Source organism: Sceloporus occidentalis, unplaced genomic scaffold (assembly GCF_023333645.1).
Source record: "Sceloporus occidentalis isolate IW3139 unplaced genomic scaffold, rSceOcc1.0.p SCAF_3, whole genome shotgun sequence".
Classification (NCBI taxonomy): Eukaryota; Metazoa; Chordata; class Lepidosauria; order Squamata; family Phrynosomatidae; genus Sceloporus; species Sceloporus occidentalis.
The window spans coordinates 82105480-82393837 of NW_028316983.1; the positions used below are offsets into that span (position 1 = coordinate 82105480).

The 288358-nt window shown below is 42.0% G+C and overlaps 2 protein-coding genes across 6 annotated transcripts; one reads left to right on the forward strand and one right to left on the reverse strand.

Annotated features, from left to right (window-relative positions):
• Positions 1 to 453: 453 nt before the first annotated feature.
• Positions 454 to 37873, forward strand: PCSK9 (proprotein convertase subtilisin/kexin type 9). 2 transcript variants are annotated; one of them, XM_089515235.1, is made up of 12 exons: positions 454 to 550; positions 8455 to 8646; positions 13633 to 13756; positions 16322 to 16455; positions 21072 to 21213; positions 22916 to 23112; positions 25163 to 25346; positions 28808 to 28978; positions 30043 to 30191; positions 30318 to 30498; positions 33501 to 33682; positions 34715 to 37873. In XM_089515235.1, the coding sequence occupies exons 2-12, from the start codon at positions 8623 to 8625 to the stop codon at positions 34913 to 34915; spliced, it is 1689 nt and encodes a 562-aa protein (XP_089371361.1). In that variant the 5' UTR covers positions 454 to 550; positions 8455 to 8622; the 3' UTR covers positions 34916 to 37873. The 2 variants fall into 2 exon arrangements, with proteins under 2 accessions (XP_089371361.1, XP_089371362.1); XM_089515236.1 differs by lacking the exon at positions 454 to 550 and adding an exon at positions 7397 to 7446.
• A 131-nt stretch (positions 37874 to 38004) lies between these two features.
• On the reverse strand, positions 38005 to 155724 carry USP24 (ubiquitin specific peptidase 24). Of its 4 annotated transcripts, none has more exons than XM_089515232.1 (67): positions 155298 to 155724; positions 135383 to 135548; positions 132068 to 132135; positions 131227 to 131370; positions 127783 to 127905; positions 126231 to 126266; positions 125532 to 125597; positions 125061 to 125126; positions 122689 to 122763; positions 121056 to 121214; positions 120458 to 120572; positions 119657 to 119760; positions 112885 to 112992; positions 109169 to 109264; positions 108916 to 109077; positions 108210 to 108317; positions 106697 to 106846; positions 106398 to 106529; positions 105419 to 105530; positions 104782 to 104858; positions 101078 to 101218; positions 100539 to 100592; positions 98495 to 98610; positions 97667 to 97733; positions 95071 to 95181; positions 94739 to 94837; positions 94492 to 94662; positions 90383 to 90468; positions 90158 to 90251; positions 89123 to 89278; positions 88276 to 88373; positions 86014 to 86109; positions 85671 to 85899; positions 85241 to 85400; positions 84613 to 84768; positions 83942 to 84012; positions 82930 to 83090; positions 81639 to 81700; positions 81047 to 81238; positions 78902 to 79019; positions 76384 to 76528; positions 76068 to 76187; positions 74902 to 75027; positions 74277 to 74375; positions 74087 to 74169; positions 71995 to 72136; positions 70114 to 70233; positions 68632 to 68852; positions 61952 to 62076; positions 60999 to 61140; positions 59198 to 59348; positions 57506 to 57601; positions 56441 to 56544; positions 56244 to 56357; positions 54374 to 54470; positions 52818 to 52934; positions 51590 to 51682; positions 50707 to 50809; positions 49480 to 49601; positions 49213 to 49326; positions 48342 to 48407; positions 46022 to 46088; positions 43619 to 43697; positions 42924 to 42999; positions 42444 to 42530; positions 41869 to 41979; positions 38005 to 40390 (listed from the first exon to the last, which is right to left on the reverse strand). In XM_089515232.1, exons 1-67 carry the CDS (start codon positions 155694 to 155696, stop codon positions 40328 to 40330), a joined length of 7887 nt encoding a protein of 2628 aa, XP_089371358.1. In that variant the 5' UTR covers positions 155697 to 155724; the 3' UTR covers positions 38005 to 40327. The 4 variants fall into 4 exon arrangements, with proteins under 4 accessions (XP_089371358.1, XP_089371359.1, XP_089371357.1 ...); XM_089515233.1 differs by having other exon boundaries at positions 51590 to 51679; positions 135383 to 135551; XM_089515231.1 differs by having other exon boundaries at positions 135383 to 135551.
• Between the last annotated feature and the right edge of the window lie 132634 nt (positions 155725 to 288358).

Here is a 288358-nt window from a genome sequence, read left to right on the forward strand (position 1 = left end):
TGTGTAAATCTGCCCTTCTTGGGCTCCTCCTGCACAGCCTCCGCACAGAGAAGGCACCCGGACGGGTTCTAGGCTCTGCTCGCGCGGTGGCGCCGGGGTTCTAGGTTAAGGGGTCTCAGCCTCCTTCGCGCGCTCTCTCTCTCTCTCTCTCTCTCACACACACTGACACACATTCTCTCTCTCTCTCTCTCTCTCACCCATTCTGTCGCATACACATTCTCCCCCCCCCCCCAAATTCTGCCTCCTTCTCTCTCTCTCTCTCTCTCTCTCTCTCTCTCCTTGGTGCTGAGGGATGGCTCTGGGTGGGGTTCCCCTGCTGCCCCTGCTCTCCCTCCTTCTGCTCCTGCTGGGCGCCTTGGCCGGGCTGCCTCCTTCTCCTTCAGAGCCGGAGCCAGAGCCCCGGGGCCAGGATGGCCAGGACCACGACGACCAGGACCCCCTCTTCGCCGCCGCCGCCTTCCTCCAGGAGGAGAGCCCCAGCAGCCCCCACCCGGCGGCGGCGGCAAGAGCCAGGACCAGCGCCCCGGCCGCCTTCCACCGGAGCCAGAAGGTGACCCCCTGCCTCCCTCCCTCCCCAGCACAGGAGGACCTCCTCCTTTCCCCGGACCTGCCCTCCTCCCTTCCCTGAGCTTCTGCCCCCTCCGCAGGGAGAATCCCAAAGTGCCCTCCATTGGGAGCATCACTTTCTGAAGCATGGCTTTGCCTTCCTCACAGGAGTCGGTTTGGGCACGTCCTCCTTTTCTAGGACAAGCCCTCCATTTCTCTCCAGGAGGGACTCCAAAATGTCCTCCTAGGAGTGTTTTTAGTCCAGGGTGACCAGGCGTCCTCCTTTTCCAGGACGTGTCCTCCACCCCCACCTTTTGTTTGGGTGGAATTCCAAAATGCCCTCCATTTGGGGCAGGACTAAGGTTGACATTTCTAGAGGAGTTCTTTGGAGCTTTTCTTTGGTCCTGTCCTCCCTTTTTCTTGAAGGTCCTACTACTTCTTTTATGGCGCCTTGTCCTCCTTTGTGGGGAGGGCTCTGGAGGGAGAAGGGGCTTCATCTCTTGCTTTTTGGGGGGTTGGGAAGCCAAGCAGAGTCAAAAGCCCAGGAGCTCTGCTTGCTTGGGTGCTTGGCTTGGCTTTTGGGGTGACCTTTGGGTGTCAGTGGAGACCGAACCTGGTCTGGCTACCAAGAACCCATCTGAAAGGCAAGGGGTTGCTTGGGTCTCCCTTGGCTCTCCTTCTGGGTGCGTCTTCTTGTTGCTGTGTGTCTTCAAGGCATTTCTGACTTATGGCAACCCTAACACAAGCCTAGCATGGGTTTTCTTGGCATGTTTTTTCAGAGGAAGCTCACCATTTCCCTCCTCTGGAGGCTGAGAGAGTGTGACTTGCCCAAGGTCACCCAGTGGGTTTCATGGCTGAACTGGAAATTGAACCCTGATCTCCAGAGTTGTAGTCCAAGCCTCAAGGCATGCAGTTGGATACCACTTGAAACTTCCATCCAACTAAATCCCAGGATTTGTCATTTTGCTAGGCACCAACTCTTTTTTTGGCAAAGGAGGCGACAGGCCTTGTAAAACGACAGATCTCAGGCTTCCATAGGCTGGAACTACAGCACTTCAGATGGTGTCAAACGGCATTGTTTCTACAATGTAGATGTGTCCCCAGTCGTGAGCAACCTTCCCCTTTCTGCACATTCCTGTGTGCCCTCTTCATTACAGCCCCCCTCCTTCCTTCTTGGGCAAGGTCCTGGCATTCCCAAGAGCTGGGCATCATAAAAGCCCTGATGATGTGGGCACCATTTCAACAGTTGGGTCCCCTGTGTTTGGACACTGGTTCTTTCCCCACTCCCATCTCCCGCTGTGATCAACCAAGGTGATCATCCTTGCATTGGAGACATCTGGAATACCTTGGTCTTAGGCAAGAGAGAGACATCTACTTCAGACAAATTCTGGAGAAAGCTGCCAGGCCAGCCTGCCCTTGTTTGGAGGTCTCTGGCCATTCCTTCCTCTCCGCTGGCTCACTATGTGGTGTAAGTAGATGGGACAGTTTGCCTTCTGCCTCAGGTGGCAAAATATCTTGGGAAGTGTTCAGAACATGGTAGTTATGTGAGGGTTGGTCAGTGCTTGAGTATCTCATCATCATGACTTTAAATAATGCTGAAATAAAGGCACTGTGTCGGAATTTGGTATCGGTTCACCTCCCTGCCCTGGGGTGTGTTAAAGTTATTTTGGATTTCTTGTGTCTTACGAAGTGGTCTTGTTCTGCTTTATAGAAATGTAATGCGCTTTTGTGAGGAGGAAAGGATTAGGAATAAGGATTTGTAGTGTTTAATTTTTCAAGTGCACCATGTAGTGACAGATTCACAGCAGCATGCTGATGCACAGACACGTCCCAGGTGTTTTTCTACAAGTCCGCACCTGTAGCGTTTTGCCTTTACTCACTGCTCGATTCTCTGCTGAAAGGCAGATCTGACTGTTAAGCTCCTGTGATCTCAGAGATGAGATGTGTTGTGATGGAGCCAGTCATTTAAAAAACTGCTGGATCTTTTGTTTGTCTGTTTATAATGGGACTAGATATCTCACGTCTGGAGAGTGCAAAGAGGATGCACAGACAGAATTGTCCCCAAAGGATCTTGCATTACATTGTCTTAGTCTCTAGAACACTTCCAGTTCCTGTTTTGAGTAGATGTATTTATACAGTGCACTTGAACCCTGTCCTGTCCATTTGCACTAGTGTTTTTGTCTAATAGAAAATGGCTGGTATGGCCTGTTGGTTAGTCCCACCTAGAGTCGACTTGTTCATTCAGTTGTTGAATAGTGAGTCAATGTGTAGGCAAATCCCACTGATTGATTGGGTCTACTCTAGTCAAGATTAACCACAGGATTTAGGTCACTGGCTGTTAAACTGCTGTGTGCTGTATAGGAGGCCAGCTGCTGTCTTTGCAGGGAAATTTGAGCTGTCATTTCTAAGGATCCCTCCCATGCTTCAAGGGATCTGGGAATCTGGGCAGCTTCCATATGACCAAGTGGCCTTTTGGCTGAAAGTAGGGCAAGCAAACATTTAGGATTTCTAGCTGAGCATGCAGAATTATTAACAGAAAAGAAGGTTCATTGTATTTTTGTTCTCCCCCCCCCCCATGGTAAGAATGTAGGGAAGTGTCTTTGGAGCTCATGTGGCCAAGTGGAGATTGCTGAAAGATACATTTGTGGTGAGGAATTTGATATGTGGGAGATCTATGACTGGAACCCCTGAAAAGCAGCTGTGGGGCAGTAATGGCTGGAAATGATTGTAGTTATAGCTTCACACATCTGGAAATGAGAGAGAAAAGAGAGGAACTATTTTATAGTGGGATTCAGCAATAATTTGTTTTTCAAAATTCTTAGCTTTTCTTTGTTGCTTTTTCAGTACTGTCTTTCATATATACTCATGTTTTCACTCTCTCCTAAGGGGCTGGAAATGTATCTTACAAAGTCACTTAAAAATAAGAAGAAAAGAACATTAGATTTTTGATTAGCTTTTCTTTTCTGGCCCTGTCCCAACCCAAATAGTCCCTCCTCAGCTCCTTATTCCTTAAACCAGAGTACCATGTATTTGTATTCACAGCTGGAGCTTGGATCCTGGAGGGAGAAAAGATGCTGGGTAGGGGAAGAAATATATAGAATAGAAAAATCAAGTTCTATATAAAAAAGGAAGCACCTCTTTGCCTCCATTCAAAATCACATTCCATCTTAAGAATTTTTTTTTAATAAACAAAAACCATGTTGCTGTAGCTGTGCATTTCTGTTGCAATTTGTCCTTGAAATAGGTGTAGCAGATTTGAGGATGCAAGTGCACCAAAAGTGTACCAGAAAAAAGCATATTGCACACCCCTTTACAAATGGCATTGTTTTGTTGCTGACCTGTTCTGCTCAGTTGTCCCATGCTGATACAACAGTCTTCTTCCCACAGCAGGCAGGGAAAAGAATGCATTCAGACATACAGAATATGAAATCAGCGGACTGGTTAACTAATGCACTCACTGGTCTTTCTGCTCCCTTTCCACCATGGTGTTAAACTAATGCATTCCTCAGAGAAAGCAGATAGTAGAGATGTTCACATATTATGTTGTACATCTGTTTACACTCTTTGTAAACTATACCTTCAAATGTTTGCGAAAGTGTCTGTGCCTGTGTTCTTTTTTGAATTGTACTCTGGTGCAAGAGTAAAGTTATACTAGGGCTTAAATACCTTAAAGGCACCAGATCCTTTCTGATCTTGTAAGCTAAGCAGGGTCAGCCTTTGTTAGTCCTTGGATGAGAGAATGCCAGTGAATAGCAGGTGCTCTAGGCTATATTTCAGAGGAAAGAACTGGAATATTTTTGGTGGAGTATTCCTTCCCAGCATGGTGTAGTGGTTTGAGCATTTGACTACTATGGACTCTTTCATACGGTGAAAAGTGATGGGAGCATAGTAGGATGTTCCTATCACTATCGTGCAATTGTTTGAGATTAGCAGATGTCGCAAAACATTGTCATAATCGCAGCATTATCCTGCAAAGAATGAGTAATTTTAGCACTGCTTTTCATTCATGGAACTGGAGATTGGGGTTTGATTCCATGCTTGGCTAAGGAAAACCACTGGGTGATCATGTGTTAGTCACACACTCTCATCCCCACAAAAGCCCGTGATTGGTTTGCCTTAGGGTTGCCGTAAGTAGGAAACTTCTGTTCACATTTTGTGTAAACTATATGTTCAAATGTTTGTGAGAGTGTCTGTGCCATTGGCCCTTATCACACGGGGGCTGTGCAACTCAGTACTGATGTGACTGCGCATCCAACAGTTCGAATTCACATTTAAACGCAATGTTTTTTCCTACCTGGTTGCCTTTCTGAATCGAGGGGGAAGTGGAGTGAGAGCAAATTGTATTACCACACCGGTGCAGATTCAACTATTTGAATCGGCCCCCTTGCTCAGTGAGGGTCTGAACAGGCAGGGGATGATAGGATAGGTGGCAGGGTGAAGGAGGGGAGATTGGGATGTAGGAGCAGGCAGGGGATGATGGGATAGGTGGCAGGGTGAAGGAGGGGGAGATAGGGGTGTAGGAGCAGGCAGGGGATGATGGGAGATCAGGGTGTAGGAGCAGGCAGGGGATGATGGGAGATCGGGGTGCAGGAGCAGGTAGGGGATGATGGGATAGGTGGCAGGGTGATGGAGGGGGGCAGATTGGGTTGTAGGAGCAGGCAGGGATGATGGGATAGAGGTGGCAGGGTGAAGGAGGGGGCAAGATCAGGGTGTAGGAGCAGGCAGGGGATGATGGGAGATTGGGGTGCAGAAACAGGTAGGGGATGATGGGATAGGTTGCAGGGTGAAGGAGGGGGGCCGATCGGGGTGTAGAAGCAGGCAGGGTATGATGGGACAGGTGGCAGGGTGAAGGAGGGGGGCAGATCGAGGTGTAGGAGCAGGCAGGGAATAATGGGATAGGTTGCAGGGTGAAGGAGGGGGGCAGAACGGGGTGCAGGAGCAGGAGCGGATGATGAGATAGGTGGCAGGGTGAAGGAGGGGGGCAGATCAGGGTGTAGGAGCAGGCAGGGGATGATGGAATAGGTGGCAGGATGAAGGAAAGGGGCAGGGTGAAGGAGGAGAGCAGATCGGGGTGCAGGAGCAGGCAGGGCATGATGGGATAGGTGGCAGGATGAAGGAAAGGGGCAGGGTGAAGGAGGGGAGCAGATCGGGGTGTAGGATCAGTCAGGAGATGATGGGATAGGTGGCAGGGTGAAGGAGGGGCAGATCAGGGTGTAGGAGTAGGCAGGGGATGATGGGATAGGTGGCAGGGTGAAGGATGGGGCAGATCAGGGTGTAGGAGCAGGCAGGGGATGATGGGATAGTGGCAGGGTGGCAAAGGGGGGCGAGATGGAATGAAGGAGGAGGATGAGGATGAAGGAGCAGGATGCAGGGAGCCAAGAGGGGCGACATCGGAGTGATCTTCCACACCTGACCAATTCAAAGTAAAATCCATGTGAACTTAGAAGCAAATTTTGGTGAATTCGCTTGTTTCCAAATTCACCAAAATGAGGAGTCAGTGCAGATTGAATGTGGAAGCGCCTCGTAAACCACCCCCCCCCCCATAGAAAGCAATCATGTGAGATAATACATCATGTTTTAGTGTGAATTCACATTGTTGGATGTGCAGTCCTGTTGGAACTGAGCTGCAAAACCCCCGTGTGATAAGGCCCTATGCTTATTCGTGAATTGTAGCGCTGTAGATAAGTTGGAAACAAATTTGCCATAAGTTGGAAACATCTGTTTACACTGTTTGTAAACTATACATTCAAATGTTTGCAAGACTGTTTATGTGTGTTCATTACTGAATTGTAATCTGGTACAAAAATTCCTTTAAACCCAAGGGTAAAGCTGTACCACAGTCTAAATACCTTTAAGGTACTAGGTCCTTTCTGATCTTGGAAGCTAAACAGGGTCAGCCTTTGTTAGGCCTTGGATGGGAGACCGCCAATAAATAGCTGATGCTGTGGGCTATGGGCCAGTACAGACAGGCCAAAATAAAGCTGCTTTGGGTCACTTTGGAGGTATGCTGTTTCAATGATGCATGCATCCTAAGAGGCCAGAAACCATGCCAAAGCCACGCTCCAGTCCTAAGGACTGGAGTGAAGCTTTGGTGCAGCTTGTGGCCTCTTAGGACACATGCATCATTGAAACAGCATACCTCCAAAATGATCCGAAGTAGCTTTATTTTGGCCTGTCTGTACCGGCCCAATATTTCAGAGGAAGGAACTAGAGTATTTTTGGTGGAATATTTCTTACAAGCATGGTGTTGTGGTTTTGATTATTGGACTAGAACTCTGGAGATCAAAGTTCGATTCCCTGCTTGGCTATGGAAACTCACTGGATGATCTTGGGTGAGTCACACACTCTCACCACCAGAAAACCTCATGATAGATTTGTCTTAGGGTTGCCATAAATCATAGTAACATAGAGTTGGAAGAGACCACAAGGGCCATCCAGTCCAACCCCCTGCCATGCGGAAAATCACAATCAAAGCATCCCTGATAGATGGCCATCCAGCCTCTGCTTAAAGACCTCCAAAGAAGGAGACTCCCCCACACTCCGAGGGAGTGTGTTCCACTGTTGAACAGCTCTTACTGTTAGGAAGTTTCTCCTAATGTTGAGGTAGAGTCTCTTTTCCTGTAGCTTGCATCCATTGTTCTGTGTTCTAGTCTCTGGAGCAGCAGATAACAAGCTTGCCCCATCCTCAGTGTGACACCCCTTCAAATACTTAAAGAGGGGTATCATATCACCACTTATGGTAACTGTCTCCTCCAGGTTAAACATACCCAGCTCCCTTCATCTTTCCTCATAAGGTAAGATTGTCAGACCCTTCACCATTTTAGTTGCCCTCCTTTGGAGAGGCTCCAGTTTCTCAACATCCTTTTTGAATTGGACACAGAACTGGACACAGTATTCCAGGTGAGGCCTGATCAAAGCAGAATAGAGTGGCACTGTTACTTCCCTTGATCTAGACATCATACTTCTGTTGATACAGCCTAAAATCGCATTGGCCTTTTTAGCTGCCACATCACAAATTGGAAACGAGATGAAGGCAACCAACAAAAAGAACAACAGTTCTTTGCCTAAGAAAACCCTATCAAATTTATGGGGTTGTTATAAATCGACAGGCAATAGCTGGGAGGAATGAATGCATATATGTTTGTGTGAATGGATAAACAGTACTTAGTGTTCAGCAGATACAATGCCCTGTTCTAGCTCCCTTTCTTGGTGTGTCTGTCTTTCTCATAGCTTGAATGAGTTATCTTTGTGACTATGGCCCCATACAGACAGGCCAAAATAAAGTTGCTTTGGGCCACTTTGGAAGTATGCTGTTTAAGTGACACACACATCTTAAGAGGCCACAAGCTGTGCCAAAGCTGCACTTCAGTCCTCAGGACTGGATTGTAGCTTTGGCGTGGCTTCCATACTCTTAGGACACATGCATCATTTCAATAGCATACCTCCAAAGTGGTCCGAAGCAGCTTTATTTTGGCCTGTCTGTATGGGCTTATGACACTCACACTTGACTAGCCAGTCTGGCGAGTGCCTGCACCAGCTGGGGAATTCCAGCAGTTTAATTTGCAGAATTACTTCTTAAAGCTGTGATCCACATACTCACACAGCTTAGGATTCCCCAGGAGTTTCTCCTATTAACTGTGCAGATTGCAGATAAGCTTGGAAGGAAGAGGGAAGCTGTGGAGCAGTGCCAGATGTCATCAGTCCTGCTAAGTAAAAACTCCTGTTCTTTTGTTCCTTGGGTCATGGTTCCACAGTGTTGCTGAACCTCTGTGTGGTTGAGAGCCCAGACTTTTCTCCACCAGAATTGCATTGTGGTCAGAGCATCCTTATAGGCATATATTGTTGTTAAATGAACACAGTTGAAATGTACCTGTAGCCACTTCGCTGTTTCTTTCTGCTTAAACACAGGATGCGTGGCGCTTATCTGGACATTATATTGTTGTGCTTAAGGAGGAAACCCTTAAATCTCAGATATCACGAACAGCCAAGCATCTGCAAGTTAGAGCAGCCAAGCATGGCTACTTGACGAAAATCCTCCATATCTTTGAGGACCTGTTCCAGGGCTTTGTGGTAAAAATGAGTAGCGATGTGTTACACATGGTAAGTTCCTCTTTTTATCATATTTATAGGTTGTTGCCTTTTGTTTAAAAAATGTACATCTTTCTTTCAGCCCTGGCTTCCAAGATGGTTAAGCATAACATACAGGAGACCAATAATGCATTACTTTTGAAAATCTGGATTTTAATTGAACTTTTAATTGAACATAGGATACTGGGATCTTTTACTCTGGAGGATATCACATGGGACGGGAGGCTCTCAATTTAGAAAGAGAAGATAGCGAGGTCAGTTCAAAAATTCACGCAATTACGTGATTACTTATCACACCTTAAATTCGCTGTAATGGCCTCCCTGAACACAACCCAGATTCTGTGCAAAGTAAGCCATCACATTGGTGGGTTCTTAATTGTGAATTGGCACCCTTGCACATACTCAGTGAGACTCCAGATGACTGGAGCATAGCATATTTAGGCAAGTGAGAGAGAGGAAGCAAGGAACCCCACAATTTACAAAAGAGGTTGGAGGGGGGTGGGAAGAATGGTTGAAAGAACATGCTCTATTCACGTTAAAATGAGCACATATTCATGTTTGTCGCGTTAAAATGTGAATATAATGGTTATCCAATAGCTCCTGGTCCATGCCTCTTAATTAGCAGGCAGCAGCCCCCCCCCCCCCCCCGCCTCGCCTCAGCAATGCTGAAGGACAAGCGGAAGCAAAATTGAAGCAGAATGGCAGTGTGGCTTCATGGGACCCCCCCCCCCCCTTTCTGGAGGAGGGGGAACCAGGACCAAAGGAGACATGCACATTACACCAAACAACAGCACAATACGTTATCTAGGAATAGGGTTTGTGACTTTGCTAGTTGACAGAATTTACTTAACTGTGGATTGACACGTGATTGCGTTCGGAGTGCGTTCGGACTGCCAGCAATCGCATGTGATAACCTTTCGTGCAATAACGTGAATATGCATGACTGCATTCAGGATGACACTGGATTATACTTCCAATTTCAATCATGTGATAAACTCCTATAAGGGCACATTAAAATATGTGGGTCTTTTGAAAAAACATAATGTGGTAGTGCTGTGAGTTTTCGGGAATTGCTTAAATAAATTTGGATTTGCTTAGGGATCCAAAACTAAACAAAGTACACCATGCCGGTATTACATAGGGTAAAGGTATCTCAAATGATTTCCCCCTGTGGCCAGAACTGGATGAATTGACTAATTTCACTGATATATTATCAAGTGCTAATTGATGCTAATTGATTCATGATACTGATTTTCTGAAAAAGTGCATTTTTGGAAAGAGGATATTTTCTATAGAAAAACATAGTACAGGTTGAGTCTCCCTTATCTGGAATTGCAAAATCCAAAATGTTCCAAAACCCAAAATGCTTTCCATGAGTGGCTGAGATAGTGAAACCTTTGCTTGGTGATGATTCAGTGTACACAAACTTTCTTTCAAGCACAAAATTATTAAAAATAGTGTATAAAATTACCTTCATGCTATGTGTATAAGGTGCATATCAAACATAAATGAAATTGGGTCCCTTCTCCAAGATATCTCATTACATATATGCAAATACAGGTAATCCAAAATAAAATAAAAAATCCCAAATCCCATACATTTCTGGTCCTAAGCATTTAGGATAAGGGAGGATCAACCTATAGTGGACATTTCCCCATCCCCCTACATTGCTACAGTATGGTACAGTGGTTTGGAGCTGGGATGGGGACAGCGTCTCCCTCCAGATGCTGTTGGATTGCACCTCTCATAATTTTTCTCCACCAGCTGTTGTGGCTGTGACTGATGGAAGTTGCAGCTCAGCTGCCTCGGGAGAGCCATGCTGGTTTAGAGTGTTGGGGTGGGTTTGGATTTTGGAAACCTGATTGCAGACCCCAGTTCATCCAGGAAATTGAACTTTAGGCAGAATGGTCATCCATTATTCATAAGGTCACCATAAATTGAAGCCACCTTGACAGCTAATTACAATGACAAAGCATGGTAAGAGGCAAGAGACTGGCTTGAATCATGTTGTGAGCCCCAGCTAGAGTAAATGAATTGAATCAGAGGGATTTATCTATATGTTGAATAATTGGCTGTAGACTTTTAGTTTAAATTCACTGGGTTATTGGTAAGCTAAAAAAAAAAAAAAAATCTAAGCAGCTGGAAGTAAGGCAGGCAAATGACACACATTTATGAAGTGATACCAAAGGTGTTTGCGATTGCTTTTGTTCTTTTGACCATGAGTAAATGGAAAAAGCCATTACAAAAATCACGTAGTGGATAGAGCAATGGACTGGGACCTGTGAGATTCAGATTAAAGTTGCTGTGCAGCCATGAACCTCAGTCATTTTGTTTCATCCAGGAAGCTTGGTGATCACGCTCTTTTTCAGCCTGAACCACCTGGCAGCATTGTGAAGAGAAACTAAGAAGGAAGGGAGGTATGCATGGAGGAAAGACAGGGTGTAAACATGATGAATGCATGAACAAATGAATAGAAGGAAACCTGTTTTTTTTTTTTGAAAGGGCAATTGAACCTGTCCAAACATTTCCAGAATTTCAATTAAGGAAGATGCCATTTGAGAAATCTGAAAATAAAGCAAGATTCATAGAGGTGAAACGAGATGTTTGTTTAATTCATTTTATTCCTCCCTGTCTGTCGTGTCACACATACTGAAAATATTTATGAAAATGAAGTGGGAGCTTAAATAATTTTCTATGGGGATATTGATTATGGTATAAAGGATAGAAGCAAAGTTTCTTCCTGTTTCTGCTTGCTTCGCACCCCTCTACTTCATGCTGTTGATGCTGCTCACCTTCTTCTTTTACTTTCTTCTCCGCCTTATTACCCTTTTCCCCAGGACAGGATTAAGACATGCTGAGGCCTCTAAAATTTAAGAGCCAGCATAGCATGACCCTGACTCTTTCCCCCAATGTATACTAGCAGTTATTTTTAGATTTTTGGAATCTGAGAATGTGGATTATCTGAGGCCCTAAACTGTAGGTTACTGAGCGTGTTCATAAATCAGATGCTGTTTCTTCCTCACTTTTCTAATGTTTCCATTTTTCTCATTCATTTATTCCCTTTCTTTCAGCCTCACCTACCTTTCTTCTTCCCCATCCTCAACCTTCCACATGTTCCTCCTTCATTCCTGACCTTGTCCTTTGCCCTTCTCTCATGGTCACTTACCTTCCTCCATCCTTTCACTTTCAACCTCTCATTTTTCTTTCTAATACCATCTTTTGGGCTCAGACTTCAAAATGCCACATCTTCCTCCTTTCCATCCTTTCAACCTTCCCTTCCTCTTCCCTTCCTTTTTCCTTTCCTTGTTCCATCTGGCTGGTGAGTGAGGGCTCAGACACCATGAGAACATGCAGACACTCAGGGTTACAATGGCCTGTTACAGACTGCCAAAATAAAGCTGCTTCGGGTCTCTTTGGAGGTATGCTATTTAAATGATGCATGGGTCCTAAGAGTCCGGAGGTTGCGCCAAAGCCACACTCCATTCCTAAGCACTGGAGTGCAGCTTTGGTGCAGCTTTCGGATTCTTAGGATGCATGCATCATTTAAACAGCATACCTCCAAAGAGACCCGAAGCAGCTTTATTTTGGCAGTCTGTAACAGGCCAAAGAAAGAGATGTTACAGTTGTTTTTCGATCATTTGATCTGTTTAGATTGGGAAGAATTCAAAGTTAAACCTATGTATCACTCTGCATCAAATACTGGTTTCATTTCACCTCATTCTAAAATAGTTAAGTGAGAGGATTTATGAATCTGTCTGCTGCTTGAACCTAATATTTCCCAGTGGTAATCATGAGCAGTACCTTCACTTTCCCATGAAGAAAGTGAAACCAGAAGTAGTATGATATTTGTTGTATAACATTCCCCCAAATATCACAGAACTTGTAGCTAAATAAGGATGATGTTATATATACATTCCCAGAAGGAATTAAAAACATAGGCAGGTTGTTGGTAATATTTTGTGCCCACAAATTCCCAGGTACAGTCTTATGGATAAAAAGCTGCCCAAGAGCCACACACAGAGCAGAGCAAAGCAAAGCAAAGTTCTTCCCCTCACCCAACTTCCAGAATCTCCCAGGATGCTGGAAGTGCTTCAAAATGCAACAGTGGTCTACAACTCTTCTCAGGCCTTGGACCTAACTTCTGTCTGTCCATCCTTCCGTCCTTCCTTCTAGTGGAAATGCTGTTGTTGCAATCCACTGGGGGACAGGATGTGGCCTAACTGTGCTTGACCATCAATTGGAGATAAACAGTGTAGACCAGTCTTCAGTGTGTTGCAATATCCTATGTATGTGTTGACTAGATATAGGAGTTTATCACATGGGGGAAATCCCGTACAAAAACGGGATTGAAAAGGTGGAAAAAACCAACAAAAGCGGGTTGGTTTGCCCACATGTCGTTGAACTTGTGCTAACCCGAACGGAATGTGAACAAAAGCCGCTCCTTTTTCTGAAAGTAAAAAGGAGCAGCTTTTGTCTACTTTCCCTCCACTTTCTGTTCAGGTTAACATTAATTTAACAATGATGTCATGTGAAAATCAACCTGCTTTTGTGGGTTATTTCCAATTTAAACCCACGTTTTTGCATGGGATTTCCCCTATACATAGCATATGGGGATGCTTCATTTGTTGCATTTTTTATGCACTTCTCCTGAAGATATGTGCATTATGTTTATGTTCCAGAGCAGTTGTCTATTTTAACTGATGTGTTTAACTGATATTGTTTATCTGTTGATTGTTGCTGTTGCCCACCTTAATGCATGGGAAGAGGTGGGTAAGAGATAAACAAGAAATAAAAGGTTTGTGATCATGATTGGATGCACAGGATACTTGCAGTTGGCATGGCTTCCTGTGACCTGGTGAAAGGGCTTGTGTGTGTGTGATGTAATGTGTGCAATGGACTCAAATACAAGATGTCTCCTAGTATGTCACTAGTATTTATAGTCACTGTAAAAAGGAATTATTTTGCTGCACAAACTTTTGTCTGGTTTCTTTTGTGCAGGCTTTGAGGCTGCCACATGTGGAATACATAGAAGAAGATGCCTATGTGTTTGCTCAGAGCATTCCTTGGAACCTTGGCCGGATTGTCCCAGTTCATGACAATTCTAATGAATACAACCCTCCCAGTAAGCAATCTTTCCTTCTGCCATTTGCACATTTCTTCAGGGGTAGCCTAGGAGTTACTCAGTAGGAAGCAACACCACCACCACCAACATGTTGATAAAAGGAGTTACAAAGCAGTAGGTGTGCAAATAATGAGTTAGATCGTGTAGGTCATTTGAATTAATAGAACTTATGTTTGTCTTTGCTTAGTTAAGTCTTATGGATTTCAGTGGTTTTGCTTTATGACTAAATCCTGTATCCAACCTATTGGTGATTAACTTGAGGTAAAGTGAACCCCCAAATCTTCTCAGCATATTAATGCACAAAAGTATTGTTTTGGTCTGATTTACTGTTTTGAAACAACATATCCAGGGGTAGCTGCGTTGACTATGTAGCAAAACACAATGACATCCAAAATCCATAAAACAATGATACCTTTATGAGACCAACCAAAGTACACAAAATACATGTTGCAAAACATGTTGTTTTGGGACAGAAATCAAAAGTAACACAAGGTATCTCAGAATAACCACCAAGCTGCCATGCTGCCTCTGTGTGCTTTCTGCTGTAGTGTAGTCAGTTGGAATCTCTTTTCTCCTAAACATTTACATAGTGGAAACATTTATCCATGGAACTTAGTATTCTAGTTGGCTGCCTAGTTTACATCTATGGGTTGGTCTGCCTTGCTGGTTGGCAAAGATATGGAATTTGCACTAAATCCCTCTGAAAAATTATGTGGAGAAGCCCCATTCCCAAAGAAATATGAATTCAGGAATCTATGGACTCAGATGAGATGTCCAAGAGAGCTAATAGTTGTTTCAAAGCACAGTGACCTGCTGCTTTCAGCTGTTTTCTGAGCGAGGTGCTGTCATTAGGTCGTGGAGCATGGAAGGTGGCATATTATGTTTCTCCACTGCTTCAGAAAATGTCACACTCCAGAATTGACCAGTCTCCAAAGGCCTGGCTCTGTGGGGTCCTTCTAGGTATATGAGCCTGGTTGGCCTGATGTTTTGTGAGACAGAGGGTAGCAGGTGGATTGTGTCAGTAAGAGGCAGTAATGCTGCAATCATTGCTGGGGCTTCTGAATAGGTAGCAGGTGAATCTGTGCCAACCCTGGTCTAATTAAAAATTGTTTAGTGGATTAATCATTTGAGGCTCTTCTAAGATAAATGTTTGGGAAACAATAAAATATAAATTATTTGCAAATAGTTTGGAAGGATTACAATCCACCTAGTGCTCTGAGTGCATGAATGGTAGGCAGCAGACAGATGGGACCAAAACCTCTGCCCTTTGAAGGAATAGATTCCTATTTTTGAATATTCCATCTTTCACTTCTTTGGCTCACTGAATGCAAATGAAAAAAACAACAACAGGACTTAACTAGAAGAGAGTGGAAACCATGGTGATGGAAGTGCAGTCAGTTTGCACCCATTAATTTTGGTCCACCCATGCATGCTTGCAGGGCCTCGCACCCTCAGATTTGTTCTTCTTCTGCATGCCTTGTAAATATTGTAGCTTAGGTATCTCAGTCCCTGCCTTCCCCCACTGAGATTTCTTTTTTTTCTGTAAGAATGTGTGACAGGTTATCTGTCCTCGTGCAGCCAATTTTCTAGTTGATGTGGGAGAGCAGGCTGGATTGTCACTATGGTGCGTAGGCAGAGGAGGGACTCTAATCTTTTGCTTTTCTTGAGGTCCCAGTTAGAATGCTCCCTATTCAGGAGGTCGGAGGAGCGAGTGTGCTTCTGAATTTGAAGCAGGGCCAAAGTGTATCCAAAAAACATACCCCCAACCTGATACCTAGATTTTAGTCTCCACTATATGGAATGGGTGGAGATGCACATGCACGTAGACACGTCATATGAGCTACACAAGGATAATGTCAGCACTTTTCAAACTTGGTCCTCCAATTTGTTTTAGACTTTAGTTCCCAGAATTTCTGACCTTTGGACAATCTTGCTGGAGCTTCTGGAAGCTGAAGTCCAAAATACCTAGAAAACATGTCCAGTTTGACCCTAATGTGATTTCTCTGTGTTTTTGGTCTCAGATGTGGAAAAGCTATTTTATACCACAATTCCCATCCGTCCCAGTCCAGCATGGCAATTGATCATGTTGGCTGGGGAAAATTGGGAGCTGAAGTCCAAAAAACTAAACTTTTCCAAGCTCTTTTCTGATTAGATATTGCTGTTAGAATAAGTTAACAGTTTCTTGAAGACTTGCACAGGCTTCAGAATGTGTTAACTTACATCTTGATTGTGGAGGCACAGTCCACATCTCACCTCTGAGCTAAGAAGATTTTATACTGGCCTCCTGACACAGGAGCACAGGAGTCAGTTCATTTCAAACTGCTTTCCTTCGGCAGAATAGAAGAGAAACTCATGTTAAGTCTGATTTTCCTTCCTTTTCATGGGCTGTTGTTTACTGGACAGTTTACTCATAAAATTGGATGAGCTCCCACTGGAAGTTGGTCATGCAAGATAAACATCCTGTGATATTGGCAGGCAGGCAGGGATGGCAAAAACTCCTAATGTTGCAGCAGAAGCCATGTGTACACTTCCTCTTGGCATGACTGACTGGCAGTCTCTCCGCAGATAGAGGTGACCTGGTTGAAGTGTATCTGCTAGATACTGGCATCCAAAGCAACCACCGGGAAATAGAAGGTAGAGCATTTGTAACCGATTTTGAGAATGTCCCAGAAGAGGATGGCACTCGCTTTCATCGCCAGGTATGTCAGCATTAGACAGCATCAGCTGTCCTATACAGTACTGCTTTTGAAAAGGAATAGAATGAAAAACAAAAGTGGATGTTACAGTTTCGGGAGAGTGTCTCACAATGGGATTATACATTTATTAGGACCATCAAATATGCCACAGAAATGTAACTCTTCTTCAGTTTATTTCATATTTATAAAAAAATAGGGATGAGAGAAGAAACTGAAAAATCCAAAAATTAAACCAGAAATTGTGTCCATTAGGTCTGTTGTTAGATTCAGTATCAAGATGTGTTGCTATTAGAATAAAGATTATACAACACCTTGAATCCTAGACTATTTCAAGGAGGTTTGCTGGATCAGTGATGGTGTTTCATCATAGTTAGGTATACAGTCCTCCCTCTGTTCTCGCAGTTTTGAAACTCGCATCCCTTGCTTATGCGCGAGGGATGAACAGAGGGGGAAACAATGGGGCACATGCCCAAGGCATGTGCCCGCACACTCTCGCAGCTGCACACCTATATTCAAGCCAATGGAGCTTGAATATAAGCAAAACTCAGTTTTTGCGAGGGCGTCTGGAACAGATCACTTGCGAAAAAGGAGGGTCGACTGTAATTAAATTTCTGGGTTTCATCAAGTCAGCTTCATTGTTTTCTTCATAACACTGCACTTGTGGAGATCTATACTGAGGTCTAATGCAACTTCCCCCAGCCTGGTGCCCACAGATTTATTGAATTATTGTTCCCATTATCCCCAGCTAGAGTGACCTTTATCTGATCTGGAGGCATGGGAAGTGGCCAAGTTCTTATCTGAAGCTCAGAATGGTGTTAATTGTATGGATCCTGATTTCACTGATGAATTCATCTCAAATACTGATGTACATAGTAATTTCAGTAGAAGAGTTAAAGGAAACAAGGTCCCATGTGCTGCTTATGGTCCACAAACTTTATTATTTTTAAAAGCCCAATGTGTTTCAGCCTTGCCACAAATTGGTCTTCTTCAGGGGCTATTACCAGAAATTTCTGGAGTTGCAGTCTGTGCTCTCAACAAAATGGACACTCTTCCTTCTAATACTTCCTTCTAATACTCAGAGTGTCCATTTCGTTGAGAGTGCAGACTGCAACTCCAGAAATTTCTGGTAATAGCCCCTGAAGAAGGCCAATTTGTGGCAAGATCAAAATGTGTTGGGCTTTTTAAGATAATAAAGTTTGTGGACCATCAGCAGCATGTGGGGCCTCATTTCCTTTAACTCTTCTACTGTACATAGTAATTTCAACAGTGAGCTCAGCTGACTGTAGTCTTTTACTGTGTCCAAGATGCTGAGGCCTTTTTTTCCCTGGCCAACATCTTCATCTATCCCTCTCTTCCTTAGTCCAGCAGCCTGTGTGAAGTGGGGAAATCTTCCACTATGATGTTAGTTGTGCATATTGCATGGAGATTTCCTAATGTGGTTGTGCTACAGTGGTGTCATCTTGGATTGGATGTTTTATGTGCTGTGGAAATTTATGCACATACTCATTTTTTGCACTGTCTCTGTCATTGCAGTAGCATGGCCTAGAGTTCTGGGGTTGCCTTCTTGGGTTGTTGGGGAGATAAATCTCTAGTGTTGATCAGAGATCATCCTTTATTTGGGATTAGTGCAAACATCCCTTTGGGAGAGTGTAATGAAGCTGACTGATCTCAGCTAGTGTTTGCAGATAGTAGCCATGCTTCACTACATCCTCTCCTTCCCTATTCATAGAGGAAGAGGAGCAAAGCTCGGTTCTGGACTGAGCACCAGGTGAAGAAGCTCCAACCAATGTTTTGGCTGGGGACCTGAAACTATTGAAGTCAGTCATGCCAATGGCTTTGGGCACCTTGAGGGATTGTGAGGGTGAGAATTTCAGTGCCCCACCCCTTTAGTTCTCCACTACTGGCTTGGAGCCAGCATATCTAGAGCCAAAGGATAGTACATTTCAATTAAAATTTGTTAGCTCCCCATTTTTTCCTCTCCACATTTGACACCCAATAATGGGCCTGATGACCCTTTATGTGTGCTTGTGGAATATTTCTTCTAGTATCATTGATCAGTTTCTTATGTTTTACTTGTTGCCATGTATACCCTGTGTACAGTTACTGTGCGCTTTCTCTTAGGGCAATTTTCACGTTGAACCTGAGTTTTAGGTCTTACATATTTAACTCAAATATACAGAAATATTTGAATGAAAATGGTCCACCTTTAATAACTAGTGGCGATTTCACTCCTAAAAAAGAATATGACATTTGCCAGTTATAAAGGACTGGTGTAATTCAGTTAGTAAAACAAAAAGGCCTGTGGAATTTAATTTGCTTTTTATCTTTAATAGCCATTAGTCAGGGACGTAGCTAGGATTTTAGGAAGGGGGGTCCAGACTAAGTGCCACTATTATAATGGGGCTTGAGTGCAGCAGCGCAGCAGCACAAACCATTCATTTTTCTAATGCAGGGGTCGGCAACCTACGGCCCGCGGGCCGCATCCGGCCCGCGGGCACCGTAGGAGTGGCCCCAGGCCAGCCCTGCCGCCGATTGCCGCCGCCGGAGCACCCGTTCCCCGCCCCTCAGGGCCGGCCTCTGCCCTCCCTGAGGGGCGGGGAAAGCGCCGGGGCAGCCGGCGCCGGCCTTCCCCCCGCCCTGTGGGGAAGCCTTGGCCCTCCCAGAGTGTGGGGAGAGGCAGTGGCGCCGGGGGCCTGGGGAGAGGGAGGCGGGGGTCCCCCTCGTCCTTCTCCCCAAGCCCGCGGTTGTACCACAACCGCGGGCCTGGAGAGAAGGAGGAGGGGGTCCTCAGCAGGAGGAGCAGGGAGGAAGGAAGGAAGGAGCAGGAGAAGGAAGGAGAAAGAAGAAGGAAGAAGAAAGGAGCAGGAGGAGAAGGGAGGGAGGGAGGAGGAAGAAGTAGGAAGAAAAGAGGGGGAGGGAGGGAGGGAGGGGAGGAATGAGGAAGAAGAGGAGGAAGGAGGAAGGAAAGAAGGAGCAGGAGGAGGAGTAGGAAGAAGACATGCAGTCTTTCTGAAGGTGAGACAGTGTGACTTTCCAAAGTGCATTTCTGTGTATTTTCAGTGCTTTCAATGCTGAAAGGTGTGCTTTTACAATGAGAGTGGTAGTGATGATGATATGTCAGTTTGTGGGACATGCAGTCTTTCTGAAGGTGAGACAGTGTGACTTTCCAAAGTGCATTTCTGTGTATTTTCAGTGCTTTCAATGCTAAAAGGTCTGCTTTAACAGTGAGAGTGGTTTCGGCCTTCCCCTTTGGCCGAAAGGGCCCCTTGGAGCCCGTTCGGCCGAAGGAAGAGGCCAAGGAGGAGAGGGCAGGCACATGCCTCCTCCTCCCCGCGGGGCTTTGGCAGCCTTGAGGTGTCCTTCGGAGGACACCTCAGGCCTGGCAAAGCCCCGAGGACAGGAGCAGGGGCCGTGCACCTGTTGTTCCTGCCCCTCATGGGCCCCTACTGGTTCTCTGGGAGGCAGCTGGGGGCCAAGGAAGGGCAGGAGGAGCAGGCGCGTGCCTGTCACCCCCTCTCCCAATCCCCCCACTTCTAGCTGTCTCTCAGACAGCTGGAGGTCGGGAAAGGGAGCAGAGAAAGCCCCGCCCCAGAGGGTGGAAGCTCCACCCCAGCATGTGGCCCCGTCTCCAGAGGGTGGAAGCTCCACCCCTGGTATGCGGCCCCGCCCCCGGAGGGTGGAAGCTCTCCCCCCCACTTCGGCCCCCCAGTTGTCTGAGGGACAGCAACCCGGCCCCCGGCTCAAAAAGGTTGCCTACCCCTGTTCTAATGGAAGGGGGGGTCCGGACCCCAAGAACCCCCCCCCCTTGGCTATGTCCCTGCATTAGTACTTAGGTGTGTAGGTTCCAGGGAATAATAATTAGTTAATCTATTTCTACCCCACCCTGTATCAGAAATATCTCAGGGGTGCTTATACATAAAATGAAAAACAAACAAGTTAAACAGTTTAAAACAACAACAATAATAATTTGGACACACTAAAAAAACATGTTACAACAGATTAAAGATTAATATTTTTAAACTATGTACATCAGTGTTTGAGATGGATCATCAGTGAGGCTCAAAGGCCTTGATGAACAGCCAAGCTTTTAGTGGTGCCTAAATGAAATCAGAGTTGGTGTCACTTGGGCCTCCACCATGGCTGAAAAAGCCCTTTCCCATGTCCCAATATTGACCTCACTAGTGAGACACAATGAGCCCCCCAATCTCAATCTTTGGGCAAGAACATATAGGGTGAGGCGCTCTCTCAAGTGTTGAGGTGTCATGGTGAATACCAACATGTCTTATTTCTGCAGCAGAGGGTATAAATCAAGAACTCTTAAAGCTACTAGAGGTTGCCTTAGTAGGAGAGACCCAGAGATTATTAGATTGGCTGGAGTATATGCATAGAATTGGTGTAAACAAATGCTTGTTTATGAGAGAGAGAAAGCAAGAGAGGGAACAAATGTATTCAGTTCTTTACAAAATTACGATGTAAAGAAAACAGCATTTTGCCCCATGGGGATCAACAGTGGGGCATCAGTAAGCAGGTGGGCATAGGGGCACCAAGGATTATTATTTGTTATGTGTGTCTGTAGATTGGAAACAACTGGGTAGTTACACTTTTGTGCTCTCTGGCAGGCCAGTAAATGTGACAGCCACGGGACTCACATGGCTGGTGTTGTGAGTGGAAGGGATGCTGGTGTTGCTAAAGGAGCCAGTGTTCGCAGCCTCCGGGTCCTCAATTGCCAGGGAAAAGGCACTGTGAGTGGCACTCTGATTGGTAAGTAGCTGCTGCCATGGCAAAGCTCAGCTCTGGAACTTGATCTGCAGAAGACCAATAAGATTCTTAATGTGTATTTAATTTATATAATTTATATTCCTTTTTTCTCCTGGCATGGAAGCTCAACAGCATGCTTTAAAATAAGATACATGTTTTTAGAAACCCTCTGTTGATACATTATACTTTATACACAATACATTATAATGATACAGTTAAGTAAACTACCATATTAAAACAGCAGTACTTTAAAATGATGTAAAATAATTTAAAAATGTGACAGTAACAATAAACAATAGCAGTCCCCCATTAAAGGGTCTATTTGCATAGCTAATTAGGGGGTATACAGATGGGGAAAAGGGGATGGTGATATGCCGCCTCTTTTTGCCCCCGACGGAGACCACAGCAACCAAATGGCGTGGCCTCCTGGAGTGGGATATAAATCTTAGGGTGTTTGCGTGGTGCCATTGGTGTCCTCGCATGCGCTGATGACACCATTTGGATGCTACGCTGTGTGTATGCCATCATGACGACCCTCGTGTGGATGTGGGCATGTCATAATGGTGTGGTAGGGCTCACGAGTGTGCGGATGTTCCACTCTCCCAAGCCCTAAAATCAGCCCCAGGCCAGCACTTTGCGCCAGTCTGTACCAAGCCTATGTTAGCAAATGTCTGTTCAAATAAGAATGTCTTCACAAGTCAGTGGAAGGAGAGCAGGGAGACGGCAGCCTTGTCTCCCTTGGGAGAATATTCCACAGCCTGGGAGCAGTCATTGAGAAATCCCTCTCTTATCTCTTGCCCAAATATGAAGGTAGTGGGACCAAAAAAAAGCCCCCCCCCCCCCCGAAGACCTTAAAACTCAAGCAAGCTCACATATGGAGATATGATATTTCAAATAGTCTGGAGCTAAGATGTATAGGGTTTTGTAGGTCATAACCAGCACTCTGAATTGCAGCCACAAGCAAACAGGGAGCCTGTGAAGCTGTTTCAGCAAGGGAGTTACAGCTGTTGCTAATCTACCACCTTGGGAAATAATCTAAACGAGTCTTAATTAGAGTGGAACTAGACATTTAGCCTGGTTCTCATGAACTTGACTCTTTATCTTATAGCTGTTTTAAAAATAAATAAATAAGAGACCAAAATTTACTTTGGGCCAAAGCTTTGGAGATTTTGACCAGTGGCAACTACAGCTTCTCACAGGATGCTTCTGGTGTTTTGCTTTCTTCAAGTCATGTCTGGGATTTGCAGAAACAGAAGTAAAAATTCCGTTGAGACACTATAGATAAAGGATAGTATTTTATGAAGACTCCCATACTCAAAAAGCTGTAATAGTGGTGAATCTGGTCACCCACCAGTTATCTAAATATTTCAGTGGCCTCTCTGAAAAACAGCATCTGGTGGATAGATCACATAGACCAGCATGGTATATATAGACTCCAATATGAACATTTATTTTTTATACTATAAATCAGATTTCCCTAATATGCAGCTGCATTGGATCAGATAGAAACAGAAACTGAGAAGACATTTTCATGTCTTTGTGTGTTTCATTCTAGAACAGATGAGTGTAGGAAAGCTCTTTCATTCGTTAAAAGCACATATGCTCTTCTTTTGCTTCAAAGAATATAAGCTGTGAAAGATACACATTTTACTTCTCATTTGAATGAGGCATGCTCCAAACATGTTTTCACCCCTCTGCATAACAGGATTGGAATTTATTAAAAAGACCTTGGCTATCCAGCCCTACAGTCCTCTGGTAGTTTTGCTCCCCTTGGCTGGAAGCTATAGCCACATTCTCAATACAGCCTGTCGTCTGATGGTCCAGTCAGGAGTGGTGATCATTGCTGCAGCAGGAAACTACAAGGACAATGCTTGCTTATATTCACCAGCATCAGAATCAGAGGTATGTCATGGAGTATAGCTTCATCCATAGTTCCAGGTAAAGATGATTCAAAAATGATTTTTGCACTTCCAGCTCATCAGTGTCTGCTAGATAAAGGATTCAGAATATCTGAAATGGGTTTGTTCAGTTGCTAGACATTCACACAAATCCTTCTCCCACCCTTTTCCTAAATAAAACTTTGGGGGGTGTTGCAGGACTAGTCATATGAAATCTCTGCACACCCCAGCTCCCATTGCCTATGGTGGTTTATCTGTGTCTTAATAATAATAAATAATAATAATAAAATTTATTTGTATCCCGCCCCTCTGAGAACAATCGGGGCGGCTAACAAAGTTAAAAATACAGAACATATAAAATCCCTAATACCCTCCCCTCCTTAAAAAAGTATTAAATCCAATACAGTATTTAAAAAGGCACAAAACAAAAAATACACAAACAAACATACAAGTTAAAAACTGACCAAAAAGTCAGCAACATCACACCCGCAAACAATCAGTGGGAGCAGCAGTATCTTTCCCAGACATTCTTCTAAGGCCGGGTTCTCTATTCTGGGAAGGCCTGCCGGAAGAGATCCGTCTTAACAGCCTTTTTAAAGCTGTCTAAGCATGTAAGTAGACGGATCTCATCCGGCAGGCCGTTTCACAGTCTGGGGGCGACGATGGAAAATGCCCTCTGGGAGGTAGTCAAAAGCCTAGATGTTTGTGGCTGAAGTAGGCCTCTCCCAGAGGAGCGGAGTGCGCAGGGAGGATTATAGGGGATTATAGGGGAGAAGGCGGTCCCGGAGATAGCTTGGACCCAAGCCATTTGAAGATCTCCATGTGAAAGAGACTTCTTATAACTCTTCAAATGTACAATAGCGCAAATAGAAGAGAGATCTTTCCCACTCTGTCTGAAAGCACACTGGATGGGAAGTATTTTTACTATGAACATCAGCAGTGTGAGGCCCATTTTTCTGGGCAAGAGATAGGAGCTGGTTCAAAGAGCTGGAGCCAGGCTGCTAATGGGGGCAGGTTATAGAGATCACACAATGCCCCTGTTGAAACAGCTCCACTGGCTGCCAGTTTGTTTCTGGGCAAACTCAAAATGCTGGTGATGACCTATAAAGCCCTATATGGCTCAGGTCCAGGCTATTTGGCAGACCATATCTCCCTATATGAGCCGGCACAGGCTCTGAGATCCTCAGGGGAGGCCCTTCTCTCCATGCCATGACCATCACAAGCATAGTTGTTGGAGACATGAGAGAGGGCCTTTTCCATGGCTGCCCCTTGACTGGGGAACGCCTTTCCCAGGGAGACCAAAATAGTCCGTTCTTGGCCTTCCGCCAACAGGTGAAGACCTTCCTCTTGAGACAAGCATTCAAAACAGAAAGCTTTTAAAGAATGAGCTGGGTGTTATATTGTTTTAATGTGTTTTAAACATTTTTATCTTTTTAATCTATTTCATAATTTAACATGTAATTTGTTTTAATTATTGCAGTAATTTAATTCTGTTTTAATGTACTATTTTTGTTTGCTTTGATTTGTACTGTTTTTTTAAATGTTGTAAGCTGTCCTGTCTTGGGAGAAAGGTGGGATAATAATAATAGTTTGAGCTAGGACTAGGACATTGAGAGACCAGGATTTAACTCCTGGCTTGGCCATGGAAACCCACTGGGTGCCCTTGGGCTACTCCCGTTCTCTCAGCCTCAGAGGATGGCAATGGCAAAACCCCCTCTGAAAAAACTTGCTAAAGAAAATCTCATAATAGGTTCTCCTTAGGGTCATCATAAGTCAGAAATGACTTTAATGCACACAACAACAAAAAAATTTAAATGTGTATTGTTGAGCAATCTGATAGTAGAAGTGATTAGCCAGGAAGATGATGGCTTCCCCTTTGCTGGAGAAATAGAGGTTGGACAGCCATCTTTTCAGGATCCTTTAGTTTTGGTTTCCTTGCACCAAGGAGAAGATTATACATGGCCTAAAAGCCCCCTCCATCTCCATGATTCTGTTGTTACAATTACTAAATACTTTATTCAGTTCTGACAGTGATAAATGTTGTATTATTACAGGTTATCACTGTTGGAGCCACCAATGTCCAGGATCAACCTGCTTCCATGGGGAACTTGGGAACCAATTTTGGCCATTGTGTGGATTTGTTTGCTCCTGGAGATGATATCATTGGTGCCTCCAGTGACTGCAGCACTTGCTTCACATCACAGAGTGGGACATCCCAGGCAGCTGCACATGTAGCAGGTAAAAAAACATTATAGTAGAATGTTAAGAGTCCAGAGAGTTGCCCAGTTCCTGTTGCTTTTGATAGGATTTCCACAGGGAGAAGTATGAATGGCTATGTATCTTTTGAGTTGTCTTTTGGTTTGAGAGAAAGGGATTTGACCTCTGCAGGTTAGAAGGAAGCAAAAGGATTGAAAACATAGACCAGAGAAGATATTGAGAGGTGGAAACAAAGGGCAGACATAATGTGGAGTCCCCTCTCTCATTAATCAATTTATACAAGTGTTGGTGCTTCTTTGTTTCCAACAATATGTATGCGTAGAGTGTGCATGATGAAAGCATAATCATGACATGCCTTCTAGGTTCCAATTTATTTATTTATTTTTTAAAAAATGGGGCAGTGCTTTTGCTTCAGCTGAAGAGCAGTGGTTATATTGGTTTTCAGTGAACAGAACTATTCTGAAGAGTCTTGAAAGAGCATGACAATGGTAACCTGCAATGTTAAGTAAGGTCACTAGGACTAAGAAAGCCACTTCTTTTAACACAACATGAGAAGTAGAATGGTGATGTGTAAATGTGAAGCCATCCTGTGATTCCATATTGCACCTTCACACACTGAATGGTGAAACATGTGGCCTTGACACAATACTGTTGTATGAAGTGACTGACTGGCCTTTATGCCACAAAATATCTCTTTCGCATGCTTGCATTCTTTTTATTTCTATATGTAAAACTTTAGACTCATTTGGCAGCTTCATGCAAATATCTTTATGCCTTGATTAAGCAGCTGAGGCTGACAGAGTTCATGTTATGGTCTGATAATGACATGCCTTGTAGGTTGTGAGGCTTAAGGCTAAGCACAGTATGGAGTTAACTGCTGCCAACACTTCTCCCTGTTAAGTGGTTATACACATCCTGAAGGGTGCCTGTGGATTGTAAAATATAGGTCTTTTAAATAACCATATGCAGCTTGAAGGAGCTGTGTGTGTATGAGGGTGGGATTATTAAAATACACAGAATACCCATGAAATCAGGAAACAACATGCACTGGGGAAGAAGGTCCCGTATGGCTGAATAATTTGTATTTTAAACTATAAGTAGAAATGAAATTTAGCAACAAAAAGCAAGACTGCAGAATAGAAATGGTTTGTTGCTGGTTCCCTTACTTTGAAGAGGAGCTGCTCCATTACTTCCATGGAGAAATTGGCCTTGCCATCCCTTTAGGCAAGCAGGCAGCACAGTAGTAGTAGTAGTAGTAGTAGTAGTAGTAGTCGTTGTCGTCTTTGGGAAAGTCTTTGTTCAGATCAGAGCCCTTGTGTCCACACCAAATTTTAGATGGGCCACAGCTGAATCCTGTACTTGCCAAGGAATGTACTTCCATTGAACTTAATGGAACCTACTTCTGGGTATACATGCACGGGTTTTCATGGCAAGTCCTTTTTTTTCCTGGAAAAAAAAAGTAACCATTTATTACAGTGTGGATGGCTAAGATACTAAAATTAGAGGATGTCATTGGTCCTACAATAAAACACTCTTAAAAACTTGGCAGAAATGTCCTCCCCAGCTTCTTGAGGGTGTTTGGGGGAATTTGGGGGCAGAAATTTGATTTTTTTGTGTGGCTTGCAATGGGAGTGCAGCCCTCCATGTAAGCTAATATACCCCCATAGCCTTCAACAGTTATTCATCCTTGTTGTTTGCAAATGACTTAGTGAGGCTGTTCAGGATAGGAAAACCCAATGTAGTATTTTAAGCAATGTAATCAATCCCTTTTTGAGCTTTAATCAGATTTTGGCGTGATAAGGACTTATTTATAGGTCTGCTGAGTTGCTTAAAATGTTTTAAACCTTTGGATGAATTTCCTATTATTATCTTCTCTTTTCTGCAAACCGTCAGACTCTATTAAGTCATTTTTGGCCTAGAAATATAGCAGACTATGGGACACTTTTGCGCCTCATTGATTTCAGTGGGAGAGATTTAAGCACTTGTCTTCTATTCAGTTTCAATGGACTTCTTAAAAATAAATATAAATTATATGGGTAGGATCTTCAGTTAGCTGACTCCTGTCTGTACTGGAGGAAGAGATTGTTGTGGAGATCTCTGCTGATTCCTTCTTTTTGCTGCACTTCTCAGGAAGCTGCCCACGAGGACCAGGGCTCCTGTGGAGAACCAGGAGTGGTTGTGGAAGGGAGTGCTTCTTAGGCTGTTCGGCGTGGGAGACTAGAAGGGTTTCCTCCCAATATACCAGCTACTACTGAGAGTTTGGTCAGAGTTGGCTGAACTGCATTCCTTATTTCTTTCTTTTGTATTGCCTTTGTTTCTTCTGCTCATTGCAGTCTTGTGAATGGCTTCGATACCTTCTCTGGGGAAAAACTAGTGCACTTGGAGTGCCTTTTTTGTTTTGGGGAGGGTCACAAGACTCAATCCAATTTTTTTATCATGACATTAAAGATCAAGCATTGAAGACTAGATATATTAAGCTAAGTCTCTGCAGAACTGGTTGTGAAGAACCAGACTCTTAGCACTGCACCCTTATCTTTGACTAAGCTTTTGAGCAAGGCAGTGGCTCCAGATTTGGCTTTGATGCTGGAGACACTAACATTGGCCTAAGATTTGGGAGTGGACATGGTCCCAGCTTTGTTGCATGTGTCGTGCCCAGTGTTGGACCTGAATTTCTGGCCATTGGGATTATCTCTTCCTTGTCTTTGAGTAGAGATAGTGCTGACACTTCTCAGAAGCGTTCTCCTTCCTCTGTTGGATACTGGTGTCTTCCATAAACATGAGAAGCCCCTTCATTCATGGAACAGTTTATCTCAAAACCTGTACTTGGGTGCGGTGTACCCTAGATTTCACTTTTCCTTTCAGAATTATTGAATATTGAATTATTGAAAGGCAAAATACCTGCTTTACAGTAAGTTTTTAGTACTTTACATGAAGTAGTGGGCCTTATAAAGCAGGTCCTTTCAAAGATACATTATGACCATTTATCATAAAGCCAAAGTGAGAGAGTGAGTAGCAGAGAAAATGAAGAAAGAGTGGAGGAAATAAGTTTGCCCTTTTCTTTGCTTTCAAATACTGTTTACACCCTTTCAAGTAATTTGGATTAATGCACCAGGAGTGAATGACAGAGAAATTTCATGGGCATACTCGTTTTAGTCTGAATTTAAACAGAACAATTTTGGTCTTGCAAATTTACTTTATAAATTGTCTTCAGTTGTACAATTCAATCTAATTTTTAATAAAAATATTCTATATCAGTGCTTTGATCTAACAGATGGGATTGTGAGCATTTAGCCTTTAAAGCACAAATGGCTGCTGTGCATGGCCTCAGATGGATCAGAACCTCATTCTGTTAACAGTGAGCTTTGTAACACACTTGTGGAATTCATGATCTCATGGAATATAAAAGATAGAGGTGATTGCCCAATCTGGCTATATGTGTGCCCTTATCAGATAATACAGAGCAGGTATATATGTCGCCATAGGTATTGCAGCCATGATCTTGAACACCAGCCCTGGTCTGTCTATTGCTGAGCTGAGGCAGAGGCTAATCCACTACTCCATTAAGAACCTCATGAATGAGGCTTGGTTTCCAGAAGAGCAGAGGCTGTTAACACCCAACAGAGTGGCTGGACTTCCCTTTAAACTTGTAGAAGGTGAGTGCCTCTTTTTCTGTATTACCTGTTACATTTATGCTTTTAGGACATATCTAGACTATGTAATTATAGTGCTCTGATACTACTTTAACTGTAATGGCTACATCCTACATAGTCCCAGGATTCCATAGGAAGAAGCCATGGCAATTAAAGAGGGATCAGAGTGCTAAAACTGTGTGGTGTTGATATATCCATAGAAAAGGTTTGATATAGACATCCCAAGTTTCCAGGTCCAGGCTAAAATTCTTTTCTGAAGGATACTAGATGGCCTCTCCTTGTCCTTCCTAGCAGGTGAAGGGCTTTTGGCAGTTGACTGGCTGCTGATGGATAGGTGCAATACTTTTTTTTTTGTTTTCACAAAACACTGGGTGGCATCCTGTTCAGTAGTTATAATTGTGTAGCTGCTGGAGATTCGCATTTATGGCTGTGAACAACCAAACATGACCTCAAAAGCTTACCTTTGCAGGCTGGCAGCAACTGGATCAAAGCATTTCAGAGGTTCTACAGAGTGGGGCATTGGGGAATGTGTGTAATACTTTTCTGGTTGAGGGGCACATTGATACAAGGAGTTGTGGCAGGATCCCAAGGGGTCTCTCCAGCAGTCTATTCTTGATATGCTCCACAACTGGGACAGCACTGCAGACATCGTTCCTTAGTCTGCTGATCTGCAGCACCTCAGAACTTCTTTGGTTGGTGTGCTGTCATGCTTCAGGGGTAGATTTTTTGGGGGTGGCAACATTAGAAATAATTATCACGATGGAGCCCTGTCATAACAGCTAGGTTGATGATGGATCTTGGATAATGTGTTATAAAAATTCTGATATAGCTGTGTTTTAATATAACTTGATTAATCTTAACATTTTCGGTGTATATGTGTGTTATTTATACCTGTTTTAATCTTGTTGTGAAATAAATCATAACAGCCAAACAAGCACGTCTTGAGCAAATACAGCTTTTCTATGTGGATTTAAAATGGGAAACTTTGCAGACTGCAGAGAGACAGCCCTAAAGGGGACAGAATACTTCTGGGTCTAAAAGATGACAATGGACAACTCTTTTTTTAGATGAACAGCTATACTGTCGCTCTGTTTGGTCTTCCCTCTCTGGCTCAACTAGCTCAGCAATAGCTATTGCTCGCTGTAACAGTAATGAAGAAATGTTCAGCTGTTCAAGTCTCTCAAAGAATGGCAAGCGTAGAGGAGAGCGCATTGAGGTGAGGTTCCATAATAGCAATGCTCCTTTTGCCATCTGTGTTTGTTTTACCTGCATATTGGTGGGATTGCATATTGAAGATTGCTAGCATTGCTTATGATTCACTACTGTCTGTTCTGAATTCCAGGACTATGGGGGCAGAAAGGACTGTGTGGCACATAATAGATTTAGGGGCCAAGGTGTCTATGCCATAGCTAGGTGTTGCATTTGGCCCAAAGCTGATTGCCAAATTCATGCACACTCACCAACTGCAGAGGACACAGCGGTGCACAGTGTTGGCTGCAACAAGGATAGCCATGTTTTGACAGGTATGTGAAGGCGGAGCAGTGCATGTGGGGGTAATCACTATTAAATTGATGAAATGCCTTTAACAGGAAAGATTGGCACATGTTCTGTCATGTAAGAAGATCTGTGTAGCTAGTAGTTTATTTTCGTTTACATATTAAAATATATGGCTGGAATCCTATATAGGAAAAAATCCCATAAAATCATAGAGTTGGAAGAGACCACAAGGGCCATTCAGTCCAACTCCCTGCCACGCAAGAACACACAATCAAAGCACGCAACAGATGGCCATTAAGTCTCTGTTTAAAAACCTCCAAAGAAGGAAACACCACCACACTCGAATGGGGTGTGTTCCTTATGTTGAGGCGGAATCTTTTTTCCTGTAGCTTGAATTCATTGCTCTGTGTCCTGATTTCTGGAGCAGCAGAAAACAAGCTTGCTCCATCCCTCAATATGACATCCCTTCAAATATTTAAATAGGGCTGACATATCACTTAACCTTCTCTTCTCCAGGCTAAACATAAACAATTATAAGCTGCTCTTCATAGGACATGTCTCTGTCTATGTTATGTAATGTGATGTATACTTAACTATGTAGCAGAGGTGCTATGAAACCCTGTTAATGAATTGCAACAGGGCACCAGCAAGAGTGCCCAACGAACATCAATAATCCCTTACCGGTGTTCCATCATGCATTGGGATGCTCGATGTGCATTGACAACTTTGCCAGCTCTCCCACGTAGTACCGTAACATCAGTCCTCTGCTGGATGCAGATGTAAAAAAACTACCCAATTCTAATTCTAAAGGATTCTGGCCAATGATTTTGTGCTGTATTTAAAAAGCTGAGTGCAACTACTTGGTTTGCACCGATTGGATGACTGTTGCATGATGTGTGACCAGTGCATGTAGTCCTGGTCAGTTTTGTACAATGTGGATTTGATCTTCCCATCTGTCTTTTGATGCATGGAAATTCCCACCTGTCACTGTGTAACTGTTACATATAACGGTGTAGTTTGTATAATTAATAAGCCTAGGCTGTAGTTGTGCTAAGCCTGATTGAATTCAAAAGACCTTAAGAGAAGGTCTGCAAGGAATTGTTGTAAAGTATCAAATTTGTAATTCCTGTGTTCATTGGAACATAGGATTGGAATTGGTATTGGAAAAGGTTTTCTGTTTGTTTCTCCATCCCCTGAAAGTACATATGCATGCCAAACTGAAAATTCCAGTAAAATAATTAAAACAGCTACTAGCTGTTTAGAAATACTGTGGTGCTTCCAAATATATATACACATTCGCTGAGATCCTAGAGCAGTGATGGTGAACGTTTTAGGGGCCGAGTGCCCAAACTAAAAGGTATTCCGGCACTGGGTAGCCTGGTGCCAGGAGTGGGACTTCCGCCCTCCAGATTTCAAACTTTGTCTCCCCATCATCCCGGGACTTCAGCTGCCTCTCCAGACACAGCTGAAGGCCCGGGCGGTGGGGGGAAGGAAAGGAACAAGCACATACCTCTTCCTCCGCTTGGACCGTCCCCAGTCTTAAGCTGCTTCTGGAGAGGCAGCTGGAGGCCGGGGAGGGTCAGGAAGGAGGAGGAACAGGCATGCATCTCTTTCTCCTCCTTCCACATGCCTGGCAAAATGGTGTCGTATGCCAGCTCTGGCACACTTGCCATAGGTTCGCCATCACGTCCTATAGCCAGTAGATGGAGCATAATGCTCCCTCCACTCACACAGTTCCATGTCCTTCCCTGAGGAGCTGTCAAACCCTGGGCAGCACCCTTGCTTTTGCCCAGTGGTTGTCTGGGGAAGGGGGTGGGATGGAGGCAAATTCAGACGATGCAGCTTTTGGTCTCAGCTAGTAAGGGTGAAAACACAAAGGTGCATTCAAAGATGACATGTACTCTTCTTTCCCCTTCCCCTTGGAGCCCAGAGCAGCCACATCTTCATTGTCTGAATTGCCTCCCCTCCCCATTGGTAAGCAGCAACCTTAGTAGGCTCTTCCAGGGCTCAAAAGTGGCCTGGTCTGGGGAGGGATTGGAGGGAACACAAAGGGTTAGAGATTGCCCCATCTAAAAAGTGATACATAATTAATACTTGAATGGGAGACTGTCAGTGATCACCAGTTGCTGTAGGCTATATTTCAGAGGAAGGAACTGGCAAAACCACCTCTGAGTACCCCTTACCTAAGAAAACACTATGAAATTCGTGGGGTCACCATAAGCCAACTTGAAGACACAAACACACATGCACTAACAAGAGGCCATCTATTACAACATATATCTACAGTATTTATACTAAGGAGAACCAGCATGGAGTTGTGGTTTGAGGCTTGGATGACTCTGGAGACAAGGGTTCTATTCCCAGCTTGGCCATGAAACGTACTGGGTGACTGTGGGCACATTGCTTTCTCAGTCTGAGGATGGCAGTGGCAAACCTCTGAAAAAATCTTGACAAGAAAACTCTATGATAGGTTTGCCTTAGGGGCTGGAAACGACTTGAAGGCGTATGACAACAAAAATTTACACAATACTCAAGCTATTTCATACATTCATGGCTTCCACTGTGGGTGAAATAACGTGTCAAGCAGCTTTTTAATATTTCTTCATATAAGGCTTTTCCTACAGTGCTGCTTCATATTCTCAATAGCTGCCCTGGAAGACTGACCATTTCAAATTAAAGGGATTATCAACAATTTGGGGTGGATAAAATGTGTTAAGGTTTGAAGTTTTCACAGAATGTGTACCTCTTCAGAATGTGTGACTCACCAGATGTTGTTGGAATGCAACTCCTAGTAGTCCTAGCCTGAAAAGTAAAAAGTGAAGAAAGCTGGGAATTACAGCCCACCAGCATCTGGAGTGTCAGAATTTGCTGCATACCCACCTACCTCATCCCAAAGTTAAATGTAAAAACAATGAAAATCAAGTATACTATTATCTATTAAGAGAAAACATGAGTCCTGCTTGTTTAGCCTTCTACCCATTGCTAGAATACCAGTGAATATATGCCCTAACACAGACTAAATTGGCAGGTTGCAGTTCTCATTCTGTGGCTGGAGAGTTCAGTGGCAACATCAGACCGGTACTTAAGTCAGAAAACAACTTTGATCACTGTGTTGGCCAGCCAGGTGCAGCTGTGCATGCTTCTTGCTGCCATGCACCCAGCCTTGAATGCAAGGTACAGGAATACTCTTCTTTGGAGCACACAGGAAAGGTAAGTGTATATTTTTAAACTCTAGTCCAGTTGTGGTAATTTGACCAGTACCCAGTGAAGGAAATGGATCTGAGACTTTTGTAATCCCTCTCTCAGTTATGAATCTAATAGGACTAACTTCTCAAGGGGTCCCCTGCTGTGTGAGCTGATCCTTCTATCAGGCTTTAGCACAGCTCACTGGGCATTCAGGCTCCTTTAATTTGCTCTGTATCTGAGATGAACTCTGAAAATAGAGATAATAAGGCTAAGAAGAATAGAAACTGCAGGATGTGATCATTACTAGGCTGAGACCAACGCCACACTTCTGTGCTGCTTGAAAGAACAGAGTAGGAGGTATGTGTACTTTAGTCAAGAATGGTTGTGGTAGCATATTCCCATTTTGCCCGTTTTAAGACTGTTTTGGGGTAGGTCTTCCACTAATAATATCATAATATAGAATGTGCATACAGTGAGGGATCTGTTTAGCCAACACCATCTTTTTCAGCTGAAAAAAAGGTGCATGTTTGTATGCCAGGGGAATAGGGGATGGCAAGACCTTCATTGGATGCCACCCCCCCAACACAGTTTCTTCCCCTGCTGAAAGAGTTAAATACCAGTCCCAAAACATTTCTGATGAAACCTCTATGGATCTAGAGCAGGGAACCGGTGGGCCTCCAAATATTGTTTGAATACCAGCCTCTACCAGACCCAGCTAGTATAATTTATGGTCAGGAGTAATGGGTTTTTTAAACCAACATCTGGAGAGCCACACATTCCCACATCCTTATTCTAGAGGTTTGCAACATTTGAAATGCATTTTTGTTGAGATAGCACCTTCAGTGCACAAAGGTTGTTACAGTTTTGCTGTCAAACAGGAGTTCACAGTGCAAATTTAGAGTGGGAGTGTGGGAGGTAATGCCACAAACTAAAGGCCAGAAAATGTTAATTACAAACTTCTTAATTCTGTAGGGAGTTTACCATGTCATTAGGGCTGATGGAAGTTGGAATGATTTTTTTGCTAATGTTGAATAACTCCTCTCCCTTTCTTCTCAGGTAATGGTGACTTGTGATGGGGGCTGGACACTGACAGGATGTAATGCCCAGTCTCATGGTTCCCACACACTTGGTGCCTATTCAGTGGATAATACTTGTGTAGTGATGAGTAGCCCAGGGAGCCATAGAACAGCAGCTGTTGCCATTTGCTGCAGAAAAAGACTCTTGGAAACTGAGAAGCATAGTTCCAGTTATAAGTGACAGTTCCACCTCTTTCTCACTCAGTAATTTATGGGACTCTCAAATTATGAAAGCCATACCATAAGATCACATTGGTGATGTGATGTCCAGCTCTCCCTTTTGCCTGAAAATGGCATTTTTGAAGGCAAGCTCCAGCACAGTGTTTCTGGTTGGTCCTCAGCATACTTGTTCTAAGTGTCACAGCTGATGTCAAATGCAGCCCTGGCCCAGTACTACTGTATTCACTATGGTGTGATGGGTCTCAATTCAATATTATCAATTGAGCTTCATCCACAAAATAATTCTGGGCAATAATATATCTTCTGGCAGAACATGACATGCATAGCCAACTTCCAGTCAGCCATTTGGTGAATATTTGGTCTTTCCAAGTCTTTCCATATTCAATTGCCATTCCAGTTCTTCAAAAATCATGAAGACTACATACTCCTTATTCAATTTTCATGGGAACCATCCATGGTGCCCTGTTTGAAATTGTGTTAGCTAAAGTATGTTCTGTGCTCAAAATGAGGTGTTTATTACTTATCATGAAGGCTCATTCTAGACTGCAAATGAGACTTCCATGAAAGAGTTGAATCCTGCTGTCATGAATTGTGTTGAAGTTTCTATGCTAGAAGTAAGTAGGTGAGTCTTGTCTACCATGAACATTTCAAAGTCAAATACCCTCTCTCAGCAGCCTATGGGCTGCAGTCTGGCCTGAAAACAACTGAATTCTGGAATGGGACTAGGCTATCTTAAAGTTCCCAAAAATCTAGTTCTTGAAAATCCCTTCAAGAGGCAAAACCAATAAAGGTGTTCAGAATTGTTGCTTGTTGTTCTTGTGAGAATAAGCATTTCCCCCCTTCTCGGTTTTAATCAAGATGTCTTTTAAGGCATCTTCATCACATGCTTGTCAGAAATGTGCTTGTTGGAAAATATGTGTGGCATATTAGATTTAGCAGAGAGTTTCCCCATGGTCATTTGAATTGGAGAATGAGCAGGAAAGGAACCCAATAAGGCAAAAGGAGTGGCAATCAGGGGAAATGGTAACAAGGGTAACCAAACTGTAAAACCAAGTTTTTTTTAAGTGGAAAGGGATGGCACAATATGAAAGGGAACAGAGAAAAGAAAAATCTATTACAGATAAATAATAATCATCACAGAGGAAGTGCCAAACTGACATGGGCTAAGGCAGGAAGAACTGTGGAGTCTGGAGATGGAGAATAAAGCACATTCAAGGTTATATGTCTGAAAAATGAGAAGGGACACATGGAAAAGGAAACACTGCTTGCATAGGCATAAAATGAAAGGAAAAACAAAAATGGCTGCCTGTGTGGCTTTTACCTGGCCTGGTCATGGGAGTAATCATGGATGGCTCCTTCCTGCAGTCTTGAGAATAATGCAAAATATATAGTTACTTAATTTATGCTCCTAATTTCCAAAGAACTATTCAGGAGGTAAGGATAAATAATGGGGGGGGGGGGGGAGAGAAGACCTATATAGCACTTAACCTGGCCCCAATCCTTTTTTTTGGCTTCTGAGGTATAACTAACAACTTTTTTTGTACCTTGTAAAGGAAAATTCAAATTAATAGTAGGTTAGTACAGTCTTCTGCATAAATAAAATTACACAAAGTGTGGAAATTACTATTTTTAAAAAACCCATGGCATTAGGGTTATGGTTATTCAGTACCATTTTAGGATATTGGCACCACTGATCAACCTCACCTAGAATCAATTTTGTAAGTAGTAATGTTCACCTTTTCTTTCACAAGACCATAAAGCAAAGAGTTAACATAAGCTTAATAGCCAAATTTAAGACTACGTATGGGAGTTATAAGCCAAAATCTCTAGTTAGCATGGGGAGGTAGCTGTCAAGGAATGTGATGCCCTGCTGTTCTAAAGTGTAGGGATTTCTTACATTCTTCCATGGCTTAGTGAATATTAGGAGTAGTTATTAAACTAGTGGAATACAGCACTTGGCTTGTACAAATATATACCTATCTGCATTTCAATATTTGGTTCCAAAGTGCCTTATGTACTCCGTGTTAAACACATACTAGACAACTATCCTTGTGAACTTAAACCATGTGTAGTGGCCACATCGAGTTCTGCAGTATTGCCTCCTAACCTAGAGAAGCTACAACTTTGAATGGATGTCTATTCCGAGAAAGTTTGCTCTTCTTCTTTCCAGTTGTGGAGGCCACATTCAATTGCCTACTCTTTCCTTGTTAAGGTATATTGGCAAGAAAACCATGATCTTTTGTATCCCCCATTTTCTGGCCATAGAATATATCTGGTTGAACTAATGTAGCATTTGATTCTATAATGGAGAAGTAAACTGCCAAGTCCTTGGCCATTCTGGGCAATCAGGAATCCATCCACTTTGATAAAGGTTTGATTGAGGGGCTCCAAGAATTCTACTGAGGTGATGCACAAAATATTTAGTAAATACTTTAAAAGCACTTAAATGCAGGAGACCAGGTACTATTGATCACTTGAGTCTAGCACGCTGTCAGTAATTTGGACAAGACAGTTTGGTTTATGGATAAAATTCTTAGTAGTTATCATTTAAGGTTTTCTTTCATCTAGGTAGGGTATTAATATTGCATACACATCCTTTTTGCTTTTATTCAAATATTTAACTGCTTGTATAATCAAATATTTATCTGGAATTGCTATGTTCATATTTTAAAAGAGCAAGCTTATATATGCCTACTCAAAAGTAAGTTATTTTGTTCAGTGGTGCTTACTTGCATTCTCCTCAGGATTTCCTCTTAAATCCTCTGCAGAAAGGTTTAAGATGAATACCAAACTATGTAGACAGTATGTAGTATGTTTTATGTTGTTTTGAGCTAAATCATACACTTATCTATTGTAATTCATAGCTGATTGATGTAGAGAAAAGCTTTCTTTGTGCCGTGGATTTTATTTTTTTCTTTCTTGGAACTATTTATTCTGTTTTATATAACATTTTTATAAAGCCTACTTTTTGAAATAAAGTTTCATGCGATTTTTCTTGGATATGTGTGTAAATGTTTTGACTCATTAGGTAGATTAATTAGAGTACAAGAAAAAAGAGTTAAAATGTAGACATAATATTCTTAGGGCTCTTTAACTTCCACACACAAGGTAGCTATGAAGGATAAAATCCAAGATAACCAAGCTCCTAAATTTGCTCCATGGGACTACTAAGCAATTTACTGTGTAAAATCAAAATGTATCTGGTTTCTTTTCACAACTTAATGATCACAGATTTTTGTGAGGAATAAACTTTATTCCATTGACCAGGATTGTTCTCCCATGACACCTTCTTTTCCCAGTTCCAAGTGCCTTTTGGACATTTGCACAAAACCATACACAGAATCCAGTCGAACTGTGATTGCCCACCTCGACAGAACATTCTGTTAATATGTATAAAATCCATTTTTCATCCAAAAAACTGGCAGTAAAAGTGAACACAACATAGAAACATGTCACAATTTACACAGCAAACTAGATTTGTTGCATTAGAATTTTCTCTTAAAAAAAAAAAAATACTCTTCAGCAGTTTCAGGTGATAGCAGCTGGAAATGAAATAACTGACCAGGTATCATACTTGAAAACCAAAACCATCAACTTTGTTCAAGCAAAAAAGACCAGGAAACAGCCTGCAATAGTTTTAGAATGTCTGATGGCAAAGCAGACTGTCTGGGGATTTTGCAAGCTATGTTCTGGTTTGACCTGTGGTAAGAGTCCACTTTTTCCATAGGAAATGATGGAAACTCCAGTTCCTTTCGACTAAGAAGAATAAGGTGATGCAACAAGAAAAGGGTGGAACATCAAATTGTGTTCCAGATTTTAAAACTTCACATTTAAAAAAAATTCAAGCTTTTAATAAAATACCCAAATTCTGCCACATTTCAGTGAAAATGTTGATATTTTTTCTGTGTTGAAAAAACACTTTTTGTTGACTCATGCTTGTGGCAATTCGAATTGGAAGATGTACAGCTAGCTCCTCCCAACAGTGAAGTAATCTAATATATTCACAACCAGTGTACAAGTGTAAAGAAAGCTATATGCCTGATCAGATTTTGCAACCCTACATAAAAGTCAAAAGAAAAAAAAGGCACTTTTTGGCGATTTGTGCCTTTGACTTGGCAAATCTTTTCACAATAGAGGTAACCCAGGCACTCTAACAATTTCCCCTCAGTTCATGTACATGGTGCATTTTGTTTAACTTAAGGCAAAAATCCCTGAACAAAGGCAAAAGCAGTGAAGAAAAATGTGAAAAGTGAAGATGAAACTCAACATTGGCACAGAAAAAAAAACTTAATATCTAGAGCTGCTAAAGAGATCACTTAACTGCATTTCACATGGGAAGATAAAATTATATTTTCAATTGACTTCCAGTTATTAAGGAACCAATAAACCTGTTGGACTTTAAATGCTGCCTGGCCAAGCAAAATGAAGCCTACAATCTTTTGCCTGTGTTAAATTTTTTTTAAAAATTGCATCCCTGCTTAAGGAATCATACAGCCAATTCCAACTCTCAATTTGTAAGCATAAGCAAATGATTGCAGATCACATCATTAAGACTACAATTTATTCAATATGTCTCCAAGTATTAGAATGATCATTTAAGGAGGCAAACGGCAATAAAATTCTGTCTTAAAGTGCTTTTTGATAAACTTACCAACATTAAAAAAACAAAATAAATTGATGCCACAATACATGTGTATTCTTGGAATAAACAAAAGCTCTTACTGTTCTTACCCATTTAAGTATGACATTAGGAAAAGAATTACCAATCCCAGGCTTCCTTGTACCAATACCATTCCATAAGGAATAACCATCCTTACAGAACAGGGCTCTTTTAACAAACCCTTTCTGTAAAGCGCTATACAAATTACCTCAGAGACATATTAAATATAAAGGTCCTTGTGTAAACTGATTCTTCATATTTTACAGTGCCAAGTGTTAGTTATCATATTTTTACATAATTTTGTATATTCCTATCCAACATTTTCAGAAAGATTTAAAAATTTGCCCTTCATACCTAAAGGCAGTCTGATTTTTTTTTCTTTATAAAAACCAAGGGTTTTTTTTTTGCAGCATCACAGAAAAGCAATAGTTTTACATTCACTCATTAAAGATTCACATAATAAAATTTCAACCACCTTATATGTCTTCCTAAATCTTTGACAGATTTTGATTTACTCATGCCTTGACTAGCATCCCAAAAGAACTGCTGAAGATGGTGGGAGCATCCCATAGCTTGGTGCTTAAACTTCTCAGTTGAAGAATAGCTCTTAGGAAGTAGCATGGCCACTGAATTCTTAGAAAGCTTTCACTTCAGATTCTTCTAAAGCTGAAAGCAGTGGGATTCTAGCAATTTCAAGGTGCCAGGTATCCAGTACTTTAGTTGAACTTTTATTCTTCAGCATACACTTCATCACTAAGGGTCCACATCATCAAGGTCACTTTTAGGTTCACCAATCATCATGGGAGACACGGAACCCTTTCAAAAATACAAACAAGAGTTAGGATACACTGTAAAAAATCAAGTACTGTTGCATGCCTGATGCTTACAGGTATTCACCAGCCATCTGGCCTTCACTCTACAACAGCCCAGTTCACCTAAGAAAAAATCGCTTGAGTAGTAGAAACTGGACCAAAAAGACACACAAAATGTGATGAAATGCGATATAAAATGGATGTACTTGTGTAATGAGGTCAGTTTTAAAAGCATGTTAGACAAATTTATGGGGGATAAAGCTGTCAACCGCTACCAGTCATGATGGCTATACATTAGGGGCACTATACCAGGTGCTGGTTAATGTGAGTGTGAGGAGGCTATTGTACTCTTTATGGGCTTCTCACAGGCATCCAGGTTGGCCAGTATATGAATGTAATGCTCAACTGTGTAGTCTTTTAATTTGATCCAGCAGGGCTTTCCTTATATTTTTAAAGCCCAAACTAAACCCCCAAGATGTTGCTGGTGAAGTTTAATCTTGCTGCTGTATTTTAAAGTTTGAGGTGTTGTTTCCCTCAAGGGAATAATATACTAAAGTTCTCTGATACAGAAAAGGTTGCTTAGAAAAAGATGCACCATAAGCTAGTCTAACATCAAATGTCCTTGGCTTTTATTAGGAAATCATTCTATTCCTCTTACTTACACATTCAGTACCATCTTACTCACTTTATTCACCTTCCTTTTTGATACATGGCTGTCCAAAATGCATCGTCATTTAGAAAATAGACATAACATTCTACTTGGCTTACAAAGATTTTACATTTACACAAGATACCAGTTCTTTTACACAGTGCAATTAAAAGCTAAATTCATTTGAACTGGTCGAGTTAGATAGAGAAGCACTCAGCACAGAGAACCTCTCAAGCAAATGACTTTCTCCCAGACGTTATGTTGGTAAGATTTTAGGTTAATCAGCCATCCTCTCATTGTTTTCCACTGATGCATTAAAGAAACAGTGACTGCTATGTAAAAAAAGCTACTCGTAAATGAAATGCACAAGGAGAAAAACATGAATTTCAATTGGAAAGATGGCACAGGAGGAACGCACACCTTTATTTAAAGGGAAAAAACCACTTTGTCTCTCCTTATTGTCACCACCACTGCATGTCTGTTGGCACCAGAATCATAGGAAGTGATCCTTGCAAAAACAGCCAGGAAACACACATGTAGCTCACATGTTGTCTTAGCCCAATTTCAATGGAATTCAATATACAAGACCATTCCATTTTCAGTGTCAGAATATGCAAAGCAAAACCAACAAGCAGAGTTCAAGCCAATTATTATTCATTCAGTTTAGAAAATGTGATTGCTTTTATGCAGAATGTCAGCTCATTTGCATACCTTGCTGATTTAGAAATGATTACAAACTAAACAGTTTTCTTGTGTTTTCTCTTGTTGATAAGGAAAAGCTCTTATGGCAAGTATGCATACAATGGATTCATCTAGGTTGTTATTCTGTTTACCTGTTGTAGATGTCTGCCCCCATTCTCATTGGCTGGACTGCTCTCAGATCCATTACTGCTTCCAGACTGGTCTTTCTCATTTAGCAATGCAGTGGCATATGCCAGTGTATCCTAAGAAAGAGCAAATGAGTTAAAAACCATGCTGAGAGGTTTATATAATCTCATTTTACCAGAGTTATTGCCCCCTCAAGTAATAGCTAAATACAAGTATAACTTTGGACTAGCTCAAATACTACCCACATCATTCTGATGGTGGAGTTTCTATCTACGAGCCTTAACATCCTGACTTATTTTTGGAAGTAAAGGGCTATAAGAAATTCCTTAATTAAATGCATCTGAAGTAGATTCTAGTAAGTTTCTGCATACAGTATATGATTGTAGCTTGACTTATTTGTGCACCAAACTTGCAACAATTTTGGAGAATAAAACCAAAAACATTAGCTTATAATACAGAGAAATTTGCAGGCAGAGCTCTAAAAATGAATAAAAAGATAGCAATGCACTTTTTGATTATGTGTGCAACTTTATATTGATTCAGAAGGTTCATATACCAGTAGTGTCATATTTAGACTCACCTGTGCAGAAATAGTGCGCTGAAAAGTTTTGGCAGTTGAGGTTTCATTAGATACGTTACTCTGTGGAGCCCAATAATGTTCAGACATCTAGAGAAATGGGAAAGCTTCCATTAATGGAAATGGCAAAAAGTACAGTTTAAATGCTAAGGCTGCTGCCTTTAATACCTAATGTAATCTGAAGTAGTACATGGAAATATGGTTGTCCCCTCCTATACCTGCTGCTACTAGTAATCCCCTTGCTTCACTAAAGGGTTGGAGGTGCACACTGAACAATATGGGGTAGGATGTTGGAGCTGTTGGAGCAGGAAAATAACTAAGTTATTCTCTTGCATTTACTTAACCTGCTTTTTCTTATTCCATGCTGAGGGTAAGATCGTTTTTAAAAACTGCAATCAGCTGTAAGCTTATACAAATAAGTATTTCCAACCCACATTAGTCTACATTAGTTTGCACTGCAGCCATGTGAAGAAACATTTGTACCTTTATTTGAAGCCACTGCACAGCCCAACTCCAATGATGTGAATTCTCCTTGAAATAATCCTTAGCAGAAGAGCACCTTGAAAATTTAAAGCAAATTATTACTTATATATCTGAAGATATAAAGGGACACACTCCCTTTTTGCATTCAAAACTTAGTTGACTGTCCTAGCTTGAAAGCTGGCAACACAGACTAGAACGGGTAGAATTTTCAAAATGATTTCCTAGTCCAAATTCTGAATGTAACATGTAATTTTTAGATGCCAAATCAAAACCTTTTTTTTAAAATGGCTTTAATTTTTTTAAAATTGGCCTTTTAAACTTAGAAATGCTTGTTAGAGTGCTCTAGTCTTTACCTGTCATTATTATAATGATGTTCATTTTTTTGTATCCCACTTCAATGTGGCTAATGTTGGAAACTGTTTATTTTTATTTTGTATGTCTGGTTATTGTTCATTTTCTGTGTCATCCTGATAACTAGGAAATATTTTAATAAATAAATAAATAAATAAATAAATAAATTTCAGTAGCCCCATTATTAGTAGCTGATCAATAGAACTCATACTCTGTTGTGGTTTGGAAAATATCAAGGATAAAAGAATTGGCAATTTTTTTTGAAGCATTAAATTATAAACAATTTAGAAGTAACATAGTATAAATAAAGGTCAGAACTTTACTTCCTTTGTGGCTACACTTACTTCTGAGCAAGAGTGACTAGGAATTTGACACACTGGTAGCAGCGACTGCTGTCCACGTGGTTACTGTGGTGCATGAGAGCTGTTGAAGAAAGAGTATAAAACAGTATTAGTGACTAAAAGTGGATTCTGTTTTGTGCAGGAAAAAATCAGTAGTTAAGTCTCACTTTAGACGTCATGTCATATCAGTTTACCCTAGTTAAGATGGAAGAATCTTAATTATGGTTGAAGCTTATTCATTCCTACTTCCATGATGCTCTAGCTTCTGCTGACAATGGCTGCTATTATGATTTTTTTCAATTTACAATAATTTCAAACAACAGTGAAGCCTCCTTAACACTAGTTGTTGATGTTGTGTGTCTTCAAGTCATTTCTGACCCCTAAGGCAAACCTATTAGAGGGTTTTCTTGACAAGATTTGCTCAGAGGGTTTGCCTTTGCCCTCCTTTGAGGCTGAGAGGGTGTGACTTGCCCAAGGTGACCCAATGGATTTCCATGGACATGTGGAGATTCAAATCCTGGCCTCCACAGTTGTAGTCCAACTCTCAAACCATTATACCAACTCCAAGCAGTCTTGGATGAAACCAATTATCTTGATCCATTTCAAACTGGCTTCAGGTCACGATATGGAGTGGAGAGTGCCATGGTCGCCTTGGTTGATGATCTCAGTCTGTGCATCGGCAGGGGACGTGTGGCCCTGTTGGTGCTCTTGGACCTCTCAGCAGCCTTCGATATGATAGACCATGGTATCCTTCTGGAGTGCATGAGGGAATTGGAGGCACTGCTCTGCAGTGGTTCCGGTCCTATCTCTCGAGCAGGTTCCAGATGGTTTTGCTTGGCGATGGTTGTTCGGCCAAGAAGGAGCTCAAATCGGGTGTCCCTCAAGGTGCAATACTGTCGCCAATGCTATTCAACATTTACATGAAGCCACCTGGTGAGATCATCCAGAGACATGGGGTAGGTTGTTATCAGTACGTTGATGACACCCAAATATGTTTCTCCATGTCTTGGTCTGCTTCAGTGACCAAGGAAGGCATCTTCCCTCTGAATGACTGCCTGAAGTCAGTAATGGATTGGATGATGGAAAATAGACTTAAATTGAATCCAAATAAAACGGAGGTACTTGCTATAGGCAATCTCAATCTGGGTATGGTGATAAGCTCTCCACTTCTGGATGGGGTCACACTTCCTCTAAAGGACTGTGTTTGTAGCTTGGGGTTGCTCCTGGACTCGACGCTCCAGCTGTCATCCCAGGTGGATGCGACAGCCAGGAGCGCCCATTATCAGTTTTGGCTGATTCGCCAGCTATGACCCTTCCTGGAATGGGAAAACCTAGAAACGGTTGTGCATTCACTGGTTTCTGCAATGTGCTCTATATGGGGCAACCCTCATGCCTCATTTGGAAGCTGCAATTGGTCCAAAATATGGCAGCCAGATTGGTGACAGGGAGTTCCAAATTTGATTCTATTACACCTATCTTAAAATCCCTACACTGGCTGTTGGTTATTACCTATAAAGCCCTGCATGGCTTGGGCCCATCTTACCTGAGGGAACGCCTCCTCTCATACAATCCTTCCCGCACTCTCAGGTCCTCTGGGAAGAACCTACTGCAGTTAGAGAGAACTAGACTGAAGACGACTTCCCAGAGGACGTTCTCTGTTGTCGCCCCAAAAATCTGGAATGACCTGCCGGATGAGATCTGTCATTTAACATCTTTGGAGGCCTTTAAGACGGCAATAAAAATGGATGTCTTCCGGCAGGCCTTCCCAAACTGATCTCCTCAGAATTTTCACTCTCCATTTGTTTAGCTGTACCCACCGGACTTTAATCTCGATTTATTTTATTAACCATTTTATTGGGAATTGTTTTTAATGGTATTTTAGGGTGGGAGGGAGATTGGTGAACTAGGATCTAATATGTCCTGTTATGCTTTTATCTATTGATAGTCATGTTTGATTTTATTGTTTTTGTTTGTTGTTACCCGCCTTGATCCAATACAGAAAGAAGCAGGATACAAATTATTATTACTACTACTACTATTATTATTATTATTATTATTACTATTATTACCACCACCACCAGCACATGCTGGCTCCTTTAATACTAACATGGCATAATATCTGACTCTAGCTAATGATACGATACATTTATTGATAAATGTCTTACCGAATAAAAGTAGCTGGGGCTCCTTTCAGAAAACTGAGTCCCAAAACAAGTTGCAGATGAAAATACAATACAATGGACAGTAAACAGTTATACTATTATTGTCAGATGGTTTGCACTGGCAACTTCCTTCCATTTTAAAGTGATTCAACCAGGCATCTGAAGATATGAAAATCTCATGTGCATGAAGCTAGTTATATGCTTCTGATTCTTGTCACTAACACTTCACAGCAGGTTTACTAACCTAGCAATCCATTTTCAGTCTCAAATGCAAATTTGATCCGCTCTATCTGCAAAGGATCTTCAATAATCTGTGCAAAAGAATAAAAATAATTAATTATAGTGCCATGTATGCTGGCATCCTTTTAGTGACATCAGTGCACTTCTTTTGTCGTTGAAGAGAGAAATTGCCACTTCCTCACACCCTGATCCACAGCCCTAAAAACTCACCTTTTGCCTGCAACTGCCACCCCTGAACACAAGTATTTAATGGAATGGATGACAGGGAATTATTTGGTTATATTCCTATGTATGCATTACAACAACATTATACTCAAAGACCTCTGAAGGACCTTCCAGATCCCTTTGTCATTATGTGTCCAGCTACAGGGACTCTCTGTCTTCCTGCTCTCTCTTGCCCATTAACAATAGCTGTGTTACAGGGTCTCTTCAGGTAACAGTTGAATCCTGTGGGAGGAGAGATGGAGTGGAGTTCTACCTGGGCAAAATTTATGCTCCTTCTCCTCTTTCCATGCAGTATCTTGGCAAGTGCCCATTTTTATTTATTTAATATTCCAAGTTTAGGTCTATACTGAGACACAGGGTTCTTCCTCACGTGATTTAAAATACCGTATTTTCCAGCGTATAAGACGACCCCCAACTCGCATGTAGGCAGTGCCCTGGCCTACTATAGGCCGAATTAAGGGGGTCTGGCGCCCATATGCACTGGCTTGAGGGGGCCTCCGTGGAGGCCTGGAAGGCGGGTGTCGGAAGTGGCAGTAGGGCCTCCTTCAGTCCAGCCCAAAAGAGCACTTGATGCTGCAGAAGAAGCCGCTGGAGCGGAGCATCCTGGGTGGTGGTGGCGGTGAGGCATAAGGGGCCGGCTCTTTCCCTAGGCCCGACCATCCCTCTCCCACCGACCGGCTCTGGAGTCGCTTCTCCGCCACCTTTTCTGGCTTCCAGCCCCCAAAACCAGCCCCCACTATTCCCTCACCTCAGCTGTAATGGTGGCAAGAAAGGGAGCCCGGCTGCGGCGCCTGCTGGGATAGGAACCCGCAAGGACCCTGCCCCCGGAGACAAAGAGGTGGCTGTGCTATTCGCCTGTCTCTATGGAGGCCGGCAAACACTTAACCTGGTCTATAAAATGGGGCTAAAAAGTTGTCTTATATGCCAGAAAAAACGGTACATTTAAAGAAATGCTCATATGAAAACAAAAACTGGATTAAAAAAAGATGTGAAACAAGAAGGATAAAGGTATAGTCCCCATGTTTTAAAAGCCCCTCCCTTGGCATCAGTGATATTCCAAAAGCTGCTGAAACAGAAGTTTTTGCATGCTAGTGGAAAGACACAGGGGTGGGAGGAGCACAATCTACTTTCCGTTTGGAAGGGAGTTCCACAATCTAGGAATAAGAATCAAGGCCAACGATGCTGACTTTGATGACTGCAAGATTGGCAGTTTGAGACCCAAGTGCTGTGCGATGGAGTGAGCTTTCGCCACTAGTCCCAGCTTCTGCCAACCTAGCAGTTCGAAAGTATGTAAAAGTGGAAGAGGATAAATAAGTATCACTTTGCTGGGAAGGTAACTGTTGGCATTTAGTCATACTGGCCACATGACCACAGAGTCATCTTTGACAATACTGGCTCTCTTGGCTTAGTAACAGAAATCATCACTGCCCCCTACTGTTGAACATGACTAGACAATCTTGTCAAATGGGAAACCTTTACCTTTTAAACCCTTCTTAATTATGGCTACAGGTTCTATCTCTTTAGATATTGGCACTACATGATTCAGGGTGCAAATAAAGTCAATGTTAGATTGTAGTACTGTTGGAATCATAGCCACATTTCATTACAGGGTTTTCTGTTCAATGACCATGAAGGCACTTTACCAAAACATTATTATGCAGCATCTTAACTACTTATAATCTTTGTGTAACCCAATAATATCAGTAACATTACTAAAAACAGCAGGTATGAGCAAGCATAAGTTAAACACTTTTAATAATCTACAACGATGTTCACAGAAGAGTTAAGCAATCTTAGTTTTTACCCACTGAAAGCAATTTGACTTACAAAGGGTCAACTTTTACTAGTTTATAACCACTGTTAAGCCAGAAAGACTAATAACACAGTCAAGCAACATGACATTACTTATAAAATCAAGGACTACTAAAGGAAACACTGCATACGCATAGAATACATGATGTATATCAGTTAGCTCCAAGAAGCTAAAATTATGTTCTTTGCTTTTGGCATAATCATCTATACATAAACATGTATACAAGATGAACAGAAAGGAAAGAAAAGCATGGAAGAATACTTGGCATTAAGGTCTCTTCACTTACCAATATTTCATGAAGAAGCTGGAAGATGTTCTTCAGTTCATGAGGTGGCGCTGTCTCCAGCTGATTCTGTTCAGTTGAAGAAGGTGGAAGGAAATGAATATATGAACTATTAGAGATGGGCAATGTGTGGTCCTCTAGACATTGTTGGAATCGAATTCCCATTGGCCCTGCTGATCACAGCCAATAGTGAGAGATATGAGAATTGCAGTCAACAGCATCTAGAAGGCTGCACATGGTCCACCTATGGGAAAACTATAACAATTAAGAGAATCATTTATTTTATATTTTTAGAAACCAATAAATTGTAACATTGAGTTGGGGATTTGCAATTTATCAGCAAACTGTGCAGAGAAGCATACTGCAATATGTTTTATAACCCATTCTGGGGTCAGAAATATTTATTTCTGGATTTGTTCCTGGAAAGTAATGATTTAAAAGTCTAGGATGTTAGAGGACAGATAGTAAGAACAATACACATTAATGGAGAAAATTATGGAAACAACTGAGAGGTATGGAAGTGCTTGGCTAAGAGATCCAACTTTTTCTACTGAATATGTTTTATTTTGTTTTACCTATTTTATTAATTTGGAATTGTACTATTCAGTTCTCAGCTCTATTAGGAACCATGACAGCTAGACGGATATTGTATGCTAGTATGACAGAACAGCGTCTGCAAATGTATCGGGGGGTTGGGAACTGCAAAGCAGAACCATTGGTCATTTAAAATCTCTGGAGAGCTATCATTTCGTTAGTTCTCCCACTGTAGAGTAAGACTGTGACTAGGTTCTGTATTGCACAGTTCTAGTGGAGAAACACACACAAAAACCAAGCATCATGTTTTAAAAATTTATTCTGACTAGTTTCTCCTTACCTTGATCAAATGCAGTATAGTAAAGGAAAAGTGCTCATTACAAAAGCAGCAATACACCACCATCTCAATGAGGACAAACAATGATCCAGTTAGCTCTCTCAAGGCATGCATCACCTAATGAAGAAAAAGAAAAGTCTAAGTAGTAGGGAGATATTTTCTCTCTCATTCTTTTTTGAAAAGTTAGATTGGCCTGTTTTAAAATTCATTTGTATTATATTGAAGGCTCAACCAATAATCAAGAAACAGAGAGTTAAAACAATAGCATACCTCCATTAAGTAAGGCTTCCCTTCAGACAGGAACATCAAAGCTTCTACTTCTTCATGGAGACTAAGAAGCGCCCCTGAGTTGGTAATGCTAAGGGGTGAACGCAGAACAAATAGACCAGGATCTAAAAAGAAAATACAAATATGTAAATGTAAAACTACGAAGTCCTGAAAACAATGATCTTATGAAAGACTTATACCCTGACAGGCAATAGTAATTGAAAACAAGGTCTGTATACTAATGTGTAAACTACTGCAGGCTGATACTGTGATGTTTCTGGATCTATGTAGAAAATGTTGATGGAGTTATTAGATAAATTAAGGTAAAAGTATAGTTATGTATACAATGTGTAGTATATGTTATAAAGTAAGTATCCATTGGGAGGGAAGGAAAAATAGAATATTGGGAGTGACAGGTGATTGGCTGAATAATGATGTTGTTGTGTATCTTCAAATCATTTCCGACTTATGGCAACCCTCATGGTGTTGTCTTGGTAGAATTTGTTCAGAAGGGGGTTGGCCTTGTCTTTCTCTGAGGCTGAGAGTGTGTGACTTATCCAAAGTAATTCAGTAGATTTCCATGGCCGAGTGATAATTTGAATCCTGGTCTCCCAGTGTTCTAGTCTAACAATCAAGCCACTACACCTTGCTGGCTGTTGTGAATGTATGAGGATTTTTTTTAAAAAAACAAACATATAGTGTGCATGATAGTTGGACTGATGAGTTAGAAATGTTAGGAGAGTTATTCAGGAAATATGAGAGTTGTGAGCATGTCAGTCAGGACTTTTATGTATTAAATACATAGTGATGTTATGTTCAATTTCTGTCTAATAAATCATTATTTTTACATTATATACTTGATCCTCTTGGAATACTACATAAGGAATATTGAGTTCAGGCACATAGTTTCTTTAGTGCAAGCACTTAATCAAAGGTGTGGTACCCAGTGGGAAAATCAGATGAATAAAGTTTTGTATCAGAACTACAAGGGGAACTAGAAAGTCCTTCACATTTCAGCCTAGCAATATTACTGGGACAGGAGGAGGTCCTCGTATTGGAAGCTCTCAGAATTGGTAGTAGTGACAGGATTTGTGAAAGTTCACGTATTTAGTGGCAGTGGTCGAAGTAAGTGGAAGCCCCCACAGATAACTTTATAAAAGCTGTACATACTGTACTATGTTAAGATCATGATCTAGCAGAGGTCACTGAGAGGAAATCAACTGTACTTGCCTACATTTCTTTGTGAGGAGACATCTGAGTGCAGGACAAGCAGTGCAACAGTATTATGGAGAAATCCAAACTCCCGTGCTTGTGCTGAACTCCACCTGCGATTCTATTTTGGGAAAGCAGATTTTAAAGAAAGAGCATGAAGTATAAACCCTACTTAAACAGCCAATACCTTCATTTAATGAAGGTCTATTCTCACTCCTGAGAATATCAATCACAAAACTGGTTTTGCCAGTACAATATGTCCTCAGACAAGATCTAGGAGTGAGGGGCAAGAGGAGAGGACACATTTACAGTAGTCATCTTTGCTTGTATGATACCAACAACAGTTGTGCTCATGGAAGCACGTAAGCAGCAAACTTATATGATTCAGTATGGAGAACATGCAATACTATCCCTTAGCCCCAAAGGTATTAGCCTTCCTTTTGAGACTGCAAACAACTGGAGACAATTCAGTTGGTAGACACATCATACTTTATAGTGCTGCAATATGTAGACCAGAATAAATCAGAAACTAAATTATACTGCAAATAGTGATTTCTTGCAGATAAAATAATGCATGGAATAGAAGTATTATTTCTATCCTTAATTCCCTAGATGCTACAGGAAATACTCAGCAGTGCTTGTAACAAATTCAGAACTATCTGCTTAACTCTGTTGAATGTAACATGATTTAGTACCTGGTTTCTGGCTATTTAAAGCTAGACTTATGGAAAATAGCTACAGAGAGATTTCCTCTTGCTTTGGCCATCCTGTTGCAAGAGGAAGACAAGGGTAATTTTTTGTAAGGTTATTCAAACCTCAATAGTTGGTTTTACATTGAACATATGAACTGGAATGAAACATATTGTACTGAAAATATTAGACGGTAAACATAAATTGTTACCTGGTTATTCTGCCGATTTGGACCTAGAAGAAAGTTGATCATATGACTCAAGGCAGAATGCCTGAGAAGAAGATCACAAGCTTTTATACCCTGCTGTGAAAATACAGGCAGAATGGTTGATTATACTCCTTCAGATGCAGAAAACATGTTTAAAGACTAAATAATGTGAATACTTTAAATAAATAATAGTTCATTATTATTATTTGGACATTTTGCTAGAAACTTTTTATAAAACCAATTTTGATTAATTTTATTTCAAGTGTACCAATCTGCAGGTTTTGAATATCTTCAACTCTAGACTGCCCTCTAATTTATAATCAAACGTAACAGGATTATAAAATAGACTATAGCTACAATATTGGTTTGAACTATTTTCAAAATTTAACTGCAAAATGCAACATTTTGTATGCTGTTCCATGAACTGTTGTGCAAGTATTACAGGAGACTTGTTTCAACCAGGTATCTGGAGTTCCATGAACAGTATGAGAAGGAATTGTGCAACTACATGTCCCTACCTGTTGCTGCATACAACTCCCTAATGCAAACACACATAAGCATCTGTGTGCAAAGAGACTCACTTTAAATCTGCAAGCTCTGAATGCATGGCAGGAGAGCAAACAATTTCCCATTAGAAAATACCTGGGGAACTGCATATTTTCCAGCCATTAGGATGTGATCAGAGTAAATTCAAGTTGTAATTTTTAACAATAAATAGCTAGACACTGAATCCAGAAAAAAAAGAACATTTGTGTAAATCTTGAAACTGTTCTGATTTATGAAAAAAATGTTTTGCATGCGTTTAGGAAAATTTTATCCAAAATATTTTTCTTAGCTAATGTACATCTATGTATTACATTATAAAGATATTTGATGTATTTACATATTTGTGGTTTTGTACACAAATGTTGATTGAATTGTTATTGTTATGAAATGTATTGAGTATAATCTGGAGAACTGACATATAAATATAAAATAAAAAATTTGAAGGTGAAATTAATTGTAACAAAGGCTAATAAAACAGACAAACAAGTATGAATGCTGAAAGCTACCATTCTGTGAGCCACAGAGATTTTTCATTCACACCAATGGATCCATGTCCACATCCAACAAATTCATATTTTATAAAGTACTTTTATGTCATAATGACAATGTTTTCCACAGCATATAAATACTGCACAGGAGTGTTAGAGAAGAATGGAAGAAATAGAAGAAGAAACTATCTTTTTACCTTTTGGACAAAATTGCTGAACAAGAAGAAGTACTGGGCACAGTTTTTGCAGTTTTCAGGGACATCTTTGTCCAATAACCCAAGCAGCACCTCCACTAACTGATGAAGACTTTTCAACTGTCAAAAATTGAGTTAAGGAGAATTTGTATTTGTATTATCAGAATGACAGTTTCAATTAATGTACGTTAAATGATGATCCAACCCAGTATTCTGTTTGTAAATGTGTTGCACTTGGTTCAAGTAACCATCTGCCTTTGTTTTCTTAATAGCTCATGCTACATTTTTTACAGATACTTTGAGATATGTCTTCAGAATAACTTGTTCACATATGTCCCATCATCAAACTCAGCAGAAGAAAGCTGGGAACCATTTGGAGTCTGAGCAATTAAACACATCAACTAAGTAGGGCACTAATCAGATAAACTAAAAACTTGCCATACTCTGAGCATTTGTAACAACATTTTTGCTATGCGTGCATGTAAAAAGCTATGATGAATATGTAAACTCCCATGCTTTTGCCTTTGAAATTTTACCTGGAGCACTGCTCTGCAGTTATAATAATTATAAACATGTTCAGGAAGAATTAAGAACAGGATGTGAAATTGAAGGCTTTCATCGTTGGTATCCACAGTTTTTGTTTTTTTCCGGGCTATGAGGCTGTGTTCTAGATTCCTGATGTTTCACCAGCATCTGTGGCTGGCATCTTCAGAGAATGCTGGCATGGAAGGGAATGGGGTATATATACTGTTGGTTGAAAGGAAGCGATTTGCATGTTAATCTGTGTATTGTTCTGTTGTTGAATGGCAGGGCCTCATGGTGTCAATTTAATTAATGATCCATTGTTTGCTCGGAAACCCCCCTCACCCTGGGTGGTTTTCATTTCCATTTGCTGGGTCTTGATTTTGGTGTTTTTCAGGACTGGTAGCCAAACTTTGTTTACTTTAAGGGTTTCTTCTTTCCTGTTGAAATTGTCCAGGTATTTATGGATTTCAAAGGCTTCCCTATGCATTCTGACCGGATAGTTGCTGGCATGGTCCAGAATTTCAGTGTTTTCAAGCAGCATTTTATGCCCAGGATGGTGTTCTGCTACTACTGATTTTTCTGGCTGATCCAGTCTGCAATCTTGCGTGTTCTTTGATTCATGTTTGAATGTTGCGTTTGGTGGTCCCTATGTAGACTTATCCGCAGCTGCTTGGTATGCAATTCGTCTAGAACACGGTTCTTCTAGAACACTGCCTCATAGCCAGAGAAACCCACAAAAAACTAATTAGAGCAGGATTTTCTCACAATACTGGATTCTGTTCTGACACATAATAATCACAGGACCATAAGAACGAACATCTGCTTGAATCAAGAAGTCACATGATTCTGGTTTTCATAAAAAGTAAAGAGAATAAAATAATGACTAAGGGAGAAGAACAAGGGGGAGACACAATATACATTACTTTTAAAAACAGCAGCAGCCTACTATTTTCAGAAATATGACATCTTTCACAATACAGCAGTTTATTTATTTATTACAGTTACATATTACAGATTATGTACATATTACTAACCTTTTCCTGATAAAACAAGGCACTGTCTAGTGTTTTTTCAAGAATGGTGGCTACAGCAACTCGCACCTCTCTTACACTGCATTCCAGCAGATAAGTCCTGAAATACACACACAGTAAGGAGGAAGATACAAAACAGAGCTTGTCTCTTTCATGTGCTAGTTTAAATCTTCAATCCCTTCCTGTACTGTGAAATCAAATATTTCCACTTATTTGACAGTGGGAAGACTGGATATGGTCACTTAAAAGCCAAACTGTGAGTACCCAATAGCATATAAATGGTATCTCTATGTGTGTGACAGAAATTGTTGAAATCAGCAGGATTTAGTACCGTAACAAATTGGTTGATTAAAAGGAAGCAATAACTGACTGCCTGAAGCAATGTAGATAGGCTTTCCACTTCGAAGTTATTCAGTGTTTCAGAGCTTGTCATTGGGAGCAGACTTGTATCTAACTGCTCTCTCTGTCTGTCTTTCTTCACTTAATGTTTTTTTTCATATTCATGTCATATATTATATTTAATACTGCTGCTAGATTTATATTAAATATAAATTCAAAATGTTGCCTAAATAGATCTGCCTCTCAAATTGCACATATTTTGCTTGAACTCCAATACAATTGTGAACACATACTGAATACTTGCACTCTTTGAAGAAAAATAAATGTGTGGTATTTCCTAATATCCTCAAGTCTTATTACCACAGAGAATTTTTTTAAAACAACAGGTTAGTTATTAACATCCAATGGCTGTAATCCTGTTGATGAGGTATGCTTGTGTAACTTGGGGTTGTGTCAGCATGTGTCTTATTCGACCCTGCAGAGGGAGGTATTCAACACCTACTTGGTACAACCTCCCTCTTTCCCATATTAATTACTGGCTGAGGAAGGGGGTTGGCCAACATCTGGCTACTTTTCTGCAGCTGAAATAAGAAAGTTGCTATCACTTCTTGAATTTCCAGGTGCTGACCAGGCACCTCCCATCTTTCTCTAGCCAGTAAATAATTGGAGGAATGTGATTCACAACTGCCCTGAATGATGGTGCTAGTAAAAAGGAACTGTATATGTGGAACATAGACCAGTGTATCATTTTGCAAATGATTTCACCACTTACAGATGAATGCTCTGAGAACATGTAAACAAGGTTTTTTACATGTATCAATATATATATATATACGTTCTGTTCCCCTACATAGTTATTAAATCAAAATGTCAAAGGGAAAGTGCAGACTGGATACATGCCTACAATGCTGACAGTATTTTACACAGAAAATTAGTAACAAAATACTGAATTTAAAACTGAAATAGGTAGTGTATATAGTTATAATCAAAACAATAAAGATAAAACAGTATACACTGGTTCCACCTGTTCCAATTTCATTCTCTTTCACACCACTTATTCTCAACCAAAACAGCCAGTCAATATTCTTGGCTCACAGTCCTCACTGGGCTATGTGTGTTATTTCTCCTCCATTTTCAGCTGTCTTGTTTTTCTTTTGTTTTTTGGCCCTGAGGGGCAGATGGCAAGCTGTAATTTGAAGAAACTGATTTCTTCAATAATATATATGGACATATCTCATTTCCATTCCCTGGGATACCATTTAATTCCTTGTCCCATCATCAGGAGCTTCTTTTTAAAACTTTCTTCTCAACATTTTGTGCTATTGAGTCTTTACAATGCTGATTTTTGGTAGCTCTTTCCCTCACCTGTTTGCTTTCTCCTAAAGAATTTGGTAATATCTGAAAATGCTGTTGTCACCCTGAGTTTGGCAATGCAGCTGCACAAACATAGGAAGAACTGAACTGGAAGTAAGAGGATGATATGGTGGAATCTCATTTAACAGATAAAGACTTGTGTACTTAGGCTGATACTTACTTTATGAGCTCTCGTCCTTCTGCCTCCACTAAGTATTCAACTAACCATTTGCAAGCATCAAAGCTTTTAGATACCAAAGCATCAATGGTTGCAATCCATTCTTCTGTGTCAACCCTTAATGAAAGTAAACAAGAAATGTCAGAAATTCTACAATATATCATATTTCTTTCATAAATATCCTTAAAATGACTTGTTACCTGAGTTTTTTCTTGGTTCGCAGATATGTTTGAAAGAGGAACTGGACTGCTAGCTGTAAACTCACTCTTGCCATTGATGGGTAGTGAGGATGCTTCAGTTTTGTCTATGAAAAGATAAGATCTCACTTACTGTTTCAGTTTTCTTAAATATAATTTTCAGATAGGAACTGAAATACTATCTAACTCAATCATAGGATAGGATGTCAGAGGTAGACAAAGTGCAGCTTGCAGGCCATATGACACACACACACCCATTTTTTCCCCAGTCTGCGAGCCCACCACTACTCATCTTAAGAGGAAAAATCTAACCAAAAAGGTTATTTTGCTTTTCCTGAAGGCATCTAGGATTGGCAGGTTTGCCATTTTTGGTGTTGACTGGTCCCAGCTCTACCAAATTTCCCATAACACAAACAATAAAGCAATACACTAAGCAAGGAAGGAGGAAAATGGAAGAAACTGTGTGTTTTTCAACAGGTTGTAGCCCTCACAGGATCTCTTTGTGCAATACCCATCTCAGTGGCAGGGTAAAATAAAGAAGGTTCTTTTGGGCTACCATTAAACAAGCCTAGCCTGGTGTCATTTATTTTTCCATTTTGGTAGTAAACAAGGAAAAAAACATGGATTATGTGCTAGGAGCTACAGTTTGGCAAGATTTTTTTTTTAAATCTCTTGCACCTTATTGATTGATTGACTAAATTTATACTCTATCCTTCTCCAGGGGAAAAGAAGCAGCATAGGCTCAGGGACAACACCAAGGTGATAGAGAAGGACCCTAACAATCATTTTTTTCCTTTGTACTTTACATTTCTGGGGTATTCATAGTTATATTTATCCAGTTATTTTTTAAAAAATGTTAGCCAGAGTAAATATTTTCTTGATGTTTCACAATTAATGATGTCAGACGACAGTATATCATATCATATCAACAATATCTTAGTTTTCCAGATATATTTTTCTGCTTGATAGTAAGAATGATTATTTGTTCTTCGCTTGTTCCTCTTATCTAGGCTACAGAAATATTCTGTATTCATTTCACATAACTAAAATACTGAATTCACTACTCACCGCATTTAATGAAGCCAATGATAAAACAAAACTAAAATAGTCACTGCTGTAGACATCTCTGTTCTTCATAAACTTCAGGTTTTCATCCCTCACCATCTGCAGATAATACACAGATGGTTTTAGTAATATGTCAAAAGTGTGTTCACAGTCTCTAAACCTAAGGTATTACATAAATATTACACCTGTTTAAAAAGTGCCACAAAAAAAAAAAAAAAAAAAAAAAGCATTATCCTCAAAGAGCAGGTTGCTTACAATCTAGAAGCAACATATATTTTGGCTGCATGAAAAGGCACATATTGTAAACCAAATGTGATTACAATCAAGGTAATCCATTCATACAGGAAAGCTAATTAAAAACACAATTTCATTGTGATGCTACTGTGGGTGGAGGAGATGGGGTTGGATAGAAAGATAATTCTATGTGAGACAGTCAAGGAAAAATGAAAAAGAGATGGAAAATAGCCCAATTGTATCCATCTGCCAGGTGAAAAGCCATCACTGATGGAACAGATTTCTCTTTTTCCTGCTGCAAGCCCTCAGTATGCCATCCAAATATCCTCAGGACTATAGCCCCCTATGAGCATATCTGAAGGGTGAAGATGGCACAAGGGAAAAGAGAGGAAGGGAAAGGCCTATTGTACAAATATTCTGCTCTCATGGTGCTGAATATTGCCCTAAGTATGCTTTTGGTTTCTTGTTCTTAAAGAGGAAACTTCAATACTAGAAAGGCTATAGAAAGGTAACATTTCAGAAAATTTTTCAGTTATCCACTGAAATGGGCAGAGAAAATAGGAATACAGTTAATTTAACTCCCATGACATGAAGGAACAGCCTTCAATTATATAACTTTAAAGTCATCAATATTTCTTCTCACTGCTGACAAGCACAGATACCAGAAGATTATCACGACTTTTTGTAAGAGCTTTTTAAGAACATTTGCCTAGCCACTGTTTATGGATTCTCATAATGGCCTAGTCTGATACTCACCATACTTCATTTAGGGGAGACGATATAGATAAAACATTGCTGATGAGAAATGAACTGCTTCCTCTCAGAGCCTCAGCAGACAGGCCAGGAAATGAGCCGGTGCTCACCCAGGTTGGTTCCTGGGTTGGTGCGGAATTGGGTGGGTGTTCACACACTAATCTCATGCTGACTCTGGACCCAGGACTGCTGTGTTGCTCCTTACCTTGCCAGCTGTTGATCCAACTGAGAAGTCCCCTAGTCACCCCATCTGATGCAGAAATGGGGTGCCTGGCTGCAATCATGTCGCCAGGTACTCCATTTCCACATCAGACACAGCGACTGAGGTAAGGAGCATAGAAAGGGACCTGTCTGAACAGCCTGGTTTTGCTGCTGAGTTTCTTAGAAACTCTGTGCAAAACCAGGGCTCTATAACCCAGGGTCAGAACAGATCCCCCAGGCCCAATTGTGCCTGAGGTGGGGGGGTTGGCCTGTGTTGTCTGAACTAGACAACGCAAGGCTGAGGGGACGCTGAGAATTCTTCAAAGTCTAGGTCATCAGTGCTTTTGCTTTGAGGCAGATGATGGAAGATAGCAGTGCTACAATAATTTTTCAGCCACTAAAGTAACATCTTAATTTCCCAAACATAATTTTGTTTCAGGATCATTCAGACAGTAAAAAATGAGCTTGACAAAACCCACAAAAGCTATTTCCATTACTAAAGTTTACCTGATAGATTCGAACTGGCATTTTTTCTACAAATAATCCTTTTTTCTCTCCTTTTTTGACCAGCTTGGTCAAGATGGACAGACGGTCACTACTGGGTCTGTGTGGCCGTGGTGAAGATTGTGGTGAAATATCTGGTGAAGATGGAGCAGACCTGGGGGGGGGGGGGGGAATGCAAGATGAATCCTGAAAATTCAATCTGCTTAAAAAGGCAGTGTTCTCAATTCCTAAGTACGGCATGAAGTTGAAGACTTTCACAGTTGGCATCCATAGTTTTTTGTGGGTTTCTTGAGCTATGTGGCTGTGTTCTGGAAGACTTAACTCCTGATGTTTTGCTAGCATCTATGGTTGGCATCTTCATTTAAAACAGGGAATAAACTCTTCCAGAATACGGCCCCATAGCCTGAAAAACCCACAAAAAATTTAAGAACATTATTCATTGCTGGACATTTGACAGAACACATTTATGTAATGTCCTCTATACAGAAAGTCTAAACTTACTGAATGGTGAACAATACCTGCACATTATGCTAATATCTTGGTTGCAGTGTAAGCATAGGGAAATGCAGAACAGGTTCTCATAAAAAGCAAGAATAGTCTCTTTTCCCTTATCAGGATTTGTCTCTGGCTCCTGTGGTTGCAGCTAAATATACTACGTCATAGTAAGTCCAATGCTCTAAACTGGGGAAAGGCCAAGTGTGCTCTGTTGTGCTACTGGCAGTCCCTAGAGCCTTCCACCAGCAACCACTGCATAGAAACCTTTTGGGGTGGGGTGGGGCAATGTGTTAGTTTTGCTCCATTATGCTCCCAGGACCAGCATATTTGTGTCTGAGGAGACTGAATAGCCTCTCAAACTCTTGCTAAGTTCTCAAACTGCAAAATGGGCCTGAAGATGGGCTGTAAATCACTTCTGGTTGGGACTTTCAGGCTTGCTATGGCCCATGTAGAGTTCCAGAGGTAGAAAATTGATGCTAAGGCCTTCCAAGGTTGTATTCTCTTGCTGTTAAAAAGGTGCCTCTTATTCTTAGCTTTGAGCATCCAACAACATGCGTCTTACGCAAGGCTGCAAATGTAACTTTGACCTTGCTTCTACCAAGGCTCTTGCTTAGTATCATATACCAGGGATAGGAATGGTTCAACCTTTCACAAGTGGGACTGCAATTCCCACCAGCTCTAGCAGCATAGCCAATCATGAGGAATCTTGGGAGTTGAAGTGCAACAACCTTTTGGGAACCTGATTCCCATCCTGTCGTAAGTGAAACTTTGGTATCTATACAACCTCACTCCTTTATCTAATGTTTGATTGCCATCACAGTGAAAACAGAATTGATACAATTAGCGTATCAGTCCCTTGATAATGAACTATGAGGAAAATGTAAGTAAGAGAAAAAGAAAGCCACAGAGATGAATAGTATATTGGTTATTGAGATGTCATAGAAACCTGGGTTTTGTAAGGTAAGTATTTGACTCTAAAGAAAAATCTTACATATCGTCAAGGTCATGTCTTAAAATTTCAATACAACAGACATGCAATGCTTTCATTCTGTATAACACCCTTTTTCTAGACTCCTATTTTCTTCCCTCCACCCAAAAACATCTTGAAATTTTTCTGGAATTTAAGCATAAACAAATTACAGCCTCAAGAGTACTTTTCCAAACAGAAGACTAGAAATTCTACAAAACTACCTCATGGAAGCAATAATCTGGATTAAGTATTTTAAACTAAAAAATTAAGGGGAAATACTGTTGATATTTTGTTTGTACATAAAACAAATACTTGGAAGTTAAAGGCAAATAAACTTACAAGGAGAGATCCTCCGCTTCTTGACGCACAACACTGACTCGACTTTTCTTTGGCAATACTGGAGAATTCTGGTCAGACACCCTTTGATAGAAGAGCATGTAGGCATTCCAGTATCGACGTCGAACATCAGGATATGGATTTGCTGTAAAGAAGACATATTAAAGATATACTTAAGACCTTGTTGTTGGGAAAAAGTGTAATGTAACATTTTAATTTCCAAATACAGAAGTCCTTTTGATTACTTCATACATTCTATTTTCCTGCTATATAAAAAGCCATACACATCTGTGTTGGAAAATGTGCAGGGTGCACAGGACCCATACGCACACATACATTATATATGGGAAGTGAACGTCTTAGCAGACTGCCCATCTCTGTCTCTCTATGTCACAATTTCAAAGTTGTGACTACTTCTATTTAGAGACCACCTCTATATATGAGACAGTGACTTCTGAAGTGCTAGGGTTTGTAAAATCCTTGGAATCAATGCACTATTGGGGAAATTGCCTTTGCCTTGGCACAGGTGATTTTCCTAGCTATTCCTTCCATATGCCATTGCTCTGAGTACCTCTCAGAAAAGCCTTTGTAGAAACAGCCAGCTCTATACAGAACTGGCATCTGGTGAGAGATGGCATGCCATAAAGTATCCTCCTCCCCTCTGTCAATGGGGGCAAGTGTACACAGTGGATGGCCAGGATTGCTGCTGCCACTTCAGCAACAAGGAGCGGATATCTCAGTGTAGGATTGTCAAACTGATTGTATTTTGCTCCACTGATATGTGAATGGATATGGAAGGATCCTGGGCATGACAAAATACTGTTTCCATCAATTCAGGGGAAGTGGAAAAAGTTCCAATTTCAAGTTTTCCAGAATATAACTTGTTTTGTGATTAATTCATCCTTTACACAGAAAGTACAAAAAGCAATTGGAAATTGTAAATAAAACATACTTACATTGATCATAAACCTTTGGTCTATATTCTCCACCAAAGCACTCATACTCCAAGGTTTCATCATTCAGCTCAAATTCTTCAACAACTGTATCATTAAACTTATACCACTTTCCTTTCCCGCATCCCCTGTGGTAACATGCAGAAAGAAAGACAATGCTCACTGTCAAATTCAAACAAAATGACTAATAACTTTACAGCATTCAAGAGGCATGGTGTGTGATCACAAAGGACTATGGTAATGTTAAGTAAAAAATTAATCAGGAAACACAGGATGATCCCTCAATACTGGCTTGCATTATTGCTGTGAGTGAGCACTGGAATTAAGTGCACATTCACTGCCCCCTTTCTCCCATTATCTGTCATATGCCAACTCTGTCACAAAGTCCCTAGTTTATTTTAAGCCATAGTTCCATTTAAGTCATAAACAACAATTTAAGTAATTAACAACTTTTAAAGCAAGAGTTCCCTGGTTAACCAACTATGAAAATAAAGCAGGATAGTATCAGAATTACTGTATTCATAAAATGTTACAGTGTGAACTACTGGTCAGGAAACTCCATTCCACAGACGAACAGGTTGCTCACCTGTAACTGTGTTTCTTCGAGTGGTCATCTGCGAATTCACACAAATGGGTTTATTCTGCGCCTGCGCAGCAATCCTCGGAAACTTCTGGAATCTCCAGGCAGAAAGCAATGTATCTTTCTGCAACTTTTTGGCGGTAGCCCCGCCCACCCATATATAAGGCCCCTGGTGGCCCGCTCTTCTTCAGTTCCGAATGAGCCGCAAACAGCGTGGCAACAAGCGTTGTCAAATGAACAGATACTGAGGGGATGGATGGGCGGGTTTGTGTGAATTCGCAGATGACCACTCGAAGAAACACAGTTACAGGTAAGCAACCTGTTCTTCTTCTTCATGGTCTCTGCGAATCACACAAATGGGTTTAGACTAGTGAGCTGTAGTCAGTGGAGGAGGGAGTGTCAAACATAATCAATGAAATCAACAATCAGTAAACAGTGTAACCCAGCACCTTGTATCTATTAACAGTGCAGTCGGTTCAGTGAATGGCAGAAAGTAACACTGCCCTCCCAAAGCCTGCATCTTGTCTGGCCCTGGCGTCCAGCCTTAACGTCTGATGAATGTCAAAGGCTGGGACCAGACAGCAGCCTTGTACACATCCTCAAGGGGAATCACCCATCAAGAAGGCTGAGGATGCGGCTACCGCCCTAGTTGCATGGGCTCTAACCCGACCTGGCAAGGGCTTCCCAGCCAGTTCGTAGCAGAGGCAGATGGTGTTGCCGACCCATTTGAAGAACCTCTGTGGTGAAACCGGCAGCCCTTTTTTGGCTTCGGAGTAGCAAACAAGAGTTTTCCCGAGCGCCTGTAAGCAGATGTTCTGTCCAGGTAGGACGCCAGCGCCCTCCGGACATCCAGGACATGAAACTGACATTCAGAGTCTGTGGTCGGATTAGGAGCCAGAGTCGGCAAAACAATGTCCTGATTGATGTGAAAGGCAGACAACACTTTAGGTAAGAGGGGGATGTCTGTACGGAGAACAACCCTGCCCTTGTGAAATGGAAAAAGGGTTGATCCACCCTGAGGGGACACAGTTCACCAGCCCGGCAGGCTGATGTGATGGCTACTAGGAAAGCTGCCTTCAAAGTAGGGAGTCTCAGATCCGTAGTAGCTAAGGGTTGAAAAGGTTTAGACACCAGATGCACCAGGACGGCGTCTAGTCTCCACTGCGGAGGAGGAACCGCAGCCGGTGGATGCAGGTTATTGAATCCTTTAAAGAACCTTTCTATGTGAGGGTCTCTAAGCAAAGGGGCTTTGTTCTTAAACAAATAGTGAGAGGAGATGGCAGACAGGTAACACTTTATAAAACTTAAAGAGAAACCTGTTCCAGTCAGTGTCATCAGAAGTCCAGAACCACTGGGATGGAGACACGGGTTGGTGGAACGTCCTTGGTCTGTAGGAAGGCAAGGAATTTGTTCCATTGTAAGCATGGGCCGTCTGGGTAGACGGTCTCTACGCTGCCCTAATTATTTGTTGTACACTGGGTGGAAGAGCGCTCAGTACTGAATCCTACATGCCACCAATGGGAGAGCTTGCATCTCGGGATGGTGGACTTGCTCGTCCTGAAGCGAGAGTAGGTTGGGCCGGTATTCCAAGCGGAGATACTCTTGGGCTCGTCGTAGTAAGGGGCGAGTGAACCAAGGTTGTGTGGGCCACCACGGAGTTATTAAAATTGAGTCCGACCGGTCGGTCAACATCTTCGAGAACACTCTTGTGATCAGAGGAAACGGAGGAGGGGCCTACGGTAGGCCTTGAGTCCACTTGAGCTGGAAGGCGTTACCTTCTGATCTCGGCTCTCCGGTGGGAGAGCAGAACCTCGGTGTGTGAGCGTTTGACAGGGAAGCAAACAGGTCCAGCCAAGGGGTTACCCAGTGGGCGAAAAGTTGGTTCACCACATCCGGGTGTAGCCTCCATACATGGCAAGCGGAGGACGACGTGCTCAGTTAGTCCGCAAGGTTGTTTTGATCACCAGCAGGTGAATGCACTGCAACAGCGTCCCGTGCTGTATGCACCTTACCAATTGAGGATGGTGACAGCTAGTAGCGTCTCTGATCTCGTACCTCCTTGTTTGTTGAGGTAGTGTACGGCGGTGGTGTTGTCTGTGAGCAGAAGCACGACTTTATCGGAAAGAACCATCCGAAAGCTCTGAGTGACTTTTCCATGGCCAGGATCTCCAAGATGTTGATGTGGAGAGCGGCCTCCGTGGACGACCACTTGTCCCTTATAGCAAGGTCCGAGTGTGGGCGCCCCAACCTTGCAGGGAGGCGTCCGTGGTCAAGGAGAGGACCAGTTGTGGAGGCAGGAATGGCATCCCTATGCAGACAGTGTCATGTTGGAGCCACTAGGATCTCTGTACGGTCCGAGGGATGGTGAGCACCTTGGAAGGAACGTCTTGATTGTGAAGTCGATGAGCTTGGTAGGGAGCAGGTTAGACTTGTCAAAGTTGACCTGCAGGCCCAGGGCAAGAAGGAACGAGAGGGCAAATGGAGGTCCTCGAGGAAAGTCTCTTTGGAGGACGCTCTGAAGAGTCAGTCGTCCAGGTACGGGAAGACTGTGATCCCCTTTTTTGAGCAGGTAGGCCACCACGGGCGCCATGCCCTTGGTGAAGACCTGTGGAGTTTTAGAGAGGCCGAAGGGAAGGGCCTTGTACTGGTAAGCCTCTATGGCAACAGCAAGGGGAAGAACCTCCAGTGGTCCTTCAATACTGAAATGTAAAAATAGGCGTCCTTTAAATCCAGTGTCACAAACCAGGAATCTTCCTGTAGGAGTGGTAAAATCGAGGCAAGATTCACCATCCTGAACTTCTTGCACAGAATAAAGGCATTAATGGGCTGAAGGTCCATTATGGGCCGGAGGCCCGAGTTTCTCTTCGGTACAGTGAAGTACCTGGAGAAAAAATACCGTTGAACCCTCCAAGGGGGAACAGGTTTAGTAGCGCCCTTGACTAAAAGAGTGTGCACTCCGTCGAGAAGAGGTGAAGAGGTGTGCAGGAGCACATTAGAACCTCTTCTTGCTGGGAGCCGGGGTACCAGGGGTGCCGGGCAGAATAATTTTGACGTGTCTTAACTGAAGAGGCCCGAGTTGTCAAAGGGCATATCTTCAATCGCCGCCTTTGCCTGGGGGTTGAGTTCAGAGGCCCGGAGCCACGCGTAACGGCGAAGGGCTATGGACCATATAGCACTTGGATGCACAGTCCATGGTGTGCTTGACAGAAATGATCTGTTGGCCTGCTATCAGATGGATCTCATTTCGCAGAGTGACCATCATGCGTCTCCTATCGTCTGGGAGATCAGCGATGGTAGGGCCCATCCCCTCGACCAGAAACTGTATATAGGCTCCATACAGGCTGCATAGTTGGCTATCTTTAAGTCAAAAGCAGCTGAGGCAAAAAAAAGAAAAGAAAAGGTTTTTTTTTTCCAGTCTATCCAGCCTTTTGATGTCTCTGCCTACTGGCGAAGAGACGTCCTAGGAGCGAAAGTAGCCTGGGCTCCTTCCCCTATATCAGAATTCAGCTGAGGGTGGTTGGAGAGCCAGGACGGAGTGGACGGAGTGACCCGGTAGAAGTTGTCGATCCGTAGATAGTCTTTTCTACTGGGTTGAGGGCGTCATCATCAGGGTGGGCCACCTCTAACTCGAGGGCGCCAGCCATCCGTATGAACCTGTCAGCAAAGGCCCTGACATCGTCGGTGGGCGATGGCAGTGTAGGGCCCTCAGGAACGAACTATCATCCTCTGTCCGAGAGAGGTGATCTTAGGAGAGTCATCTCTGTCAAAGTTGTCGGGCCCCTAGGTGATGTCCACAGCCTGAGCGGGGAGGCGTGTCCGTGTGGGGCCACGAATGCTACGACACAGATGGGAAGGTGCCACTGGGAGTAGGTACTGTCCCGTGGGCTGGTCATAGACAAGGTCTGGGAACGACTCGAGTGGGTCCTGATCTGACTCGACCGTGTCGGTCGTTCATAGGCCAAAGCCTCATCAGCCTCTGTACCAAGGGCGCCCCTGCCCTTCCGTGAAGGAGAACGTATGTGCCATTTGTCCCGAGAGGGAGAGCGTGGCTTTGATCTTGACCTCTGTGGGGATAGAGGCGCATCGGAGTCTGAGGGTTCTCCCTCCGATTCAGAATGCATGCTGACTATCTGCAGGCTGTCTGCCAGTACAGAAAGGTGGCTCACAAGGAGGACCCTGGGCTCCAAGAGCACTGTCCGGGAAGATGCCGGCACAGGCGGTGTCGGGGTCTTAATTGACGTAATGTCAGAAACGGAGCAGGTACTGGCCTTGATCCTGGCGGAGGCACTGAGACCATGGTCGGAGGTCCTTTACGCCGGATTTTGGCGTCGGCGTAGGGGTCTTGATTGACCCAATGTCATGAGACGGAGCAGGTACTGGCCTCGACTATGGCGGAGGCACTGAGACCATGCTCGGAGGCCCTTTAGGCCAGGTCTTGATCAACCCCATGTCAGGAGACGGAGCAGGTCCTGGCCTTGAGTATGATGGAGGCACTGACATCGTGCTCAGAGGCCCGTTACGCCGGGTTCTGGCGACGGCGTCGGGGTCTTGATCGACCCAGTGTCAGGAGACGGAGCAGGTACTGGCCTCGACTATGGCGGAGGCACTGAGACCGTGCTCGGAGGCCCTTTACGCCGGGTTCTGGCGTCGGGGTCTTGATTGACCCAGTGTCAGGAGACGGAGCAGGTACTGGCCTCGACTATGGCGGAGGCACTAAGACCGTGCTCGTAGGCCCTTTACGCCGGGTTCTGGCGTCGGCGTCTTGATTGACCTGATGTCAGGAGACGGAGCAGGTACTGGCCTTGACTATAGCAGAGGCACTGAGACCGTGCTCAGAGACCCTTTACGCCGGGTTTTGGCGGCGGCGAGGATGAGCAAGCCCGCTGCTTGTTGAGGTCGGAGCAGTTGTCCCTTTTCCTTTTGAGGACTTAGAGGTGGTATCACCTGTCTCTCCGGAGGCTCCAGAACCGCCAGGCTGGCTTAGAGCTTTTTCGTACAGCGCAGGCTTCAATGTCCGGCCCCGCTTCAGGGTCCGGTGGACATTGCCGTTGGCCATGGGGATTTTAACCCCGCACTTTGTGCTCCTCCTAAAGGAGGCCATGGCAAGAGAAGTCCGTTAGGTCAGAGAAATGGTCAAGCCGAAGGAGAGTCCAAACGAATGGACAAAGAGATTCCAATGTAAGAGCAAGCGAAATGCTAGCGAAGTTCCTCGAGCTGCTTAGCGCGGTGGAATGAAGGAACTGAAGAAGAGCGGGCCACCAGGGGCCTTATATATGGGTGGGCGGGGCTACCGCCAAAAAGTTGCAGAAAGATACATTGCTTTCTGCCTGGAGATTCCAGAAGTTTCTTAGGATTGCTGCGCAGGCGCAGAATAAACCCATTTGTGTGATTCGCAGAGACCACGAAGAAGAACACATCATTATCATTCTAGACCACTGAGCACAGTCAGTCCATGCCAGGCCATTTCTAGGTGTTTCCTCCCAACTTAGGTTATTTTTCTCTGCTAATTTTTTAAAAATTTCTGTTTCCCCAAATGGTGTTATACCTCTCCTTTAAACATCAGAAATATAGGATGTGAACATATCTGCCTGCTTTAGTCCTAAGTTTAGTTTGCAAAGACTTATATACGAGTCAGTAAGTATATTAAGGACTACCTATCTTTATATCTAGAGGACCATGGGCAATCTATACAGTCTTATCCCTGTTTCTGTCACTAAAACACAAATGCTACTTATCTAATCTGATAATATTTAAGTATCTAGATTCACAAGCAAACCTTAAAGCATCTATTTTGTGGAGGAGGGTCATAAGAAATACTATATAAAAATTATGGCCTAATTCCAGTAATTAGTCTTGACAAGAGTAGATCCATTCAGTCAAATGGAATGAGCTATGTGCTGATTCAGCATTCAACGACTGATGGAATAGGACTACTTGAGCTTGGACTGAACAACAGGATGCAAGCCTATACGTTTTCTGAAAGCAACTGACAAGATTAAGACCTGATACCTCATTCTTCTAAAGCACTATAGCAAATGATGAAAAAAAGTACCACAGAGACTCTATAATGTGAATCTTTATGCAGAGTTAAACATTTCATTACCTTCTGTCTTTGATAAAGGAATAGTAGTGTCCTGCATGGGCTTGACCACTGTGCACAATCACACCAACCAATTCATAGTTTTCTGTAGGGGCTACTTTCTTCCTTGGAGACCCTGCACCACCCTGATCTGTACTGCGTCCATTGTCACCAACTTCTGAAGAAGAATCCTGGCGAGCCATTCCAGAAACTGTATAGGGCTCCATGTTCAGCATCCAAGGGAACTGTTTGAAAAGTAACATTTCAAGTTAAATTTAAACCTGACCCAAATGTTATGTTCCTAAATCTTTTGTGACTACAGTGGGCCCACTACATTGGCCAGTTGCAAACCATTGACCAGAGCATCCTCAGGCCACCCATTGAATAATATAGGATGCATGTCTACATGCATTTTTCCTATATGTGGGAGGGAAACCAAATCCCTAAAGATGAGAAGTATCCACTGTACATGTATACCTCAGCTGACAAAGTTTTTTATGCCTATACAGTCCCCACCCTTTTCCTCGTCTGTCTAATTGGGAAGACTTTTTTTAGCAGCATCAGTATTCAGGGGATGGTGAAGGGAGAGTGGCAGAAACACAGACTTTTGGCACCAGGTTGCAAAAGTGTGTCTGCAGAAATCTCTAGCAGTATCTTCCAGCTAATTCTACTGTAGCAGTGTGTCCTTGCCTACAAAACTCAAGGCGCACATAGCAGTTCCTTCCAGAAAAAAACTTATTATGCATGCTTGAACAGCAAACTGAGTGGGGGGAAAAAGGCAAATAAGCCTGCCTCGACAATAATCCCTAGCACGTTAAAAAACAAACAAACAAAAAATAAACACAGATTAATTAATTTGGCCACCAAAATGGAAATGGTAAGAAATGTGGTGGCACATGAAAGAAAGAAAAATCATGCCTGGATATACTGTGGAAGTTGTTTTCAAGTTATCTCTAGAAGTTTCAACATGTTTTTCTTTAATTATGCAAAGATTACCTTATCTGATTGCTTCATTTTACATGTACATATTGTTAGTTCTGAATAAAATGTTTCCAGAAACAGATAGAACTTTTCTTTCTTGTGGTATATGAACCTATTCATATTCTGTCGGTATTATTTCTGCCTCTGGTACTAAATTTACTGTTAGAAAAGTCATGTCCAGGAAAACATCTACTTCATTACTTGAGATATACCTGCATTTAACAAGTATCTGGATTTGAATGGATAAATACAAAGAAATATTGCACAGAACAGATAGGTAAAGAAGAGATTAGTTTTGTCAGTTTTTTGAGACTCAACATGGAATTTCAGCACTGCTCCTATGGCAAACTATGGGGTTTAATTCAAAAGCAAGTTACAAATTGCTTACTTTTAATATCTAGTAAGCATTATTAATAATAATAAATTATCTCCAAAATGTATAAAATAGGGATATGCTATGGGCAACATAAACATTCATTATTGTAAACAATGTCTTCTGCAGAAACAGACAATAGCTCTGCTTACCTTTATTTGTTCATCATATTTAATGGAACGTCCACTTTCCCAATCAAACCCAAATCTCATGAGATGGATCACCAGCACACTGGGAAGGGCTTTAATGCATGTCCGTTTCACTGTAGTTCTCTTAAAAGCAGAAGAGAGTCACCTGCAGCTAGATATTCATTTTAGTGCATTTCTAGCCACTGGCCAGAAGCATTTTTACAAGTATGTACACTCACATATTTAAAGACCTAACTGTGGAAGTGACAGTTCAAATTCTGGCATTACCAACTGATTCCATTACTTGAGGATGTTTCTTCACTAGCCTGTACCTTCCAGTACACAAAGAAAATTGGTTGTAACCTTGAAATAGCAATTGAAATAACAATTTGGAGACTTCACTTGTCTAAGGAACACTGGAAAACCAACATACATTTTCCTTTAAAGTAACAGAACCAACTGTAGACTGTTTTGTATAACAATTAAAATAAACGGGAAATCAAAACAAATTAAAAAAATGTTACTCCCTAATTAATGGTGGCTAACATCCTTACATCGTTCCTACCCAAGACAAAATTACAATAATTCAGTAATTTATTTTCATATATCTGTTATAACCCTACCTACACAATTCCCATACTATAATCTAACAATCTCATTTGCTAAAGAAGTTCTTTTCTAAACATGAAATCTCTCTCTTTTTCCAAATACTTATTTACTGAAAAATTCATGTCAAAGGAGAACATTTTAAAGTATACTAATATTTTGTCTGCTCTTTCCTTGTTGCACTGAGTCTCCGCTCTGGTTTTACTCTTAATGACTAAGCCCCTCTTCAGACCGGCCATTAAAGCTGGCCTGGGGGCGGAGTCAGGGTGTCATGCCCAGATGACGCAAGCCCTGACTCTGCCCCCAGGGTGCCATGATGCCATGTGCTGCTTCACATGGTGTGCGACATCATGGCGCTCCTCTGGCACTGCATCCATACAATACAGCGCTGAAGGAGCGCTGTCAAGCTGTGGCAGCGTGGCTATGGTGCCCTGGAAAGGCTGGATCAGGGTTGCAGTGTGCGGTTGCTGTGGCCCCGATCTGGCTAGGAAAGGGGAGGCATCGTGCCGCCTCTTTGGGGCGGTCTGTTGAGCCCCTAAGGCTTATTTCCAGGAAGTAAAATAAAAACCTGGTATCAGATAATAATTTCTTCAGTCACTGACTTAAATAAAATAAACAGATCATTAATCTATGCCACAGATGGGGAACCATGATTGTGAGGGTGCACTAAAACCCCTTCTCCAGGCTGGATGACATTCAGCATCATATCCCAAGGTGTCACTGACTCCTTTCCTCTGCCAACACCAACCTTCAAGGGAGCAGGGCTTCAGGAAAGGTGTGTGTGGGCGAGGAGGAGGAGGGAGGGACAGGATGGGGCACAGAGACTCAGTAGGCCAGATTATGACCCTCTGCAGACCAGGTTAGACCAGTGAGCCAGAGGTTCCCCTGTTCTGATAAGACTTCCATAACCTCTTTCTTTACACAAATTTTAGAATTACATATATAGAAGAATATAAGTGCAAAATAATAATACAGGTTGATTATCCCGCATCTGAAATGCTTTGGGTCAGGAGCATTTTGGATTTTTTTGGATTCTGAAATACCTATACTTGCATATATGTACACAATGAGATATCTTGAAGATGGGACTAAAATCTAAACACAAAATTCATTTCTGTTTCAAATACACCTTATGTACAAGAAAGGAAGAATACAAAGATAGAAGCTTCTGGATCGAAGATTTCACTCTCTGCTGCAATCCTTTTGTGTGCTAACATATCCCATAGGGTCTCTTCTCCTCCAAAAAAATAAATAAAAAAATCAAAGTGTTTTAACTGTCGCACAAAGAAAATATAGTACCTTTTCTTTACATTTCTCACAGTAGTAGGCATTGCTTCCTTCCAGAATTTCTCCTCTTACAAACTGATCCAATGAAATTTCCAGGCTCTGACATGAAGTGACCCCTAGATTGAGAGCTACGAAGGCTTCCTCTCGTTCATATCTACACCAAGGAGCAGAATAAAAGAGTAAGTAAAAAAAGGTAAAGGTAGTTCTTTGACATGAATGTCTAGTCATCGTCAGAATTGGCAACTTAACCACTAAGCCACCATATTCCTAGAGTAAAAGAGTACTGCTGTCATGTTATTAAATTTAAGAGATGTTCCTTGTAAGTCACATCTTTAACAGTATAGGCCTAAGGCATTAAATCAGTGGGACCATGTTAATCATACTGTAGTTAAAAATTAACTTAAGTAACTATTTATGCATAGCTTGAAAATAACTTGCAAGTCCTGGTTATCATCTCTGTAGATCTAAGATCTAAGAAAATTAATCATCTGGGACAATCTGAAGTAGATAACCTACTAAACTTTTCTATAGACAAAAAATATGGAGTGTGCTTGTGCTGGAGTGTATTTCCTCCCCAGTGTTATCCTTCCCAGCAGGAGGGAAAATAAATACACTGAGCTTCAAGGCTGGTTAACTTTCCCCCGCCATATTCTTGGACCATGTTGGAGGAATAGGACAGCATTGGATTAGATGGATTCCCTTAAGCGTCCCCCATCACATCCCATTTTGCTATTATTAATTGCAGCAACAGAGTGATGGTATAAAAGGTTCCAGGTTTGCACTAGAAAGGCAGGCCAGACCATCTTCTTTACTTGTGCCACCCTGCCCCGAAAGCAGGTAGAGAGGAAGATCAAAACTTTCCTATGGCCCCTGGGATGACCCTTCCACAGAACATGGAATTGCAGGGCTGCTATTTTAATATTACCAAAAAAAATGAAGATGAAATTCACCTAGGAGAGAGAAAGAAGTACAGCCAGAAAGATGTTTCTTTAAACTTTCAATTACACTTTCCCTCCTAGGAACAAACTGTTATATTTTTGTTTTTGCAACAAGCCAATAAAGCTCATGGTAAAACAGCAGTCAACTGCTGCATTTTCTTCTGCTTTTAGATGACTGATGAAAAACTGGCAGCAATTACTATTAAACTTAAATTATGTGTGAATCAACTATAAAGAACTGAAAATAAATAAATGAAAGATAATATTTTATAGTCCACTCTGTTTAACTTTAAATTACCTAATCCTAAAAAATAACCAGACACCTTTTCTACACTCTGATGTAACTGTGCTGCTTCAGAACAGGGAGGACTGAAACTGGAAGGAAAAATTAAAAGACCGATGATTAATCTAGCCCTTCCTGTGGAAGAGGTAGAAACAACAACCTGTCTGTTGAGATCTTTTCCTACCATATCTGATTTTTTTTCCTTACAAGAGACATGAATGAGGCAAAAATATGGCAAAGGTCACTGAATGGCAGTACATTAATAAGATGAAAATCAACTACTTCACCCATAATACCCTGAAAACTGGGCACTCAAGATTCTGAATTAGAAAACAACAACAACCCAGCACTCTATAAAATACTGCTGGAGCACAAAGAAATCTCCATACTACACAAACACTAATGGACACTCATTTTACTTAAGATTTGGTTGCATGAATATAAACGCTTCATATAATATGGTGTCAGGAAAGGCTCATGCCCCTTCAAGATCCCCTACCACCACCACTTTTTAAGGATTATTATAGTGGACAGTGTGACATATGTTAACCTGAAATGGCAAGTCTCCTGTCATCTTCATTTCCCTAGAATGCCTTGAACCCCCCCCTCCCCCGACTGACAGCAAACCTCCATTTTCAGGCTGAAGTTTCTCTCATTACATGCTACTGGATCCTTTCAAACATGCAAATAATGTGATCTATCATTGTCTCCATTTGACAATAGCCAACTGTAGCCTGCTCATTAAGGCCTAAATCCAACGATTGGCCCCAGACAGACAGACCCATCCAATTAAAAAAAAATTATTTAATTTCCACTAATTCAGTGATCTACTTGGGTTGCGACTAACAATCTAGACCTAGCAATTACCTATGCACCCACTCACCTGTGAGGACAGTCCTTGCAGATCTTCTGATCAGAGTAGATGCCCTGAAAAGTGTTCTTAAATATCTGGTCTCGTCCTATTTTCTGTAAGAGATTAAAAGTGGTAACTGAAAATAATTTGTACTGTAAGCAGCTGCCACGTAAAAGAATCACTACAGTTATGAGACCATGATATCAAATATAAAAATAACCTTGAGGTATTCATCCATTTGATCTATAAGACTGGTGAAAAACTCATAAGCATCTTGTTGTTCACGCACATAAAGCTCCTTGTTCCACATTTTGAAGATCTATAAAAGGAAAGTGCATTCATTATTTCAAAATATTGAGTGATATACATGGGGAAGGAAAAAGACAAAACTACAGGGAAATGACAATTTGGTTCGAATCTCTAGTCCAATTCTGCCAAATCTTTTTTCTGGGGGGGGGGGGGGGAATGCCTGCTTGTCATAGTGGATGGAGAGGAAAGTATTCTGATGTTGAGAAATATGAAGAAGACTTTTTACCTATGTGTTTTAAAATTGTGTTTTAATTATATTTTAATAATATATTTAATTTATTTTACATTTTATTATTATAACCTTTAATATTTTTATCTGTACTCTTGTTTATCTCGTGGTGAACTGCTTTGAGTCCCAGTTTTGGGAGAAGAGGACAGAAATCAAATAAACTGTAAATTACTATTAAAAACAACAACAAAAAAAACCCATTGAAACAATAAGATCCCACTTATTATTGCTATGTTTCAATATGCCTAATCCCAAACCTTCATATTAAATTATGACAAAAGGATTCATGTTAAATGAAAATAATTACCTTCCAGAAATTTTCAGGTATATAATACTGCAGCTTGCTTTCCATTAGATGACCAAAGAGAGACTGAACTTGATAGAATACACTGTCATCAGGATTGTCCATGTCATCATCAATTGAAAGTAATGCCTTTAGAAACAATTTGTAAAGGATTTTATTAAAAAGTCAACACAATGAAGAATTAACTATCAAGGTAACATGCACTTGTGCTGCTAGACAGGCAAAAATGTGCTTTAAGAGAAAACACACCTGCCCAGATATTAGAAAAATTCATTAACAACACAACCACAGAACTAGAATTAAGTATATCCAAAATCATGTTAAGAAATGGAACAAAGCATTTCCCATGAATTGGTAGTAACAGTGATTCATGTTATTTATTTGAATAATCAACATATCCAGTTCTTTCTTATGGATAGATCGCACCTTCAAAGGGGGAGTGTCTAGGTGGATGAGACTTCCCATAGATTATTCTGTCTGTAAAGAACTCCTTTTCAAGCTTGAAATGGGAACAGAGCCAGAGGGCAGTCTGGAAACCTCACTTGCTGCAACCAGTTTGAGGACTAGCTTAGGGCCCAAACAGACAGGTCAAAATAAAGCTGCTTTGGAAGTGTGCTGTTTGGAAGTGTGCTGTTTAAATGATACATGCATCCTAAGAGTCCAGAAGCCACGCCAAAGCCATGCTCCAGTGGTAAGGACTGGAGCACAGCTTTGGCGCAGCTTCTGGCCTCTTAAGATGCGTGTGTCATTTAAACAGCATACTTCCAAAGTGACCTGAAGCAACTTTAGTTTGACCTGTCTGTTTGGGCCCATAGATGATTAGGCCAGAAAAAGTCCACTAAGGGGTTCCTCACACCAGTAAGCCAGTCCTTTAACTCAGAAGGCTGTGTAAGCCAGGACAGTTACAGGCACATTTTTACCTCAGCCTGAAATTATTCTCTTCTCTCTTTGCAACCAATAATGATGTAGAGTTCCATTATGCTTGGTCTATTACATGGTAACATTAATCATATAATTTCCAAGCTAGTTTACACTTAGCTCAATTCAAAGTTGTGGCTCATGATCAACCTGTCTGTGTGTATCAGCAATCTTTCTTTCCCCCAAGCCTTATTTATATAAAGATAACAGATATTCTAAAAATATTAATTACAAAAAACTGCTAATTTCACCTCTGGAAGTCCTGGTTGCATATAAAGTTGCTGGAAGACTGCATTCATGTAACACGTAGCTCCACCATTTTTCAGGCCCACAAATCCTGAAATGGAACGACCATCTACAGGTGGGAGATACTGAAGAGCAGAGACAGGTAGGAAGAAAAAAATTATTAACATAGAAGACTAGACACAAGCATTAACTGATATCATTTATCTATATGAGACACTTTTCCATATCAGCATTATTCCAATCTCAAAGTCTGACATTTATCTTCTTACAGATGTAGCTTGTAGTCAATAACTACTTGCACTGAAAAACCTACTTACTTACATCAAACTCCTTGGAATGAGCTGGATCAGCCTGGTGATGCATAGAAAGCAGTTCTTTTGTGATAAGCTGAAGATTTGAAGGTGAACTATCAGCCAACATTACCAAGACTTCATATGCTGCTAATCGGCTATTTACTGTGCTGCATCTAGACAGGAACAACAAACAGAATCTGTTTCTGCTCCATGTTTACAGTAGCAAGTGATAACAAATGACCTACTTCTAATAGCTGCCAAAGGGAATCAAAACTAAGTTCAATGCCCATCTGTGCAGTCTAATTTTAAAATGGTTGGAGCAATTTTATTTTCCTGACAAGTTAATGGCATCCATTCTTCATGTGACAGATGCAGGCAAACAGTAGAAAGATTCTGCTTATTTTATTATTCTCTATCATAAACTGATGCTGGCTTCTGTAGTGAAAAAAAGATAGATATAGCAACACAATGATTAAATTTCTGCACTAAAATTCAAATACAGTGGGCTCTTGGTATTTGCTGAGGTTTGGTTCCAGGATCCCCTGCCCCAAGGATACCAAAATCCATGGATGATCAAGTCCCATTACACACAACAGTGTAGAAAAATTGTGTCCCTTATATAAAATAGTAAAATCAAGGTCTGATTTTGAGATTTTTTTTTCCAAGGAGGTGGGGGGGGGGGAAGGAAAGATATTTTCAAGCCATAGATGGTTGAACCCATGGATGCAGAATCTGTAAATACGGAGGGCTAACTGTATAGGCACTAGACTGAGATGTACTCTTATTGTGGATTCCTGAAGAGCAGTCTGAGTTCATTCTCTCTCAGCCCCATATTGTACTGTACTGAAACATATAGATGCATGCCCAATGGCACGAAGAGGTTAACCTATAATAGTCTGGTTTGGTTTCTATTATGTGCCTTTGAGTCACCCCTGACCTATGGTTACCCTAACAGAGACTTTTCTTATCAAGATTAATTCAGAGGAGGCTTGCTTCCATCTAAGGGTGAGAGACTCTAATTTGCCCAAGGCCGTCAGTGGGTTTTCATGACTTTCCAACACTTATTGTCTAATATCATGAATGTCTTAATTGTATGTTATGGGTTTTGAAATAGTACAGTGTAAAAGTGTAATAAAGGACCTATAAGGGCAAAAGAGAAGATTGAGAGGTTGTATTTACCATGAAGGGTCGTTCTGGGATGGCAGGAGAAGTAATGCACTGTCCTTGGCTTTAACTCCATGCACCATCCATAAGACAGGAGTCAAAGTTCTTTTCATTCATTCATTTTTCGTTAAGTCTCCTGTCTTCTTCATCAATTTTTCTTTATGTAGCTACGCTATCCTGTTGTCACTATAATCTGTACTGTATGTATGTATAAATTTGTGCAGATATAATTCTTCCTCTATCTGTCTGTACTTCTTTTATAAATATCATTTCCATCCCTTTCCAGAAATAATTTCTTATTTCAAGTTAGCGAGAGTGTGGACTACTTCCCCTGTCATCCCATTCACGATAAGTACAACCTCTCATTTTCAGGATGGCAGGCAGTCTACTGTCCTTGGGATGTGCCCAAGCCTTTCAAGTTTGGGTGGGTCAATTTTGTAGTCACTTTACCACTACTGCCTGCAGCACTCCGCGGCTAAATGCTCCTTGTGCCGATTTTAATTAATTAATTTAGAGTACTTATAACCCGCTCTTCAGCCACAAAGACTCTCAGAGCAAATGGGCTTGGCTCTTTCTATCCCTTATTGGCAACGGTCATCTGAAAGGGCTGCTTGATTTTTTAAATTGTTTGTTGAAATCCTCCGTTGCTGCTGGCAGCGGTGCTTTCTTGAATTTCGTATTTTTGTTAGGTTTAGCTTCTTTGCCCTCCATTTTAATGGCTAACTGGGGAAAAAAACCTTGGAGAAGAGATTGCCTCTGGTTGAATTGCAGGGTAACCAGTTAAAAAACTGATGGAGGAGACAGGCGTCTTAATGGAATAAATAAATGAAAAGAATTTTGACTCCTGCCTCACAGATGGTGCATGGAGTTAAACTCAAGGACAGTGGACTACTCTGTCTGCCATCCTGAGAATGATAATTAATATTTTCATGTGTTTCTTTGTAGAATACCCAGATACCCCAATTATTCCCAATTACTTTATTTCAGAGTACACATGTACAGTGCACCCTTTATTTACGCGGGGGATCTGTTCCAGACTCCCTCGTGTAAAACAAATAATGCATATGCTCGAGCCCCACTTAAATGAATGGGGCTTATCCACGTGGTGGCGCAGGCGCCCCATGGGCCTGCACCCCATTCGTCTCTATGGGACACGCCGCCCCTTCTTCCCTGCGCGGCTTTCAGCATATGCTGAAAGCCGCATATCAAGGGGGTGCACTGTACTACCAAACTGTACTACACAAAGCCTAATGTGAGGAGGTACAATGAAATGAAGAAGCCATGCTTTCATATATTCACAAAGTTAATTGAGAATGCCAAGTGATATATTCTGCTCTAATACACTTTTTAAATTACTACCAATATATCAAGACACTTTTTACTTTGGGTGAAAATCTTGTTGAGTAATTGCAACACTGCCAACTGGAGAATGGCTGTTCAGGATAATCCTAGAGGCTCGGAAGAGAAAGTCATCCAGTAATGGTTTGATCAAAGATGAACCTATGAGAAAAGTAAAGTAGTGTTTAGTATTAAGCATTATAGATTTTACATAAGTGATTTATAAATTTAGATAGTGAAGTGTCTAATAAGATCATCACTCCAGCCCAGAGCATAAGCTTCTTGCATAAATTCTCAGATTCACACTGCTAGTATCTTCACTTAAAATGGTATCAGAAAATATATCTGAGAAATATCCCTTCAGAGAACTGCTGGCAGATTGAACAGATAATGCCAGATAGATAGATCTTCCATCGTATTTAAGGAGAAGCAGCAGTAGACTTTCATTTAAGACTATCACATTAAGAATGTTCATGCAAGTCAGGGATGGGAATCATGTGGCTCTCCAGATATAGTACTGCAAATCCCAACACTCTAGTTAGCATAACCAATGGTGAGAAATGCAGTCCAACATCTGGAGGGCCACTCCATTTCCACCCTTGATGTAAGTGCAACAGTAGGTATTTCTACAGGTCTTATTTTCATTATACAGTGAGCCCTTGGTAACCGCTGGGGTTTGGTTCCAGGACCCCTCCCCCCATGGATAACAAAATCTGTGCATGCTCAAGTCCTATTAAATATAATGGCATATTAAAATGGAATCCACTGTATAAGATGGCAAAATTAAAGTTTGCTTTTGGGAATTTGCATATTTTAAAAATGTTTGCAAGCTCTGGATGCTTGAATCCATGGATAAAAAAATCCATGGATATGGAGAGCTGACTGTACCTTCTTCTGGATATCCTCTTTAACCCACACAAGCAAAAATTATTCCATGATGGTCAATATTATTTGTAGCAGCTGTTCAAAAAATTATGATCTACAAAAACTTACCATCAAAAACATTGCCCATCCAAACATAAAGTCTTAAACACTGTATCTTTACAAGAAAAGCACCAGTGACCTTATATTGTATGAAGCCTTAAGTTTTGGATGAAATGTTGCTTCTCCACAATTTCCATGGATGCTTGTTAGAAAATTCCATATAGGCAATTTCTCTGAGACTTGTTTCAATGTAATATTTTTGGTGACCATGAAATCTGCCAGATGTATCTGAACTACAAGCACTTTCCATCAGATCTGACTTTTAAATCAAAGAGCAGCCTTTCACTGATCACAGTATATTATTTCCTTTCCTAAAAGGTGGTTTATTTTTATGTGTGTCACAACAGATTCCAGGTCCTCAGTGATCTTCCCATACCAGTTTCGATGTTAAAAATCCCATTTTTAATGGCTTCTTCCTTGTAGACTGAGAATGGAACATTGGTTCTTCATTGTGATCTCTGTGCCTCACACATTAGAGTTCTGCGCCTGTGCAGACTTCATTCGGAAGTTCAAAACTGATCAGATTGGTGGGTAGCCCTGCCCGCTTCCATGTACCGAGCATGCCCAATTCTGCCAGTATGGCTCCACCCTCAGTTTTCTTTTGTCCATTGCAAGAGAAGGTTCATTTCCATTGTTCTCGGCTTGAGGGCTCTCGTGTATGGTAGATTTACTAGATTTACTATATTTTTGGATTCCCCCCCCCCTTTCTAGCCCTTCCCCACGCAAAAAAAGAGAGAAAGAAACAGATTTTGCTGTGAATAGTCATTCTAGTCTGTGGCGAGGAAGACATACAGACCCACCAAAGCAGTGACTGTCCAGTATCTTATTTAAGATATGTTGCACTTTTCTTCCTGATACTATTTTCCTTACTTAGAAGTATTTCTATGGAAAAAATAGAGGAGTCAAAGAGCTTATAACATAGATACAGAGTTTGTAGATTGGGTGACCTCTGCCTTGCCTGGGAAGCAGGATGAGTTAACCAATTCCTAGATGTCTCCTTTTCTGCAGAGAAGAATGTTGTGTCCAATGGTAAGTAACCAATTCTCCTTAATGGTGAAAATCAGACCTCAAATTGCTTTACTGCAGCTAGATCCAAAAGGGCCTGAACTGGCATGCCAGGAGGAGGACTGATCTAAAGCATGAGTGGAGGAGGAAACAGTTGTAAATAATAATTTAAGAAGTCATGCGTGGAAAACAATTGTTACCTAGCATTTCCTTTTCTGTCCCACAAAGTGAAAGGAGAGTCTTAATCAGCCGCAAATGCCCTGCCAATAACACATTGTCAGCTTCACTGGTTTCACACTCAGCTGCACGGGTAGGTTCAAAATTATCCAACCACGTGATTTCATCTTCTAACATGGCGGCTGGGCTAATCTTTAACTGTTCCATTTCAGAAGCTAAGTGATCAAAATTGGAGGGGAAGAGAAGAGAATTAATTCTACGGAACATTGAACACAGGACACCATTTTCACTGTTTAACATTGCAATGTCTGTTAGAAATCAACATTCATAGTTAGGCACATCAAACATTTTATACAAATATTTACGAAGAAGTACAAGGATGGAGACATTTTGTAGTTAAAAAGGACACTTTTTAATGGTTTTCTTACAGTATTTGAAGCTATGTTTTTATTTTTTACTGTGGTTTTAATGGTGCTGTAATTTTAACCTTGTAATTTTAACCTTGCTGTGATCCCGCTTAGATCCATTGGGAGAGGCGGGAAGATAGAAATAAAAATTATTATTATTATTATTATTATTATTATTATTATTATTATTTTGATTCATGCTACTTACATGTGAGATCATCCAGTAACTGGCATCTAAGGTCAAAGTATTCTGTACACTGGGACAAAAGTCTAAAAACAAGTTTAGGTTAATTACCAGAAAAGTTCTCATAAGGAGTAAAAACAGTGTGTAGAAATCTTTACATTAAAACATAATATCCATACACCTAAAAACTGGCCAACATATCAACACACACATTTTACACTATAAACTAATATTCTTTATATTTTAATTTTAAGCTTACAACAATATCGTCTGTCAACAATCATTCCTAGATAACATAGTAAATTAACATCTTTGAAACATTATTTGTGAAAGCAGATTTGCAATAATATTTAATGCTGTTTTCTAACCACATATTGTACACACTGAACAGACTCTAAAGATAACAGAGACTAGGCCAATGTTTAGTGACTGGTAAGCTATACATTCCAGGTTTATCTTGGGACAAGCAGGGAATGGTGTTAGTGTACCACCCTCCTGCCCAGTATCCTTGCCTAATGAGACAGAGTGATCTTATGTGGTGAAGGCTTCTTCTATGACAGTGATGGTGAACCATTTAGAGGCTGAGTGCTGAAACTGCAACCCAAAACCCACTTATTTATTGCAAAGTGCTGTCCCTCTGGCTTTCTAGTAACAAACTCTGTGCTGGGGCGACAGCACATATACCCACAGAGAGGGTTCTGGGTGCCACCTCTGGCACGCGTGCCATAGGTTCACCATCACTGTTCTATGATGTTTATTCTAAAGGACTCCTAACATCCATTTTGGGACAAACATGTGTGAGCTGGACAGATTGCTGAGAATAAATGCACTGCCTTAGAGCCTGGTTCTGTCTTTTAACCTTTAAACCCTTAATTAACCTTGCACCAGTTTACCAGGAAGATATCCTTTTCTCATATGTACCTACCCTTACCTTAACATGGTCTTCAAAAGTTCTACTCAATGGCCAAATCAACAGATGACTATTTCAGCACTGGCATCCTAGTTATGGAACTGTCTTCCCCCATGGGTTTATCTGGCACTGGCTTTCTGATCTTTTCTGACACCAGATGAAGAACCATGTGTTCATCATGGTCCTTCAAATAACTGATATAAATCTGGCCCTCTCAGTTGCAAAAATTGGGCTTTGCCTATCTGAAAGCACCCACAGGGATCCCCATTCTCTACAATTCACATCTAGTATTGATTTTTATTTATTTCATAATGTTTACCACCCTTTGTCTTAAATAAACATTTAAGACAAACGTTTATTTTTAATTCTTACATTCTCTACTGAACAAACATGTCTCCAACTTGCCTCTGGTTGATTCCTCTCATGATGCTGGTAGGTGACCAAAGGGGCAGCTGAGCAGTAAGGATAACACTCAAGAGAAATTGATTTGGTTTCTGTACATCAGGATAAGCAGAGGTATCTGTCTGACTGAGGGTATATAACTGGTCACAGGCAACACGACGAATCTGAAACAGAATATTAGATTACAAAAACTTCTTAATAGCACTATCTTAGAAATCTATAAATACAATAGTACTATAGTGTTCAAACAGAACTCTGTAAAAATATTCAAGTCAGAATATTATGCTGTTGAAACTAGTTGATACAGAAACAACATTTATCCAATAATATGACCAAACTGGCCCATTCTCCCTGCAGATTATCTATTTACACACATCCTTCAGAAGACCACCATATCTGTAAGAAGTTAATCAGTACTCAGAGTAATCAAATTCTAACTGTAGATGCTTCCAAGTATGTAGGAAGTGCTCAAGAGTGCTGAAGAAAGGTCCCCTCATGGTTAACTTTCCATTTTAAGGGTTTGTTGTTGTTGAGTGCCTTCAAATCATTTCTGATTTATGGGACTGTAAGGCAAACCTATCATGGGGTTTTCTTGGAAAGATTTATTCAGAGGGACTTCGTCTTTGCCTTCCTCTGATCCTGACAGAGTGGCTCAAGGTTACACAGTGAGTTTCCAGGGGATTCAATCCCCGGTCTCCGGAATCATAGTCCAATGCTCAACTCACTACATCATGGTGACTCTCTTAAAAAGAGTACACGTGTTGAAGTGAGACAAACATGCTTGCAGCTAATTTAATACTCAAAAGTCCATCCCTCAAAGTCATTAAGTAGTTTTAACCTCAAAATTTATTTGTTAAATTGATAGTACAAGTAGGCAAAGTCAATGGTGTGTGAAGCAAATCTTATTAGTAGTTTTCTATATGGACATTTGTCTATGTTAATGATGGAACATACAATACTCAGCTAGGAACTCCAAATAAGAAAATTCTTTTGAATACAAATGCAAACCACCCACCTCAGCACTTGGTGAGCCAAGCAATATGTCTATGATGAAGTCAGCAACACAAGGGAGGTTGTAGAAAGAACCTAGAATAAAAATAATCTTAAATTATCTATTTGTTTTGTTAGAAAGTATCAGAGAATGTAACACTGCAACTATTATTGATTTTATTTTACTTATTTAATTTATATCCCACTTTTCTCCCATTACACAAGGCAACAATATCCATGCAGAAATACTGAAACCATTCTATAGCACATATAATAAAATATGTGCACATAATAGAGGCAAAGAAATAAGAAAAAACAAGAGGAGAATTGGATGGTGAGAAAAATGTCTTTGTAGAATTTAACTAGATTTAGCTAATGGCCAGGATCCTATTGTGGCCCAGTGATCACACAAGTCCCAGCAACACAAATGGCTCTACATTTGTTCACACAAGGAAGCACCATGAATTGGCACATAATTCATGGCAGTTGCAAAAAGGCTGGGTGAAACAATGCCTGATGTGCTAGCTGGATTCTCACAAGCCACAAAATGCCAGTGCTGCCCTCTGCACAAGCTGGATGCCGTGTCTTCCCTCCCTGCCTGATCCTGTGCCGGCATAGAATAAGATCTGTATATGATGCAGTAGTGCCAAGAAAGGACAGAATACAGAGACATTAATTAGCTTCTCTCAAACTTACCAAGTTGCTGGCTACGGAGTTGCAGACAAGTAACTAAGAGAGACAAGGCCTCTCCAGCAATGAGTGCATCTTTGGTGGATACAGAATGCTGCCTCACACAGATCCCAGCATGTAGAGCTGTTGGTTCTCCTTCACTTCCTGAACTGCAATTACTCCCTGAAACAGATCAACAAATGGCAATTACAATAATTTTTGGTTTTTCCAAGGCATAACATTTGCTATTTATTTATTTAATTTATATCACCCTTCACCCAATATGGGACCCAAGGTGGTACACAACAGGAATTAAAACAAAATATAATTAAAACAAGAGAGGATATGAAAGGTTAAAAACCCCTCAGTTAAACAAATGATCATATTAAAAACATTAAGAGCATTAAAATGACAAAAAAGCACAACACATCCCAATTAAAAGACATTTTACATTAGACAGTAAATACTAATTTCCCCGGGGATCTTGGATGGGTCATTTGAGAGCTAACAGTTTTTCAGTCTGTCTGAACCCAAACTTGGCTTTCACAAGTTAGGACTGAATAGCTAGAAACACAATAAAACATTTTGAACAGCACAGTATTTAAGTCAGTACAGCAAACCCAGATGTTTCTATTCAGTTAAGCTAGTGGTGTACCTGAGCTGCTAAGCCGATTACGGATTCCAACAGGAAAGAGCGTGTTACTTTCTTTTATAGGCTGACTGCTCCCCACCAAGTCAAGACGGCCTGCAGCAGCAGCCCATGACAACCTCATGAAGCAAGCAACTGTAGATGTGAAATCATTTGCTTCCATTGTCTAAAAAAAAAAAGAGAGAGAGAGAAACAAGTTTTTTTCCTAGTTCAAAATATCTACATAAAGGCAAGGATGCAAGGATCCGAGATGCATCCAAATCCAAGGAATATCACTGGAAAATAGCTACTGATAAGGAGACTACAAGTGAGCATGCTGGGGGTACATGACAGTAAGAGTTGTATGACAATGGTGGGGAGAGGTAATAAAATTCTGCATACAGAATGCAACCTGACTCCATGCCAGGGCTTCTGCTACCACACTTGCACTACATACCTGTATTGCAACCCGTGCAGCAGGAATGATTTCCTCTACTCTAATGGAGGACCTGTCTGAGACAGATAGCTGGCGATAGGAGGACTTCTCTGGAGTTCCACAAATTGACATCTGTCTGCTGGTTTGTCGACTCACATTACGGAATGGACGTGAAGACAATGTTTCCACTCCATATTTAGCAAGATCCTCATCAAATAAGCTAGGCATTGTTTGGCCAACCAGCAAAAACCTAAACATAAAAAAGTTTGCTACTATGAAGAGTGAAAGTCAATGCAAACTCTAAGAAGGATTAAAGATCAATTAGTGTCACATGCCTCTACTTTTGAGAAAACTAATCACATACCTTGCCAGCTGCAGACAGATTGAATACACCCCCTGCCTTGTTTCATAGTCGACCTCTGATGGGATGGAGTCTCTCTGCATGACATTTACTACCAAACTGCAAAATAAAAATAACATTTATCAGTGAGATTTTTAAAATAGCAACAAAGCAAATCTGCCAAGAAAACTCCCTGAAAGGCTTGACTTAGGGCCACCAAAATGCAGAAAATGATTTGAAGGCGCACAGCAACAACTGAGTTATCAGAAATATGTTGGACAATACCCTGTTTTACCTTGTAGAAGCAAGAAAACTCAGCATCTCAGTATTTAAACTGAACACTGACATTTCAGACTGCATGGAAAACTGTAGGTACTGTACTTAAAAGCTGAAGCTTGTGATTCCAGATTCTCATGTTGCTACTCTGGGCACAGTTAATCTAATATCAATGCCTCCAAACTGTCTATTCTCACTGAAACATAAGTACAGATTCAGGGGGCAACAACAAAATAGGTTACTGTATTTTCCGGTGTATAAGACGACTGGGTGTATAAGATGACCCCCAACTTTTCCATTTAAAAGTTAGAGTTTGGCATATATTTGGCATAGAAGACTACCCCTCTTCCAACGCATGCTAAAGCTAAGAGATGCCTCAGAGAGGGGTGTCTTTTTCCCCTCAGCACACTCGGGCTGCATCCACACTGGAGAAATAACCTGGTTTGGCACCACTTTAACTCTTTTCTGGCTCAAGGCTATGGAATTCTGGGAGTTGGAGTTTGTTGTGGGCCTAGAGTGGACCCCACAACAAACTCCAACTCCCAGAATTCCATAGCCTTGAGCCAGAAAAGAGTTAAAGTGGTGCCAAACCAGGTTATTTCTCCAATGTGGATGCAGCCTCCCTTTCCTCCCTTTCTAGTGCAAAATCCTCATTTCACGCCACTGAGGTGGGTACTTGCAGCACCACAAAACCCACTCTGGGGTTTAAAAATAAAAGATCCACCCTTTCCCCCTCCTTTCCCCTCTTTTCCTATCTCTTGGCTTTCCTTCTATATGAGTGAGTGAGAGAAGGGCCAGAGAAGGATACTTAGAAAGAAAGAAAGAAAGAAAGAAAGAAAGAAAGAAAGAAAGCCAGGCCTCTTTTTTTTTAACCCCCCTTTCTGGACCTGGCAGAGAAAAAAAGAAGGCTCCCCTCCGGCCCCAGCCTCTCGGGCTCCGCTTTCCCCATTGCCTTGCATTGCTTTGCCTTTGCTTTGCTTGCAAAATGGTGCAGCTGTGAACTTAGCATTCCTCTGCTGCTGCTGTGAACCTGAGGAGCATAGGAGCATGAAATGGAGGATGGGATCCAGGGGGAGACAGAGGAGGAGGAGGAGGAAAACTGTGGCTGCATCCACACTGGAGAAATAAAGAGGTTTGGCAGCGCGTTAACTGAAGTTTCGGCACCTGGCGTATAAGACCCCCCCCAACATTTGAGAATATTTTCCAGGGTTAGAAAGTCATCTTATACGCCAGAAAATACGGTATGTATTTTTTGAGATAGGAGCCAATTCAACAGTAAACTAGAGATTAAGAATTTGCAAGCAGAAAACAACAACTGTGATGTGTCGATCCCTGCAGCTCTGAAACAGAACTGACAAAAATTTCTTTCTAATCTTCCTGTGGGCTCCTGTGAATTTATGAGGAATACAAGAATCAATCCCACTGTCCCGCTGATGATTTGGACAGCTGTTTCACATGACAGTAGGGAGGAAGTCAACAGTAAAGAACTCAGGAGTACATGGCAACTGCTTCTGGACTATGACAAAGTAAGATCACCCATATGATTGTGGATTGCTCCTTTGAACCACCAACAGAATGGAATTATTATTTAAAGAAAGTTATCTGGCAAACTATTTTCTGAGAACAGCTAAATTACAAATTCTGGGAGGACAGGACCAATCACAGAGAACAGTGCTGAAAGCTCAGGAAGCCAGAATTCACAGAGTGCACTGCAGTTGTGGTACTGTGGTAGTTGGAAGTCATATGAAGAAAGATTTGGGAAAGAAATAAACATGTAAATGTTTTATTTAAAATTTAACTAAGCAGGCAGCAGTAGCTGACAAAGTAAGAACTGGAAAAAAAACATAGTTTAGAAAGATAAAAATAATTAATGTCCCCACAATATCTAGTGCACCTGCTCAAATACTACTACTGACAGTGTAATTTCCAGTACTGGGAAAGCTCAAAGGTAAATTGTCACGCTTTTATAAGATTCTAGATAATGGTTAAGCTGATATCTTTAAAACTAACCTCAAGCCACCAGCTCTGAGGAAATTTTCACAAAAAGATTTGGCACAGTTTCTTGCCATTTCATCATCTGCTGTAGGCATTAGCTTGGAACTCAGGACCTGAAAAATATCATAGACTTCAGAAGAGGGAGTGATTTTCAATGAAGCCATGAGCTATGTGTGCCTCATCTAAGGGTAGTAAATATTTTCTATTCAAATGAGCAACAGTTTGTACTGTTCTATAACACTGCCATTCAAGATTAATCCATTATGCTATGGCATTTTGTTTCCTTATCAATTGAATTCAGTTAAGTCCTTTCAATAGACAGCCAATATAGTTAACATTGTTCACTCATTAAAAAACATTAACTCAAGATGAAGATCCTCTGACAATGAAGTCTACAAAAGTGTTCAATAAAGCCTATTTCAAAGTCAGTCTCAATGAAGAGCTGTTTGAGGAAACGTTAACACTGATGTAGCATTAAAAATGGAAGGGGATTATAGAACAGTGAAAGACTGTTACGTGGAATCTGAGCAACTGATAGACCAATATTTGGATGGCTGTCAGAGCATCATTACCACAGGACCCATGCAAAATGAAGCTGCTAAATTTACAAACATTGTAGAGAACCAAAAGCTCTGCTAATACAATAACATTCCACTTTAAGATAATCAGTTTACTTGCACACTCTTAACACTAAAGCTACAACACTTTTAGAACCCACTTTTAGTATCAAATTAAATGAGGTTATACTCAAAAATTGTTCGGCTAGTACCACAAGCACTGAGTTACAGTATTGCTTTTATTAGGAAGATGCCTTAATTTACCACTGATCATAGATAGTTCCCCTTCCTGAAATTTATTTTACCTCAAGATTATATAGTACTCTAAATGTAGACATTCCTGGAGCAAAAGACCTGAAAAGACTTTCGAGTATTGATGTAGCACTCAGCTGATGTTGATGCTTTGTAGACAATGATGGAGATTTTGAAGACTGAGAGTTTGATTCAGACAATAATGTTTTCTGAAAAAAGAGTAAACATGCAGAAATATGTGCAATTCTGATACAGCCTCATATAATAATTTCCACCAGCTCTTATAGTACTGACATTTTAAAATCAACAAAATGCTCAAGTATAGCATTTTTCATTACACTCTTTCAGAAATGAGTTCAACAGCTTTTTGAAGAATTTATGACACCATTTGCTCTCTGCTCTCACCAGGGAAAGAACATGTTGTAGACAACTCCTCTCTGTCCTCAGCAAGTATTTTATAATCTGTTTATCATTCATCAAAATTTATCAAAATTAAGTCTGAACCATTTGAATGCCCTTTCTACTACAGATTAATTTTTCTGACATTTTCTAACTTTCAAGAATATATTTGAAGGATCTAGGATCTGTTTGTTACCATTTTGCATAGATTAGCAGTTTTAAGATGAAAGTTAAATGAGCCTGTGGCTTAAATGGAAGTACATTAACAGATTCTGCTGCATCTTCAAGGGCTGTAGAATGCCAGTTAATATATAGCTGTGCTAACACTGCACTATTTTCCTGACCCAGTGAGAGTAAGCACATTAGCTATGCTATGTCAATCTTTACAAGCAAAACGTGTGTAGAGCAAAGGAAACTTCAAAAATCAAGAAACAGTTTTACCCATACCAAAAATCAATATAAACTTGCTAATGACTGTCCAAGTCTTATTCAATTAGGACCTGTGATTCTGTAGATTTTCTATTGTTTACAGCTCACTTTAATTAGCACTAATTCAAGCCAGCACTGAGAACTGTACCTAATTGTCTCACTGCTTATTTCAACCACAACAACAAGATCTGAGTAGAACTAGACAATCATGACTTCTAAACTTCACTTAGCAAGAAGCAAAAACAACAAAAAAGAAATACCTTTCGTCCCAGAGAATCTAGCTGATCAAGAGCTTCTTGAATAGCTGGATCAGTAGGAATCAGCAGAAGAAGCCTTCGTACTCTCAAAGTAATCCTAAAGAGAACAGAAGATATCCAGTTTTTACTAAAGTGAATGTTGTAAGCACTGGTAAATGCTTTATAAGCATATAGCTATTTCCTATTGCAGCCACAGCATTTCCACACTGTGCCAATGATGCTACATACCTTGGTTCCTCGAGGTTAGCAAGCTGGTAAAGCATGTCAAATACATTACACACGAGAGCCATCACTACTCCAGGGAGGGATTTTTCCTGGGGATTAAGAACATACAATTAGTTCCCCTATCTCTTTGAAGCAGTTTGGTAGGGTTCTCAAATTTTGTTAGTTTTTTTTAAAAAGCAAAGCAACAAATTTAAAACCTGACTTGGGGATGTCAACTACTTGCTGACATGAGGTGGTATTTTTAAACTCTTAACTCCTGAGTAAGAAACTCTGCCAAAGAAATCACAGCTTCTTCCAGCCATGCTGTATTTTCATGTATCTCAAAGGAAAGGAAAGAGTCAACAATATATCTCAAAAACTGTATCACTGACTGACTAAAGAATAATTAAAAATCAATGAACTTGGAATAAAGATATTTGTTCTTAACAGTTTTAGGAGAAGAAAATACTCTTTACTTTTTTTTCTTTTTAAGTCTGAATTATTTCAAAAATTCAGATGATTTCATTTTTTCAATCATCACCTGGGTTCTAGTTAGCAAGAACATGAAAAGGCTAGCTTTTGTTATTAGCACTTCCAAAGATATCAGTTAAACAGTAGGGTGGTGATGGGTGGGATTCATTGGAGTGCATTTCAGTTTCTGTCCAGCACACCATATTTCATTATTTCTTTCTTTAATTTATAACCTGCCTTTCTTCCAGCACAGGACCCAACACAGCTTACAGTAACTTAAAAGAAAATTCATCTTAAAAAAATTATGAAAGTTAAAAACACACACAAAGAAACAAGCAGTTTCTATTAAAAAGCATGTGGTAAAAACAGTTCAAAGCATGTTTAAAACATATAAAGGATTTTAAAAAACCATATTCAAACATCCCACTGCTACTTCATCTAACTAATTTTTAAGGTTCGCAAGGAGTTTGTGGCTTATGAACAAACAGATTTATGATACGTATTAGAAACCATGGTGTATGCAAAATATGTGTTTTAAAAATTATTTCTGTAATATATTATTCATATGGATAAACAGATCAGTGAGAAGAAACTTGCAAAGCAAAACATATAGTTATGTCTCAAAGATCCCAATCTGAAGAAATCCATTTTGTGAAGGTTTTAAATAGTTGCTGGTGACTAATGCGGGACAGAAACTGGCACATTGGGGAGCTTACTGTGAATGTCGATTCTAGCCAAGGAAAAGAAGCCACCCAAGAATGAGTTATTTCCCTTTGTGGGTTAATTCCAGACAAGGATTGGAATCGTGTTATTTCTGAAGAGTATTTCTTATTGGATTCTTAGCTCCTTCTCAATTCATTTCCAAACCACAAAAAAGGAACAGAAAGGAGCTTCTGTAAAAACAAAAAAATTGTCTTGCCACCCATGGGGGGGGGGGGAGAATGGATTCTTCTCCTTGGCTAGAATGGACATTCTAGCCATAAGTTTTCCAATGTGCTATTCTCTGCCAGAAGAGAAGGAGCCATCCAAGAAAAGGAATAACCCTAGAATGAATATATCCTTGAGAGAGTAAATAGTACGGAATTAAATTAGTCCAACAAGTCTTGCTAGAGCACCTTTCTGCCAAAAGAAACCCCAGCAGAGGCACATTCGTCTAGCCCATAATGCTTTGTAAAAGTGGAAACGGGTTGCTACTCCACAAATTTCTTCCAGAGGAGTATTAGTTAGGAAAACTACTAAAATGGTTGCTAACCTAGTAGAGCAGGGGTAGGCAACCTGTGGCCCGCGGGCCGGATGCGGCCCGGCGAGGCCTTGGGACCAGCCCCAGCCTGGTCCTGCCGCCGATTGCCGCCGGGGCCTTTGGGGGGCAATTGTCTATAGAAGCCTCAGAAACATGCATTTATATTAACATTTTTTAAAAAATCAGCAATTTTTTTCGTGTGTCCTCCATTTTTTTACAAAAGTGTCTTCCATTTGAAAATTTTGTCCTACATTTGTCCTGGTTTATTTATATATTTAATTTTAAAAAATTATTTAATTATTTATTTTTTGGCTTTGGCCCCCCAGTTGTCTGAGGGACAGCAACCCGGCCCCCGGCTCAAAAAGGTTGCCTACCCCTGTAGTAGAGTTTGCTGTCACATTGTGTGTCTTAGGTAGACTAAAGAATTCATAGGCTAGGAAAAGACATGCCTTGATCCATCAAATTAGTGTAGATGAAGAGACTTTCTTGCCTAAAGTGGTGGGCAAAAAGAAGACAAAGAGTGCTTCCATTCTCTTAAATGTCTAGTGCTCCTGATATACAGTTGTGCCATTGCTTCTCTAATAGGTAGAGTTCAGGAGGGCAGAAAGACAGTAGGACAATGGGCTGTGAGTAGTGAAAAAAAATTGTTTAAGTAAGAAACCTGGATCAAGCAAGGGAAAGAGTATCAAATTTACAGTAAGAGGAATCCATAGAAAGGACTGCCAGTTCTAAGATCCTCTTGGCTGAGGTAACTGCCATCAGAAAAAGTACCTTGATGGATGGAATTCAAAGAGGAACAATCTTTAGACATTCAAAAGAGTTTTTTAACACCTTGTGGTGATCGCAGACTGACTAGAGAAGTCCCCTGTGAAAACTTCTTATCATGAGGATGGGAAGAAATACGTTGCTTCTGGCTAGTTTACAAAATGGCCAAAGTTGTAGCTTGGCATTGTAATGAGAACATTTTCTGTGTATATTTGAGCTCCTAAATGGACCAACCAGTTGGAGAAAGGTGTTTTTTTGTGTGTTTGTTGACCACAAAGCTAGAGAGCTAAAGAACTGACAGGGGGGTCTCTAGGGCTTGCCGGGCCCCTCAGAATGTGTGAAAATTCAAAAGGGAAAGATATGGATGCCCTACAGTCTCTGCCAGGGGGGCAAACATTACCTTGGCTGAGGTCAATCCAGAAGGCAGTGTTTTGAAGTGATAGTGATGCCCAGGTAACAAAAACAAAGGTACATGTGAGATGAAGAATGGATAAGAATATGAAAATAAGCTTCCGAAAGATCTACTGAGAAGATGTAATCTCCTGGAAATATGTTTTTGGATTGTTTGAAAGCATTCCATTCAGAAGTGCCTGTACTTTACAAACTTGCTGACAAATCTGAGATCCAGAAACAGGAAAATTCTGTCCCTTTTCTTGCCCATTGTAAAGGGGATAAAGTACACCCATTGGAATATATTGCTTGGCTCTGTGAGTGAGATGCCCAAGTGACGAGATGTGACTTCTGGGATGGCTGCTTAGCTCTGAAACTCAAATGGATTGCTTGCTTAGGCTTTCTACCCCCATGAGCAACTCTCTTTGTTGAGGAGAAATAGAGATCTCAGCTTGTGGAGCAGAAGTGGTTGGGAAATTAAGGGTAGCCTCCGCTTCAATATCTATGGCTTTTTCCAAATGATTACCTATGCTAGCAGTCATAATCATACAATCAGGGTCTGCCACTTGGGGCAACAAAGTGACCACAGCAGCCTCAACTTCAGAGAGTTTGGAGGCAGAGCTGATTTCATCTTCAACAAGATTTACTTCCTCCTCAGCCAATTCAAGCTCTCAAACTGCAGCAGAAGATCTAGAGAAGACAGCCGCAATAGGGGCTGTAGGCAAATGCATGTCTTTACAATCACCACAGGGTTGGTTAAGAGCACTCACATATCCTGGACAACTCTCACAAACTTCACAGAGGGACTCTTGGGGCCAGAAGTGACTCTAAGTCCCCCCCCCCATTTTCTAACACCTACAGGAAAGCAGCGACAAAAAAAAAAAAGGGGGGGGGAAGGCAACAAGGAGGGAAGGGATAATTCAGTGAGAAGTGTTTTTTTTTTTGAAAGGCAAACTGGACAGAAGGACAAACAGCAAGGAAAAGAAAGGAAAGAAAGCCAACAGAAAGTGGAAGAGCAACTAGATGACCATTCCTGACCAAGGCAAGACAATGAACTGAGGAGCTAAGGATCCAATGAGAAAAACTCTTCAAAAATAGCACATGATCCCTTGCCTTGCCTGGGCAGCACTGCAAATTAACCCTTTCTTGGATGGCTCCTAGTCTGCCGGCTAAAAAAGAAAAAAAAATGATCACATGTCTGTATGAGAAAAAGAAACAAACTTTGGATGACAGCACTATGACAAGGTTTCAGCCCTTCCTGCTGTACCTGTTCCATTGCATATGATGAGCTGAAGACACTACTACTGTTGCTGGAGCTTGTGGAGGAATCTGCAGAGCTTGCTGATGGAGTTCCACTTCCCAATGTCTTTACAGTAAGTGTTTGTTCATCAGAGAAGCCTAGCTGGTGAAGAAGCTTTTGATCTTTATGCACTGTTAACTGAAATATAAATATTTTCTCTTAGCTTCAGCAGATATACAGATTAAAAATATAGTTGAAAGACCCCACAACATACCAAACTATCATTTGCAAATATCTGTATGTTATCCACAGGAGCACTCAGCAGCTTTGCTATCTTCCATCTGACACTTCCTATTGTTTCATTGCTATGAGCCTGTGAAAAACAAATTAACTAATTTTAGTTCATTCATGCTCTCAGTTCTGTGAATCAGTACTACCCCTAAATCAGTGAATTTTATAGCACTAAAGAGCACACAATGGTTTGGCTCATTTTCCAAAGTCCTTTCATTCAGAATATACCAATTGTACTAGTTTGTTACAAGTACAACTCACTTCCTACTGAAAAATTTCCATTTCTAGAAGACACTGAGAATTACGTATACCTACCTCTACTGTGAAGGTATCTTTGGTAGACTCATATGTAACATTAAGTGTTAACAGATGTCCATGAAAGGAAGCACCATGAGGTAGAATAGTACGTGGAACAGAATAAAGATCCTGCAGAGAAAAAGTAAAAAAAGTGATTATTTTCACAAACAAGTGAGAAGAACTACTTAAACTGGCCCAAACTATACTACTAAATGTCTGTACCTTAACTATCATCATAAGAATTTTTACAGCACATACAATATAAAATGTTTTGCCTTCACAGCCATTCAGGCTCCTTCCCTTGTATACTCCAAAAAGCTGCTCTGGAAGACTGCAGGATCTAAGAACACATGAGCTCTGCTAGATCAGATCAAAGGTCACATTCTGACACATTCTGCTTGCAAAGTAGCCCATCGTATTTTTTTCACTTTAGAGTTATTTATAGTTGAACTACATTTGCCATTTTAGGGCCTATTAACCTAGTTTTGAGAGATAATTTTGAAGCTGCCACTTTCTGTTTCAACCACCCTAAATAATAAAATTGGGTTCTTAGTATCTGCAGGGATTTGGTTCCAGGACCCCCCATGAATACCAAAATCAATAGATACTCCAGTCCCATTATGTACAATGGCATAGCAAAAAGGTATTCCTTAAATAAAATGGCAAAATCAAGGTTTGCTTTTTAAATATATATATTTTTGTAGCTGTGGTTGGATGAATCCGAAGATGCAGAATCCATGGATACAGAGGGCCTATTGTTCAGTGTCACCAGAAAACATGGTCACCTCGTCATTGCTCACTCTTAATCAGGGGTAGGCAACCTTTTTGAGCCGGGGGCCGGGTTGCTGTCCCTCAGACAACTGGGGGGCCGAAGCCAAAAAAGAAATAATTAAATAATTTTTTAAAAATTTAAATAAATAAATAAACTGGGACAAATGTAGGACAACATTTTCAAATGGTGGACACTTTTTTAAAAAAAGTGGAGGACACGTGAAAAAAATTGCTGATTTTTAAAAAAATGTTAATATAAATGCATGTTTCTGAGGATTCTATAGGCAACTGCCCCTGCGCGCGAGAGGCCAAAGGCCCCGGCGGCAATCGGCGGCAGGACCGGGCTGGGGCCAGTCCCAAGGCCTCGCCAGGCCGCATCCGGCCCGCGGGCCGCAGGTTGCCTATCCCTGCTCTTAATCCTAGATCATTTAGGAATAAATTTACTGCCCTCAATACTGATCCTTGGCAGACTCTAAATTTTAGAACCCTCCATTGAGAAAGCCAGCCATCTCTTGTTACTCTCCCTGGAAGAGTGTAGAAGACAGAGCTGAGCAGCAAGTAAAAGGAAGAATTAGACAACAACATCGCTCCACTCCCTTCTTTCAGTAGGATGCCTCAGCCCTCTCTGCATTCACAGGCTAAGCCTGAGTCCACCACACAGTTAATTATTACAGCAGAGTAATAATTATATGTGAGGTACACACCACTGATGTATGCTGTGGTATCCTTCACAGGATGGGGGCATGGAATGGCTGAGGTCCTTTGCTATGCACTGGTCTCACCCCTCAGTCAATCAGGTTGGCCTCAGCTGGCCTGTGTGTTGGTAGGGTTTAGGGAGTATAGAGAAGTCAGGAAAATAAAATTGTGGGGAGTTGGAAGTTTAAGGCAACAGTTATAACAGTTTAGAATTTCTTCTGGTCTGCTTCAAGTGGTTGGCATGTGGAAACAACCTATGTGGAGCGGATTTCTCCCTCAGCCTACCTCAGAATGAGCCTTCATTCTGGGTAGGACATAGTGTTCTTACATGTGTATGTGGGTGTGGTGTGATTACGTGTTTTCACAGAGGGAAGGCCCTTTAAGCAGTCTTGTGATAATACGGCTTCTGAAAAAGCCCAATTCAGAACTAGAATGACACCTACGCTATGTGCTGGTGGGTAGATGTAGGCTGCACATGAACACGTTATGGCATCAGTTATCAGCCATTTTAAGCTGAAGAGGGACTCATGTGCACTTAACACCACAGAGAGCCCTCAAGGATATTTTGCAGCTTTTGAATCTCCCAGATCCAAAATAAGATTCCTTTCCCCACAGGAAAACTGCACTCTTTGGGTTGTGATTTTCCTCTAAAAAGAAGCTATATCCCCCAGTAGAAGACACATGGTGTCCCCCAGCCCACCACCAGAAGCAAAGAAAACTTTTAAATCTTGCTTATTTCATGCAAAGAAGCTATAGGAGCCCCTGCAAGGTCCTGGAGGTGGAAAAACAATCACAGAACTGATGGATCTTACCAACTCATTTCAAATCATCCTTACTAGAAACAGAAAAATAACTTCTTTTTTTTGCCACTCTTCATAAAAGTGAATATAAGATGTAGCTAAATAAAACTGGGATCTGTTAACATAGACTTTTAATAGTTCTTGCCTTTGTCCTTCCCATAGGGTTTCTGTTGCAGATAACTTTGTTTATAGCCTGGAGCACTTGCTACTGATACTACCACAATTCATCTATAAAAGAATTGGAACTTAAAGTCTGATTTCCATGACAGAAAGTTAGCACTCCAATAACTGGTCCACTCAGTGGCTCAAAATAAAGGGGCACAGTGACAAACATGACTTTTTTTTACCTCTATAGTGATGACGTAGCGTTCTGCCAACAGTAGCAATCTCTCAATTATTATGAGTTTCGTTGACCTGAAGATTACAGTCAAGATAAATATTATGACATAGGCAACTGACACACACTAACATGATTCAGATATTATATTTCAATACTTAAGAGGATGATGAGAGACATGGCATGAGCTTGCATAGTCCTTCTCCATTTCCAGATCTCTTCTCCATATCTTTTCTGATGAACAAATTTGGCAAGTTATGCTCACATTTAGCCTCCAATAACAGTATAAAGCAAATTTGCATACCATGGTTTGACAGCACCAACTGTAACTTTCCTATTTAAACATTGTAGAAAGGTGCATTTAGAGCAGTGGTAGGCAAAGTGCAATCTGTGGGTTGCATGTGGCCCTCAGGACTGGATTTGAGGTCCCAGGATCCCCAGGGGTTAATTTCTTTTTCAAGCCATGGTTTTGCTCTAAAATGAATACCCTCTAGAGGTGTGGATGACATTAATCCCATGTTTGGCAGTTTCCTGAGCTTCCCTCAGGGGTCAAATACATTTTTTGCAGTTAAAAAAAAAGATTTTGCAGCAAAATGTTCTGTCAAGGTATGCAGAGCATTTCCACCACATTTTGTGTTTTCCCCAGCCAATTATGACTCAGGAAATGCCTTTTTTGAAACAGGAAGTGACTCCGGCACATTTTCTGTTATTTAAAAAAAGATCTCTTCTGGGCCTAAAATGGGATTTGGTGACAAAAAGTATTTTTGTTTTGCACAACCTCTTGACCATTCCTAGTCATCTAACATTTGGTTTGGATAACTATTTAGATCATGCTTACCTGTAGGGAGACTGTACTGATGTTGCCACAGTAGGCATTGCAGTTGCTGTTAGCATTTTGGTAGCTCTGGTAACAGCATGTGTCAATGTTGGCCCACCAAGTGCTGAACTGGCTGCCTAGAATGAAGAAGATCTCATACTATTTCTAAGATATTAGAGTGAGCAATCTATTCAGCTCTGAGATCCACAAAGGAAATACATACAGTCGGCCCTCCTTATACGCGGATTTGCCATCCGCTGATGGCAAATCGGGAAATTGTCCCCAATGGCGGTGTGCGTGCACGCGCGCCGCCATTGGGGACAATTTCCTTCTCCTCCATCCCCTGCCTCGCTTCCCTCCTCCCTTCCCTCCCTGCCTCCCTCCCTTCCCTTCCCCTTACCTATCTTCAATAATAATAATAATAATAATAATAATAATAATTTTTATTTATAGACCGCTATTCCACAATGATCATAGCGGTGTACAGTAAAATTGCAATACAATACAAAAAATTGCAAGGCCTCTCTTCCCCTCAAGATGGTGGTTGGAGGAGGGCTCTTTTTCTTCCAGGCCAGGCCTCTCTCCCCCTCAAGATGGTGCAGCGGCTTGGCCTCCACCGCCGCCGCTGCGAGGGAAGCCGGGTGGCAGCGGCGGAAGCCAAGCCTTGGCTTCCTCGCTGCCACCGTGAAAGGGCGCGATGGCGGTGCTGGAGGCCTGTTGGCCCCCAACAGCACCGCCACTGGGCCTTTCCCATGGCGGAGGGTGAGGAAGCAGGGCTGCCGCGCCAGAGGCCTTCAAGGCCTCTCGTGCCGGCCTCCGGCCTCCTCCAGGCCTCTGCCGCTGCCGAAGGGCCGGATACCGGTGCTGGAGGCCAACAGGGCCCCAGCACTGACACCCGCCCCTTCTGCGGCGCTGAGGAGGCCGGGTGACGGTGCCGGAGGCCTTGAAGGCCTCCCGCGCTGCTGCCCTCTGCGCGTCTTCTTCCCCACCTCCGCGCCTTTTTTTTGAAGATGAGGTGCGGAGGGCAGCAGCACTAGAGGCCTTCAAGGCCTCCAGCGCCAGCATCCGGCTTCTGCCGCCAGTGTTGGAGGCCAAGAGGCCCCAGCACCGATACCTGGCCCTTCGGCAGCGGCGGAGGCCTGGAGGAGGCCGGATGCTGGCGCTGGAGGCCTTGAAGGCCTCCGGCGTTGCTGCCCTCCGCGCTTCCTCTCCAAAAAACAAGGCGCGGAGGTGAGGAAGAGGATGCGCAAAGGGCAGCAGCGCGGGAGGCCTTCAAGGCCTCCGGCACCATCACCCGGCCTCCTCAGCGCCGCGGAAGGGGCGGGTGTCAGTGCTGGGGCCCTCTGGGCCTCCAGCACCGGTATCCGGCCCTTCGGCAGCGGCAGAGGCCTGGAGGAGGTGCTGTTGGGGGCCAAGAGGCCTCCAGCACTGCCATCGCTCCCTTTCACGGCGGTGGCGAGGAAGCCGAGGCTTGGCCTCCGCCGCCGCCGCCACCCAGCTTCCCTCGCAACGGCGGCGGTGGAGGCCAAGCTGCTGCATCGCAAGAGTAAAGGTAAGTAAGGGGAAGGGAAGGGAGGGAGGCAGGGAGGAGGGAAGCGAGGCAGGGGAGGGAGAAGGAAGTTTTGTTCCAATGGCAGCACGCGTGCATGCGCGCCGCCATTGGAACAAATGGGACTTGAGCATATGCGGATTTTGGTATACGCGGGGGGGTCCGGAACGGATCCCCCACGTATACCAAGGACCCACTGTACATGCATATATAAAACTGCACCTGCACTTGTTTTATTATTAACACAACAAACATAGAAGTGCAAAACTGCAACAGGAAGATATGATTTTATTTTAAAGCCACTTGTTTTAATTGATAAGTGAGTGATGTTTAGATTGTCCTGTATTTTTAATTAATAAAATTTATTTTAAAAAATTAAAAAAGCCACTTGTATAAATATTCAGAAAAGTGGATTGTGTACAACATAAAGTGCAAATAACTTTTGGAAACTACATGATAATTATACAAGGAACACAGAAAAGGGATTTCTTTTTAATTTTAGAAAATACCACTTACCTCTAATCTTGTGTAACAATCAGCAATAAACTTCTTATGGAGTGACACAGAATCCTGAAAGAAATACAGGGTACCAAGTTATGTTAAAACCTGTAGCAATTCACATATACTGCTGCCCTCCAAACGTTGGGGATGACAAAAATTCTACCTAACATGACTGAAAATCGCATTATGGGCACTAACATCTGGACAGCCCCAGGTTGCCTACCCCTAACATACACAAGAAGCATACACAGTGTTATTATTAATTGAGGTATACTTGCAGTTTTATATAGTTTACAATCTTATAGCTTGTCACTGCTAGAGGTGTACAAATGAAAGAAATCAGAAGCATTCACAACCTGTCAGAGACAAGTAACCATTTACTTTGGCAACTACAATCACATGAAGAAAGGTAGATAATGGAGAAAGAATGGAAAGTTGAGATTCCACTGATCTCCTTAACTCTGTTTTTGATAATTATCTGAATATGGTCCATATTTAACTTCCAGGACCAGATGGCTATCTCCTGTTTATGCAAAGCCCTTTAAAATACTTACCTTTTTCAATCTTGGATTTAGATTAATGTAACTGTAGTTTATTATTAGCTGGATGGCTTCATTAGCTATTTCTTCATCAGGTGATTCCATTGCAATTTTCCAAATGAAATCCATTCCAATCAGTTCCAGTTTTTCTACATGCTACACACACAGAAACAGTATTTGGATCAGACAATTCAATTCAAGATACTATTGAAATAGTTCAGATTGCAAATTAGTCCCCCCCCCCTCCCGCCTTCTGACAGACTAGCAGGTGGACTTACTGGATGGCCCTCTTTTAACAAGGAAAAGAATGTGATTCAAAATACCATCTCCTGAGCAAATGGTTTTCATGATCATGCTTTAGTTTTTGCCCTGTCACCTACTTCAATGCTCCCTTCATCTCATGACAGAAATATAGATTTTCTCCTTTCATTACGTGGGAGAACAACATGTCCTATAGCAATTTGCCAGCAATCACAATATCACATCAGGACAACATAATGATTTGACCTGATATGCCAATCTAACACCAGAAGTGAATATATGCTCCCTACCAAAATTAATCCCATAGCTCACTTGACCTGTACAGACATCCTAACATTCTAACAAGTGAGGATCCAAAAGAAAAAAAAATACTTTAGAGTGGGAACCTTTGTCCAATTTCTGATAGATGTCATCATCCATCATGCCCTGCCTTGCTATGCAGAAGCAGAAGTCTAGTCTAGTGTGAACAAGTATACAGTCAGTTTCCGATTAAAGCATATGGATGGCTGATCTCATACGCACCAAGCACTTGGTACGTGTAAATACCACAGTGTACATTTTAAATGTGTTCTCTGCTACATAGTAGGCTTAGCAAAATTCTTCTTACTATTAATTAAATCAATTCTGCTGCTTCATTATCTGCCCTAATGGCATTATTAGTAGTATTATTAGTATTTAATTAATACTCTAAGGCCTGTTACAGACTGTCAGAATAAAGCTGCTTCGGGTCTCTTTGGAGATATGCTGTTTAAATGATGCATGCTTCCTAAGAATCCGGAAGATGCACCAAAGCTGCACTCTAGTCCTTAGGACTGGAGCATGGCTTTGGTGTGACCTCCGGACTCTTAGGACCCATGCATCATTTAAACAGCATACCTCCAAAGAGACCCGAAGCAGCTTTATTTTGGCAGTCTGTAACAGGCCTAACTTTCTCCAATAAACCACACTCAGTGTGGCTTATCAGAAAACAGTACAAATACTTAATTCAGACAAACCATTTAAAGCTTGGGATAAAGATATAACAAAATTTATTTGGCAAGGTAAGAGACCAAGAATAAAAGTGAAATTGATGCAGGACGCTCAAGAAAGAGGAGGTCTGGCTCTTCCTAAATTACAACTATATGCGGAAGCATGTAGTCTTATGTGGTTGAAGGATTGGATAAATTTGGAGGAAAGGAGATTGTTAGAAATAGAAGGGGAAGGTTTAAGTTACGGATTCCATGCATATCTAGCATATGAGAAAGAAAAGGTTAATCAAATTGTAAATAATCATAGCGTGAGAAGAAATTTGTTAAGAGTATGGAGCAGATATAAAAATAGAATTATTCATCAATTTCCTATGTGGCTCTCACCTCATGAGGCTATTTATAGGAAAGAGATGATTCAGAGAGAGAAATGGTTTAAATACAGTGAATTAACAAAGAAAGAACAAGGTAAGATTAAATTAAAAACACAAGTAGAATTGGAACAGATAGGATTTGATATGGGGTGGTACGCATATAGGAGAATATATGAGAGAACCTTAAAGGATTTTAAAATTTATGGAGAAGTAGAAAATAGAACAGAATTAGAGAGGTTATTAACAAAAGATCAGGACAATCTGATTGGGAAAATATATAAGAAATTATTGGAATGGGAAATGGAAGGAGAGATTGTTAAAGATACTATGATTAAATGGGCCAGCTATATTGGATATAATATACAATTTGACCAATGGGAACATGTGTGGACAAAGGGATTAAAATATAGTGCATCTCAAAACATAAAAGAAAATTGGTATAAAATGTTTTATCGATGGTATCTAACTCCGGAAAAATTAGCCACAATTTATAAAAATAGGGATAATAAATGCTGGAAATGTGGGGAAACGGTAGGTACGTTCATACACTGCTGGTGGAATTGCAAAATTATAAAGAAATTTTGGAGGCAAATCAGAGATCTAATTGAGGAAATATTGCAAATTAAAATAGATTTAAAACCAGAAAGCTTTCTCTTGGGAATATTCGAAATTAATAATGAAAGGAAGTATGGGAAACAACTTTTTTACATGACTACAGTAGCAAGAATTTTAATTGCGCAAAGCTGGAAAACAAAAGATATTCCGAAGATAGAACAATGGATTTCAAAACTCATGGAGATGATAGTAATGGATAAAATGACACAAATAATAAGAGATGAACGAATGGGGAATATAACACAAAAAATTAAGGAAGAATGGTTATTAGTGTTCAGATATGTGAGGAAGCAATATGGAAAGGAGTTTATTTATGATTATTGATTGATTGAATTAATGAGATCTGGAAGGGTTTTTTTTCCCTGTTAATTTATTTGAGTACTCTGATTTGTGGTATAAAATAACAGCAGGATATTTAGAGGATAAGATAGCACTCGTAGTGGAGAAATAGATAAAGTACAATAGATAATATACAGATAGTATTAGTTAAGGGTTAAGGTAAGAGATGTGGAAGAAAAGAAATTAAAGGGGAAGGAAGCCAAATGGATGAGTGTAAGTAAGTAGGGGGTATGAGTGGGATAAGGGGATGTACGATTTGTTTAGAATAAGGGGTGGGAAGGTATATTTGGGTAGGTGGTGGGGGTGTGGGAGATTTATGTATATGCTTGAAAGAGTATTGTGTGGTGTTATGTTATGTTTTTCTTTTTGTTTTGTGTGTTATTAATAAAACTTTATTTTATTAAAAAAAAAAGAAAACAGTACAAATACTTAAAATGAAAAAAAAATATAAAAATGAAACAGTCCAGTCAAAAGCCTATAAGTGATGTCAGTTACCAGGTTCATAGCCTTGGGGGGGAAATCATTTACCTATCCAGACAAAGGTAACAGGGAAGGATTTATTTTCATTTAAAATAAATAGATTCAGAGTACATTATCTTTAAAAAATCAACAAGGACACATAAAAGAATGCATGTCCTAAGAAGTAAAATGAAATAAATAAACTTTAAACTGTATTTTCATGTGCATTATAAGAACAAATGAACTGTTGTGAGCCCTAAACATGTTGACTTGAGGAAAATTTATATATGTAACTGTAGAACAAGGGTGGGCAACTACTAAGGGTTGTGGGACTGTATTGGCCCTCCATAAGACTTGGAGAATAACACCTCTTTCCACCATACTTTATTATTTTTTAACTTTTATTTACCCAAAACAACCTCCACACCCCCTGGGGAAATTGCACTTTTTTTTTGGTCCAGGTCATTTAATGCCCAGAAAAGACCTTTCTTAAATAGTAAGCTAAGGGGCATGAGAGGGGCATTTGAAAAAAAATGGGAGGGGTTTGTATACAGCCCATAGACTGCACTTTTCCGACCTTACTTTAGCAAATCTAGCATATATCAAATACATTTTATTGATCGGTATTTCTATAACATACCTCTTTTCCAAATAAACTTTTGGCTGTGAACTGTATACTGATATAAGGTTACAGGCAGCTACTTACCAGCTGGGTTCCTTGTCGCTTCAACCGATGATCACAGAGGTTCACATTTTCAAAAAAGGTCTTAAACAAACCAAAACCTGTTTTTAAAAATTAACATTTTAAAGGGATTTTTGCTATTTTCATTTAAATGAAAATCAAAAACATTGTTTATACAAAGCAAAGGGTTCAAGGCAAGTAAAGAATGCTTCTAATGTAATTCAGAATTTTATGTGTAGAGGTTGATAACAAGTGATTTTCTTGCCTCTACCTCATCAACCCAACAAACTCCTTCTTTTGAGTCTCTGGAGAATCCGAGGACTGGGCTGTGGTACAGAAGTTTACAGAGAAGGAAGGCACAAAAACTGAGTGGAGACATATTCTGCAAGCAGGAGCTGATGATGTCTGTCTAATCAGTGAGTTTTTCCTTCATCCAATCCAGATCACCTCATTGGGAAAGGTCTCTTACCCCAAGAGAGATGTTTATGTAGTCTGGCATGACATGTTACAAAGTTACCAACTCCCTTTCTGATTTTTTTTTAATCCCTTCCAATTTTTAGTAGCTGCAGGTTCCTTATTCTCTTCTAAAATCTGACAAATATGCAGAATTAATTTATGAATAAGGAGAAATTACAAATAAAAAAATAAATAAAATACATACCATTCATAGTGATTTCATAGGACTCTAATTTAAGGATTTTTTCCTTAAAAAGTTGCTGTTGCACATCACTCTCAAGATCATGCTGTCCTTTTGTAAACCATTCAAAACACATCTGTGAATATAATGTACAGTATAGTTCAACTCTGTACTAAAACCATATTTAATTTTATATTACCCTAAAACAACAACTTGCTCAGTTAACTGCTAGAAATCCAAGGCAAGTTTAATATTAGTACAGATGCCAGTTAAGATAGTACTGATAGATTGTTTATTCAGATTATTGCATAAATTAGTAGACATGCTATCACAGAGCCGAAAGAGACCGGCTCGAAACGCAAGCTTCCCAAAGGCTGGGGGGGGGGGGGGACATATGCACAACGCATGATCCAATGCCACTTGGAAGCCGCCGGGCTGCCCACATGTGGCCCAGCTTCAAGGCGCTGCAGATGTGCGGTGTTTACATGCTACACACCGCAGGAGTGTCATAAAGCAGCTACAGGGAGGGAAATCTGACTTTCAGATGGCTCAAAAAAGAGTGGCATTTTGCTGCTCCTTTTTGGGCCAGCAAAAAACTGGATTGGGGCTGTGGAGTGTGGTTGCTGCGGCCACAATCTTTGGGGAGGTCTGTTTCACCCCACAGTTAACAAAAGAAAATTTGTTTTTATACATACTCAGCACGCATGCGTGCACACACACACTTGTGTGACCAGATTTCAGGCCTTTATCACTTCATCACGTAATTAACTTAATGATCACTTTGGAGGAAGAAGACAGTGAGATATGAATACAATCTTCTGGACAAATTAGGTGCTTTTGCTTCTAAATGCCTCACTATTATGCCAAGAAAGGAATTCATTTTGAGGTATGCTACTTTTAGTGCTTCATTACACCAACAAAGCATAATAAATAAAAACTACATATTAAACTTGTAAAATAGATAACATTTTATATATTAAAACTCATATTGTCAGCTTCTCACCTCTCGATCTAGTTCACAAACCTCTTGGCCGGTTACAAGGCATTCCCAGATTTCTCGAGCACGATTCCATCCTAAATAAAGTGTTGCTTCTTGAAGGAAAAATGCCAGAAATTTGAGATGTGCCTCCAAGTACTGGGAAAAGAGTAAATGTGACTGATTTTACTTGATCCTTTTTTGAACAGATAAATTCACTATAAATTTCAAAGTCTTTTTACACCACTAACATCATCTCAAAAACATTATACATGTATTCCAGGCCTTATCAACTGTTTTGGTTTTATTAGCACAGTTCTGCTTACCTCTCTATATGTGTATCGACCATCAACTAATGTTGCTCCAGAAAGGCCTCCAGGACTTGCTACTGAAGCAGCCAATCTGTGGCATGCTATTAAGCTTCCTGTCACCAATTTCACAATCTCAAAATTTTTCTTCAAATCCTGAATAATGCTCTTGGCAAAAAATAATGGAAAACAAGTGTTATGCATTTACATTACAATGTGTTAATCAGAGAATTACTATTAGACTTTGAATACTTAGCTGGAAGGTTCCTGTTTGCAGTCCAAAAACCTGTAGGTGTTTTTGTATACATCCAAAAAATCCCTACAGGTTTTTGATTTTTGTCATTGGATCTACTTACCACAATTTTCTTTTTATTGTCTGTTTGGGGTTTTTTTTATGTTTTTGTTTGGTGTGGTTTTATTTTTGTTTTTTTTCCCCCTCTTTTTTTCTGTAACTGCTAAATTTTAATAATAAAATTTTTTGGTTGCCTTTCAAAATAAATAAAGCTTTGAATACTTAGCTGGAAGGTTCCTGTTTGCATTCCTAAAACCTGTAGGGATTTTTGTATACATCCAAAAAACCCCTACAGGTTTTTTATTTTTGTCATTGGATCTACTTACCACAATTTGCAATCATACCACCACCCTATGAAGGATTTCAGCTTTGTACCGAACACCTTCATTTTAGCTAGCTCAATATAGAATACTAGCTTCCAGTTCCAAAGCTGATTGGTTTATTATAAAGATTTATTGTTAAAATGTCACAAGCATGACTTCATTAAATTCATATGCCACTAATTTTAATCCTTTTGTTGTTCAATCTGTTTTTATACTGGCCACTGTTTAGTATTTGAATTATTTTATTGGTCTTTGACGTTTTATCTTTTCTGTCCTGCTTGTATTTTGTTTAATTGCTGCACTTTTATCATTATAGGTACTATGCACAGAAAGATAAAATATAAATTGAAATAAATTTGTATTTCTTTTTTCATTTACATCACAACATGCACTAAAAATGGGAATTGAGATGGTTCACAGTAAGAAAATTAGAACAAACAAATTAAAATCACAACTTTATATATAGCACTCAAACAGTAAAAATGTCCTTCCATGCCACGAGTGAGTCTAGCAGAATAAAAACATCTGCCTGCTGCAGAAAGGACAGGCAGGAAGGGGAGACTATTTCCTATTAGTGAGGATTCAATATGTTGAACTATCAGACTCCAAAGTCCCCATCTCAAATGCTGCTTATAAATATATTGTTATGAATTCATTTCAGAAAATATCTATACTGCTCACATTTAAAAAACACACACAAGTGGATCACACTATAAACAGATACAATACAATATCAGCCATTAATGAAAAACCAGATGACACTGGTATGAATTAATAACTAGGAACATGCTTGAATAGATAGATGGGCCTTCAGTTAACAGTAAAAATGATTCCTCAATGCTTCTCACTTTCTTTTTTTTCTCTTTCCCCCACTGATCATACAAAAATTTGCAATTTTGTCTTGAAATGTTCTTACCTTATCTTGTTTTTGGTAGGTTTGCTTAATAAATGAACGGGTAATTTCGTGGAGCTGACGTAAAGCTGGTACTACCCATACAAACTGGGGATTATGATGCTGTGATGACTGAAAATAAGTTTGAACAATTTTCAGTAACAATGGCTCCATGGAATAAACTTTCTGTGATTTTTTTTCATTCTTGATTATTTATACAATTTGTACTAGTGATATACCTCAACACAACCCCATCAGATCCATATTCTCTTCAGTCTCTTCTCTTAGTAAAAATATATGGAGAGTTTAGTTAAATTAAACTGATAAAGACAATGATGGTGATACAGAAAGCCAATAATGGCTATAGAATTAACACATTAGGTAGTTCACTTACAGATGCTTGATATAGAGTCAAGATTGGCGCAATTCTTACTGCATGTCCAAAATATTAGGCATGTGTTGTATCAACCTTACATTTCCTGACAAAACACAGTCTGGGAAACTGGGGTCACCACTAACTACACCCAGAAATCAGGAAATGGCTGGGACTTCATGGTTTGTACATTTGAGATAAGGTGAATTTGGCCACTTGCTGGATGGAATGGCAAGCTCAAATATATTAACTTTTCAAAAATCTTTCAAATAACCAAAGTATTCTTACTTCACTATCATCTGAGACTGTTTTGCTTTACTCCCTATAAATAAAATACTTCCAAAATAGAAAACTAACCCTCTTAATATCTTCTATGCATTTGATGATATAGCTTCGTTTTATTGCTTCCTTCACTGCATATGCATCGCTGAGGATTGTCAAGTGCTCCTCCAAGGCCTGCTGAATTAAACTGCTAGGTAATGTTGGAAGATGAGCTAAGTCCCACAGAACCTCAAGAACCTACAAGGTTATAAACACAGAGAAAATTAACACTATCCATTACAGATGTTAGTATCTGTATACAGTTAACAATTGGATTTATTACTCATGCCTTTCCAGTGGTTGTATCTACTCGTGCTTCCCGGCCAATACGTCCTATCAAACTTAAGAGCTTCTGTCTCACTCTATCACTTTCTGATTCCCAACTCTGTAACAGAAAGAACACTGGATAAATAAAAACCAATAAGCATAAAACAATTATTATAGTTGCACAACGGTAATAAGCATAATGCAGATTTCAGTTAACCGAGAATTTGGAAATGCTAATACATAGTAAAAATTAATTTCAACAAAACTTTCACCTGATCCTACAATTATTTTTTAATTATGTTAGCAACAGAACTTTACTAAAGCAAACCTGGTGTCTAGGAATATTTGATACAATGAAAACTGCATTTTAAATAATTACAGGATAGAACAGTTTCAACGAGAAATTTCAACTACTCAAATTGGATTATTATTAACAGTGAAATTTTAATTTAAGTGCATTATTTATAATGGAACTACTGAGAGTCAGCATGGTATAGCAGCAACTTGAAGGTACAGTCGGCCCTCCTTATACGCGGATTTGCCATCCGCGGATTTGAGCATCCGCGGATGGCAAATCGGGAAATTGTCCCCAATGGCAGCGCGCGTGCACGCGCGCCGCCATTAGGGACAATTTCCTTTTCCTCCCTCCCTTCCCTCCCTGCCTCCCTCCCTTTCCTTCCCCTTACTTACCTTCTCGGCGCAGCGGCTTGGCCTCTGCCGCCACCGCTGCGGGGGAAGCTGGGTGGCAGCGGCGGCGGCCAAGCCTCGGCTTCCTTGCCGCCGCCTCTTGGCCCCCAACAGCACCGCCACCGGGCCTTTCCTGCAGTGGCGGAAAGGAAGTAGGGCTGCCGCGCCGGAGGCCTTCAAGGCCTCCCGCGCCGTCATCTGTCCTCCTCAAGGCTTCCGCCGCTGCCGAAAGGCCGGATACCAGTGCTGGAGGCCAAGAGGCCCCAGCACCGACACCCGCCCCTTCCGTGGCCACGGAGGCCTGGAGGAGGCCGAGTGCTGGTGCTGGAGGCCTTGAAGGCCTCTGGCGCTGCTGCCCTCCGCGTCTCCTCTTCCCCACCTCCGTGCCTTTGTTTGGAAGAAGAGGCACGGAGGGCAGCAGCGCGGGAGGCCTTCAAGGCCTCCAGCGCCAGCACCTGGCTTCCGCCACCGCGGAAGGGCCGGGTAGAGGTGTTGGAGGCCAAGAGGCCCCAGCACCGATACCTGGCCCTTCTGTGGCCGCGGAGGCCTGGAGGAGGCCGGGTGCTGGCGCTGGAGGCCTTGAAGGCCTCCCGCGCTGCTGCCCTCTGCGCCTCCTCTTCCAAAAAAAGGCACGGAGGTGGGGAAGAGGAGGCGCGGAGGGCAGCAGCGCCAGAGGCCTTCAAGGCCTCCAGCACCAGCACCCGGCCTCCTCCAGGCCTCCGTGGCCACGGAAGGGGCGGGTGTCGGTGCTGGGGCCTCTTGGCCCCCAACAGCACTGCCACCGGGCCTTTCCTGCGGTGGCGGCAAGGAAGTAGGGCTGCTGTGCCGGAGGCCTTCAAGGCCTCCCGTGCCGGCATCTGTCCTCCTCAAGGCCTCCGCCGCTGATGAAGGGCCGGATACCGGTGCTGGAGGCCAAGAGGCCCCAGCACCGACACCCGCCCCTTCCGTGGCCACGGAGGCCTGGAGGAGGCCGGGTGCTGGTGCTGGAGGCCTTGAAGGCCTCTGGCGCTGCTGCCCTCCGCGCCTCCTCTTCCCCACCTCCGTGCCTTTTTTTGGAAGAGGAGGCGCAGAGGGCAGCAGCGCGGGAGGCCTTCAAGGCCTCCAGCGCCAGCACCCGGCCTCCTCCAGGCCTCCGCGGCCACAGAAGGGCCAGGTATTGGTGCTGGGGCCTCTTGGCCTCCAACACCTCTACCCGGCCCTTCCACGGTGGCGGAAGCCGGGTGCTGGCGCTGGAGGCCTTGAAGGCCTCCCGCGCTGCTGCCCTCCGTGCCTCTTCTTCCAAACAAAGGCGCGGAGGTGGGGAAGAGGAGACGCGGAGGGCAGCAGCGCCAGAGGCCTTCAAGGCCTCCAGCACCAGCACTCGGCCTCCTCCAGGCCTCCGTGGCCACGGAAGGGGCGGGTGTCGGTGCTGGGGCCTCTTGGCCTCCAGCACTGGTATCCGGCCTTTCGGCAGCGGCGGAAGCCTTGAGGAGGACAGATGACGGCGCGGGAGGCCTTGAAGGCCTCCGGCGCGGCAGCCCTACTTCCTTGCCGCCACTGCAGGAAAGGCCCGGTGGCGGTGCTGTTGGGGGCCAAGAGGCCTCCAGCACCGCCATCGCACCCTTTCACGGCGGCGGCAAGGAAGCCGAGGCTTGGCCTCCGCCGCTGCCGCCACCCGGCTTCCCCCGCAGCGGCGGAGGTCAAGCTGCTGCGCCGAGAAGGTAAGTAAGGGGAAGGGAAGGGAGGGAGGCAGGGAGGGAAGGGAGGAGGGAAGTGAGGGAGGGGAGGGAACTTTTGTCCCAATGGTGGCGGGCGTGCACGCGCGCCGCCATTGGGACAAATGGGACTTGAGCATACGCGGATTTTGTTATACGCGGGGGGTCTGGAACGGATCCCCCGCATATAACAAGGATCCACTGTACACAGTAACAACAATACTGAATTATGCGTATACAGTTTTCAAGGAATTAATCCACCTCAAGTAAAGCTTATCAGATAGTAACAGACAACTGGAAGGTCCCTTAATATATTTACTACAAAGTAAGCTGTTCTTGGTATGAAATCTAAACTAGCCTATATACTCGACTATGTCAACCTCATGTATAAATCAAGGGCAGGCTTTGGGACCAAAATCATGGATTTTGATATGACCCATGGAAAAGTCAAGGGTAAAACAACTTAGGGGCATATAACAAATGATGTAAAGGATAAAGCAAAGGAAAGCAATGCCAAATTCCAGCAAAATTACAAAATTCCAGCAAGCGTAACTGTGCTCACATTAAAGGCTGGAGAATTGAGAGAGTAGGGGGAGTCAGTGCTTCAAGTACAGATTATATTCTCGGCTTTCACCAGGGGATGGTTCTTTTTTAAAAAAAGAGTTAAAGTACAGTATTCACATTGACTCATGTTTTTTGGGATAATTTTTGACCTAAATTTCTAGACTTATATATGAGTATATACAGTATTCCATATATTCACAAATATCTCCCAATTTAATGTTATGTTCACAAATATCTCCCAATTTAAAGAATGAAACTGTGGTGGGGAGGCGCCTCTCTTTCCTCCACAGCAGCACTGCAGCGACCAAACTGTGCGACGCTGCTGCGCAGCAACAAAGGAGCATTAAAAAGTGTTTTCTTGCGGCGCAGTTGCACCGCTGCAAACCTACAAAGACGTCCTGATGGCGTCGCAGCTGCACAGTGCTGTTTGGATGCTACGCAGCTGCGACATCATAGCTGTGCACACCATGTGGGTGGTGCTGCGCAGCTGTGCAGGCGCCGCCCCGAGGCAACCCTAGCACATCATGGGTCCATCTGTACAGGGCCAGTGGCAGGTAGTTAGGTGCTCCCTTCATCCAGCACTTCTTGTCCCATCCAATTCCTTGAGGTAAGCATGATGCTTTGAAACTTACTTAGTCCATGTTGTAGATATCAACTTCATATTTGGCTGTAACTGGATTGGACCATTCTATTATGTTATCTAGTCTCAAATAAATAACTGAATGAATGAATGAATGAATGAAAACATAAAAAGTTTGTGCTGTAACTGCAGATGAAGAAATAAAAACCTCACCTTTTGAATAAGGACAAAAAGATGACTGAGCTGTTCTGAACTGAACTTCACAGCTGCTGCAGCAATAATACTATGGATGTTCTCTATCACAGTTGATGGCTGTCCTGACTTTGAAGGGGAGGTGGGAGGGAAAGAACACGGAGAAAGATATTAAACGAGAAAACTAGAAAGGGAAACACAAACTATCAGTACTAAGAAATGCACACTTTTATCTTGATACACATTTCACTGAAAATAAAGTACAGAAAAAGTCAAATAGGTAATTACTGCTTGTCTAATAGAACTGTTCATTCTCCCCAAACTTAGTTCCTGTGGATGATTAAAGAACAAAAAGGGATGTGCGGAGAAACATATGTACAAATTTCATTCTCTCCCCTTTAGGTTTTGAACAAGATGAATAGTATATGTATTCTATTACAAGCTTTTTTAAAGGGCAGATATTGTTTTTAGGTGTACTATTACAATAATGATTTAGAAGTTTTTTTTCAGACTTTCACCATGTAAGTAGTTTCACATTTTGGATTTTCAAGCAGCGTGAGGGAAGCGGCAAAAATGCACCAGTTAGACCAAGTTTCACAACAGGGGTGCCCTGCTAGATAATTATCTAAATATAAATCACTTATGCATTTCTAACAAGAGACAATCATTCTGAGAACCTTGGACCCTTAGAAGCAAAACCTTCAGAAGTAAATGCTCAGGCCATGTCAAAAATTAACTTACTTGCAAACCTTCAAGAATGTAGAATTTACTTATCTTTTCAAAAAAACACCTCTCAGCTCATTAGGATTCACAGCCATTATACACATATTAATTAGCACAACATCTGAAACCACATTTGTCACACATAATGTAAATGAGAACAGTGTTTGGCACCTGGACATGTCAAATTATCAACCAAATTTTGGTGCCATATACTAATAGAAGAAGTGCTGAATCAATTTGTGAATAGTCACTACATACATCACACTTTCTTGTACTGCTAAAACTTAAAGATTCCAGGCTGTGGAACTGCCTTTCAAGGTAGGTTCCATTGCAGCCTACTTCTCTTTCTGCTGGCAGACAAGTGCCTTTTTATTTAGACAGGCCTTTGGTGATTAGATTATGGCGGGATACAGACGGGCAAAAAGGGGTGTATTCATGACGTCATGAAGGTAGAGCCTTCAGACGGGCCTTACCTGAATGCCGCCATGAACACGCCCCCCGCACGCCCCAAGCGGGAAGAGGCGGCATTAAAAAGGTGCTGCTTTTCTCCGCTTCTTTTCCGTTTGATGCGCAGCTGCACAGCTCCGTCTGTAAGCTGCTGCACCGGTACGCCAGAATTGCTACGCCGCTAATTTAAGTTGCCCATTTAAAAGCTCCGTGTCTGCTGCGTCGCATAATGAGTCGAGGTCCTGGAACATGCGCAGTTTGCAGTCAGGCTTTAATTGCAACGTCAGCTGCCATGCAGGTGTGGAAGCTGCAGCACAGCTGCAGCGCATTTTAAGACTCGTAACCCTAACCCTAACCCTAGAGCAACATGTACGCATGCGCTGCTTGGAAAGTTTGGACTTTAAAGTGAGCCCCTACACACATTCCTGTGCCATTTTCACCTAACAATAAAAAACCCTAAAACTGTAAATATTTACATATGTACAAGGGAGGTGATGGGGGATGGCAGGGGGACAGCGGTGGCAGCGGCGACAGCTGTGGCTGTGCATTGCAGATTCAGCAAGAGCGCGGGGACCAAAGGAGAGGAGGCATCCATGATGCTGGTGACACTGGCAAAGTGCAAGCGGGCAAGGATGCCAACACCAGCTGATCACCAGCTGGCAGGAGACCACCATTGTTCTTGGGCAGAGCAGGGAAAAAAGTTTTAAAGGGGCTTGGGCACTTTAAATGTGCCCATAGGCTTTCTGCCGCCGCTGCTTAGCGCTGCAGCTGCGCAGCTGCGCATCCGCCAGCCGGCAAAGAAAAAAGAAAGCCCCGTTTTTGGCCGCCCGTGAGGAAGCTGCCTCTCTCTTTGCAGCGTCCTCCGAGGTGGCGGTTTGGAAACTGCGGGTCAGAAACGGCCCCAGGTGAGGCGTCTTCACTGCCCCCCATGTGGAAGCCCCATCTCCTGAGCCACGCCCCCGGGGTGGGCGGTCTGGAGGCTCCGTATTCAGCAGAATACACCTCCAAGACGTCTTCCCCTGCCCGTTTGTATCCCGCCTATGTGAGGAAAAGGTGTTCTTAATGCAGCTTGCTGAGCTTTTTTCTTTTCATTTTTTTAATTTTAACTCTTTTAATTATGTACTTTTAAAAATAGAATTGTTAATTTTTGTAAAATAAGATTTTAGCTGGACTTTGTTTTTAACTTTTGTAACCCACTTTTGAGATGCTTGCTGGTAGAAATGTGGCATTTGTATAAAATAAAATAAAAACTGATTAAGATCCAAAACACACTGCTGAAATAATCCAGTTTGAACTGTTGTTTCTCCATCAGAGAACTCAAGTGCCACAATCAACTACAATTTCCAGGATTCCCTAGCACTGAACCAGGACAGTTAAAGCTGTCTCAAACGAGATTATTTCTGCAGTGTGTTTGAGACTTAAGTATTTGTGTGTTATGTTATCTAGAATACAAGAAAGGATGTAGTTAAACAAGTTGACTTCAAATGTCCAAAGATAAGAACACATTGTTAACTCCAGAGTGGAACATTGAATCAATCCCTCCCACATCAGTCTATGGCAGTGCTAGTATACTCAGATTAGTTTGGCACTACCTAATAATGGCCAAAGGCAGGGGAGTATAAACTTCAGGAATCTACTTTGTTTTAATTTAGGACAGCAACATCCAGCAACTGGAGAAAGATGCCAAATGCTCAAGGAGTGGGGCCAATGATCTAATAAAGCCTACAAGCCATAAACTGAGAACTTACAATATTTCAATCACCACAGGTCAGAGATTTTAACAATCTAATTCATTATTCAGTCAAAATGGACTATTATTATTATGATTATGATTATTATTCAGACATAAAGTGAGCACTATCAAACAGCTGGGAGTTTGAGATCCTTAACAATTTGCAAAAGAGGCAGCTTAGATCTTAACCTATTTTCTGTCCATCCTTTGTATAAAGAAAAGGGATAGGTTATGAGGACATTTTACGAGTTGTGAAACTGAAAAGCACAGAAGGTCCTAATCTATAATATTGGTTTTTTTAGAACACCTCTTAGTTTTGCTAACAGGACCAAATGCACAAAAGAAATATTGAAAGGTGTCAAATTATTGCAACCATGCCTGGAATAAAGAGCTTTCTCATTATACTGCCAAATACTGTGTATTTATAATCTTTTTGCCTGTAAAAAAATCTATGGAGTCCATAAGGTAGTTATTAAACAAAAAGAGGCATATTTGGACTCATTACAAATGTATACATTGATTCCAACACAAAATTTTACACAGCATTTTATATTAAGCCCTTGGATAATAAGAAACTGAAGAAAGAATGAATTTTCATCTATCAAGGCACTCCATGTTTGTAGGAGGACTTGACTTAGCCACCTGATGTACAGGTACTGAAATAAAGTTGTGGTGGTGAGGAGAAGAGAGAGGAGCAGTAGGCTAAATATACTTACATGGAATGAAAACAAAACTTATTTCTGAAGAAACAATAATACAAGCTCCACTGAAAATGAATGCACTAAAGAATGAGATACCAGAGTTCTAACCTTGAATCAAAGTGCTCTAACCGTGTATTCAAAGGGCAACAATTAATTCAAGTAACCAACAATGTACCTCCCTGGAGGGACAGAATGAAACCTAAGTGAATAATCTGTCTGCTGGGGGAGAGGCTGCTCTTTGGAACCCATGGCTGGCCACTTAATTGAAACTGGCAGAGAAGTTGCTCTTGCCTATGCTGAGATATGGAGAAGCAGATTGTCTAAATAAGAATAGATGTGAATGTACTAGAATTTTGGGAAAGACTACTACTGAGATTATGAAGTTGGTGAAGACCTGAGGGCTACGGCTAAGCTGAAGGGAAAGGCTCTGAACTGGAAGTGTCTGATGTTGTAACAGAAGCACAGGAATTGCCTGTGGGCTGAATAAGGATGTGGAGGTAGACCTCCATCAAATCAACAGAAATACTTCCACAATCAATTGTCTCCTGGATGGTTTGTAGAGACTCCAACCTGAGGTGTCTGTGGGTTATGAAGTGACTGACATATCTGAGGTCCAAAATAGATAGAAAATCATATCCTTGGGCACTAGGAAGAAAATGGACTCCCTGAGAGAAAAAATATTGCATTGTCTGTATGACTATCAGATGTTGAATAGCTTGGTTAACAAGATGCTGCTTCCTGAAGAATCTGGAGACGGGAAAGAAACTAATTATGGGGAAGGTAGTTGAACTCCTAAAAGAAGCCGAGTCAGATGGTACTGAAGACCCAAGTATCCATGGTGGACTGATACCAGGAAAGGACAAAATGTGTGAGTCTGCCTTCCACTAGCAAAGGACTTGAGACAGAAATTGGTTCTTCTAGTCTTGTGGGGTTGTCCCCCTTGACCAGAAAAGCAAAGCTGTCATCTTTGGAGTCTGAACTGAAAGCATAGCATTTACCAAATAGATTTGAAATTTCACAAGTCTTTGGGTTTGGAGAAGCCATGAAAGGGAAGAAAGGAAGGAGAGATACTTAGGCAAGTGTTTATCATCTTTCCTCTGAGCTTAATTTTTTTTCAACCCTTACTCTTCATGAGAACAGAGTAAGTTAAATTGACTTGTGCGCTACCATGAAAACAATGGTCCTAGCTGAAAAAAGTAAGAGAATCCCTAATTGTGTTACCAGAGACTAGTACATTTTAATCAAGACATGGTGGAGGGACTTAGCATCTAGGTAAAGATTGTTAAAGATGTCCTCTATCCAAATCATGAATGTCCACACCACTATATTGTGTATTTGATTGTATATTTCTGCAGGGAAAGGGTTGGGCTGGATATCCTTGTGGTCTCCTCCAACTCTGATTCTATAGAGGCAGTGGAGAAAGCCCTAAAGGATAAAGTGGAGGCAGGAGATTATTTTAAAGCTGAGTCTGCCCATTTTTGCTAGTGCTCCCTAGGGGTGTATTCCATTGCAGAGCAGAAACAGGACAATTAACAGGAGGAGTTTTGAGAAATTTTTTGGTCTTAAGTGTGAGGGTACAGAAATTTTGGGTGAGGTTAACATCTCTCTGGGGAGAAGCTCAATCTTCTTTGAAGATATGAACAAACTCAGAAGAAAACTGCACTCTCCTAAGAGGTTTTGCCTTGAGAACCCAGGATGCATTCTGAAGTGCATTGTTAGGGGATGCAGGGGAGGGGGGAAACCTGATCATCAGTGGGAAGGCATAAGATCCTGAAGTCCTACAGCATGTACAGCCTTACAAAGGAGAGGAATAAAAACATTATAGAGTTAAACCATGTCTTTATTTGTGGATTTATTTTCAGCTACTCTGACTAATCACAGACTTAGAAAAAAGTCTCCCTACCCACCCTCTCCTTTTCTTTCATGTGTCTGAATGCCCCACTTCTCTATTCTCTTGTTCTGTTTTCCTCTTCGCCCTGTTTGGCTGCTGAAGAAAGAATAGATAGTTCTTAGTAAATGTATCACCTGCTAATTTGCTGAGGGCCACACAATATTAAGCTGAAGGCAACCTGTTGCCCACTGTTGTACTGAGTGCTCTAACTCAGGGGTCGGCAACCACCGGCCCGTGGGCCGGATGCGGCCCGCGGAGGCCTGGCAACCGGCCCCTGGCTGCTGTTGCCGCCGCCGCCCGTCACAGCTTTTCGCTGCTCTGGGCGCCGCCATTTTGGGCGGCAAAATGGCGGCGCCCATAGCCCCAGAGGCCGCTATGGGCGCCGCCATTTTTTCGCCCAAAATGGCGGCGCCCAGAGTGGCGAAAAGCTGTGACGGGCGGCCGCAGGCCTCTAGGAGGCCCGCTGCCATCTCCGGAGCCCCCCAGGAGGGCTCCGAGGGCGGCAGGGGGCCTCTGGGGGGCCCGCTGCCATCTCCGGGGCCCCCCAGGAGGGCTCCGAGGGCGGCAGGGGGCCTCTGGGGGGCCCGCTGCCGTCTCCGGGGCCCCCCAGGAGGGCTCCGACGGCAGCAGGGGGCCTCTGGGGGACCCGCTGCTGTCTCCGGGGCCCTCCAGGAGGGCGGCAGGGGGCCTCTGGGGGGCCCGCTGCCGTCTCCGGGGACCTCCAGGACGGCTCCGAGGGTGGCAGGGGGCCTCTGGGAGGCCCACTGCCGTCTCCGGGGACCTCCAGGAGGGCTCCGAGGGCGGCGGGGGGGCCTCTGGGAGGCCTGGTGCCGTCGCTGGGGCCCTCCAGCGCTGGCGGCCCCCCCCAGCTTTTTTGCCGGTCTCTGACGGGGCCTGGGGCCCCGTCAGGGGCCAGCAAAGATGGGGAGGCCTCGCCCCCGGAGGGTAGAAGCTCCGCCCCCGGCATGCGGCCCCGCCCCTGGAGGTTGGAAGCTCCACCCCCGGCACATGGCCCCGCCCTGGAGGGTGGAAGCTCCACCCCCAGCTTCGGCCCCCCAGTCGCCTGAGGGACAGCAACCTGGCCCCCGGCTCAAAAAGGTTGCCTACCCCTGCTCTAACTCATACACCTCAAGTGCTTCTTTACCAATATTTCATCTTTCTATATACTCTCCCTCTTAGCTTAGAATGTTATCCTCCAAATATCTCCACCCTTTCAACAACACATTTCATCAGGAAGTCCATTTGAAACAAATCTGACATTAGAACTTTAACATGAGACAAACTGCTAAGCATCTTTACCTGTATTCGCCAAATTTTTGTCAGCTCATCTAAGGATAGTTTGCTGCCCAACAACTCAATAATTCCTTTTATACGATCACAATATTGTGCTTGGTCGATGTTACCTAACAGAGAAACACAGAACACAATGATCCCAGGAAGATATCAAATCTTGCATTAATAATAAACATATGTTTTTTTAAAAAAAAACAAAAGTGTACATGAAGAACTCAATTTCTTTTTAAAAATCCATTTAGTTGACAATTAAGACTGTTAATACCTTTGTACTGTTTCTTGACAGATGTTTTAAAGCCTTGCTAAAATATAAGCTTTTGCCAGAAACATCCACTTCAAAATATTTTATAAATATAACTGGTTTGGACATAATAAGAACCATAGCTTGGTATTAGTTTAGTATTACAAGAAAGAGCAACAGCAAGTCTTGGCACAACCAAAAGAAGGGTTTGGAAAGTTAAAGTGACTGTGTGATTCAAATACAAATAAACCAAGATTATTCTTAACTATGGTTGGATAAAACAAGTCACTTTCAAATGAATATATACAGCTCATTTGTTCAAATAATCATTGTTTAGAATAATCACAACTTAACATTCGGACAGTACACTAAACTAATCTAAAACAAAAGCTTCTATTCTCTTTAGTCTCTTCCTTGCAGCAGGCCCAGAGGAGGAAGGATAGGGGAACATGCATAAGCCTAAAACTTACTGAAATTCATTCTAAAAGCCCTACACCAAAGCTGAACATTATGTCTCAACAAAACTACTATGAACCCATTGTTTGGTAAGATATTCAGAAGCCTACCTTCTAATGCAATTGATAAGACAGAATTTTCTACCAGCCAGTTTAGTAATCGATCTGGATCTATTGCATTCTTTACTGATTTGGAAACTGTGCTGTCTTCAATAAGTTTTGTTACCTAAAAATAAATGCCAACACTATCAGAAATTGTGAAAAGGAAAAGGAAAAACTAATAGAACAAGAGAAATATAAAAATTTATGGTCCCCCAACTCTGAAAGTTTGAAAACATCAATAACTGAAGATTTGGGAAATGAGAAAACATGTATCATGTTTCCCTTACATGGAGAGAGCAGAAATCTATACAGCATTATTTTTATTAATTCAAAATAAAATCTTATTGCCATCTTTTGCCACATTACTATACTAAATGTAGAATTATGCCACTGGCCAGAGGTATATTATTCTATACCTTTGTATTTTCAATCTGAAAGTTTTGTGGTCTAAATCAGTAACTTAAAATACTAATATTTAAAGAGAAACTATATAGATGATATAAAACTTAAGTTACTTATTTAACAACAACAAAGATCAGCATCAGTATTCCTCTATTCCAACAACCCAGTTTCATTTAATTTGAAACTATTAGCATAATGAACCTACTTCTTTGAGAGAGTTCATTTTTGCACTGAAGTGTGGTGATTTCAACATACGCAATAGGATATCTAATCGCAAGTCATCCACAACTGTTACTAAATCAGGTTGAAAATGCATACACAGGAGCTTGATGGCAGACAAGAGTTCAGGGATACTGACCAGCCTCTGTGAAAGAAAACTATTATGAATATTTTGTAGATATATCAATAATGAATTCTAAAAGCACTGAGGTTAGCACATAAACCAGTGTAGCCTTATATTTGAAACTAACAGTGCAATCCTACACATATCTAATCTGAACTAAGCCCCATTAAATTCAGTAGAACCAAGTCCTAGGTAAGTACATGGAGGATTACAGTCTACAGACTTACACACAAGTTACTTCAAAGTCAATCCTACTAAAAATAGCACAGGATTTGGGTAAAGATTCTATTATCTCATACAGCAAGAGTAAACTAACATATTTATTTGTCACTTTATAACACTGCAAGAAAAATAAGTAACCCAGGTTGAGCTTCTTTTATCCGGAATTCTAAAATCCAAAATACTCCCAAAACCAACTTTTTTCATGGGTGGCTACGATAGTGACACTTTTGCTATCGGATGGTTCAGAGTACACAAACTTTGTTTCATGCACAAAATTATTAAAAATATTGTGTATAAAATCACCTTCAGTCTATCTCTATGAGATGTACATGAAACATAAATGAATGTTGTGTTCAGACCTATCTCATTATGTACCTATATGCAAATACATGAATTCCAAAGCCCAAGAAAAATCCAAAATCCAAAAGACATCTGGTCCCAAGTATTTTGGATACAGGATACTCAATCTGTAATGAGATCTCTGTGGGTATGTGGAATGAAATCTGAGGAAGTTACTTCTTTTATATCTGCCTAACAAAATTCTGGGATGCTAAGCTTATACAAGTGTGAATCAGTCAAAAGGATAATGTAGATTTGCAACTGCTGTGAATACAAAAGAAACTAGTTCAGAACAAAAATGGCAAGGGGAAGTAATAGACACACTCAACTGATGCACTAATGACAAAATCTCCTAACATTCATAGAGCATGAGGCTATAAATGAGTACCTGTAGTAGTCATAGACTGCATCCACACTGTAGAAATAATCCAGTTTGACACCACTTAACTGTCATGATTCAATGCTATGAAATTCTAGGAATCATAGTTTTGTGGGACATTTAGCCTTCTCTGGTCTGGTGCCACAACAAACTACAATTCCCAGAATTGCATAGGATCAAGCCATGACAGTTAAAATGATGTCAAACTGAATTATTTCTGCAGTGCAGATGCAGCCATAATGTGCCACCTGCTTCTCACATTTTATTGAATGTTTCAGAACACCAGTGGGAGAGTGTTATTGCAATCATGTGCTGTTTGTGGGCTTCCCATAAATGTCAGGCTGGCCAGAGGACAGAATGCTAGATTGGATGGGACTTTAATCTGCTGCAGCACAACTGTTGCTAAGTTCATTAAACTTTTCTTGAGTATCAGCACAAGCAGTTTACCATGCACTAGTTAAATCCATACATTCATAATATAGAGAAAACGTAATTAGAAAATGAAACGTCAGGTGCATAAACATTATTGACCATTGCTAGGAAATCAAGTTCTACCTTGTCCTTCAGATCTTTCTCTTCAACATTCTGTACATATTTAATCATATTGTGAATTACTGGATCCAGCATGGGCTATAAAACAAAAAGTCAATCATTCCATGTCAGAGAGAAAACAATATTGCCCATGATTTAAACTATAATGGATTGCTGTAATTATTGTACCCTTTTTGAAGATCAAGTGAAAGGGAAAATATCCCACCAAATGTTTAGAAAGTACATTCAAAGATGTTTTTCCAGGATCTAGAGGGTGGTGGGTTGGTTGTGCAACAGGCCTGCTGCCAATGCAACTTTTGGATATCATCCAATATAAAGCGCATATATATATATATATATATATATATATATATATATATATCACTATCATATCTGCCATATTTTCTTAAATTATTCCCATGAAAACCAAATGGCACTATGTCTGTCCTACAACAATTTGTAAATCGGAATACTACGGGTTGATGCAAATCACTATTTAAAAAATCAGCATCAGCCTGCTCCTTTGTAAGGTGAAGGAATTGATATTGCTTAGAGATGTAAGACTCTTGGAAGATTTAGTATGATATATTTAAGGAGCATGTTAAATTTAAAAAATCATTGTATTAGAAGAGTCTCCTAAGAGTTTGTACCAAACAGAAGTTTTTTTAAGGTAATAGTCACTTTACTGCAGGAACCTTTTTTTGGTTGAAAGAATGGGTTAAAAATTGGAGCAGGTTGTTTATGATTATCTTTTGTATCTTGAATAAGACAGCTGGAAGTTTAAATCAAGAGAGATTATTCTTATGGATTGTAAAGATCTTAACTTGTTTGCTTATATACAACTTTAAGGCAGATTTAATCAAGACAAGAGAAATGCAACCACAGAGGTTAAAGAAAATGACCATGTAGTTTAAAAGGTTTATAAATGAAACTAAAGACAGAAAATTAATCTATAAAAGAGTATATAATAAGGTGGACCCAACATTTCAGGCATAATGTTCATAAGGCTGTATGAGGAAAATGTGGTCTAAAGGTATAAAATGTACACTGTGCAATAATTTAAAAGAAAACCTGCCTAAGATGATGTATAGATGGTATTTATCTCCAAATAAACTTTCAAAAATGTCTCAGAATGATTCAAATCAATTGTCAAGATAAAGAGGGCTCCATTTTTCATATGTCACAAATTTGCAAGGCAAAAGTTACTCATCTAAGAGTTGTAAGTTAATCCAAAAAATTTAAAAAGTTGATTTTATAATGTTACCAATCAATCAATCAATCAATCAATCAGTTTATTTAGTCATTGACCAATATAAAATAATAAAAACCAATAAAATAATAATTGTACAGCACAATTACTAACTATTATTAAAATTCAATTCAAGGAGCGTACAGCAGAGTCAAACTCTATCTATTATTGACGACCAACTGCAAACATAACTTACATATGACATATGACATAACAGAATTTAGCTACCTTAATTACATCATATGGATTCTAATTATCTAGCAAATATCATAAATAAAAGGTATCAGAGTGCCATATAACACAATTTCCCACCGTTTGTAAAGTAAATACACAGGAAAGGTTAATGTTACCCGATTTTGGGGTTTTTTTTTGGGAGGGGTATTATAGATAAAGAATTGGGGAGGAAATATAGATTACGTCTCCGATATATGACAACAGCAGCAAGAATATTGTTTGCTCAAACCTGGAAATGGACTGAAGCACTGACAATGGAAGAATGGATTGTTAATGTCATTGGGGTCCAAAACGTACTGCAGAAATAATCCAGTTTGAGACCACTTTAACTGCCCTGGCTCGATGCTAGGGAATTGTGGGAACTGCAGTTTGTGAGACATTTAGACTTCTGTCAGAGAGCTCTGGTACCACAATAAACAGTTCCTAGGATGCCCTAGCACTGAGCCAGGGCAATTAAAGCGGTCTCAACCTGGATTCTTTCTGCACTGTTTTGGACCTGAGTTTGTCCAAATGGACAAATTAAAATGGATTCTGAAGAATAAGCCAATCAAAAACTTTTTGAAAGACTGGAAACTGTGGATTTTTTAAGCAATAAGAAATTTAATGATGTAGTAAATTGTAATTACGATTTTTAGTAATTTCAGCAGGATAATTTAGTTGGCTATGTAATGGCAGAATAATATTTCTCCCTTCTTTACTCCCCTCCCCATTACATCAGGACTGTCGTTTCAGAGCTTTATTGTGTATTAATTATATGTCTTTTTCTTTCTTTCTGTCTCTTTGTTTTCTGAATGTATATTACTTTGTAAATTATAATGTTCATTTTAAAATTAATAAAATATATTAAAAATCAACATCAGTTTACATCATCTGTATGTCCCTAAATTAACACATTCCCCAGAAAGCCCATTACCTGTACTACTGAAGAGTTGAGATATTCTGCACAAACTCCTAAAGGCTGTACCAGTGAAGAGACTGCCTGTAAGAAACAGTAGATGTTCAAGAAAATACACAACAAAACCAAATCAGTTCCAATATGATGGCTGCTCAAACAGATGAATATATGACAAGCATGGCAGAAGCTAATAGCATCTGCTAAGATGACCTACTGCAAAATAATTGAAGCCAATATAGCTTTTTTTGACCACCAAAATGGGAGGAACAGCTCATGGATAACTGAACAGACCCTTTCACATTACTAAACAAGAGCTGAATGTATGGGTCAAGCAAAGAAATGTCTAAAAATAATATTCAGCCCTCATATATAAAGATAAAAATAGTACTTCAGTCAGTAAATATAAAGATAGAAAAACTACAGAATGCTCATAAGTCTTCACCTATAGGAGTCTAATGCAGCATTAACAAACCATCTTTTAAAACTTACCCCAAGTTCAATATCTTCTGAATGAAGTTTAGACTGAATTGCAGAAAATCCACCTAATTCTGCGAACTAAATGAAGACAAAAATCAGCATAAAGCATAAAACCTTAAAGCAGGAACTGGTTAGGGGTAATGGGCATGATATCCTCCTAGCTCACATGACATTAGGAGGTGCAACCATACCCCCAATATCACTGATTTCCAGGTCAAAGTGCAACCTGGAATTTCTTCAGTTGGCACTTTGGTCAAGGACCCAGCTTCATATAGGGAGGGCAAGGCCGTGTGTGCGTGTGTGTGTGTGTGTGTGTGTGTGTGTGTGTGTGTAAAGCAGGCACAACCAAATTGCTTCCAGAATGCGCCAAATCATGACTTAGCTCCTGAAGTGCCAATACTAAGTGGTTTGCTCGTCACTTGCCTTCCCGCATAAGCGAGGGACACGAGTCCGAAGACCATAAGAACGGAGGGAGGACTGTATATACTTCACTATAAGTCGACCTCAACCTTCTAAACCTTTGTCCCCAAATTCCTCCTACCCTGCCATGCACACACTATCTACACTAAATTGTATATAGTCATAAACTTCATTTTTTTAAAAAAGAAGACTTAATGTCTGCAGCATGCTGAAGATATGCAGTAATATATACTAAGATTCTATTATTCTATATACTGTAGTATATAATGTAATATTTTGCCAATTACTTACCCTGTTCACTAAGTCTACTAGCCATCCATGTGGTTCCTAGACAATTAAGAAATTAAGAAATTAGTTTTTTGAAGGTAAATGAAATATTGTTATTATAACTGCATATTGCATTAGGACACTAGAGTATTTGAATGGTGATTGCTACTTCAATTGTTGACAAAAGGTGGCTAAACTACCTGGGTAGTGACTTTGGGTGAGTCATACTCTCTCAGCCTCAGAAAAAAGCGATGACAAACCTCCTCTGATCAAATCTTGCCAAGAAAACCCCATTACATGTTTGCCTTAGGGTCTCCATTAAGTTAGAAATGATTGGAAGGCACACAACAACAAAAATACTATACACTTATCAGTAGTACTATACACTTGTCGGTATTTTCCAATGCATATTATAAATGCTATATGGCAGTATTATGCTCTAGTGTGGTTGATTTGGAAGTTAGCTAACCCATCAGGGAGAACAATGTTGTTAAAAGTATGCTTTTGCCCTGAAATTTTGAAGCAATTTTGCAATAAGAACAAATGAAATGATGTGAAAGTTTCTGAGAGTTCCATGACCAAAGCCTCATTTGGCAAACAGAAAGATAAAGAAATTATATTCTTTGAGCCATTCCCCAAAGCTAAAAAGACTAAAGTTTATTAAACTCACACTGCAATCAAAACGCATGGATCCTGTAAGGATGGCCTTGTCAGAGTATAGCTATCACTAACAAACTTCTTGTCTGTGAGCATCAGGTTTCTAGGTGTGCTTAATGAACCACTATAATATCCACACTGGCAGAAATAATAGTATACCAGGGGCTGCTGGCTGTAAAACAGAGAGGGGAAACTGAGAGGGGAAAACAGGTGTATTTAACTCAGATGATGTGGATATAATAGTCTGTTAAATATACAGTACAGTTGCCCCTCCTTTTTTGCGGGGGATCCGTTACGGACCCCCTCACAAAAACAGTTCCGCTTATATTCAAGCCCCATTGGTTTGAATACAGGTGCGAGTGAGTAAGGGCGCCCCCCCATTCATTCTCCCTCCATTCATCCCTTGCACATAAGCGAGGGACACGGGTCTGAAGACCATGAGAATGGAGGGAGGACTGTATATACTTCACTATAAGTCAACCTCATGCTTAAATTGAGGGCAGATTTTGGGGGCAACATTATGGATTTTGATATGATCTGAGGATAAGTTGAGGGTAAAACCTAGGGGCATGTAAAGAATGTAAAGGATGATGCAAAGGAAAATGATGCCAAAGAACTCAGAAAATTCTGGCAGGCATAACTGTTTGTGCTCATCCTAAATGGATGAGAGAGTTGAAGGGATCTATGCTTCTTTTTGGTGCTCCCTGGATGGACTAAGCACTCACCTTTTACCACTCTATTCAGAGAAAGGGGATGACTCCTTTTAAGAGTTAAAATACAGTACTCACATTGACCTATGGATAAGTCGAGCCAGGTTTTTTGGGTCAATTTTTGACTAAAGTTTCTAGACTTATACATGAGTATATATAGGAATACACATTCTGTATTATTTTTTGTCTTGAAGTATGCATATATTTACCTTCTGGAAAGTGGAAATGGGTGAGACAGCATACATATTTCCTTCCCCAAACACTTCTGCCCAGTTTCTTTGGCAAATTTTCATTCGATTCTTGAAATGGTACTCATTATCAGGATTAAGGGCCTTGATTTAAAAAGGTGTACAACAAAACCAAAACAAAGAGTTATCAATCTAAAGCAAAACAAAATTGTCAAGGAAAGAGATAAAGAACCAGAAGTATACAGACATTTATTAAGTATCAACTACAACTTTTCAGAATAAACAGAACAGTCATGTTTTTAGTATGTCCAAGTCTGTATTCCTCAATACCATCTACAGTCAACTCTCCACATTTGCAGCTATGACTTTTGCAGAGTTGATTATTCATGGATTTGATTAATGTGTTCTCTTTAGGAATCTCTAGGTCCTCCAGTGTAACTCTACAGTCAACATCCACCAGACATCATACTAGAGATTCCTAGAAAGAACACTTCTCTAGTCATTTGCAGCTCCTACAGTGGAATTCTGTAGCCAAATTCTGACAGATGTTGACCATAGAGTTGCACTGGAGGACCTATAGATTCCTTGAGAGGTGTTCTCTCGGTTAAAAGAAATACTCATTTTTTTATTTGTGGTTTTTCCACTTTCATAGGGCCCTGTGCCCCTAATCACAGTGAATGCAAAGGGCCCAGTGTATACAGAAACATACCAAAACTATATAAAGAAATATAAAGAAAGACTTTGTTCATTCAGCATAGTACAGGTAGTTATTCTCCAACTTCTCTTGGACAGAAAAAAGTATTTCCCTCACTGGACACAAGGTATTTTTTAACTGGAGATGCCACTTTAACCTAAGACCTATAACAAAGCATGTGCTCTGCTAGTAAGACGTATAATTCATGGCAGGAAGGAAAGCTTGACAGAGGGAACAGGGCTGTGAGCGGGCTGCTTGCCAGTTTTGCCTACATGGTAGCAGAATCGTGAGAGTGGACAATCTCACAGGTAATGAACCCCTTTTCAGAATAATGGCTAACAGAAGAGAAGGATAGGAAATGGGTGCTGTGTGGAGACAGTGGGAGGGCACGTGACCCTGGCATAAACAGCTTTTGCATTTGGGATTGGCTCAAAACTGTAGGCCCCTGCACATAAGCACTACAGGTTGAATCTCTCTTATCCAAAATCCTGGGGACCAGAAGTGTTTTTGATTTCAGAATTTTTTGGATTTTGGAATATGTGCATATACAGTGTGCCTGCGCTATGCGCGGATGCATTTTACATGGCTTCCAGCTTACATGGAAGCTGCACGAGGAGAAGAATGGTGCATGTGCCTATGGTGCACATGTGCTGCACTGCCACATGCATGTGCCCCATTATCTCCTATGGGGCTTGAGCATAGGCTGATTTTCCCTTATGCGGGGGGTTCCGGAACAGATCCCCCGCGTAAGGAGAGGGCCCACTGAACCTACCAAAATATGGGACCCAAGTATAAATATGAAATTCATTTATGTTTTGTATAACCCTTATACACATAGCCTAAAGATAATTTTATACACAATAGTTTTAATAAGTTTGTGCATGAAACTAAGTTTGAATGTACTGAACCATCAGAAAGCAAAGGTGTCACTATCTCAGACACCCATGTGGACAATTTTGGATTTTGGATTTCTGGATAAGGGAAATTCAACCTGTACTAGTTAATATTTGTGACATACTAACAAGTAGCTACAGCCCACATTCAGGATTTTATGTCATGAAGCAGCTGCATACTGCAACCTATACGTACTAAATTGGATTCAGTTCCACTGAACCCAACAGAAATTATTACTAAGTAGACATTCACAGAATTGCTTTGAAAACTGAGCATGATCAGTAATTATATAATACATTCCATGAGCAATTAAAGCATTTCAGCAATCCTTAGATCAATTATGTGAACCATGGCTTTGTATATCTCAATAAAGCAATTATACAGAAAGAATACAGCTAACTTCTTCAGTTTTAACACCATAATATAAATGGGGAGACAATGGCCCATTACAGACGGGCTTAAAAGTACGCGCAGAGCGCGTACTAGGGTTGAGGCGGGGTGGTGCTTCCGCACCGCTCTAACCCTAGTGCGCGCTGTGCGTGCACAAAATGGTGGCAGCCGTTCCACACGGCCATCAATACGTCACGACCGCACCGCCTCCAAACGAGGTGGCACGGTTGTGACGTATTGGGGTCGCGGTAGGGCGCCTAGGGCGCCCTTTCCGCAACCCCGGAAGGAGCTCCGTTTCGGAGCTCCTTCCTGGTTTGGTCCGCTGGGCGCAGCCTTCAGACGGCTGCGCCCAGTGGACCAAAGGAGAAAGGGGCCAAACGGCCCCTTTCTCCTTCTCCCCGCCGCCATGGGGTGTCCTTGGGGCCTGAAGCCCCAAGGACACCCCTTTCCAGGCTGCGGGGAAGGGACCTTTTGCCACTTCCCCGCAGCCCAGAAAGCGGCGGATCGGGGCTTCAGCGGCTGCCGCTCTGGCCGCTCAGGCCCCGATCCGGCGGGGAAAAGTGCGCCTACAGGCCGCCCCAAAGGGGCGGTCTGTAACGCGCCTAAGAGAGTATAGGCCTGAACAAAACGTTAAAAAATAAAGTGAGACTTGACTAAACTACTCCGGGAACAATGTCAATGCCTTTGACAAGAACTAATTTGTATATCCTTCCTTACGTCAGTAAAAACTCCATAGGTGAATGTAATGTCATTAAAAGAAAGAAATCAAACTAATACTTCACCAAAAGCAAGTACCACGTGCCACTATGAACATGTGCAAAGCGAAGTATGGCAAAACTCAACATTTTGAAGTTACAATTAGATTCATTACTACATTTTGGAAGATGTGGCCTACACCAGAATACAGAGTTTTAAAAAATGCAATCTATGTAGCAGTGGACTATCCAGCATGAATACACTACCTCAGACATTTTGTCAAACAACCTTTATGTCAAAGGTTTAGAATCCAAAGCATGGACTATACTTTCACACTTACAGGCAAACCATGATGTAAAGTTCCTTGTCAAGCATCTTCTGGAAATGGAAAACCATGCCAATTTGTTTTTTTAATTCAGATATGGTAAACTGGAAACAGTAAAAGACAAAGTGCACAAATCCCTGTGAACATGTACATGGTCTCTGATTCTGGTTTCCTGGCTGATACTTAAAGATTTCCTTGTACCCAGATTGTTGGGGGCAATTAGCTTACAGTTGTAAACCACTTAGGCACTGTTAATTCAGTATGAAGCGGTATATAAATGAAGCAGTTTGTTTAACCATTGTTAAGGAACAAATGTTTGGTATGAGGTCTCCAAAAAGTACTTATGCACATGGAATGTATCCGATTTCATTTCTAGTTTTTACATTTTAAATAAAGATACACAGTTATGTTAAGTCCTAACATTTCCATGCCAAACAGTCCCAGAAAGATAAAACAGTTATAATACCATTGTAAGGACAGCCAGAAGACCAACAGGAATTGGATCCTGCTTTAGTCGCTCTGCAGCCAGATCTACTAGCAGCATCAACATGTTGTAGATTCCTTCATGGATTTCCGTACCCCATTTATGAACAGCACTTGATGTCAACAGCTATTAAAAAGGACACAATAAATATTAAAATGCTGGCATGAGTCAAGAGATATATTTTATTAACCAATGGCACTGAAATATTTTTACAGTTTCCTATTTAACTACAGTTGACTTTTGAAGTGAAACGTCTTTAGAATAACTTGTCACTAGCTTTGGTGTTTCTTCTTACACTTAAGAATACTGCATCCTTAAGCCACACCATATTTGTAAAGACTTTAAATAAATCTCAGGGGAGCAGGGGATATAGGTAGTTTTCCCAGTGAATATGAAACAATCTTCAGTCTTCATTTTTCACTGTCCCAACTCCTAACCTTCTTCCTACCAGTTTTAATCGATGACTCAATTTTTTTCTTCTCCATCTGTTATTAGAAATTCTCTTATCAGAAATAATAGCCAATTTTACAAAACACAAACTCCCTATAAATATGCACACTACAAGAAAAGAAGCAAATGCAAATGTTCTTCATGCTATATATCTCAAGAAAATGGAATGGCAGAACAGAATTGGATAAATATCTACAATACCCAAATTGCTATTAATACCATTTTCCATGGGCTGTTATTTGCTTCTATCCAAATACTTAACTGATCTGAATGCTGTATTTCCTGAGACAACTTTTAGAAAGAAACAGACACCATTTGAAGTCATACACCACATCTTATCTATAAGAGTGTACACCTTCTCTCTTTTACCTACCTTTTTAAAAGCTTCAGGCATACATCTGTCCATAAATCTTCTGCAGTTTTCATCAGAATCAGAAAGCCCTTATTGAAAGGGGGAAAGGAAAGAATTAAGATTCTACAAACTTCTGGATGCCATAGAATGAATTTCACAGGGCCACCTATGAAGATAGCAGACACAGAAAAACACTAGGGAGTTATACCAATGCAGAGGATGGTTAATCTTGAATTGGACACCCAAAGACCACAGCTTAGACCACTTGGCCACGACACCATTCTGCTTGGTTTTATAAAAAATCCCCCCCCCCCCAAAAAAAACCCTAAAATATTTAATTCTTAGAACCACATTGTCATTTTTATTAACAGTGAAACAGAAATTTGATGTTTGAACCATAGGTAACAAAAAAAAAGTACCTGAAATATGAACTGGGATCTTATAGGGGCATACTGCTCATGTAACAGACTGTGTGTGGTTTTACTTTCTCCACACGTGCACAGTGAAAAGAAGATGGTGACAAAGGAAGCTGCCAGCTCCCAACTGTCTATTTGTCAAATGTCAAGCTTCTGGGGAGCAAGATTGCTCTACAGAGCCAAGGCAGTATGGGACAGGCAGCTCCAAGCTTAGCCTATGAATGAAGGCAGCAGTGGACAAAGTGTGGCATTCCAGCTGCTATTGGATTGTAACTCCCATCAATCTTCATCAGAGTAATTAATGAGGTCTAATGGAAGATTGAGTCCAACAATAACTGGAGGGCTACACAATGCCTAACCTTGATATCCAGTAACTTTGCAGCGAACTTGAGACTATTCGTAACAGAAACAGGTTAGCGAGCGCTTCATGATAAGTAACTGACATGGTGCTATCATTTCATGTTTTTGAGTGTGTTTTTGGCAATCTAAAATCTTGCAGCATCACAGAGAAGGAATCATTACATAATGCACAATGCTACAACTCAAAAGAATATAGGTAAGGGACAACATGAACTAACTATATTTATAGAACTCAGTCTGTGCTGTAAACAATGTAGTGTAAACAATATATGGTACACTCAGCCAACATCCAACAGAATTACTGTCCAACTGGAAACTCAGTGCATACTGTGTGGTTCACTGATCTTGCACAGCATATAAAAACCAGATAAAAGAATAAATGTCTGTGCAGACAGATCATATAATTATTTATAAGGCTTGGTGTAATGCAATTCAGATAGCCATATGATATAATATACTGAAATTTTTTCCAGCTGCCATGAGGCACCAATACTGTCTAAACAATTAAAGGTTTAACTACAGAAACTAGAAGACCAAAGGGGAACACTCCTGTACTACACTTAAAAGTACTCTTCACACTTGTATTTTTAAGACTATCACTCTCAAGCTTTTTATTTGTGCTCCCCACAACTTATTCCATATTCCAGGGCCTCACTTTATAGGAAAATAACAATTTGTTTATGCCCGTAATTGTTATGTTCTGAGAATATGCCTCTTGAGTATACACATTTGTTTTCCTTGCTCCTTAGCAACTATATCCTGTGCCAATACCCACTAGATTACTTGCACATGCCAATTGTACTGGACACTAGAGCTGAGAGGATAACTCTCATCAGGCCTGAATATGATCAATGCTTTACCATTCTTGGCAGATTTTTATGTAGTTGGAGCAATGATTCTTTTCTGCAATACAGGTGTGCATTCATTTCCTCCGCATACCTCTTTCATTTCTACTCCAAACAGACCTCAGCAATTAAAACAAGTAATTGGCCAGTTTATTCTCTTGTGAATAAAGAAAAGAATATGTGAAATGAACTTTTCATTTGCTTTCTAGCACTTTGAAGCAGTCTCCTCACAAATTTGGTCCAAACAAAGGGAACAGGGAAGGGAGAGAAGTACAGGGCAAATGGAATCATTCTCACACAGGTCAGAGCTTACTAGCACTAATTATTTATTTAATTAATTTCCTATCCCACCTTTCTCCTCAGAGGGACCCAAGGCTGCTCACAGATAAAACATTTAAAATTGCAATAAAATGTTAAACAATTAAAACATCTATATCCAATATAAAACCACATAAAATATACAAGTTAAAAACAGACTAAAAATTCACCTGCTCCAAAAAAACCAACTTGCTATGCATTATGTACAGAATGCCTGCCTGCATAAAAATGTTTTTACTTGCTGGCGAAAGGCCAGCAGGGAGAGGGCAGTGTAGCCTCCTGAGGAAGGGCATTCCAGAGGGTGGGAGCAGACACCGAGAAGGCTCTCTCTCGTGTCCTCACTAGGTGAGCCTGTGATCTTGGTGGGACTGAGGGATAGGCTTATCCTGCAGATCTAAGGGCTCTTGCAGGTTTGTATGGGGAGATACAGTCTCTCAAAAAGTCTTCACCCAAGCCATTTAAAAAAAACGAAGTTCACACATCCTTTGCCAACAATGATATTTTTTTTGTGAAGACAAAGAAAAAGGTGTATACGCTGGTGTGGGTTGGAGGTAGTTTGAGTCTATCTGGCTCCCTTGCCCTGTATCAGGTAGAAATAAGTAAGAATTCCTTCATGTCTCTCAGAAGTGCTAATACAACTGCAAAGATGGCAGGATCAAGCCAGATGAATGACGTGAGCTTTGTTTACAATTCTATCAATGCTCCTGGAAGGTATCTTCAGACTGAGCCAGAGGGGAAACATATGCCTCCTGCAACTGTGGTTTAAAAATATCAATTATTAGCGTTCAGGAGTTGGGTTGAATGGTGAGATACAGCACACAGGCAAGTAGCTTCAGGCTTGGGGTGTAATTTAGCCCTGGGGCCCAAAGAAGCTGACTAACTTGCCCACCTTATTTAAAATAACAGAAATAGTGCAAATAGCAAAAAATACTGCTTGAGAATAACATTCAGAACAGCAAGTGAATTTTACTGCTAAAATAACCAGTAACCTCATTAGTAATAAAATTATTACATTAAAAGTAATGACATTAAATATGTAATTTCAAACTTTGCTACATACACTGTACTTATACCTTCACTTTACACAGTTACAATTTTCATGTTGCAGACTAGCACTGTTTGTTCTAGACTAGCACTGCTAATTCCACATAGCACGTAATTAAATTATTTTATAGAAAAATACATCAAATGTATATAACACATAAGAAGGTTAATGATTTGTTTCAAGTTAAAGCTGCTACCAGCATACAAAAATTGAGAAAATAAGCCAGCAACTATTTTAGTAGCATGTTTTAAAAAATACTCTTCTATTAGCAATATGTCAAGTTAATGTTATCATTAATATTAACAGAAAACAGCATTTAATGCTTCAACTTGAAATGCTTTTGCTGACTTACCTAGCCTTGCAAGATAGGTAGATGCAATTAAACATTTGCCAAGAGATTCTTCTCGTTTATATGGGATTGACCAATGGTCTGTTAATACTCTGCTCTCCAGTTCATAAAGATTAGTTGTAGGAAACTCAATGCTTTCTCCGGAGCAGTTCCCATTTTCATCATTCTTCTGCTGAAAGAAAAATTATATATGAAGTCCTCTTTAGCTGTTCTAGTTATTAGCTATTATAAGAGGCAATGCACCATGCCTATACTTTCTAAGTACAAGTCAAAACCAACATTTTTAACTAAAAATAAATTTGGTCTCTCTTCCTACCATTTTCACACCCAAAAGAAAAATATCAGAATACCAAAAACCTCAGGGACAACAGATGTTGAATCTAGTATGGCAAGTGACTTATACATACCGTGACAGGACAAATGAACCATAATCATTATTTACCCATGATTTCCAGAGCAAACTGGTAGGGACCCCAATAACTCATGTTTTGTCCTAATTAAGGTTGGGAGGTTTCAACCATCTATTTTTCTAGCTGACAAAAAAGTTTGACCACCTTGGGTCTCTAAAGGCATTCAATTCAGCTCAAAGCAATGAAACTATGAAGTATTCCACTATGTATAATGCTGAGTGATAAGTGCTTGCCATTGTTCAGCTTAAGATTTAGCCTTTTTAAAAGGTGCCAACAGGATGCAAAGTGGTGCCAAGCATGGTCTCAACAATAAAACACCCATAGACATAGCTACTAGAAAAAGACCAAAACCATGACTCACTGCACATTGGCTAGCCAGTTATTTAACAAGCTATTTTTGATTGCTGTTGAGTACTTGGACAAGATTCAAAATCTGCAAGCTAGCAATCATGGGTTCTGTTTTCCCAGCACCCATCTACTGGCTCGTTTATTGCTTTTATTTCATGGTCTCAAAGTACCAGCTCTGTGTTTTAAAAGTGCACATTTATAAATTTATGTTTCCTGTCTCTGAGAATGAACATTAAGAAGAATAAAACAGGAAACTATTATCTTGCAAAGAAACAATAATAAAATGACAAATTGTATAATTAAAAAAATACAGTCTTCCCATTACACTGGAACACTAAAAATGTCATTATGATTACAGAACTTAATCTGAGTGTCAAGTAGAATGGTATGAGAAATAGATAAGAACAGTATGAATCTTGCAAGGAACAGAATAGCTAAAAGCTCAAATTCTTGCTCTATTGTTTTTTGTATTTTTTTAAATCCTTCAAGGAGTAGACTTCACTACTTCTGAACAGTATTGTTTGTGACTTACTAGAGTAGGGCTTAGTGCACATTTTTTAAATGTGTCTAGTTTATTTTATTTGACTTGCATCTTTCTTCCAATATAGAATCCAAAGTGGCTTACAGTTTAGATTAAAACAAATAGAACTATCACAATATATAACACTTTAAAAAATGCAGTCCTATTCAAAATAATGTAAAAACATTAAAAAACACATTCAAGACACAATAAAGATAAAAGTCCAGCATACCCCCTTTAAAAAAACCCTTCTGTGCAATTTGCTGCTGGGTTATTAGTGCCATTTCTAAATCGCTGGGGATGGGGGAATGGACTTTGGGGCAACCTCACACCGTGGCCCCGATCTGGCCTTTAGAGGGCGCAAAAAGGAGCCAAAGCCATGGCAGTGCAGGTGTATGGCGCCCCTTTGGCGCTGTGTCATCTGAGTGCAGTACTGGAGCCATGCCATGATGCTGCACAGTCTGGAGCAGTGCACAGCATCATGGTGCCCTGGGTGTGGAGTCAGGACATGCGTTGTCAGGATGCTGGGCCCCGATTCTGCCCACAGGCCGGCGTTTTGGGCCGGTCAGTATAGGGCCTTGGTGACATGAGACACTGCTGATGGGCTTGCAAGGCAGGCAATGTCAGTATCCCCTACTGCACTCAAAGATGTAGGAGGAGAGGGTGACAGCAACTGAAGCTACTGTGCTTCTACCACCAGCAGCAGCTAGCTCTGTAACCTGGTTGTTTTCTGAATATTTGGCTCAGGGTCTTCAAAACCTGGCTCTGAATTCCTGGGCTGGTGCTCTTGCCATCTTCTATTGGGGGGGGGGGGCACATCTGTGCCACTGCAGCCTTATCATTCTTTTCTTGCCTAGGTTGTGCGCAGCCATCAAACTGGCAAACAAACAGGAAGGTGAGCAAGTGGTGAAGGCCTATGTTGTGACAGCAAGCAGGCACATCCCCCTGCAGCAGGCTAATCCAGCTCCAAACCAGAAAGAAGAAATGAGGATAGGAAGAAGACTTTACTGAAAACTGAGACCCACTCTTACTCTGTTTGTTATATTTTAGTCTGTAATAAAGTAAGTGTATATGTGACAGATTTACTGGGTAGACTTGGTTTCCTGATAGTCAATCACCGTTTGGGCTGACTGCATGAGAAAGGCTGCAGGAGGAGTAGATATAAAAGGCAGGAGTGAGTAACTATGACTTCGGTTGAGGGGAAGTTTAAGAGAGTTGAAAGGAGTTGAGCTGAGTTGAGAAAGGGATACTGACTGGGAGAGAAAGTGTATTGGAGATTGTAAAGAGGAAACTGAAACACCTGTAATTGTTATATTGATGTAACCATACCATGTTTGAACTATTTTGCCTGAGCTACATTCTTATTAAATTTTATTCAATAAAGACAATGTTTATTTGTTATAACAGAAACCTCTGCCTGAGTGAATTCTAGGTAGAGACAAACATATTAAATTTATAAGAGGAAGACACTTGGGACCCTAGTCCTTATACATTTTGGGAAAGTGTACAAAGGTGGACACTGAGTAGGTGTCATTGACAAGGGGCCTTCTATAAGATGGAGGTAAAAGGTGACCTCAAGACATAGAAAGTAGATTGCGTCACAGTATGTTATTTAAAAAAATACTTTAGAACAGGGTTTCCCAACCTTTTTGACTCGCGGAGCCCTTTTTAGAATCAATTTCTATGGTGGAACCCCTAAGAGGCCTACCTTATGTCTTACAAGTTTAGGAGTAGTGTTACTTTCTATTTCTTATTCTTTAATTCCATTCAATTTTTATTTCTTCAATTTTCCTGGAGCGGCCACAGAGCACCTGGGAAGTGCATATGAAGCCCTAAGGGCTTTTCAGAGCACAAGTGGGGAACCGCTGCTTTGGAAGATTAAGACAGAAAAAAAGAAAACAAAAAACAAGAATGTAGCCCTCAAGGCCCTGATCCACCTGAAGAGAAGACTTTGGCCTAGCTGTAGAATTCTCTAGTCAGTTTTGTATATTGAGTAAACAAGAAAAAGTAACCATGGCTAACAAGGAAAGAAAGAAAGAAAGAAAGAAAGAAAGAAAGAAAGAAAGAGTTAACATTTAAATGAGGAACTGTAGTTTGATGTTGAACTTCATTCTCAGACCTACCCCTCCAGCCTTTGGTTCAAATAAGTACAAATAAAAGCTGGAAGAAAAGATGAAGATCTTCCCAGGCTTTTTCTTATAAAAGACTACTGTTCTTAATCCAAAAGCATTTAAAATGCTTTATCTGGAATTAACTTCTAACACTGACATTTTTTGTTTAGCTCTATTCTCCGCTGACTTTCACTTCCTTATTAAGCAGCTGTCACTGAATAGAACTTCTGACTGGGAAGATGACCAGAAAATGTCTCTACTGAACATTATCTGAAAGAAACTTCCTGCCCAGCTGAGCTGCTGTTTGTTCCATGTATAATGGCCCTCCACTATCACCAACGATAAACATTTCTATCACATCAAGTGTTAATCTTCGTGTGGAGCCTAGTTCAGTGAACAGAAAACTACTTCTCATGAGATTTAGAAATCCTCTGAACTACCAGCTAATGAAACCAGTAGGTTAGCTACTGGTAATGTTTTTCTAGCTATATATTCCTAGTATAACACTTCTTAACAGTGGCAATACTACCTGTTGTATTTTGCAAAATGCTAAGGAAAAGGTTCAGAATCCAGAAACATCTTCCACTTTGAAAAACTGAGCTACTGAGAGTTGGGCAAGTACAATTCAATTTTGGCCAAATATATTACCATCAAAATAACAACAAGAAACAAACACCAAAAGCCAGAAGAAATCCCTGTCAAAATACTGATGAAATTATTCTATACACATAATTCATATGGCTGCCATACTGTGGATACTTCCACAAAATCCTTCACATGCCCCTAACACAACCCTTTCACCAGTAAGTTCCTAAAAACGCCTCCTTAGAAGATCAACAGAACAGGGGTGTAAATACACAAAACACACACCAGAATAAGAGATTAGGAGAGCATCAGAAATATAAAATCACCAGGTAAAACAGTAAACACTAAACACCTTAAATGACATGGGCACAAAAAAAGTTATTTGCTGGACAATGAAAAAGATATTGGCGGTGGACAAATCTTACATTCTGTGTGTCTGCCTCACACCAATACAAGTGTCAAAACTGTTATGGTACTTTCCTGGTGCAAAGGTCACAGTGGCAGCTGGTGGCTCTCAATTCAATGGGTGGTGAAAAAGCTCATGGTTTTACAGCATTCTGACATTTGAAGGAGCTATCCAAAGTGCTGAAACTATTTGTGGGTTACAGAGTTCCACATCTTGGGAAGTTAAAGTTTTGACTCAATCTCATTCACCATCCCATAATGCAGGAGTCAACAGCTTCTGCTGGTTAAACTCCCAGATTGGTACAAACACCCTCCTATTTTTTTCATGGCACAGAACATTATGCAGAGAAAACATTACATATACGTTATGCATTCAATATGTAACAGATTTTTAAAAATCACTTTTGTCTGCATATATTCATTCCACGTTTTCAAACTTAAGGCCCTCAAACTTGACAAACATTTCCAAATTAACCTACCTGGTTTTTTAGTATGAAACAAAACTATGCTAACTGAATACAGTACTAGCAACTGTTGTCAGCTTCCATGAATAACCACACTAAAAGTAAAGCAGCGCTCCTAGGGGACTCCTGTTTGGCTCCTTATCTGTTGGCCCACCCTATAGGGTCCCACAGGACGCTGGCCCCCTGGCTCCCCCATGCCATTTAACATATACAGGGGTAAAAGGTTATCTGGACGTTTGCAGTCATCAGTATGCTGATGAGACTGAGCTCTACTACTCCTTTGCACCTAATCCCAAGAAAGCTAAACCAGAGCCTGGCAGCCATAGTGAACTGGATGAGAACAAACAATTGAAGCTTACCATATATATTTGACTATAAGTCAAGAAATTTTTGCCCCAAAATAGACTCCAGAATCCTGGGTAGACTTATGTACGGGGCAATAGGTCTTTCGACCAAGCCTCTCCACAGCCGGGCTGCCTCCGCAAGGGGCTGCCCAGTTGGAGAGAGCCTGGGAAGGGCGAGCGATTGCCCCCTCAGCCTCTCCCTGGCTAGGCTTCCTCTGCAGGGAAACACCCAGGCAGGGAAAGGTTTCCAAGGGCATTCGTTTGTCCTGGAGTCGCTCCCTCTCTGGGCTACCTCCGTGGGGGGAAATTCCAGGCAGGGAAAGGTTTCCAAGGGCATTCGTTTGTCCTGGAGTCGCTCCCTCTCTGGGCTACCTCCGTGGGGGGAAATTCCAGGCAGGGAAAGGTTTCCAAGGGCATTCGTTTGTCCTGGAGTCGCTCCCTCTCTGGGCTACCTCCGTGGGGGGAAATTCCAGGCAGGGAAAGGTTTCCAAGGGCGAGCTCTCACCCTGAAGTCTCTCCCTCTCTGGGCTGCCTCCGCAGAGAAAGCAAAGGCAAGGAAAGGCTTGCAAGGGTGAACTCTCGCCCTGGAGTCTCTCCCTCTCTAGGCTGCCTCCACGGGGGAAAGCCCAGGCAGGGAAAGGCTTGCAAGAGCGCACGTTTGTCCTGGAGTGTCTCTCTCTCTCTGGGCTGCCTCCGCAGAGAAAGCCCAGGCAGGGAAAGAATTGAAAGGGTGCGCATTCACCCTGGAGTCTCTCCCTTTCTGGGCTGACTCCACAGAGAAAGCCCAGGCAAGGAAAGGCTTGCAAGGGTGAGCTCTCATCCTAGAGTCTCTTTCTCTCTGGGCTGCCTCCGCGGGGGGAAGCCTAGCTGGGGACAGGCTTCCAAGGGCGAGTGATTGCCAGCAGCCTCTCCCCAGCTGGGCTGCCCCCTTAAGTCCGACCCTTGACATATCCACGAGTAATATAAATACCCACATTTTTGGCCGCAAAAGTTGACCTCGACTTATACATGAGGTCGATTTATAGACGAGTATATACGGTAATCCAGATAAGACAGATGTGCTCCTCGTCGGTTAAAAAGCATATCAGGGAATAGGGATTCAGTCTGTGTTTGATGAGGTTTCACTCCCCCAAAGATCAAGGTTCACAGCTTAAGTGTACACCTAGATTCAGCCCTAACCCTGGATGTTCAGGTTTTTGTGGTGGCCAGGAGTGCAGCTGCACTTATTTCTTGGAACATGTGACTTGGACACAATGACACATCCCAAATGGATTATTACCATGCAGTCTATATGGGTCTGCCTTTGAAGAGTGAGGTCTTAGTACGGAGCAGGAATATCAGTAAGCGAAGGTAACTAGTACCACCGCACTGTCGTGGACAGATCATTTCCTGGTCAAGGCTGAACTAAGAGCCACAGTCCGCCCCGTTGGGGCTGGAGGACCCATTAGAATGGTCTGCCCTTGAAGGTTAATGGAACCAACTGGATTCCAGAAAGTCTTAGAGGGAGGGCTGTCGCCCTTCAACCCCAAGTCATCTTGGATGAAATCAATTATCTAGACCCATTTCAAACCGGCTTCAGGACAGGATATGGGGTGGAGACTGCCATGGTTGCTCTGGCTGATGATCTTTACCTAGGCATTGAAGAGGAAGCGTGACACTGTTGGTGCTTCTAGACCTCTCAGCAGCCTTCGAAACAATAGATCAGTGGTGGCGAATCTATGGCACGTGTGCCAAAGGTGGCACTCAAAGCCCTCTTTGTGGGCACATGTGCCATCACCCCAGCAGTTTGTCAGAGTTGATTACAAGAAAGCCAGAGGGCTGTGGCACTTTGTGATAAATAAGTGGGTTTGGGGTTGCATTTTGGGCACTCAGTCTCTAAAAGGTTTGCCATCACTGCAATAGATCGTGACATCCACTTGGAATGCCTGGGAGAGTTAGGAATTAGTGGCACTGCAGTCCAGTGGTTCCGGCCTTCCTCTCGGGTAGATTCCAGAGGGTGATGCTTGGTGACAGTTGCTCCTCGAAAACAGAGCTTAAATGTGGCATCCCTCACGGCGCCATTCTGTCCCTGATGCTATTCAACATTTATATGAAACCGCTAGGAGAAATCATTCACAGACATGGGGCAGGATGTTATCAGTACACTGATGACACCCAAATATACTTCTCCATATCCTGATCAGCTCTACATGGGGCTATCTTTGTACCTAGTCCGGAAACTTCAACTCGTGCAAAATATGGCATCCAGGCTGGTCGCCGGTAAAACTAGGAATGACAGAATAACACCTGTTTGAAAATCTCTTCACTGGCTGCCTATTAGTTTCCAGGCACAGTACAAGGTGTTGGTTATAACCGTTAAAGCCCTACATGGCTTGGGTCCAACCTATTTGAGGGATCGCCTGCTCCTATATAATCTGCCCCACACCCTCAGGTCCTCTGGTAGGAATTAATTGCAGCCTTTAAAAACCAGACTAACTGCTACCTCCCAGAGGGCCTTTTCTGCAATTGCTCCCAGACTATGGAACGGCCTGCTGGACGAGATCTGTCAAATTGCCAGCTTAGACAGCTTTAAAAAAGCTGTCAAGACGGATCTCTTCTGGCAGGCCTTTCCTAAATAAAAGTGTCCGGCCATAGAATTATTGCCCCTCACATCATGTATTAGCCCACTGCTCTGTCCTTGCTAAATAAAAGTTTTATTTATTATTATTATTTTAAAGAGTTGCAGCCAGATTGCTAATAGGTACTACTTATAAACAGCACAAAACTCTCTCGTTGCCGCAGCTATACTGCTGGGTTCTTTTCTGGGCACAATTCAAAGTGCTGGTTTTGATATACAAAGTCCTATACAGCTCAGGCCCAGGCTACCAGAAGAACCACGTTCTTTCCATATGAGACTGCCCAAGCTTCAAGATATGCAGGGGAGGCCCTTCTCTCTATTTCACAGCCTTCACAGGCATAGCTGTTGGAAATGTAGGAGAAGACCTCCTCTGTGATTGTTCCCATGCTTGGAACTTCCTCCTTAGGGATGTTAGGAAGGCTCCTTCTTTGTTTTTCTTTCGGCAGCAGGTTAAGACCTTTCTTTTCCAGCAAGCCTTTGAAAACTGATCTTAACCACAAAAGAAAAGAAAAAAGAAAGTGGGAGGGGGGCTTTTATGGTGCTGTACTGTTTTAAAATCTGTTTAAAAGTAAGATTTTAACTGGTTTGAAATATTTTGTGCTTTTAAATATTGTTTTATTTTGTATATTTTTAAAACTACAGTAAGCCCTCCTTATCCATGGATCTTTAATCCACGGATTCAAGCATCCACGGCTTGAAAATATATTTTAAAAATATAAATTACAAATAGCAAACCTTGATTTTCCATTTTATATAAGGAACACCATTTTGCTATGCCACTGTATATAATGGGACTCGAACATCCACTGATTTTGTTATCCACGGAGGGTCCGGGAACCAAACCCCAGCAGATACCAAGGACCAATGTTTTATTGCATTATCTGCCTTCTGTAAGCTGCCATGAGTCTCAGCCTAGAAGAAAGGTTGAATCTAAATAAAGCGATTGATGGAAGGAAATGGTGCCTTCCAGGGACTTTGGACTAGTTTCCGTAAACCTCAACCTTTATTCAGGTTGGTAAAAACTAAGGGGAACTGCACTGCAAAATGTCTGGATGACCTCAAGTTGGGATTTATTTGAGACCACTATGAAATCACACTTAAGAATAAAATTTCATCTATTTTTTCTGACACTATACATTAAAACATTAAATTAATCAGAAAATTCAAATTATGAGCAATTTGCATTGTGAAGCAAGCAGTTACCAAGTCAAACATAGCTCCTTGAATGCTGTGAAATGTTGCCTGGGGTGACAAATATAAAAACTGGAGGCTTATCTGTAAAAGGTCAGTCAGAAATAGAGTTAGAGCCAGTTAGGCCTGTTACAGACAGCCAAAATAAAGCTGCTTCGAGTCACAGTGGAGGTATGGTGTTTCAATGATGCGTGCGTCCTAAGAGTCCAGAAGTCTCACCAAAGCCACTCTCCAACCTGGAGCGTGGCTTTGGTGTGGCTTCTGGATTCTTAGGACGCATGCATCATTGAAACACCATACCTCCACTGTGACTCGAAGCAGCTTTATTTTGGCTGTCTGTAACAGGCCTTAGAAAGCGTGGAATTTGTAAAATCTGAATAGGGTTTTGGGTGCTGAAATTGATGAAGGGGTAATGGTCGCCTTAAGCCCAATGGTGTGGGGCCAACTTGCGTAGGGGTCCAGTCACAGTATTAATATTTCAATTCAAGAGTAAATGGATCAAACTCTCTAGTTCAGAAAGAGGTCTGAGGAGTAGTTTCATGGTTATCTCAAAACAGCAGACAATAGGAGCTCCCAAACCCTTTCCCAGGTCAAATTTAAATCTTAGCCTGAGAGGTATTTGGCAGAATACTCTCCACTGAGAGACTAATTCCACCAAAGACATTGTGTGTGTGTGGGGACGGGGGGAGGATGAAAGCCAACATTAACAGGGCCTTTCTTGCTCCAAGTTCACGTGTCCCATTCATCCCAATTTTTTAAGGAAGAAGCCCCCAGCTCTACTATTTTTGTAGACAATGTGAGCCACACGGAAGAGGGAGGAAAAGAGTTTTGCTCATCACTAGCTAAAACACCCAGTTTCTTTATTTTCAAAGAAGGGTAATAATCTCCTGTGTGATAAGGGTATTTTGAAGATATAGAAGTTTTTTTTAAAAAAAAACCCTCAGCATTCTAAAAGCACTATATCTTAAATTATTAATAGCTCTACAAGGATTAAGCATTAATAAAGTGATTTAGAATGCGTTGTGAATGATGCAATGCTCTTAAATAAAAAGCTTGCATGAACAGAGCAATTTCACATACATGAATACACAAAGGATACAGCACAAGATTAGGGTGGGGGATACAGTACTATAAAGTCTTCAGCTTTCTAGGCTGTAAACACTGGAAGGGTTAAAAGCAAAATATTTAGGTCAAAACAGGCAATCTGTAGAGTGTGGCATATATAAGCACTTGTACTAGAATCTGTGCTGGATCAACAACTGCCTATGTTTCTTTTGTTTTGTTGTTATGTGCCTTCAAGTCATTTACAACTTACGGCGACTCTAAGGGGTTTTCTTGGTAAGATTTGTACAGAGGAGGTTTGTCATTGCCTTCCCAGAGGCTGGGAGCATGTGACTTGCCCAAGGTCATCCAGTGGGTTACATGGCTGAGCTGGGGATCAAACCCTGGACTTCAGAGTTGTAGTCTAACACTCAAACCACTACATCACACTGGCTATGTTTCTTACAACAGGAAAAATAGGACTGACCTTAATTTAGGGTATGCTTTTGTATCATTGTTCACTTATGTACACACATATATTCCTACATGCCTGTCCAATGAAAAAAAGCAAACATTTCCAGAGATGTGCCATACCCACAACAAATCAAGTGCTGTACTTCAACGTAAGGGGGAAATTGGCTCACCAACAAATATTAACAATATTAACACCTTAGAAAATCTTATTAATATAACAGTCCACATACATGATACTTATAGAAATACTTCACTAGCATAAGAGATACAGAGGCAGGGAATTAGAATTCACCAAAGTAAAAGAACATTGCTAGGGACATTATGAGGCAGGGTTTAGGAAGCTATATCCAACAAGGGTTTCTGAGGGCAAAGGGTGGGCTGCACAAGGGGTAGGATAGATAGAACTGTTTTTAGTAACAGTGCTTGTATTTATGTTGTTTCCGAGTAAGGTGAACATGAAAAAACCTCACTTCCCTGTTGATCACAGATACTTTTCAACTCACTGTAGACACAAAATTGTCTCCTTGTCAAAAGGCTTTTGATTAGCTCAACAGGATAATCGCACATCCTGATCTGATATATCCAAGGAGAGGTTAATGTGATTAGATTCTTGGTCACAGAAGCATAAGTGATGACAAAGAGGCCAAACAGAAAGCCCAGAAAGAAGACAACAAAGATTAGCCATCTAAAAGCATGTGGATTTGTTAAATTGCACTTAAGACCCTGAAAAATCCATCACAATACTCTCTCTCCAAGTTGTCCACCAAAAATAAGCAACCAAGCTTAGAGTCAACAACTCTTAAGTGGCACAGCTTTTCCCTGCAACACAGCAGGGATGTAATTATTCCCTAATTTTATTTTATAAGGAAGCAATGAATAGGTTTAACAATTTTCATTCTGAAAATTTCAGCTACAGCTTTCAAAGACTATTCAGTTTGGGATTTATTTTACACAGAACATGCAATTTTTGTACAGAAAACATTTTTCTATGAAGAAAACTAGATTTTTTTTAACTTAGAAAATAATATTTCTGCAAAGAAATAGATGTATCTGGCACAGAAAATGCTGTTTTATGTGAATTTTGTGCAAAGTACATCCTGAAGTAGTATTCTTCTCATTGCGGTTTCCTGACACTTGAGAAAGACATTTTCAATCATTTGTCAAATATTCTTTCCATCTCTACAACAGTCAGAGCTCCCTAAGATTTTGAGAGGCCCACAACAAATTCAGCAACCAAAAGAGTATGATCATGTACGCTGCATAAATCCTAGTTGGTCTCCAAAGTTGGTGTCACACAGATGGGACAGGAGGAAGTCCTTACACTGTGAGAGAGGTGGAGATCAGGGAAAGCCCTCAGTCTTTATAACTGCTGTGAGCACCATGGAAGTCTTCACATATGTAGGTTAAAGGGTACAAATTCTCTATATGGTGGGCACAGTAGTGCAATTGCCTAAGAGTTGCCTCACAATTGATGGTAATGGTGGGATTACCTGAGTGGAAAATCTCGCAAGTGGATAAAGTAAGGTAATGGGTAGAACCCTCACATAAAGGCTCAAAGCTAGACACAGAAAGACAGGATAAAACCAAGGGATTTAGAGCCTAAGTTCAGGAAAGGAAAAGAAAGGAAAGGAAAGGGGGCTTCAGAGGCTCCTGGCTACTTGACTGCTGTTGCTATTGTGTGCCTTCAAGTCATTTCCAATTTATGGCGACCCTAATGCAGACCCATCACAGGATTTTCTTGGTAAGATTTGTTCAGAGGAGTTTCCCTTTTGCTGTCCTCAGAAACTAAGAGTGTGACTTGTTCAAGGTCATCCAGTGAAAATTAAAAGTTAGATGACTGAATATTTCAAAAACCATGCTTCTGAGACACAATTATCTGGAACAAAAGAGCTATCACGAGGTATGCTCAGATGGTACATTAATTTACTAGTCTATCTTAGGAAATAGACACTTCAGAATTAGCCCTTACTTCTTGCCAAGGCTCTATACTGGCCAATTTAAAACATACTGCCTGACAGGGGTAGCAAACAGATAGTTAGAAAGAAACCTATATGTATCCTGAGCATCACATACAATGGCAGACCAACTCCTTTGATTAGGTTACAGCAGAGCACACATGTCAAGCAATAGTATCAATATCCTCTTGCTTTTAACAGCCATTAATCCCTTGTCCATTCATCCTTTCTCAGAGCAATAATGCAAAAAAACTGACAAGAGTTTTAAAAACCCCACAGAGCCAATGTTTAGTTTAATTTAATTTACACCCTTTGCTCACAAGAAGGAACTCACAATGGCTGAACTTCTCATTGCATAATCTTCCCTTGCATAACCGCTAGACAGAAGTAGTAACAAGAAAGTGTAAAGACTGCCTGTTCTCTTAGAGGAAAACATTCAGGCATCTATATATTCCACATAATTTTGGAAGAGCAAATAGCATCTTCAAGATGCTAGGTTATGACTGGAAAGTGTCACAAGGAGGGAAAGAAATTCTCTTTTCCTACACCTCCATATCCAGTACTAGGGCATTCATGACTGCTTGTCCCCTCCCCCCTTGATACTTGCTGATTCAGTTCCAGATTTCCCATGTAGCTTGACCCTTGCACCACACACTGAAAAGTGGGCAAGGATGTTATATCACTTATATGATACCAATAATTGGTTGCTGAAGAGGAGTCAAATGAAAGCAAAGCAAAGCAAAGCCACTACTATGCAAGACTTGGTGAAGGACAGAAAGTAAAAAATTATGTCTATGGTGGCAGTTAGTAGGGATATGGATTTGTTATGCAAGCTTTTTGTTGATTCTTATGATAATTAAAGTTAATAGTATAATAAAACACGACACTATCACGTTTAGAGTATTTCCAGATAGTACTAATTTGATTTTTAGCATTTCTACTTAAGAGATCAGGGAACAAACCTGCATAATAATTGGGAGAGCCACTCTGCTAGAGTACCTACATATAGGGACTGTCAAGGAGACCAAAAAAAAGTGTGGAGCACTGTGCCAGCTTTTGTTGCTATAGTGGATAGTAACAGCTTTGGCCAATGTACAGTGAAGTATCACCCAAAGAAGCCCCCATTGTTTATCTTGCAGCTCAGTGCAGCAGGGAGCAAGATGGGTTTGGCTGACAGTCTGCAGAGACATGCATAATGTTTCCACCAAGGAAGCCCCTACCGTCCTTTCCTATCCCAGCACATATTAAATTTAGGGGAAATTGTTGTCTAGTTATTACTGTATATTAGTTGTTGTAATACTGCCAAGTAGAAGAAATTTTTGATGCAAAAAACAAAAACAAAAAACCCCAAACATCTTCATTTATATACCGCTTCATACCAAACTAGCAGTGTCTAATTGGTTTACAACTGTAAGCTAATTGCTCGCAAAAACCTGGGTACTCATTTTAGTGACCTTGGAAGGATGCAAGCCTGAGTCAAACTTGAACCCTGGCCAGTGCGGAACTCACAACCTTATGGTTTTGAGTGAATGGCTGCAGTACAGGAATTTAACCACTCCGCCACCAGGCAAAGTATTTGATGAGGTTTGGAAAGAGTATGTGGGGATATGTGACATCCTTCTTTGCCCATGTGTACACACAGTATAATATATAGGTCATTCATAGATTATCTATGTAAAGTCTGCACACAGTTCCTATGTTTCCTATACTCTTGTCACAAAACACAAGAATGTGGTGCTAAATATCCCTTATTTAATTAGAAAATAAAACAAGTGAAGGCTAGTGCAGTATAATAGTTGGAAGTCAACATTTATTTAGACTAAACAGAAACATCAATCCATGTCATATCTACTTAAAATAGTAATTACATTTTGTTAGTTTTAGTAGATGCATCAGTTCTCCATTTATGTTAACTAAGGGCCCAAACAGACAGGCCAAAATAAAGCTGCTTTGGGTCACTTTGGAGGTATGCAGTTTAAATGACACATGTGTCATAAGAGGCTGGAAGCCACACCAAAACCATGCTCCAGTCCTAAGGACTAGAGCACAGCTTTGGCGCAGCTTCCGGATTTTTAGTACGCCTGCATCATTGAAACAGCATACCTCCTAAGTGACCCAAAGCAGCTTTATTTTGGCCTGTCTGCATGGAGCCTAAGAAAAGAATGCATATGGATGAAATTGCAACTAAAAGGACATCACAGTCTCTTGGTGGAGATACATGTTCTATGGGGGTTTGTTTTCTCATTTCCCTAGTTACAGAATGTGGAAACAAGCAATAATACATCCATTCTAAAAGATTACAGAAACAAAGAAAGTTAATCTAGGACAGTGGCAGACAGTCTACACTCACGTATGCCATGAAATAACCCAGTGTAATTCACAATACAAGAGGAATGATACTTGCATGGAAAACAATGCATCTGTATGTTCTGCATAGACCAGGTTGAATTTTATTCTAGCCACAAAAAGCTTTTAGTATTCATATTATTACAGTATAATTAGTACTGTAATTATTAACTAACTGGACCTTTTACCAGTTATCGCAAAGACTGACAAGCAGCCTTTAGTTATTTGTTTTAAATATAGCATATTTTAAAATGTTTTAATAACTTTGGATATATTAAATATTCAAATATTTAATTGACAGCATGACTAATATCTTCAAAAGTCTTAAAATAAAGACACAAAATTAGCGATTTTCACAATACCAGTCATTCTAAAAGAAAAAGACTTTTTCCATCTAGGCAGCATCAGTAAATTTGTTGTTACTGCATGCCTTCAAGTCAGCTCTGACTTATGGCAACCCTATCATATTCTTGGCATGATTTATTGAGAAGAGGTTTGTCATTGCCTTCCTCTTAGGCTGCGACTTGCGCAAGGTTACTTAAAGGGATTTCAGGGCTGAGCAGGGGATACAAATCCTGGTCTCTCAGAGCCCTAGTCCACCACTCAAGCCATTGGCCACGCAAGCCACTGGTTCTCACAGCACAGAATTTTGAAATATCTAAAGGCGAGGGTGGGAGCTTAACCAACTTTACAGTACAATCCTCTAGTTTCTCAATCAGTGCCTCGAGGCCCACAAGATAGAATGGGGATTCTTTTTCAAGAATGAAACCAAAGCACTCTCTGTGCCCCCAGCTAATCCCTCACCTCACCAATGTAAATGGTCTGATGGGCGGGGGGAGAAGGGAAGGATCTGGACATGATGCTCATGAAGCAGTCAAAACTCTTGATCTACAAAATCCTCCCTATCCCTTACTCCAACTACCTGATGACTAAATATTTAAACCAGCCCCTGTACTAGTGTGATTTTAAGCCTTCCCACAGTTGCAGTGGAATGGATACTGCATTTTAAAATAAAGAGGGAAAGAAGAAAAGAAAGCGGGGGAGAAGGAAGAGCAGCAAATGCTGCTTCTCTTATGTTGGGAATAATTGGGCACAATATACAGTACATTGGACAATATGACCCACAGCACTACCTTGCTAAGGCCTAAATGGTCTTAGGACCCTATTGCAAAACCCCTGTCTTACCATTCCTGAATTCAGTCCTAATTTGGGAGGCAGCCCGGGTCTGTCCCAGATGCAGACCGGGTCCTGTTTTAGCAGCCATTTTTAGAATTCGGATGACTTCTAAAAATGGCTGCCAAAGTGGCTTACAGGATCCGGGCTGCATCCAGGACGGACCCAGGCGACGATTTCTTTGCAATAAAACCTGGCTGCCTCCCGAATTAGTACTGATTCAGGAAAGGTAAGACAGGATTTTAACCCCATGTGATAGGGTCCCCAGATAGGAGTATTTGCAGAATCTGCTCTCCTGGATGACTTTGTAGAGTCTCCTCTCCAAATTGCTTTACCATTGTAGAACTAAAGCAGGTCAGTAACAAGCAGACCTTTTCAGACGTGGTGCTTAGAAAAAGTCTTCCAAAAGGTGCATCTGGATCAATTACTAGTCTCTATTATTAGAGAGTCATCAACAGTTTTGAGTGCTGGACGATGATTCTGGAGACCAGTTCAAATCCCCACTTGGACACAGAAACCCACTGAGGAGCTTTAGGCAAGTAATACTCCCCTCAGCCTTAGAGGACAGAAATGGCCTCCTCTGAACAAATCTTGCCAAAAAACTGTGATAAGTTTCCCTTAGGGTTACCATAAGTTAGAAATGATTTAAATTCACACAACAAATTACTTGTCTGCAAACAATAACAATTCTGTCTGAGTAGGCGTTAAAATAATGAGGCTACTTTCAGGATATTAAAACAAGTAAGAATGTTGAGTTTTAATTTTCTGTTCTTAAGACTGTACTTCTACTGATTCATCATATTCTTCTAAGCCGCCCAGATTACTTTTTAAAAATAACAAAACAAATAACACTTTGGTTAAATCTGGCTAAAAATTTTAAAAGCTGCTTCCTATGTGGGACAGAACACACTAGTCAAAATGCTACTGGACTTTTTTTAATATATAAAAAGGAAATAAAATATATTCATCCCTCCACGTTCACTGGGGTTAGGGGCACAGGACCCCTGTGTATGTGGAAAAACCACAAATAACAAAAACACAATGTTTTTATCTGAGATAACACCTCTCTAGGAATCTCTAGGTCCTCCAGTGCAGCTCTGTGCTCAACATCTGCCAGATGCTGGTCATAGAATCGCATGGGAGGAGCTACAAATGCCTAGTGGAGTGATCTCTCTAGGAATCTTTAGGTCACCCAGTGTGACTTCTGGTTAAGTTGACCATATAGTTGAGCTGGGGGACCTAGATATTCCTAGAGAGAACATATTAATAAAATGCGTGAATAATCAAATGTGTGAAAATCAAAACAGGAAATGTGGAGGGATGAGTGTATAGCAACAATAAATAACAAGGGTAAGAGTTTGAGATGCACCTAAGCTTTAGAAGAAGTGACATGGCTGAGAAAACTGAGCAATCTTTCTGGGTACATTTTAATAATCAAAGACCTTCTAATACAGAAGTCTTTCATTTGAACTATTCACTTCTGTCATTCTTTGGAGGGTAGAATAAGAAAGCTCTCAAAATGTAGGAAAATCAGGGCGTAGTGTCAACACAAAAAGTAAAAGTACAGTCAGCCTTCCTTATACACAGATTTTTTTATCCATGGACTCAAGCATCCACGGCTTGAAAATATTTTAAAAAGTATGAATTTCTGATAGCAAACCTTGATTTCCCATTTTATATAAGGGACAACATTTTGCTCTGCCATTGTATTTAATGGGTTTCAAGCATCCACGGATTTTGTTATCCACTGGGGATCCTGGAACCAAACCCCAGGGGATAAAAAGGGCCCCCACCCAGCCCTCCCCCATGGATATCAAAATGCATGGATGCTCAAGTCCCATTAAATGCAATGATATAGTAAAATTGTGTCCCTTACATAAAATAACAAAATCTAAGCTTGTCTTTTGGAATATCTACACACACGCACGCGCGCATGCACACACACACACTAAAGACTTAGGAAGAAGCAACCTGGTGTGCAACTTTACACCACTACAGCCCAGCTAAGAAACAGGTATGAAGTAGCTCTTTTCCAGCTTGAGGCTATATTCTTCTGCTGTCAAGCCAGGACAAACATAGGAGATTAACAACCCAGCTCTGTTTGATGTTCCAAATAATCACTGGACAGGTGTTACCAAAGGCACTCAATAAAACCTGCCTGCTTCTTTGGGAAGACATGTCCACATGAGCTGAGAAATGTGCCCCAATCTCAAATGAGTGTAGGGAAAAAAAATTACATTCATGAAAACCAAGAGGTCATATAGGTGGGTTACAGACTGCCATTTAGGACGCGCTCTGCGCGTCCTAGGATTAGGAAGGCGTGCGCTAGGGTTAGGAAGAGTTGCCCCTCCCTAACTGGCCCTGTTCCCACATGCGCGGAGCGCGTCCTAAATGGCAGTGCCCATCCACATGGGCGCCGCCATTTTTACGTCGTGGACGCTGTGCGTCCAGACGTGGTGCGGCAGAAGTGATGCCGCGAGTGAGCGCCTCGTGCCGCCACTTCCGGAGGCCAAAAAGGAGCGCCATTTTGGCACTCCTTTTCCGCTGCAGCCAGAAGCCTCACAGTCTGGCCGCTGGGGCTTCCCGCTGCAGCTAATGGTGGCGGCAGGAGAATGGCCACTTGAGGGCGGTCTGTAACGTGCTGTTGATTCTTTTAATATGTATGTGAGAGCTGGACAGTGAAGAAAGTGGATAGGAAGAAAATAAACTCATTTGATACGTGGAGATGGCGAAGAGGACTGTGGACAACTGAAAAGACAACAAATGGGTCCTTGAACAGATCAAGCCTGAAATCTCCTTGAAAGCCAAGATGATCAAATTGAGGCTGCTGTACTTTGGCCGCATCATGAGAAGGCATGACTCATCGGAATAAACAATAATGCTAGGAAAGGTGGAGGATAGCAGAAAGAGAGGAAGGCCTAATGCTAGATGGATGGACTGTTAAGGAGATCATGGGTATGAATCTAAAAGCCTTAGGCAGACCAGTGGAGGACAGGGAGCCTTGGCAGATGTCTCATCCCCAGGGCCCCCATGAGTCTGGGACAACTTGAGGGTAGTTAACAAAAGCAACAAGCATGTTTTTCACTGATGTTGTGTATTGTCTGGTTGGTTGTTCCCTGCCTTGATCCATGGGGAGAGGGGGAAATAAATAACAACAACAATTATGAACGGAGGAAGAATTTTCTGATGCCATTTCCTCCTTCATCTTTCGGATGACAATAATAATAATAATAATAATAATAATAGTTATAAATGGAGCAAGACTTTTACGATGCTCCAATAATAATAATAATAATAAAATTGTTATATAATAATAATAATAATATAATTTATTTATATTCCGCCTTTTCCTGAGGGAATAAGGCAGATTACAGAACGAATATAAGCGATACGCTATAATAAAGCATAAAAAATCACAATTATAAACCGTCCCATACCCCAACCATAAAAATAACAGGTAAAAAGCAATAAAATATTGCTTTTTATATTATAATTATAACCTATGGATTATAATTTCTTTTAAAAAAAGCAATATTTTTTTTAAAAAAAGAGTATAAATTAAAATGATTTAAAATACAATTTTCCTAAAAACTGGGGTAGGTTTGTAGCACTGGAAGAGCTACAAAGGTTTTATTGGGGGGGAGGGAGCTAATTTGGAAAGGCCTGCCAGAAGAGATCCATTTTAAGAGCCTTTTTAAAGGCTTATAGAGTGGTAACGTGACGGATCTCGTCCGGCAGTCTAATAATAATAATAATAAATTATTATTACTATTATTATTACTATTATTATCCAAATAACGACCTTCCTCGGAGGCCCATTCCGAAACGATGCCTTATGCCCCATCTTCCAGCTCTGCATGGACTAGGGGAGGGAGGGAGGGGAGGCCAGCCAGCCCAGGCCCCAGAGACACGTCGGAATGCCTCCGCCGAGTACCTCGTTCTCCACCACTTCATGGTAAGCAGGGGGCGGGTCGAAGCCTCCGGTGCTGCTGCCGCCGCCGCCGCCTCCGCCGGAGCCGTCCCCGTCCCCTCCGCCTCGAGGGCCTCCTCCTCCTCCTCCTCCTCCGGGCCCGCTACTGCCTCCCCCTCCCCCTCCTCCTGGGAGAGTGCTGTTGGTGGTGCTGGGGACGGTGGTGGTGGTGGAGGAGGTGGTGGTGCCTCCTCCGCTGTCCATGGGTTCATAGTGGAGCCCGGGCCGCTCGTTGGTGAGCAGCGCCACGGCCTCGTTGATGTCGTTCTTGGCCAGGCGGAGGGCCCTGCGGATGGCGGCCGCGTCCGAGAAGCCCATGCACAGCAGCGTCGTCATGTGCTGCTGCTCCTCCTCGCTCTCCATGGCGGCTCCCTGCCTCTGGCTCTGGCTCTGGCTCCCGCTCGGCTTCAGGCGCCGCCACCGCCGCCGCCCGCTCTGCGCGCCGCCATCTTGGCTGCTCTCCTCCTCGCCTCAGGGCCGGACCAGAGGGAGAGTCCCGCCTGCACCCACCCACCCGGAAGTGGTCCTCTGAAGCCGGGATGGAAGGGCCGCCGGGCCGGGTCACGTGACGGGGGCGCCGCGCGAACATGATGGAACGCTCGGAGGTGGGGAGAGAGCGAAATGGAAGCCGTTGCCATGGGAACCCCAGAGGCCCTTTGGCCCTGTAGGATGGGAGCTCTGGCCTAGGCCTTCAGGAAGACAGCTTGGCCAAAGGTCCTCAGCAGCAGCGCAAAAGAGGACAAGGCAGGGCAGAGTGTAGGCGCTGAAGGAAAGCGGAGGACGTGGCCAAATAAAAGCTTATATATATATATACACACACACAAATATACATACATATATATATATATATATATATATGCCTATGTATATGCATATGTATATGTGTGGTAGGGTTGCCATAATTGTCCACTAAAACCTGGGACAAAATGTAGGACAACTGCAGGACAAAACTCAGCCCTAAATATAGGACATTTAAGAAAAATGGAAGACCTTAAATTTCCTACATGTTCGGCTTTGGTCTAGATTTTGTCCTACATTTTGTCCTACATTTTGTCCCAGGTTTTAGTGGACAATTACACACACATATATACACACAGACACACATACATGCATATGTCTATATCAGTATGCACATGTATATGTGTGTATATACACATACATGCATATACATATGCATATATAGTATACACATATAGTATACACATATATAGTATACACACATACATACATATATACATTTTATATATGTCTCTTTTGAGTCAATGCACTAAAGGTTTTCAGCAAGGGGTCTACAGCCATTATGGCAGGATACTGAGTATAAAATACGCTTGTCCCTCCATATTCGCTAGGGTTAGGGGCACAAGACCCTCATGAATATGGAAAAATCACAACTAACAAAAACACCATGTTTTTACCTGAGAGGACACCTCTCTAGGAATCTCTAGGTCCTCCAGCGCAACTCTGTGGTCAACCCCTGACAGACGGTGACCATAGAACTGCCGTGGAAGAGCTACAAAGGCCTAGTCACAATGGATCATCCTCTCTAGGAATCTAGGTCTTTCAGTGAAACTTTTAGTTAAAGTTGACCATAGAGTTGCTCTGGAGGACCTAGATATTCCTAGAGAGAACATATTAATAAAATCAGTGAATCAAATTCACAAATATCAAAGCCGCAAATATGGAGGGATGAGTATATATAAATCAAATTCATGTTTCTCAGCCATGCTCAGAATGCTGGACATTTTAGAATTCCTCCTGGATGGAAGGTTGAAATGTAGGATGTATTTTGGAAAAGGAGGGTGACTGGTCACCCTGCTGAGAGGACAAGATGACCGGATGCCCTCCTTTTTGAAGACATGCCCTACATTTCATTGCTTCCTTTGGAATCCTGGAGGGATTCCAGAATGTCCTCCATTCTGAGCAGGACTAAGAGCCTGGATTTACATTTGTAGGAGTGATTTTAGCTTTGTTTTGTAACGTCCTAGATTTTGCTATATTTTGCAGTGCCTTGTCCTCCTTTGCAGATAGGGCATCTGGCAGAGGAGGGCAAGTTACTGCAAAATGTAGGACATTAAAAAAATGCAGGACATTACAAGATAAAAGCGAAAAACACTCAGAAGTATACATTCATTTCATATGGTTTAATAACATCTATATGACACATATACTGCTTTTTATTATGTACTCAACCACATTTTTCTGATGAACTAATCTTCGTTAAAATGCAGGTTTACCAGATATACCTGCAAAAGAGGATAGGACAACCCAAAAATGTAGGACACTTAAGGAAAATGCAGGACATTACCAAATAAAAGCTAAAAACACTCATATAAATCCATCTTCCTCAGGTATGCTCAAAATGGAGGACACTTTGGAATTTCTCCTGGACAGAAGCTTGAAATGTAGGACATGTCCTGGAAAAGGAGGTTGTCTGGTCACCCTGAGTCTGGGTAGTGGTTTGAGTGTTGGACTATGACTCTGGAGATGAGAGTTCGAATCCACACTCAGCCATGGAAACCCACTGGGTGACCTTGAGCAAATCACACTCTATGGCCTGGATAGGGCTGTGCTTCTCAAATCCATGTAGACTTCAGAGGCATACTTGTTGTACTTAAAAGGTAATGTTTAGAAGAAGACAGCAAAGGGACTCCTGTTTCTCCTCTCCAAAGGCATCCTGATCCCTCTTGAACACTTAATGTGTTTATTTTAAGCTGTGAAAAAGATATCCATGGGCTCTTCTTATTAGAGCAACAGGGGATGCACAGGGACCACATGTGATGCTTGAGGGCGACTGAGGCTTCTTTTACATCCCTCCTTATGGTAAAGGAGTTATTGTCCTGAGGTGCCTTTTCCTGCTCCTTGTTGGAAGGCTGCCAGAAGGTGCTTAAAGATGAGGAGCTCTTGAGCTGAAGAACGTATGCCTGGAATGGAGGGGCGAGTGTTGCATTGTCATAAGAATCACGTTCCTTTGCCATTAGAGTTAAATGGACCCTCCCTGTTCAGAAACAGTCTACCTTTCCAGTACTACATACTGAGGAAAAGGGAGACTGTATTCACAGACTGCATGCAACTCATATTGTCTCATCCCAGGGCATAGGGAACTTTGATTAAGAAGCCATTCCTTAAAACTACCTACCTTGCACTGAAGATTTGAATTACAAGTTTTTCTCGGAGTTTCCATCAAGGACCGGTATATGAAAAGGAGACGTCCGGCTGATGGAGCTTCCCCAACTGTGTCTCCCACTTCCATGTGGGAGGTGTGCATGTGTGTTTTCTGCTCTCATAGGGCTACCATGTCTCTGAATTCTATGTGTATGTGTTTGCGTCTCTTCAAGTCACTTGCCAACTTATAGCAACCCCATGAATTTCATCGTTGTTTATCACATGGGGGAGACTGGAAGTTTAAACAGGGATTATTGCGTGAAAATTGTGCAATTGCTATTAAGATTTTCATACAAAGAAGTCATTGTCTGGAAAACAACCAGGGAATAACCGGGCAATAAACAGCAGCAAATCATTCATAGGATTTTCCAGTGAATGATTTGCTGCTGTTTATTGGCTGGTTATTCCCAGAATAATGACACTTTTATTTCTTTTCATTGCGTGAAAACATCGTGTGAAAACCTTTATCGCTATTGTGTGGTTTGCCTGGGATATTCCCAGGATAATGGCAGTTTAATAGCGATGTCGCAGCAGCAGCAGCAGCTAGGGTAGTTGTACTACCATAATTAGAAATCCAAAATCCATACTGGTATAATAACTTTATTAGGCAATTGATAAGAGCAAAAGTATCTAACAACACGTAAGATTTTCCAAAACCAGAGGCAGATGAAATACAGATTAAAAGATTTTAAACTGTTCCTCCCTCATTCCATCTCAGGACACCATGGAAATATATTGAGTCCAGCACCAAAGGAACCCCTTTGTTCCTGCTCTCCAGACTTGGCAAACTGATTTTTGTAACATATTCTATGAGAAAGAAATCTGGAGATCTCAAAATATTATATATACTTTTCTGTTCATTGATTCACTTAATAAAAGTACTGTTTGCTGAGATAAAACAAGTAAGAGGCATTTTCAAGAAAGAGAGAAAATCAAATATAAAGATACTTTTCAGTTCTATAACCTGGGCTCATATTGTTAGCAGCTAAAAGCCAGACCTCCATGTAAAATGTTTCACAGTAATTATAAAGATAAGGTGGAGTTTCTATTTAATTTAAGTAATTTATTAATTAATTAATTTTTATTGTGCAAAAATTGTCTGCAGAAAGAAAGGGGGGAAAGGAAAAAAATAGAAGAAAATGGACAAATTACAAAAGAAAGAAAATGGAAGTACTGTGATTAAAATTCTGTACAGTTTTTAAATTTTAGGATGACAAAAGTGAGCAGGCTGACACAATCAGGTTGGTTGAAAAGTAATTTCCTGTAAAGTGAAAAAATGCTGACTGTGTTAATGGTGGCTAAACAAACCTCCCTCCAATTTCCCCACAAAATTAAAAGTTTAGGGTTTGTAGTAGATAGAATCAGTAACGTAAGGCTTCAAAGGATGGTGAACCATTACGATTAGTTGCAGGTGAGTGTTTAGCTAGACCATGTGGTTTCCCTTCTCAAAGTCCTCCAGAGATGCATTCCCAACTGCATTACAGGTAACTGACAGAAATCAGAATTTCTTCCTATTTAAGATCCTAGTTAATAGAGAAGCCTGCCTTCCATGATGTGTATATGCATATATAAGCATGCACACATGGACAGATGGATTTATAGACCCCATCTCTGTTTCCACCTGAAAACATTGACAAACCAGTTAGTCCTTATTCCTTACAGTAACTAAGGCTACACACTTTCCATAGGGTCAATCCTACTTAATTCAGCAGGACTATACATTCTTAAAGGTATGGATAGAATTAACTAAGCACATGCAACTGAAACTGACACACATTAGCTTTTTCTTTGTCTACTCCTGCTTCCATAGTTTTTACCTTCTCCTACTGCCTTTCTTATTCCCTTTACTTGAACATAAGAAAATGCTTTATACCTATTCATATAATTGGGTTAGCTCACTATTATTGACATTGACTAACAGTTTGTCATTGCTTACAAAAGTTGAAAAACACAACTAGAGCATACACCCTGTATAAAAACCTCCCTGACATTATATAGTAAAAGTCTGAGAAAGCTCTGTTTGCAAGACTGAGAATTTTTTTGGTTTTAGAAAAAACAAGAACAGAATATATGGTGAGAGATGACTATGGCAAGCATAAGAGAGACTTAACCTGTACTTCCTACCCGTACTTTCTGCCCTTTGATACGTTACATGACCATGAAATTACATGCATGTTTTTTTTCCTGACCAGACACTTAAATTGTGCATTTTTTGATTGGGACTGGGGAAACCTTTGGCCTTCTAGATTTTTTGAACTATAGCTCCCATACTTCTTAACCACTTATCATGCTGGCTGGGGTTTTCTAGATTTGAAATCCAAACCATCTGAAGGGCCAAAGCTTGTCATCCTTGTTCTAGGTTCCCCTATGTGAATTGGGCTTTCTGAGAACAAATGTGCAAAGATTAATCATAAAGAAAGCTTGGCAAAGTAAAAAATACAAATATAGTTGTCTCTCCATATTTGTGTGTGATCCGTTCTGGAACCCCCCCCCCACCTCGAAAATGAAAATTTGCATATATTCAAAGCCCATTGATCATAATGGGTGCATGCTTCCGGGTGCGTGCACCATTTTAATCCCTCCCCACCTTGCCATTGTGAAAAGTGAGACTGCAGACTACAAGTCCGCAAATGAGAAGGGACGACTGTACTGCAATGAAGTTGAATATATGCAAATTTATCACAGGCAAATTTATCACAGGAACAAGGCAATTTGTCAAACCCAAAACAACAGGGGTAGGTAAGGCCAGTGCTGAAGTTAGTATAACTGCAATTTGTATCAATGAAGCTTATCCTACTTTCAAGCACAGGGATTACTCCTGTGTGTGGTAATCCTAATTACATAGCCGTAAGATTATACTGCTCTTAATCCATGGGTCATGAAGCACGTGGAGAGAGGATACTATTGTTGGCCTTGTCATTTCCCTATGTTGTATGGTTGTTTAGAATGTACAGTTCTGTTTTGTTTTTTGAAGCTTTGTGTTTGTGATTCCAGTGCATTTGGGATGTACTGTATTGATGTCCCTAATTTACAGAAGTTGCCCATTTTTGATTTAGGGGCCAGGCTGTGAATCATGAAGTTCCCATTTTTAATCTTGTACCTGCCTCTTAGCAGTGTTTTTCTTGTCTTTTCTTCTCAGCCTCTCTTAACCACAAGATAATAATATTGACACACCATACCGGTTTGTTATTAAGAATTGCTGACATAAAATTGGCTAAGCTTTGTTTTCTCCAAAGTCTCTGTTAATTGAGATGAATAGTTTTGTTTCATTCGCATATGTCATCACTGATGATATGTAAAGCTATATAGTTTAAAATAAAAAACATTGCAATCACAGGAAAGATACACAATTGTTTCCCCGAAGGACTAGGGAGAGTTAGAGAATGCAGATGTGTTTTCTTATTGGGTACACCACTGCCCTCTTCTGGACCATGGCAGATCTTTAGAATGGACTAACTGGTACATTATCATCACAGCTTTTAAAATAATTTTCTTCTTTCACTGAAAAGTGGCATATACATTTAGGTAACAAAATAAATAAATGACCTAGAAAAAGGAGCTAGGTCAGGGCTGAACCACACGATGCAGGAAATTGATGATTAGATGTCTGGACTTCTGTGCTTTGTTTATGTTGAATTTAAAACATTTGTAGAGGACACTGAGGTTAAATGTAGCAGCAATGTGGTGACAAAGGTAGCCCTTTCTGTTTAGAAATGGCTACAAATACAGTGAAGGTTATCGCATGGGGGCAAAACCGTCCCCCGATGTGTTCTAGCGAGCACGAGCGCGGGCACGCACGGAGCGTGATGGGAACCCGATGGGGCCCAGAATGCTAGTTTACCGCACGGTGGAATGTCGCTGCTGCCACCAGCGTTCCCATCGGGTTCCCGATGTGTTCCAGGAGGCGCCATTTCTGGGAACGCTTTTGAAACTGTTCCCAGAAATGGCGCCTCCTGGAACACATCGGGAACCCGATGGGAACGCCGGTGGCAGCGGCGGCGTTCCACCGTGCGGTAAACTAGCGTTCTGGGCCCCATCGGGTTCCCATCACGCTCCGTGCGCGCCCGCGCTCATGCTCGTTAGAACACATCGGGGGACGGTTTTGCCCCCATGCGATAACCTTCAGTATTTCCACCCATATTTTATCAGCTAAATAGAGGACTATTAGCAGCTTGAGCTAAGGAGTGACAATTCCTGCCTGCTTTTGTTTCTAAGAGATTCATGTTTTTCCAAGAATCCTTTTTCTCTCCCATTTTAAATAGCTGCCTTCTGAAAGAAAGGGCATACTACATTTTTGTATGTGTTTTGGGATATTTTTTCATATGTATCAGTCTTATTGATACTGTTGAAATAATGTTTGTATGCTATTGTTGTTGTTGTGTGCCTTCAAGTCATTTCTGACTCATGAGATTCTAAGGCAGGCCTGCACAACATATAGCTCCGGGGGCCGCAAGCGGCCCACCAAAGGATTTTGGGTAGCCCATGAAGATGTGGAACAACTTCAAGGCTCCTCTACTGCTCTGCCTTCTCCTGAGGAGAGGGACATGTGGAAGAGGACAGGCAACCTCTGGCCCTACAAGCCTCCTCCACTGTTGAGTTTTCTCCCAAGGAGAGAGCCAGGCAGAGGAGGATGAGGATGCAATTAATATTAATAATATGTATTATTATTAATTATTAATAATAAACATTAATTAACATTTAATTAAAACCTATATGTGGCCCGAAGAAGTTTAGCCTGTTTTAATTTTGGTCCCTTCCTACTGCCATGTTGTGCAGGTCTGTCTAAGGCGACCCTATAATGGCGTTTTCTTGGCAAAATTTGTTCAGAGGTGGTTTGCCATTGCCTCCCCTGAAGCTGAGAGAGTGTCACTTGCCCAAAGTCACACAGTGGGTTTCATGGCTAGGCAGGGAATTGAACCCTGCTCTCCAGAGCTGTAGTAGTGCTGACTCAAACCATTACACTACGCTGCTTCTCTGTGCTATTGCCAGTGGTGAAAATCTTGACTCCCAGCCATGTCACATTCTGTTCATGGAAGGGGAAGATAACCTCTTGCAGCATCTTGCAGCAAAATGTGTTGGCTGGGTTATTGTGGGAGGTCTGTCCAAAATAGTAACTTTTCTTATCACTGCTTTTAATATTAGCAATTTTCACTCTAGATTAGACTGCTGATGCACCTGATGTGAAGCTAATCAGATGTACATGAAATGTGTGGCCTATGGGATTTGGGAGGTTATTGGCTCTGATCCACTCTTTTCTGTTGGGCTCCAGCTGGTAGACTTTGGGGTTGCATTAAAAAAACAATCCTGCAAACCTGACACCTTCCTTCCTCTGCATTAGGTATTAGGGATAACAAGAAAGCACATTTAAAAAAATTAAAATTGTTGCAAGAAGCAGTTATGGCAGCAATGGCCAACTATGGCCCTTCAGATATCTTTGGATTGCAACTCCTCTCAGTCATAATCAATTTAGCTGAAAGTGAGGGATTGTGGCAGATGTAGTAAAACCTTGAAATAATAAATTTCCCAATCCTGAGTCATAGAGTGGCTTATAATAATTTTTTTTTAAAAGATATAGTTATAGGCCTTCACATAGAAATTTAACAGGTAAAGGTCTTCCAAACTTTCTAATATCTTATGTATAGCTACTCTGATAATTACTTCTACTATTTCATTGGTTTTTAGCTTTTCTACAGATCTGTAGCTCCAGAGTATAGTAGCAGTGTCTTGTTGGCATTGCATTCTGGGGCCATTTCTTGGCCCAGTGCAGGTTTTGTAAAGAAGAACATAAGTGGATTAGAACCCTTTTGGTAAGGATGCCTTGGACTTAACAGTAGTGGGGACATTGCTGGCTATGCCACTGGGGTTCATTTTGTATCATCGTACATGTTCTCTGTGTGTTCTGATGCAGGTTTTTGTGCTGGGAATGTGTCCCCACATTGTAACTTCATAGGCTCCATCTGTGTGGAGGTGACTTGTGGGTGTTATTGCTGGCACAGCCCTTGGTTGCTTTTCGGGTAGAGTTTCCAGGCATGTTGTCTGGGTGTGCGCACACATGCATGCATGCTCGTGCTGCAGACAGAAAGAATATTTAAAAATGTTCAAAATGTGTTTCTTGAGTTTTGGGAAACTATGACAAAGAGAAGTCTGGAATGATGAGAATCTTTGCAGTTGGGAATGTATTGTGTGCAAAAGTCACATGTGGTATTTTTGCACAATAAACTTTTTATTTACATAAAAATAATATACAGAAGTATTACTTTGGGGGAAGAAAATGCTGTTTCACGTGCAGAAAATGCTATTTTCTGCACAAAATATCCATGTGCAAGTTTTGTGCAGACGTATTTTCTGCACAGCAGACAGCATTGTTTGTTGAGAAAATGCTCTTTCCCCGTGCAAAAATTTTTTTCTCTGTCAAAGTGTGACATGTGAATTTTTCACAGAATAATTCCCAAATTGTGAATACACTGCACTGTGAATAAACTGCACTATCTTCAAAGATTTTCTTGCAGTGGGAAGAAAACAGCTAAAACTATTCATTGCCTCCTTCAAGAACAAAATTAACCAAAAAATCATATCCCTCGTGTATAGCTGCCATGTTTACCCTCTTTTTTTCTGCTGGTGTGCTTTTCTTGTCCTCTCCGCTAAGCACACAGTGGATGCAGCAGTGTCTCTCCAGCATAAATGTGAAATATATCATTACTCTGTGTGTGAGTACTTAAATTTGTGCTCCTTAACAGATGCAAATGGCGATGCCAGTTTTAATCTAGGAAAACAAGTTTAAAAGAGTCACTTATTAGGATGCAGTAGCTATGACCATTCAGCTAGTTGAACCATGTAATTCATTAATTCTAAGATGCCTGTGTGACATACTGCAGGGAAAATGTTTTGCCTTCTTAATTTAATTCTTGTCTAGCTCCACCAGATGGCACTAAAGGATAGCATTAAAAAGGGATTAAGCCACACAAACATTTTGAACAACATCAGATTCTATTTTGTTTTATAATAGGGAATTTATCCCTTTCCCTTGTAGCTTCACGACATTTGATGTCCTTGATATTTTTGACTGTGATAACATTCTTCCTAAACCAGAGGTATTCTTCAGAATGCTGACCATTCTTTTTTGCTGGTCTTGTATCATGCAAAGTCACAAACTTTTGCTTCTTCTATTCTTGTCTTCCACCAGAGGGCACTTATTGCATTTATTTCAAATCACCACTGGACATTTCAGAGAACTCTGATATTGCATTTCTTCATTACTGGATGGAAGTGGTTTTACATTTAATTTAAGGGCTGAGATTTAGGCTTCAATCTCATATTCACCTGGGAGTGAGCCTCACTGAAAGCAGGATTGGTCACATCTGAGTGAACATGTCTAGTAATGCATGTTATAAAACAGGTGTTAATTTTATTCATCTTTGGATAAAGCACAGCAAGGTTAGTCCTGTGATAATACAGATGTTCTGTAATGTTACAAGCCCGCAGAAGGTGTCATTGCTTTAAACTCTTGTTCCTTAAAGCAACTGACTATAGAAATTATGTTTGTCTTTCACACTTCATATGTAACCTAGGTATCCTAAAGTATCCTGTTTATGTGGGCATAAGTAAGTGCGTGGGTGAAGTTGGCTGCCAGCAAATGTAGCACATGGAAATCACATTTGAGCATGCTGAAGTCTTTCTTGATATATACAAGGAACCTGACTTCATGACTAACAGAGAAATCTCAGGCCACGTGTCAGTAATTAAAGCCACAACACAGCTTTATTTTATTTTATTTTTTGTTCTCACAAACATACAATAGGGATAGGATATCATGGATATGACTTGATAAGGAGTTTTGAGTAAAGTCTATAAACTTTATATGGGAGAGCAAAAATATAGGGGATGGTATGAATCCCTCTCCCGCCCTATCTGGCACCTCCTCTACTGATGCCAGACTGGTACATAATGTACTCCCAGACATTTTATTCTGACTCGTACTTGATCAAGCAGAACATTTGTCAACATTTCTGCAATCTTGTCTACAGATAGTTGGAATCAAAGGGTTCTATGAGTGGGTACACTGAAGGGAGCTGTTTTAGGAAATACAAAGAACATGCACTGAACATGTTGGGGAAGCAAATAAATAAAATTTATAAATTTATTTAATTTATCACAATTGCATTTTACTATGAGGAAGAGCAGGAAGAGAGAAGAAGACTTCTGAGATTTTCTGCTTCAAGTGCCAAAGTAATTTGTTTTGTCTTAGATATTATGTACCTTGAGTTTGTGAGCTGGCGAGGCACTATTGCTGCTCTTCCTGAGGCAGCACAATGTTTTGGGCAGGCCTTGAACACACAAATAGAAAAATGACAGCTAGGGCAGCAACCATTTGCAGATCTGGAGCCATTCGCTCTACAGAGTTATAGCAGTACTATTCCACTTTAACTGCCAAAGTTTGATCCTATGGACTCTTGGGATTTGTAGTTTGGTGAGGTGATGGAGCACTCTGGCTGAGAATCCTAAATGTCCCTCCCTAAACTGAAAATCCCAGGATTCCAAAGGACGGAACCATGGCCGTTAAAAGTGGAATAATAGTGCTATAATTCTGTAGTGTGCCTGTCAAAGTTACTGTTCGGAATTTGCTTTCGGAGTATTAAAAGGATTAGAGAGAAGTATGTGAAAAGTAGATTCAAATGAGTGGCCTGTCAGCCACTGTGATTCTCAACCGGTAGATCAGAAATGCAGACAATGGCTCTCTCCTCCTTATGCTACTGGGCTGCTTACCTAAAAGGGAAACTAAAGACACTTCCTCCTGGGAAACTCAACAACATATTATGCCCCTGAGCAGGGAAGTCAGATTGTACAGAACAGCAACTTTAAATTATCTGATCACCTGGTGGTGACAATGACTGCTTCTCCTTATTAGTCAATTTCTTGGATGTTTTTTCTTAAAATAACCAAAAACAACAACCATAACTCTATGCAGATTACAGATAAAATACAAAAAAGTTGAAAGCAATACAAATTATATAACAGAAAACCTCCACCTAAAACAAATGGTAAGAACTAGATTAATAATTTAGCTGCATAGAGTGCTTTTTTTCAGGAACAGTGGAATCCTTATCCCTGGATGAGGTCACTTGGATTGATTTCTGCTCACCAGGGTATTTGGACTTTGTTTCACAATAGCTTTGTCTCCAATCTATCTAACTGTAGCCTGCCTTTGTCCTGCTCAATGTCTAGGCCAGTTTACACTAATATATTCTTCAAGTCATTTCCAATTTATAGGACCCTAAGGGAAAGGTCTTTCTCGATACATATAAGGAACCTTGGTTTCCAGAGTCATAGTCCAACACTCAAACCACTATACCACACTGGCTCTCTTGTAAGGTATTACTATTCATGGGGAAGCATTTTCATTAATGTGACTGGATCTTCTTGGTCTGAGGAATCCTTTCTATCCCACTGACGTTTTCCTGCGATCTGCTTCCAGCTCATACCTCTCACATCAGTCATCTTACGGACCATTTACTGATTTTCACATTTCTGCATTTTACTTTCAGCTAGCTCTCTTCTTGCAAATCATCTCAGTGTATATCACATTGCTCAACAAAGTAAGCATAAAGTAAGCATAGCTCATCAATCTGTGCTCACTCTAATTTTAAAAATCTTTCACCAGTATAGAGTTCACCATGTATAGGTATAGGTTGTTGTTCAAGATGGCAGAGAACTTTGAGAGTCCAAGGCGTGGTACATACTGCCAAGAAGCGGCGTACCGGTGCCGATTCTAGGGTTAGGGATTCTAGGGTTAGAGCAACCACATGGTCTCTAACCCTAGTATGTGCGGGCGCTGTAACAATGGCGGCGCCCTGTGTACATGGGCGCTGCCATTGTTACATGAGTGCCGTGTGGCATCTGCACGTTGCCACGCAGCGCTTAATGAATGCACCAGTGGCGCATTTGTTACACTGCCCCTGCGGTTTGCGTGGTTTGGTGGCTGCAGCTTCCCTCTGGAGGAAATTAGGCCGCCGACAGGCCACCCACCCTTTTTGGACAGTCTGTCCCTCGCCTTAGAGTGCATCCAGACTGATTAAAAAGTCCCAGATTTTGTTCCTGTTGTTTCTGATTGTATATTGGGTTAAAATAAACTGACCTGGGGAGCTGTTATAAAAAGTCTCTGATCGTACCAGGAACTAACAGAAAATATTGTGGGATAAACAAAATATGTATTGGTCTCCAAAATAATACTGGAAACGACAGGAACAAAATCTGGGGCTTTCTGGTCTTTTCAATCACTGTGCAATGTAAATGAGGGATGGAAAAAAAAAACATAGCAGCTTTTGTCACCTCAAAAACTTACAAACTGATTCTAGCTTTTGTACATTCTGAACAGGAAAGTTGTGTTCTAGTTTTTGAATATTGCAATTTCTGAAGTCAGAATTGTGCCTGTTTATTCTTTCATATGGTGTGAATGGCCTGCTGCCCTATGTTGCGTGCACTAAGGCAGTGATGATCCATGATGGTGTATTTCCCATTGGAGTATGAGGAAATGAACATATCCTTGATATTGTGGATGACTTTATTAGATGCTGTAACAGTATTGTGTGAGAGGACAAGTTGGCTTCTGCATTTATTGCAGTCTCTGGTCCCCCAGTTTGTATCCTTATTGTGTGGTGTTCGGTGTGGCCAGCTGAAACTAATAAGTCATCAGTGAGCTACTCTGAAGTGGTTTTGAAACTCTGGTCCACAAATTTGGTTTCGAATTCAGATCCCAGAAAAGTTATATAGTATGGGCAATGCTCAGTAATTCTGGGAGCTGAAGTCACAAACATCAGGGTGACCAGAGTTTGAGAACTGCTGGTTTACCATCCATTCAGGACAATGACACTTCTCTTTGACAGACTGGGCTACATATCACACTACACACTTTTTTTCAGTGCTATATTCTACTTTACTTGTCATGGCAACTTCTTATGGAATCTTGGGGTTTGTAGTTTAGGGAAGGACAGCATTTAGAATTTTCAGCTTCACTAAACTGTGTGTGTGTCTCTGTGTTGTGTGCCATCAAGTCATTTCTGACTTATGAGAACCCTAAGGTGACTCTATTATGGGATTTTCTTGGAAAGATTTGTTCAAAGGAGGTTTGCCATTGTCATCCCCTGAAGCTGAGAGTATGTGATTTGCCCAAGGTCACCCAGTGTGTTTCATGACTGACCTGAGAATTGAACCCTGGTCTCCAGACTTGTAGTTCAACACTCAAAACATTATGCCACACCACAAACCCCAGAATTCTACAGGATGTTTCCATGGTAGTTAAAGTGGAATAATAGCACTATAACAGTGTAATAGGGCCTCGACAGACCAGCATCAAAGACTGGCACTGGGGCAGAGTGGGGGTGTGGTGTCAGAATGACACATGGCCTGACTATGCCCCCAATGCCAGCGTGACACCGCGTGCCCCACCACATGGCAGATGGCATCATGGTGCCCCTCTGGCACTGCATCCAGATGACGTAGTGCCAAAGGAGAACCAGAAATCTGTGGTGCCAGATCCTATGATGCCCTTTCTGCAATGCAAAAAGGAGCCGCTGGAAAGGTCAGATCGGGGCCATGGCATGTAGTTGCCATGGCCCCGATCCACCACTGAAAGGGGAGACTGTAGGTCGCCTCTTAGGGGTGGTCTGTTCAGCCCTTACTCTCCTTTCCCCTTCCTCCCCCATTTTATCTGTCGTTCATTTTCTGTCTTATCTTTGCTTTCACATGAAATTGTAAGTGAATCTTAGTGGAAACCTGGACAATTAGTGGTCACAGGTACAGCACTGCATTTAATTCTTTGCAAACCTTGGCTATATTTCTAAGCAAAAATCCCTTCCCTTTTCCCCAAGGCTGTATTTTATTTTGCATGGTCGACAGGAGTTCCTATAAAGTTCACCCAAACCATGCCAAAGCCACGTTCCAGTCCTAAGGACTGGAGTGCAGCTACTGGTGCAGCTTCTGGCCTCATAAGATGTGTGTGTCATTTAAACAGCATACCTCCAAAGTGACCCGAAGCAGCTTTATTTTGGCCTGTTTGTATGGGTCCTGTATTTGGTTTTGCACCATTCTTTTTGACTCACCCTGTATATATTTGCACTGTCAATTGCTAATCCTGCCATTGCTGTTTGAACAACACCCTTGGAAGTAGGGAAAAATTGATCATTGAAGGATGGAGGGAGGATCACTAGGGTGAAGAAAATACATAACTATCAATTGCACTAGCAATGTTAGTAATTCAGTTGACTGAGTAGCAGATAGGTACAAATCCACTAGAAACATCACTCAAACCTTAGGTCTTTTGTTTTAGATTTGACAGATCCTATACTGGGTAACGTAGACTCTGGAATGCTTGAGGGTTTTTTGGAGAGGGGGCTGTGGGTTTGCTTATACTGTAGCTTCTGAAATCTGATTTAAGATGTGCCTGGTAGCATTTTGGTTATTTATTGTACATTGCATGGTAAAGAAAAAAGCCCGTGGGTACATATAGATAAATGAAGTGGTTGCTTTTCACTGTACACACGTCCCGAAACAGGCCAGGAAGCTATTGTTGGCTTACAGCCAGAAAATGACATCATTCCTTCCATTTGTATCTTATAACTAGTCTGCCATGGTAAAAATCTGAAGTTGCTGATAGCATAAAAAACACAAGTTTGCACTGGCCACCTCTCTCTCAAAACATCCGAAATAGAATTTAGAGTGCTGTTAACACACATGCTGTATCTTTAAGTCAGCACACCCATGTATGGGGTATGGATAGACACCTGTGTTTGGACATGCCGTTGTGAACTTTGCTCTTTGCTGAAATGTCAGGAATAAACTCCTCTCGATCATGGCCACATACCCCAAAAAACCCACAAAAAACTAAGAATGCAGGACATGAAAGCCTTAGACTTCACTTTGCTGTTTATTTCAGAGTAGTTTGCACTGCATACAGAAAACATTTAAAAGCATGTAATGGATATCAGAGAAGCTGTTAAGATTAGGACACAGTTATGAATTGGTATAGTGCATCTGTAACTATCAGTAAATTAGGGTCTTCCAATGAAGCAAGCTGTATGGTTAGAAATTCAAGACAGACTAAACAAAGTACTTCTTCATACCCACAACTGTGGAATTTGATACCATAGGATGTGCTGATGGTTGGTTTAGATGACTTTAAAGGGGATTAGGTATAGATAAGGCTACTGGTCATGATGGCTCTGTAGTAGGAGTGAGCAACTACGCTAAGGCCACATTCAGGTTTGGAGAAGTGGTGGAGGGCTGCATCTTTAAAAATTAAAATTAATGAATTTATAATTTGTTTGTATTATGATTGTACAGCCAATTCATAGTTATAAAAATGATAACTACTGACCACAGTTGGAAGAGCACTTGCATGCAGCTCCTGAATTCTGTAGCCTTTAGTTGTTTGGTGGACAGATAGTCCATTTCCATAGAGTATTGAAGTTGTCCATCCATCAAGTGAGAGGAAGGGTAATGATGATGACTAGGTGAATCTACACTGTAGAGATAATGCAGTTTGACACAACTTTAAGTGCTGAAATTCCATCCTGTGGAATCCTGGGATCTGTAGTTTCTTTTTTTAAAAAAAAAATATCTTTATTGACAATAAAATTTAATATTTTCATTTTGTATTATACAATTCCATTTGTTCAAAGCATATCTCTTAGATAATCTGTAGTTTCATAAGATCTTTAGCTTTCTGGGCCAAAGGTGTTAGTGCTTCATAAAAGCAGAAATCCCAGGATTTTATAGGATGGAGCCATGACAGTTAATGTGGTGTCAAGCTGCATTATTTGTACAGTGTAGATGCACCCTCAGTTGCTGTAATTGTTCCTTTTCAAGAATGGGTATTCAAAGTGTATGTTTCTTTTCACAAAATTATTTTAAAATAGTGCTTTTATTTCCCAAAACTTCAATATCTTTTATGTTTTCTTTTGGAGGACTGGAAGGGGCAGTTCAGTCATTTAACATGGATTGCACTAAATTGGAAGCAGAAAGAAACCAGAGGTGGGGGTGGGAGTGGGGTGTTCAGCGACTTCTTAGCAGCTGCTTCTGTTTTTTTTAGCACACCAGAAATTACTAAGAGGCAGGAAAACCAGGAGCTGGAGAGAAGATAAATAGTACTGAGGAAAAGGAGGGATAGCATCTCTGTCTCTCAATAGTTGTGTTAGTACACAGAGCTGCTGGGCACATGGCAGCACTCTGGGAAGTTTAAAATGAGTCTAATACTGAGTAGATTTTCACAAACATAACGATTTTATGGTATTTATTGGAGCACAATCCCTTTCTTCTTTAAAAAATGTCATATTTTAAACATGGTATGGTTTCATAAGCTTTATTCACAATTTGCCACCAGAATTATGTGGCAAACCACATAATTGTCTCCTCACACCACTGAATTTTGGTGATTGCTTTCGTTTCAACTAATTTTGTGTCTAGAGTTTTTCTGAGAGTGCAAAATAGGATCTCAGGGGCCAAATGCAGCCCATGGGCCACACTTACCCGCAGCCTTGCTTTATAGTATCTTCAAAATCAGATGCAACATGATTCTAAATGGATCTGCTGTAACAGGGGAGTTATATGTTCCCTATAACCAGTCCTGGTTAACACCCTGGCTGCAGCTCTTTGTACTATCCAAAGTTTCTGAACACTCTTCAAAGGTAGCCCCATGTAGACTGTGTTATACGAGTCCAAATGGGTTGTATCTAAGCATGCACCACCATGGCCAGACCTGGCTTCTCAAGAAATGGTTGCAGTTGGTGCATAAGCTTTAAATGTGCAAAAGCACTCCTGGCCAATGCAGAAACCTGGGCCTCTAAGTTCAAAATTGAGTTCAGGAGTACCACCCAAATTGTAAAATTTTGAGGGGAAGAATAATGCTTTTTTTGGCTGTGGTGATTATGGACTGGTTAGTGGAGGCATTATTAGTAGGTTTTTATTTCTCCTGAAGGAGCATTGAGGCTTCTTTGGCCATAGGAGTTATTGAATGTGGGAGGGAAACCATTTGAAGTATACTAAATATTTTTTTCATGTGAGGAAGCAGTTCACCTAGGCAGCAGCATGGGCTAAAGAAATAGCAATAGCAAGTACATTTCTATACCACTTATCAGTGAACTAAGCACTCCCGAAGTAGTTTACAATGTGTAAGCTAATTGCCCCCAACAAGCTGGGTACTCATTTTAGTGACCTACAGAAGTGGCTCTTGGATCAAACTCACAGTACAGGCATTTAACCACTGTGCCACCAGGGCTCCGGGTTGAGGGAAAGTGGGAGGACTCATGTATGCTTGACTGACATGTCCAGACTGGGAGTAGGCAGCCTTCTTTCAACTAGAAGGCTGGGGAAGAAGAAGAACCAACTGCTTCACTACCATCACCATTAAGTGGCACAAAGCAGAGTCCAGTCAAAGGTGCTGGGTTCATGACATCAGTGCCTGGCTGTCTGAGAAGGAGGAGGAGGAGGTGGCACTAGTGGTGGTAGTGAGAGGTTTGAAGTTTATAAATATGAAATAGCTATGTTCATGTTATTCATTTGTATGAAGAAACAGGGACAAAGCTTGCCACAGACAAGCTCTGCTTAAGCAATTGAAGCTGCACTTTGCTCTTTCCTGTAAGCGACCCTGACCGCAACCCTATTTCGTTAATTAGCTTCCTTCGCAAGGCAATGGCTGAAGAAACTCCTTGCTAGTAACTTCAAGCCTAACTCATGAATTTTTGAACCTTGCACCCTTATTAGGTAGTGGGCTGTTCTTGCTTTTGTAATTGGCTTATGCTAGGATATAGAGAAGTAGGAAAATGTATAAGAATGTGAAAGATACAAAGCAGGGCGCGGCAGTTTTGGATTCACCTTCTTGGTGAGCTGCCAGCCCCGATCGGTGAAATAAACCTATGTCTTACTCTGGACCACATCTCGAACTCTGAGTCTCCTTTGTTGCTGGGCACTCCAAGAACCTTCCCAGAAGGGAAAAGCTTTGCTCATATTTCCCTTACAGTAGCAGTTTGGTTTGGCTTGCTTGATTCAGAACTTTCCACAATTGTGCATGGCTCTGGCAGTGTTGGTTTCCCTCCATCCCTGTTTTGCCAACAGCTGGAGGTAAATGTAAAGAAAAGGGGCAAAGGAGGAACATGAAAACTGAAGTGGATTCCAGTGACTCTGATGTAAGTTTGTGAAGCCACTAGTGAATCAATTGTTGACTGGTGAGTCAACACATATATAAATCCTATTGATTCAATGGATCCGCTACAGTCATGTCCAACAACTGGATTTAGGCCAATGACTGTTAACACACACACACACATAGAAGTTAGTTCCTATAAAAGCCAAGAGATTTTTATAAACCAAGTTACAGTCTTTCCTCCTCCTCTGCCTCTAAGTGGATTTGCAGAAACAATAAAGTATATGGTTTTCTTTCTTTTTTTTACTAATGACCTGCTCAAACAGTTCTTACTCCTTTCAACAGCAGTGCACTCTGCCAATGTAAAAACCTAGTACCCTAAAACCAGGACACTATGTGTAATTTCTTTGTTTCAGGGTCTCAAGAGTGAATAGAATATTTGCTTCAGATAAGGTGATTTCTTACTAGATTTCTTATAGAAATTATTCCCCAGATGCATAGTAGACACATTTATTGGTGGCAAACCTCATCAAGCCCTCTTTTACACCACATAATTATAGCACTTTGATATGACCTCAACTGTCATGGCTCCACTCTGTGGAATCCTGGGATTTCTAGTTTCATGAGGGATTTAAAATGCTTGCCAGAGTGCTATAGTACCTCAACAAATTACCTGTATTCTGTAGGATGCAGTCATGGCAGTTAAATGCTATAATTGTGTAGTTTGAAAGCAAGTATTGTGGACCCAAGGAAAGGAAGTTGTAGAGACAGTGGTAACTCCCTCAAGACAATTTTGGCACAGCAAGCAAGCAAATAGGTGAGCAAATAAACAATATTGTTTATTAAGCAATATTAATTTTAAAAAAGCCAACTATAGAAAAATAAATTTTTTGATGTTAACTGCCATCAAGTCGACTCTGACTTATGGCAACCTTATGAATGAGAGATTTCCAAGCCACCCTGTCATCAGCAGCTCTGCTCAGGTCTTGCAGAGTTTATCCATCCGTAATGTGATCTTCCTTTTTTTCTTACTGTCTTCTACCTTACTTTATTTTCTTTCCTAATGAGCCATGTCCAAAATGTGATGGTTTGGCTTCAGGGTGAAAGCATATGCAGGAGGATATGTGTGGCTATTTAATTAGCAATCCATTGTCTGTGGGGAACTCCCTTGACCCTGGGTGATGTTCATTTGCATGTACACTCGGCCCTTCTTATACACGGATTTTTGATACACGGATTCAAGCATCCACGGATGGAAAATATTCAAAATATACAGTGAGTATAAATTTCAAACGTCAAACCTTGAGTTTCCATTTTTTTATAAGGGACACCATTTTGCTATGTCATTATATTTAATGGGACTTGAGCATCCACGGATTTTGTTATCCACGGGCATCTTGGAACCAAACCCCAGCGTATAACAAGGGTCCACTGTACTGAGTTTTGCTTTTGGTGTAGCCAAACTAGTAGCCAAACTTTGTTTACTTTCAGGGTTTCTTCTTTCCTGTTGAAGTTGTCAGGGTGTTTGTGGATTTCAATGGCCAATCTGTAAGCCAATTGCCCCCAACAAGCTGGGTACTCATTTTACTGACCTACAAAGGATGGGAGGCTGTCAGCCTTGGAGCCCTGGGAGTGAACTCACAACCTTGTGGCTGCAGTACTGACATTTAACCACTGTACTGAAGATGTCAGCCACAGCTGCAGATGAAACATTGGGAATAAATTCTTCCAGAACACAGCCAAGAGCCCGAAAACCCATTAAAAACTATGGATGCCAGCTGTGAAAGCCTTCAACTTCACAGTCCATAGTATCCTTTAATGATGGCTTATTGTATGGCAGGCCTCAACCTAGGTACAAGAGTGGCAGCCATTTAAGGCTGGTCCTACCATTAGGTACAATGAGGCAGCCACCCCAGGCAACAGATTATGATGGTTACAACTTTAACAAAGCATTGGAGCAAAGAGTTGTGTCACTTAGGTCTGCTTCCTGTTCCCCCTAAATTAGTCTGCATCCTTAGTACAAAGCTTGGAAAAGGAATTTCTTTTTTCCTTACAACTCCCCTGGGATTCTGGGAGCAGTAGTCCAAAAAACCAGCTCTGCATCAGAAACTGTGGGAAGATGCTGTCTCCTCACCAGTGCTAGAGCAAGATTCAGCTATCAAATGATCATCTGTAGGTGGAATATTAAGGGGAGGGGGCAGAGCACTCAACAATTTGTCATTTACTTCAGTCAGCAAAAGGTTTTGGGGTTGATCCTGCAGCCATAACTTGCAGGAAGTGGGACCTCATCTTGCAGTGGTGGATGAGGGAGGCCAGCAACTGAACATGCAGGTTTCATACATATAGGATGCAGGGAATAAACCTGTTTCAAGGTTCCCACTTTATTAGTTCACCCAGGATCTATCTGTCATAACAAAACCAAGTTTGGAATAGTACAGAAGCAGTTTTTATTGTGCAACGTAGGGACAGGGCAAGAGAGACAAGTAAAAGTGACAAAAGCTAACAACTGTTCTCTTCCAATATATATTTTTTCTATACACAGCGTTTATTTTTGAGAGGTACTAAGGCATTTACTAAAATATAAGCCACAAAGGTTTGGATTGTAGATTCCTACCAAACAGCATGAAAAACACTGTCAAAAGCAATCAGACTCCTTAGGGAGGTGGCCCATTAGCAGAATGTTTGCTAACTGAAATCACTTTGGGATACCTAATTGTTTCTGACACCCAAGCTGATCAAACCCTGGCTATCTCTATATCCAGCAAATCACCCATGACAGTTTTTATAATTTGAATTTTTTGGCCCAAATCAATGTATACAAAATTGCTGAGAGAGAAAAAAGTGGGAGTGGTGGGAGAGGGAAGCCTAAGAAGAAAAGAATGGCTGCTCTTGGGTCAGGCTGTGTGAAAATGGAACCACATGAGCAGGCGGCAGGCCTACATATATGTCAATTAGGATAGGGGCCCGCTCTGTGGGGCTTTCAAGATTCCCCATTCTTTCCCTTAGGCTTAATTAAGAAATGAGAGGAGGCCTGCCATGTGAAATTAAAAACTGAGGAAAGAAGGTCACTTCCAACAGGACAAGGTTGGCATTGTGAAAGAAAGCTTCTGGGTTGGGGGGATATCTCAGAACTGATTAACACGCCAATTGTAGTGAGCTCTGGCATCAGTTTTCCACCAACTACCATGAGCTTCTGAAAGCGACAGTGTTTTTTTAGCCCATATGTTTCTTCTGTTTTAATTTAGTTAAGTCAGGGAAGAATATACAAAATGTCAAAGACATCTTTCTATAACCATAATCATATATAGACTTTGAGTGCTCTCCCAGTTCTTTTGTACAGGATTCACCACCAGTAATTCAGAGTGTACCATTAACAGAGTACTGAGAAGAAAGGATCCTACTGTACTAAGAATAGGTAAGTTTAGTAACCACATTCACTGATGACACTAAATTATTTAAGGTTAGTGTGAACAAAACCAAAACCTAGCAAAACAAAACAAAGCACCTTAAAAAACCAACCAAACAAAGCAAACAAAACCTCAGATTGGGAAAAGTTTCAAAAAGATTTCTCCAGACTTCAGGAATGGTCATTAAAATGGTTAAATAAAATGTATTTAAAAGAAATGTCAAGTGATGCATATTGGGGCAAAAACAAAAGAAAATCGCCAGCTTCACACATACAGTGACAGGATCTGAACTAGCAGTAATTGAATAAGCTATGTTCAGATCATGATTGATATCTCTGTGAAAATGTCAACAAGTGTGTGACTACTGCCAAATAAAATAAAATAAAAAGACAAAGCTGACTCTCAGTTAGGTTTAATTGAAAACAAATCAGAAATAAGTGATAGTATCACATTACTCTTCCAAAAAATCATGATGTGGCTATATCTTGAAAATTGTGTACAGTTCTGATCACTGCAGTAAAACAGGATTTTCCAGAAATGGAAAAGGGCAACAAAAATGAATAAGGGATTGGAGCAAGTCAGCCAGTAGGAAAACTGCAATGATTATGGCTGTATAGCTTAGGAGAAAGCGAGAACATGATGGAAATGTATAAAATATTATTCTTTTCATAATACTGGAGATTGGGGTCATCCACTGATATTGAATGGTTGAGGACTAATCAAAGGAAGTACCCATTGCATAGATAAAGTGTAGAATTCATGGCCACAAGATGCAACATTTAACAGATGACAACCAGGACACATTCAACAACAGAATGTGGTTAAGATGGCCACATTTATTAATAGGGAAAAACACAGAGAGGAGAGGTTGCAGGCATTTGCTTTTGCCTAAGCCTATTGGAAAGGGAAAGATTCCATTCCTTCTACTCTCCCCTCTGCTGAGTTAACTGAGGCCTAATTGCCACTTGCCTTATAGTCTGGTTCTGGATCTGAATTCTTCATACGGTTCTGGTCCCGGTCTCATTCCCACTATGTTTGCACTGGGTTCCATCACAGCAGAGGAGGTCGCAAAGAAGGAGAGTTGCACAGAAGTCAGGGACGCTGGGAAGGAGGTTGTGCGGGAAGGAGGCTGAGGAGACAGACTGGCCAGCAGGTACGGAGGGGCAAGGGACACTTTTAGAGGCCAGTAGGCAGGGGCCATTGCAGATACCCCGGCACAGGGAGGAGAATTGAATCCGCCTCCCTGGTTCCCACTTGCGCTGGGGTGTGGATTCAAATCCGCCTGGTTCCCACTTGGGCTGAATTGATTTATTTCTAAATAAATCAATTCAGCCCCCCAAACACTCCATTTTACCAGCGTCTTTTTGATGTGGGTTAAATGGGCAAAAACCATGCCCCTCCTTTCCAAATCACTTCAGTGATTCAAATTAAGTGGAAACCATGGTGGTTTAAAACAAATTATTTGGAATCACGATCCAGTTTAAACCACAGTGGGAATGAGGCCTGAGTGCAAACTACTTTTCCAATTTGAACTCAAAGTAGAAAACTCAGGCCCGAGACAGATGGGCCAAAAGAGGCGTGGTGGCGGCGATACTAGGGTTAGGGACTATGCACCAACCACACAGTCCCTAATCCTAGCATGGCATGGCAACATCCTGATGGCGGCGTCCTGTCCATATGGGGGCTGCCATCTTGACGTAAGCGACGCACAGCATATACATGTTGCTGTGAGTCGCTTATGTCACGAGTGTGCCATTGGCACACTTGTGACATCCACCCAGCACAGTAAAAAGAATCTGTTTTTTTCGGGTTCTTTTTACTCTGGAGGGATGCTGCATGGTTTGGCAGCTGCGGTGTCCCTCCAGAGGGAAATAGGCTGCTGCCAGCCCGCCCTTTTGGGGCGGTCTGTCCTGAGCCAGTTTTTAGCAGTTTAAATGAGCTGAGAAAGAAGAGAGAAATAGTGAGGAGAGAGAAGCTGGGACATTTAAAAAGCAGTCGAAAAAGTGGGATGACAGGGGATTAATCAGGACTGTCCCTGCAAATCACGACAGTTGGAAACTGAAAATATAGTGATGGATGCCACTTTGGGAGCTTATCGCACCGTTAACTCTAAGGAATCTGTTTCAATGTTAAAGCAGTGTTTGTTGTCAGTAATGGACTGGACGAGGGTAAATAAACTGAAACAATCCAGACAAGACAGGGGTTCTCCTGGCCACTTGGAAGGCAGATCAGGGAATAGGGATTTACACTCCCCCTCAGATCTCAAGTTCACAGTTGGCACGGGATGCCCACATTTTAGCAGCAGCCAGAAGTGTGTTAGCACAATTAAAATTTTATTGTGCCAGTTCTTTGAGATATCAGGTCTGGCTATGGTAACATATGCCTTGATTACATCCCAGCTGGATTAGTGTAAGGCACTCTATGTGGGACTGACTTTGGAAAAATCAGTGGGTCCAAAATGCTGTGGATGGACTGTAGATTGGGGCAGGATATAAGGAAACTATAACCCTTCTGTTGAAACAGCTCCACTGGTTACCAGTTTGTTTCCAGGTGGAATTCAAAATGCTGTTTATGATCTATAAAGCCAGACAGATAGTGTCCACACTATTCAAAGGACCATATCTCTCTATATGATGCTTTATCAGTCTCACCACCATCACAGGTACATTTGGGGAGGACCCAAGAGAGAGCTTTCTCAGCAGCTGCTCCCACATTGTGTAAGGAATTCCTTCCTCAGGAGGTTTGGTTGATGCTCTCACTTATTTCCTTTTGCTAGCAGGCTAAGGTCTTCTAATTCAGGCAAGTGGTATCTAGGGAGTTTCCAATTGATAGTAGAATTATTCATTTTCTGCAGAACAGTGAATATTCATTTCTCTCTATGGCATTTTGCTGCTAGTAGACTTTGATGTTCTAGGTCTACTTGTTTTTAAATGCTGTTCTTTTATGCAGCTATTTTGTTGTTTTATATTGTTCTATTGCAGCCTAGAAGCTACTTTGATTATGACCAATAGAAAGATGGGATCCTCTTCCCGCAAAAAAAACTATGTAATTATAAAGACACTAAGGAGTAAGTACATTGAACAGAATAAGATTGAACTCTGAATAAATATACATAGGGGCTATACAGACTGTTCCTTTCCTGGCCAGATTGGGGCAGTGGCAACCTCATGCCCTGGCCCCGACCCAGCCTTTGGAGGGCGCAAAAAGGAGCAGCAAAAACTGGCTCCTTTTGTGCCCTCCAAAGGGTGCCATAGCTGCGGCAGTGCAGCTATATGGCACCCCTTTGGTGCTGCATCATGTGGGTGCAGTGCCAGAGTCACGCCATGATGTCGCATGCCATCTGGAACAGTGCGTGGCATCATGATGCCCTGGAGTAGAGTGCCCTGACTCTGCCCACAGGCTGGCACAAATGCACTGCAGAAATAATCCAGTTTGACACCACTTTGTCATGGCTCAGTGCTATGGAATTCTGGGAACTGTAGTTTATTGTGGCACCAAAGCTCTCTGACAAATAAGAAAATGTCTCACAGAACTACAATTCACAGAATTCCATAGCATTGAACCATGGCAGTTAAAGTATGTCAAGATGGATTATTTTTGCAGTGTGGACAGCCTCATAGAATTGCACTGCTGCTTATTTTTTTATTAACTCATGGCGGGAGAGGTTTGTCCTGGTTGGGATTTTAGTTATGTTCATATTCTTTGATCAATAAAGTGCAAGGTGAGCAACTGGTGAAGAGAACCTCTGCCCTTTACTATTTGTACAGAAGAAGGGATTTGGGCAGATGTGGCCCTCCAGGTTGGAGGACATGAAGTAATGTAGATACTTATGAATCTAAATTAGCTGCTGTGATTTTGCATATGCATTAAAGTGTATTGATATTTTTTACAAGAGAGTAGGCAGATGTGGCCCTCCAGGTATTTTTGAACTGCAGCTTGTTCCTCACCATTAGTTATGCTGGATAGGACTAATGGGAATGGTAGGCCAAAAATACTTGGAGAGCCACAGTTGCCCATTCTTCTATGAATAAAGCCACCACCTCATTGGTTCAGTGAAATAATGCACTTGGAGATGTCACCATGAGCCAAGGTCAAGTTGAGGGAGTAATGCAACCCTCCAGAGGTTGTTGAATTGAACTCTCAGTATTCCTTACCATTGGTTATACTGGCTAGGGACTTGCAGTCGAATAACATCTGGAGAGCCACATGATTCCCATCCTTCTACTAAAGCTTAGAGACACATAAAGACAGCAGACAATACCTTGTTGAAACAACTCCATTGGGTTTCAGTCTCATGATTCTAAGGATGAGACAGGTTGTTTTGAAGGAAAGATGAGCCAAACGTAGAGCAGAAAAAGAGTCAATTGCACATGTTGCTTGAATGAATGCTGATTACCTCCAGAGTATAGGATTCTCAGCATTCTTGGCTGCTGGGGAATAATCCAAAGCTCCACAGTGATCGAATTCAGAGTATCTTCATTAACATTCTTCTTAGAGTCTGGTGGAACTCAGTATAAATCCCAAGGTACACTTCTACTTCAGGCTCAACATTCTGAAAATACATATGGAAATACTTCGACTTTGCATCCCTGTCTCAAGCCCTTTCAGTTTAAACCTACATTTGTACTACACATTAAAAAGGGAACACTTTCCAAGCCCTGAGCAATGTACACACTTCAGGAATACATGTAATTCAATGCTGCGCATTAATCACAGTCACATTTCATCCTTGGATTCAAAACTCTGGATGTTGCTTGGACTTTGTTGTATGATTAAGTCAAAGGGAGATTTCCAGCCTCTGGAGGTCAGAGTTCATGAGCTGCCTCAGGTAAAAAGTGAAATAGAGTTAATGGTCTTCATCGTATTTCCTCTCTGGGGCACACTGCAAAGTCTCAACTAATTTTAGCACACAAGTAAATTCTGACCCAGTCTGGGTCCCACTAGCTAATTGAGTGCTTCAACAAATACCTGGCTTGGCAACAGTGATAGCAAAACAGTGCCTAGTACATTTAGAGAGTCATACTACAACGTGCTTCATCCAAAAGTGAATCAATGTTTTCTGAAAGACTGACTTCATAACTCATTGAATCTTTGGGGTGGATGCTAAATGTCCACCATGACAGCTGGATAGGTAGAGAAATAATTTGTCTCTTCAACCGTAAGCTGCAACAAAGTACCAAAACATAATTATAGTTACAATTAAAGTGAGAATTAACCATTGAAATAATTCCAACTTTGGTCTAAAGTGAAAGTGGCAAAGCAGATACAAACAATACTGTTGGACAGTTGAGAAAAAATATTTGGAAGATCAGCCTTCTGCATCCAAGGGCAGTAGGGAGAGATGAAGCATCTTGTGACATTTTTTCTAGAAGGCTCTTAGTATAGTTAGAGAATGGGGCCTTACGTTATATTATCTTCAGGACATGGAATGTTAGCAGAAGAGGCTTAACATCTTGCGTTAATTATTAGTGCATTCAGACATGTAGTCTTATTTATATTAATACAAGGTGGAGATATATTTTACATATTGAGTTAGTGGTACATTAGCAGTTAATGTTGAAAATATAAGATTAAAATCAGTTGGGGATTCAGGATGGGAAAATTCCTCATCAGAAATATTTTGAATGCCTCTAAACCTTTTCTGCACCATTGCATAATTACATCATTTGCCTCCCTGCTTGCTTAGAATCAGGAAGCGTGGTCTGCAAAGATCAGTGGTAGAACATGTTTTGCACATAGGGACCAGAGGTCAAACATTTGGACTGAAAAGAGAATGGCATAAAACCTGAAACATTGATGTTATAATGCCTCTAAAAATGCTCTTTGAGAATAATTAGAAAAAAGCCACTCATTATCCCAGTTAAGTAATTTTGTTCCTACTCCTGTTACTTTGGAAATCTAATTTGGTAGTACAGTGCGCCCGCATCATACGCGGCTTTCAATATATGCTGAAAGCCACGCAGGAGCATTCAGGGCGCAAGGGGAGGCGTGTCGCATTTGGAAGAATGGGTGCGCCGCCACATGCACGAGCCCCATTCACTTAAATGGGGCTTGAGCATGCGTGGTATTTGGCTTACATGGGGGGTGGGTGGGTGGGTCCGGAACGAATCCCTTGCATAAGCCAAGGGCAGACTGTACCTCCCTTGTAAAAAAAGAAACTAGGTGCAGTTAACTATTTGAAGGATGGCATCTCCCTTTACAATCCCACTAGAGTGTTGAGATCATCAGGACAGGCACTTTTCTCTGTCCCACCACCCTCTCAGTCTCGCTTGGTTGGAACAAGAGAGAGGGCCTTCTCAGTGGCTGCTCCCAAGCTTTGGAACTCCCTCCCTAGAGAGGCCAGGATGGCTCCATCCCTGCTTTCCTTTCGGTGGCAGATAGACATTCTTATGCTGTCAGGCCTTTTCAAGCTGAGGATGGGATTTAAATATGTGTTTTAAATTTTAAGGTTTGTATTTTTAACATGTTACATTTTAATTCATAACAGTTTTAACTTTTCAAATTGTTTATTTTTTTAAAAATATATTTATGGATTTTAATGTTGTACTGTTTTTAAATTGTATTGTTTTTAAATTTGCTGTTAGCTGCTTTGAGTCCCTATGTTGAGAGAAAGGTGGGATATAACAAAATAATAAGAGTAAGAATAAGAATAACTTGTGAGTTTGGGATACATCCAAAAATAAATACTGTCCCCCCCCCCCCCAAAAAAAAAAAAAAACCTGGTTTATGTCCCTTGGTAGAAACTAGAGAATCCTTCTGAAATCATTCTTATGATAATGAAAAAGGGAGATAAATATGAGAAAGAAGCCAAATCTGGAGAGAAGTTTATAATAACAAGACTCCTTGTCTTCCTTGCATCAGTTCATGCCCTTATATAGAATGGTGGGATACTGACTGAGGAATTGGAAGCTATGAGTTCCCATGTTATTATGTGAAAATCCCCTGCATTACAAAAGACCAGTTGACTGCTAAAACAATCATTGCAAATCAGTGGTCATGTTAGAGTGGTGTTCAAATCACAGGGAGAGGGAAACAATACCCTCATGTCTCAACTGGTCTCCTCTCATTTAAACCAAATTCTGGCCCTTGTCATTTTTTAAGGCATTTGATAAGGAGGAGGGAACTCTTGACAAGTATGGTTCCTTTCCTGTAATTTAAAAAGGAATGGAGAAGGAAAAAGGGATTGTAGTGGAACCTTTAAGACTAACTGGTGTTTATTTTAGCATGCGCTCCCATGGATATAAACCCACTTTTTCAGATAATTAGAGCACTGTCTAGGAGAAGCAAACTATCCATGCTTAGCTAACATCTCACAACATGAAGGAGGGGAGGAATCTGAGAAATTGAAAGGCAAATAGCAGTGGTGGTTGCAGGGACATCACTAGAGTGTGCGGTGGTGTGGGGGTGCAGGCAGCACCAGGTGACACCACTGCTCACCAAACATCTGCCTTTGGGCAAAATGGGCTGTGTTATTTGCCTGCATCCCTATAAAATGTAGGCAGATGAAGAGACGGAGTGAGTGGGGTGATGCTCAGTGGAAAGAGAAAGGAGAGTTCCCAGGTTTTTTAAAATGTATTTTTTAAAAAGAAAAGTTTAAATTTAATTTTTAAAGGAGGTTTTTAATTTTTTTTTAAAAAATCTTTCTTTAAAAACATCACATCTTACCAAATTTTCACTTTAACCACATGAAACAATGTACATGTAAATACATTTAGGCTGTCTGTATGATATTGTATTTTAAAGGTATAATTTTAATTGTGCTAGTTGTTTATGTCACTATTATTACCATTACATTCAGTGATATATGGGAATTACGATTTAGAAGTAACATTACTATAAAAAATATCACTAAGGATTCTGTATGGTGTGGTATGAGAGGAGGCCAACTTGGGGTGTGATAACATGAATTAGTGCACTGGGTGTTGCCAACTCTGGTGACGCCACTGAGTGGAAGCTGAACTGGCAGACGGCATTCTACATCCTTTTTGTCCTGTGAGATGATAAATCCATCTGAGTGTGGAAGAGTGAATAGAGTATAACATTTCCTCAGGGAATATTCATACATTCTTTCAAAGATCTTCTTCTAACCAAAGATAGGAGTCTTTTTTTAAAAAGTTCTCTCATTAGTCTCCCACTCAAGGGCACATTTCATACTGACTCCTGATGGCCGTGAAGCAGTAGCTTCTTCACTCCCTCTGTAGTCCTCCACAACAATGCTTCTTAAATTATATGATGAGGACAACAAGCAGTTCCTTCTGCCACGAACCAGGGACTAGTAACATATTTGTGACCATTGTCTACAACTATTTCTTGATTTTTCTGGAAACTCTCCAAGAACCTGCTCATTGCTTCCTGAAAAATGTTCTTAATATAAAACATCTATTTTCAAAATCACTCACGTAGGCCCCACACTAAACATGCGCATGCTTAAAACAGTATTTGCATACCTATAAAGTAGAGTGAATGGTGGTGGTGATGGAGAGTATGCACAGAAGTGAAAGCAATCTCTTCCTTAGCAGAGTCCCAATTAATTCCCTGTTGCACCCTGCTTTTTCAGCTGCTTTTCTCTTTTCCCCTTTGTACTCATCTTACTTCAGTTACTGCAAACTGACTCCAAAGTGCAGAGGTAATTTGCACTCAGTTAACACAATGGTGGGGGGCAGAGGAAAGGAGTGGGGAAGTCTTCCCTTTCCAAGTAGGCTCAGGCAAAAGCAAACTGCTACAGCCTCTCTTAGCTTGTGTGTTCTTCCTCATTAATAACTTCTGCCACCTTGACCACACTCTGATGCTGCTTCCTCACATACATCCTGGCTTTCAAATATTGGAGGGTATGTAGATCTTTTCCTCTAGCACATTGGTTCCCAGTCTTTGGCCTTCCAGATGTTTTGGACGTCAGCTTCCAGAATCTCTGAACATTGATGAAGTTAACTGCAGCTTGAAATTCAAAATACCTGAAGTACCAAAGTTTGAGAACCACTAAATCTAGCATGACTTCCTGTTCCACTAACAAAACTAGGGTGTTGGAAAGCAATGATATGCAGTGAGTCAAAACAAAAGTAGGATGGGTTTATGTACTTTTGATTCGGGCCCTGACCAGTGTCAGCTTCTGCTTAGCCTTCAACAAATTAGTTCCCAAAGCCAGCAATCCTTAACTTAAAAATCAAAATCAAATCAAATCACTCACTTCAGTATAAACAGCAGATCTCCTGTGCCAAATAGGCCAGCTTGTGCGTCTTTAACATGTACATCTATTGCGGCCATTAGAATGAAGGAGGATGTGAAAGACTGAGAAACTTCACTTGAATTATTTTGTGTACAGAAGATATTCTTTTTGATCCATCTAATTCAAGCCAGGAGGTCTTTATGCAAGAAAAAATGTTTTCAATTAAAACTAATAAAGGAGTACAATGGCATAACCAAGAATTACTGTTTAATTTAAAATGTATGTTTTAATACCCATTGCCCACAAACTTTCCAGTATGAGGTGGCAGTGTTTGTGACTAGTTTGTTAAACAGGGCCACTTGGCAATTGGCCCACACATACTATCCAGCAAGTTTCTTTTTCATGTGCTATGTGCACTCCTTGATTTTCACTGCTACACTCCCCCACCTCCAAAACATGGCAAGCAGAGGCAAGCAAAGGGCTAGCCATAATGTTATACAATCTCTTTCAGTCAAGCAATTGACATTTTTATGGCTGGAAGAACTTTAAAATTAAGGAGAGGAAGAATAATCAGCTATTTTCTGGGGAAGAAGATGCCAGATCCTTGTTTAAAAAGTAAGAGAGACATAGCAAGAAAGCATCATATGTTCCAGACATCTTTGCTTAAAAAAAAAAAACCTGGAGGAAATCAGGTAATGTTGAAACATCAGTCCCAGATTTCAACTCCACTGAAATTCTGATACATTATTATTATGCTGTTGTAGTAGTAGTTCTATTTTTATTTTATTTTTCCTTTAAGGAGTTTTAGGCAGAATATGGCTTTCCCCCTCATTTTAATTTCATAAGAACCCTGTGAGGGAAGTTGGGCTGAAAGGCACTAACTAGCCCATACTAGTCAGTGAGCTTAAAAACCCAGGAGCTCTCTGCTCATTTATACAATCTCCAAAAGTACATTGGTTACATTAAATTTCTGCAAGGATAACAGAAATTAACTTTAAAACAAAAGGGTGCTTCCAGAAAGGTGGCCTCTAATGCTACCAGCCAAAAGACATTATACAGCCATTATAGTGGTATCCTTTGGTATCCGCTGGGGTTTCATTCCAGGAACCCTTGTGGATACCAAAATCCATGGATACTCAAGTCCCATTAAATGCAATGGAACAGTAAAATGGTGCCCTTTATATAAAGTGGCAAAATCAAGGTTTGCTTTTTAGAACTGATATATTTTTAAATATTTTCCAACCATGGATACTCAAATCCATGGATAAAGAATCCATAGATAAGGAGGTTCAACTGTACATTGGATTTTCCCCATCTGTCAAGGAAGGAAGGAGGGGTGGGAAATATCAAGAGGATTATAACTAGATGATGCCATTGTTTGGACTTCCTGCAAAATTCTGGGGAAAAGAGTGGACAATAGCATAATGAAAGTCTCTTCCAGAAGCACCCCAAGAATTAGCATACAGTTCACCAAATTTATATCTGCCACAAAGGTCAGCAATGGACTCTTAACATTGCTATCCAAGTTCATTTAAAAAAAATCAGTTCTAGCAGCCTTCACAGTGATTGTTGCTCTTCTGTGTTATTTACTTTTGTTAATCAACTGAAATTATCTTTCCCTACATTCTCTCACTAAAATGTATGGAAGACTTCTGTAAAATTAAGGATCTTGTCCTCTTATCTGGCTATTTCTACAGTTGCATGAAAGAATGTGTGATCTCCCTGCATGGAGCTCAAAATCAAGTCATCTTAAGCCTACAGCATCTTTAGTATGAAGCTTTTATATTATACAATTTGGACCAGCTTTCAGTGAATAGCATTACAGTGGTAATGGGTTTTTAGTATTTGTTGTGCTTAACCATTTTTTAACAGCACTTTAATTCAGTGGTAATCATGTTCTAAATCTCTTTGCAACTCCCACCTAGAGTAGATCCATTCAATCAGCTACTGAGCTGAGTAGTAGACATATGTTGCTGTTATTTGCCATCAAGACAGGTTCAATTTATGATGATCTTATGAATAAAAGACCTCCAAGATATGATACACTTTCATCAACAGCCTGCTCAAGTCCTGCAAACTCAGGATGTGACATCCATGATTAAGTCTTGCCATCTGTAATGGGCTTTTTCTGTTTTTCTGCTACTTTCCACTTTACCAAACATTATTGGTCGCACACAGACAGGCCAAAATAAAGCTGCTTCGGGTCACTTTGGAGGTATGTTGTTTAAATGATGCATGCGTCCTAAGATTCCAGAAGCTGCACCAAAGCTTTCCCAGCAAACAATGATCACCAATTAGCAGACACTAATCCTCTTTTGCATATCCTCCTACCCTGAGAAGGCCATCAACAACAGAAAAACACACAGATTAACATGGGAATCATTCCTCCTCACCCAGGGTCACAGTGTATCTATACCCACTCTCTTCCAGGTTAGCATTCTTTGAAGATGCCAGCCACAGATGCTGGTGAAATGTCAGGAAGAAACTCTTCTAGAACATGGCCACATAGCCTGAAAAACCCACAAAAAACTACCTTCCCTTTTTGTCTGTCTGTAGGCAGAGTTTTATCTGTATTTTGACTATTTACTTTGTACAGTGCCATGTACAGCACTTTAAATATAATAATAATAATAATAATAATAATAATAATAATAATAATAGGCAATTCATGTTTTACGTCTCTTTAACATGAGTACACTTGAGCCCTCTCTCTTAAAATATACATCTCTTTTCACTAGCTTTTCTTCTACAGCATTTCTGTTTTACATTTGTTCACAACAGCACCAGCCAGTCTGATTATATTGACTAATACCCATAAACAAATACAAATTTTAAAACTACAAGAAAATTGCTTTTCTCTGGGACCCCTGGAGCAGCCAGAATAATATCACATTTTTTGATCTTGCAAAGCCATCAGTTTATGGGATAGTGAGTCTGTCAAGCTTGTTTTTGGCAAAACTGGAAAAGCACATGGTTTAAGTTTTAGCCTGCTTGCTGTACTATTGCAAACAATAGAGAGTCTTCCCAGATGAAAACACCAGGCTACAATCAGAAATGTGAGGGTCCTCTTGCAATTTGTAAGACACTCTAGCAGCACAAGAAATGGAAGTGTTCAGTGCTATTCAACATTTTTATCAATGATTTGGATGAAGTAATAGAGGGCATGCATATCAGATTTGCAGATGGTACCAAATTAGGAAGCTAATACCCCAAGGGACAGGATCAAAATTGAAAACAGATTAGAAAGCTGGCTCAAAATTAATAAAATTAATTTCAACAGCGAGAAATGTAACATACTACATTAAGGTAGAAAATAATGAAATGCACAGATATAAGATTGGGGACATCTAGCTTGACAACAGTATGTGTGATGTGTGACAGGAGTCATAGTAGACCACATGTTGAACATGAGTCACCATTGTGATGCAGCAGCTAAAAAAGCCAATGTGATTCCAGGCTGCATCAATGGAAATATAGGCCCGTTACAAACGGGCCTTTTAGTACATAGTCAGTCCGTATTAGGGTTAGGAAGGTGCGGTGCTTCTGCACCCCCCTAACCCTGGTACGGACTGAGTCCATACAAAATGGCGGCGCCCCATCTACATGGGGGCTGCCATGACGACGTCACGACTGCACCGCCTCGGACGTGATGTCATCGCTCCGCATGAGGGCGCTTAGTGCGCCCTTTGCACAGAGCAGGAGGTTTGTGGCGCTGCTTTGTGTCGCTGGGCACAGCCTTCAGACGGCTGCACCCAGCAACGCAAGGGAGAAAGGGGCCAAGCGGTCCCTTTCTCCTCCTCCCCGCCGCCGCGGGGTGTCCTTGGGGCTCGAAGCCCCAAGGACACCCCTTTCCAGGCTGCGGGGAAGCAGCCTTTTGCCGCTTCTCCGCGGCCTGGAAAGCGGCGGATCGGGGCCTCAGTGGCTGCCGTTCTAGCCACTGAGGCCCCGATACCCCGGGGAAAGGGGCGGGTACAGGCCGCCGCTTTTCGGCGGTCTGTAACGCACCATAGTGTCTAGATGAAGAGAAATAATAGTACCACTTTATTCTGCTTTGATCAGGCCTCACCTAGAATACTGTGTCTAGTTCGGGACACCACAATTAAAAAAGGATGCTGACAAGCTGGAATGTGTCCAGAGGAGGGCAACCAAAATGGTGAAGGATGTCATATTGAAGATGGACCTAGTTTGTTTTTTCCAGCTCCAGAGAATAGGACTTGTAGCAATGGATTCAAACTATAAGAAATGAGATTCCACCTTATAGTTAGAGCTGCTCTACAGTGGAACATGCTCCCTCGGAGAGTGGTGGAGTCTCCTTCTTTGGAGGGCTTTAGACAGAGGCTGGATGGCCATCTGTTGGGAGTTTGATTGTGTATTCCTGCATGGCAGGGGGTTGGACTGGATGACCCTAGAAATATCTTCCATCTTCATAATTTTATGATTCTAAAAATCATAATTCTTCACTTATTTTTCTAACTATGTTTCAGGGTTAGATGATGTCTCAGAAGGTGAGTAGAATATAGTAGTTATTAGATTGGATTAGAACACCTTGCTGGTAAGTCTGTGCTTATTGTTTTATTATTATTATTATTATTATTATTATTTGCCTTCATATATTGTTTTTCCTGTAATGACTGCAAGGTGACATACAGGGCTGTCTTCTCTACTTTTCAACAACTCTGTGAGGTTAGTCAGGTTGTGAGAGACAGATAGATCATCCAATGAGTTTCACAACACAGTGGGGACTACAAACTGGTCTCCCAAGTTTTGTCTAAGCACTTTTAATCTCTATGCCACACCGACTCTCAGGTGATTCCATTGACATGTTGTCTCCAGTGCCATTTCCCGATATTAGAATTTCAAACAGTAAACCAATGAGCTTTCCTTTCTTCTACTTCTGCTTTTAAATCTGGAGTCAGTTCCAAATTTAGTATTTTATCCATTCATTCAGTTCCAACTCATCATTTCTTTTATGGAATCCACAAGGCATCTTACACAATAAGGTCAAAAACAATACAAATCAACAGTAAGACAATGCTTGTACTCAAAGTAATACACAGCATCAATAAAGCAATGCACGTACAGAGCTAAAATGGCACTGCAGATTAAAACCAACAGTTCTGAAAGTACACAGCATAGCGGCATAATTTAAAAAAAATTGAAGCAAAATCACATTTAAAAGTGCAGGAAACTAGATAGCCTTGGCTGGAAGACATGTTGGCATCCCTCTCTTTAGATATGTTCTATACAAAGATTGCCAAGACACAATGTTTAGATAAACCTTTTACTTTTTAAGGATGAAGTAAACTTTATTTGGATGGACTGTTATTCTCTCCCCTTTGTTATGATGTCTCAAAGAAGCAGAATCCAACAGAGAACACAGCTGAGTTCAGTTTCTTTGCCTATTGTTCCAACCATCTGCAGAATTTTGAAGAGTTCTTAGACTTAACTGTCAGCCAAAACTTTTCCACAGAAGTAAAGCAAGGATGCTTGAAGCTGTCTCCAGTGTCCAGCTTGCAACACTGAAGTCAAAACAGCTGTTTAGGGCTTTGTTTCCAAGACTGGGAAGTGGTACCAGCCATTAGGGCTTTTGTCCCATTCATAGTTTTTCAGAGGTCTCAAACAAGGTCAGAATAAGTTGGTTGACAGCCTAGAGCAATTTAAATAATAGCTTCTCCTGAGTGTGAGTGCTATTGGATGCATATTGACATAGAAAATAAATAAATAACTAAACAACCAGATAATATAGTAAAATACAAGGTCCGAAAATCTTACTCTTCCCTGACTTATACACAGAAATATTCTGTGTGCCTGGGAGAGATCATCCGGAGACACGAGGCGCGGTGTTATCAGTATGCTGATGACACCCAAATATGTTTCTCTGTGTCTCTGACTGTTGCAGTGACTAGGGATGGCATCATTCCTCTAAATGCCTGCCTGGAGTCGCTAATGGGCTGGATGAGGGAAAACAAACTCAGTCTGAATCCAGAGAAAACGGAAGTACTTGTGATAGGCTCCCTGGGTCCGGGTAGTGAAATTTGTCCACCTGTCCTGAATGGGGTCACGCTCCCCCTGAAGGACTCAGTTCGCAGCTTGGGAGTGCTTCTGGACTTGTCGCTCCAATTGACATCTCAAGTGGATGTGACGGTCAGAAGCGGCTGTTATCAGCATCGGCTGATACGCCAGCTGCGACCTTATCTGGGCCGGGGGGACCTTGAAACGGTGGTACATGCTCTGGTAACCTCTCAATTGGATTTCTGCAATGCGCTCTACATGGGGCAACCCTTGTACCAAACCCAGAAGCTTCAATTAGTGCAGAATATGGCAGCAAGATTGGTCGCTGGATGTTCCAGGACCAACGATATAACACCTGTTCTGCAAGATCTTCATTGGCTGCCCATTCGCTTCTGGGCACAATACAAGATGTTGGTTATTACCTATAAAGCCCTAAATGGCTTGGGCCCAGGCTACTTGGAGGACCACCTTTCCCCATATAATCCGCCCCGCACACTCAGGTCAGCCGGGAAGAACTTGTTGAGGGTTCCCACCGCGAGATATGCGTCAACCTCGCAAAAGGCCTTCTCCATCTCGGCCCCTAAAATTTGGAACACTCTTCCCGATGAGCTCCGTTCCATCACTTCCCTGGATTTGTTCAAAAAGAAGCTTAAAACCTTTTTTTTCCCCCACTAGGCTTTCCCCCATGTCCCTTGATACTATGTGGCTTCCCCCTATATGTACTGGCATCATGGATTAACAATTCAGCTGGCTTTGATTTGGGGTAATTGGTTTTATTTGTTTAATGTAATGTTTTAATATAGTGTTATTGCTATGTTTTTATTGAAATTTTTATTCTGTATTGTTGTTTTTATTGCATTTTCTGTACACCGCTTTGATCATCGAGGAAAAGCGGTATAAAAATAAAAATTTATTATTATTATTATTATTATTATTATTACATGCTTTGACATTAAAAAAACTACTGTTGTTGCTTAAAGCAGTGGTTCTCAAACTTTTTATCCTTGTGACACCTTTACATCTGTATGCGGATATTGTCCTTTATCGATGTAGTATATGAATAATAATATTTGGTGTTTTTAGTGTGCGTATTTTCATTCACACATTCACATATATTAATATGTTACCATTTTATAAGGAAGTAACATTGTTCAAATCACAACAGTTTTATTTAAGTAAATTCAATTTTTAATCAACATGTGTACATTTTACACATTAAAAAAGCTTGGGAAGAGGAGGAGAAGGGATCAGGGCCTCCATGTTTTGCATTCCCCCCTAGAGCAACTCTTGTGCCCCTCTGGGGGTCCAGCCCCACAGTTAAGAACTACTGGCTTAAAGGAATTTGTACTAGAGTTTGCTAACTGAGAAATGAGCCTTCTTTGCTTTTGTTTCTGCATATTAAATCAACAAAGTTTATACTGTTCCAAAGCATTGTGTCTTCAGCACCAAAGAGTTCATTTGTGGACTGAAATTTTGAGAGCGGTATTTCCTGAAGTCAAAATAGCTTTGCCAATGACTGGTACCAGAAAAACAGGCAATTGGGAGCAATTGGAGTGTGTGAAGATAGTTCTGCAGATGCCATGTATGTCAGTGTGTTCTCATAAAGCTTTACAGTGGAAAATGAAATAGGTGGATGTCATTAAAGAGTGCTGAAATATTGCTTGCCATTATTAGACTGCATGACAGAATTACCATTTAGGCCCTGTACAAAGACATTTTTGCTTAGAACAGACTCTCAGTACTCAGTCATTTCTCTCATTAACTCAACATCTAAAGAAAAATAAAACATTGATCATTTAAAAAAAAAAAAAAAACCCATAGCCAGCATGGCCTAGTACTTTGATTGTTGGACTATGACTCTGGAGACCACCGTTCAAATCCTCACTCAGACATGAAAACACATTGAGTGACCTTGGGCAAGTCACACTCTCTCAGCCTAGGAGGAAGGCAAAGTCAAGCTCCTTCTGAACAAATCTTGCAAAGAAAACTTTGTGAGAAAAACAACAAAGACATTTTCCCCCCTCTCAGAGCAGGCTCTCTTTAGGTCAGTCTGTCATCTCTGTCATTAACTCAACAGCTAAAGGAAAGTGAAACATTGATCATGTTGTAAAAAAACAGTATAAGGTACCAAATTTTGAGGCTTATCACACATCTTAATAACGCGACTTACTGCTCCTGAACTGAAGCCTAATTTGGGCTGCATCCTGGTCTTATTGCATGGTTTTTGTCTCCCAGTCTGCCATGCGAGTACAGCCCGGCTGTGGGTTGCATCCCTTAATTTGCTTCGGCAGCCATTTTTCAAAGCCGGGAGCTTTCCAACTTTGAAAAATTGCAGCCGAAGCACGTTAAGAAATGTGGGCTGCAGCCTGGCTGTACTCGCATAGTGGATAGGGAGACAAAAACCGTGCGATAGGAGCAGGATGCAGCCCAAATTAGGCTTCAATTCAGGAGTGGTAGTTGCATTATAAAAGTTGTGCAGTAAGCTCCTATATTTCAACAGGATTCCACACAGGAGATTGCATATGAAAAGTATCTGGATCAACTTGATTTCAGACAGGTTTTGTTGTTGTGTGACTTGTGTGCTTCTGATTTCTGGTGACCCTAAGGTGAACCTGTTATAGAGATTCCTTGGTAAGATTTGTTCAGAGGGGGTTTGTCTTTGCCTTTTTCTGACAGGTGTGGGTATTTTCCAGTGATTGGGTGTACTGGAATTTGGTAGCAGTTTTTTGTGAGACAGTATTTTTTATTTTTGAAAAAGCAATTTTAAAATGTATATATTAAAACAAATATATGACTATACACGGCCATAGAGCTAGAGTATACAGTGATAACAATATAAAGTGGGCATCAAAACAGTTGGAAAATTATATTCTACTCTGAAAAACTGTAAAAAATGTATAAAGTGTGCATGCACAGTATGCAAATATCCTAAAGTTGTTGCTTTACATCTAAAGTTTTTTAACAAGATGATGCCATTTGAGAGCCTTGTGTTCAATGCACAGTAGAACACAGCATGTCTTTTACAATATGCCGCTGGGTTAGAGTCAGGGAGATATGAGGTTCAGGCATTCCTTACATTGTAAGCCTACATTTGATGTCTGAAGGCTGTTTTGTTCCCCAAAATTTCCTTATAAATTATCTGACTTTATTTTCATCAGACAAAGCTGCCACATCATATGGGACACACCAGTGGGATGCTTGAACCAGTGGTGACAGTACTAAGGTCAGGTGAAAAGCAGTATAATTGTGGTAAGAAGGCAGTGGGTGATCTCTTGGTCCAACAATGACCTGCACTTTTCATTTTCAGAGCCTCATGAACAGCAGTAGGAATTTTCTTATGGGAACCTTATTTGCATGCAGTGCCAACAACTGCTTCTCTCATACCCAAAGAGAATTTAGTTTGTCTAATTTAATCTTTAGGGTCATTGAGGAAGCTGTGCATTGGTGCTCTGATCTTTGTGAAAAACTTGCTACTAGAAATGCTTGGATGTTCTAATCTCGCTCTTTGTTCATGAGTCTTCCAAAATCAACTTGGATCTTGGCAACTTGAAGAGCTTGATATCATTATCAGCAAAGAGGACCTGCAGCACTGTTTTGCTATTGTTGCTGTGTTTTTGCTGGTAATTGAATTCCAGTGTGGGCGAGGCCTGAACTCCCTGGGCCCAGGCCGGGTTTCTCACTTCCATGGTGCTCTCAATAACCCACAACACACGTGATGCAGTGCAACAAACTTTAATAACGGAAGTGGGATATCTCATGGGAGCTTCAATTTTCAACACAAAATACAGCCATAAGCCTGGAGTTACTTCACTCACAAGCTGTGTGATACCCCTTACAGCCTAGGGCCTTCAACCACCCTTTTAGCTTCCTTCACTGTCGGCCTTCTCCACCAACTTTGGGCCCAGTCCGTGTTCCCAGCACCATCCTTTTTCGTCCCACCATGTACCTTCCAGGTTCTATGGGTTATCTCTCAGTGGATAGGGATACCACCAGTCCTTCTTGACCCCCAGATCCCCGTCCCAAGCAGGGTCCCTTAAAAGTACGGCACCACGGGGCCCAGTAGGAACTCATCCATGTCCGTACTGCATGGGAGCCGGCCACCTGTCCTGCTTAAGGTTCCAAGTCACCTGTGCTGTCCCTTTCATGTCCGCCTCCACACGCTCCCTTCTTCCACAACTCCTCCTCTCGGCCACCTATCCCTTTCTTCTTATAGTCTCTCGGCCCCATCCTTGCAGGACCTCTCCCCTTTTTCCTTCTCCTGGCTCTCTCTCAGCTGTTTCCCATCTTCCGTCTTGTTCTGTAGTCTTTTCTAATCTCTCTTCCTCCTCTGGTTCTTCTTCTCCTTCTCCAGCAACCCTCCCCTGCCTTCCCACCCAGTTACATCCAGCATGAGGAAAAGTCATATAAAAGATTGCTGAGGTTCACTTTAGTTTGGCTTCAGAATAAGAAGTGAGAAACAGGACTTGTCAGCTGTCATTAAGTTTGGCCTTCACTCACTTTCTGGACTTCTGTTTCTTATTTGGGAGAATTTACCAACAGTTTTCTTGTGATTTTGAAATACTGTTGTTTACTTTTTAGCAATCCAGTGCATCAAATCCTTGTGTGCTAAATTATAGAAATGTGTTGTATAGGGAGAAGTCATTGAGGACATGTGACCATTGTGATAAAAATCCAAAGGGAGAAAACAACAGGGAATATGAGGACAGCCCATGCATGACTATTTTGATGTGTGTATATGGTCAATGGGGATTTCTAACACCACGCTGAAAAAGATGTTTCAGAGGGAACAATTTTCAATTAAAACAAATAGTTTTAGAGGCCTGAAAGCCTCAATGGCTGTTTTATCTTAACAGAAATGGATCTCTTGACACCAAAAAACTTTGACACCAAAAACACTTTCTTGGGAATTCTGAAAGAGGAAATATATTAACATTACTGTTAGGTGTCTACACTTTTGCATTTTTAAATTACTATTTTTTGTTGAAACTCTGATTTTTTGCTATCTTTCCTCTTTCCTCCCTGTACTTTTTTTATTGAGCAAACTTCATACTGAAAAAAGGAAATAAATAAAAGCAAAAAAAATTAATTAAAAGCAATATGCCAGCAGATAATAAACTGAAAATATAAATTTACATATCTTTCTAGAAAATATTTAAATATGTGTCCATGAAAAGTTGACACCTCTATGCAATATGTTCATCAGATGTTCATCCTGATGAATGTCGAAGGGGGCTTTTTGCCTTTTGTCTTCCCACTGTTGCAACAGAAACCTTTTTGCCACTGAAAAGGTACAGAGCATCCTTTCCCATTGACCAAAAATTAATTTCCATAATGGTGGAGGGCATGTATAGTTCAAGGGCACATGTAAGTCTGCAAAATTCAAAGACAAAACAAAATGAATTTGACTGATCACATTTACACCACCAGACGTCACCAGATCATATGTTTAAGAGATGCATGAAAAGCATCAGCAATTAGCTGATTTACCCAAATGTTTGTTAAAGGAATATGGTGGAGTCAAGTCTACATGAACCAAAAGGGTTTTTTTTTAAATTTAAAATCCATAGATATACCAGGCCCGAAACCAGAATCATGATCCATTCATTGAGCAAAATGGGGTTATCTAAGGATGCATCTAGAGTGTATAAATAGTGCAGTTTGACAACACTTTAACTGGTGTCTGTAACCATTTTACAGAATCCTGGGAGGCACCAACACTCTTTGACAAAGATGGCTAAAGACCTTGTAAAACTACAAGGATTCCAAAGGATGGCGCTACAACACTTAACGTGGTGTCAAACTGCATTATTTCTTCACTGTTGGTGCACCCTAATTCATAATTCCAGGCATTCCTAAATTCCTTTATGTTTTATTGATTTACTAAATGTTGTAAGTGTCCTTTTTTGCACAGATACAGAGAGGTTTTCCAAAAGTAAAAGAGAGTCTGACCCACAAGCTGCAGGGCGATGGCTATAGATCAACATATCTTGTGACTGGAGATAGTACCACTCTGCAGAAGCCAGCAGATTATATCTCAACTTTAATTCCCAATTTTAATAGGACAGATTCATCATCAGAACAAATACATTGTTACAGAATAGGACTTCTTTTGTTACTTCAAATCTTCCACTTAAATTTTCTTCCCAATTGTCAAATCTGGATTATCCCATAATGTACCACAGGGGTCGGCAACCCCTGGCCCGCGGGCCGGATGCGGGCCGCGGAGGCCTTTCCGCTGCCCCCTGCCTTCCCCGGCTGCCGCCACCACCGCTTGCGGCTTTTCCCGGCTCCCGGGGGCCGAAGTCTCGCGCGACCTTCCCTGAGGTTGCGTGAGACTTCGCCGCCATTTTGGAAAACAAAATGGCAGCAGCCTAGAGGCGAAGTCTCGCGCGACCACAAGAAAGGTCGCGCGAGACTTCGCCAAGGCCCGCTGCGCCCGCTGGAGCCCTCGAACAGGGCTCCGACAGCAGCAGCGGGCCTCTGGGAGGCCCGCTGCCTTCGCTGGAGCCCTCCAGGGGGGCTCTGGTGGCGGCAGCGGGCCTCTGGGAGGCCCAATGCTGTTGCAGGGGCCCTCCAGGGAGGCTCCAGCGCCGGCAGCGGGCCTCTGGGAGGCCCGCTGCCTTCGCTGGGGCCCTCCAGGGGGGCTCCGGCGGTGGCAGCGACCCTCTGGGAGGACCGTTGCCTTTGCTGGGGCCCTGCAAGAGGGCTCCGGCGGCGGCAGCGACCCTCTGGGAGGACCGTTGCTGTCGCTGGAGCCCTCTTGGAGGGCCCCAGCGATGGCAAAAAGGCCAGCAAAGAGGAGGCGGCCTCCAGCGCTGGCGCTCCCCGCTGGCTTTTTTGCCAGTCTCTGAGGGGGCCTGGGGCCCCGTCAGGGGCCGGAAAAGAGGGGGACGCCTCCTGCGCTGGCGGCCCCCGCTGGCTCTTTCCTGGCCTCTGACAGGGCCTGGGGCCCCATCAGGGGCCGGCAAAGAGGAGGAGGCCTGGACCCCGGGGGGGTGGAAGCTCCACCCCCCGGCTTCGGCCCCCCAGTTGTCTGAGGGACAGCAACCCGGCCCCCGGCTCAAAAAGGTTGCCTACCCCTGATGTAGCATGAGAAAAATATAATGGTTAATATCACATGAGAAAAGGGATCAAAGCACAGTTATTGTGACATTGTATGCCAAAGTTAACTAACTACTAAACTCTGGGAGGAGCACAGCCTGGTGTGGCATAGATCCCAATGCTGACTAGCACATGATCAATAAATAGTTCTGGTGATACAGTGGGCCCTTGGTATCTGCTGATGTTTGGTTCCAGGAGCCCCTATGGATATCAAAAGCCATGGATGCTCAAATCCTATTAAGTACAATGGCACAGTAAAATGGTGTTGCCATACTGTACATAAAATGGCAAAATCAAGATCTGCTTTTTGGAATTTATATATTTTAAAAATATTTACAAGCCATGGATTGTTGAATCTCTGGATAAAATCCATGGATATGGAGGGCTGACTGTACAACTGAAGTATGGAAAAACAAATCCACTTTCAATAAAGGGAAATAGCATCTTCTCAAGCACAGATTTTGTGCTTGTGGTGGGGTGCCTGCTGTAATCTGGGCTAATAGTAGAAGCTTTAGGACTCGAGAAGCAAGAGTCCAATCAGATATCATGTGGACTGAAGAAAATAAGCTAATCAGGTGTGGCAAAAGAGGAATCAAGAGTCATGTGTTTGTGTGTGTGCTGTGCTCCTTCAAGTTGTTTCTGACATATAGTAACCCTAGGGCAAAGAACTCTTAAGGGGTTTTCCTGACAAACTTTGATCAAAGGAATTTGTTTGTCATGGCCTTCCCTTGAGAGCATGTGATTTGCCCAGGATCACCCATTGGATTTCATGACTGAGCTGGGACTTGAACCCTGGTCTCCAGAGTTATAATCCAACACTCAAACCACTACGCCACACTGGCTTCTCCAAGAGTTATAGAGCAACATACAGTCAACCCTCCTTATCCATGGATTATTTTTATTCATGGATTCATGCATCCACATCTTGAAAATATTCCTGAAATAATATAAATTCCAAATAGCAAACCTTGATTTTTCATTTTATATAACTCACACCATTTTGTTATGCCACTGTATTTAATGGGACTTGAACATCCACAGATTTAGTTAACCATGGAGGGTTCTGGAACCAAACCCTAGCAGATACCAATGGGAAAAAAGGGAAATGCATATGTATGTGTGTGCATGAGAGAGATGGTGTGCATGAGCATACAGTATGGACATAAAGTGGGAAATCTGTATCACTGAACTGAGCAGAGTGATCTTATAGATATTTGAAAAGGATCTATACCCAGTCTGTGCTGAATGATCTTCTTAGAGTTTGCCTACCTGGTTGAAAATCTGATGATGCCTTCCTGCGATGATATGGAAAGGGATGGTGAAAAAAGTCTAGGAAGCAGAGCTTGTAAGTAACAAGTTACAAATAACATAGTAAACTGCAAGTAGTTATCTGTGGGGGAGGGAAGTTACAGGGGTCAAATGAAGTGACACTTTAGATGTAATATAATGAGTAATACATAAACTACTCTACTGCTGTAAGAAGGAACTGGTTTGTTTTTTTTACTCTGAAAAAGGAGTTATTAAGGGCATTTTCAGAGGCATTTTGACGAGACGTTTTCAAGCTTTATACCATTTTATTTCAATCCTATTTTTTTTAAAAAGTGAAACAATAGAAATCAGATAGCTGAGCAGCAAGCAATGTAAGGAGGTACTGCTCTGAAAATGGAATGAGAAAGGGCAATAATGTGTAACACTGACTGAAAAGGCGTCCAGCTATGTTGAATGCACAGTGCCCCTCTTTGCATCACCTGGGAGTGAAAGAGAAGCTGCTCATGGCCCAAGAAAAATGCCTCAGAGGTGGTCTTGGCCCCAGAATAAAAAAGTGGAGATCTCTGTGGTAGGTGAATCATATATATATATATATATATATATATATATATATATATATATATCAGCAGTGATCGATAGTAAAGTAGTGGTATAGAGAAGATCAAGAGAACTGAGTTAAATATATGAATTAGTTTATCCATATTACAACATTGTTCAAATTCAAGAAAACTAGTATTCCTTCCTTCTTGCCTGCCTTTCTTTTTCTTGCTTTCTTTCTTTGAAGCTTAAACAATGAAAACTTTTGATTTATTGCCAAAGTAACAAGTAGTGCCCTCCCCCAAAAGCTTTGCTGCAGAAATTCAAGGTTGTTCACCAGTCTGAGTCAATTCATGGCTGAAGGGCTCTAGTGTATTTTCCTTGGAAATGACAAGGAATGTATGGTGAATGTATGTATGTATGCAAAATACTCCTAAAAACAAATCCCCAACTGACAGAAAGTCCAGCATAGCTTCTTCAGTTCCAGTAATTTGGACAAGCAGCATGTAGTGGGCAGAAAGCCTGGAATTCAAGATGTGTTTTTTGGAGTTTTTGAGGTGTGAAGGAGCTCACTTTTAATAGATGCCAACTTAATACTCATTTTTGGGCAGGGGGTTAAACTTATACTAAGATACTATGATAAATATTCTCTACCTCAGCTGCCTCCCAATTAGGTCCTTGCAGATGGGCAAGTAGGGTTTCCAGATCAAAGCCTGGACTATTTTATTTTATTTTATTTTATTTTAATGCTATTTTTCTCCCAAATTGGACCCAAGATGGTTCAGAAAGGATTGTCTGACATATAGATAGCCTCACAGCAGAATTACAGTTGAGACCTTGTCTACATGGGCCAATTCTAGCGTTATCCTGTTTGGATGGTACACATCCCAAACCTCGGTTCTGGTGCAAGAAGTCTGGATGAGGTCCAGCACTTTCTGCACCAGAACTGGGCTACCCCAGCCTTAAAATAGTGTATAAAACTATACACGTAGTGTATATTGTGAAATAACATAAAACAGTCACAGTCGCACCAAGTATCATTCAAATATAAAACACAGAGTTTAAATGAGGAAAAATGATATACACACTGTTTAAGGTAGTGTTCTAACCTTGATATCCCTCTCCATCTTGTTAAGAACCAGATAAGAGAGTGATCTGGACTGGCCAGGATACTCCAGAGGCAGCCTGGAGTATCCTGGCCCCACAATTGCCCCAGCAACAATATATTTGCTGCTTTGGATCTTCTGGGCAGATCTGGATTCCTCCATTCCTGGACCACAGTGGCTGTCTACATAGGTGTCCCATTGGGCTGCCTGCTGCATCTGCCACCACCATCGAGTCATTTGTTCAGAGGTCAGAACAAGGCAGCCAGCCATGTGGCCATGGCTGGCCACCTCTTCTAACCTGAGAAGTGAGTGACCTGCAGTGGCATTGTATACTCCAGGTAGCTCTGTGGAAAGCCTGTGCAGACAGCTGTGGTGGCACGGAAATGGAGGGCTCTGGATCTTCCCAGATCCAGAGAAATAGGTGTATTGTTGCTCGGGCAACTCTGGGGCTAGGACTAGGATACTCTGGAGCAGGGGTTGGTAACCTCCGGCCCGTGGGCCGGATCTGGCCCGTGGGTGCCTTTCCGCCGGCCCCCGGTCCCTTCCGCCGCCGAAATCGCCGCCGATTTCGGCGGCTTCAGCCACCATTTCGCCCTTCAAAATGGCGGCGAAGTCTCACGCGACCAAAAAGGTCGCGCGAGATTTCGCCGCCATTTTGAAGGGCAAAATGGCGGCGCCCATTCCGAGGCCTGCTGCGTCCTCCGGAGCCCCGAAACGGGGCTCCAGCAGCTGCAACGGGCCCCTGGGAGGCCCGTTGCCGCCGCTGGGGCCCTCCAGGAGGGCTCCTGTGACGGCAGCGGGCCCCTGGGTGGCCAGTTGTCGCCGCTGGGGCCCTCCAGGAGGGCTCCTGCGACGGCAACGGGCCCCTGAGAGGCCAGTTGCTGTCGCTGGGGCCCTCCAGGAGGGCTCCTGCGACGGCAGAGGGCCCCTGAGAGGCCAGTTGCTGTCCCTTGGGCCCTCCAGGAGGGCTCCTGCGACGACAGAGGGCCTCCCAGAGGCCCGTTGCCTGCACCGGGGTCCTCCAGGAGGGCTCCAGTGGAGGCAGCGGGCCCCTGGGAGGCCCGTAGCCGTCGCAAGTTCCCTACAGGAGGGCTCCAACGGCGGCAGCGGGCTCCTGGGAGGCCAGTTGCCTTCACCGGGGTCCTCCAGGAGGGCTCCAACGGCGGCAGCGGGCCCCTGGGAGGCCCGTTGCCGTCGCAGGGTCCCTCCAGGAGGGTTCCAGCGGCAGCAGCGGGCCCCTGGGAGGCCAGTTGCTGTCCCTTGGGCCCTCCTGGAGGACCCCAGCAAAGGCAACGGGCCTCTGGGAGGCCCGCTGCCGTCGCAGGAGCCCTCCTGGAGGGCCCAAGGAACAGCAACTGGCCTCCCAGGGTCCCGCTGGGAGGCCAGTTGCCATCGCAGGGGCCCTCCAGGAGGGCTCCGACGGCGGCAGCGGGGCCCTGGCGTCAGGGGCCAGCAAAGACAGGGAGGCCTCCAGCGCTGGCGGTCCCCGCTGGCTCTTTCCTGGCCTCTGATAGGGCCTGGGGCCCCGTCAGGGGCCGGCAAAGAGGAGGTGGCATGGCCCTTGGGGGTGGAAGCTCCGCCCCTGGGGGTGGAAACTCCGCCCCCAGCATGCGGCCCCCTGGTTGTCTGAGGGACACCAACCTGGCCCCCGGCTCAAAAAGGTTGCCTACTCCTGCTCTGGAGTATACTGGCCAGTGCAGACCATTCTCTTCTCTGGTTCTCAGCAAGATGGAGAGGGATATCAAGGTGAGAACACTACCTTGAACGGTGTGTGCATATCTATTTTCCTCATTTAAACTCTGTGTTTTATATTTGAATGTCATACATGGTGTGACTGTGATTAATGCTTAATGTATTATGCTTAATGTGATTACCAGGGCTGCCCCTTGAAACATCACCCTTCTAACATCAACAGGACACACTTTCTGTGATATAAGAAGAGGTCATTCCTACCTCTCAGTTTAGGTCCTGAAATCCTAGAGCTGGACATCCCCATGTGCCTGATTACAACTCCTGGACAGCACATTGGTTGGGGTTTATGAGCATTGCAGCTCAGCACACCTAGAGACACTGAGTTGGAGAAGGTCATTCTAAATCAGGGGTAGGCAACCTTTTTGAGTCGGGGGCCGGGTGGCTGTCCCTCAGACAACTGGGAGGCCGAAGCGGGGGGGGGGGGGGGAGAGCTTCCACCCTCCGGGGGCGGGGCCGCATACCAGGGGTGGAGCTTCCACCCTCTGGAGACGGGGCCACATGCTGGGGGCGGAGCTTCCACCCTCTGGGGTGGGGCTTTCTCTGCTCCCTTTCCCGACCTCCAGCTGTCTGAGAGACAACTAGAAGTGGGGGGGGGGGATTGGGAGAGGGGGTGACAGGCACGCACCTGCTCCTCCTGCCCTTCCTTGGCCCCCAGCTGCCTCCCAGAGAACCAGTAGGGGCCCATGAGGGGCAGGAACAACAGGTGCACGGCCCCTGCTCCTGTCCTCGGGGCTTTGCCAGGCTTGAGGTGTCCTCCGAAGGACACCTCAGGGCTGCCAAAGCCCCGCGGGGAGGAGGAGGCATGTGCTTGCCCTCTCCTCCTTAGCCTCTTCCTTCAGCCGAACGGGCTCCAAGGGGCCCTTTCGGCCGAAGGGAAAGGCCGAAACCACTCTCACTGTTAAAGCAGACCTTTTAGCATTGAAAGCACTGAAAATACACAGAAATGCACTTTGGAAAGTCACACTGTCTCACCTTCAGAAAGACTGCATGTCCCACAAACTGACATATCATCATCACTACCACTCTCCTTGTAAAAGCACACCTTTCAGCATTGAAAGCACTGAAAATACACAGAAATGCACTTTGGAAAGTCACACTGTCACACCTTCAGAAAGACTGCATGTTCCACAAACTGACATATCATCATCACTACCACTCTCATTGTAAAAGCACACCTTTCAGCATTGAAAGCACCGAAAATACACAGAAATGTACTTTGGAAAGTCACACTGTCTCACCTTCAGAAAAATTGCATGTCTTCTTCCTACTCCTCCTCCTGCTCCTTCCTTCCTCCTTCCTCCTCTTCTTCCTCATTCCTCCTCCCTCCCTCCCTCCCTCCTCCTCCTGCTCCTTCCTTCCTCCTTCCTCCTCTTCTTCCTCATTCCTCCTCCCTTCCTCCCTCTTCCTCCTGCTCCTTCCTTCCTCCTTCCTCCTCTTCTTCCTCATTCCTCCTCCCTCCCTCCCTCCTCCTCCTGCTCCTTCCTTCCTCCTTCCTCCTCTTCTTCCTCATTCCTCCTCCCTCCCTCCCTCCTCCTCCTGCTCCTTCCTTCCTCCTTCCTCCTCTTCTTCCTCATTCCTCCTCCCTCCCTCCCTCCCTCCTCCTCCTGCTCCTTCCTTCCTCCTTCCTCCTCTTCTTCCTCATTCCTCCTCCCTCCCTCCCTCCTCCTCCTGCTCCTTCCTTCCTCCTTCCTCCTCTTCTTCCTCATTCCTCCTCCCTCCCTCCCTCCCTCCTCCTCCTGCTCCTTCCTTCCTCCTTCCTCCTCTTCTTCCTCATTCCTCCTCCCTCCCTCCCTCCTCCTCCTGCTCCTTCCTCCTCTTCTTCCTCATTCCTCCTCCCTCCCTCCCTCCTCCTCCTGCTCCTTCCTCCTCTTCTTCCTCATTCCTCCTCCCTCCCTCCCTCCTCCTCCTGCTCCTTCCTTCCTCCTTCCTCCTCTTCTTCCTCCTCCCTCCTCCCTCCCTCCTCCTCCTCCTCCTTCCTTCCTACTTCTTCCTCCTCTTCTTCCTCATTCCTCCTCCCTCCCTCCCTCCTCCTCCTGCTCCTTCCTTCCTACTTCTTCCTCCTCTTCTTCCTCCTCCCTCCCTCCCTTCTCCTCCTGCTCCATTCTTCTTCCTTCTTCTTCCTCCTTCCTGCTCCTTCCTTCCTTCCTCCTGCTCCTCCTCCTCCTCCTCTTGTGGACCCCCTCGTCCTTCTCTCCAGGCCCGCGGTTGTGGAGCAACCGCGGGCTTGGAGAGAAGGACGAGGGGGACCCCTGCCTCCCTCTCCCCAGGCCCCCGGCGCCACTGCCTCTCCCCGCGCTCTGGGAGGGCCAAGGCTTCCCCACAGGGCGGGGGGAAGGCCAGCGCCGGCTGCCCCAGCCCTTTCCCCCGCCCCTCAGGGAGGGCAGAGGCCGGCCCTGAGGGGCGGGGGAAGGCCAGCGCCGGCTGCCCCGGCAATTTCCCCCGCTCCTCAGGGAGGGCAGAGGCCGACCCTGAGGGGCAGGGGAAGGCCAGCGCCGGCTGCCCCGGCAATTTCCCTGCCCCTCAGGGAGGGCAGAAGCCGGCCCTGAGGGGCGGGGAACGGGCGCGCCGGCGGCGGCAATCGGCGGCAGGGCTGGCCTGGGGCCGCTCCTACGGTGCCCGCGGGCCGGATGCGGCCCGCGGGCCGGAGGTTGCCAACCCCTGTTCTAAATCATATGTTTTAAGTGGCGATAGGTCATATAGGATTAAACTCCTAAATGTTGTAATTCTGCTATGAGGGTTGCTATCAATACATCAGGCAATATTACTAGAACAGTATATTTTCTATATTTTTCCTTGCCACCAGAGTAGAGCCAACCATGCCATTAAGCAGAGTGAAGCAACCTCCTTAGGTTGAAGATGCTTGTAGAGAGGGCAGCAATGGCAATTTCTGAGCTTTCCCCCTGAGACCTCAGGGCTGACAGAGTTAAAACTGGAGAGAGCGCCTGCACCTTCAATGGTTGTATAGAAGAGGGAATTTCAGCTGGTACTGCTTGTTACTTGTTTGCATGACAAGTAACATCTGCTGATATTCCTTCTTCTACACAACCATTAGAAATACAGGAGCCATATCTGGTTTTGCAGCTGGCAGTGCTAGGTCCCTGGCAGCTTCCTGTTACTGGAGGACATGTCCTAAACCCACAGTCCAGGTCTTATGGTCATCTCTCCACCCCAATTTGCTGGATTCCTTTGCTGTCAGAAGTGAAGCATGTAGTAAGTGGAAACTAGGCCTGTTTGGGCTTTGGTACCCCCAATCTGACTGACTTGCATTGGTGTGGTAAACATTTTTATACTTACAATTACCAGATGATTTATTTAGGGCTTGTATTTATTCTGTGGATAACCAGTGTAGCATAGTCGTTAAAGTGGTTTGAGTGTTACACTCTGACTCTGGAGACCAGGGTTTGAATAACCACTCAGCCTTGGAAACCTACTGGGTGACCTTGGGCACATCACACTCTCTCAGCCTCAAAAGGAGGTAAAAACAAACCTTCTTCTAAACAAATCTTGCCAAGAAAATTCCTGGATGGGTTAGCCTTAAGATCACCATGTCAGAAACGACTTGAAAGCACTCTCTGCCTCTATTATATTTGTATTGTATTTTAATTCAACGTATTGTTTGTTATGATGCTGTGATTTAAAACAGCTGTTAAGCCAATCTGAACAGTGCATGAGCCGTAGAAGACAGAAATGTCTACATAAATAAATCAAATAAATGTCAGAATGCTCTTTGCAGGGAGGTCTGCCTAGCTCAAAATATTTTCTTTCCTCTCAAGGTGTTAATGTTGCTTTACTGTAAGGATTCAGAGTGCTTGTAGATTGACAGCACCTAGCACAACACAGTAATGTCCAGCTATTTTATCTTTAACTTTTCAATGTGTTTCAGTGGTAGGACGAAAATGAAAACAGTGGCGAACCATGGGAAGGTTACCAATGTGGCAATATCCAAACATAAAATTTTGTGAACAGATCATGGGAATTCCACAATGAATTATAATGAAACAGAGCAAGGTTCCTTATGCCATACTCTCCATCCATCTGGTCTATGATCTTCCCCTCCAATTAAAAGCATTTCTCCAGATTTTCAGTAGTCTTTGCCATCATGTTGTACCTAGGACCATTTCACACTATACAGTTATAGCACTATGATTCCCCTTTAGCTGCCATGTTTTCATCCTCTGGGATTTGTAGTTTTGTGAGGCACTAGAGCTCTCTGGCTGAGAATTTTAAATAAGCCCCTTCTAAATGGCACATCCCAGGATTCCATAGGTTGTCGTCTTGATGAGTAAAGTGCAATCAGCACTATCATTGTGTAATGTGAAAGGGGCCCTGACCTCTTTTCTTATGGAAGCCTGTGGTTTGGTGAGGAACTAAAGCTACTCTCCACCAACAGATGACAGACTGATCAGGCACACACATCATCTAGGGCCCTTTCATTCTTTACAATTATAATGCAGCTTTAACTGCCATGGCAACTTCCTATGGAATCCTAGGGATCTGCAGTTTAGGGAGAGGCATTCAGAATTCTCAGCCCGGGAGCTGTACTGCTTCACAAGCTCCATGATTTATGGGTGCGCTGGTATTAGGGTTAGGGAGCGCACACCATGTACACGCTCCCTAACCCTAGTACATGTCGGTGATGGCATAATGGCGGAGCCCTGTGCACATAGATGCTGCCATTATGACATCATGACCGCACCGTGTCCAAACAGCATGGCGCGGGTGTGATATGTTTGCGCCGCACCAGGCTGCTTGTAGTGGCCTAACAGTGGTGTGAGAGGGAGCTCCGAAACAGAGCTCTTTCTGGTGCACGCCTCGTTCCTGCAGCCACCAAACGGCTGCGGGAACAGCGCCAGGGAGAAAGGGGCTGTGGCTGTCGGGGTGTCCTGGGGCATGAAGCCCCAAGGATACCCCTTTTCCAGGCCACGGGGAAGCGGCATTTTCCGCTTCTCCGTGGCCTGGAAAAGTGTCGGGTTGGAGCCGCAGGGGCTGCTGGTGAGGCTTCCCTGCCACCAACCCGGCAAGAAAAGGGGCGGCTGTGGACCGCCCCTTTTCTGCCATCTGTGCCCCACCATAGTTACAAAATATAAATCTCTCTTCAGTAAGTTATTGCCAAAGTAACAAGTAAGTGATTCCATCAAATTGCTGTAACCCTTGAGTTCAGAGTGGGTGAAGAGCATACTTAATCTGTCTGTTTTAACTGAGGCTTCTGTCTGATGTTTGAAGGAAATGTGGCTTCTGGAACTTGAACAAGGCTGGAGGCTACCCAAGTTTGGCCAGTGCTTCAGTGGTTGTCCACTTACTATCTGGACAGGAAAATAAGATGGTTGCATATGGACCATCATTTAAAAAGGTGGAAATATGTCAACCTCTCAAGAATTTTATTTATTATGACTGTATCCAGGTGCTCTGCATTACTCCTTAATCTGTAATTGTTCAGGTTTTTCCACTATTGTTAAAATGTTTTTCATTGTTTCTGTAGTTATATGGATTTTATTGTTTAATTTTGTATTGAAGGGAGGGCGGGTTGAAGGAGTGGGAGGATTGGGGGTTGTTTTTCTTGTCATTATTTTCTGTATTTGTTTTAATTCTTGCTGTTACCCGCCTCGATCCTCAAAAGGGAGAGGTGGGAAACAAACAAATAAATTTATTATTATTATTATTATTATTATTATTATTATTATTATTATCATTATTGGTGCTACATGTTGCTAGAGCAACATTGAGCCCCTTACTGTTCTCCCTTCTTATGGTTCCTCACCCTTAAACCAGATTTGTACTGGACAGTGTTCAAGGAGAAGACTCTGCTTTGTACTGCAGAACATATCTTTTCTATGCATGTGTCAACCATTCTCTGTGTGGTTGTGAAAGCTGGATAGTAAAACAAGCTGTCAGGAAGGAAGAGAATCAACTCATTTGAAATGTGATGCTTGAAAAAGAGTTCTACTGATACGGTGGGATGACAAAAAGACAAATAAATGAGTCTCAGAACAGGTGGATAGACTCAAGGGCTTGACAGACTGCCCTTAAGAGGTGGCCTGCAGCTGCCCATTTTAGTGCTGGATCAGGGCCGTAGCAACTACATGCCATGCCCCCGATTTTTGCTTTCTGTGGCGCAAAAAGACACCGCAAAAAGTGGCTCTCAGTTCAAGAAGCCACAGCCCTGAACTTGCAGAACTTGAAGAGGGCTGTTGATAACAGGGAGGCTTGGAGGTCTCTTATTCATAGGGTCACCATAAGTCAAAGTTGACTTAACTGAATAATAATAATAATAATAACCACTACCATACCAACAGCAAGCAAGTACATTTCTATACTGTTTATTAGTGCACTTAAGCACTCCTTAAGCTGTTTATAATGTGTAAGCTAATTGCCTCCAACAAGCTGGGTACTCCTTTTAGCAACCTCAGAAGGATGCCAGGCTGAGTTGACCCTGGAGCCCTTGGCTGGTATTAAACTCACAAGCTTGAGGTTTGTGAGTGAATGGCTGCAGTACTGGCATTTAACCACTCTGTCACCAGGGCTCCTTATCTATAGAGAGGGCACTCTGTAAGCTAGCACAGCTATAGTTGCCAGACCATTCTGTGTTTTTTTCTTTTAGAAAATAGTATTTGTCTTTACAGATTCCTATCCTCTTTAGATTATTACAGATACTGGACTTTTCTTTTCATTTTTCTTTTGCATAATGTAAAGCCTGAGATTGTTTGACAGATTTGTTTTGTCACGTCACTGACTATACAGCTTTTCTGGACAAAATCAGCTGGCTCAGGTGGGAACTTCTGCTTCTTGTTTGAATCAAGCTGCAGTGTCTCCATGTTGTGTTCATTCCAACTGGTATGCTGTGTTGAACTCTGTGTAATTAAGCTTGAATGTGCAGATTGGGCAACATGGAAAGGAACTAATTTCTGGTCTTTCTCATTTCCCTCCACCTCCCTCTCCCTAGGCCTGCTGAGCAGCCTTCTTCCAAGTTTCCCATGGCAACTGCCCAACCCTTTTACAACCAGGTGTGGTTATTGCTCTGGCCTGATTCTTTTCTTCCCATAAGTTGGGAAATTGTCTTTTCAAAACTAGTGCAGAAAGAGAAACACATTGCCTGCTTTTACATAACTAGACTGACCAGTATGACTAGACATCTTCCAGTGTTGTACACATATCAGAACCATGTTGTGGGCTTTTTTGGTGCTGTTTCCAGGGCTTACTTTCCAAAGAGTTCAATGTAAAAGTTTGCTATCATTGGGTTCAGAGGGCTTCCCATGGCTACCTCATCTCTCTGCTCATAGAATCCATTGTCCCACTGGAAGTAGCTTGTGGTAAAGCAATGTTCAAACAGGGCTGTGATGACTTCTCAAAAAAAATTGTTGGATGACTTTGGTAAACAGGGAGACCACATTAAAGCTGATTAGTTTGTCTCTGGATATCAGTTCGAGGTTGTTGATTTTTTTCTATGAAGTGAGCTGTCCTTGATGTAGTGGGGAGTTTGCCCTATATGGGTTTGCAACTGTTGTGGCCACAAACTTGGCCAGGTCATACATGGGGGGATCCAATGGGGCTCACTGTGGTTCAGAGTGGAATGGAATCCTTGTGGATCTGGGGAAGTCTGTACAATCTTGGTAGGAGAGCCTCAGACACAGTATATATACCCCACTCACTTTCATGCCAGCAACCTCTGAAGATGCCAGCCACAGATGCAGTTGAAATGTCAGGGATAAATTCTTCCAGAACACTGCCACAAAGCCCGAAAAACCCACAAAAACCCACCTCTGAGTATTGCTTGCCTTAGAAAACCCCACAAAACCATGGGGTCACCATAAATTGACAGGTTACTTGAAGGCACATCCATCCACACACCCTTTCTAGAGTTTTTCTTGAGCTGAAATCTGGCAAACTTTAGCTCAATAGCGATCAGTTTAGTTCTGGGATGGGCGAGATGAGGCCTTGGGGCCACATTCAGCCACCAAGGGTGTTTTTGTGGTCCTTGACCACTCCAGACTCTGTAAATCACCATGAATATCCTCTTCTGGAAACCCTCAGGAGCAGCAGTTCTCCTTTTCAAAATGCTGCTGAGGTTCCCTACACTGTCTAACATTAAAACACAACAAAGCTGTTTTTTGAAACCCAAAGTTGCATTCTAGCTAATTGCACTTTCTCCCCTGGCCTTTTTACCAGTCCAGGCAGCTTCTTGAAGGGAAGAACATTCGTCCCTAGACCTGCTTTAATCTTGCTTTAATGCATTTTTCATCAGAACCTGGAATATCACAGTCCCTCCCTCCCATTCTTTTAAAATGCTATTTGGTTTTTATCTACTTTCCCTTCTTTTCTGAATAAGTGAAATATTGCAATCTTAATTTTAAATGCTTTTTAAAAAAATGAACTTGATAGAGAAAGGGTAATAGGAACTGCACATACCCATGGTGACAGTTTAACTTACTCACCACATAATCTACTTGCCTGGTTCTGCTGACTTTTCTTCTCATGTCCATGTACAGTTAACTTAGAGATTGCCTACATGTACAGATTGCTTAGAGACACATGTTCTTTGTGAGCCATTCCACAGTACTCAGCTCATGTGCTGAACTTGGATCACATTTAGTTTCTGGGTGGATAGGGCACAAGATAAAACTGGGTATGGACCTGCAAAAGCTATTTTATGGTCTTTACTTGTACTCTTATGTGGATGTAGATTAGATGGCCTCACTTAAGACGCTAACAAGTCTTGCAGTTCAATGATTCCATGACTAAAAGCTCTGGCTTTCATAGTCTCATACATGAAAAATATTTCATTGAACATTTCCTGGAGCTTTGAGCAGACTACTGTAAACTTCCTCTGCAGAGTGAAATCTCATTTTGCCTCTCAGGGTGAGGGATAAATAGTGCTCTACCATAGCATAGGGTCAGGGGTTTTTGTGGGCCCCCAGAAAGGAGAACACTACTGAGCCTGTCAAGTTACCCAAAAGGCCTGGGTGATGAATGATGGTGTTAACGTTAAGCAGCTTGCATGTGATGTTTTTTCAGGCATATATCCCCCACTCTGGATCACCTGCTGCCCCATCTGCCAGAAGATGAACCCATAACAGAAGAACATTACCTCATTAAGAAAGCCAGCTTACTATAATTGAAAACAGAAGCCATGTAACACCTTCTTTGTAACTAGCTTTTAAAAAAAATTCCTAGGTTTCTTTCTGGAAAATGAATTTCTGTCCACATGCCAGCAGCAAAAAACCTCTCTGTCTCTATCTATCTTTACTCAGTGGTTGAAGATCTAATTTAGTATGTGTGACAAATTAAGGGTAATCATTTATCCTGTTAGAAGTTCTCTATGGACAATTTTCAATGTTTTTACATTCCAGGCTTTATGACTGTTATGGTCAAAAAGAAGCATAGGATCTTGTCTAACTTAGGGCCTGAACAGAGAGGCCAAAATAAAGCTGCTACAGGTCACTTTGGAGGTATGCTGATTAAATGACATACACATCTTAAGAGGCCAAAAGCTGTGCCAAAGCTATGCTCCACTCCTTCCAGCCTCTTAGGTCACACATGCATCATTTAAACAGCATACCTCCAAAGTGGCCCAAAGTTTTATTTTGGCCTGTCTGTCCAGGCCCTTAGTCCTGATGCCTTGCCTAACTTAGTCCTGAGGCCATTTCTCCCACACATCCAACCTTGCCTTCTTCCTAGATTACTTCCCAACTGCCTTCCCCCTCACAGTTTCATTTCACATGCTCAGCATCAAATCCTTCTGGGCTACTGATCTTAGAAAGTGTCTGGTTTAACTCCTAGCACTGTCAGCCTGAGCTAGCTTATGTAAACTAGTTCTCTCTAGAATTTTCCTGTTTCTTCTAATAGCACCTGTGGTTTGGTTAGCACTGACACCACACATGTTCATATTTTTAAATTCACAAAGGCATAGCAGTGAGATTTTCAAAAAGAGAATTCAAAGGTATTTTTATTGTGATGTGAAGGTTTGCTAGGATTGACATGATTTGTGAGCTTCCTCACAAATTTAATGAAGGAAATGACAATAGTCAAAGTTGAACCTCTGACCACCTTATTTTTCTTATATTCAAACAAAGCACTTCTTAAACTATACATTGAATAACCAAGGCTTTGTAGTTCAGAAGAGGAGGATGCAGTCCATCAGGCTCTTTGGCCAAAGTCCCTTACCCAGCACTGGGAGACAAAATGCAAATTGTAGTACACTGATTCATTGCAACATCATGGGCCAACATCATTGTACTAGGATGCTACAACTTCTACAGTACTAAACAATGTGAATAACAACTTATCACTTATGGTGAGGAGGAGAACCTTTGGCTTTTCAGATCTTTTAGAACCCTCTCTGATCTTGAAACACTCTCAGGTCTAAAACAATCCAAAGCCCCTCTGGTCTTGAAAGCCCCCCCAATGCATAGAAATTTATTTCGTATATCATCAAAGTCTAAGAGGTACATTTCAAGAAAAGAATATGTTCGTGTGTGCACAGAAATTGTCTGGGGGCTGATCACAGGCCACACTTTACTCAACTCTGTTTTAGGCTGGTTCCATTAATGGGCCTAATGGAAGATGCATATCCCCCAGCATTTCACAGACCAAAACTGGGACACATGTGTGCACTGATTCTTGTTTCCATTTAAAAACAAGAAAGTACAGTTGGTCCTCCGCATCCACAGATTCCACCTTCCATGACTTGAAAATATTTTTTAAAAATTCCAAAATAAAAATCTTGATTTTGCCATTTTATACAAGGGGCATCATTTTACTATCCCATTGTATTTAATGGGACTTGAGCATCCACTGATTGGGGCAAACATGCGGGTGGGGCTGGCTGGCTGGGCTCCTGGAACCAAACTCCAGTGGATATCAAGGGCCCACTATAATAATAATAATAATAATAATAATGATTTTATTTATATCCCACCCCTTCCAAAAAGGATCTAGGCAGGTTACAGTAAATCACCTAATACAATACATAACACATACATAACTAAAAAATTACATAATCCTCTTATCCCCTTATCTTAAAACTAAATAACAACAATACAAAATGACAACATTATAAAATACAGTTAAAATTATTTAAAATAGAACTAATTAAGGTGAGATGATTTGGACAGTCAAGGGCATCCATATCAATATACCAATATAGTGAGAGGGTCAGTCAGGGAAGGCCTGCTGGAAGAGATCTGTCTTGACCACCTTTTTAATGGTGTCATGAATGGTGATATGTTGGATCTCCTCCAGCAGACCATTCCATAATTTAGGAACGGCAGATGGAAAGGTCCTCTGGGTAACCACAGCCAATCTGGTCATCTTTGGCTGTAGTAAATTCATCCCAGAGGACCTGAGTGTGCAGTGTGGATTGTATGGAGGAAAGCTTTCCCACAAGTATACTATACCTGAGACATGAAATATATTCCAGGAAATATTTTGAGTTTTAAAATTGGGATGCTTTGTTAAATGACCCACAGAAAGTCTGACAAAGTGAAGCAGAGTTAAATGCCTCTCTTCTGACATAACATACATAGATGGAAGTGGTGGTGGTGGCCCAGACTGGGATTGAATCATGGGGAATCTTTTTGAAAATTCGCTACCTACAATATTCTTGCTGAAAAATTAATCCTTAAACCTACTATTAGTCCCTAGAGAAGCCATTTGATCTTTCTGTGTGGGAGATTGGTCAGGGAAACTGAATGGAAACAGGTTAACCCTACTCTTCTGTCCTTCAGTCCTGACAATATGATTCCCCCTGGCTGCTGTTTTGAAAGATGAAAACATGAGAGAGAGAGAGCTAATGAAACTCTGTACTGTCACAATAAGTCAGGGATCTGGGACAGCAGAGCAGTGGTTCTCACTGCTGAATCACTCCTGCTTGAAACAGGAGTGGTTAAAATACATAGATCTTTGTTCCATGTCTTGTTAATCCTAACCTGGCAGCAACTGTCTATTTGGCCTGTACCAAGCCAGAGAAATTACCTTGCAACAATCCATATACTGTGAGAGAGGCAAGCCAGGGAGCCAACTGCTTCCAGGTTTGGATGTCATGCTAAAGAGACCATGGACTGCTAGCAAGTGGAAATGATTCAACAGTGGGAGCCAGCTTGTCCACAATAAGCGAGAATTCAGAACTGAGCCACTGAATAGCAATCCCAGTCACTGAATGTTGAATCTAGTCTAGTCACTTATTCACCTGTTTGGTGACAACTGCAGCATTTTGGGATTTTAAAAAGCCCTCTTACTTTATGTTGACACTTCTTTGTTGAATCAGCAAAACCTACATGCATTCATTCTTTAATATTCTCATCTGATGCCAATGGTTCAATTGTAAAGCAGCTGCAATCTAAGCAAAGGGGATCCTAGATTTCTATAGGCTAATTAACTTTCCTTTCTTTGCATAGTCCCAGGAGTGACCTTACACTGTAGTAGAGGAGACTTCCTGCACTTCCATTATCTACTCCTTCAAAATTAAGTAATATTTGTGTTGGACTGATTAATTTTTAATGGATGCATTTGCCTGTCAATTTCCCTTTTTTATTTTAAGAAAAGTCTTTCACTTTACCTAACAAGTTTAACATGTAAGTGTGCTTTCATTGGTTTCTTCCTTATTTATTCTCACAACACAGTTTCAATTTCAATTTCAATTTCAAAGGGGAAAACGCGGGTCAAACCCAAAAACCCTGAGGTTTCCTGACACCACTTCCAAAGTGGTGTTTTTTGGGATGAATCATTTTATTGTAAAATAAATCGATTCAACCCAGTGGAAACCACTGGTGGATTCGCATCTGCAGCCAGTGACAGGGAAATGGCAGGGGAAGCTGTAATGGCCCTTGCCATCTTCCTGTCACTGGCATTGCCTCCCTCCTTCTCCTCCTCCCCTCCCTTCCACACCCCAGCCTCCCTGCCTACCTGGGTGCTGGTGGCTGGGGCCTGGTGGCGGCGGCTCCATCAGCTCTCTCCTCCGGCCCTCCTCCTCCTCTCCATGCTGCTCCCTGCTGCCAGCCTCCTTCTTGTTCTCTGCCCCGGCAGGCCTACATTAGAAGGAGGCTGGGGCAGAAGGAGAGAGGCAGTAGGCTTGGAGGTTGCAGGACAGAGAATGGAGGGCGTGCATGTGAGTGCGTGTATGCCTCCATACTCTCGTCCTGCCTCTGGGCCCCGCAAAGGCCCCCGCAAAGGAGGGCAGAGAGGCAGGCCGGGAGTACGGAGGCACGCATGGGGTCCCTCTGCAGCCTCTGCCACCCTGGATCTCTGGTAAGGTAGGAAGGGGAAGAGGTAGAAGGAAAGAGGTGGCTGCTTGTCTTCCTCAATGGGAACGGCAAGTGTGCCACCCCCCCCATTCCAAACAGTCCCCCTTTCCATAATGGTGACGAGTGGCCTTTTGGAATCAGGTTTTTCCCTCTGGCAGACCCTGAACCTGAAGTGGGTTATTCCCCAGTGAGGATGGGCCCTAAATCTTTTAACCTGATTTAAGGGAGAATTGGGCTGGGTTTAGTGGGGAACTAGTCACACATCTGCACTCAGGCTGTGGCCCTGTGTCATAAAGACAGTGCCTTGTGAGGGCAGGGGGAAATTGGTTTATTTGGCCCAGGAAATTAGCCTACTGGCTTTTATTTCCACACTAAGCATGAGATATAAACTCACAGGGATGAATTTTGCCTTGCATGTGCTTGTCAAAATAACCACAGAACACCAACATGGGAGAAAGGCCACAACTTTATTAAACCATTGGTAGGGTTGGCACAAAGCATAAGGTCAGGATCTGTGCAATCAAACAACCACCCTGTTGTTTGATTATCCAAAGCCGGGTCCCAACCCGGTGCTTGGGATGACCTAGGGGCTAAGGAACACCGCTTGAGTGCAAACCATGCCTTGCGTTCCCCAATTCACAAAGCCCCTAGTCACCGGGAGGCGCACCTGCGTTCTGGCCCCCGCAATGGCCAGACGCCTTCGCTCATCGCCCCCGGGTACCTTGTGACTCCCAAACCAGAACTCCATAGCCCTGGTACCACCAACGTTCAGATCCTGGCCTATGCTGCCGCCACAAAAGGCCTACTCAGAGGCCTGCCGCCAACCCTGCCAAGAGCGAATTAATGTCCGCCACACTGATCCAAATGTGGGCGAACATAGCCAGCAAAGGCCTTGGATCTCCAGCGTCCCACTTGCTTGATATCCCTGGTCGGCATGCCAGCCCCAGAAGCAGCAGTGGCCGCACCAATCCGAAAAGAATGTCCACCAAACTCCCTGGCAGGGAGTCCCAAACTTGAAATGACCATTTTGAGAACAGAAACAAATTGGTATCTTGTAAGGGGAGAGCCATCAACATGTATGAAAAGAAATTCGGCCAACAAAGGCCTAACATCCCAAAAGAGTCGAAGAGCTATAACTGGGCAAACAGGTGAACCACGAAAACGACGTAGCACCACATTCTGGCCAACCCCTAACTGGTCGCACTTGGAGCGACGCAAAGTTAAAGAGACACCGTGCTTTATAAATGTTAAGTCAGAAGCACGCAGTGCCCTGCCGGATGAATCGCTCTTGGACCCAGCAACTATTTCGCCTAAACGAAAGGCACCAAAAAAGGCCACTGAAAATGCAGCACAAAACAGCTGAACTTCGTATTTGGAAGAACAAATAACAGGAAGAGTAGCACAAATTTTACAGAGCAATTGTAAACATATTGGTCGTCTTGTGTCCTTATTACAAGCATAAGCACGTTTCCAACCTTCAACCGCCCTTTTTACCAAAAAGGAGGCACATGGATCAGCAAATCCCCCAGCCTTAGAGAAAAAAGAAATACCAGCCAAATGGATGGACATTGTCTTAGGAGCCACATTATTGTGGCGTAGCCAAACTAAAAAACGCAAAACCACCTCGGTGGTCAAAGGCCAAACATGCTGAGTTCTAGAGTCATTAAAATAATCTGCCAGCTTTCTTATGGCATTTTTGTAAGTCTTTAAAGTGGAAGGAGCAATGGATCCCAAAATCCCGTCCATTATTTCAGACAGCCAACCTCCCACATTGAAGCAGGACATTGGGTAGGTTGAAGGTCTGCCTCCGGGGCTAATTGTCGAAATCGCTGAAACTGAAAACGAGAAATTGCATCAGCAATGCCGTTATCTAAACCAGGAACATGTTTAGCTAGGAAGAAAATATTGTTAATCAAACAACACAACACAAACTTCCTTAACAAACTCACTACCCGCGGGGATTTTGCTGACTGCTTGTTGATAATTGACACCACAGCTTGGTTGTCGCACCAGAAAAGGACTCTCTTATTAGAAAATTGAGAGCACCAAATGTGAATGGCCACAACAATGGGAAAAAACTCCAAGAATGTAAGATCCCTGAGAATGTCTGACCCTTGCCAGGCCTCAGGCCAGCGCTCGGCACACCAGTGGCCATTGAAAAATAAACCAAAACCGATGCTCCCAGCTGCATCTGAATGAACCTGCAAAGAATCATTAATGTGCCAGGTTCTCTGCCAAATGGCAATACCGTTGAAACTCTTGAGAAATTGGAGCCAAATGCGAAGGTCATCCTTAACACCTTTTGTGATCCTAATGTGATGATGCGGCAGCCGAGGACCTGCTAAAGATCTGGCTAATCTAGCGCAAAAAGCTCTGCCAGGAGTCACCACCTTGCATGCAAAATTAAGATGTCCCAGCAGGGACTGAACCTGCTTAAGCGTAAGCTTAGGAGCCTGGAGAGCATGCTCCAAAAGTTCACATAGCACAACAATTTTTGAATGAGGTAAGGAAGAAAAACCATTGACCGAATCTAACTGAATGCCTAGAAAGGACATGGCCTTAGCTGGACCCTCCGTCTTGTCAGCCGCAAGCGGAACCCCAATTTCTGCAGCTAGGGAGGAAAAAGCAGTTAATAAATCCAGACACATGTTAGAATTAGCAGGGCCAACAAACATAAAATCATCCAGATAATGAGTAACCAAAGATGAAGAAGCCCTACGCTTTAACTCCCACTCCAAAAAGGTGCTAAAGGTCTCAAAGGCTGAGCAGCTGATGGAGCAGCCCATAGGCATAGCCTTGTCAAAGTAAAATTGACCTTCAAATTGGAAACCAAGGAAATGAAAATCGTCCGGATGAACCGGAAGGAGTCTAAAAGCTGACTGAATGTCACACTTGGCCATAAGAGCACCTGTGCCGCAGGACCTGACCAAGCGAACTGCGTGATCAAATGAAGCGTATTTAACTGAGCAAAGCTCATCGGGGATGGCATCATTGACAGAAGACCCTGGAGGGTGAGAAAGGTGATGAATTATCCTGAATTCCCCAGGAGCTTTTTTGGGTACAACACCCAAAGGGGAGATATGAAAATTAACAAAAGGAGGTGAAGGGAATGGGCCAGCAACCCGCCCCGCCTGGATCTCCTTATTGATCTTTAAACGGAGTACATCAGGCATGGATCTGGCAGATAACAAGTTCTTGGGAAACTGATGTGACAAATGACCAGAAACGGGAATCCTGAACCCAAATACAAAACCATTGGCCAAATAGGAGGCAGCTTGTTTATCAGGATAAGCTTCCAACAGTGGAATAAGAACCTTAGGATTTACCGGAGAAAAGGCTAACGAAAATTCTGGAGTGGTAACAACCGAATTATTTTTGGCTCCCTGCTTGACCGGCACTTGGCCCCCCGGCCCCATCGCCTTTTCCGGTGGTTGAAGAAGCAGAGCGCCCCCCTCGAAAGGGCTGGGATGCTTGAGCAGGACGGGAACAAGAAATTTTAGGGTGGGACCCTCTACAATTAGAACAACAATGCTCATATTTACATTGAACACGGGTACAACGACTAGAATTGTAATCCCAACAAGACAGAAACTTAGAGTCCTTCTTAGCGGGCCCTTTTAGAGAGCCCTTGAGCCTCGCAGACGTGCCCACTTCCAAGAGCCAAATCTCGTGATGAAGAAGGTCCCAACGTTCACGAGAGTTCTGTGAGGCATGTTGGCGAAAAGCGGCATCATAGGCAATAGCGGCTGCATCTCCAGCGAAAACCCTGGCACGCTGGACGTTCAAAAGATGGCTAAGCAGATGCCAAGCACGCTCAGGGAACGCCATGGAGACTACAGCCGCAAAGATGGTGAAGCCCTCCAACCAATTAGAAAAAGTAGGCTCAGCTGGAGCCACCTTGGGCTCATGTCTGTTCTTTTTGGTTGAAGTGACAGCAACCGCCTCCTTTCCTTTAGGTTGCAGTAAGGTAAAAACATCTACGTAGCAACCTCTAAGAATGTTGTTAGGTATCGTCTTAGACAGATGAGCTCCAGGAGGGCGCTCTCCAGGAGAGCAAACTGGGAATTCAGCTGCAAGAGGATCAACCCAAACTCCTTGCACCCCGGGTCGCCAAGCTCGCTTCTTAATGGCCCACCGCGGCAAACCCGGGACCATGGCATGGTCGACCCAAAAGCCATCCCTCCCCACTGGCACATCAGGTTGAAAACCACCTGTAGAAGCTGATTGTACAGAACCAGCCTTCCGCAGTCTCCGTCGTTTCCTCTTAGCCTTGTGCTTTCTCTTCCTCTCCCGGCGCCGTTGTGTCGCTGAAACTCCGGAAAGGTCGTCCTCATCCGATGACGACGATGATGAACTGGAACTAGAAGAGCTGGATGAGCTGGAAAGCTGAACCTCCTGACGACGGGAAGCAGCGCTGTACGACTGAGGGCCTTGAATAGCTGAAGAAGTGGATGGCTGTACAGACACGCTGGCATCCTGTTGTCTTGGTTGAAACCCCGGAACTGCAGGCGTCGACGTGTAGGGCATCCGACCAGCATCAACAGCATGCTGAATGAATTCAGTGATGGATCTGGATAAGTTGGCAATAGCAGCCGGATTCATCCCAGCAGGAACAGCTGGCTGCGCAAAGTCCGGCACAGGAGGAATGCTCACACTGTGGGGGCCAACATGAGCAGATGTAGTAATGGGAGACCCATGACTGGAGGCCTGAGACCGACTCGGCAAAACAGGAGGATTTTTAACCGACCGAGCCTTACGAGCCTCAATCCTTTTTGACCTTTTTGGAGACATCTCGTTCAGATGTAAAAACAAGCAACTGCTAAAAAGGGGCAGAACACAATCAGAGGCACTGGCAAGCAGAATAGATCAAAGTGTGGAAAATTCCCCACACAGCAAAATGTCCAAGCCAAAAACACAAAGAAAAGTGCCCAAGCACTGCCAAAGTAACCCAAAGGGTTAAAAAGGGGAGGGGAGAACAAGAATAAAGCCCCTTAGAGCAGCCAAATGGCGATTCCCGCCAAAATTCAATTCAAAATGGCGCTCCCGCCAAAAACAAAAAACAAAATGGCGCTCCCGCCAAATTAGGGGCTAAAAATGGCGGCTCCCGCCCAAACTGGGGCCCGAGAATGAGGCCTGGCTCCAGTAGCCGCCCCTTAATGGCGCCTCCTACCCCCAGCAAGCACCCCGGGGGGTGGGGGGACTTACCCCAATGGCCGCCGGGCCGTGGGGAAGCCGGCAAAAAGGAGGCCGCGGACCAAGGCAGCTGCGCCCGGTGGAATGGGGGATCCGGGGAGGGAGCCTCCCCGAACCACCCCACCCCACCAACCTTGGCCCAGTCGGCCCCCAAAGGAAGGGAGAAGCACAAAGCTCACTCCCTTCCAAGCTTGGCTCCGAACAGCTCGAAGCCAAGCGCCGACTGAAGGGGAGAGGCCTCCGAGCAGCAATATATACTGCTCGGCCCCTCCCCTCTGCGTCCTTTACGGGGCCCCGCCCCCAAGGCCGAGCCCACCAATGGGCAGCCTTGGAGGACCGGAAGCCCCGCACCAGCAAGCCCGGCTCCCAGAGCGTCCCCAGGCCAGAAGGGCCGCCCCTTCCGGCCCTCCTAGCCAATCGGGAGCCGGGGCAAGCCCCAGAGCACACTGAGGCTTGTAGTTTTGCTGCGCTGCAGCGGCAAAGCAGTCTGCCCCGCTATCGGGGCGACTGCATTCTATCGCATAGCCTTTTCCCAGGCAGTACTCATCCTGTACCCAACCTGGGCTTCTTCTGGACCTTTTAAAGAAAGGGATAGGTATGGGATGAGTACTGCCCGGAGACAGAGCTGTGTGATAGAACTGATGCCTGTGCATTTTCATTCTGTGCCTAGCATGGGAATAAAGGCTGGTGCGCTAATCTCTGTAGACATGCCCATTTTTTCATGCAGGAGATTCTTCTCTAACTTCCCTTGAAAAAGGAAGAACTCGTCTTCCTCTGCAGGACCTCTTTGGATTGCTCTCACTACTGAATTCGGGATGTAAACTTTCATTTGCTTCATTCTTGTATATAAGAGCAAATAATTTCAAATGTTTTCCCTTGAGGAAGTGAGTATGAGAGTGTTTGTTCATTTTTGAGACTTATTTATGAAAAGATTCACTTGAGGAGGGAAACATGCAGAAAACAATGGTCAAATTTATGCATCCAGATTTGCACATCTTGAGCTTCCTTCCGTTACTGCTGGCAGTTGTTAAGCTACTGCAGCCATTTGTTTACTAGAGGAAGAGGGAGGAGTTGGCCAGCAGTGTCTGGCTGAGGTTTACCATAATTCTGCACCCATTTACCTGGCTTATCCTCATACCTATTTCCTCAGTCAGCTGATCCAGTAGAAGTTTCAGCTTGCCTCCCAAGTGTTGCCTGCTCTCATGGAATCACAGAATGACAGAGTTGGAAGGGGGGCCCATAGGCCACTGAGTCCAACCCCCTGCTCAGTGCAGAAAATCCAGCTAGTAGGTAAATATCTAGTCATTTTTGAAGACCATCCAGGGAAAGAGACCCCTCACTTCTCTAGTTCTTTGGTTCAATTGCTGAACCACTCTTACTGTTATTGCTGAACTGCTCTTACTGTAAAGAATTGCATTCTAATGTTCTGTTGTGTTCTGTTTCTGTGACATGACTAACAGCTTTATCACCTGAGCGGGCAAATGGGATTTAAATGAGAGTTCAACTAGAGAAAACCAGGAAATGCCTGAAGTTTATCACACGGCATTTTCTGGTTTTCTCTAGTTTAACTCTCATTTAAATCCTGTTTGCCTGCTAGTGTGATAAAGGTCAATGATTCATCTTGATGATATCACCAAGGTTTTCCTCTGATTTCAGGTTTTTATTGTGAAATGAGAAATGGGATGTTGCTGACCTGTCATCCTGAGTCTAGCCATACAAACTGTACAATCAAAAAACATAAAATGAAATGCTAAACTAGAGTAACAGTGGCATCTTTAATTAGGCTTGCTTTGGTTTCACTGGCCCAGTCCAGATGGGCCAAATATGGCGTACATGTGCCGTATTAAGACTAAGGGACCATGCGGCAACCGCACAATCCCTAGTCCTATTACGGTGCCGCACCATAACAATGGTGGCACCCCGTACCGAAGGGCACCGCCATTGCTACGTAAGCACCACGCAGAATCTGCACAGCACCATGCAGTGCTTACGTAACTAGTGCACCATGGTGAGCCGTGGCGCACTAGTTACGCTGCAGCTTAAGAAGCGGGTTCTTTTTTGCTGGCGGGAAGCCACACGGTTTGTCCGCTGCAGCTTCTCACTGGCAGAAAAGTAGGTGCCGGTCTGTCCTGCACCCAAGTCACTTTTACATCAACTGACTAGGGATTTCTAGTGCTTAAACTGAATAGGGGATCAATTCAATCTGGATATCAGTGGTAGAGCTACATATTTTAGACCCTGGACTTTACAGCCTTACAGGAAGATGATCTTTAGACAGCTATGAGTATTACTTCAGCTGAAATGTACACAACTAATATTCGTCTTATCTTCTGCACCCTCACTATATAAAAGGTAAAGGCTTTCCCTTGACATGAGTGTCTAGTCATCACCAACTGTAGGAGGTGGTGCTCATCTCCATTACTAAGCCATAGAACCAGTGTTGTCCAAAGACAACTCTGTAGTCATGTGGCCAGCACAGAACACTGTTACCTTCCCACCAAAATGGTACCTATTTATCTACTTGCATTTACATGCTTTCGAACTGCTAGGTTGGCAAAATCTGGGACTAGTGATGGGAGCTCACCCCCATCATGAGGCATCTGGGCCTCAAACTGCCAACCTTCTGATTTTATGATCTTCAGAACTGGCATCTTAGCCACTAAGCCACTGCATCCTATGACTGTATAAAATGTAGGAGATTATTGCACAACTTTTTCTCCTGAGCTGGGCACAGGCTTAAACCAATTAAAAACGGATGTTATTGCATGCCTCCATGCCCAGCTCAGAGGCATCATGTATCTAATCTGAACTTCTTCTGGACTTTGCAAAAAACGGAACTTTCCCATTCTTTGCGAAGTCTGGGACAAGTCTGGATTGAGTATGTGATGTCTCCAAGCTGGGCATGGAGAAATGCAGTAATATCCATTTTTAAACGATTTAAGTCCATGCCCAGCCTTGCCCAGTTTGGGAGAAAAAGGCATGTCATAATCTCCATATTGACTATATAAAACTGACTATATAAAACAACAACCTAAAATAGTTCCCCATGTCAGGAAAAAGCAACATGGGATATATAGTCACAAGAAATATAATATGTATATGAATGTATTTGAAAGTAACATGACACAGCAAAAGCAATTGAAATGGCACATAGGTGTTGCATATAATGTAATTAGAAGTTCCTAAAAGCCAAGGACACATGTGGCAAGGACAAAGTGAAAAGGTGCAAATTGATATCACCTGAAAGTCATTGAGTGGACAGCAATGTATGATGCAATGTGTGACAAAGATTGAGCCAAGTATGATGTGTCAATCATAATGTATGTACACGCCCAGGAGGTGGCAACTGTATAATGAATGGAGAGACAAATGCCTATATAAGCAATAATGTATGGCAATACTTTTTGTGGGTATTGAGGAGTATAGTAGTGTGAGTTTTGTGAGTAGTGAATTGTTTTGTGCATAGTGTATATATTAGAATAAAAGTAGATCTTTTATAGAAGACTACTGTGTTGACTGGTGTCTTGAGAGCTGAACAAGAACCAGCAGACTTCAGAGAAGATTGGAAGACATCTTCAGCCAATTCTCAGAGCTACTGGTCAAACTGGTTGTTCTTCTGCTGACCAGGGGGGTGAGAGTGAAAGCCAGGAGAAGAGCTGCAACTCCCATCATCCCTAACACCCCAGACCTGATTTAAAAGAAAAACCACTTTGAGTATGTGCTGCTTTGCACTTTAAATCAGTGTCACAACATCAAGATGACTACAGGAATGACACGGAGGTTGCTTCTTCTGGCTTGATGTTGTACACATTTATTTATTTATTTAGCTTCCTCACCACCATTCCCTTCTCCTTTTGTGTCGTGTCTTTTTAGATTGTAAGCCTGAGGGCAGGGATCTGTCTAATTAAAAATAATAATAATTGTAAGCTGATCTGATAGCCTTTAGGGTTGAAAGATGGGTTATAAATATTGTAAATTAAAAATAAAATAAAATATATAAAATTGTTGTTTTTTAAAAGTAAAAAACAACAAAATGAGCATGTGTAGATGTACATGATCAACTGGTTGCTTCAACAAGTATAAAATGTTTTGAAAAACAAGATAGAATCCATGGTGCTATGACAAGCAGTGTTAACCCAGGCAAGCTCATGCAGAGCCAGGTGCCAGTGCCAAGTGTGCTTTTTGCTATGCTGCCCCACTACCTGCCTCTCTCTCAGGGGTCACTGAGGAGTGCCTTGGGCTACAGAGCACTGAATGTCTGCCTCGAAGGTCATCCATAGCCACTAGGCCTTTCCAATGGTTATTTCTGGAGTGGATGCTTCAGTCTTCAGTTCCTTTATACAAAGAGTCTGCAGAACAAAATAGTTAAAGAGTTTGGCTGGAAATGCAGGGGAGGGAATTGAGAGTTGAGACTGAAACACTAGCCTTCAACTCAGCAGATTGTGTGCAAGGATGTGTGAAGCGATTTTAAGGATGAAGTGCCAATTTGAACAATTGCCCAAAACTCAATTCCCAGAATCTGAGATTCAGAAAAGTTCAGGTGCAAATGTATGTATATATTTATTTATCCCCTACTTCTTTTTTTTAAAATGTACCTTTACACTTCCTGCTTTTAGCTACAGCTATAAGCTTCAGTTCCAAGTACTGTAAGAACATCTGTTTCCAAAGTAATTCCAACAAGATGCAGAAAGCAGGAAGCTAGGCATCCTCCAGAGTAATACAATCACCACGAGATTTGTCTTTTAATTGCAGGGGTTCAGATTTCTAGGTGTTCAGCCAAACCATGGGACCTGCTGAGGTACCCCTGTCACCAGTTACATATCAGTTTGCCACAGCTTCCCATCAGTAGGCAATCCAAAAGACTTCTGCACATTTCTGCTTACGGTGAGTTTTCCTCGATGATTATGGGCCTTTTCTCTTGTTACCTCTTAAAGTACTTGGTGATCTGGACTGGTGCTGGAAGCATCTCTCTCATGGCCCTATACTCTGCCTGCCCCACCTTTTTCAGACTTGCTTGCTTAAGCCATGTGTGTATAGGAGAGAGAGAGAGAGAGAGAGAGAGAGAGAGAGAGAGAGAGAGAGAAGGTTATCGCATGGGGGCAAAACCGTCCCGATGTGTTCCCAATGTGTTCCAGGAGGCGCCATTTCTGGGAACAGTTTCAAAAGTGTTCCCAGAAATGGCGCCTCCTGGAACACATCGGGAACCCGATGGGAACGCTGGCGGCAGCGGCGCCATTCCACCATGCGGTAAACTAGCGTTCTGGTTCCCATTGGGTTCCCATCACGCTCCGTGTGCGCCCGCGCTCGTGCTCGTTAGAACACATTGGGGGACGGTTTTGCCCCCATGCGATAACCTTCTGAGAGAGAGAGAGAGAGAGAGAGAGATGCTGTTGCCTTCACTTTTGTTCCAGATCTGTGCCTCATGCTCCTGTTTCCTGGCTACTGAGTATTTTCTGTCTCTGACACCTGAGCATGACTTCTTGGTGCTGCATCTTAAAGTGTTGGAACTGGTGCTATAAGCTGACTTACTGCTTAAGTGAAGGTAGATAGGAATCCTGGGATGTACTACCACCACAGAGTGGGCCCAGAAATTTTCCTGCCTTTTCTGTGGTGACTCAGACTGTCTGCCTTCCATCTGTCACCTAAGCAGAAACAATGAGAAATGGAAAACAGTTTTTTGTCTTTTGAACAATGCTTCCCTCTCCTTGCTTTTTGCCTGATGGTCATGTGGTGGAAGCAGTACTTTATGTTTGCTGTAAAGGAAACCCCCACTTCCTGTAGATCCCTTTATTAAACCCATTGCCTCACACACTTGTTGTCCCCCTCCTAGAAATGTGCCCTGAGGTGTGGAGGAAATGCCTGCTGTTCCTAGGAAAAGTCTTAGAAGCCTCTTCCAGTGTGCACTGAGGAGAGGCTACTGAGTAGACCTCAACTCCTATCTCAAGTCCATTGCCTAACACATTTGCTGTTTCCCTCCAAAAAATACACCGCACGCTGTTGGGCCAATCTTGTCTACTGCACCTAGGAAAAGCTTTAGAAGGATCCTTTGATGTGCAGTGGGAACATGATGCTGAGCAGATCTCATCTTTCTAAAATGCAATCTTGATAAATTACCTATGAGAATTTAACTTTTTAAACCTAACTTTATGCACATCTTCTTGATTTTGTAGATATTGAAATGCCAGTCCCATGACCTCTTTTATTTTTTATTTTTTTGTGGTTAAAGTTGGCTCCCAGACTTGAGACTTGACTTGAAATTGTCTTGTAAGGTCTTGAGACCCAACTTATAACTTAAAGGTAGAGACTTGAGACTTGATTTGAGAACTGGAGTAAAAGATTTGAATGTATCACTGCAAAAAAGTAACATTCTTGTCCCCACTCTTTTTAAAATCATATTTGGACATCTGAACAGGTCTGTTGTTAGTAAGTTGCATCACTGCTTTGTTCTTTAAAACAACAACAACAGCTAGGAACAACTATAGAGTACAAACAGTTTTTAACCAAAGGGTATTGGTTTTCCAAGCTAAGATGGAAAAACAATTCTTTGAGCAGATAACAAGATTTTTCTTTTTTGTGATGCTTCTTGCACAGTAATGTTGTTGGATCTATGAAACTTGCTTCACTTGTATGGGCTAGGATTTTGAGCCAAATCACTCAAAGAATCATGCTGAGCCAAAATCTGGAGTGAACTTGTATATGGTTGACCTCTGTATTTAATAGAAAGGCGATCATGTTGATAGTAGCATTAGCCACAGTTCTCTTTGGAGTTTATTGCAGTTGCATCAGTATATTCCCAGATGTAGGCTGATGAAATGGGTGTAAAGGGAAAGAGTGGAGAAAGTGGTATGGAGCCCAAGAAATGAAAAACAGAGGTGCCCAATGAAACAGAGAGAGAATGTGGTGCAGTTTTCAGACAGGAACAAAGAACTTTGCTTGTTTTGAAAACGTTTTTTTTTTAAAGAATTGGATAGTGACTCTAGAAAATGTTTTGGTGCTTGGTTTTTTTGTAGCATATTAATTATTTACATATTGGTAACTAGGTAGATACTATACCCAATACATGGCTGGCTGCTGGAGTGTACTAAAAGTACATTGTTCTTCAGTTCAAATAATCTTTCAAGAGTCAGATCTAGAAGTGGTCATGCAGGATAATCCACAAATGTATCTGATGAGGTAGCAAGATCTGTACACATAAGAAGAACTATGCTTGATCAGACCAAAGGCCTGTCTAGCATTCTGTGGCTGAAACAGCCACTCAGTTGACTATGGTGAGTTTACAAGTAGGGCAGGGCATAAATGTAATAGCACTTTTCTTCTTGTGTTCTCTTGCTTTGAGCTAGAGAACATTCATTATGTTCTTTTGTGTTCTCCAGCAATGAGTTGGAGCACATTCATTGTGGCTTTTTTGTGTTCTCCAGCAATGAGCATTCATTGCCTCTAATCCTGAAGGTAACATAACTATCATGACTTGGAGCCATTTACATCTTTATCCTGTCTACCAGCCTGTGGTAGGATGAAAAAGCAGGAGGGACTGAACCATGAAGTAATGACATGGCTTATTCAATTTTAAATTTTATTTCCAAATGTTTACCATTAATTGTTAAGGTTTTATTATTTTTAATTACTGCAAACCCAAAACCAACTCATTTGAGATTTGGTGCTGGAGAAAAGTGCTGAAGACAGCCAAGAAGACAAACAAATGGGTCCTAGAACAGATCAAGCTTGAACCTTCTCCAAAAGCCAAGATGGCTAAACTGAGGCTGTTGTACTTTGGTTATATCATTGGAAGACATGGCTCATTAGAAAAGACAATGATGCTAAAAAAGGTAGAGGCCAGTAGAAAGAGAGGAAGACTACTTGGATGATGCTTAGACTCAATCAAAGAGGTCACAGGCCTGAGCCTGCAGGATCTGAGCAGAGCAGAGCAGTGGAGGATGGAGGACTTGAGATACCTCATCCATAGGGTTGCCATGAGTCGAGATTGGCTCAAGGGCAATTAACAACAACAACAAGTCGGAAACAACTTGAAGGGAAACAAAAACAACAAAAATATCAAGCTCTGGTAATTTTAACAAACCAGTTTCATAAATCATGGTTAGAAGCTGGCTTGTTTTTAAAATGACCATTGCTTGTTTTAAACTACCATTTCTGGTTGATCAGAAGCTACAAGATAAAATTCTATTAAAAGTCCTTTATCTGGTAGCACAAGGTGGGAAAGGGACCAGTTGGAGGTTTGCAGTGGATCCTTCTTACTTGATGAATCTTAACATAGTTTTTAACATGAGGTGAGAGTTCCCACAAAAACCTTGTATTAAAATAGTTTAAGATGTGAGTCATTTCCTGAGCCCCAGCATTTTGGACCAGAAAAAACACACACCTCTATTCTTTACAAATAAAATGAACAATATTTTTATATGAAAAATATAATAGGCACAGCCTTTAGGAATCTTCTGAGCCCACTGCCCCATGAGCCTTGTGGAGGGAGGAGAAACTATTCCTTTTATTAATTCCGTACCTAAACATCACATCTAGAACATAAACATAAGACTAGCTTTTGGTTTGAAGACTTTATTTGCCCAAGAAAGTGTTTCCAGAAAATGAATCAAATCCTGCGAGCAGATTAGAGCTGATTTAGTCACATAAACCCATATGCTTTGGGGCCCTGCAGCACAGGATATAAAGATGAATGAAACTTATTAAAAATATAAGTTGAGAATAAACCCCTCCTGAAATCTCCCTTATTGTATAAGCTGCTATGAATTAAAGCCTTTTTCAGGCTGATTTTCAGTCATCAGCATAATTATGTAGGAACATTTTCCAGACCAGCCAGGCAGGTCCTCCCCCTCTCTATCTCCCCACTTTCTAACAAGTATTTTAACAACCTGCAAATCAGGAAACTGTAAATCAGAGAAACGAGCTGGAATTGCCAGTGATTAAAAAGGCAGTCAGCCTCCTGCTTGTATTCGGACAGTAAATAGCAACTGTCCTGTTGGCCAGGATTTAAGTCCTCTATAGCTTTAAACCAAACATCTTCCACACTTTGATTCAGCATGGTTAAAATTGATGATTAAATAAAGTTCTTCTGCTCTTAGAGTACCCAAAATGGTTTACAGCAGGGGTGGGCCACTGTGACAGGTCCTGGGACCAATATTCTGCTTCTGGGACTCTCTCTGGGGTCGTGAAGACTGCCAAAAATGGGAAAAAGCAAAATATTAGCAGCTGGAAGTCCACTTTGAATTTTGAAAAACTGTTCTCCCCTAAAAGGTAGACTGTGTGAAGGCAGCGGGTTACAACTTATTTAAAACATATGAATTGTAAGTTCTAGAAGCTTCCAAGAAAGACAATTAATTTTTTCCCCTAGGAAAAGGTTTGGGTTTTTTTTTTTTGGGGGGGGGAGTCTGGGAGGATTGAAATCTCCAGAAATAGTTTTTTTGGGGGGGAAGGGAAGCAGGGGAGCAAGATGGGGAAGGTCTGCATGTTGCTTAAGCACTACACTTTGCTCACTCCTGATTTGCATCATAAAATTGCAATTAAGAACAAAACAAAGCAGTTTAAAACAAGATTTAATGACTGCCTCAAAAAATCAATAAGACCAACAAAATCACATATAGGTTGAGTCTCCCTTATCCGGAATTCCGAAATCCAAAATGTTCCAAAATTCAAAGCTTTTTTCATGGGTGGCTGATATCATGATATTTCTTTTCTAATGGCTCAGTGTATACAAACTTCGTTTCATGCACAAGATCATTCAAAATATTGTATAAAATTGCCTTCTTGTTATGTGTATAAGGTGTACAGGAAACATAAAAGAATGTTGTGTTTAGAATTGGGTCCCATTTCCAATATATAACTCATTAGATATTCCATCAGAGAAAGCCTGATGGAATTCTGCTTTGAAGGTATTTCTAGGCTGCCGTGCCATCACCAAGAAGGCCATTGTGCAAACTTTGTGACAACTTCAGTGGCTGATTTAGAGCATCTTTTTCTCATTTGTCATACTCCATCCTTATAGGTTCTGCAGTACTAGAATAATGCTCTAGTTATTTTTGACACCCTAGAGCAATAAAATCCAGAGAATATAGAGAATAACTAGAGTGCTGCAAGAAAAGCAAAAGAAAGGCAAAGCTTCAGTTACCCAGAGCACACATTTGGAGAGAATGGTGCTAGATGTAGCTCTGAATGATCTGCTGATCTAGATCTGGATCTGCCTGTTTCTTTCAAATTAGCTTCCACTACGGGATGTATAATTCTGGCACATCTCTGTATTAGATGGAATGAGATCAATCCCTTCTAATACAAAGTCTTAAGGGAATTATGCTACTATAGGAGGGGAGCTTTCTGTTCCATCCATGCAGAAGTCCTTGCCCTAGGTTTGTCCCCCTCTAACTAAGCTGGCCTGCATATAGTATAGCCTTTGGGAAAACTATGGCCAGAATTTGTAGCTGGTGATGGTTATAATGCCATTGGAACCCACTTTCTTTACTGACAGTGAAATAACCAAAATTCCCTGCAAAACCCACTTTTCAATCAATTCTATCCACACAACATGGTCATTTCTGTGGTACTGGAGAGCAGGAGAATCAGTGGAGATGCATCCAGGTATTTTCCTGTAGCTGGACACACTGCAACAGGCATCCTGGGATCCTTGGGAGCTTCCTGCAGATGATATCCTTGCAATATGTCCAGCTAGGGGAAAAGAGTTGGAAACATCTTCTCCTGCTCTCCACCGACATGGAAATGATCATGTAATGGGGGCTGCATCACCATCACCATCACCACCACGTTGCTACATACAAAACAGTAGGACACCTGTATGAATTTGTAATGGCTGAGAATGATTATGGAGAAATGCTACTGTCAGAAAGAAAGGAAAGCTCTTGTCTGGCTTAGATATGGCATATTATACCAGTCTTGTAGGAGGCAAATGCATCCTCTTCAAAGAGTTATAGTCAGTGCTTCAAACCTGGTGTGTTTGGTAATGGTCAATCTCCCACTGGCTGTGGATCTTGTACTCCTACTGCTGAAAGAGGAATAATCCCTTTCTGCTCAGCATGAATGAAGCGCAAAGAAAACATCAGCTTAATAGGGAAAGTATGCTTTTGCAAAAGCAACAGGGGCGTGTTTGACTGAACTGGCCTCTTCTAAAAGGGCAGCATTAATCCTTAGAACATTCTGTAGGGAATAACTGCTCCTTGTAAGACATTAGAACATCTCAATCAAATTTAAACAATAGGGGCTGCATCTGGAAAGAATACACAAATTTTTGCTGTTGTTGCAACTTTGAATTACAGTTTTCTTTATGCCACTGTCACATTGTCATTATTCCAGTTTGAGACAAGGATTGCTTGGGTTGTAACATTTTATACACACCTAAAGATGACATGCCATAAAAATAGGACTGACCCAAAACATGTTGCTGCCTGAGGCAAAGACCAAGAACATAGAAGCCTTTTGCACTACACTGCCACGGCACTGATTCTGCTTTAACTGCAGTGGCTGAATCCTATGGAATTTTGGAGTTTATAATTCCACAAAAGCTTAGAGCTAAGAATTCTGAATATTCCTTTCTAAAATTCAAATCTCACAATTCAATAGGAAGGAACCATGGCAGTTAGTGGAATCATAGGCGCATTACAGACGTGCTGAAGGGGCGTACTAGGGTTAGGAAGGGGAGTGTTAGGGTTGAGAAGGGGCATCGCTTCCGGATGCCCCTCAACCCTAATACGGACTGAGTCCATACAAAATAGGGGCTCCCATCCACATGGGGGCGCCATTTTGACGTCATGGACGTGTAGTGTCCGGACGTCGCGTGGCGGAGGTGACACTGCGAGTGCATGACTAGCGCCTTGTGGCGCCACTTCTAGGGCCCAGAAAGAAGTGCCATTTCAGTGCTTCTTTCTTGTTGTGCCTGGGAGCCGTGCGGTTTGGTTCCCGGACGTAGTAACTGGCGGCGGCAGCAGAGCGCCCTAGTGCTGTAGTTAGGTAGTGTGAAAGAGCCCTTAGAGCCTTGTTCTTTTCTAGGACCTGGGATCTTTACATCAGGCTTTCTTTGTGATGGTTACAACAGATTATCTATTATTAAGATTGGCTGGAAAGAGAGAGGGATTTGTGCAGAGATGTACGGTAGTTTGAGTCTAGTAATGCCTGCCTAACATGGCCAAGTGAGAGGGGCAAATCTAAAGGAAGAAGCCAAATTAATAGGGACCATATTCTTCAGTCAACATGGGGTAATATATAGAAGGGCAGAGATCATCATCATCATCATCATCATCATCATCATCATCATCAATTTATAGATGATGATGATGGTGGTGGTGGCGCAGTGGTTAAATGTCTGTACTGCAGCCACTCACTCAAAACCACGAGTTCAAGACCAGCAAAAGGGCTCAAGCTTGACTCAGGCTTGCATCCTTCCGAAGTCGCTAAAATGAGTACCCAGATTGTTGGGGGCAAATTAGCTTGCAGTTGTAAACCGCTTAGACACTGCTTAGGTGGTATGAAGTGGTATATAAATGAAGCTTGTTTGTTTGTTTTATATATTAACCCATGTTGACTGCACAATATGGTCCCTATTAATTTGGTTTCCTCCTTTAGATAAGAAAAAATAAGATAAGAAAAAAGAATGAAAACCTGCCAAGCACCGTACAATCTAAAAAAAAAAAAATTACATGATTTAAACATCTCTAAAATAATATACAAAAAAGACAAAGTAAGCAGCAGATTAACAACCAATAATTTGGAATGCCTCCCTGAACAAGAGTGTCTTCAACTCGGCCTTAAAATTAGCCAAGGAAGTAATAATTCTTAACTGTGTGGGGAAGAAATTCCAGGCATGAGGAGCAGCACAGGAGAAGGGGCGGATTCAAGCATGGGAGGAGGAGACCCTTGGCTGCGTCAGGAGACTGGTGTCATAAGATCTCAATGTGCGAGGAGGGCGATAAGGAGAGATGAGCTCTGACAAGCCAAGCCATAAAGGCCTTCAAAGGTCAGGAGAAGAATTTTATATTGGATTCTGAAAGGAATGGGGAGCCAATGGAGGGATAACAACAAGGGGGTAACATGATCAAAGTGACAGGCGGAGAAGATAATCCTGACCGCTGAGCACTGCATAGAGATTAGGAGGCTAAGGTGGGAAATAGAAAGACCCACAACAATGAGCTGCGGTAATCCAGGTGTAATATCACCAGTGCATGCACCAAAGTCTTTGCTGTTGAAACAAAAAGAAATGGTCGAATTTGGACAAGATTATAAAGAAAGAATCTGCATGACTTGTCTGTGATCTATGGAGTGAACAATAACAAAGGGTCGAATAGGAAGCCAAGACTATGGGTCTCATTGACAGATTGAATAGAAATGTCATTCACAGTAACTGACAAAAAACATTGAAAAGATGGCTTGAGTGGGAAGACAAGTAGCTCAGTTTTGGCCATGTTGAGCTTCAGACACTGGTGAATCATCCACTCAGAAACAGCAGCAAAACATGACAATAATCACTGATCAACACCCGGAGAAAGCTCAGAGGTAGAGACATACAGCTGGGTGTCGTTGGCATACAGGTGATATTGAAAGCCGTAGGAGCTAAATGGGTATAAAGGGTATAAAGGGAGAACAGTAGAGGGCCCAAGAGAGAACCCTGAGGGACTCCAACAGCTAATGAAATGAGGGGCAGAAACCTGACCTCCTGTAACCACCGTAAAAGATCGATTTGACAGGTAGGATTAAAAACAATTTAAGCAAAACCCAGATCTTGGAGTAAATCCACCAAGAGACCATGATCAACGGTGTCAAACGCAGCAGAGAGATCCAGGAGGACTAGAATATAATAAAGACCTTGGATTGGCCTATGATTCTCTGGTTCCTCATTTCTGATGGGTGGAATAATGAGCAATGAGATAGCCTAGAGCATGTATTCAATTGCAACAGCTTCTGTGAATGTACTGCCTTTCCATATGGGCTCAGTTTTCCACTCTGGGTACTGTCAAAAAGAAAGACTTTTTTCAGTACCTCTTGCATAGTCCTGGACTTTTGTAGTTGTTCAATACAGTACTTATATTGTATATTTCATTTGTTAGCCTGTAGAATAAGAACATTTGCAATAGGTTGCTGTAGCTTTATCTGGCCAGGAAGTCTCTTTGCAGTGAATTACTCTCAGAAGACATCGTTTTGGATGGCTTGCTAGGCTGGTTTGCACTGATGGGATCATTTTAAGTTTACTTCTGTGCTTTGGTGACAACCCAGCAATGACTCTGTCCAACAGCGAGGAGAAATCATCACCCTGCTACCCCATCTGTATGGCACTTAAACATTGTCAAATCTTAAAATCAAAGAGCAAAGTTCTGTTCAGAAGATTTTCTCATTACTATGTGTGCTTTTCGGGGAGACTTTTAAATGGCTTTTTTTTTTTAATGCCAGGATTTTATGGAATTTATAATTTGTCAAGTACAAAGCTGATTTGTAGTTTGTTGTGACAGTGGAGCGGTCTGGCTAAAAATATCAGAAAACTACAAGTCCCAGAATTTCATAGGAAGGAACTATAGCAGTGAAAGTGGTGTCAATCTGCATTATTTCTACAGTGCAGAAGCAACCTAATTAAAAGTGATGATGTTAGTGTGAACAAGGCTGTAGACCAGTGCACATTTTTTGCATTAAAACTCTTATTATATCTCATCATTAGGTATGCTGGCTAGGAGTGATGAGAGTTATAGTTCACCAGCATTAGTTTGATAGTAAGCCATCCCTGCTGTACATATACAGATCAGGGTGCTTGCAGAAATTAATATGGTTATGCTGGAGATTTCCATGTCAAATCCATTCTAACATTTTTCACATGGTTAAGTAGACTTACTTCGTACCTGAAAGTATGGCAACTTCACTGTCATTCAACTTCTTTGTATTTTCATAGTTTAATTGCCATTATTTTTTTTGTTCTATGAATCTCTGAAAGAATTTTGTTCTATGAATCTCTGAAAGAATTTTCCTACTTTTAGGGGGTGTTGTTTTGTTCCCTTAAGCAATTCCTCCTGTCCTCTTTTATATTTTAAAAACTAATCTGCTGTTCTTGATAATGTTGGTTCCCATGCTCCCTTCTTTAATAGATGTTTATTTTTTGCCTCAATGCCTACTCTCCCATTAGTCCCTGATAACTCCATGAACTCACTTTTCCAGTCAATAATAGGTTAGTTTTAACCCCACAGAAAATGATTTCCTTTTCATTATTGAGGCTAAACAAAAACAAGGAAATTAGATATAAAACTTTGCTGAAACAACATGAAGGTTGTGACATGAACTGGGAAATACAAAGATAAGGCTTGATGGGCTGCCTTCTCTTTAGGAAATGAAGCGGCACAGTAATAGTAGGCAATTTTATTTTCCCTGCTACATAAAGCACAGGACATTGGGCTCAAATATATAGGGGACACTACATCTTTTTCCTGAAGGATCTTAAAATGAACCAAGTGGCAGCTTCATAAAAGGATGTGAGGTAGCACTAGTGAAAAGCAGGGCAAATGATAGGAGCCAATGTTCCTCATTAGAGCAAAGGAACACTTATGCGGGATATACATCGCCATACAGTACGTATTGTATACGTACTAGGGTTAGGAAGGGGCGGTGCTTCCGCACCCCCCTAACCCTAGTACGTATACAATACGTACAAGATGGCGGCGCCCTTCCACATGGGCGCCGCCATCTTTACATACTGGACGCATAGCGTCCAGACGTGTCACAGTGCCTATGACGTTGCGAATGCGCCAGCGGCACTTCGCAACGTCATCAGTGCACCGCAAGAAGAAGCTCCGAAATGGAGCTTCTTTTTTGCTCCGCGCGGGAGCCGCGCGGTTTGGCTGCTGCAGCTCCCGCACGGAGCAAATGGCGCCGGCGGGGAAGCGCCGCAAAGCGGCGGTTTGTATCCCCCCATTAGTCTTTCTCTAACAGCTGGTCTAGTATCAGTGCAAGTGTCTTTTGCAAGAAGGCAGTATGATGAGATCTTAGATGAGAACTAAGGTAGGGTGAACCTTACAATTTCCAAAAGGGCCCCAGAAATCCAAGGGATGAGGAAACAGTGATCCTTTTTCAAGCACATTTTCTTGCTGTTTCCATTTCTTACTGGAATAAGACTAGGGAGATTATTGGGTTTTGCCCGATTCGGGCATAGGACGGGATTGGGCTGCACCAGGGGGAAATGGGTGTTATCTCACATGGAATTGCTGTTGCGCTGCTGGCCAACCACCACCCGTCCTCGAGCTGCACTTATCCCACTGATTTTGGCATTACAGAAGCTTTCAATCCTTCAAAATTGGCCGGCTTGGGGACGGGTGGTGGTTGGTTGGCAGTGCAGAAGCAATTGTGTGTGCGATAACACCCTTTCCCTCCAGTTCTGGCCCAATTCCGTCCCATGCCCAGATTGGGCAAAAAAGGCTGTGCGATAAAATCCTAGGACACAATTAAAGCCCTAGCTGACAACTTAGGAAATAGGGTCCTGTTTAGGTATTACAGTCAAGCCTCTGTATCCATGGATTCAACCACCCACAGCATTTAAATATTTTTAAATAATATATAAATTCCAAAAAAAAAACAAATCTTAATATTGCCATTTTATATAAGGGACACCACTCTACTGTTGCATTATATTTAATGGGATTTGAGCATCCATGAATTTTGGTATTGGAGCCAAACCCAACTGGATACAATGAGCCCACTGTACATATCTCTGAGGATCAGTGGTGCATTACAGACGTGCCGAAGGGGCATACTAGGGTTAGGAAGGGGCGTGTTAGGGTTGAGAAGGGGCGTCCCTTCCAGACGCCCCTCAACCCTAATACGGACCGAGTCTGTACAAAATGGCGGCGCCCGTCCACACGGGGGCCACCATTTTGACGTCACGGACGCATAGCGGCCGGATGCCGCGAGTGCGCAACTAGCGCCTCGCGCAGCCACTTCTGGGGCCCAGAAAGAAGTGCCATTTCAACGCTTCTTTCTTGTTGTGCCTGGGAACTGTGCGGTTTGGCCACTGCGGTTCCCAGACATAGCAACCGGTGGCGGCGGCAGAGTGCCCTTCTTGGGCGCTCTGTAACGCGCCAGTGTTCGGGGATGGGAGAAGGCTTGTTTATTTGATTTCTACCCTGCCTTTCCTCTAATATGCTCAAACTGGCATACATGGCTTTCTTATTTTCTCTACACTTTTCCCTTACAATAGCCCTGTGACAGGCTGAGAGAGAATGATAGACCAAAGGTCACTCATTGGTATCATGGCTGCTTGGACACTTGAACCTGGATCTCCTAAGTTCAAGTTTGATGTACTTACCACTACATCACACTAGAGCTGCATCCACACTGCAGAAATAATTTGGTGTGATACCACTTTAACTGCTATGGATCAATGCTATGGAATTCTGGGAATTGTAGTTTGCTGTGGCATGAGGTCTGCTTCCACAAGAAACTACATTTCACAGAATTCCATAGCATTGTGCCATGGCAGTTAAAGTGGTGACAAACTTGATTATTTCTGCAGTGTGGTTGCAGCTTAGGTCTCTCTGGAGTTTGCTTTATTTGAACACTTTGGTGGTGTGAAAGTACCAAGCAAGACCACACGCCATTCATTCATCATCTTAGAAGAGTCTTGATGGATCAGACCAAAGGCCTACCTAGTCCAACATCCTGTTTCCCACAATAGCCTACTGAAGTCATTGAACAAATTAATCCTGTGCAGATTTTGAGTGAGATGAAAAGAGAGGTATAATGCATATAGCAATTTTATTGTCTCTGATTCTAAACCAAAAAAAGAGGAGCGCATAGTTACCTTTAGATCATGATCTTCTTAGTTTAGTTCAGAACACTGATGCCAGCAATGTTCAGGAAGCTATTAAAGATATCCAGAAAGCAGAGGGCATTGGTGATATTTGGGGAGCTACCCTGTTTAGGGAATGACACTTACCTATGCTGTTGTCTTCAAGGAAATCTCCTTTATTGGCTGATCCACAACGTGGCAAGTTTATTGTGCTTTGAACCTTTGCTTTGTAATTCTGTATTCCTTGGAGCTACTCTCAGGAAATGCCTCTGTTGAAAAGGAAGGTTATCTTTGCAACTTGACCCATAAAATACAGGCGATTAAAGCTTTAGACCACCTGCAAGAAATTGCTACATAGGAGACAATGCCCCCTCTCCACCCTTTAAGCTTCCATTATTGCAGCTGTCACTTGCAAAGGCTGGATTTCAGATGTCTGCTGCAATGCATCTTATCCTGTATCTCATTGATGGGGTGGTTAAGTTTGCCTCAGGTCTTTCATCTGGAAAGATATGTCACAGTCTGTGCAGAAACTCATCCAGGCAGGAAGAAATGCTAATTCCTTGGCTTAGTGATTGACAAGAGTCCTGTAATTGGTACTTTACAAGCAAGTATTCTATTAGATTGTTCTCTTCCCATCCCTATGGATGCCATCCTGTGTGTGTTTTCCCACAGGGCACACAATTTTCCTCACTCTGGTGCTCCTTAAGTACTGGTATGTGATATTTGGGAGGAAAGGCTTGGAAGCCTATGTTTAGTGATCTTTCAGAGAAATAGGATTAGGGGAATCATAGAACTGGGAGACACCACAAGTGCCTTCAAGTCCAACCCCTGACATGCAGGAATAGTTCAGGAAAAGAAATAGCAGCTGCAATTCAGCATCAGATTTCAAGATACTGATCAGAATCCAATTGTTAGTCCCAAGACAAGACCTACTGAATCAATAAAAATGCATTAATGTTGATTTCCCCAGTTTGCATTGGTTCAGTGAGTTTATTCTTGCTGAGAGTAACAGTTGGATTTAGGCCATTGTGTCAGTCTATGACCTACCACCTTTCTTTGCAAAACTATTTATTTTGATAGTCTTCGATGTTGGTGTTATGCTTTATTTTCTGTTGTGACATGCCACTCCTGGCATTTATAATAAAACATAATAATAATAATAATAATAATAATAATAATACAAGAGGGCCCAAAATACTATCTGACAATTATATGATTTCAGTCATTTTAGCTTTGCAGCAAGTGTCCCCCTTTGTTGTAAATACATGTAAACCTTTTTGTGTGTGTGTGTGTGGTTGGTTATTTGTCTTCAGGTTGGCTTTTATCTATGAGCAACCTATGAATGAGAAACCCTTAAGAGTCTTTGTCCTCAACTGGCCTGCGTAGATCTTTCAAACTCAGGGCTGTGGCTTTCTTTAGTGAATCAGTCCATCTGGAGAGTGAAATTCCTCTTTTCCTACTGCCTTCCACTTTCCCCAGTATTATTGGCATGACATGAGTCATATCAACCCATGATAAATCCAATGTACAAGTCATTTTGTCTTCTAGTGAGAGTTAACTTAGTCATTTTGGCTTCTAGTGAGAGGTAAGGCTTAATTTGATCTAAGACCTATTCATTTCTCTTGTTGGCGGTCTATGGTATTTTTACATCTCTCCTCCAGCACCACAGTTCAAATACATTATTTATTTATTATTTATTATTATTATTTATTCATTTGTATGCCACCTTCTTCCTGTTTGTTTTCTTAACTCTCTAGATTTTGGCATTATAACCACCATAATTCACCAGCTACAGATTCTGAGGCTCAGAGCATATGACTTGCCCAAGACCACTTAGTGGGTTTCCATTGCTGAGCGGGGATTCGAAGTCTGGTCTCCCAGGTCCTAGTCCAGCACCCAAACTACTATACCACTCTGACTTTCCACTTACAAACAAAGGAAAGACAAAAGAGGATACAATTGGTATACTTAGAGAATTAAATTAGTTAGTTAGTTAGAACTATAAGATTTCTCTAAATAGTTTGGAAGATGCAAAAGTGAGCTGTGTGCCTGCTCAATCATTTTTTTTTCAGATGCTAAGTGTCACTTGCTTTCCATTCTTATGGTATTTTATCTTTAAACCAGACTGTTGTTGTTGTGTGCCTTCAAGTCATTTCCAACTTATGGTGAACCCCATGGGGTTTTCATGATAAGATTTCAGAGGAGGTTTGCCATTGCCTTCCCCAGAGGGTGAGAGTGTGTGACTTGCCTTTCAAATAGAGAATGCTTTAATGCAGTGGACCTCTGAAAGTTCTTCAAATAGAAGTACTTTCAGCCCTACTTATCCACAGATTTTTTTATCCATGGATTCAAGCATCCATGGCTTGAAAATATTCAGAAAAAGCATAAATTCCAAATAGCAAACCTTGATTTTCCATTTTATATAAGAGACACTACTTTGTTATGCCATTGAATTGAATGGGACTTGAACATCCACTGATTTTGTTATCTATGGGGGTGGGGGGTGGGTGGGTCCTGGAACCAAACCCCAGTGGATAACAAGGACCCACTGAATAACACACATTTACTATATTCTACCACTCAAGTTGGAATTAAGGAACAAATTATACTGGGATTATCTTCTGAAATTTATCAGAGACTGGAAACGTTCCTTTTTCTAAACTCTCACAGCCAACATGGCGAATGGCTATCTACTTTGAGGATTGTGGCAATTGTACTCCAAAAAGTAACTTGTTCAGGCTCTGAAGATATCCCTGCAAAATATTCCCTTGCAATAGTTACAAAAACAGTGCACCCCTTTCTCTCCAGCTAAAAGCTTCTTCTCATGAACAGAGCTTCTGCCTGCTTTCTTTTAGAGAGTGCTTTCCTCTCCCTCTAAGAGGATCCTTTTAAGATTTTTCATCGGACTGAAGTTTGATTACTTAATCATATCTTTTCTGATAACATTAGAATGAGCTCGTGGAAAGTTTTCATTATGTGGCCACTTGAGAACTGGAGGCTGCCCAGCTGAATGCAGTCTGTTGTTGTTACTGAGGAGTTGGGACCAGTTACAAATCTGCTCTCACTTCTATGAGCTTCCAGCTGTGCTCACAAGTATTTGTCCTGCAGGTTGAGCTAGCACTGGAATCTCCTCACTAGAATTAGAATCTGTTCTCCAGAGATAGGTTGTACAGGCGTTGTTGTCTGCTAGGGTTTTAAATTCTCTATGATATTATTTTTGCATACAGGGATGAATAGTTACAGTAGTTTTATCCTTGCTTCAGGAGAAAGCAAACATTCCTCGGCAGTAGTCTCTGTATATTTGAATACCCCAAATTGTTGTGGAAAAAAACCATGTTTTGTGTGTGTATGAACCCAGTTTTCTGCAAAGAAAAATGGTTTCCTGCATTGGAAACAGTGTTTTCTGAAGACAAAACAGTGCTTTCCACAAAAATTTCTCACGCTTTTCTACATAATAATAATTTCTTACAATACTTCTTGATTGTTACATTAAAACAAAATATTCCGCATTTTGGGGTGTGTGTGTTTCCCTATGGCCCCAAATGGATGCTGGACTCTGGGTGGCCATGATTCCCAAGGTGTGGAAGCATGTGCACACTATCCCATACCCAGATCGAACAGAATAGTTTGGGAGCTGCAAATGAGAAACTTTGGCGGGTTACAGGCCGCCTCTTTGGAGCGGGCTGTACCCGCCCCTTTCCCCGGTGTATCGGGGCCTCAGCGTCCAGAGTGGCAGCCGCTGAGGCCCCGATCCGCCACTTTTCGGGCTGCGGGGAAGCGGCAAAAGGCCCCTTCCCCGCAGCCTGAAAAGGGGTGTCCCTGGGGCTTCAAGCCCCAAGGACACCCCGCGGTGGCGGGGAGGAGGAGAAAGGGGTCACTTGGCCCCTTTCTCCTTTGGTCTGCTGGGCGCAGCCGTGTGAAGGCTGTGTCCAGCGGACCAAACCAGGAAGGAGCTCTGAAACGGAGCTCCTTTTTGCTCCGCGGAAAGGGCGCATTATGCGCCCTGGCGCGGAGCGAGGACGTCACGTCCGCACCTACCCGTATAGAGGCGGCACGGTCGTGATGTCCTCATGGTGGCGGCCGTGCGGAACGGCCGCTGCCATTTTGTGCGTGTGGAGCGCGCACTAGGGTTAGGGGGTGCGGAAAGCACCGCCCCTTTCTAACCCTAGTACGCGCTTTGCGTGTACTTTCATGCCCGTCTGTAACGGGCCTCAAACACCTTTTAAGTCAGGAAGACAGGCAATTGAGGCAGGATGTTTTGCCAGATAAGCCCGATAAGACTGATTTACAACTTAATTCTCAACCTGGACATTGCCAGACCAAACAATCTTTTATAATGCAGATTTGACTTCCTTTTATGTAGGACAAACACATTTGTCTTCAGGCTAGTTTTTGCTTATAAAAGATCTCCAAAATTCTTCATCAGTGGGTTAGTTGGAAGGCATGGGGACACTCTGTCACTGTAAACTCTGACCGGTCCCGGTACGTCCATTCTCCCTCCGCTGCCCAAACAGCCGTATCTAATGCTATACCCCTCACAACAGGATCCAGAGTCAAGACTCATCTAGTGTAAGTATTGGCATTAGTTCAGCTTCAAGCTGTTCCAAGCTAACTTCTGATTTCCTTTGTCTTAGCACGTACGTGTGAGTGAATGTGAAGTCTTGTGTGATTTCCCCCCTTAACAAAATACATAGTTCATTCAGAGAATTCTGCCTCTGTAATATTCCTTTGAACCCTTTTCTCTTAGAATGCATAAAGGAAATGGTCTTGAGGGTCCTTGTAGCTGATGTTCTAATAGGATGTTCTAATATTTAGAGAAAATTGTGCAAAATTGTTTCTATTGTCATGTGGATGGGGTTTCCTGGCTGTTGGGAATTCTGTTTTTTGACTGGATAATGAATAATAATGAATATTCTTTCCATCCTTATTGTCTGCTATCCTGTTTGAAATCCAGATCTGAGTATTAGTATCAAGGGGAATTTTCTAAAAGGGGTAAAGTTCCTTTCAGTGGTAATGGGACCAAGCACACTACAAGTACATCAACATTTTCATCTTGCCTACTGCAGGATATTGATGTGACAATTTATGGCTCAATTTCTTTATATGATCTCATTCTAATTCTGGAGAATCAGAGATGGAAGGAAACTACTACTACTACTATTACTACTACTACTATATTTCCATCTCTCCCTAGGATTGAGACAGGGAATAGCAACAGATTAAAATACAACACACAACATCCATTAAGAACACATAACATGAGTTAACATGGAATAGCAACAGATTAAAATACAACACACAACATCCGTTAAGAACACATAATATGAGTTAACACGGATTAAATGGACAGAGGCAATCCCATAGGTAACCTGGATTCAAACCATGTAGGGCTTTAAAAGCAATACAATTTTTTAAAAAAAAGAGAAACAAAAACAGCCTGCTAGGGAATAGCAAGGGGGAGTAAGGAGAAGAGCATAATCATGCCCACTTGCACCGTGTGACAGCCTTAATATTGGAACTGCAATGGGAGGAACTTATCATTCATGACTCAATAGTGGGAAGGCAGTACGACTGGGAGGCTTTGATGGGTTTTGCTCCTCAATGAAAAGGAGTGCTGCAGGAATGGGTGGAAGACAAAGCAGATACAGGACAGATATGGTTCACTATGACAACTGCACTGTCTACACTGAATCAAATCCACTTCCTTCAAAATATGGGTCTTAGCTCATGAAGCCCATCATGGCTTAAGGCCACATTTGAAGAAGCATGTCTTTTACTTTTTTTCCCTACCTTAAAATGATGATCATAAGTTCTACTCTGAGTGCATTCACATGCTGTGAGGTTCAGCAGATAGCTAATTGGCAAGAGATCCTTTCAGCAGTAGGAACTTCCATTTTTATTGCATATCTCTCCCAGAGAGGTATGCCTGGCATCTACTTTATTTTCATTTTAGTACCAGGGAGACTTTCAATGTCTTAGGCCTTAAATATTTACAAATGGATTTGACAGCACAACTCTGTGCTGTCAATGCTGTATGCTTGTCTTAAATTTTAAATTTAAAGCTGTTAGTTTTCAACAATGATTTAATTAGATATGCCTTTTGGCAAACATCTGTTTTTCTTTTGTCTTTGGTTTCATATCATCAGATGCACAATGAGGAGAGCTTGAAATAAGAGCTTGAAATAAGCAATAAAAATAAAGGTATTCCCTGTTGACAAGGTTGTCAAGTCATGTCTGGTCATAGGGGGCAGTGCTCATCTCCATTACTAAGCCAAAGAGCCAGCATTGTCAGAGACTACTCTGTGATCATGTAGCACAGAATGCGTAAGTAATAAGCAATTACAGTGCACCCACATCTTACATGGGTGCGACATACGCAGCTGTGTCGGAAAAAGCACTGGTGCGCACTGGAAGAAGTAATGGGGCACGCGCCTGTATTTCTAATGGGGCTCCAGAATATGCTGGATTTCCCTTTTTGTGGCGGGTTCCAGAACAGATTACCCATGTAAGGGAAGGGCCCACTGTACTTAAATCCAATTGTCCAAATGGGCGGCACAGCTGTGATGTCATCACGCCATCTCTGGTGCTTTGCTGCGTTGCAGCAGCGCCAGAAAAAGGAACTGCTTCCTGGTGCTCATTTTTTTGCTGCGTAGCAGCGCCGCGCAATTTGTTTGCTGCGGTGCTCCTGCGGAGCAAAGAGAGGCGCCGGGACGGTGCCTCTTTTTGGCGCTCTGTACTACACCTTACTTAGGCGTTGACTTACTAAGCTCCCATTGGTACAGAGGGCTAGAACTAACAATTGGATTCAGGCCAATGATTCCAATGGAGAGTCTTTCTTACTCCACATCTCTGGGAGAAGGTAGGGGTGAATCAATGTATGAATCATGTAGATACAATTCTGTACTTCAAGCACCAAATATTAATGAATCAGCTCCCCTCTAAAGAGTGTCCAAATACACTGTTTAAGTATTAATGTCATGCTTCAGAAGTATGAACCCCCCCAGCAGTTGGTTTTCATTATTTGATCAAAGGTAACGTGGAAGAAAAAGGTTTAAGTAAAAAGTATGGTAGATTGTTGATTTTAAAATGTGATAAACAAGTATAAATCTGAGCAATGGATATAGTTTTCTTGTTAAAGCAACACAAAACCATTTCTCTGTGCTCTCCCTTCTCTCTCCACTCTCCACAACTTCTTGAAGATACTCCAAACATATTTTTCCCTTCATAAGAAGGATGCCATTTTGACTGAGGTTTTGGCATTTCTCACAAGCCTGAAGCAGTCTTATGTTTGCAAATAACCAACAACATTATCTTCAAAGCGAGGAAGAGAGCAGTCCTGTACAGACCAAACCTTGTTACTTTGTTCACTCCCTGAGCCAAAGAGAGCTACAGGAGTGTTTAGGATTGGTCATGCAGCTGATCTCAGTGCCAAGTTTGTTCTCCATGAGTTCTCAGAGCATTAGACTCCGCAGTGAAACAAGAACATATTTGGAACTGCTTGTGGACTTTTGATGTAGCTAAGCTCCAGGAATTAATGCAAGTGCTAATGATTTACATTGATTTGTACTAATGTACAGATCTAGGCTGTGTCCCCAGGGTATTAACTCTTTGCTTGACAAAAATTATGCATAATTTTTTTGTGGGGTTTTATGCACATTTGAATTCCACCGACCAACAGGAGACCTAAGCATTGTTTTAATTGTTCCACTGAATTCAATGGGACCATGCTGCACATTTTAAAAGTGACATTAATTTGTTCTGGTTGGCTCTCTGGTTTCATGTGACACTTAATTTGAATGCATGTTTATTTCAGTTCTTGGGCTAGAATATATCAAGTTTAATAAAGAAAGCATGCTGCCTGATGAACTTTGATTACAAAGTTTAGGGTGCACATGGGTTTTGGTAACACATAATAGTTTCTTAAAAGAATTATGTACAGCTGTCTGGTCCTTAATATCACCCTGCTGTGGCTTTTGGTAGACCAAAAGGTAAAGCTTGAAAATGCTACTTTTTTTATTGCATAGCAACTCTCATTTGGGCATTCTGGGAGTTGCAATACTAACATTAACTTTTCTGAGCTCTGGGAAAGAATTATACATCAGGGAATAATTATGTAATTGTTGTATTATGCTTAAATATAACCAAAAGATTCATCTGCATTTGTGTACAATATCTTCCTCTCACCAGCAAATATCTACAGATTCAAGCATCCACGGTTTGAAAATATCTTTTAAATGGACAAATTCCAAAAAGCAAACCTTGATTTTGCCATTTTATACAAGGAACACCATCTTAATGTGTCATTGTATTTAATGGGTCTTGAGTTTCCATAGATTTTGGTATCCATGGGGGTCCTGGAACCATACCCCAGAGGATACAGGGGCCCATTGTTTTATGTTGCATGTTTAGAATGAAAGGGAAAGGGCTTCCTTAGCAGAGGATATGGCTTCCAGAAACCTCCTTCATTAATGTTTGTGTACTTGCATCCAAAGCCCTTTGCATGTTGGGCACACGTCAAATCAAAATACTGTAATAAGAATGATAACTACAAGAGTTCTTCCAATACTTTCCTTGACTTTTGCCAATTCAAATTTGGGACTTTATCGCACTGCTTAAATAATCTGCCTTACTTCTTTTGAATTGAAGTCTTAATTCAGACTGCAGCTGGGTCCTGTCACAAGGATTTTGCTGCCGAAGCTGCTGGGCAAGTGCAGCCTGGCTGCAGCCTGGGTTCCAGGTGCACTTCAGGAGCCTCATTTCGAAACTGGGAGTTTTCCGACTTCACAAAATGCTGCCAAAGCACTCTGGGGACTTGGGCTGCAGCTGGGCTGGACTTGCCTGGTGGCTTTGGCAGCAAAATCCTTGTGATAGGAGCTGGCTGCAGTCTGAATTAGACTTCAATTTGGAAGAGGTAAGCCAGGTTATTTAAGTGATGTGATAAGATCCATCAAGGCACCCACTTTACCAAATTTTACAACAGAATCACAGCTGCTTTCAACACTAAAATGAAAGGGAGTCTGAGCATGCTAGTCATTATATTCATGGCAGGTATGAAAGCCTAAGAATTAGAGTTGCCTGCAAGCACTGTGTATGTGTGTTGTAGTAGTTGAGTGTTGGACTAGGACACTGGGAAACCAAGGTTTGAATCCTTGCTAAGCCTTGGGTAGGTTACACCCTCTCAACCTCAGAAGAGGGCAAAGACAGACCTCTTCTGAACAAATCTTGCCAGAAAAACCCTGTGATAAGTTCATCTTAGGGTCATCATAATTTGGAATTGGCTTGAAAGCACAAAACAAAAACAACCTATTATTTTAAAGGTGGAAGTGTATCTTCTCAGAATGACATACACCAAGAATATATGCATTATATGAACAGCTTGGAAAAAAGAAGGAAAACTGCCAACATTCTACCAGTAGTACCACAAAAAGTAACTTTTCCGAACACCTTGCCTTGTCCCCTAATGACCTTAGTTAAAACTGTACTTGTCCCTTGATCCCCACACCCACAGGTTTTGCATTCCTATGGACACTCTTACACACAGACTGCTATAAAGGCCTGTCCCTGGGCTTCCCACTCTACCAAATGGATCTGAGGAAGTAGGCTCAAGTCTACAAAAGCTCATGCTCGCAGCTTTGAACTTTTAGTCAGGAGATTATTGCACAACCATTTTTGCCTTGGCTGTGCATGGGATGGGATTGGGGCGGAATGGGGAAAACAGGTGTCATTGCACAGAAAATTGCTGCTGCACTGCCACCTGACCATCTCCCATCCCTTAGGTGTGCTCTGCCAACTGATTTTGGTGATACGGCAAACAGAGCGCACCCAGGGGACGGGTGAGAGTCAGGCGGCAGTGCAGCAGCAATTTTCTGTGTGATAACACCTGTTTTTCTCCATTCCACCCTGATTCCATCCTGTGCATGGCCAGGGCAAAAATGGCTGTGCAATAATCTCTTTAGTCTTAAAGTTGCTGCAATATCCCTTTGGGTAGTGATTTTCCAAGCACTGGTTACAGGTGTGGGTGATAATTTGTAATTAATACGTTTTAAATTTGATGATGTAAATTATCATTGTTTTAGGTCATGGTGGTGGTGGTGGTGATGATGATGATGATGATCGTCATCCCAATTAATTAATCCCAATTAATCCTGTGCTGTTTCACTTGCCAGCAGTAGGCAAAGAAGCGTGCCAGCTTTGTTTGCAGGAAATGCTTAGAGCATAAAATGCAAGTCATTAAGGTTTTCTCAGACAGTGAACATAAGGTACCCAGATGTGCTGTGGCAGCAGATCACATGATGATATTTACAGAGTGGACAATATATCAAGTCACTGCCAGTTCTATGTGGTTCTGCATATGAAATGTCCTCACATATTCTCTTCCTCAAAGACTGAGACAACACCAGGCTGGGTGAAGCACAAACAAAAAAGTTGAAGGAGCACTAAGAAGATGACCCAGATTCTCATTATACCTTTATTCTTCTTTTGGGTTGCACCATAACCACTTTTTTATTTGCCTGTTGGTCATACATAATGTAAGGAAAATGAAATATATTGCTTGATAATATATGGGTATGCTAAAAAGCTCATCTTAGTTCCTCTGAGCTCAGTTCATGGTAGAGTCTCCTTCATAAGAAGTATGTGTTTTAAAAACCAGACTTACAGTACATGAATTCTACTGTTCAACCATGCAAAGAATTCAATTTTATGCCTGTAGCATCTGATACAAATGTCATTGTGTTTTATATTGTTGTCTGCCTAAACATATTTTGGTGGCAAAGTCAAAATTTGCCAGCACCAAAGAAATCAAATAGTGTGGCTAGCTTCTTTTTCAAATGGAAAGGAATCTGCATATTTATTTTGAGTAAATTCTGGAAATTGCTTTGTGAGGAATTTATGAATTTATTCTCCTCTAGGAATAAAGAAAAGTGGGCCAGAGGTACTGTGCTAAAAGAAATATTCTGCAAGGGGATATTTTGGAAGGCCAAGAAATAATTAGAACTGCCACAATGTGAGGCTCAGTAGAGATAGCACATCGAAAAATGTCAGATTGCAGATGGGGGAATTGAATAATTGAATATATTTCTCCACCTGGTAGAAAAAAGAGGTGGGGATACGCACCCATGTAATACAAGTGGCCTGTCCCCATCCCCCAGGTTAAAATGAAAAGTAAAACTTTTTTTTTACCCAGAATGTACCTTGCCCCATGTTCCCAGTTTCCCAGTGATAATTAACAGAGGTCTGTCTGTTCATATCAATATTTTTCAATTTCAGCATCAAGATAAAAACAAAGGCCAGCTGTTTTCAATATTTTCATATGCCTCTATTTAAAAACCAAATAATGCTTCTACTTGATGTGAAAGAGAAGTCCTCCTTGCCTTTTGTCTGACATGAGAGTTCTCCAGCTAGAGCAAAAATAGGTCTTTTGCGGCTTACAACTCCTGAACCAATCACAGCAAAATAACAACAAGAACATAGCAAAACTAGAAATGCACTCCTGGAAGCCACTCTCTCTCTCTCTGTGGTGTGTGTGTGTGTGTGTGTGTGTGCGCACGCAAGTACCTTCAAGTCACCTGTTGAATTATGGTGACCCCATGAATTTCATAGTGTTTTCTTAGGCAAGGAATACTCAGAGGGGAATTTTCCAAGCTTTTCCTCTGAAATATAGCCTACAGCAGCTAGCATTCATTGGTATTCTCCCATCCAACTGCTAAGGAGAGCTGACCCTGCTTAGCTTCAGATAGAATCTGGTGCCAATAGCAATAGCATTTCTATACCGCTTATTAATACCCTTAAGCACTCCCTAAGCGGTTTACAATGTGTAAGCTGGGTAGTCATTTTAGCAACCTCAGAAGGATGCCAGGCGGAGTTGGCCCTGAGCCCCTGGCTGGTATTGAACTCACAATCTTGTGGTTTGTGAGTGAGTGGCTGCAGTACAGTGGACCCTTGTTATATGCTGGGGTTTGGTTCCAAGATCCCCCGTGTATAACAAAATCCGTGTATGCTCAAGTCCCATTACATATAATGACATAGCAAAATGGTGTCCCTTATAAAAAATGGAAAATCAAGGTAAATTTATACTTTTTTGGAACATTTTCAAACCGTGTATGCTTGAATCCGTGTATAAAAAATCCGTGTATAAGAAGGGCCGACTGTACTTGCTCCTTCTCCTTTACGATATTTAGGCAGACTGGAAGCCACTATGGTAAGACAAAAGTATGGATAATCCAAAGTGTGGCATCCTTGCAGCATTGCATGTTGTTGCTCCGAAACTATTTTAAGCCAAACTGGAAATAATCTTCTGATCATGAGGTCCACCAGATCCTGGGGAGGGAGGTTAGGCAGAGGCATCACTAAGGGGTATGTGGTAGTGCAGATTGTACTGGGTGACACCCAAGGGGGGGTGTCACCTGGTGGGATAGTACACCCCAAGGAGAGTGGGCAGCTGCATTCCAGGTCCTGTGTGGCCATGGCTGTACCGGACTTGGAAGGCTGGGGGTGGGTGGGAGGCTGCCTTCTGGGTCTGTCGTGGCCATGGCCACACATGACTTGAAAGGGTAACGAGTGGGAGGCTGCATTCTGGGTCCCGTGTGGCCATGGCCATGCATGGCTTGGAAGGCCAGTGGGTGGGCAGCTGCTTTCTGGGTCCCTCACAGCCATGGCCACATGGGACTTGGAAGGCTAGGGGGAGGTTGAGTGGTGGCCTCCCAGGTCCCTCATGGCCATGGCTATGCCTAGTGGGGGGAACTCAGAAGGCCAAGGGGCCTGCTGTGAGGGCTGCGCACACACCCCACCTTGCTGCCATGGTGCCATTCTATGCATTGTGGTAGTGAGGTGGGGGAGTGCCCTTTTGGCCCTGCCCCCTGGAAGCTCCACTGCAGGAGCCCCACCTCCCCACACCAGGTGACATCCCGAGTGGGGATGCCACAGGCTCCTGGACCTTCCAGTGCTTTGTCTTCTGATGTCAAGGATGTATTTTAATATGTGTATGAGTCCATGTATTTGTTTGACTACGTCATTCAGTCAATGTATCTACAAATATTGTACTTTGCATAAAAATGTTGCTTTTATCTTTAATTTCATCTGCAGTTTGCCAAGTATTCCTTCCCCTTTGCTGACCTTTGAATTTAATAGGATGTTTTCCACTTAATTCAATAAGTATACATTTCATTTGAAGTGGAGAACACCTTTGTCTTGGGGGGTGGGGCTGGATTGTGTTTTTGTTCCTCTAAGCCTGTTTTGACAAGTTGCACCTGAAATGTATGGAGGGAAGCACTCTGGAAATGGGAGTAACAGTTAGGTACTGAAAGCATGTTTTTAATGGACATTTCAAAGAAGCATGTAATTAATGTCCTTTTACTGTTTTCTTTTGCACTTTAAAACATCTGGGCATTAGTGTTGACAGATAGAGTCCTTAATCTTTTTTTCACTCTGTGCTCGAAGCCATATTTTTTTCCCTCTACTTTAGTGGCACCTCAGAAAAATCCAAAATGCAATCTACAGTGGTTGAAAAGGAACTGGTCCAGTGACTTTACTGCTAGAGCAACACAGAACAGCAGCCACGGATGCCTGGAAATCAACACTCCTATGGCCCACCTACCTCCATCTTGGCAGCTGGCACTGAAGAAGTAGGGGGAGAAAGTCTCCATCTGTTTAGCACTCAAATAATTAGTCACTGCAGGTGAAATGTGGATGGGATTACAGAGGTGGTGTCTGTAAATTAGGAGTGAAACTGGAGGTAGCTCTAAAAATCTACCTTTGAATTTTCTTAAATAAATTATGACGCCGGAGATTCAATTTCATATGTCTGGAGTAAAATGCCCTTCAATTTCATGGCTGCTGGATGCCAGAATCATCATTTAGTTCTTTCAAATACGATTCACATTTCATGTAGGAATCAGAGTCATTGGTGTTTATCACACAGAGGTTTTTGCAGCTCTGATCCAAAGCCACTGCGGGTCCAACAATGCAAATTCATGTGATAACGTGATGTATTATCACATGTGATTGCTTTCTATGGGGGGAGTCGTTCCAAGGCACTTCCGCAGTCAATCCAAAGTGACTCCTCATTTTGGTGAATTCGGTAACAAGCGAATTCACAAAAATTGCTTCTAAGCTCACTTTGATTTCACTCTGAATTGGTCTGGTGTGGAATGCAGCTTTGCTTCCGTCCTGGTACACCTCCCCGAACCCTCCAAGGTCCCACATTTCCCATGATGCGGTGCTGCAATTTTGCTCCATTTGCTTCCGGTACTCCATCTGCTTCCATTGCTGCCAAGGGGGAAATGCCGCTGGGGAAAGGGCAGAGAACTACTGGGGAATGTGGACAGCTGAGGGTGGGCAGTGGGTGCTGGTTTGAATGCAAAAGCGGACTCCAGAGCCCATAGAAAGAGTGCTGAATGTTTCAGGGAGGAATGGAGGACTGTCAAGGAGGGCATGTTTGGATGATGCTGGGAGGATTTTGGGGGCTGGCAAGGATGGCACATTCGGATGTTTCAGGGGGAATAAAATAGAAGGGAAGAGGAAACGTGAAACGGTCATTCATGTGAAGCTAGCATTCATGGGAAACTGGAACCAGGAAGTGCAAAGGTTCTCAGTGCATTCAGACCCCCACTGAGCATGCGCCAGGGTGCTGATTCGAATCGTTGAATCCACATGGTATATACCGGTGTGGTAATACAATGTGCACTCGCTCCGCTTTGACCCTGTAATTACCACAATTTCGTTCTTCACGTGTGATAGTTCATCATGTGAATTGCCTTGGATTTGAAGTGACTTTGCTACGGAAGTGCTTCAGTTTAGAGTTCCAGTCTCATGTGTGATAAACGCTATCCTGTGGTGTGATCTACAAGCAAGAAAGCAATTCTGCCATGAAGCTGGTATGTCCAGTTTTGAACGAAGGTCACCCCGTTTGCACAGTTAAATTGAGAAGCAACACATAATGAAAGGTAGTGATTTCTTTAGTAGTTTGTATTATTATATTTCAAAGGCAGAAATAATGAAAACTCCAGTAGGAGTACTTGTACTTGTTTGTGAAATAAGGATAAAGCTTTGAGGGGAATAAAGCAAATGCTTTTTTTTTTAAAGTACAGGAGTGCTTGGAGCAGGTAATGTAGGCCCCTTGCCAGGAATCTATAGAAACCTATTTGTACATCCAGTGTATATATGAAGGCATTTTTAGTGCTTAAGAACACATGAAGACTCCTGGTGGATCAGCTCAAAGGCCTGTTTGATTCAGCACACTTTTTACACAACATACAATCACAAATATCACTGTGAATGCGAATACATCATTGAATTTCCAAACTGATATATTGAGGTGTACTACCTCTGTTTGTTGTGTGTCTTGAATTCATTTCCAACATATAGCAACCCCAAGGCAAACCTATCACACGGGTTTCTTGGCAAGATTTGTTTAGAGGGGGTTTGCCTTTGCCTTCCTCTGAAGTTAAGAGAGTGTGATTTACTCAAGGTCATGCAGTGGATTTCAGTGGCTGAGCAGGGATTCAAATCCTGTTCTCCAGAGTTGTAGTCCAATGCCTGAGGATGTCAGGCCTCTGGTGCCTGACTTACCTCTTCCAAATTTGAGACAAATTCGGAGGTTATGCTAATTTTATTGCACAGACTTTCCCCTCAAAACAGCTTCCCATTGCCTCCAGTGTTGAATTCGGGCCCCATAAGTTGCTTTGGTGGCCATTTCCCCCCCAAATCGGAAGCTTCTGGAGTATGTCTGGAAAAATGGCCACCGAAGCAACTTATGGGACCCAGATTCAGTAGTGGAGGCAATGGGAAGCCATTTGAGGGAAAAGTCCATGTGATAAGGTAAGTCGGACACCGGAGGGGATGCAATAAGGTTCTTAAGCCTCTGTACCGCATTGGCACACTGGTTCTCGCAATCTCTAGTACTGGAGGGAATATATAACCATTAAGTGGTAGCTGTATTCTTTCTAATAAAGGATTTCTGGGTTGGTAGCTGTATCTTTAATATTAAATTCCATAGTTTAATTATGTGGTGTTTAGGAATCACTTCCTTTTATCTGTCCTGGGTTTTCCAGTTCAGACCATATCTAGAAAGCATGCTTCTGTATGAGATTCACCCATGCCCCAATACTAGCACGTTTAGGAAACAAGAGAAAATCTTTGCCTTTGGAGACATGTTTAATGATTGAAATTAAATATATGTGTTTAGGCTAAGAATGTTAGCAGCCTTTCCTCACTGGGTGCCCTGCATATATGACTGGCTATATCTCCTATCCCTACAGCCAGCAATGGCGATGCTGGCAGGTTATGCTGGGAATTATGGGCCAGGTTGGAGGTGTCTGATATATAGGTTGTCTGATAACAATCAGACTATTAATGTCCATATTGAGCCTCCAGGTAGAGTATAAAGACTTCATCACACCGGACTCATAACGTAGCACATGTCAGTCCAGGAAACACATACCAGATTGGGGACAGTCATTATTGCACAGCTCTTCCAAATTGGCATAGTTGCTTTTGTCCCAGCCTCTGTCTTTCTCATTAGTCTCCTTAGCCTTACATCCCTTCCCTGTGCCCTTCCTCCCTTCTCTATGCCCTTCCCAGCATGTCTTTTAGGCTGTATTTGTTTTAATTTATTTTTATGTTTAGCACAATAATATTAATGGTTAACAACAACAACATATTTATTTCTTACCCACCTCTCCCCATGGATCAAGGCAGGGGACAACAACTGTTAACAAAGAACAACATCAATTAAAATACATTGGTTAAAACATACACATCAATTTACAAGGACAAATAAGATGTGCTCATATTAAGACAATCCACATCTAAAACTGGTCATTTAAAATTCACAATTTAAAAATCATTTGGATAAGCCTGCCAGAAGAAACTAGTCTTCAATTGTCTTTTAAATTCACACAGCATATGCAGCTGTTAAGTCTCTTCCAGCAAGTCATTCCACAGTCTAGAGGCAGCTGGAAAAAAAGTCCTCTGTCTGACAGTTGCCAGCTAGTCCTGGCTGGCTGGAATAAATGTCAACCAGAGGACTTGAGTGTACTGGGTGGATTACAAGGGCGGAGGTGATCCTGAAGGTATTGTGCGATCATGACAATCCATTAACTTAAAAAGGAAGGAAGGAAGGAAGGAAGGGAAAAAACCCAGCCAGTTTGAGAGTAGTGAGGGGGAGAGGAGCATAATCACATCCATTTGCACCATGTGACTGGCTGCATATGAGAAATGCTTTGGAAGGAACTTATCACACTTGAATCAACAGTGGAAAAGCAATGTAGCTGGCAGGCATTGACTGGTTTTACTCATCAATGAAAAGGCACACTCCAGTAATGGATGGATTACAGACCAGCTACTGGACAGGCAACAGTGTCACAGATACTACTATCCTGCTCTAATTCCACTTTTCAAGTTTTGTGTGATAAAGTCCTAAGGCTGAATAAATATATTGTGCCATAAGTGCACAGCATTGGGTGCATGGTAGCAAAGGGGAAATTCTTGGAATCCTCCACCATGGCCACCTGGTCTTCTGAATCTTCATGGATATCATCATTAATGTCACTTCTGGAGTGTTTGCCAATAGCATGCACCTGACTTGGCCAGAGGCTACGATCTGAGACATGCAGGAGTTTCCTGCAACTCCCATGTGCCCAAGTAATGGTGGGACAAACTCAAATCTAGGATTTAGGCATTTAATCTCCATTAAATTCTGGCATCAAATTGACTGGTCTAACTCAGCTATTAGAAGACTCTATAAAAGAGAGACATTTAGATCCTCATAGTTGCTTCCATTGTGAGACCCACATTTCCGTAATCATGGGTGTTTAAAATACTTCATTTTAGAACTTTGGCAAGAGCAGCACAGTCTCAAATTCCAGACCTGATACAGATGTTTAGATAGGAGACTTTTAGACTGAACTAATAGTATAAATCATGGGTCAGAATCATGAGACCCTCCAGATATTACTGGACTACAAGTCTGAGCAGCCCTAGCCAACATAGAGAAGGGTAAGGAGTGCTGGGAGTCGCAGTTCACCAACATCTAGAGGACTGCATGAGTCCCACCCTGGTTTAGAATTAAATAGAGTTAAGCTACAATGTACAAAATTTGTTCTTAAAAAATGTTTTCATCCAAGTGCTCTTTCACACCATGAAATCAAAGAGGTATGATTCCACTTTAATTGCCATAGTTTCAACTTATGGAATCCTGGGATTTCTGTTTTAGGGAGTGGTGTTCAGCTGCCAGTGGGTGGCAAGTACCTCATTGCAAATACCATTACCTTTAATGAGTTACCTGAGGAGTGGTAGTGAGAGTGTAGCAAGTTCCTTGCACTAAATAGTACAATAGCATTACCTTTTCAGGTGTTGTGATGAATGGGTGTCTTTCTCAATATTGGAGTCTTCTCTTCAGATAAAAAAAGGGTTAAATGTGGCAGGAGGTACAGTTACATTTTAATGAGGCTCAGCATCGCAGATGTCCAGATAGCCATTGCCAATGAGATGGGCAGTTGGGCAGAGGTGTAAACCTTCTAGATGCTTCTGAGGAGAGATTATTAAAAAAAAAAGCCTGAAGCACCACAAGGCTTTTTGTCTCTGCCTATCTGTAATCAGATCATGAGATGAGTTCTATCAAAGGAGATTGGGGGGACAGATACTCCTGGCCCCCTGAGTAACTGGTCGAGATTGGGCAATGGATTTTAGACTCCCAGCTACTCCCTGAACATCAAGGACTATAAATTCCACCTGACTTGTGAGTTGAATTAGAGAGGGCATTAGCTAGTCAGGAGTGCCAGTACTGCAGCCAAAAGGTTGTGAATTTGATCCTGGGCTCCATCCTTTCATAGGTAGGTAAAATGAGTACCCAGCTTGTTGGGGGCAATTGGTTAATACATTGTAAACTGCTTAGAGAGTGCTTAGCACTTTAAAGTGGTATAAGAATGTAAAGTACTATTGCTACTGTTAGTTGTGTCAGTTTTTTATTCTTTCTCCTGATTTGACTGAAATTATTTAATCTGTTTGTAATTTATAATTTCTAACCTGTGCCTGAAGAACAAAATGGTTCTTTATATAGAGAGATATTCTTTTTCTATAGAATAGTGATTCCAAAACTTTGGTTCTCCAGGTTTTTGTCCTTTAGTTCCTAGAAGCTCTAGCCAGCTTGGTCAGCAGTTGGGAATTCTGGAAGGTGAAGTCCAAAATTTTGAAATCATTGCTATAGAATTTCCTTACCTCTTTTCTTTAAAAGTACTCTCTTGCACATTTTAATTTGGCCCAGCTTTTCCCTGTGGTTGGCAAGGGAAATGCTAGTGGAATCCCATAAAAGAGGCAACACCCAAATCAATGGTGAGAGTTAATTAGAGGAAAAGCGGTCTCAAGGGCTCCCATCCAGCTCAGGTAGGAGAAGGAGGGGGACTGACAGATCCCTCAAAGTAATGTAATGATTATTGTTTTGCTTACTGCAGTTTGGGGAGGAAATCTTGCTGCTTTCCTTACAATGGTGTGAAGTTGCCTTTTCTGTCTCTCTTCTTCAAAATGAGCCCCATGCTGCTTACAGCATTGCTCTGAAGCCACTACAGGAAGTCCCTGCCATGCACACGTCCTATACATCATGGCTACTCCTTAGTGCTAAGTCAAGACTAATGGAAAAATATCTTTTAAGGCCTATCTTAAAACTATGCAGAGCAATGCTCTGAGCTGCATGGTTTGTTGTTGTTGTGTACCTTCAAGTCATTTCCAACTGATGGCAGTCTAAAGCGAACCTTTCATGGAGTTTTCTTGGCAAGAGTTATTCAAAGGTGGTTTGCCATTGCCTTCCCCTGAGGCTGAGAGAGTTTGAAAGTGGTCACCGAGTGGGTTTCTATGGCTGAACGGTAAATCAAAGCCTGGTCTCCAAAGCTGTAGTCCAATACTCAAACCGCTATGCCACGCTGGCTCTAGGCACAGCATGGGGCTCTTTTTAAAAGAAAAGTAAATAAAATAAAATAAAAGCAAAGAGAGAGAGGTAGCGAGGGAGCAAAAGAGCGAGTGCTATGTTGTGTTGCTTGTTGTATGAATTCCATATATATTCTCTCAATAGTCGTGACTTGGCACTAGACAGAAGAAATAATACATCATTCCACAGGAAGTGTGCATGGCAGGGACTTGAATTGGCTTCGAAGCTATGGTTCTTACCATGGGCAACAAGTTTTAAGCATACATAGAGTTGCCTGGCTTGCCCCTCTCCCTTTCTAGGCCACCCTGTGTTCTTAAGTTAAGCAGAAATCACCCCCGTTATGGAACTTATACAAAAAGCAACACAACATACCTCTACCCCATGCACAAGAATAAGTTCCTTTTTCTGCTGCCCAGCACAGAACAGAAGAAATTTCTTATTCAAAGTATCATTCCACACTCTGGTAGTGGGAGGCCCTCTTGGTGGTAGGGAAATCATCACCCTTTTTGCTTTGCTACCCAATGCAGGTGCTTTAGCCTGCCTCATGGGAGGGCTGGCCATGTTCAGAATCAGTGTTCTTCTGGCTAGCTATGTTTTCACTCATCCCGTTCATTCACATTGTTCCAATTACATGGTTGTTGTAAAGCTAGGCTTGAAAATGTTTGCCAAGGAAAAGTAAATGAAAGCCACTCATATTACTGTGGTTTCAAAACAGGCTTTACACATGAAGAAATCCAGCACACTGGGATAGATCCAGGTTTAGTCAGAGTGGGCTGGTTGAAGTAAATGGGTCAGTATGACTAAGTCTGGATACAACTTGTTATTTTAAAACAGTTCTATACACAAACAGCTTTGAAATGAGAAATTTGGGATTCTTCAAGCTGTGAGATACTACACAGAAAATCTTAAATGCCTATCCACAAAAATAAAAATACCCAGTGATTAATACAAATATTTTTGGAACTTATATGTAGAGATGCAGTTTTTTTGTATATTTCATACTTGAAGGCAAGAGCAACTAAGGACAAGTCTTTGTTGTTGTTAATTGCCTTTAAGTCGACGTGACCTGACTGTGGAAGAGACATCGCCAAGTCTCCCTTCCTCCACTACACTGCTCAGGTCCTGTAGTTTCTTACCTGTGACCTCACTAACAGAGTCTATCCATCTGGCTTGCTGTCTTCCTCTCTTTCTACTTCCCTCCACCTTTCTTAGCATTATTGTCTTTTTCAATGATTCATGCTTTCTCATGATGTGGTCAGTGTATGATAGCCTAAGCTTAATCATCTTGGCTTCCAGGGAGATTTCAGGCTTGATCTGTTCAAGGGCCCATTTGTTTGTCTTTTTAGCCATCCACAGAAGCCTTAGCATTCTTGTCCAGCACCACATCTCAAATTTATTTTCTTTTTTTCTGCTTCTTCACTGTCTAGTTCTGTCATCTGTACATGGTAACAGGGAATACAATGGCTTGGATGATTCTGACTTTAATGCTCATTTGTAGATCTTTACTGTCTAGGATTTTTTTCTAACTCTTTCATACCTGCCCTTCTACACAAAATGAATTATGTGCCTTGCTGTGGATTTTCGCACATTCCCTTTGATGGTTAATTGTCTTCACTTTCCTGCACAAATTCACATCTGTTCACATCTATTCACCCTCCCTCTGATGAAAATACCCAGCCATCCAAATTCATGTGAAGCAGACAGATGGCCACATGTGTGATAATGTGCATTTCTGCAGATTTCTGCAAATACTCTCAGATAAAAACTGTAAAACCTTTTTCTGCAGAGTTTTAGGAATCCCCTTCCACACAGAGAGAGAGAGAGAGAGACGAAGATTATCACATGGGCAAAAGCGATGGAAATGTGATGGGAAAGAAGTGGGATGTTCCCATCACTGTCTCATGATTGGAGGATAATTATTACATGCAATCTGCAACATTGTGCTCATCCTATCTTTCTCCCACCAGTGAAATGGAATAGCCCCATCACTTTTGTATTAATGGGAGTTTCTGTTAATACAAAAGTGATGGGAAGGGACTATTCCATTTCACTCACAGAAGAAGGACAGGTCGAGTTCGATGTCACAGAACGTTGTGTGATAATCATCCTCCAATCACACGATAGTGATGGGAGCATCCTGATTCTCTCCTGTCACTTTCGCCTGTATGATAATGTACACACACACACACACACACACCCCAGACTACTGAAAATTGTATGTGGCTGGATCACTTTCTATTCAACTGGAATGAAGAGCATTTTAATCATGTGGACTAGCCCTACTTTTACTGTTTTCTCCTCTCTCTGAGAACTTTGTCAAATATTCTGCAAGCTGGTAGGAGGATTTTAGGAACTGTACTCCAAAAAGTAATTTTCCAAACTCTCTTTGTACTGTTATGCCTATTGTGCTTGAGAAATCTTGGTTTTGAAGGATAATCTTCTTTTTAATACTTTGAGGTACTATGACAAATCATAGTTCTAACACCAAGAAGCAAGCTTGACTATCTATGCCTTCATAGCTTTGAAAATGAACACAGTCAGCATACTCAAGTTGCTAATTGGATCCTTGCCCCATTTTGAGGCCCCACAATACTAATCATGGGAAATGCTTCCAAATTACAGCTTTTTGGACTGTGCTTAAACTTTCTTATCTATGAAATGCCGACTCCTTTTTTGAAATAATGCAGACTCTGTGTCCATTCTCTGCTGAAGTTAGGGTGCCCCTGACCCATTTTAGTTGGGGCTTTTTGCATTACTTAATTGAAAGATCCCTTGTATGAGAGCGAGAATGAGAGTGAGATAGAAAGAGAGTGCTAGGATGGGAAGAGTAAGAAAGGCATAGTGCTGGAGACCTGATTATCCATAAATGGACATTTTCCATTCCTAATCGCTAAGTCATTTGAGGACATTACTTGAGTGACTTTCTTCCAATGTGTGTTAGCCTGTGCAAACATCTGCATGGAATGTATTAAAGCAAATGCTAATGTTGTTCTTCCTTTCTCTGTTGACATCACCAAAAATGAGAAAAATGCCAGAGCCTCAAAAGTTACTTTAAAAAATAGTTAGCTGTTGATCTACTAAGTTCTCAAAGTGGTTAATTATCATGGTAATTGAAATAATTTATATATTATTATAAAACTCACCTAGTTCGTGAAGCAACAGATTCATTGTAGCTATAGAACTAGCTAGAAATAGTTAGTTAGACCACAAAAGGAGTGATTGTTTCTTACTGTAAATGTAATATAACTCATTTTAAAAACATTTTAAATAGTAATTCATTATTTGTAAACAATACAAACAGCTATTGCCACCTACAAATCATTTGTGTTCTGTGGGGTATTTGGGAGTTAACAGTTTTATATTATGACATGAATCCAATTGTCTTAATGGGATGTTACACTTTCTTACTCACTGAGATTGGGAACATTTGTGCCTATTCTTTACTTGCCTATTGTAAGCATACACAACTGTGTTACCATTTTTCTGTCCATTGTCCTCTCTAGTCAAAGAGGATGTGCAGGCTTTCAGGTAATAGTGGCATGCATGCACATCACAAGCAAAGATATCTGTATTACAATCCCAGCTCATCCTAATAGATTTATCATGAAGCTATCCAAAGTTACAGGAGATCACACAAATCTAGGCTTGAGTTCTGTTGGTTTTCCCAAAATAGAGCAGACCTGCTGAATCAACTGTTGAATCAACACATTGGTAAATCCCATTGATTTAATAGGTCTACTTCATTTGGAATTAAGTAACAGAATTTGACCCATTTGTGTGTGTACATGGGCATGTATGTGTTTTAAAGTTTAATAGCTATGTAGCAATAGCAATAACAAGCACATTTCTATACCGCTTATCAGTGCCCTTAAGCACTCCCTAAGCGGTTTACAATGTGTAAGCTAATTACTCCCAACTAGCTGGGTACTCATTTTAGTGACCTCAGAAGGATGCCAGGCTGAGTTGACCCTGAGCCCCTGGCTGGTATTGAACTCACAACCTTGTGGTTTGTGAGTGAGTGGCCGCAGTACTGGCATTTAACCACAGCATCACCAGGGCTCCTATGTAAGATGTGACCTCTTTGTCTCTCTCCATAAATTTAGGGCTAATGTGCTGCAGACAGGAATGCTGGTCATGTGGATGATACCTGCAAAGGCTTTTCATCCTACTGGACAAAAAACATCCTTAGAGATAGATAGGGAGAACCTTATGATGGAGGGGTAAGCTCTCCCTCAGCAGCATCGCCTGATTATCAAATTGATAGTTCGGTTGGGTTTTTCTTTGGCATTACAATGCAGTGTGTCCTGGAGAATATGCTAGAAGATTGTGACTTAACTGAAAAAACAAACAAACAAACAAACATGCAGCATCAATATTAATATTTTGAAAACTGCGACATCCCTCAGATATATGGACTTCTAAATTCTTATTTTTGCCTCCACGCCGGACCACCGCCCCCTTTTGCCTCCACGCCGGACCACCGCCGTCGCTGCCGCTGCCAGGACTGCGCCTTTTGCCGGGTGGCCTCCTCCCGGGGTGTCGGAGGTGCGCATCTGCGCACCGCCCCGGGAGTGCCACCCACGGACTAAGGAGCACCCCAGCGGGACTCCTTTTGGACCTCGCAGTTACTGGCTTTGGCGTTTGGCGGCCAGTTTTGGTGCGTGGGGCCTTTAAGGACCATCTGGGGGGAAGCTAGGGAGGAGCCCCGCCAGGTGAGAGCGGCGGGGATAAAGCCGGGAAACCGGGCCCTTCCTGGCACGCCCCCTTTTGCCTCCACGCCGGACCACCGCCGTCGCTGCCGCTGCCAGGACTGCGCCTTTTGCCAGGTGGCCTCCTCCCGGGGTGTCGGAGGTGCGCATCTGCGCACCGCCCCGGGAGTGCCACCCACGGACTAAGGAGCACCCCAGCGGGACTCCTTTTGGACCTCACAGTTACTGGCTTTGGCGTTTGGCGGCCAGTTTTGGTGCGTGGGGCCTTTAAGGACCATCTGGGGGGAAGCTAGGGAGGAGCCCCGCCAGGTGAGAGCGGCGGGGATAAAGCCGGGAAACCGGGCCCTTCCTGGCACGCCCCCTTTTGCCTCCACACCGGACCACCGCAGTCGCTGCCGCTGCCAGGACTGCGCCTTTTGCCGGGTGGCCTCCTCCCGGGGTGTCGGAGGTGCGCATCTGCGCACCGCCCCGGGAGTGCCACCCACGGACTAAGGAGCACCGCTGCTGCGCACCTGCGCAGTTGCGCAGCTTTTATTGGTGTGGGAGGCTTGGATTGGCCCTGGGAGCAGAGGATGCCTGTAGTGGCTAACCTCTGCTCCTTTAGTAGCCATAGAGGGGTGGGGGGAGGATAGGGATGCGGGGGATGCCTGGGCCGGGGACAACACCTTGGTGGGCGGAGCTCCAATTGAGGTTGTGTGGGGCAGGGGGAGGTATGGCGGTGGGAGAAGGGACTTGCGTTCCAGGGAAAGGCGTGATAGATGCATCATATCTATCTCGCCTTCCTGTCCCCCTCCCAACCTGAAGGACCTGAGGGTCTCTCCAACCGTGCCACAAACCCTGTCGCTGCTCCTGTGCAATGCCAGGTCTCTTAACAACAAGACCCACATCCTCTAGGATCTGTTGGAGGACTCTAAGTGTGACCTGGCTTGCATTACCGAGACCTGGCTGGGGCCTGAAGGGGATGCTGTGTGGGCTCAGGCCCTGCCTGCTGGGTACTCGGTGAAGGACCAGCGCAGGTTAGGTGGGCGGGGGGGGAGTGGCCTTGGTACACAGGAACACCGTGCCCCTCTCCAGGAACCACATCCGACAGACCTCCTATATCGAGTGTATTTACCTGACCCTAAAAGCTAGGGACAGTCTAGGGATTCTGTTAGTGTATCGGCCACCCCGTGCATTAGCGGACTCCCTTAACGAGCTGACACAGCTGGTCGCTGAGCTGATGCTGGAGACTCCCAGGCTTCTTGTCCTGGGTGACTTCAACATCTCCCTCACGGCCAGCCATGTTCCACCTGGTGCGGCTCGGGAATTCATGGAGACCATGGCGGCCATGGGCCTGTCTCAGCTGATACAGGGTCCTACGCATTGTGCGGGTAATACTCTCGATTTGGTCTTCTGTTCGGAGGCGGAGAATCCGTGGGTGGAAATAGTTAATGTTTCCCCCCTGTCATGGACGGATCATTTCCTGGTAGAGGTGAAACTCAAGGCCTCTACCCAGATCCCCCCCGGGGGTGGTGGACCTGTTAGGATGGTCCACCCTCAAAGGCTGATGGAACCTGAGAGGTTCCAAGAAGCCTTAGAGGGGCTCACGGTTGGAAACGACTGTGACTCTGTTGATGCCCTCACCGGTATTTGGAATACCGGACTTTCTAGGGCTATACACAGGATCGCTCCCAAGCGCCCTCTCAGGCCCGCTTCCAAACGCAAGCCCTGGTACACGGAAGATCTCCGGGCAAGGAAGCGAGCTCTGCGACGGCTAGAGTACCGTTGGCGGAAACACCTTCGCTTAGACGATAAGACTCTCCTAGACCAACTGTTAAAGGACTACGGAGAGGCAATACGAGCAACAAAGAATTCGTTCTATGGTGCTCGTATTGCGTCCGCTGAGTCGCGTCCGGCAGAGTTGTTCAGGGTGGTTAGGGAGCTAACTCAGCTCCCTCCCGCCCTGAACCAGATCCTTGAACCTTCTAAGGCCTGCTGTGACTTGTTTAACGACTTTTTTGCAGATAAAACTTCTCGTATAAGCGAAAGTCTGAACGCCGACATTAGTGCAGAACCTAGGGTAGAAGTGTCCAGAGCCTCCGTGAACAATGTTAAACTGGATCACTTTGAGTCGGTGAGTACCGAGGATGTGGACAAGATCCTCGGAAGTGTTCGGAAAACAACCTGCTCTCTTGATCCCTGCCCCTCGTGGTTAGCGGCCCAGGGGGGACCGGTGGTAACATCATTGTTACGCCGGATAATTAATTCATCTTTGAGGGATGGGCTATTTCCATCGGATCTTAAATTGGCCATTGTAAAACCGATCCTAAAAAAGCCCTCCCTCGACCCCCTGGTACATAATAATTATCGGCCTGTCTCGCTGCTTCCATTTTTGGGAAAGGTGATCGAGAGGGCGGTTGCTATCCAGCTTCAGGCGGTCTTGGATGAAACGGATTATCTGGACCCATTTCAAACTGGCTTCCGGGCGGGTTACGGGGTTGAGACGGCCATGGTCGCCTTGGTCGATGATCTCCGTCTGAGCATCGACGGGGGAAGCGTGTCCCTGCTGGTGCTCTTGGACATCTCAGCGGCTTTCGATACCATAGACCATGGTATCCTTCTGGGGCACCTGGCAGAGGTGGGAATCGGGGGCACTGCGCTCCAGTGGTTCCGCTCCTACCTCTCCGGGAGGTCCCAGATGGTGCAGCTGGGAGACGTGTGTTCCGACGAGAGGCCCCTTAAAACTGGGGTCCCTCAAGGGGCCATTCTGTCTCCCATGCTATTTAACATTTACATGAAACCGCTGGGAGAGATCATCCGGAGACATGGGGCGCGGGGTTATCAGTACGCTGATGACACCCAAATCATTTTCTCTATGTCTCTGACTGATGCAGTGACTGGGGATGGCGTCTCTCTTCTCGTGGCCTGTCTAGAGTCAGTAATGGGCTGGATGAGGGAAAACCGACTCAAGCTGAATCCAGAGAAAACGGAGGTACTCGTGATAGGTTCTCCTGGTCCAGGAATGGCGGTGGTTCCACCTGTCCTGAACGGGGTCACGCTCCCTGTGAAGGACTCCGTGCGCAGTCTGGGGGTGCTTCTTGACTCGTCGCTTCACCTGACAGCTCAGGTGAATGCAACGGTCAAGAACACCTGTCATCAGCTTCGGCTGATTCGCCAGCTGCGCCCATACCTGGCCCAGAGGGACCTAGAAACGGTTGTACATGCTCTGGTAACTTCGAGATTGGATTTCTGCAACGTACTCTACATGGGGCAACCCTTATACCAAACTCGGAAGCTGCAAATGGTGCAGAATATGGCAGCCCGGCTGGTCACTGGTGCTCCCAGGACCAGCCATATAACTCCGGTTTTAAAAGATCTCCATTGGCTGCCCATTCGCTTCCGAGCTCAATATAAGGTGTTGGTAATTACCTATAAAGCCCTAAATGGCTTGGGCCCAGGATACCTAAAGGACCGCCTCTCCCCGTACATTCTGCCTCGCACCCTCAGAACGTCTGGGCAGCAGCTACTGAAGGTGCCTGGGGCTAGGTTGGCCTCCACCACTCGGAGGACGTTCTCCATAGCTGCCCCAGCCCTTTGGAATGCGCTGCCCACAGAGCTCCGCTCGTCTACTACCCTGGCCCAATTTAGGAAGGATCTTAAAACCTTCCTATTCCAACAGGCATTCCCCGAATAAATATCCTGTGGGCCTCCCTCCTCTTCCGTGGCCAAGAGGTTGGGCTATGGGGTTTTTTGCTTGTTGCTTGATTTTAATTATGTAACTGTGTATCTTTGTATATCTTATGGTATATTTTTTAAATTGTTGTAAGCCGCCCTGATCGTAGGAAGGGCGGCATATAAATAAAAATTTTATTTTTATTATTATTTATTATTTGGAGCTGATCTTGCTGTTATCAGTTTTTCAATACGCTTGAATGCACAAAACCAAACTCTAAATCTATTTTCTATTTCTTTATATAAGAACTTTATAAGAACCATTTCAAGGCCCTAACTAGCCCAGTAGTCTCTTCTCACAGTAGCCACTCATATTTATGGAAAGCTTTACAGGATGACCAAGTACAGTAACTTATATGCCACTTAGTAACAGTCTTCTGTGTGGTATTTCATTTTACTAACTGAAAGTAACTAGTATTAATTTAGCAGACTTTAAGGGAAAACTGATTAAATGCCAATCTGTTTTAAGTGAATGGCCATAAAGGGATATTTTCCTAACCTTCTCCCCAGTTAAAACTGGAGTTTCCCAAGGGTCATCCATAGGCCAGTATGGTTCTCATCATCAATGAATCTGTGGAAATTATCTACTATGGAATACTGTGAAATGTTTGTAGCTTTCCTTTTGGGTTCTACAATGTTAAGGGATAGAGAAAGTTGAGTACCATTGTTTTCTCTGCTTGTAAAGTTAGTCCTGTTCAGACCCCATTTCATTTTTTAAAGGATTTTGTGACTAAGTTGGTTGTCCCACATATTTATTATTGTATTTTATTACCCAATAAAGTATCTGGATGTCAGATAAGCCCCCTGTAAAATTGCTGTGAAGGACGATGAAATAAAATGTGCACAAAAGGACTTGTGAAAAAGAACAGCTGTACAATTCAAATTGTCTCTCATCCAAAATGTTTTATGAACATATGCATCCATTCAAGATTCATAACAAATGGAATCCAAAATAGGTATTAGAAAAATACTTATATTATTATATTATTATAATATAATAATATATATATATATAACAATAATATATACTAATATAGTATTGGAAGTGGAAGATAGGCGTTTTTGGAGGTGTCTCAGTCGCCAGTAGTCAAAATCAACTCAAGGGGAGATAATACAATTAGGAAAAAACCCACAAAAAACCAGGACCCCATGGGGACAGCAAAATCTGTAGATGTTCAAGTCCCATTGAATACAATGGATAATAAAATGATACCCCTTAAATAAAATGGCAAAATCAAGGTTTGCTTTTTATAATTTATATATTTTTTGAATACCTTCAAGCCGTGGATGTTTGAATCCATAGATAAAGAATCTACGGATATGGAGGGCTGACTGTATTTCTGAAGTTCTCTTGGCCTCACACTGACATCATTATTTTACTATGCTTTATTTTTATTGTAACCTGGCCCGATCCTCCGGGGAGAGGCAGGCTAATAATAATAATAATAATAATAATAATGAAGAGTGTGGTCCATGCACATGCACAAATATCCAGATTTTCTGCTTAAATAGGGATAAATCACCACTTTATACCTTCTGGTTTAAACCCCTGAGATGATGAAGAGACCTGGATTTGGCCTCAATTGTCCCATATGTCATTTTAACAATTTACTGTGAAAACTAGGTGATACCATTTTATTTGGCCTGTTTGCTTTCCATGTTCTTTTTTTAAACTGCTTTTTAAAATTATATGATTAGTTAGCCATGAAGGCAATTATATCAGCCGCCAGATAATATTGATTTATTTTTGTTGGGGGGGGGGACCAACACAAAATATGATTCAGATTGTAGAGCACTGGGGTTAGTAAAGGGACTGCTAGGATAGTAGCTTTCTCCTCATCCTCAGAAGCTCATTTGTCTTAACTTACCACGTTTTTTGGTCTGTCAAAATGCACAGCTAGTTCGTCCTGGAGATGGACAAAAACCAGGACCATGAAAATGATTTCATTGGCACTGAGCTTTGACACAGCTTTGCTACTGTGTCCCAGCTATCTCCAGCACCAACAGTGACGGCTTATAGTGTATTCCCTCACATCCTGTTGACTTTTGCACTTCAGGTTTTATAGGAGAGGGCAGAATGTAGGTTAATTAGAGGTGGACTTGGCAGGATTGTTGCCCAGTGGTTCCATGTGTACGATTTTCTTTTCTAAACAGGCTTGAGTTACGTCAGGAGCCATAACCCAGCAAGCGACATGGACTAATTCTGCTAGGAATCATTGTAAACACAGAGGAGAGGAGAGGAAAAGCCACACACAGGCACACCATAAAATATTTATTCAGAAAGTGCACCTTGTTTTCATTTGTAGCCAAATTTTTAAAGAAGATTCAGGGAGTGTTTTTAAGTGGAAAAAACAGCATTCCTTATAATCCTTGAAAGTCTATGAAACAAGTCTTTTCTACTCCAATAGTTACACAGTTTTTAATTATTTTTTTTTAAAAATATTTTAGCAAGTCTGACATTTTCTCTTATGTATAGCAATGAAAGAAAACAGTTTCTTTTTAGATGAAGGCTTTGAGTTTCAATCACATTACATACCTATATTTTCCCTCAAACAACAGGTATTTCCATGGAACAGTATGGTATCACTTACTTGAGTTAAATGGAAGAATTTCTTTGGCGGCTGGGGGGGGGCATATATGCATATGCAGAGAACAAGGCAAATTGTGGTCTTGAATGTGTTTTTCAAGAGATGGTGCCAGAGAACATCAGATATGATAAGAGGGAACTGTTATGGGATGTAGAGGGAGACACTGCTATGAATGAATTTGGTTTGAGAACATAACTATATGCTATTTTCATATTAAAGAATGCTTGCTTCAGTATAGCATTTTTCATGTTAACTACTGTATGAGTGTATAGCAGGGAGAGCCAGATTTTAGAAAAGGTACTTTGTTGGACTACCGGCTCTCAAAACCCTCCAGCTACTATGGCCAGTGGTTACGCTAGCTGGGAAATTCTCTGTGTTGAAGGTCTCGGTGTTGAAAGCACATATTTTATTTTAGTAAAATAAGAACCAGCATTTCTTTTCAGAAGAATGAGACAACAGATTCAGGGTCCCATGTTGCGTCCCATTTCATATGATTTGTTTTTATTGTACTTTTACTGCTAGACTGGAGGAGAGGTGCCTGTAAGATTTTCTACCTGACTTGCCAAAATAGTGCATCTGACTTTGGGTACTAGGTATCTTGACTCAGGTAAGTGAGGACCACCATTTCAGATAGAAAAATGCCTTTGCATCTGGTTACAATGTAGTTTGGAGCATCTTATGAGGTTAGTTTAACAGTGAGGAGAACAAGAGAACTGATGAGGCCCTTCACTCAAAATGTTTGTTTCATAACGTTAATGAGAAAGGTCATAAAGGCTTTTGCCTTTATCTTGGTTTCCAGGACTCTTGACATGGCTATCTCAACTTCCTTCAATGCTCACCTTGCCAAACCTAAGATAGGCGGGGGAAGGATTTTTTTCTTTGTCTTGATGGCATCTTGGATCAAGCAATACACCCTGATAAACATTGCAGAAATATAGCTGTGGAAAACAAGCACAGCTGACTATAACTCAGTATGGAGTTTTGTGACAAGTCCCATTCATTGTGAGAAGAACTTTTTGTTTCTTGCAAATGAGCTCTTTTGAATGCTGATCCCCTCCTGAGCGCCATGAGGGTGTCATTCATCAAAATGAGAGTCAAAGGAGGAAATGAGGACAGCTGATAACAGCAAGGTTCTTTATGATATCATGATTTTTCCGTTATTACCAAAGGGCAAAATCTTGCATTTTTTGGAAGCTGCAAGGGAAAGGGAATAGGCTGTTTCAAAAAACAACATCCACAGGCTAATTATTTAAGAGAGCTGGGAGCATGGGAAGGTGCTTTGAGAATTAAAGCTATTCAGGCAAAGAAAAAAAATTATGGTGTGTTTTGTGTTCCAACATTTGAACAACAACAAATTTTTTTCACAGCCTTCTCCATAGGGATCAAACTATAACTCCCAAAATTCCCTACCAATTTAGCTAGCTGGGAGATACCCCTGTCAGCCTGGCTAGTGGGGTCTTCTGGGAGAGGTAATCGAAAATGTCTGAAGGGTGCCAGACTGGGGCATGCCATTTGCATTATAAAGTATGTACATAGAGGTTTTAAAAGCCTGCCCTCATCCTGTGAGAAATATATTTAGATGGAACATAAAGCAAGGAAGGTTAAACAGTACAGTTATGTCATGGGATTTAATGTAAATTTAATCTTGGAAACATCACTTTACAAAATAGCTCTTAACTTTTACTTGGAAATAATAATAATAATATAATAATATACTTTATTTATATACCGCTCTTCCGGAACAATCAAAGCGGTTCACAGAAATCTAAAAAACATACATGTCAGTATATCTATACAATTAAAAATTCCACTAAAAACCTAGTATAGCATTTAAAAAGAATATAGAATCTATAGATCACAGTTAGTCCTTTCTAACAGAGGAAACATTCTCCATAGAGAGTCCGGAGGGTATGCTAACTGAAAGAGATGAGTCTTTAAAGCCTTTTTAAAGGCATCCAACGTAGAGCTCATCCGAAGCTCTTCTGGCAGTTTGTTCCAGTACACTGGTGCAGCCGATGAAAATGCTCTCTGGTGAGTTACTACTAATCTCATCTTGGGATTTCTTAAAAGATTTTTCCCTGATGATCTGAGAGTGTGGAGCGGACTGTATGGGGAGAGGCGTTCCCTCAAGTAACTCGGGCCTAAGCCATATAGGGCTTTATAGGTAATAACCAACACTTTGTATTGAGCCCAGAAGCTAATAGGCAGCCAGCGGAGAGATTTCAATACCGGTGTTATATGGTCCGACCTTGAAGAGCCGGCAACCAATCTGGCTGCAGCGTTTTGAACTAGCTGAAGCTTCCGATCCTGGTACAAAGGTAGCCCCATGTAGAGCGCATTACAGAAATCAAAACGAGAGGTTACCAGTGCATGTACTACAGTTTCAAGGTCCTTTCGGTCGAGGCAGGGACGCAGTTGGCGTATCAGCCGAAATGTCTGTGAAACTTTCAGAAAGCTTTTCATAGGGCCATGACATGAGATGAATGTGATAGCTATTTCTTTGGTTAAAGTAACAGTTTGCATTGGCTCAGCTCAAAGGGGGAGGGGGAAGTGATTTTTGCAAATATATTATTGATCCAGGAATTGGTTTGATGGGAGGACTGTCCTTTCTACCAATTGCAATATGGCAATGTAATTTGGAACCGAAGTGTTCTTGTCTATAAACTGGCCTGCCATGGGCTTTGGAAATATTAAGCTATTGTGGTCTATTGGCTTAACAGGTTTCTACTGATGATTCATCGACCAGCCAGTGCTTTCTGTGATCCTGTATGTAGTCTTTCTCTCAGGACTCCTGCAACTTTAACAGTTGCAGTAGAGCAGCCTTTCTCAAATAGTGGGGCGGGCCGCCCAGGGGGGGCGCGAGGCTCTGTAAAGGGGGGCACGAGGCTCTGTTATGCAGAGGTGTACTTATAACAATTTTATAGACAAATCTGTGCTTCTCAATTATTTTCTGTCATGCCCCCCCTAGGAAGAAGAAAACATTTTGTGCCCCCCACGTGACTGTAAATAGTATCATTTGTCTATAAAATTGTTATAAATACACCTCTGCATAACAGAGCCTCGTGCCCCCCTTTATGGAGCCTTGCGCCCCCCCTGGGGGGCCCGCCCCACTATTTGAGAAAGGCTGCTCTACTGCAACTGTTAAAGTTGCAGGAGTCCTGAGAGAAAGACTACATACAGGATCACAGAAAGATTCACAGGTCAGTGTTTCAAAGAGTTAGAATTTTTATTTGGGAAGTGTCCTACCAGGTCCAGATCTTTTGTAGCTCCTTGTTAGGCTACAAGTTTCCCTGGCTGCAGACCTATTTTAATGGAAGTAGATGTTGAGTTGCCGTTTCAAATTTATCAATGTTTTGAATGTATCCAAATGACCAAGAGTAAATGATGCAGGATTATTGCAGGATACTAGGAAATTTAAAACAGTGGTCCTGCAATTCCTAGTTCTGGACTTATGTTAAATCAGACACTGCAGAACTTTGTGTGAAAATAATATAAAGACTTTTAGGCATCTGGCATGGAGACCTGATACCTAAAAGCCTCCATACCAGATATTTAAAAGCCTCCCAACTCAAGGACAGTTAATAACAACATGGAGGCCAAAAGGAAGCTATTACAGGATGTTGGACTCATGAAAGCTGTCTAGGGGTGCTGTATTGTGATGCCCAATCTGTCTTACCCAAAGAGTTGAATGTTAGGTTTGGAAATCAGTTTTTTAAAGTGGTGGATTTAATTCACAGATTAATTTACTGACACTGACTTTAATAATTTAGATTATTTAATGTGTGGAAATGTCACAACTGACCCCTAGGAGCATAGTTTATCATTAGTTCTTTTAAAAGTACTCATTCTTCATCTTAAAATGGCCTTTCTCCAGCCTGGAATGTTTATCTAAATGAACTACGAACTGCATAACACAGTGGTTTCCTGGGGATGGAAATTCAACACATCTAGACGGTTGGGAGAGGCTTTCCAAAAGCCACCTTGAGTCTCATTTCAGGAGAAAGTCAGGACACAAATTCAAATAAATAAATAAAAAGGAAGCATAGGATCCCTCCTGCCAACCACTTCCCTAATGTTTTGTCACTGATCTATGTGTCTCTCATCTTCTTTCCACCCATGCCATTATGTTCATACACTCTCTGGCACTTTGTTGGTTATGGTTAAAGAGTGATGTAAAAGTTATTAAGGAATTATGTGTTTATTTTAATGGTGGTAGAACTCAAGATATAGCTCCTGGTTTTGCAAACTGGCTGGCTGAACTCAGATTCTAGCTGGATGTTACCTGGGATTCACCCACCTGGTAGTGTCGGCGGCAAAGATCCATGCAATAAAATCCCAAATTCAAATTGAATTCCGCAGCGGTAAATCGCTTTTTTAAAGCAGTGTGCTAATCTCCTAAGTGAGACAAAGAAGTTGGTAGCATAAGTTTTCATAGACTATGAAGGCTTATGCTACCAACTTCTTTCTCTCCATTAGTCTCAAAGGTGCTGAAAGATACATTTGTGTGTGTTTTTTTTTGTCAGCGGTCACACAGTCATTGTAATAAAGTGTCTGGCTATAAAACCAGTGTGGTGAAGTAGTTTGAGAGTTGAACTATGAAGATTTTCACACCAGTACTTACTGTGGGGTAAGCGCTGGTAAATTGCCTCTCACACATTGAGAAAGTGCATGCGTGTGAAAGCCTGAAATGCTTCCTTAACATCAGGGAATTGTCAGCTCCCTCTAGCATCACTGAATCGTTCAGGGAGAGGGAATGTCCTCTGAATGCAAAGTTTCCACTCAGAGGAAATTCTCTCCCCCCTAATGATTCAGTAACACTAGAGGGAGCTGACGATTCTCTGATGTTGAGGAAGCACATCAGGCTTTCACACACGCATACTTCCTCAACATTTGAGAGGCGATTTACCAGCACTTAAGTGCTGGTGTGATAATCTTCTATGACTTTGAAGAGCAGGGTTGGAATCCCTGTTTAGCCATGGAAATCCACTGGGTGACTTTGGGCAAGTCACACTCTTTCTGCTTCAAAGCCCCAAAGGGTGGCAATGAAAACCCCCCTTAGAAGAAACCTGCCAAGAAAACCCCATAAATTCACCTTAGGGCTGACAAAAATTTGGAGATTATCGCACTGCATTCTTCGCCTGATCTGGGCATAGGCCGGGAACGGGCTTGAATGGATGTTATCACACAAGAAAATACCACCTATGCCACCGGGTGACCACCGCCTGTCTCCCGGCCATGCTTAGCCAATCTATTTTGAAGGATGGAAGCTTTCTTACAATTCTTACATTCCACTTCTTACATTCAACTTCTTACAATTGCTATCCTTCAAAATCAGCCAGCTAAGAGACAGGTGGTGGTCACCTGGCAGCACCAGTGGCTTTTTCCTGTGTGATAACACCCGTTCAAGCCCGTTCAAGCCTGTGCCTGGTGTGTGCCTGTATAGGGCGAAAAATGGCCTGTGATAATCTCCTCGGAAACAAATTGAAGCCATACAACAACCAAAGTAACTACAAAGAATCAAGCTCCCTATTTTTTGCATTCAACTTAATACTTGTTTGGTTGAGTCTCTTAAACTTGTACTGCAAGGATAGTTAAATAGAGGGAGTTTTGCACCCAATCTTTTTGTTATCTGTTTCTGCTCTACTTGCTACATGTGGACTGTCTGCAGCAAAGGTTTGGGAAGTAATCAGATTTGCTCAGGGACCAGGGAATATTTGATTAGCAAAGCTGCCCCACATATTCTGGCCCTGATGGTCCTTGGTGGCCAAGCCTAAAAGTTTCCAGATTCCACACTCTCTTTACTAAAATAAAATGGGCTTATTAGAAATGGATGCAACAGTCTTACACCCACTTACACCCATTTACCTAGAGACAAGCTTAATTTAATACAATGGATTTACCATATGCGACTAGCTTAGCTGAATCTTTTGGTTTCAAACCAACAGCTCTGGTTTATTAAACCTTTCAATGAATGTGACCCAATGAAGAGGTGCTGCATGGAAAGCAAAATGGAGATAGGTAAGGGGTGGGGGGGGGAGAGGAAGAGGGGGAAGGAGAAGATGATGGTAGGAGAAATGTTGAGGGGTAGGAAAAAGTTTCACTTTTTTATCTGAGTGCTTAAAACTGTGTGAGTGAAAAATGCACTAAAGGAGTACAAAGCCATTTATTGTTCCTCAGACTAAATAATATTTTAAAAAACCTTCCAGAAAACAAAATCAACAAAAATTAGAGGAGGAGAATAGAAAAGTCTCACTTCATACAATTGCTATCCAGACAGATTCCAACAACTTCTATACAGACCAATGACTGGGGATGTTAGTCTTCGGTCCTAAAGGCCTGGCTTCCTGCCTAAGGATCTCTTGCTAAATAATAATAATAATGATGATGATGATGATGATAATAATAATATTTTTAAAATTCCTTTCCTCACAGCTTGAGGTATGGTACAGTATGTTAAAGTAGAAGACACAGTTAAAAATACATAAATCTACAGAGCAAAATACAATAGAAACAACAGAACAACAACAATGAAACCTTTAAAATTCACTCATAAGAGTACATATACAAATTAAAAAGTCGTGATTTAAAACTGACTGGGTAGGCCTGCTGGAAGAGATATGACTTTAATGCTATTTTAAATGCAGTCAGCATTTTGAGCTGTCATACCTCTGTTGGCAGGTCATTCCACAGTCTGGGAGCAGCAGATAAAAAGGTCCTTTGGGAAACTGTTGCCAGTCTAGTCCTGGCCAGCTGGGGCGAACATTTTCCAGAGGACCTGTTACCCAAAGAACAGGTGGGGGTGACTGGGGGTCCCCATCAAATGTCAGTGTTACATCAAATGTTGTAGAAATTAGCTTTTGCAAGAGGCTTAGGTAACCTTTGGACCATTTGCATCAGTATATACCAGTAATAAGTGAGGAGGACTCCGGGTCTTGGGGGAATGAAAAAGGTTTTATTTAGAAAAAAATGCAGAGTGCAGTCACACACACAAGATAGCAATTCACACAAACACAGCATACAGAGCTAACCAAAATGGAACAATACCTGTCTAATGAGAAGAATGTGGAAAGCTGGAGTGGCTCAGACTGGGAGGTCCAAGAGCAACACAGAACATACACAGAAAGTGAATGTGGCTGTGTGCACAGAGGTTAAGTTTTGAAATCATATTTATACCTTAAAACTAGCCCTAGGTGGTGAGCTAGCTAGCTAGATACCAAAAACTGAATAACTTGTCCTACGAATTGACAATAGGATTCTGGACTGGTTGATGGCTTTTAGTATGACAAAAACAGTGATTGGATCAGGACATCCCTGAAATGGATGGATGGGGAAGTTTGGCTGGGGACACAACAAGGGGTAGGCAGAGAAAGATTGGCTTACTGCTTTGAGTGCACAGAGATCTTTGCCAAGTGTCGAGAGAAAATGCAGATTACTTGGATGAATGTAGGAACACTTTAGATTTGATGGTTTTGTTTGGTTTTGTCCACCTGTCTCAGGGCAAATTATCCTTTTTATCTTGGAAACCTGACCTCATATGAAAGTATGAGGATCCCAAAATACAGTGTGGGGTATGGAGGGGTGCTTAACCGATCTGAATTCAGGGTTGATTGTATGGGAGATGATGATCCTATAGGTAACCTGGATCCAAACCATACTAACCAAACAACTCACACACACTCTACCCCACACATGTCCCAGACCATTCTAGGCTAGGTCATATTTTTCTTCCTTCATTAGAACAATAAGCCAGCCAGAAGAGAATCACATGATGCATTTCCTCTACTCCCAATACATTTTCTCTTGGGGTCCTCTTGTCTTACTGAATCTGGCAGAAAAAGACTCCCTCCAGCAGATTTTAATAATTTAAAATAATTAATTCATTAATGTGTTGGATTAACATTAATCAGGAAACCTCTCAAGTTTTGCCAAGTGGGAATTTAATGCACTGATCATTTAAATAATTAATTGTTGAATTCTGTCAAATTCTGGTCACCACTGGAGGAATCTGGCACCGAAGAATAGGAATTCAAGAGGCCAGATCTTTATACTGTTAAGAATCCACCATCCAGCTTTCAAAATCCCAGATTTTTATATTGTTAAGACTGCACAAGTCAGCTTTCAGTGATGGCAGCTGAAGTCAAGCATTAAATCTATGCAATAACATGTACAATGTGTTTCTGTGAAGCTGGCAAAAAGCAGAGAGAATGAAGCCAGCTAAGAACACAGTTCACAGACAGAAATAATAAACTAGGCTCACAGCCGAAGGAGCCCACTCAACAAGTATTATTAAGAAGCAAGCCCTGAGATAACTGAGAGCAGCTTTGCATAGTACAAAAGAAACTCTGAAAGATAATACAGCAGTGACTTGTCTACTCTCTCCCTCTCTTTTTGTGTAACATTGAAAGAAACAACTCAGGCACTTTACAAACTGAAGCTGGGTCAGGAGGTGGTGGGGATTATATGGTTTTGATTTTGATTATTTTTTAATGTAATGGCTCCTTTTCAGAATATATGACTCCTCAGTGGAAAGTACAGCAATCAAACAGCTTAAAGACAAGTGAAATATTAGATAAATAATAAATAAATAAATAAATAAATAAATAAATATAAAGCATAAAAAACAATCACTCAGCAGCTTTCCACAGCTAACAGAAAAAAATAAACATACCTAGGAAAATTTTCTGTATTCTTCTCCCTAATTTGTTTGCCTAAATGAAAGTCAAAGTTTTTGACATCTTGGGTAGGTGTTCTCATTATGTTTCCAAAGTACAACAACCTCAGTTTCATTCTCTTTGCTTTCAGAAAGAGTTCAGGCTTGATCTGGTCAAGAGCCCATTTGTTTGTCTTTCCACACTATCCTCAGAACTCTTCTCCAGAACCACAGCTCAAATGAGTTTATTTTCATCGGAGTTCATCACACGGGAGGAATTTCTCTTAATCTCGAATGAAAAGAAAGTGGGGCCAGAACACATTCATGTGAATTTGCTAGTTCAGTGAATTTACGTGAATTGGAATTGCATTCAAACTGACTTCCCATTGGCTGAAAATAGCTTGCCATTGCCAGAAATTGCATGTGATAGTCTATCAAGCAATAACAGTAAACCCCATGATTGCATTCGGACTGACTTCCCATTGCCCGGAATTGTGTGTGGTAGTCTATCACGCAATAACATTAAACCCCATGATTGCATTCGGATTGCCATTGGATTATACTTCCAATTTTCCTTGTCTGATAAACTCCTTTCTGTCAGCTTTCTTCACGGTCTAGCTCTTGCACCTGTACATGCTGATGGGAAATACCATGGATCCTTGGTACCCACTGGGATTTGGTTTCAACACCCCCCCCCCCCCATGAATATTAAAATCCATGGGTACTCAAGTCTCATTAAATGCAATGGCACCATGGTATCCCTTGTATAAAATCAAGTTTGCTTTTTGGAATTTATATATATTTAAAATATTTTCAAACTGTGGGCTTATGTACTGCTTATGTTTAGATTTATTCATTTTCTTTCATTCCATTAATGAAGTCACTCAAAAATGACAATCCAAGTGTAGGGTCAAAAGGCAGCAGAGTCCAACCAGACAGCGAATAAGTCAGGCAAAGGTAATCTGAACATAGTGTTGAAAGGTACTTCAAGTTCATTAGAGTAAGAGTCACAGAAAGCACTGACAAAGGCTAGGCCCAGAAGTAATCATTGTTTCTGGCAATGCTCCTTGTACAGAACTAAACTCCCAGAATCCCATGCAGGCTTAGTTGCAAACATACTGGCTGGCATCCTATTGGGAGTTTACAGTGTTGTAAACCAAAGTACAGTAGTGCCGTTTAGGAGTTGTACAAGCATCATATTCCTGCAGGAGAGGAGCATTGTTATAGCTGCACCATTGGGACCATTCCACAAGCCAAGCAAGCAGTGTAGTATTGCACAATGTTCACAATGCCTAACAGTATGGCATTTTATAGGAAAAGCTGCCCTTGCAAGAAGGAAGGCAAAGGGTAGAAAACACCCCCAACTGAGCCATAGGACACTAATAATCCAGAACGCCCCCTCCCTGGAGTCGTTCAAGAAGAACCTGAAGACTCAGTTATTCCGTCAAGCTTTCTCCCACATGTCCTGACTGTTCCCCCTATGTGTACTGTTGTGTAGTATTGCTGTTTCGTATTGCTTTGGATTTTTAACTCTTTTGTAATTTTGATTGATTCTATGTGGATTTTAATAGTTATGCTGGTTTTAATCGGGGTGTTTTATTGGGATGATTGTTTCTTTTAATCTGTATTATATTATATTTGTACTGTCTGTAAACCGCCGTGATCGCAGGAACGGCGGTATAGAAATAAATTTTCAATCAATCAATCAATCAAGAAGAGAGGGCAATGGAAAGTCATAAATGCCCTGTACCTGGCCAGAAAAAATATCCGCACCTGTTGTAGTTCCTTATCATTCAGTGGGAGCCCCCATCGTGTTTGTGGTGTGGTGTCTGAGGTTCCACTGCACATCATTGTAGTTCTGTAACATGGTTGTATAATATACAGTCAGTGACACTGGTCCATCATTGTAAAGTTATGCACTACAGTCTGTGATGCAGGATCTGAACCAAGGTGAATTATCACAAGGTTTTCTGGGGCTGAGAATGTGTTATGTGCCCTAAGTTTTCATGGGTGAGCAGGGAATCGAACCCTAGTCTCCAGAGTCATAGTCCATGCTGGTGTAATGGTATAAGTACAACAAAAAATTCAGTTAACTATCACTTTAAGAACATGGTCAACAGTGGTGACTAGAAATTATATTTTGAAGATAAATAAATTAAAAATCACAATTAGGCTATCATTTTGTTATACTGCTGTGTCTCTCTTTCATTACAAATGGGTCTAAGAAAAGTAACTAATTAAAAGATAGATTTAAAAAAAAATGATAAAATTCCCACTGAAGGTGATAAGGAGTGTATTTCATGGCACATGGTAGGTTCGCTTTCCAAGTATGTCACTCTTTACATTGAAACACTACTTAAAAATGGAATAGAAGCACTAAAGGTATCTGCACTGGTGGAAGTTGAACTACTCCTCTGAGAAAATAAGATTACATAGTTTGAGATAAAATGGTAATTCTCAAAAGGAAAATACAAGATGACAATGATAGCGTTGTGTGTGAATAAATGATAAAAAGTCAGTGAATGAAGCATGACAGTTGCACACTAAACACCTATTATACAGGCACCCATGGAAGGCAGTTTGTGCCCTGAACTCTGGCTAGAAGGCAGATCAAAAAGAATCTAGATAATCTGTTTCATGCAAGAGAATCTGGATGTGCTGAGGACCAGCCCATTTGATGGTTTAGCCACAGTAAGCCAAAGAGAGAATCAACATGTAATTCTCCAGATAATGGAAATCAAGTGAGGGCACCTTAAGGAATGTTTGAATAACTTTTACAATAGGTGGGGTAGCCGTATGCATTTTTAAAATTGTTATTTTAAGGAGAGGGGGAGGGGGTTGACAGATGAATTTGAATGCTTAAAAAACAAAAACAAAACCTTGAGCTCTTACCTGACATCATAAGGGCTCTGAAAAGGAAATTTCAGTGAGGATATATGGCTCAGATATTCCATTCTGCTTGGACAGACTAATGAAACACTTTTTATTTGTGATTTATGAGTCTGGAAAATCGACTCCAGACTTTCTGAAAGCCTTGAAACTATTCTAATCTAGGCCATAGCTGTCAGTTTGGGTATGTCTTTTTAAATAAGATGATAAAAACACTCAGATTTGCAGAGTTAGGCTTGCTGAGCCCACTGAAATCAATGGGCTTAGGGGCACCTCTCTAAATGGCACTACAGCTTTGATGTCAAGTTCACACGCATCCTGATACACCCGTATCACATTCCCATAATGGTCTGGCTCAAGACAATTGCTAACCAAATCTCTCCCATTCTATGATGCTCTTCCACTCTCTGTATAGACACTAACAGCATTGGCAATTGAATCTTGCTTCTATGCTAGGAATGAGATAACATCCTGTATCAGGCCTAAAGGTAGTATCTATCCTCAGAGGGCAAAGAGAAGGTTGTGAGGAATACACAGATCTGCCTTAAAGCTAAGGGCAATTGCTGGGAGGGCAGGGCTTGGGGAAATAGCTAGGCTGATGCTACTTCTGCCCCTAGCAATATGGCCAAGTATTGCCCCCTGGATCTATGAGTGCAAATGCTACATATGAGGACTTGAAGGTGGGGTCCAAGAAATATGAGGGGGAAAAAAGAAATATAGATAGAGAAATAAGAGAAAGGCTGGGCCCACACCAAGCCCTTGCTCTGCTTACTACTGTGCATTATGTCCATAGGTCTTTCAAAATTAGAGATGAATAGAGATCAGGTCACGTTTGCTGATGGCACCAAATTATTGAGGAGGATTTTAGAAAACAGAATTTTGAAGACCTTTAAAATCATTTCTCCAAACTGGGGAATGGCCTTTAAAATGGGAAAGGAATTCAATCTAAGGACATGTAATGTGACACATATTGAGGCATTCCCCTTCTTCACTTAAACATTGATGCGGTCTGAAGTGGCCGAGCCAATAACTGGCTGAGAAAGAGAACATGGGACTATAGTGGGTAACACAATAAAAATATGAACCCACTGTGTAGTTGCTGGGGGAAAAAAGGCATTTTTAGAAATTGGGCATAGATAGAAAATGAGTTGAAAATAAATCTGTCAGTATAATACTGTGTGTATATGTGTGCTTTCAAGTCATCAGTCAGCTTATGGTGACCCAATGAATTGAATAGTTTTTTCTTGGGCAAGAAATCTTCAGAGGAGGTTTTGCCAATTTATACCTGTGAAATATATTCTTCAGCATCTGTTAATCATTGGCAGTTTCCCATCCTGGTGGCGCAGTGGTTAAATGCCTGTACTGCAGCCATTAACTCAAAACCACAAGGTTGCGAGTTCAAGACCAGCAAAAGGGCCCAAGCTCGACTCAGGCTTGCATCCTTCCGAGGTCGCTAAAATGAGTACCCAGACTGTTGGGGGCAAATTAGCTTACTTGCTAATTAGCTTACTTGCTGTTCACCGCTATGATCTTTGGAATAGCGGTATATAAATAAAACAAATTATTAATTATTATTAATTGACCCTGCTTAGCTTCCAAGATCAGACAGGGTCAATATCATACTACCCTCATAGAAATAGATATAGTCATACTAGGTATGAATGATACGATCTGGGAAAGTATATAGTAGAGCAAAAAAAAATGTGTGGCAGAGGACAGCAAAAATGGTCAACAGGTAGGACTGGCTGGTGAGAATATTTGTGTTTTCAAAAAGGCAGCTTTATTAGTCTGTTTTAGTATAAAATGACATAAGGGAAACTAATAGCATCTTTGAGACTTACTTGGAAGGAGATACTTTTGCCATAAACTTTTGTGTACACAGTCCTGCATCTGATGAAGTGACCTGTATCCAGGGTTGCCATAAGCCAGGACCTCCAAACCGGGACAAATGTCTCCTGTCCAGACTCCAACAAGGGCCAGCTGGAGGATGCCATGGCAGCCGAGGCTAGGACTTATAAGTCTCAGGGCCTGCCTCAGGAAGACCTCTCCTCCAGCCAAGACAGGGAAGGGGGACCCACGCTCTCCTCCCGTCTCCTGCCCAGACTCCAACAAGGGCCAGCTGGAGGACGCTGAAGGAACTCATCGTCCCTTAGAGTTGTTTTAATTGTTTAATTGAAAGGAATGTTTATTGTTAGGTTCCCCCCCTTTCACTTGTTTTGCTTTATTAACTGCTATGTATTTTGTTATTTAATCTGCTGCTGTTGATTTGTTATATCTTTTATTTTTGTTATCTACTGTTATTGTTGATTGTGATATTAATTTATTGTTATTGTTTAATATGCTGCTATGTTATATCTCTTTTTATTTCATTTTTATTGTCATTGCTTACTTTGTATTATTCCTCTGTTGTAAGCCGCCCGGATTCCGAGTGATTGGGCGGCATATAAATAAAAGTTATTATTATTATTATTATTATTATTATTAAATGTAGGACATGTTTTTATAAAAACGGAGGACATGTGAAAAAATTTGATGATTTTTAAAAAATGTTAATCTAAATGCATGTTTCTAAGGCATGATCAAAATGGAGGACATTTTGGCATTATTCCTAGACAGATGGCAGAAATGGACGTCCCTTTCTGGTCATATTTATATATTTAATAATAAAAATAATGAAAAAATAAATAAAAAGCAAGACAGGGGTGTATATATTTAATAATAAAAATAATGAAAAAATAAATAAAAAGCAAGACAGGGGTGTATATATTTAATAATAAAAATAATGAAAAAATAAATAAAAAACAAGACAGGGGTGTATATATTTAATAATAAAAATAATGAAAAAATAAAAAGCAATAATAAAAATTAATAAAATAAAAAACAAGAAATAATAAACATTAATAAAATGAAAACAAGAAATAATTAAAATTAATGAAATAAAATATAAAACAAGCAATAATAAAAATTAATGAAATAAAAAAAAGTATTTTATATTTTTAAAAATTAATTTAAAAATCCAACAAACCCAAGGCAGACCTAATGGCCACTGACTCACCTTTCCTTCTTCTCCCCCTCCTCCTCCTCCTCTTTAGGCTCACGTGTGTGCAGGGAAGCGGGTCAGGCGCGCATGCTGCCGCTGGCCCCTACTGAGGCGTGCGCAGAGGAGCCCGTCCCCTTTGGCCAGCTGGCCAATGGCCGGCTGGCAACAAAGCAGGGGACGCGCTCCTGCTTTAGAGCCCCGCACAAGTGCGGGAAAGCCCTGTCCCTGGTGTGGGAGGCTTGGGAGGCACGACGGCAGTGGCGGCGGCGCTGCTGCTGCCGAGAAGGAGGAGGAAGGCGGAGCCGGAGGAGGAGGTAGGTTGGCTCTGCCCACCAGTCCAGGAAGGGAAGGAGGAGGTGGGTTGGCGCCGCGGCCAGCTGCATTAGCGGCAGTGGCAATGGCCGCAGGAGCGGGGCCCGGACTGGGACAAATGCATGGGTGGGTGTCAAACCGGGCCGTGACCGGGAGGGGGCCCCAAAAGCGGGATTTTCCTGACGGCAACTGGGATATGGCATCCCTACCTGTGTCCATCAAAGCCTATGCTAGAACTGTCTACTTTTCAGGTAGCCACAAAGGTGTTATTTTATGGTAATATTTCAAATAGTTTAACTAGATAAAGAGGAGATAGGATAAAGGTGTATACAATACATATGGAGAATAATATATGGGATGATACTGATAGATACCACAGCTTGGAGTCATCTACTGAAACCAAAGTGGAAGATAAAATGAAGTATTTCACACAGTACATTGTTAAATTTGGTATGTGTTACCACTAGTTGCGATAAACACCAAATGTGGATAGCTTTAAAGTGGAGTTGGACAAGTTCATGGATACATGACATGATATACCAGTTATGGTGAACACATATTCTCTTCAATATCTGGAGCAGTTTGGCTCTATTCAGGGAAGCACCGGTGGGTGGGTATTACTGGCTTCTCATAGACAACTGACTGACTGCTGTGTGAACACAATGCTGGACTAGACAGGTTTTTGGTCTGACCCAACAGGAGTCTTCTTTTGTTCATCCATGCAAGTCATCATTTGACTTGCTGCCATTAAGTATTGAAAAGGTATGTGTGAACAGAGCCATATTCTTTATTCAAACCTTTCTTCTACTTTTTAAATAAATAAATAAATGATGCTCTGACATAAGCAGCAGCAAACATATAGGACTTCAAAAGTTACTCTTCAAAAGTAATTAATTACATTGCACTTGCAATGTCCCCAAAGTAATTGCCATTCTAGTTCCAATTTTTATTTTTTTAAAGGTATCTCTTTGTCACTATTCAGAAGTAACTAAAATAGTTATTTTTAGGATTTTAAAATATCAAATGCTACAAGCTGCCAGCCTATGGTACAAAATACACCTAAATAGTGAGGTTACCTTTATACCCCTATAAAATACCTTTACAATTGAAAGCCTGATAAGGTTAGCTTTTGGACTAAAACTATGAAATACTTCTAGAATTCTTCAGCTAGCATTGCTAATGGTTGGGTTGTACTTGCTGTGGAATTCTGGGTGTTGTCATTCTCCTCCCTCCATATTAACTGACATCCTTTGGCCTGCGAGGGAGTGACCAGGCAGGTCCAGCTCCATCAGGGCTAACCTGAAGAAAGAGAGCCCTCCCTCCAGTCCATCTGCCTTGGTCCAGGCCTCAGAGG

Bases quoted from the DNA above. Each gene is read 5' to 3' on its own strand.
- PCSK9 (XM_089515235.1), top strand. From the start codon at position 8,623: ATGAGTAGCGATGTGTTACACATG. The intron at 23,113-25,162 runs GTATGTCATGGA...GTATTATTACAG, and splicing joins CACCAGCATCAGAATCAGAG to GTTATCACTGTTGGAGCCAC. The intron at 30,499-33,500 runs GTATGTGAAGGC...CTAAATTGGCAG, and splicing joins GGATAGCCATGTTTTGACAG to GTTGCAGTTCTCATTCTGTG.
- USP24 (XM_089515231.1), bottom strand. From the start codon at position 155,696: ATGGAGAGCGAGGAGGAGCAGCAGCACATGACGACGCTGCTGTGCATG. The intron at 85,900-86,013 runs GTATGTGATTAG...TTTTATGTTTAG, and splicing joins ATCTGTCTGCAGCTGGCAAG to GTTTTTGCTGGTTGGCCAAA. The intron at 50,810-51,589 runs GTAACAATTTAT...TTCCCAAAATAG, and splicing joins CAAATCGGCAGAATAACCAG to AATCGCAGGTGGAGTTCAGC.